Raw genomic sequence first — 288,358 nt, 5'->3', positions numbered from 1 at the left:
AATGAAAATGATTGAAAAATCTATCATGTGTGAATGTATTTTCTTTTCTTTTTGACCATAGGAATTCATAAAACAAACAGAATCATCCCTGGTCCTGTGTAGCTCCCCTGTTTTTTTCAATGACTGTGGTGGAATAATAAGAAAAGGTACTTATCACATAATTTTTAACTCTAATTTGATTCTTGATACTCTCCATGTGAGAGCCTTGTCCAGTGATTAAAGAGTGGGCATATTGATGGAAAAATTGTCATGTTAATCTTTAAACATTTTTGTATATCCTTAGCTAGAGTTTGTTTTGCTTTGCATGAATTCTATTGTTAATCAACCCACCCTCTAATTCCCTTTTCCTTTTTGTGCATTCCCTTCTATTTCCTTGTTCAATAAAATGTTTTTCTGTACCTGATTGTATGTGTGTGTGTGTATTTTCTGCTCATTTCACCAGTTCAGATAAGAATGAGATTTCTGTTAATTTCTTCCCCCACATCCCTTGTCCTTGTTTGTATAGTAGTCCATATGTGTGGCCTAATTATGCAAGATTATTTTTCTCAATATTCACTCTGCCTCCAGTGGAGTCCTCTTTATCTTTCTTATTCTTCTTTTCAATTTCTTCTATCTTTATTCATTTCTTAAGAACATCAAAACATAACAGAACCATTCTAGGCCTTGTCTAATTTGATTCCTTCTGTGACCTTTGATGATGACAAAGTTCTGAGAGAATATATGTATCACCTTCCCATATAAGAATGTAAATAGTTTATCCTTGTTTAGTCCCTTATGATTGCTCATTTTCTTACCTTTTTATGTTTTTCTTTATTCCTTCATCTTAACTCTGAAGTTTCTCTGCAGTGCTGGTCTTTTCATCAAGAATGCTTGGAAGTCCTCTATTTCATTAAATATCCATTCCTCCAAACCCCCACCCCAAAAGATTTTTTTCTAAGTTTAGCTAGGTATTCTTAGTTCTTAGCCTATGTCCTTTGCCTTCTGGAATATCATATTCCAAATTCTCAGCTCCTTTGTTGGTATATACTAAATCATATGACTCTGACTGATTCTTTCATTCTTTCTGCTATTTGCAGTATTTTTCATTGACCCATAAGACCTGGATTTTGACTGATGTTCATGGGAGTTTTCATTTAGGGGGTTATTTCAGGAAATGGGCAGCAGATTCTTTCTATTTCTACTTTGCCCTCTGGTTCTTAAAGGTCTAGAGAGTTTTCCTATGGAGATTTTATGAAATATAAATGTTCAGTCTCATTCTTTGTTTCTTATGAGATTTAGATAGTCCAATGATTTTAAAATTTTTCTTCTTAATTTCTTTTCTAGGTTAATTGTTCTTGCTGTGATATATTTCCTCCCCTATTTGTTCAGCCTTTTGACTTTTTTTTCTTCTTCTTCTTGTTACCTTATGGAGCTGATAGCTTCTATTTGGTCTATTTTAATTTTCAGGAAGTTTGTTGCTTCAAGGTTTTACTTTCATGTTTTCTCCCAGTTTTGCTTCCATAGCTCTCATTCTTCTTTTTATCCCCAGTACTCTCATTTCATTGACAAAAACATTTTCAACTCTTAAAAAAATTCTTGTTTCATCTCTTCTAGAAATTTTAATTAAATTTATGTCCAAACTGTGGTTTTCTTTGAGGCTTTACTTGTAGATGTTTTGGAGTCATTTCCCTTATTTGGATTCATACCTTGAGCATCTCTGCCATCATCTTAGCTCATTATGGTAGAATTATTTTTGTTTGTGTGCTTGCTCATTCTTCCAGTCTACTTGTCTTTGGACTTGATGGTAGGACTAAGCTATTCTACACTTCTGGAGGAAATGACTGGACTTGTTGCTCCTTTCTCGGGGAGATTTAATGCTGTGATATTCCAGTATTTCAGGGACAGCTCAAACTGGGAAGTTGCAAGAGTGATCTGTCCTCCAAAATAATGGTGAAGTCAACAAGTGACAGAGTATATGCAGATTTTATTTGGAAAGTCTTATCAAATTTTGTACTTTGAGAAAGTTTGAAGTTTTAATGGATCTTAAATTTGATATGAATCATCTTTGTGATATGACAGCTAAAAAAGTGAAAGTCATTTTAGCTTACATTAAAAGACACATGAATTAAGGAGCAGCTAGTTGGCATAGTAGATAGAATGCTGGGCCTGGAGTTAGGAAGACTCTGAATTTAAATGTGGCTTAAACATTTATTAGCTATGTGACCCTGGGCAAGTCACTTAGCCCTGTTTGCTTCAGTTTCTTCATCTTTAAAATGAACTGGAGAAAGAAATGACAAACCATTCCAGTATCTTTGCCAAGAAAATTGCTAATGGAGGCACAAAGAGTCATACGTGACTGAAATGATTGAACAACAGCAACAAAAGCATTCAGTAACTACAAAGTGATAATCTTGCTTCATACTGCCCTGCTCGGATCATACTTGGATTTTTGTGTTTGGTTCCGGGAACCATCTTCTTCCAATTTCCTATCTAGCCTCAAACACTTATTAGCTAGGTGGTTCTGGCCAAGTTACTTAACCTCCTCTACCTCAGTTTCTACAACTGTAAAATAGGGATAATAATAGCCCCTACATTCCAAGGCTCTTGTGAGACTCAAATGTGATACTTGAAAAGGGCTTAGCACAGTGCCTGGCCCATAATAGGTTGTTAAGAAATGCTTGCTTGCTTGTTTGATTGCTTCCTCCCTTCCTCCATCCCTTTCTCCCTTTCGTCCTCCTTCCCTCCTTTCCTCTTTCTTTCCTTCTCTCCCTTCCTGCTTCCTCCCTTTGTCCCTTCTTTCCTTCCCTCTTTCCTTTCTTCCTTCCTTCTTGATCAGTTTTATTTTAACATGGCAGTCAAACATAAATAATATACAATCAAATTGAAAACAAGGTATACTCCCTGAAAACCAGTAAAAACACAAAGAAGAGTAATGGTGATTAATTAAGATAAACAATTTTTTCATTTGTAATTGACCATTTCTTTAAATGCTTACATTCCATCCAATACTGAGAATTGGGTTCCAAGTCAAAAGTGTGGTAAGGGCTAAGCAATGGGGATTAAATGACTTGCCCAGGGTCACACGGCTAAGAGGGTTGTGAAAACTAAGATAATTTCCACCTTTTTTAGCTGTCACATCACAGGACAGATTTGCACCCAGGACCTCTCATCTCTAGGCCTGGCTCTTAATCCATGGAGCTAGCCACTTAGCTGCCCCTTAATTTGACATTTGTTAAAAGAAAGGAAGGCAATGTGCTTTACTGTTGACAAAGTAGTGCCAATATTCATTGTATTTAACCTGAGGGTTTTAAATATAATTTGATTTAAATTTTTAAGGTTATTTTCTTTTTGACTTAGTTATAGGTGGTATATATATTGCTCTTTGGGACAGACTTTCTTCACTCTGAATTACTTTATATATCATCATGTATTTTTTGAATTCTTCATATTTGTTGTTCTTTATAGCACAATAGTATTCAACTAATTGATATATGATAATCTGTTAAATTATTCCACCAGTTGGTAGGGACCTCATTTGTTTCCAGTTTTTACTGTTATAAGTAGTGCTATACCTCTCTCTACTCTTTGAAGAGATTGGGGTCTGTGGACATGGAATACTACACATCAGACAACTGATACCCTTTTTTATTTTGCTGAATGCTTTTAAAATCTTTGTTTCAAGGGTAGCTTTCTGGGTAGGGGAGAAAAAACATTCTCAGCTCCTGCTCCATTAAATAGTCTTCTACTCTCTTCTTCCTCAGCACAGTCGAGAAAAGGAGCTTCCTCCCTTCAAGTTCCTGCATGAAAACGAGGGGAAACAGGGCATAAACTCTAACCCAGGGCAATCCTACATGAGGCCCAGCTGTGCACTTTATGACTCAGGATCTAGTTAATCTAGTCTGTTCCCACTTGTTGCTGGCCTCTCACAGCTGGTAGCTCTTGTTCATGACTTTTCCTCCAGCTGCAATTCTCCAAAGACTCTATGAGATATTAGAATACTGATAGTTTCCATAGCTCTGATGACTCGCATTCATATTTAATGTAACTTGGGCTACTAGATGATGCAGTGGCTAGATCTTCAGGCCTGATGTAAGGCTCCTTTTTCTTTCTTTTTTTTTTTACTGAAGCATATTTTTAATCTAATTTTTCTGTTTTGTATGATTTCATATGTACAGTAGTATTATATTATCAATGGGTGGTGAGGAGTGGAGGGAAGAGAAAATTTGGAACTCAAAACAAAAATTTGAGATTAACTACAAAAAAGAAAATCACCGTAGTAGCTGAATGGAAGATAGATGAGTGTATTGGAGATGAGACCCATAGATGGGGAGTCCTGAGTTCAAATGTGACCTCAGACCCTTCCTAACTATGTGATCCTGGGCAATTCACTTAACCTCAATTGCCTAGTCTTTGCCACTCTTTTGCCTTGGAACCAAAGCACAGTATAGATTCTAAGGCAGACCCTCTTTCTGAATTCAAATCCAGCCTCAGACATTTACTAGCTGTATGACCCTGGGCAAGTCACTTAACCCTGTTTGCCTCAGTTTCCTTATCTGTAAAATGAGCTGGAGAAGGAAATGTCAAACCACTCCAGTATTTCTTTTGCCAAGGAAACCCCAAATGGAGTGATGAAGTCAACCACTATAGAACAATGATAGCAGTTCTTCATCAAATTAATTCTAAAGCTGTCTCTCTTGTTTATGTTTTCCCCCAAATCTTTTGTGTACTTCATTTTAAGGCTTCAGTGACTTTTGTATCATTCATTTTTCTTGTGTCATGGTTGTTGCCACCAATTTAAAAAAAAACAACTCTCAGGGGACAGCTAGGTGGCTCAGTGGATTGAGAGCCAGGTCTAGAGACAGGAGGTCCTAGGTTCAAATCTGACCTCAGACACTTCCCAGCTGTGTGACCCTGGGAAAGTCACTTAACCCCCATTGTCTAGCCCTTACCACTCTTCTGCCTTGGAGCCATCCCTCTTAGAATCAATACTGTGTATTGGTTCCAAGGCAGAAGAACAATAAAGGGTAGGCAATGGGTTTAAGTCACTTGCCCATGGTCACACAGCTAGGAAGTATCTGAGAACAGATTTGAACCCAGGACTTTTCATCTTTAGGTCTGGCTCTCAAACCACTGAGCCACTGAGCTGCCACTAAGCAGATTAATTTTTTTCAAACTTGGAAAGAACTACATGAGATAATGAAGAGTGAAACAAATTGAAACAAGAGAACATTATATACAGCTACAGATTTAATAACTTGTGAATTTTCACTTCCAGATGGAAGTTTCCAAATGGAAACATGAAAGATATGATCTGTATATACATATTTGTTTGCCAGATGATGCCTTCTATGGTGTGGGGAAGGGAGGAAGGGACTTAACTAAAAATAAATTCAATTAATAACTTTTTTTTTAAAAACCTCCTTAATCACTAAGAAGTATAATCAAGGAAAACAAACAAATTCATACATTTGCCATATTTTAAAATGTATGTCTCATTCTTTACTTTTGGTCCATTATGTCTCTGTCAAGAAGCAGAAAACATGTATCAATATCTTTCTCTTCTAGAGTAATTCATTATAGTATTGATCAGAACTCTTAAATCTTTCAAAGCTTCCTTTATTTACTTTTTTCTTTATTTTTAAATATTTAATTTAGTATAAAAATCATTTTTCTGATTCTGTTCACTTTATTTTGCATCAGTTCACACAAGTCTTCCATGGCTTCTCTGAATGTTCTTTCATTATTTCTCTTAGAGAAATAATATTCCTATATCCACACACTACAATTTGTTTAGTAATTTCCCAAGTGATGGGCATCCCCTTAGTTTCAAATTCTTTGCTGTAATAGCCAAGTGTGACTATAAATATTTTTGCGTGCATGAATCCTTTCTCTTTTAACCCTGTAAAGTAAATCTAGTAATGGTATTATTAGAAGAAAGGTTATATACAGTTTGATAATATCATAGGTGTAGTTCCAAATTGGCTTTTAGAAGGCCTAGAGTAATTCATAGCTCCACAAAAGATATGTTAGTATGTGTGTCCATTAGTCTTTAGCCCCTTCAACAATTGCAATTTTTCACTTTTTATCATCTTTGCCAGCCTTAGGGTGTGAAGTAGAATATTAGAGTTGTTTTAATCTGTATTTCTTTTAATATTAATGATTTAGAGTAATTTTGATATGATTATCGATAGCTTATTTTTCAACTTTTGAGAAATGCCTGTTTGTATCCTTTGATCATTTATTTATTAGAGAATGTCTCTTGCTTTACATATTTGAGTTAATCCCTTATATACCTTGGATTTTACCTGTTTTGGTTTTTTTAGGGAAACTTGCTACAAAGATTTTTCCATCATCCAATTATTTCCCTTATAATTTTAAATGTGCTGACATTTTTGTGATCAAAATATCCATGTGGAATTTGTCAGAGATGGAGAATAGACTAAGAAAGATTTAAGTAGAGTTCCTTTTAACTCTACTAGAAGGCCATGTATTAAAAAAGATATATAGTGGCAATCCTATATAAAACAGGCTAAATATTATTTTGTACAAAATAATAAAATTCATATGGAGAAGCAAATGATGGAGAATCTGAAGGGAAATTATGTGGGGAAATGGAAAAGAAGAGGACCTAGTGGAACTACATTTTAAAATATACTATAAAATAGTAACTATTTTGTAAAATTTTTTTCCATGTTTCCATGATACATTTTCTTTCCCTCCCCTCTCCTCTCTCCCTTCCCAAGGTTGACAAGTAATTCCACTGGGTTATATAACACTTGATACCTATTTCCATATTATTCATAAAATAATAATTATCAAAAAAGGCAACAAAACTGTGCATACTCATTGACCCAGTAATACCACCACTAGATCTGAATCCCAAAAAGATTAAAGAAAGAGGAAAAAGGACTCTTTTGTACAAAAATATTTAAAATAGTTCTTTTTGTGGTGGCTTAGAATTAGAAAATGAGGGGATACTCATCAATTGAGGAATGGCTGAATAAGTTGTGGAATGTGATTATAATGGAATACTATTGTGCAATAAGTGATAAGACAATCATGAAAAAACCTGGAAAGACTTATATGAAGTGATACCAAGTGAAATGAGGCAAACCAGGAGAACTTTGTACACAGCAAAAATGATAATGAGGAGGAGGAATGTTGCTGATTTTCCATCAACCAATAGACAAGGATTCCCTGTATACCATTGGTTAACTTCACCCAAATAATCAATGCCCTGTAATCTCTACCTAGTTGTCTAGGAAAACTTTCCAGTTTGATTAGGGCTTCTCTTTATCTATTTCCTTTATATCTATATGTTGTATATTCTTTATATATACATATATATATATATGTTTTACACATTTAATGGAAAGTAAACTTTGAGAGGATGAATATTTTAATTTTTGTTTTGTATCCCCAGTACCTAATTCATAGTACATAAGTTATAAATGCTTGTAAAGTTGAATTTTGGTAACTAATTAAGGGAGGGAAAATGGAAATAGCTTAGATGCCAAGGAGTCATGTCTGTGGTGGGCTGGGTGAAAGAAGAGTCACTTTTCAAATGAAGACCTGGGTGGCAAAGGTGATCCCAGTGTCCTAGATTTTAATATCTGTTCTGGGTTAGGTCTGAATCTGGAACAAGCAGTGATTCAGACAGACCTAGGATTCAAATGAAATAAAACATTCATGGACCACATAATCTTGGACAAATGAAAGTTTACTCCATAATATCACGGAAAGACATTCATATTCTAGCAAAATTATACCAAAGCAAAATAATTATTAAGAAATTCAATGAGAAATTATAGTAAATTATTTTTTTCTACCTCAGAATTGCATGAATGATAGAAAAGAAGACCCCCCAAATCACTACAGAAATCTAGCTGGCAGCTCCACAGGGTAAGCAAAGACAGACCAAAGATGTATGGAGCCTGTAGGGCTTTTTCAGGAGTCAGAAAGAGTACTGACAGCTCCCCAAAAAGCCCCAAGTTAGAAATCCACAGCAAGAAACTTAAAAGCCATTGTGAGCAAAAACTATCAGTCTGGACATGGCAGCCTTCAAACTAGAACATTCTGGGGCTCCAAGGCCCTAAAACCCTGTCCAGAATCCCTATTTAGGGCCTTAAAGATCCAGAACTCCGAACCTGAAAGATCCAGAGGAGCTTAAGCCTAGGAGATAGGGGTAAATGCAGGAGTGTGGAAGACCCAGGAAGAGAACAAGCAGGGTCAATCATCCCTTCTCTGCCCCTCCCCCCCCCCAAAAAAGCAGGACATGAAAAGGAAACTGGCCCTGGAACAAAGACTCAATTCAGGAACAAAGTACAGAGAGATGGAAAGCAGAAGACTCTAGCTTCTTTAAGGAATTATTTTATATCAGATGTCCCAAAACCAGTCTAAAAGAAAAGAGTAAGGCCATAACTGCAAGTAGACCTCATGAGAAGAAAAGATTTTCCATAAGAAATTATACAAATATCTAGAAGAAATGGAGAAAAAAATAAATTAGAGCTCCAGAGGAAAGAATTAAAAGAAAAATAAATAGTTTATAAGAGAAAGTAGGAGCCCTTACCCAAGTAACAGATTCTTTTAAACCTAGATTACATAAACAAAAATCAACGACTCCATGAAACAGCAAGATACATTAGAACAAGATCAAGAGATTGGAAAAAATATATTTAATATTTTTTAAAATGGACCTAGAAAGTAGGTAATGAAACAATTTAAAAATCACTGGAATGCTTGAAAAGTATACTTTTTTTAAAAAAAATGGTCTGGATACTATATTTTTAAAAATCATAAATCAAAACTACTTAGATATATTAGAACAGAGGACAAAGTAAAGAATGAAAGAATCCGCTAATTATTGCCTTATGGGAATGTTAAAAAAAAAATACATTATATAATTGGAAGTAGCTAGGTGGCTCAGTGGATTGAAAGCCAGGCTTAGAGATGGAAGATCTTGGGTTCAAATTTGACCTCAGACACTTCCTAGCTATGTGACCCTGAGTAAGGCACTTAACCCCCATTACCTAGCCTTTACTACTCCTCTGTCTTAGAACCAATACATGGTACTGATTCTAAGATTGAAGCAAGGGTTTAAAAAAATAATAGAATGTCATAGCTAAAATCTAGAGCTCCCACATCAATTAATAAATACTCAAAAATCTAGAAGAACAACTACAACAACAACAAAAAAGAGTCAAGTACCAGCAAACTACTGTTAGGAGCCCAGAAGACCTGGAAGTTTCTAAGAGAGCTTGCAATATAATATTTCAAAAGGCAAGACATGTTGATTTACAACCAAGAATAACTTATCCTGAAAAGCTGAGAATAATCTTGCAGGGAGGAAAAATGGATTTTTACTAGTTTAGAACATTAAATATTTCTGAGAAGAAAAAAAAGGCAGTCATTGAAACATCTTTTAAAATGTACAGAAGAAAATGGAAGGAAGTGTAAAAAGAAACTCGGGCAAATAGGAGAGTTCTGATAATAATAAATGGAATATATTGTGTAGCCAGAAAATCAGTAATTAATACCTTAATCAATGCTTGGAGTGTGATTTTTAACATTACAAAAATGGAACTGTGATTCATAGTAAGAATTTAGTCCCAGGCAAAAGTCTGTGTATGTCACCAGATTAAAAATGTAGTCCCAGGATAATACTGGAGTTAGAATTTCAAATATATGTATTGTTCTAGTAATTTTCAGTGTGTGTGTTACCATATTAATCATTAGAGAGTTACTAGGTTAATCCTAGGTGTGTGACTCTATTTTGTAATATACTTTATACCAAACTAGTTCATGTAAGAGGCTACAGGGAACAGGAAGGTCACCCAAAAGTCATAGAGGACAGGAACCCTAAGAGTGCTCCTTGGGGTTGGGATGTACTCTGTCAGAGTGACCTGTAAAGAAGCCCAAGTCAAGTGTTCTGACCTGTGAAAGACCTATAAGTCACTATTATTCACATCAAGAGTGATCCCTTTAAGTAAGTCATCATGGCACTCGGTAAGTTTCTTTCTTTCTTTTCTTTCTTTTTTGCCTTTAAAACCCTGTCAGTGTAAGTAGTCTGAGGCTCAGATTTTGAAGAGGGCAGAAACCTGCAGACCCTGGCCATATGATTTCTCTGTCACAAAAAAAAAAAAAGCTAGATATTTACCCAGAAGAGTTTCCCAGCTTCTTAATTTTAAAGATGGCATCCCTTGGGACTGGGACCTAAACTCCAGGCATGGGACCTTCAGGTGAGCCTCCAGGGATGCCTGGATCTCTCCCAGAGGGACTCCTGTTCCAGACCCCTTTCCTGTGTGTATCCTTCTCCTTCTGGGTTCAGATAAGTCTCTGTCCTTAAGAGGTTCCTGTCAGTCTTCCTTCTTCTTGTGGGTCCCTTTATGTTATGTGGTCTGTTTCATTTTTGTCTTGGTTTTAGATCCATTTGTGTTTTACAGATGACTGAATTTTCTTTTTTGCTAAAATCGAGGAAAAATTTAGGTATTTTGGTGTACACACATATGTATTCTAGCCAAGAACTCTTGGACTCTAAATTAAACTATAAAAATTAGACTGATCAAAATTGTGCTCACTAAAATTGGACTTGAGAAAAAAATTATTTTTGGCTTGGAGGCACCCCTCATTTTGAGAAAGGTAATCTGTATGAGTAATCAGCTTTTAAGATATCACTTAACAGAAGATGGTTGCCCCTCCAGAAAGGCTACTCTCATGTAGTAGATAGCAACAAGGAACCCAGGATTTTTTTCTTTTTGTTTCAATTGAAAAACTCAGAGTTAAGTTTGCTCTGACAGAGACTTGCTTCTTCAGCAGGAATGAATAATTTCACTTGTGATCTGTTTCTCTTTCAGTGTTATTGTCTGTTCTGTTTTTTTTCCCCAGTTTTTAAATTGGTAGGAATTATACTATGCTAAAAGAAGTCTTTAAAATTATTCATTTGATGACCAAAAACATTTTAGATTGATTAAGTATGTTCATATAGGGTTAGTTAGATTCCTGAGGGTCACACCTAAACTCACAGATACCTGCATCTACAGATACTGAACTTTCTATTTCTCTGTTTTGTTTATAAAAAGAGAAACTCTTAGGCTAGTTATACAGGCTGTATATTTGCTAAAATGAAAAAGGATAGTGAGCTCAGCTCTATTCCACCTGACAATACTTATTCAGGAAACTGCTACAAGCATGAGGGCAGAGCAGGCTTTTCCTGTTCATCCTGGCAGGATAAAAGTTAAAACTCAGTGAGTGAAAATATGTATAAAGCTTTTAAAGAAGCTAGCTAATTAGTTATTGGATATATAGTAAAGTAATGGAACCTATGGGAACTACTCTTAAGAATTTTACACTCAGACATGTAATTCCTTTAAAGGATTCATCTAGCTAAAAAAGAAACAGGGACTTAAGAATTTAGAATTTATTTTCTTATAGAAAATAAGGGAGACACTTTTACTCTAGTGCTTTTTTCTAGTCTGTTTATTTGTTCATATTGTTTGTTTCAATTAATTTAGAAGATGCTTTCTTGCTGACTCTATCTTTAATATGATCAGCTGGAGGGAAGAGGAAATTTTGGATAATAAAACTTTTACTATTGTTAAAATATACATATATAAATGTCTAAGTATTATTTTCTCTCTCCCATCATCAATGTCAGCCATATTGAAATAGGATGGAGACAAAAGACATATTAAAATAATTAGAAACATATAAAACAGAGAAATGCTTTAATTTCTCCATTGAAAATATTTAAATTATGCTTGTTTCAAAAAAAAATGAATGTATATGTTAAAAGTTGGTAATTCTAAGAAGAATTGAACTATGAAAATAACAAATCTCAACTCTGAATTGTGTTCTTAGTGTTCAGAATTTGAAACTTAGAGAGTGGAAATCATTCAGTATTTGCAAAATGTCTCTTCATCAGACTTTATAAAAGTTATAGATATTACCTGATCCTGTGAACTCTGGTGAAAGTATTCAGATAATAATCCTAAAATCCACTTGGTTATAGAACATAGAAATAGACATTTTGTTCTCTGATATCCTGTTCTCAGTTTTATAAGATCCAGTAATCTCATGTTCTTTAATGATTTTAGAATTGGTAAATCAAGGAAATCATATTAATGATGAAAGGTTAATTTGAAGTTCAAAATTTATCAACATAAAACTAACTACAATATTCAAAGGGATCTGATATTGTTAACCACCATTAATGATTTGGATCTTGGGAAAATGAACTAAAGTTTTAAAGAGTTTTCAGAGTAATGCCCAAAATTATTCCATTAAAATCTTAACAGACTTAAATTTCAAAAAATGTAGTAAGTAATTTAGACTGAAATTACTGTTCAAAAAACTAAATATTTTTACAGAAACTTTTGGTCTGAAAGTTCCTCATGATCCTTTTGTTATCTTTTAATCAAGAAAATAATAATTTTATATTTATAAGGTCTATGAAGCTCCATTCTGAAGATTTTAAATATTTGTCACTATATTCAAACTTCAGTTTAGATTCTTTTATTTCACCTTTAGTTAGTTGTCTGATATAATTTAGAAGTAATTTTTTTGTTAATTATCTTTGTATTTAAGAGACTTCTAAATCATATTGTATACTGCACTATTATAAGTTCACCTAAACTATGGCTCTAAGCCTAATAATCATAGTTCTATCATACTCCTGTTACTCCTTTTATTTCAAATACACTTTAGCACTCTAATAAAAGAAACCATATAAATCTGCTCACATGCAGGGATTTAGGTGAAAAATCAGTACAGTTTCTTTAGATGGCAGAATTGTTGCCTTACCACTTTTCTGAGATCCTCCTTGGAACGTATTTAAACAACTGAACTAGTTGCTCCTGTACTTCTTACATCCAATCTTTTTAGAATTCTTAAATGAACTGGGATATCTTTGGATTTTTTATTTCTTTTCATCCAGCTAATTAGAGATTGTTTTTACTTTACATTTTCATCTGTCCATTTGCTGTGTGCAAACTGCTTCCGCAAACCTGTGTTGAAACCTGTGTACCTTATGGTGGGGATCCCAATACTTTGTTTTCTTGCCTGCTGGCCTAAAGGATGAGATTTGGTGAGTGAATGATCTCTGATAGCTCCATTGATATTTTGTATAGATATCCGAAATCATATTAGATATGCCTTGAGAGAATTAATTTGATATTTGAATTCATTGCAAGACTTTGCTATTCGAGATAGAATATTGAGAACTTTATATGAATATTAAGAATTTTATTGTAAACTACTTCTGAGTCTTCTTTTCAAGCATAATTGTTATGAGGCTGTTGGACCACCAAGCAGGACATCAACAAAACATGAATGGCTCCTTGATTTTGAGCCATACTGGACCACTTTGTCATTTCTATGCCCCTCTCTGTCATCTACCTGAGATTTAGCAAGGTTCTTATTTGTACAGTGGACCTTGACAGACAAGTTTAATTTGTTCCATGACCAAGTTCATAATTCAACTCGTTTGTGTGTCAAATCAAATTTCCTCATTTAAGCTAATGGAAATGCAATTAATCTGTTCCACCCCTCTAAAAACACAGGGATTTTTTTTTGTTTTATATGCTTTTAAATATGAAAATGTACTTTATAAATAACAAATAAATATTTTTCTAGATAATAAGAAAGAATGTAAAGTAATAAACTTGCTTATGAAATGTTCTTTGCCTTCAAGGTCAGGTGAAGATGCTGGAGGAGAAGGTTTTAATTTCATATGCTATCACTTAACATAACTTAATTTCTACATAATATGTGAAAAAGTGTCGTTCCATAGCTCCAACACATGACCTGTTGCAACTTTTTCTGGTTGTATCTTTTCAAAAAATTGTTTAATTTTTTCCCCAAACCTCAACATTTCCTTATTTTCACTTGTACTGATTACCTCATCCATCTCCAACTCCTTCCCACTAATTTCCTGCAAAACCTCTGTCTTCTGCTGCTGCTATAACTCCTTCAATTCCTCCATGATCAAGACCCATGGTTAAAAGTTAAGAAATTTTACAAAAAAACTGATAATAAAGACAAAAATAAAGAAGAAAGCAAAATTAATTCAATACATATGCTTTCATGGCCAGATAAACACTGAAATAAACAAGACAGCCTCATGTAACTTGTGAAACTGAATGTTCAGCAGGCTATCTAGTGGAGGGTGGCAGAAGCTTGTGATTCAAATATCCACTCGTGATTTAAAGCAAAAAATCCCAATCCTGATTGCTCATATATCAAATTGCTTGTGACTTAAGGTGCTTGTGTATCAAGATACCACTGTATCTCCTTTGTTCCTTCTCATATAGCAAACTAGTCCAAGTCCACAAGTCTTTCTTTTACAAGTGGAATATTATGAAGCATTTTTCTACAAAAAACCTGCCTCACCATAAAGCTTTCTGTGGTATGTTTTCTAACTTTGTTTTTGTAAGTGTATAGATCAAATTCTACAATGTTTTTACTCTATCCCTGTCTGTATAAGGGTTTTCAGTATTTCAATGAGTGTATCCACCCAGGCCCTCTTTGCAGTCACCTAGAAAGGGACACAATACACCTGGACAAGACTTTCTCATAGTTATGTAGAAAGCCCAACTCTCTTCTCCAAAATCCTACAACAAGACCTATTTACCATTTCCTTTGATGGATCTACTCTTATACAATATGTTGATGATCTATTAGTAGCCTCTCCTGATGATGAAATTTGGGAAAAGGATAGCATTCACCTGGTATTTCAATTACCTGAAAGAGGGCATAAGTTTTCTAAATCTAAAATCTAATAGTATCCATCTCAGGTCTAATATTTAGACTCTATTTTCTCAAGTGTCACCATGCATGTCAAAGACATATAGAGGATGGAAAACTCAAAGACCAAGAAGCAGCTACAGGTCATCTTGGGAGCTACGAGTTATATTCGTCAATGCATTCTAATCTTTGGTGAAATTGTTAACCCTTCACTGCTTTAAATAAAGACTGTTCCAGAACTTTTGGCTTTGCATCCTGAACACCTGATAGCTTTAGACACTCTTAAAAAGTCTCTCCTCTCAGCACCTACTTTGGGTCTCCCAGATTAATCTTTTTTTTCCCCTCTGGTCTCTAATGCCATAAGCAGAAGGATGTGGCATCTAGGGTACTTGTCCAGTATCTTGGACCACCCCTTCACCTTATTGACTATTACTTCTGCCAGTAAGATGCTGTTGCTTTGGGGCACCTCTGTGCTTTGGGACAGAGTGCTCTCCTGATACATTAGGCCTGGGATCTGGTTTTGGGCTCTCAGCTCACTATGCTATGTCCTCACAAACTGGAAGCCCTGTTGCTGGACACTTTAACCAGGCTTTCTCTGACCAGAGATTTGCTAGCTATGAGGTAAACTTGTTGGGCAAAGAAAATGACAGAAGGTGTTCTATTCTTAATCCTGCCACACTCCTACCAGACTTCACTTTCTCAGATGAAATCCTTTCTTTACATGACTTTAACCTTATTTTTGATGTCTCAGAGACCCCAACAAGATTTCATTAATGTCCCAATTTCTGATCCAGACCTAACTCTTTACACTAATAGCTCTTCATCACTTTTACTCAAACCTTTAAAATTCTGAAGGTAAAGCTGTGAATATCTTACATGGACTTTAAGTATATTTTTGTTTTTTTTCCTGACACCTGGTATAGTCTGGCTACAACATGGCTTCCTTCATCCTCTGGAAATACTGTAGTCAACATTGACCCTATCTGTTATCTCCTTGAGGCCATTAAACTTCCTAGCTCCCCCTCAGTTAGGAACACTGAATCAGTATCTCTTGGCAATGGAAGAGCTGATACAGCAGCCAAGACTGCTGCCATCAATGGTCCTGCTTTTCTACTCTCTCTCACACTCCTCTTTTTGATGAAGAAGAGTATAGCAATCCGACCAGCGACTGCTACATAAAATTTTTCCTTAGTGGGTTTTAACTTGAGAAGGAGAAAGTAGTCTGAGAAAAATAGGTGATAAATTAAGACACACAGACAAGTTAATTGATATGGGGAGCGGTGCTTGCCCCTGATAATATTCTCCTTTGAAAATTAGTTAAAGGAAAATATGAGAAATAAGAGAACATGTGGAAGTAAGAATTCCTAGATAGGGATGAGGAAAAGAGAATCAAGGTGATCAAGCCAGAGTATAGGAATCAAGAGTAAAGAGGAGGAACAGTGCCAGCTTTCTGCCTTTATTCAGGTGTGGATTGGGAGGTGTTCAATGAACACATAACAAAGCATAGGGGATTGATATTGGTTGAAATGGTAATGACAACAACAACCAGGCATGTATGTATCTAATCCGCCCTTTGCAAATGAGTTTGGCTCCGAGCACTATGTTAATGAGTTTGCCCTGGACAAAGGCAGCCTAGTCAAGTCAAGAGTCAGCTCATGAATCATACACTGACTATCAAGAGGTTTGACCATGTGCCTGGTAATACAATATCCATACATCAATCATATTTATTGATGCTTATATGTCTGGAATGCTACAAAGAGACATTCCACTTTCCTCTCAAAAATAAAGGAGATGACTCCTCAGTCTACAATAAGGAAGAAGCTGAGTCCTGAAAGATAAAGTTTAATGCAAAGTAGATATCTAGTATCTGGATCACAGAAATGGGTAAGCCTCTTCTCCCCAAGAGATTTTGTCATTACATTTGTATTTTAGCTTACAAAAGGGGTGTTTTGGTACTCAGGGAATGGTGGACACAGTCCAATATGTTTGGGTTGTTCTTGGCATTTGTTCTATTGCTACTTGTTTGTATTCTTCTTGCCACATGGGTCAATCCTATAACCAACATGATTTTAGGAATGCTGCATTTGGTGGCTATCATTCTAGTTGATGACATCTACATCCAAAACTTCCACAGGACTGGAGGTACTCAGACAGCCTAGGAGGAGCCATTCCAGTCACTGTTAACAGTCCCAACTACCATTAAGGTAGAGGAGAAAGACTCCTGGATGTGTTGCTGTCATGTTATGGTTGCTCAAGCTTCAAAGGAGGAACAAGTTGAAGAAGAGGTTTTGTAAACTCCTTGTACTCTGTCTGTACTCTTAGCTCTCTTAGAGCTAAACCAAGCTACATCCTTTTCAAAGAAGAGTGTTATAACAAATACTACCCATTCTGCCACTACACTAGGGCAGTGGGTTCTCTTGTTCACCCACACCCAGGTCTCATTATGAAAGAGAGAGTGGTGATTGCTCTTGCCCTTGAACCATTTGTTATGTCAGGCTTTACCTGTTAATGATTCAGATACTAACTTGGTTAGGCATAACATCTATTACACTTGAAGAACTATCTAGACAATGGGAATGTGTTGTTGCATAGTTTTATTTCTAGGCCACTCCTGTAACTCTGAACTATCAGCACCAGTGGTCCGTAATACTGCCTAGAACAAGTATTCACTCACCATGTAGCCCATCTTCAGAGGAGAACCTTCTGCAGCTACTGCCAAGGACACTCTTTCCTGTGGACAAGAAGAGAATATTACCAGAACCTCAGGTCAACAACTGTCAGCCCAGCAACATTCATCAACTGTAGACCCTGATAATTCTGTGCCAGCATCTCTAATGACCTCTGACTATTCTTTTTTTTTCTTCTTCACATGTGACTTTGTGCCTTGCAAAGGAATGCCCCTTCTGGTTTTGTGTCATCTATAAAGGAATGCTCCCTATAAGAATGTATGCCATGCTTAGTCTGTGATCAACCCACTCTTCAATAATTTGAGGAAGGGTTCAAGGCTAGGCTGTAGCTAGAAAACCAATCATTAATAGCTTAATCAATGCTTGGAGTATGATTTTTAGAATTAAAAATATATAACTGTGATGTGTAGTAAGAATTTAGTCCCAGGAAAAAGTCTATGTAACCAGATTAAGAATACAGTCCTAGAAAATTGGAAAACAATATGGGAGAGATTAGGTTTAGATCAACATCTCACACTATACCAAGATAAACTCAGAATGAGTGAATGGCTTAAATATAATGAAAGAAACTATAAGTAAATTAGATGAACATAGACTAGTTTACTTGTTAGATCTATGGGAAAGGAAGGATTTTAAGACCAAGCAAGAGATAGAGAATATTACAAAATGTAAAATGAATAATTTTATTACATTAAATTAAAAAGATTTTGTACAAACAGTAATAGTGGAATTTGGTAGGGGAATGAGCAAAAAGGAAACATATAAAAATCCAGGTTTATTGTTTGGGAAAGGGAGGAAGGAAAAGGGGTTAGGAGAATTATTACAATTAATCTTAAACCCTAATTTCTAGAAATCTATCATTATATATATATATATATACATATATATATATATGTATATATATATATAACCTATCTTATCTAAGCTAAAACAATGTTTTTCCAATAACCAAATCTCAGAATTGGAGTCCAATCAAATGGGCCAGGATCTTCAGATGAAAACTGTCCAAAACAGGTCCAGTGGAAAAGTGAGTCCTCAGTCCTCTGTTCAAGCTGCCAGCAGCCAGTTCAAAAGATTCCTCTCTTAGCTGGTATCACCAAAAGTCCGAAAACCTGTTTTCAAACCTCCAACTCAAGGTCCTTCAGGAGAGAAGTGCCAAGACTGTTGGGACCTTAGAATCTTTACCCAGATCTTGACCCTTAGGCTCCTATGTGACTCTCTGTCACATGCTCCTGTCAATCACTCTAATGTTTGTATTACATAGTCTTTTGCAAACATCCTCTCACTATTACAAAACAAAACCAATGCAACCAAAATTAGAAGGGAAGCAACTAATTATGTATAACAAAAACCTCTGACAAAGATCTATTTACTTAAATATATAAGGAGCTTCATCAATTGTACAAAAAAATCAAGCCATTCCCCAATTGATAAATGGGCAAGGGACATGGATAGGCAATTTTCAGATAAAGAAATCAAAACTATCAATAAATACATGAAAAACTGTTTTAAATCTCTTATAATTAGAGAAGTGCAAATCAAAACAACTCTGAGGTATCATCTCACACCTAATAGACTGGCTAATATGACAGGGAAGGAAAGTAATAAATGTTGAAGAGGGAGGGGCAAAATTGGGACATTACTACACTGCTGGTGAAGTTGTGAATTGGTCCAATCATTCTGGAGTGCAATTTGGAACTATGCCCAAAGGGCATTAAAAGACTGTCTGTCCTTTGATCCAGCCATACAACTGTTGGGTGTATACCCCAAAGATATAATAAGGAAAAATATTTTTACCAAAATATTGATAGCTGTGCTCTTTGTGGCTGCAAAAAATTGGAAAATGAGGGGATGCCCTTGAATTGGAGAATGGCTAAACAAATTGTGTTATATGTGGGTCATGAAATAGTAGTAGTAGTAGTCTCTCGGTAATTGAGGATGACAATTGTGCGTTTTCATCTAGGATAGATGAGTGTGCACAAAGACACTTGTGCATGAAGGAGATTTAAGTGGAAAAGTCGATGCACAGAGACAGTCCCACTCTCTCGGCGTTGGAAGCCTGGGTCCAGTGGCACGAAAAAGCGTTACGCCTGGAGACTTCCTCAGCTTCATTGGATGGCCATGTTGTCCTTTGTGCTCCAACACGCCCTAAGCACTCCACAGTGCTTTTCTGCGTCGCCCTCTCAGCCGTTGAACCTTCTTGTTGGTTTCTTCTGCCTGTTCAGCCGAAGCAGTCTTCACATGCTGGGTGAGCAAAGCCCTGATTCACCAGGGGTCGACGACGACCCGATGGCTACCCTCACAAGGTTTAGCCGGCCTGTCGAAGCCGTTGCCCGGGGTGTGGCCGCTGCCGCATGCTAGCAGCTACTGGGAGCCACAAGTGAGAGCTGGGTGTCAGGTGAGGGTCAGAGGTTGGAGACATACCAGAGATACTACCCCACATCCATTCCAAATTTTATCATTTTCCTTTTCTGTCATAATAGCCAATCTTTTCGGTGTAATGTGATACCTCAGAGCTATTTTCATTTGCATTTCTCTAATAATTATTTAGATTTAAGTATTTTTTGCATGACTACAGAGAATTTTAATTCCTTTTTCTGAGAATTGCCTGTTCATAACATTTGACCATTTATAGATTGGGCAATAACTTTTATTCTTATACATTGCACTTAATGTATTTAAGAAATTGGGCCTTTATTAGAAAGACTTGTGAAAAAAATCTTTCAATGACACATTTAAACCCAGTGGAATTATGAATCGACTATGGGAGGGAGGGTAAGGAAGGGAAAGAACAAGAATCTTGTAACCATGGAAAATTTTTCTAAATTAATTAATTAAATTAAAAAGAAAAAAAATTTTTTAAAAAGATCTTTTTTCTGTCCTCTGATTGTTCAAAGACTGACTAACCTACTCTAGACTATACCCATGTTCTAAAATTGTCTTCTCTTATTCCTAGCCCAATAAAACTTATACATTTTAAAATGTTGATATTGGTCTGGTTGTTGTATTAAATGATAGGCAATTCTTAACTTATTGTTATTAGATATACTGATTCATACTCATAGTGCTTTACCAAGTTATTATCATAGGCAGAACACACAACTAGAATAACCAGTCAGTTTGCTTCCTAACATGGCATAATCCAGTTCAAAGTCCCTACCTCCTTGGCTCAGGGTCCCAAATGTATTTCTCTCACTCTGCACCATACTTATTGGCAGGCAAAGTCTCTCTATCTCCTGTCTTTAGACCATCCTTTTCACAGGAGTGGGAGTGGGGGGAATCTCTCTGGCTTTAGGCAGTGTCCTCCTCTTGAATTTCCTGGTAGTTTGATTTTATAGTTCCTTTCCAGAATCTTACAGAATAGGTTAAATATTCATAGCAATGAATTTCCTGATCTTCCTAATCGTATAGGCTCACACCCTACCCACTGCTCTCCTCCCCACCAGAAATTATTTTGTATTTATTCTGTATATATTTTGTATTTATTTACATATCACTTTTGTTCCACTTAAGGCAGCCACCCAGCTGCCCCTTCCAGGTATTTCTGAAATCATTCTGCTTGTCTTTTTTTATAAAACAATAATACTCCATTATAATTACATACTACTACTTGTTCAGTCATTCCCTAATTGATGGGCTTTCCTTTAATTTCCAGTTCTTTACTACCATAAAGAGAACTGCTATAAATGTTTTAGAATATATAGGATTTTTTCCCCTTTTTTATCCTGATCACCTTAGGAAATAAATCTAATAGTGGTTGAGTCAGAAAGAATACATAGTTTTATAACTCTTTGAGTTTAATTCCAAATTGTTTTCCAAAATGGCTGGATTAATTCACATTTCCACCAATAATTAATTCATTTGTGTCCCCCTTTTTCCACATCTCCTCCAGCATTTGTCATTTTGCCCTTTTGTCATTTTAGCCAATCTGATCAGTGTGAAATGATATCTCAGAGTTGTTTTTATTTGCATTTCTCTAATCAATAACAATTTTGAAAATTTTTTCATGTAGTAACAAATAGCTTTGATTTTTTCATCTAAAACTGTTAATTTTGTTTTAACAAATTCTCAGTTGGGGAATGGAACATATTCTTATGTATTTGAGAAAGTTCCCTATATATTTTAGATATGAGATCTCTATCACAGAAGTTGTCTATGAACTGTCATATATTCTTCAGTCTATTCTAATTGTCCTCCTGAGGACATTCCTTAGTTTATTAGTGTCCTTCTAAACTCTGATGTTCAGAACTGAATACAATATTGAACACAATAGTCTAAATGAAGTTTAACCAAGGCAGAATACAGTAGGTCTATCATTTATTTCTGAAAGCTATTCCTTTCTTAATGTAGCACTATGTCATTACAGTGGATTTTTGTTTTTGCTCACATATTACACTGTTCTCTAATACTGAATCTTCACTAAAATCCCTAGACCTTTTTTCATTGCTGCTTAATCATACCCTACTTGATATGTACTTATGAGGTCAATTATTAGAACATGTGTATAAAAATTTATCTTTAAAACTATTAAATTTATCTTATTATATTCTATCTAATATGAAAGCCTATCAATATCTTTTTCTGTCCTCCCTGACAGTGTGTTAGACATCACTTTTAGGTTTGTGTTATTAACAATTGTGATTAATATGCCACCCGTACCTTTATCCTGGTCATTAATAAAATTGTTAGATAGCACTGGTCCAAAAACAGATTCTATGGCCTTCCCCAGAATGCCTTCTTCCATGTTGATGTAACTGCTCTTTCAGTCTGGCCACTTAACCAGTTTTGAACTTATCTGACTATTCTATAATTTAGTCCACATATCTCTATCTGCTCCACAAGAATAGAAGGATATCCTTCATGAAATGGTTTGCTAAAGGCTAGATAGATTATCTATAGCATTCCCTTTATTGACTAGTTTAGTAATGTAACCGCGAAAATGTGGTTTCAAGACTTTGAATTGCCCAAAACTGTAAAGATAATTTTTAGTGTCTTGATTTAAATAAAAAATAAGTGGTCGCCATGGGAAAATTCCCAAATATGAAATACCCAAGTCAGCTGGGTTTATGGAGATTTTAATTAATACAATGAAGGAATTAAGGGAAGGGAGACAGACAGAGTAAAAGGAAATAGTAGGAAAAAGGCTAGGGCCTAGGCCACTGGCCTACGCCTTTTCTCTTTAAAAGAGAAACTAAGTCAGTTTTTAATCACTCACCACAAGATCTTTTCAAGCAAAACTCTAGTGTTCAGAGACCTAGCAGCCTCCTCTGACTCCTGACCTCCAATTCAGCTACCAAAGCTAAACTAAACTCCAGAGCCCTCCAGCTCCTTCCTTTTAAAGAAAAATTTCTCTTGTGTCACCTCCCCTAAATTTTTACGTCTACCAATCACAGTAGATGCTTTTCCTAGGACAGCCCATTCTTAGTTTTTAGTTCTCACCTTCTCTGGGTAGACTAAAACTTCTGAGTATTTCACACTATTTGCTAAGGTTGTCCCTTGCAAGTTACCTGATAGTGATTAATTTGACCTTCATAGGTACTTAGCACCCTTTTGTATTAGATCTAAAAATAGACCTAGCTTAAGGGCTTTTGGCCTCACTATAAGTATGAGTTAAGTACTTTTCATTGTTCAATAAGGAGTTTTACAACTTTATCTTCCCTTAAGGTATGCCTAAGTATGGGTGGAGTAATTTTAAAGTTCCCAATACATTCCTGATCAAGTACCTCCATTGTTTAAAATAAGGAATAACCTTAACCATAACCTGAAGATAATGTTCCAAGGTAGAGTCTGAGAAATTTTAAGATTCACAGTAACTCTGTCAAAAAAGGAAATAATGTTAGTCTGGTATGACCTATCTTTTTCCCCCAAATATTTTTTATTTGTTCAGATGCATGTAGAAATAATTTTTGACAATTGTTTTTTGATATTTTAAAATTCAGATTTTTTTCCCTTCCTCCCCTTGAGGTAGTGAATAGTCTGAAATAGGTTTGAAATACTATTGAAATAGTCTGAAATACTCATACTTTCATGTAACACATATTTCCATATTGCTCAAGTCACATATACAACAGTAATCTCATGAAGGAAATATAGTGTAAGATGTCATGCTTTGATCTGCACTCAGATTCTAACAGTTCCTTCTTTGACTGTGGTTAGCATTTTCATCATGACTCCCTTATGATAATCTTGGAAACTTGCTTTGCTGATAGTGGTTTGGTACTTCACAGCTGATCATCATACAATAGTTCTTCCTTTCTTTTTAAAAAAAATTAATTAAGAATTTTTATTAATTATTTTAGATTTTTCCATAGTTACATGTTCTCTCCCTCCCTTCTTCCTTCTCCCTTCCTGAGCAGACGAGCAATTCCACTGGATTTTATATATATCATTGTTCAAAACCTATTTACATATCACTAATGGGATGTATGGGGTGCTCAGGGAGGAGTAGTATCTCTGGTATGGAGGGTTTGTTGGGCCCTCCTAGGGCAGCTCTCCAGCCTCTGACCCTCACCTGACACTCAGCTCTCACTTGTGGCTCCCAGTAGCTGCTAGCATGCGGCAGCGGCCACACCCTGGGCAATGGTTTCGACAGTCCCCTAAACCTTGTGAGGGTAGCCATCGGGTCATCGACCCCTGGTGAACCAGGGCTTTGCTCACCCAGCATGTGAAGACTGCTTCGGCTGAACAGGCAGAAGAAACCAACAAGAAGGTTCAACGGCTGAGAGGGCAACGCAGCAAAGCACTGTGGAGTGCTTGGGGCGTGTTGGATCACAACGGACAACACGGCCATCCAATGCAGCTGAGGAAGTCTCCAGGTGTAATGACCTTTCATGCCACTGGACCCAGGCTTCCAAAGCCGAGAGAGTGGGACTGTCTCTGTGCACCGACTTTTCCACTTAAATCTCCTTCATGCACAAGTGTTTTTGTGCACACTCATCTACATCACAGATGAAAGCGCACAAAGACAATCGTCATCCTCGGTTACCGAGAGACTACTACTATATCATTAATATTTGCAATACAGTGATCATTTAAAGTCAACATCTCTAATTATATCCCCATCAAACCATGTGACCAATCATGTGTTTTTCTTCTCCATTTCTGTTCCCACAGTTCTTCCTCTGGATGTGGATAGAATTCTTTCTCCTAAGTCCCTCAGAATTATCCAGGATCATTGCATTGCTGCTAGTAGAGAAGTCCATTACGTTTGATTGTACCACTGTGTATCCATGTCTGTATACAGTGTTCTCCTGATTCTGCTCCTTTTGCTCTGCATCAATTCCTGGAGGTCATTCCAGTTCACACATCATACAATATTTCTGTTACTGTATACATTATTCTCCTGGTTCTGCTTACTTCACTTTGCATCAATTCATAGAAATCTTTCCATGCTTTTCTGAACTCATCCTATTAATCAGTGCTTATGGAGCAATAGTATTCTATTACAACTATATACCACAACTTGTTCTTCCTTTTCCCAAGTGATGAATAACTTCTCAGTTTCCAATTCTTTGCCACTACAAAAAGAACTCCTAAACATATTTTGTTACAGATAGGTCCGTTTCCCTTCATCTCTGATTTCTTTGGAATATTGACCCAATGGAGGTATTGCTGGACCAAAAGGTATGCATATTTTTGTGGCTCTTTGGCCATGGTTCCATATTATTCTCTAGAATGGTTTTATCCATTCACAATTCCACCAACAGTGTATTTGTATCCCAATTTTCTCACATCCCTTCTGTAAGGATGATATTAGAAAATTAGTATTGTTTTATTAGTTTAGAGATAAGAAATCCAGTGGCTGGCTTGAGAAAGAACTGGAGTTTGAAGCAGAGCTGAGAGAGCGTGTTAATTTCAAATGTGACAGTTATAATTGTTTTTCTATGTCAATTATTCTCTCTGGCAGTTGGGAGTTGGTCTCTGACAGTTGGCAGACACACTCTCAGAGACTCTCTCAGGACTGGAGGAGATAACATCTTTGCCTCTCTCTTTGTCTGAGGGAAAGACCTGAAGGAGCTTAGTGTTTTCCTTTCCCAACATGGGAAACATTATTGACTATCTATTGTGGTTTTTATAGATTGATTTAACTCTGAGAAGACCAAAGAAAAACCTGGTCTTTGGTTTGGACTCTGAGTCTAACTTGATTCTTGTTGAGACTCAACCAGCTAGCCTTTGATATTTTATAATTTGAAGGCAAATTTAAGATTTATAAGGATAATAAGCAATAGTTTTTATTTAGATAGTATAAATTTGGGTTAGTCAGATCAGAGAGGATTATTGTAGCCTATGAAACACAGGAGAAGCGGTTCCTTGCAGAACCTAGGAGTTTATTTGGATGGATTTAGAATCCCTTGGAATATGAAATCCTTTATTTATCCTTATATATTTCAATAAACATTTTATTTTTATAATGAATCTCTTTGGCATCCTTGTAACTAGCCCTGAAGGGAAGTTTATATTTGATCTTCATTTCATCAAGTATCCAAACAGTTTGAACCTGATTAGCAAGTTAACCAGTTTTTTAACAGTTTTGAACAGTTTTTTTCATCTAAATATTTTATTTTTTTAACTTGCCAAATTTTGACACTTCCAACATTTATCATTTTCATTTTTAGTCATGCTAGTCAATCTGGTAGGTGTCAGGTGGTATCTGAGAGTTGTCTTAATTTACATTTCTCTAATCAGTAGTGATTTGGAGAATTTTTTCATATAATTATGGAGAGCTTTACTTTATTCCTCAATAACTGCCTGTTCATGTTTGTTGACCATTTTCAGAATGGGGAATGCTTTGTATTATTATAAATTTGATTCAATACTCTACATATTTGAAAAATGAGACTTTTGTCAGAGGTACTTGCTATAAAACTTCCCCCCAAATTTATTGTGTTTCTTGTTTGCATTGGTTTTATTTTTGCAAAACTTTTTAAATTTAATGTAATAAAAATTACTGATTTCATTTTTTGTAATGGTTTCTATAGCCTGTTTGGTCATAAATTCTTCCCATATTCATATGTCTGACAGGTAAGCTTTTCCATGTTCCTTTAATTTGTTTATGGTGTCTAGTATGATCTGTTCTTGATGCAGAATTGCTGGTTCTTTCCTTTTCTCTGTGTTTACTAACACTCTGTGTTTACAACTCTTTAATAGTATATTCTTATTTCCTATACCCACCCCAGAAATCAAAGTCAAGTTCACTGACCTAGTCTGAAGGCTATCCTCTTCACTTTGTGAAAATTGGGGCAACATTTACGTTTCTCCTATGTTGTGTTTTCCCCTCCTATTTTCCATGATCTTTCAAATGAGAGTGACTCAGCAATCCCATCTGCCATTTCCTTCAATATTTTCAGAACATGAGTATGTAGTTCATCTGGGCCAAGTCATTTGAATTCACCAAAAGACAGAGAAATGCTCTCTTACTGTCTTCTCCCTTAGCTTGAATATAAATTCTCTATCTACCATTTTGGTTTGAGCATTCTCTGCCACGCCACATCAGAGTTGAAGGAGAGATCATTCTTTCATTCTCCTTCCTATTCAGTCTGCTTGCATGTCTTTTTGGGTCAACTAGTTAATACTGGAGCTTGGACTTTCATCTAAGTCTTATCACCTCCAAAATGGGCTGCCATTAATGATTTTTGGCAGGAGATCATCGTTAATTAATAATCCATTTTCTTGGTTCTTTGGACCTAGTCTGCAGTTCTAGATAGGACTGGTTTTCCTGAAACTGCCATGTGTGCTGCTTTCATTCTCAGAGACCTGAGCAGTCTGCTATGAAATTGGTGGAGAAGAGAGAAGCTTATTGCCATATGTATTCTTTTATCTGTGTGTGTGTGTGTGTGTGTAGAGTGATAAACTGCTAGACTTGGAATCAAGAAAAACCTTGGTTTGAATTCTGACTCAGACACTTAATGGCTTTGTAATTCTGGGTATTCACTTAATCTTTACTATTCTCAGTTTTCTCACCAATAAAATTGGGATATTAATAACCCCCACCTCAATCTTTATTGTGAGGAATATATGAAATGATGTATATAAGCTGCTTTTTAAGTCTTAATGCACTATCAAAATGTGAGCTATTAATATTATTATAGCATATAGCATTAGTGATTTGTTAGTCATTCGTAAACTTTTTATTTACTGTTTTGTTCCTTGAGTTATAAAGCTGGATTATCCTAGGGAATTAGAGAATATTTTACAATCTAACTAGTTCAAAAGTGAGAGGATGTGATTGTAATAGGAAGCTACCTTCTGGGACAGATCATTCTAACTTTGATAGCTGTGTAAGGAAATTTTCCCTTATGTTAGAGAGATCATTAGCTCAGATAATGATGAGACCTTATTTTTGAATAATGATTTATACTTTTTAGTTTATTTTCATATTTCAGATAAATAACCAGTAATAGTTTCATGGAGCCATACTTAAGTATCTTCAGGAACTTCTGTGGGTTCCTCAAACTGCCTGCTTAAGCTCCTTACAGTGCCAAATGATTATTTAACCTTAGTGTAGCTAGTGGGGCTCAATGCTAGTTCCTGTTTTTCTTTCATTTCTTTGATAAAGATCAAGTCCCTGTTTTCACATTCTGACCTACTTTCTGATTATGTTGTGACAGCCAAAAGGCCTTTGGCCAGGACTTTGGCTCATTTACTTACAAACAAAACACATACACATACGCGCGAGCACATGAATACCACACAGAAGTCATGGTTTATGAACACTTGTGAAAATCTCTTCCTCTTTATACAGATACATTTAGTATTCTAAGGTCACCAGATAAATAATAGCATATTTTCTGTAGAGTTTCTAAGGGAATGTTCTTCATATTCTATACTCTTGCCCAATAAAAGATTTTGAAAAGAATTTTATAAATTCAGCTAGTGTTTATTAAGTACCTAAGCATCATGCATTTCTTTTTTTAAATTTCTTTATACTGTAAAAATTAATTCTCAGATATCTCACTCCCTTCCTCTTCTCCCTGCACCATAGAAGGTATCAACCAATAAAAAAAATGTATATAAATCATGTCTTTTGTGTTTTGATTTATCAGTTCTTTCTCTGTAGGTAGACATACACAAGTTATTCTTCAAATATTAATTCTGTAGTGGTATATAATGTTCTCTCGTTTCCTTATTAATTATTTCATGTAAGTCTTTGCATTTTTTTTTTCTAAATTAATTTATTTTAATTTCTTATGGCACAGTAGTATTCCAATCCAATCACATACAACTTATAATGCAATTTTTGAAGTTATTATTAGAAAACATACTTGAGTTAGGGGCAGAATGTAAAGGATTGGACTAGATTATTTAAGAGTATGGTTGCCAGGAATTAATCAATTCCAAATGACTTTTTAGCAATTTATTTATAAAATAGAGGGAAAGTGTGAAAGTAGAGAAATGAGAAAGAGGACAGAATAAGAAATCTAGCTTCACGAACTAGACTATTGTTCAAACCCTGGCTTTACTCCAGCAGGGCTCCAGAAGCCCCAGCCTGAGGGCCTAAGGATCAATTAACAAAAGTTTTAGACATGAGGCCTCCACCCAGATGAGGGGCCCCTCCAGAAGCTAGTACCTCCAGGAAAGCCAGGGAAGGGAGTCAGCCTTTTTCACTCACCCACATGGTAGTTCTAAGGAAAAATAGAAGCAGTCCAAGGTCCTCAGCCAGAGCTCCTCCAGGGTCAAGTTTAAGGCAAAATATCTCATTATAGGAAGTTCTTGGCATTTTAAAAGACCATTCCTTTTCATCATTTCCTGTGACTTCCTTCCATTTTACGTGGACCAATTACAGTTAACCTTTGTTTAGGACTGCCCAGGAGATAGTCAGTGGGTTCTGATTCATCACCCAATATCTCACACATGGGTCACAGACCTTCCCCACTTAAGAAAAAATGGGATGCATATCCTTCTGGTGATTAAATCTAAAAATGGGCAGGGGATTAACTAATCCCATCTTCATACTTGGTTACCAAAATTGCCCAATTTGAGAATTTAAAGGATAGCTAAAAACTTGCTCATTCTTAACTTTTTCCCTCAGTGCAGGATATTTTTTAGAAAAAGAAAGTTATTTTTGAATCATAAACTCTTTTTGTTAAAAAACCTTTATCTTTGGTCTTAGAATTGTTATTAGGTATTGGTTTTGAGGCAGAAGAGAGTTAAGGACTAGGCAATTGGAGTTAAATGACTTTCCCAGAATCATACATCTAGGAAGTATGTAAGTAAATAAGTAAGAGGCCAGATTTGAACACAGGATCTCCTGTCTCCAGGTTTGGCTCTCTTCCACCAAGCCAGCTATCTATCATGGACTCTTTAGAAGGTATCAGCATCACAGAATCTCAGTATTGAGAGGAACATAAGAAGCTGTCATGTCCAAGTCTTATCTTAACAAGAATTCCTTCTACAACATACCCAACACATGGTCATGTACATGAAGACACGGTTTGTATCTTGTACAATGTACAATGTATAATGGTTTGTGCAAGTTTTCTCTTTTGTAAGCAAAATATTCCCAGTTCCTTCAGCTAATCTTCAGATAGTATGATATTAAGGCCTTCTATCATCCTGGCTGTCCTCTGCCAGTTGCTTTTCTTCCTCTTTTTTGCTTCTTGCCTTCAGAATTTCAAATCAATAAGGATTTAACTTCAACAACCTGCATATGTTAGTGCCTTTATTTTAAAAACTGAAGAACTAACGTACGGGTAGCTTCAATGACTTGCTCAATATTTGAGTCAGTCAATGAGTGAAGAAGAACAAATTCTTCTAACTATCCACAAAATCCACTGTGATATTGAATACTTCCCAAAGATTTTAATCAGAACTATTATATGTAAATAGAAGTAACCACGTAGTCTGAGTCAACTGTGGCACAAACTGTTCTCTTTGTTTACACCCCCGACCAAGTTTTTATAACCATAGTTCTACATACAAGGTTGCCAGCCAATGAGCAGTATCTTTTTACCCTTTTGAATTACTTTCTGAATTCCCCTGTAAAATGTTGCATCTCCAGAGGTAAGATAGTATAAATAAGTGGCACATGCATTGCTGATATTCTTTTTAAAGGAAATGGAAGTATCTGGAAATGGACTGACATGACCCCTGAGAAATGGAGCCTTCTTGATTTATTTATTGCTTACTGTTCTAGATTCAGAAGATATTGGATGATGTAAATAATTTAAGAAGTTATCCACCTTTAGCACATTATATAAATACAGTTGGAACAAGTCTTCCAAAAAGCCAAAGGAAGAAGCAACTCTCCAAATGATGTGCTTTGAGGTAGCAAAGGACAGGAACCCTTAATTCTCCTCTTCCAGTTGTCTTGATGTACTCACCCATTCAGAAGATGAGGTAATTCTACTCTCTACAGTAATTAACCTCTTTACCTCGGCCCTTAATCTCATTCCCACTCTGGAAATCTTTCTGGGACTTTGTTACAGAAATAATTCCCTTTTGACTTCCGGTCAAGATGGCGGTGTAGAAGCAGCGAAAGTTCAGACCTTTGAAACCCTTCCTTACTGATCACAAACTGAGTGCTCCTAGGACATCGAAATTCAAGCTGAACAACAGGATAGACCTGGGGAACCCTCCTCCTGGACCTGGATCAAAAGGTACAGCCCCCCAAAAGCCAAAACCCTAGATTACTCAGATCTAAGGGGCAGTCAGAAGGAAGGTCCCAGGACCCATCCCCCCAACCCAGAGTGCTGAGCCCATGGCAGCAGTGGGAACCTCAGGGCTCTGAGGATTCACCTTGAAAGCAACCTGAGCCAGTCTCCGGGACACCCAACACAGATGGCAGGGAAACATAGAGAGAAGGGGGAAGCCTGTAGCCCCCTGGCTGGGTCCTTCCATTTGAGTCTCAAGAGAGGTCACAGCTTTAGGGTACCAGCTGAACCCAATCTCATCAGGAGCCCTCAGAGCTACTGAAAGGACAGAAACCTCAGGGCCGGCAAAGGGGTTGCTCCGAAGAGCTTACCTTGAAAGTAACCTGGGCCAGTCTCCAGGCATTCAACACAGATTGTGGAGGAGGAGGTTGTTGTTTTGTTTTTGTTTTTGTTTTATGTTTTTGGTTCGGGGATCATTTGGCCCACACCAGCTGAACCTAATCCCATCAGGAGTCCTCAGAGCTTCTGAAAGAACAAAAACCTGAGGGCTGGCAAAGGGCTTACCTTGAAAACAACCTGGGCCAGTCTCCAGGCATTCAACACAGATTGTGGAGGAGGAGGTTTTTTGCTTCAGGGCTCATTTGGTACAAACCAGGTGAACCTAATCCCATCAGGAGCCCTCAGAGCCCAGGGAAGCCACGACCCCTCCTTCCTTAGAGAGCAGGGTCTTCTGAAAAAACAGAATCCTAGAGGTGGAGTCAAGATGGCAGTCTAGAAGGAGCATAGACCTGGCAGCCTGGCCAGAGCTTTGGAGATCCTCCATATTTGCTCCAGCCGTACAGGAAGTTTAAAACTCAGAGAGTAAACCCAGCCCAACCAAGCTGAACTTAATCCCATCAAAAGTCTCTAGAACGCAGGGAAGCCCAGGCTCCCCACCCATCCTCGTTGACTGCTGGACTTTAAGCCAATCAAAAGCCTCCAGAGGACAGGGAAGCTCAAACCCCCAACAACCGTCCCCCAGAGACTACACCAAGAGATCTTCGGTTAAAGCTCCAAGAGGGGAGACTGAGAGAAGTCCCCAAAAAACAAAAAAAAACAAATGAAAGGAACAAGAGCACAGACAAATACGGGGAGTAAAGAAGGGGTGAATTTGAACAAACAACAGAAAAAGAAAAAAGAAACTACAATAGACAGCTACTACTCAGCAAATGGAACAGAGGGGGAGAGACCAGCAAACGATAAACCAGAAATCCCAGTGAATTGGATACAGGCTGTGGAACAACTCAAAACACAACTAAGAGAGGCTGAAGACAATTGGGAAAAGAACTTAAAAATTAAGATAAGTCATTTGGAAACAGAGGCACTTGAACTAAAACGAGAAAAGAGTGTCCTGAAAGCCAAAATCAACCAGCTGGAAAATGAGGCAAAGGGGATGAAAGAAAATCTTCAAAGAAAATCAGACCAGAGGAAAAAGACTACCAAAAAGCCAAAGATGAAATCCAATCTTTAAGAACCAGAATACAACAACTAGAATCAAGTGACCTCACAAGGCAACAGGACACTATAAAACAAAACAAAAAGAATGAAAACATTGAGGAAAATGTGAAGCATCTCATTCACAAAACAGACGATTTAGAAAATCATTCAAGAAGAGGCAATTTAAGAATAATTGGACTACCAGAAGACCACAACAAAAGAAAAAGCCTGGACATAATACTAGAGGAAATTATCCAGGAAAACTGTCCCGAGATCCTAGAACAAGAGGGGAAAGTGGAGATTGAAAGAATCCACAGATCAACCCCTGTATTTAATCCCCAACTGACAACACCAAGAAATGTTATAGCCAAATTCAAAAACAATCAGATGAAAGAAAAGATATTACAAGCTGCCAAGAAGAAGCCATTCAGATACCATGGAAACACGGTGAGGTTAACACAGGATCTGTCTGCATCCACACTGAAGGACCAAAAGGCATGGAATACGATATTCCGGAAAGCAAGGGAACCAGGTCTACAACCAAGAATAAAATACCCATCAAAACTGACCATATTCTTACAGGGGAAAGTATGGTCATTCAACACAACAGAAGATTTCCAAGCATTCATAAATAAAAGACCAGACCTGAACAGAAAATTTGATGTCCAATCACAGAACTCAAGAGAATCATCAAAAGATAATTAAAAAAGAGAGGGAAAAAAATCAAAACAACAACAACAAATTTTTTTTAAGAGACTCAATAAGTTAAAATTATATGTATCTCTATAAGAAAAGAGGTCATTGGTAACTCTTAAAAACTGTTGCTATCACCTGAGTAGCTAAAAGAATTATACTCAGAGGGAACAGTGACAAACTGTATAAGATGAAAGGACAAGACATAAATAGGTAAATAGATATATGCATGCATAAATACATATGTGTATGTATATATATATATATATATATACATATATATACATGACTAGAGCTAAAAAAGAAAAGAGGTTATGATTAAAAGAAATGGGAAAAGAAACAAATGGGGGTAAATTTATATGTCACAAAGAAGCTCATGGCGGGAGGGGGGAGAACATCGATACACTGGAAGGGTAAAGAGGTTGGAGACAGGAAATACTCAACTCCTACGTACTTTGAAACTGACCCAAAGAGGGAAGAACAACTCAATCCATTGGGGAAGAGAATAGATTTGTACCCTATAGGGGAGTAGAAGGATAAAAAACGGACTGGTGGGGAGGGAAGCAGGACAAGGGAGGGAGAGGGTGGGGGGGAAATCTTAAAAAGACTACAGGGGAAAATAAGGGAGGGAATAAGAAGGGAGGAGGGTAGAAAGGGAAGTAAAATAAGTGGGGGGGGAATGGAAGGGGACCGACTATAAACAAACATTGATATAGAATGAAATAGTGAAAGAAGAAAAGGCAGGACCAGGAGTAGAAATCAAAATGCTGGGAAATACACAGCTAGTAATCATAACTCTGAATGTGAATGGAATGAACTCCCCCATAAAACGCAAGCGAATATCAGAGTGGATTAGAATCCAAAACCCTACCATATGCTGTCTGCAAGAAACACACATGAGGAAGGTAGATACGCATAGGGTGAAAGTAAGAGGATGGAGCCAAACCTATTGGGCATCAAATGATAAAAAGAAGGCAGGAGTAGCAATCATGATATTGGAAAAAGCCAAAGTAAAAATAAATCTAGTTAAAAGAGATAGGGAAGGTAATTACATCCTGATAAAAGGCAGTATAGACAACGAGGAAATATCTGTACTCAATATGTATGCCCCAAATGGCAGAGCATCCAAATTTTTAAAGGAGAAACTAGAGGAGCTCAAGGATGAAATAGATAGAGAAACTATACTAGTGGGAGATCTGAACCTTCCCCTATCCAAACTAGATAAATCAAATAAAAAAATAAATATAAAGAGGTGAGAGAAGCAAATGAAATCTTAGAAAAATTAGAGTTAGTAGACATATGGAGAAAAATAAATAGGGACAAAAAGGAATACACCTTTTCAGCAGTACATTCACAAAAATTGACCATGTACTAGGGCACAAAATCATTGCAAACAAGTGCAAAAGGGCAGAAATAATAAATGCAACCTTCTCAGACCACAGTGCAATAAAAATAATGAGTAAGGGTACATGGATAGATAAATCAAAAATTAATTGGAAATTAAACAATATGATTCTCCAAAATCAGCTAGTTAAAGAACAAATCATAGAAATAATTAATAACTTCATTGAAGAAAATGACAATGGTGAGACATCCTTTCAAAACCTATGGGATGCAGCCAAAGCAGTACTCAGGGGGAAATGTATATCCTTGAGTTCATATATAAACAAATTAAGAATGGCAGAGGTAAATGAATTGGGCATGCAAATTAAAAAACTAGAAAGTGAATAAATTAAAAACCCTCAGACGAAGACTAAATTAGAGATCCTAAAAGTCAAAGGAGAAATTAATAAAATTGAAAGTCAAAGAACTATTGATTTAATAAATAAGACTAGAAGCTGGTACTTTGAAAAAAACAAATAAAATAGACAAAGTACTAGTCAGTCTAATTAAAAAAAGGAGAGAAAAAAAAACAAATTGACAGTATCCAAGATGAAAAGGGAGACCTCACCTCTAATGAAGAGGAAATCAAGGCAATCATTAAAAACTACTATGCCCAATTATATGGCAAACAATATGGCAATCTAAGTGATATGGATGAATACTTACAAAAATATAAATTGCCTAGGCTAAAAGAAGAAGAAATAAATTACCTAAACAACCCCATATCAGAAAAAGAAATTGAACAAGCCATCAAAGGACTCCCTAAGACAAAATCCCCAGGTCCAGACGGATTTACAGATGAATTCTGTCAAACATTCAAAGAACAGCTAACCCCAATACTATACGAACTATTTGACAAAATAAGCCAAGAAGGGGTTCTACCAAATTCTTTTTATGACACAAACATGGTACTGATCCCAAAGCCAGGCAGGTTAAAAACAGAGAAAGAAAACTATAGGCCAATCTCCCTAATGAATATAGATGCAAAAATCTTAAATAGGATACTAGCAAAACGATTCCAGCAAGTCATCACAAGGGTTATCCACTACAATCAGGTAGGATTCATACCAGGAATGCAAGGATGGTTCAATATTAGGAAAACCATCCACATTAATTGACCATATCAACAAGCAAACCAACAAAATCACATGATTATTTCAATAGATGCAGAAAAAGCCTTTGACAAAATACAACACCCATTCCTAGTGAAAACACTAGAAAGTATAGGAATAGAAGGGCCTTTCCTAAAAATAATAAACAGTATATACTTAAAACCATCAGCAAACATCATCTGCAATGGGGAAAAACTCAAAGCCTTCCCAATAAGATCAGGAGTCAAACAAGGATGCCCATTATCACCTTTATTATTTAACATTGTTCTAGAAGCACTAACAGTAGCAATTAGAGAAGAAAAAGAAATTGAAGGTATTAAAATTGGCAATGAGGAGACCAAGCTGTCATTCTTTGCGGATGATATGATGATTTACTTAAAGAATCCTAGGGAATCAACCAAAAAGCTAATCGAAATAATCAACAACTTTAGCAAAGTTGCAGGATACAAAATAAACCCACATAAGTCATCAACATTTCTATCTATCTTCAACCCAGTTCAGCAGCAAGAATTTGAAAGAGAAATTCCATTTAAAGTCACCCGAGACAATATAAAATACTTAGGAATCTATCTGCCGAGACAAACACAGGAACTATATGAACACAACTACAAAACACTCTCCACAAAATTAAAACTAGATCTAAACAATTGGAAAAACATTGATTGCTCATGGGTGGGATGAGCTAACATAATAAAAATGACCATCCTACCCAAACTTATCTATCTATTTAGTGCCATACCCATTGAACTACCAAAAAACTATTTTACTGAATTAGAGAAAACCATAACAAAGTTCATTTGGAAGAATAAAGGATCAAGGAAATAATGAAAAAAAATACAAAGGAAGATGGCCTTGCAGTCCCAGATCTCAAACTATATTACAAAGCAGTGGTCATCAAAACAATTTGGTACTGGCTAAGAGACAGAAAGGAGGATCAGTGGAATAGACTTGGAGTAAATGACCTCAGCAAGACAGTCTTTGACAAACCCAAAGACCCCAGCTTTTGGGACAAAAATCCAGTATTTGATAAAAACTGCTGGGAAAATTGGAAGACAGTGTGGGAGAGATTAGGTTTGGATCAACACCTCACACCCTACACCAAGATAAACTCAATGGAGGAATGACTTGAATATAAAGAAGGAAACTATAAGTAAATTAGGTGAACACAGAATAGTATACATGTCAGACCTTTGGGAAGGGAAAGATTTTAAAACCAAGCAAGACTTAGAAAGAGTCACAAAATGCAAAATAAATAATTTTGACTACATCAAATTAAAAAGTTTCTGTACAAACAAAACCAATGTAAATAAAATTAGAAGGAAAACAACAAATTGGGAAACAATCTTCATAACAAAATCCTCTGACACAGGTCTAATTACTCAAATCTATAAAGAGCTAAACCAGTTGTACAAAAAATCAAGCCATTCTCCAATTGAAAAATGGGCAAGGGACATGAATAGGCAATTTTCAGTTAAAGAAATCAAGACTATTAATAAGCACATGAAAAAGTGTTCTAGATCTCTTATAATCAGAGAGATGCAAATCAAAACAACTCTGAGGTATCACCTCACACCTAGCAGATTGTTCAACATGACAACAAAGGAAAGTAATGAATGCTGGAGGGCGCGTGGCAAAGTAGGGACATTAATGCATTGCTGGTGGAGTTGTGAATTGATCCAACCATTCTGGAGGGCAATTTGGAACTATGTCCAAAGGGTGACAAAAGAATGTCTACCCTTTGATCCAGCCATAGCACTGCTGGATCTGTACCCCAAAGAGATAATAAGGAAAAAGACTTGTACAAGAATATTCATAGCTGCACTCTTTGTGGTGGCCAAAAATTGGAAAATGAGGGGATGCCCTTTAATTGGAGAATGGCTGAACAAATTGTGGTATATGTTGGTGAAGGAATTCTATTGTGCTAAAAGGAATAATAAAGTGGAGGAATTCCATGGGAACTGGAACAACCTCCAGGAAGTGATGCAGAGTGAGAGGAGCAGAACTATGAGAACATTGTACACAGAGACTGACACACTGTGGTACAAGAGAACGTAATGGACTTCTCCAGTAATAGCTTTACAATGTCCCTGAACAACCTGCAGTGATCTAGGAGAAAAAAAAAACAAAATTATCCTCAAGCAGAGATCAAACTGAGGGAGTAAAAACACCGAGGAAAAGCAACTGCTTGACTACAGAGGTTGAGGGGACATGATGGAGGAGAGATGCCAAATGAGCGCCCTAATGCAAATACCAACAACAAGGAAATGGGTTCAGAGGAAGGACACATGTGATACCCAGAGGAATCATGCCTCAGCTAGGGAAGGGGTTGCGGGGGGGCTGGGGGGAAAGAAAAGAAAATGATCTATTTTCAATGAACAATATATGAAAATGACCAATAAAATAATGTTTTAAAAACTAAAAAAAAAAGTGACTGCAGTATAATTTATACATAAAGAATTTTATCCAAAACTGAAACCATTGTCCCCATTTGTCATCACTCCTTGTCCTTATCCTCTTCCTAACTTGCTTATTTCTCTTATTAGTACCTGAATTCTCCCCCTTATCCAGGCTCAAGAAAATCAGACCATTTGCTTCTAAAATTCTTTTCATCCCATTCTCTTTATTCTTGCTACTACCAACATAGTACTGGCCATCATAACTTTTCTTTTGGACTATTACAAAAGTTCCTAATTAGTCATTCTCTTTTCAGCCTCTTATTCCACTTTATCCTTCCAATTTCTTTCTGAGTAATCATCCTCTTTCAAAGGTTTGACTTTGTCACTGTTCAATCCCCGTTCCATTTTCTTTAAATTGATACAACAAGAACCATAATTTCAATGTGCAAAGTTTTTAATTGTGACAGAATAGCAAAGTAAATATGCAGAAATATTCATAGTTATATTAAACACACATCTACCGTACACAAAAGTGGTATAAACTCCCAAAGGATTCCCATGCCAGGGAAATAAAGAATATGCCTTAGACAACTCACATTCCTATTATGATGTGGTGGTTGAAATACATCTTATGGATTTCTCTATCAGTGACCAGTTGTAACTCATTGTCTCTATGCTGCTTCCTTGCTGTTGCCTTTGAGTTGCTATTGCCACCTGCTGGACTAGTCAACCTCTGCTGAGTCTGCTTCTTCTTCAAAGGATAATCACTTCTTAAGGAGAATGCTCCAAAATTCTTTGGGACTCATCAACATACTTTTAACTCTCAATAGTTATATCCCCAAAAGGGCTCCTTAAGCATCTGTCAAGTACTCTCTTTTTTAATCTAATTCATTCATGCATCCCTTCCTCAATGGAAAGTACTCAGAATTTATTCAAGAGTTTAGGTAAGTTGAGTTACTTTGTCAAAATTAATTCCTTTATTCTGCAATATCCTGACACTCATCCTTTGAATCGTCTGTATGCACCAAGGAGTCATTTTGCAACACTGAAGGAGCCAGAGAAGCACGGGTGGTTTTTCCTTTGCACGGGTATCACTGTACTGAAGTGCTTGTCCTTAAAAGTAAAATGGAAATAAAAATAGTTGTATTACCTATCTCACAGGAGGTTATGAGAATTAGATAAGATAACATAACAAAGCATTTTGCAACAGTAAACTTATATAAAAGTCAGCAACTATTATAATTTTTCTTTTAGGATATTAATTTTTTATTCTGAACATAATGAACACACACACAAAAAGAGCATATCCATAAACAAAGTAGAACAGAAAAAAATCAATTATATAGATAAAACCAACAAATCCCACCAGGAATGTTATGGGGTTCAGATGTGTACCCCTGGGGTTTGGGAAGGATACCTTTTGCAATAATGCAAGACTCCAAAACTTAGCTTAAAAACAAAAAGAGAAATTTATTAGTTTAGGGAGTAATGCTGAGAACGGCCAGGATAGCAAGGTGGGACAGCAAGATGGGGAGCAGTTCCTGGCAGGACAGCATGAATGGAAAGGCTGTTCCCCATGAGGACAGGATGGATGGAAAAGCTGTCCTCCAGACGACATCAGTTCTGGTGATTTTATACTCTTTACAACAGGTGCTATGTCATAGTGTGGACGTGACTTAGAGTGCTTAGAGGGCATTTGGTGGGATGAGGTGGTCATTTGACTGATGCAAGGGAATGAGGGAGTTTCCCTGATAATATTTTGCCTGGGTTTCTGGAGGTACAGGGCCCATGTCAGGAAGAGATAGAGAAGTTTCAGTAAAAAAAAAAAAAGCTACAGGATGTTTAAAATATTTGGGGTCTATATCAAATCACATATAGGAACAATATGAATAAAACTAAAAAAACATTTTTTACAGAAATAAGGATAATTAATCCTATATAATTAGAGAGGTATTAATTAATCATGGTTGAATTACACCTGATGACCTTGTTTTATGGAATCCTAAATTTGCCCTGTTCCTTGGGAATTTGCCTTAAGGGAAATCCCAGACCTTGTCTTATACCTAGCAATAAACTCTGCTCTCAGTTTATATAGAATTGTTAGATACAATCAAATCTTAAGTACCCTTTTGTCTTGGAAGCTTCTCCCTTTGTATCAGAGACCTCTCCCAGGTAGGCTGTACTCCTCTTTCTTTTAAAATGCCCTTTGCCTGTCAATTGAACCTTCCTGGCCTATATTCCCTAAAAGGTATATACTACCCCAAGTTCTTCCGCTCATTGGAAAGTTTCCTTTCCAAGTGCTTTTCCCTAGAGATATTATTCCCAGAGTACCAGAGCCCCAAAGCCTTGTGTCTGTGTAGTATCTAGCTCTATGTAGTAGAAGATCAAAGCATTGTCTTCCTTATCCTGATTAAAGACTTGTTCTTTGTAACTACTTTGATGGTTTTTTTTTTAAGGTTGGCATGCCAATATAATGACAATACTATTTAAATCAATTTATTTACTGCCATAGTAAACTACTTGAATCACTTTATATAGCAAGAGAAAATAACAAAATCAATCTAATGGGCAAAGGTAGAGAAAATCAAAAGAAATTCTTTTTTTAAAAGAAGAGGGACTAATAATTGATTATATTAAATTAAAAAGGGGTTGTACAAACAAAACCAATACAACTAAAATTAGAAGGGAAGCAGCAAATTGGGGAAAAAACATTTATAACAAAACTCTGAAAGGGTCTAATTTCCCCAATATATAAGGAACTAAGTCAAATTTACAAGAAATCAAGCCATTCCCCAATTGACAAATGGTCAGAAAAAACACTCTTTAATTAAGGAAAGGGGTATAGTGCTAAATTAGGCCTCCCAGTAGAGGTGAGGCCACACACCCACACAGATTTCTGAGGAGAGGATTGAAACTTTGGTTGCTCTGGTCTCTGATCCCTGGGAGAGCCAACCTCCATAGACTGAAAAATCTAAGGAGTTGTTAAAGGGAAGCTTAAATACCTTTCTGGGGGAGGAGCTGAGGATGAGAGGGATAGTTGATTGATTTTACAATGGTAACCAGGGAAAATGAGGAGCCCCAGACAGGAATAACAGTGAGGGGCTGATGCTTTATAAGGGACACAAAAGAGAAGGATCCAGCCAAAGGATGAGCCATCTTGGTAATGGACTTTTGCCTAAAGGGAGAAACCATTGGGAGAAAAGAGATGCTTAATACCTGATGGGATTAGCCATCCTCACTTAAACTACTTTAAGGTCTACTGTTAGTCTGAGATACTGTTAGTCTGAAGAAAAATACATTGAGCAGAACCTGAGCCTCTACATTGTCTTCATAGACCTGACAAAGGTGGTCGACACAGTGAACAGGGATGCATTGTGGGTGATCCTCAGCAAGCTCAGTTCCCCAGCAAAATTCGTCAAACTGATCCAGCTCTTTCATGTCGACATGACAGGGGAAGTCCTATCTGGTGGAGAGACTTCCAATCGCTTCAACATCTCCAATGGCGTGAAACAAGGCTGTGTCCTTGCTCCGGTACTATTCAACCTATTTTTCACCCAAGTATTACGACATGCTGGGAGGGATCTAGACCTGGGCGTCTACATCAAATACCGACTGGATGGCTCACTATTTGACCTTCGCCGCCTGACTACAAAAACAAAGACAGCAGAGAGACTCATCCTGGAAGCTCTCTTCGCAGATGACTGTGCTCTCATGGCCCACCAAGAAAATCATCTCCAAACCATTGTGGACAGGTTCTCTACCGCAACAAAACTGTTTGGCCAGACTATCAGCCTCAGCAAAACAGAGGTGCTGTTCCAACCTGCACCAGGGAGGCCAACGAACCAGCCGTGCATTACAATCGACGGCGCGCAGCTTTCTAACGTCAACACTTTCAAATACCTGGGCAGCACCATCGCCAACGACGGGTCCCTAGACCATGAGATCAATGCCAGGATCCAAAAGGCCAGCCAGGCACTTGGGCGGCTGTGCTGCAAAGTCCTCCAACACAGCGGTGTAAGCACTGCGACGAAGCTCACACGTACAACGCAGTGGTCCTCAGCTCGCTCCTGTATGGTTGTGAGACATGGACACTGTACTGGAAGCACATGAAGCAGTTGGAGCAATTCCACCAACGTTCTCTCTGGACAATCATGAGGATACGATGGCAGGACCGAATCACCAACCAGGAAGTCCTCGACAGAGCCAACTCCAGCAGCATCGAAGTCCTGGTCCTCAAAACCCAGCTACGATGGTCTGGACACGTCATCCGCATGGCCCCACAGCGAATACCAAGACAGGTATTCTATGGTGAACTGTCAGCTGGACTCAGGAAACAAGGCCGACCAAAGAAAAGATTCAAGGATCAGCTAAAGTCCAACTTGAAGTGGGCTGGCATTACGCCAAAGCAACTAGAACTCGCTGCCTCTGACAGAAGCAGCTGGAGAACCCACATTCACCATGCCGCCACCACCTTTGAAGATGAGCGACGTCGACGTCTTGCCGCTGCGCGTGAACGCCGACACCAGGCCACAACCGCACCTCCCGTAACAACTGGCATCCCATGCCCCATGTGCCACAAACTGTGGGCCTCAGCCTTTGGAAAGCCACATGAGGGTACACCGTAGATGAAACTGCACAAAGACAATCGTCATTCTCGGTCACCGAGAGACTACTACTATAGTCTGAGATTCCTGAAGTTGGACTTTCCCTCAGGGAGAAACTCTCATGTGACAAGGTCAAACTTGAGGCTTTCACCTTCAAGCTAACTAAACTGGAGTCATCAAATCTTACTAGGCTACAAGTTTGGGGGCTTCTAGATTCCATGCTGACCATAGCAGTTTTCAGATGAAGAAATCAAAACTATCAATTATCACATGAAAAAGTGTTCTAAATCTCCCATAATTAGAGAAATGTAAATCAAAATAACTCTGAGGTACCGCCTCATACCTAGCAGATTGGCCAATATGAAAGTAAAGGAAAAGAATGAATGTTGGAAAGGATGTGTTAAAACTGGGACACTAATACACTGCTGTTCTGGAAAGCAATTTGGAATTATGCCCAAAGGGCTCTAAAAGACTGTCTGCCCTTTGATCCAACCATATAACTACTAGGCTTGTACCTCAAAGAGATCATAAGGAAAAAGACTTGTACAAGAATATTCATAGCTGCGCTCTTTGTGGAGGCAAAAAATTGAAAATGAGGGGATGCCCTTCAATTGGGGAATGGCTGAACAAATTGTGGCATATGTTGGTGATGGAATACTATTGTGCAATAAGGAACAATAAATTGCTTGATTTCCATAGGAGCTTGAAAGATGTCCATGAACTGATGTGGAGTGAAATGAGCAGAACCAGGAGAACAGTGTACACAGAGACTGAAACACTGTGGGAAGATCATATGTAATCCACTTTGCTACTAATAGCAATGCAATGATCCAGGACAGTCCCAAGAGATTTATGAGAAGGAATGTTATTCACATCTAGAAATGTAGAAGGAAAACATTTGATTTATCCCTTGTTTATATGGGTATTGAAGTGGGGTTTTTGTTTTTAAAAGATTATTACAAAAACGATTAATATGGAAATAGGTATTGAGTGATAATACAGATATAACCCAGTAGAATTGCTTGTTGGCTCTGGAAGGGAGAGGGGAAAAGAGGAGGGAAAGTACACGAATCATGTGACCATGGAAAAATACTTTAAAACTAAAAAAAAAAGGCAAATAGAAAGGACAAACTCAGTAGTATTTATAACAGCAGTTTTTGTTATAGCAAAGAACTAGAAACTGAGAGAAAATCCATCAATTGGGGAATGGTTGAACAAATTATGGAAATTGAATATGATGGAATATTATTGCACTCTGAGAAATAATGAAAGGGGTTCAAAGAAGCTTAAGGAGACTTATATAAATTTATTGTTTGTGAGAACAAACTCTCAAATCTGAACATATTTTAGAAATAAATTCGTCTTTTGGTAGAGAGAGAGCTGAAAAAAAGAGGTGGTTTCCCCCTCCCAGGTTCTGGAAGATTTACCTTATATAGAAAGCTGACAAGGGTAGCTACACACAAATCACATGAATCATGCATATAAGGTGAGCAACTTTGCTCAAGATAGATATCAGTATATGTAAACATTTTAAAAACTTGAGCAGAAGCTGAACACAAGGTGAATACAAACCATGGCCTATTTGTGGTAATTCAGAATATAAATGATTGCTATTTGCCTTCAGAGAAAGAAGTGAGGGAGACTGAATCTAGACCAAAGCATACTATAATTCATTTTCTTCATTTTTTTTTGCTTTTTGCTCAAGTTTTCTCCCACGAAAGGATTATTATAGGAAAATATATAAAAATCTCTATCAAATTTTAGATTACTCACTATCTCAGAGAGGAGGGAGCTGAGGGAGAGAGGGAAAGAATTCAGAACTCAAAATTTAAAAGGAAAAGAATGTTATGGTTGTTTTTCATTGTTGGGGAAAAATAAAATATTATTTTTTAAAAAGATAAAAAGCATCACATTGTGCCACTTAGCTGCCCTGATCTGCGATCACTTGTGGATTTTCCCACTTAAATTTATAATATATGCAGTTCTCATAAAAACAATAATATTTTAAGATTACCAATAATTACTTAAGATCATCTTAACAAGCGTTGTTCATAAACGGTATAGGTTTCTACATAGAAGTCAGTCACATACTTCCTAGAAAGCTCACATAAATTCTGAGCCTAAATAATTGCTTCAGAGAAAATCTTGGGAAATGTTCAGTGGGCAAAATTTTTTATTTCAGTTTTTGGAAATTCAAACAACTTTTAAGGACAGAGTAATGTAAACCTCAAAATTTCTTATTCTTATAAATGTTGGAAATTTCACCATTGGGAAATTTCATACTTGAAAAATTTCCTATTGATAGTGGGTCTTGACTATTGGAATGTGAACCCCATTGGCATGGGAGGTTCCTTCTCCTTCCTTCTTAAGATTACTTTAGGACAGAAACCCTTTGCTGAACAATGGAAAGGACTTTGACCTATGCTTAAGCATAGAACAGGAATTTCTTTGAGTCATGATTGATTTTAGAATTGATACAATGGAGATACTTGGAATCAATCTCCACCCTATTCAGTCCTAACAGGATTGAGTAAGGGCTGCAGCCTAGATCAAAATTTAATTATTCCAATCTCTACCCTACTCAGGTTAAGAGGATTTAGAAAGGGCTGTAGCAAAGGAGCAAAGATTTAATCATTTGAAAATATGACCTTCAACAGACATGTGCAAAGCCTCTGGGCGGTCCTGGGTTAAGCTAGAGCCTCCATTGGCACAGGGAAATTGATGGACAGTGATTGGTAGATGTGAGAACTGAGGGGAGGCAACTTGGATGGTTTCCTTAAAGATCAGGGGGGTCTGAAGACTCGGAGGTGGTTGAGGAGTTGGCCGGAGTGGTTGCAGTGTGCTCTGAGAAGCTTGCTCTGAAGGAAGCTGAAGGTGGGGGCCTCTGAGACTGTTTCTCCATTTTGGTCACGTGAGTAATAGGGACTGATCTCTTTTCTTTGCCCCAGCTATCTAAGGGCTTGGGCCTTTTGGCCCAGCCTAAACAGAAGGGGTATTTAAGCCCTATTCCCTTCTCTCCCTTTTTCTCTCTCTCTATCTCTAATTCCTTTCTTACTCCTATTGTAATTAAACTCCATAAAAGATTTACTGCTGACTTGAGTTTTCATTTAGGAATTACATAGCTGAATTCCTTGGCGACCTTAAATTAATATATATCAGTCTTTTAAAGTGATTCCCTTGTAACAGTAACCAGAGGTACTCATTTGAAATGCGGCCTAACAGCTATTGGCAAAATGGTGTAGTGGTTGGAGTGTTGGACTAGAGTCAGCAAGACTAATTTCCCAGCTAGCTTCTGGTACATACAAGCTCTAAGACCATCAGCATGTTACTTAATTTCTCTCATTCACTGTTTCTAATCTGGAAAAAAAATGGAGATAATCAGATTTGTGGTACCTTCCTCACAAAGTTTATACAATTGATAAGTGTCTGAAGCCAGATTTGAATGCTAGTTTTCTTAACTCCAGACTGAATACTCTATCCACTGTTCCACCTTGCTGCCTGTGAAAGGGACTTTCTTTATCTTAATTTAATCAAGTATTTTGGAGTGTCCTACCCTTTTAACTCAATCCCCCAGGCTATTCTAGGCCACTTGGGAGGCTGTGATTGGTTCCCTTGAAGTGACAGACAGACAGACAGAAAGTGAAGCTAAGAAACTGAAAAGAAGATTCATTCATTTCTTGGCTGTTTTTCAGGAGACTCCCCTGGGCAAGGAGGATTCTGCATGATTCTGCATTGGAGGCTTTCTGGGTGGATGACTGAAACTGAAGGAAGAAGCTTACACTAGTTAGACCCATACTGAATATGTTATCAGGCTATCATGGGACCTAAGGGAGCTTTTGTTGGAGTTGAGCTGAATTTCTTCGAATTGGCAATTATAGGGTATTTAGCTAGGAAATATTTTCTACTTCCCTTTTACATTTCTCTCTTTTGCTGTATGTGTATATATATATATCTATATATATATATCTATATATCTATATATATACATAAAATTATTAAGAGCTACTAATAGATTTTTTTTAAATGAAGAATTTATTTTTATAAATGGTGACCACAACAATTTAAAATTTTATAACTTTCATATTGAGTCAAAAAACAATTTTAAATCTTATACCACTCAACCTTCTATTTACCACAGATTAATTAATTAATTAATTAATTAATTTTTGAAAATTTTATTTAGTCAATTTAGAACATTATTCCTTGGTTACAAGAATCATATTCTTTCCCTCCATCCTCTTTCCCCACCCCTTCCCATAGCCAACTTGCAATTCCACTGGGTTTTACATCTGCCCTTGATCAGAATTGATTTCAATGTTATTAATGTTTGCATTAGGATGATCATTTAGTCTATATCCCCAATCATATCCCCATTGACCCATGTGATCAAGCAGTTGTTTTTCTTTGATGTTTCTACTCCCACAGTTTTTTCTCTACCACAGATTAATTTAGAAGAGGATTTCTATAAATTTTGAATTTGAGTAAAACTAAAATAATACTAAAAATGGCTGACATCCAAAGTATAGGAGACCTAGACTAAATTTATTTCATTTAGGTTTTTAATCATAACTCACACACATCTACATAGCAGTTTGCAGTTGCAAAATGTGCTTTCATGTGTTATTCAATTTTATATTCACAGTAACCTTGTGAAGCAAATAGTACCATTATTGTTAATGTCTACTATATTTATCAGGAATTAGAGTCTTAGAGGGGGTACATGACTTATCCAAAGTCTTATGTCTATAAGTGACACCAGTAGGACCCAAACTCAAGTTTTCTGACTCTAATACAATGCTTTTTTCATCATACTATATAATCTCTAGTCAAACAAAAAAGACATGGAACAGTAATAAGTGATTGTTTGGGTTAACACAAATATGAAAAGTTTTGAGAAATGAGAAATTGTTAATGTTGATTAAAATAACAAAAAAGATTGCTGACATTTGGAAACTTTCTAAGTGCTAGTGAAAAAATGTTTTCATTTTTACAATCCATTTTTCAGAACATTTTTGATATGTATTAAAAATGTATGTACAAACTGAGGTTTCTATGGACCAAAGGCATCTTTTTTTTTAACCCTTACCTTCTGTCTTAGAATTGGTATTAAATATTGGTTCCAAAGCAGAAGAGCAGTAAGGGATAGGCAATTGGGGTTAAGTGACTCACCCAGTGTCACACAGCTAGAAAGTATCAGGGGCTACATCTGAATCCAGGACTTCTCATTTCCAGGCCTGGAACTACATCTACTATGCTACCTAATTGCCCCAACCAAGTACCAGGTATTGCAAATATTGTTATCTTCCTTTCATATACAAGGAACTGAAATTCTGAGAAGTTGTGTCTGTACAGGAAGTGTTTGGGGTGAGACTGAAACCTAGGCTTTCAGACTAAATCCAGTTCTCTTTTTCCTATCTTACATGGCTTTTCTACACCAGTTCCTGCTTGAGTACCTCTAGTTATGGAGTACTTACTATCTCAAGAGATAATCAGGGGGACAGCTGGGTAGCTCATTTAGTCCAATTTTGCTTTCTGGAACTACACCAAATGGATGCCTTCTTCTTTATCCTTCCCCTGTGACAGAGGCTGACACTAAAGAAAAAGTGCCAGGCTAAAGAGTGTGTGAAATTGATCACCCCAATGGGGGAGGGGCCTCATGGGATTGGAATCTGTAGGAGGAGGAGAAGGCTCCAGCTGATAGAGGGTCTCTCTTAGTCTTGAGAAGCTGAAGAGAGGAAGTGGGAAAATACTTTCTCCTGAGGCTTACCCACCTTTCCTGCTGGTGACTGGAAATCCTTCCCCGCAACCTTTCCCAGTTGCAAAAGACTATTGAAGAGGAAGCCTGAGAAAGACATTTTAAATCTCTTTTGGACTTTACTTCAGTTCCTGTTGCCCTGAGTCTGAACTGTGGCCAAGGGACCAAACCCAGGATGAGTCAACCTGACTTCCTTTCAGAGGGCTCAGGCTGACAAAGCCCAAGTTCCCCCCAAACTCAAGGAGGGAGGAAAAGGTTTTTAGATAGAGACAGAGACCCCCTTTTCCCACATTCCTTTCCCATTCTTCTCTGCCCATTATTCTTTTTGTATTACCTAATTGAGTTGACATTAAAAGTTATCTATTCCGCAAGCTGAGTGTGAGTGAATAGATTAAGGGGAGACAGAGGGACAAGAGCAAATTGGGGAGAGCAGCTTTAGCTAAGGAGGGAAGGCAGAAGGGGGAAAATATTCAAACTCCCTCTCCTCTCTCTGAGCCAACGCTAAACATTAGCTATCTCCCCTGAACCCCACTTTGAGAAGGGAGGTTCTCCTCTCTTTCCCCCTTCTTAATACTGAAAGTTTTAACTCCTCTGTTATAATTAGCCTCCCTTTATAATAAACCCTTTTCCATAAAAACTTTCAAATTTCTTTAGTTCTTCCAAAGAAGTACTAGTAAGTTGCATGAGCTTAGATAAATTAATTAGCCTATGTGGAGTTTGGAGATAATAATGGTCTGATTATCATTGTGGTCTCTGGAGGATTTGTCCAGCTTTCTCCTCCTCATTTACAGCTATGACCACTATTTTCTTGCTACTTCTTTTTCTTCATCTTCATTCTCAGAAAAACCTTGTGGGAGTTAGCCTCCCTCTACCTCTCATCCCAGAATATTTACATCTCCCCTCAGCCCTTCAACTCCAACTGTACTAATTTCTGATTGACTTTCTCTGCTTCAGAGAGTTTTTTTTTTTAACCAGGTAGTTCCTTGGTTTGCTTCTCTGCACTTCAGATACAGCTCTGCCCTAAATGGAGACAAGGAGCCCTGAACAGAGTTCTCTTTCTGGGCAAATGATACCCTCAATATGCAGTTCGGAATATTTAACCAAAGAGGAATGGGGTCCCTATGTGTACTGAGGCTCCATATAAGGTGAGGACTGTCCTTGCATTCTTCAAAGGGATGCAGAATAGACATCTCTAGTCTCTTCTTTCCCCAACCCTTTCTCCAAGGGAGACTTTCATTCCTGCTAGGAGGAAAAGTAAGAGGTTGTGGTTGGAGGCTGTCATTCTACTCTCTTCAGGGAGTAGAGTACTAGACTAGAATTATATCTATCCACTCCCTTGGGGGTTCCATCTAATCTCTGATCATTTTGTCAGGGAATCCTAAACTATATATCCAAGGCTTGACATTTTCCCTTCCAAATACCAGTTCCACTACAAACATGCATAGCAAATAAGCTCATTTATTTAAGTGTTAGCAAAATAGAAATCTGAGAACACATACCTGTGTTAGCCCGAATATAGTGCGATTTCCTACCCAACCAATATGTACCATTCAAAGTCACATTCGCACTATATTTGAGCACTTCCAGCTTTGAAACTATAAGTTGTGTATTGTGTGCCTCCACATTAGTAAAAAGCACAGCTGTCTCCTGGGGCAGATAGGGAAATGCCGACCAAACACCTGTTTGTTTTGATAGTCTATCAAATGCCACTGTTAATACTAAAGGCACCAAATCAATATTGGTTAAAGCTACTGGAAATGAGAAACAAGAATGACTGTGATGCTTGCAGTCAAAGCTGACGGGTAAAAAGTGACTCCTTACATAATTTTAAGGCATAAAACATTACTTAAGAAAAAGTCACTACCATCAGCAGTTATCTTTTATGTTCAGGAAAAGGGATGGATGAATGAAGAACTTGTATGAGATTGGTTGAATGTGATTTGGGGTAGGTGATGTTGTGATTACAAGTGTTAGATATAGTAATTAGTGAGCATTCAAAGATAATTTGAGCAAAGAATATAATGAGTGGATGTTGGCCAGAAACCATGAATTTACTCCATCAGGAAAAATAAAGAAACCATTGGTCACTATATTAGGGAATTGGATCAAAACTGCTTGGGACAAAATCTCCACCAAGTCCATTGTGCTTGGATTTTTAAAATGTTTTATATCAAACAGTATGGATAGTAGCGAAGATGGTGTTTGTGGGAAGAAAAGGGCAATGGTGATGACTCAAATGATGTTTCCACTTTGGGAAATGAGGAAATAAAAAAGTAAGGAGAACATAATTAAATATTGGAAGGTAGTTTCTCACAAGTATCTATAAAAGTAATACATATTTAATAAAAGTGTTGGCATTAAAATTTCTTTAACTTGTTTTCAGGACTTTAAAAAACTTTTTAAAAGCCCCTGCTTTATTCACAAGTTAAGAGTTACCCTTCAAAATACTTGGGATTACATTATATTTGGGGTTGTATTATATTCAGGCTAATATAGTATATAGGAAAATAAATTCCAGACCACACAGAATGAAGGAGTTTTTTATATTAGAAGCAAGATAATTCAGTCCATCCAAGAGAGAATAGTAGTCACCCAAGGAGAAACTCCCCATCTCTCGTAAAGCAACTTAGGAATGTGATGTTGACTTGCAGATTCTCTCAAATATTCCCAGACTCTTTTCCTTCAGCAGATTAAAGTGGGGTTGGACTCTTCTGTCTTTTCTCTTGAAGCTAGAAACCAGAAGTGCCTGAAAGAACTCTATGATTAAAGAAGACTTGGAGCTTGGCCACTTATTTTTTTTTTAAACCCTTACCTTCTGTCTTAGAATCAATACTGTGTATTGGTTCCAAGTGTAAGGGGTAAATTTTATGGTTGGACTGAATATATGTTTTTTAGTTGGTTGCCAGGGATTTAAATTCTAAATCCCAATGAAATACTCAAATCAAAAAGGAATTTTATGGTGGTTTATTTACAATAGAGGAAGAAATTGAGAAATGAGAGAGAGAGAGAGAGAGAGAGAGAGAAAGAGAGAGAGAGAGAGAGAGAGAGAGAGAGAGAGAGAGAGAAAGAGAGAGAGAGAGAGAGAGAGAGAGAGAGAGAGAGAGAGAGAGAGAGAGAGAGAGAGAGAGAGAGAGAGAGAGGAAAAAGGTAAGGATAGCTTCCCTGGTCTGAACCAGGCAGGAGTTCAGAGGCCTCAGCCAAGGGGTCTTTCCAGAGGCTAGTGACTCCAAAAAGCCAAGGAAAAGGGAGTCCCAAGAGATGGGCCTTTCCAGAGGCTGGTGCCTCCAGAAAAAGCCAAGGAAAGGGGAGTCAGCCTTATCACTCACCACATGATCATCTAAGGGAACCAGTCTGAGGTCTCACACATGAGCTCCTCCATGGTAGAGTTCCACAGCCAAGTCCCTCTTACAGGAAGTGACGTGAAATATAAAGGCAGTTCTTTACATCACTTCCTGTGTCTTACGCGTACCAATGGTGGCTTAAAATTGGCTTTGGACGACCCAGGGGGTTATCCAGTTGTTTCTGATTTGTCACTTGCTAGCACGCTTGGGTCATAGACCTTCCCCCCAACACTTAATCCTTTAATGGGGGTGTATACATTCCTGGGTGCTAAAATTATAAAGATTAAGCAGGGTGGAGTAAATCTAAAATCCACATAAGGTAGAAGTGTGATAAGGGCTAGGTAATTGGGGTTAAGTGACTTGCCCAGGGTCACACAGCTAGGAAGTGTCTGAGGCCAGATTTGAACCTAGGACCTCCCATCTCTAAGCCTGGCTCTCAATTCACCGAGCCACCCAGGTGCCCCCAGCTTGGCTACTTCTAAAGGAGAATTGGCCCTGAAGAATCCTGAAGGGGGACTCAGAGGGAACTTGAGTTTGGAAATTCCCAAAAGGGACTGGTCAAATCTGGAGTTCTTGTGCCTCTCACATATTTTGCCCTGTTCCCTGAACAAATTGTGGTATATGCTGGTAATGGAATACTATTGTACTAAAAGGAATGATGAATTGATGGATTTCTATAAGAACTGGAAAGACCTACATGAACTGATGTGGAGTGAAATAAGCAGAACCAGGAGACCATTATACGTAGAAACTGTAATATTGTGGGACAATCAAATGTGATAGACTTCCACTCCTAATAGCAATACAATGATCCAAGACAATTCTGAGGGACTTATGAGAGAGAATGCTATCAACATCTAGAGAAAGAACTGTAGGAGTAGAAATCCAAAAGAAAACATATAATTTATCACTTAATTATATTGGTGTATGATTTAGGGTTTTAGTTTTAAAAGATTACTCTTTTATAAAAATAAGTACTATGGAAATAGGTTTTGAGTGATAATACATATTTATATATATATATACATATAAATATACATATATGTATATATATGTATGTACAAACCAGTGATATTGCTTGTCAACTCTGGGAGGGGGGAAGGAAGAAGGGAAGGAGACAACATGAATCATGTATCCATGGAAAAATTTTTTTAAATAAAATTTTAAGACAAAAAATATATATACTCTGTCCCACATACAGGGCAGAAGTTTCATCTTTCCCAGTAAGGAGAGAGTCCTATGCCAGTGGACTATACAGTGGACTATGCTAGTGTACATAAGGCTATGAACATAAAATCAGATTGAAAATGGTAGTAAACCAGGTTGGGCCACATCTGTAGGAATGAGTGAATATTCCTCTCGGTAGTAGATATTTTGGAAGTAATATATTGAAGACTAGTATGAGTTGCTTTGATTGTATATGTGTAACAAGAGACAGGCCAGTGATCTGAGTCCTTATGAGCATGTACATTGAGCTTTGCTGATACAATCTCAACATGGACTTGAGAATGAAAATCTGAAACCTGTTCCAATTTAATAACCATGTAGTCCCTCTTTGATTAGCTACAGACCAGGTGCATTCAAAAATCACTCATCAAGAGCTGAACCAAGAGAACATTATACTCAGAGACTGATAAACTGTGATACAATCGAATATAATGGACTTCTCCATTAGTGGCAATGCAGTGATCCTGAACTATTCATAGGGATTTATGAGAAAGATCACTATCCATATTCAGAGGAAAAACTGTGGGAGTAGAAACACAGAAGAAAAACAACTGCTTGATTTTGATGGGTCAAGGGGGTATGATTGGGGATATAGACTCTAAATGAACATCCTAATGCAAACATCAACAACATGGTAATAGGTTCTGATCAAGGACACAAGTAATACCCAGGGGAACTGCACATTGGCTATGGGAAGTGTGGAGTAAAGGGAGGGAGGGAAAGAAAATGATTCTTGTAATGAAGGAATAATGTTCTAAATTGACTAAATAAAAAAATTTAAATAAATAAAAGAATTAAAAAAATAAAAATATAAAAAGTCTAAAAAAAAGCACTCATCAACATTAACGTGTGATGCAAGTTAAGCCTATTATTGTTAATATCATAATGAATAATGTTCATTGATCAAATTATTGATTAATTAATGCCAGTATTCAAGTAGCATAGTGCAGAGTTAGTGTCAATAAAAACTTATTTAGCACCACTGTGCTGGACACTGGGGATTCAAAGAAAGTCATGAAAGAAAGCCCCTTCCCTCAAGGATCTCAGAATCTAATAGAGGAGACAGCACATAGGAAGAAGCTGAAAAGGAGAGGAGAAGTTATCTGACATGGAGAAAGAGGAGGTAGGCTGAAGTCTTGCATCTGGAGTGGTAAATGGTCTGAGGAGGTAAGAGATTCAGAACTGATATATCACAGAATGATGAGTGGATATAGTTTTATCAGAGGAAATTACATTAAAGGTGCATGACCATCTACTTTCTTAATGTACTCAAAGGACCAGGGAGCTTTTCTGGAAAAGGGGTGAGCAACTCTCATGTGATTAGACTCAATCCCATTCTTTAAGGATTCCGTATGCATCTCCTATGTGCCAGACATTGTGGTAGGCTTAATGAGGCAAATTTCTTTTGCTAAAATGTTAAATATTTTTTATTTGAAAAACCATTTCTAAATTTAAGAACTCTGATCAGTGTGATAACCAACCATGATTCCTTGCTATTCATTTCCTGAGAGGGAAGTGAAGGACCAAATGTACAGAATGAGACATAACCAGCATGAGAATTCTTTTGCTTACCCATGTGTATTTGTTACCAAGGTTTTGTATTTTTTTTTTCTTTCAAGGAAGCAGGGAGTAAAAGATGAGAGGATTGGGAATAGGATTGCCAAAAAGAAAATATATCCTTAAAAGGAAAAGTTAGCTGTACATGATAGAATATTGCAGTTTTGTGTATGTGCCTCTTTTCCATTCCATTTTCCATTCTATTAAAAAAACTCTTAACCTCCTGTCTTAGAAACAATAGGATGTAATGGTTCCATGACAGAAAAGCGGTAAGGGTTATGCAATGGAGTTTGTGACATGCTGAGGGTCACCCTGCTAGGAAGTTTTGAATCCCTCTCTAGGCCCTGGTCTGAATCTACAGAAACCATCTAGCTGCCCCCTCCATTCTATTTTATATCTGGAAACAAATTCTATTTTGTTTAAGTTAAGGAAAAATAATTATTTCAAAATTCAGATTTTAAAAGATCAACATATCTGAGAACCTTAAAGTGTGGCATAGAGTAGAAGGTAAATGTAGAAGGTAAGATTTTGCCTTCATTTCTTAGGGTGAGGATGACTGAAGAGCAAACTATAAAAAAGATTATGGGGATAAGAATTCATTATTTGGTAAAAAATTGTTGGGGAAACTAGAGAACAGTCTGGTAGAAACTAGATATAGACCCATATCTTACACCATCTATCAAGATAAGATCGAAATGGACATTTCATAAGCATAAAGAGAGGTATCATAAGCAAATGAGAAAAATAGGGGATATTTATCAGATGTATATATGAGAACAATTCATGAATAAGAGATAGAAAGTATTATGAGATATGCAATGGATAATTTTGAATACATTAAATTAAAAAGGTTTTGTATAAATGAAACTAATGTACCCTAGATTAGAAGTTAAAGCAGAAAATTAGGAAAAAAATTTTTTTAAACCCTTACCTTCCATCTTGGAGTCAATACTGTGTATTGGTTCCAAGGCAGAAGAGTGGTAAGAGCTAGGCAATGGGGGTTAAGTGACTTGCCCAAGGTCACACAGCTGGGAAGTATCTGAGGCCAGATTTGAACCTAGGACCTCCCATCTCTAGGCCTGACTCTCAATCCTCTAAGCCACTCAGCTGCCCCCTAGGAAAATATTTTTATAGAGAGTTTCTTGGGTATGTTAAGAGTAAAATTAGGATTGTTGACTGAGTATATAATATTAATTGTCACCAGAGATTTAAATTCAATCCCAATAAAATACTCAAGTCAGTTTGGGATTTTATGGTGGTTTAATTACAATAGAAGAAAGAAATTAAGAAGAAGGAGGGAAAGGGTATAAGATCAGAAGATTAAATCTAGCTCGGCTTCCAGCCATAAGGCCTCCTCCAAGATGAGTGCTTTCATAAGGTCAAAGAAAAGAGGAATCAATCTTGGTTTACTCACCAAGGTTGCTCAGGAAAGACCCCTCACCTAAACCATGCTACAAAGCTTCTCTCAGTAACCTCATTGGCAAGCCCCAAAACGCAAAACACCACCAAGAGCTCCCAATGAGACCCAGACAGCACTCACAGGAAGTGATGTGAAACATATAGGCAGTTCTTTACATCACTTCATGCATCTCACATCTCACATGTACCAATGGTAGCTTAAGCTTGGCTTAGGACAGACCCAGGGGGTCTGTCAGTTGTTTCTGATTTGTCACTTGCTAGCACATGTTGGTCATAGGCCATCCTCCTCTACAGTTAATCTTTAAGTGGGGTATATACATTCCTTGGTTGCTAGAATTCTAAAGACTAAGCAGGGTGGAATAATTCTAAAATTCACAGGTAAAAGTCTCATATATAAAATATATAGAGAACTTGGTCAAATTTACAAAAATATAAGCCATTCTCCAATTGAGAAATGGTCAAAAGGTATGAAGCGTCGGGTTTTTTTTTTAAATGAAGAAATCAAAGTGTTTGTTCTCTCTCTCTCTCTCTCTCTCTCTCTCTCTCTCTCTCTCTCTATATATATATATATATATATATATATATATATATATATATATATATATATATATATTGAATAAGAGAATGGCCAAGAGCAAGAGAAACCTGAAGTTTGAAGGGATGCCTCAGAAAAGGGGAAAATGGAACCTTCCTAGGACCTGTAGGGGATGGGAGAGTTCCATAAAGATTCAAAAGCAGTTGGAGCCAGAAAGATCTGTTCTTATCTGGGATTCATTGGGGAGCTGGGTGGAAATCCAAATCCTTTTGTTTGAACTGAATGAAGAGCTCAACGACCAACTGAAGCCAACCTTTGGGATAAAGACTCTATTTTTCCCTTAGGGGAAATCAGAGCATATTCCCTGAAGAGTAGGGACCTTCCTTTTCCCCCTCTGTCCTTTCTTTCTTTTCCCTTCTTTTCATATCCTCATTCCTTCAATAACACTATACCAGAATAAATTAGATACTTTGAGTTATGTGAATCTTAAAATTTCTCAGACTTGTGAATGTTAAAAATTCTCAGACTCTACCTTAGAACATTTGGTTAAGACCATTTCCCATTTTAAACAATGAAGGGACTTTGGTCAGGAATGTGAGAACTCTAACCTTACTCCACCCATACTTAAGCATACTTTAGGGGAAGATAAAGTTGTAAACTCCTTACTGAACAATGAAAAAGTACTTAACTCATACTTATAGTGAGGCAAAAGCCCTTAAGCTAAGTCTATTTTTAGAACTAATACAAAAAGGTGCTAAGTACCTATAAAAGGTCAAATTAATCACTAAAAGGTCAGGCAACTTGCAAACTTGCAAGGGACAAGCTTAACAAAAGAGGTGTGAAGTTTTGGTCTACCCAGAGAAGTTGAGAACTAAAGAAGGTGTGAATTAAGAATGGTCACTCCTGTGAAAATGTCTACTGTGATTGGTAGATGTAAAAACTTAGGGGAGGTGACATAGGAGAAAATTCTCTTTAAAAGGAGGCCAGAAGGCCTCTGAAAAGAAAATGCAGCCTTGGAAGCTGAAGTGGAGCTTCCTGAGCTAAACTGGAAGGTCTCTCTGAACACTAGAGTTTTGCTTGGAAGGATCTTGTGGTGAGTGACTAAAGACTGACTGGCCTCTCTTAAGGCTTAAAGCCTAGGCTGGCCTAGACTTTTCCCTACTATTCCCTCTTACTCTGTTTCTCTCCCTTTCTTTAATTCCTTTATTTGTATTAATTAAAATCTCCATAAAACCCAGCTGACTTGGGTATATTTAATATTTGGGAATTTTCCCATGGCGACCACTATATTTTTGATTTGAAACTATGTTTTCGGGTCATAGTTTAAGGCAACCACTCTTTTGACTGTAACAGTTACAACAGAAATTGATTCAGAGTCTAGGTAGTAGGAGGGTAATTTCAATTCATCAATTTAGAAGGAAGCTGTGGGGAGTAGAGGGTAAGTAGACTTACCCTCTAGTCTGACTCCATTAAAGTTGCTCAACTCAGTGGAAGAAAGAGGAACAGAACTCAGTCCCCAAACAGCTGTTCACTGGTTCCTTCCTTTTTCCAAGTCCATCTTGCTATTACAATCTGAAAAAAAATCTCTCAATCATTATTATTTAGAGAATTAGAAATCAAAACAACTCTGAAATATCATCTTACACCTATAAGAATTTAAATTTATGTTTTCTGCTAAATATGAAAATTCTAAAGTAATATTGTGGTTGCTGATTTAAAAATATTATAGCTTAGATCAAGATGACTTTTAGCAGCTTTACTTACAAAGAAGTGGAAAGAGTGAAAGTGGAAAAATGTAGATAAAGTGACAGAAAGTACTGCCTATTGTAAAGATTAAAATTTAGGGGAGACAGGGAGACTGAGGCATCTGAGGCAGGTAGAAATTAGTTTCTCTCTGCAAGGAGTATTATAAATTTTTAGAGGTTTATTGAAGATTAAGGATTAAAGAAAATACAGGATAAGAACACGTGTCCAGACCATAGAGTGGCCTAGACACACCTCACCTACATTATGAAAAAAGCCAGGCCTGCCCCAAAACGGAAGTCCAAGAGTCAAGACTCTCAAAAGCCTTTGAATCAGCTTAAATATCTTCTCGATCTCAGCCCAGGTGAGATTACAAGGCATTTTGGGGAAGTGGAGCAAAGGCTTGTGGGGATTGTAGTCCTGTATTTGAGTATATTTTTTTACATATCCCCGTGTGATCATTTTGGAAAAATTAATTTTTCCCCAAAAGGATCATAAAAACATAATAAACTTAAAAGAGTACAATAATGTGAGGAAAAGAGAAAAAAAAGAATAAAAACAATAATTGCTGAATGCATTGACAAAAAGCCGTTAGGGGGCAGTCCCCTTTGGCATGAAAGTATACATACAAATAAATATTCAATCAACCACACCCAAAGTTCAATTTGATCTTGTGCAGCTTGTGGTCTGGATGCTTCTTCATGGTGGCTTCTCCAACAGTTCAGTTTCTGGATTCAGAGATGTAGCATCTTCTTTACCTAAAATTCTTCTCAAAAGGAATTTAAACTTTGCAATTTACAATATTATTTTTACACTATCTATAAATACCCTGAGTTTAATCCTAATGTCTAGACCTCAAATGCAAATACGAAAGTGAATCTCACCAGAATCCAAAGTCCTATTTAGGAAGCCAAAATCTGAAGAGCCAGAAGATGCTGAAGAATCCACCAAGAACCTTAATTGCTCACACAAGGCTAGGACCACCAAGACTATCACCAGATTTCATGCTGAAGGGAGTGTCCCACCTAAGCACCAACAAGTGAAGAGGGTCTCCTCACTGAAGAACCACTGCAGGATCCAAGAAGAGTTTCCTCCTTTAGTCCAGCTCACCTATGCAGAATCAATGAATGAATCCTATAGCTAGCCTTTTTTTTTTCTCATATGAATTTTTTATTTTTATTTTTCCAGATTACATTGATACAATTTTTTTATAATTGTGTTCTGACATTTTTTTCTCTTTAAATAATATTTTATTTGATCATTTCCAAGCATTATTCATTAGAGACAAAGATCATTTTCTTCCCCCCGCCCCATAGCCAACTCGTAATTCCACTGGGTATCACATGTTCTTGATTCAAACCCATTGCCATGTTGTTAGTATTTGCATTAGAGTGTTCGTTCAGAGTCTCTCCTCTGACCTGTCCCCTCAACCGCTGTAGTCAGGCAGTTGCTTTTTCTCGGTGTTTCCACTCCCACAGTTTGTTCTCTGCTTATGGATAGTGTTTTTCTCCTAGATCCCTGCGGATTGTTCAGGGACATTACACCACCACTAATGGAGAAGTCAATTACGTTCAATTATACCACAGTGTATTAGTCTCTGTGTACAATGTTCTCCTGGTTCTGCTCCTCTCGCTCTGCATCACTTCCTGGAGGTCATTCCAGTCTCCATGGAATTCCTCCACTTTATTATTCCTTTTAGCACAATAGTATTCCATCACCAACATATACCACAATTTGTTCAGCCATTCCCCAATTGAAGGGCATCCCCTTGTTTTCCAATTTTTGGCCACCACAAAGAGCGCAGCTATGAATATTCTTGTAAAAGTCTTTTTCCCCATTATCTCTTTGGGGTACAAACCCAGCAGTTATAGCTAGCCTTTTTAAAGCAGTTTTCTCAGTGTCACTTCCTGTTTCTCCCCACTTTACAGGAACCAATCACAGTCTTTCAATTTGCCTAGCACTTGGGGGGAGTGGGGGCTGGGAGGTAGGTGAGGGTGGGAAGTGGGTGGGTGGGGATGGGGGTGGGGGTGCAGTGACTTTTGGAGTTGACACCCACTCTAGTAAGTGAACTCTCATACTTAGTGACTAAGGTACTAAGTAAAGGTACTTAAGTTTTTGATTGATTAACTAAAAAGCTGCTGATTGATAGACAAAGAGAGTTTGATTCACTCTTCACGCACCTATCAGATTGGCTAAAATGATAAAAGGGATGTGGAAAAATGGGGGCAGTAATGGTGGAACTGTGAGTTGATCCAATCATTTTGGAGAGCAATTTGCAATTATGCCCAAAGAATTGTAAAACTGTGCATGCTGTTTAACCCAATGATAACACATTTGCTAGGTTTATTTCTCAAGATGATTAGGGCAAAAGGAAAATAATCCTTATATTCTAAAATATGTATAATAGTTCTCTATTTGATGCCCCAGAACTGGAAATTGAGGGGAAGCCCATCAATTGGGGAATGTCTAAAACAAGTTGTGGCATATGATTGTGATTGAATCTTACTGCACTGTAAGAAATGATGAACAGGTTAATTAATTAACCAATTAATTAAAATTAAAATTTTTATTGTATGTAAAACACACTTCTATATTGGTCATTGTTGTAAGAGTACACTCATACATAATCAAAACCCCAAAATAAAACCAAAGATACACTGATGTGAAAGGCGGTTTCAACAGTTCTCTCTCTGGAGGTGGATAGCATTCCATGTCATAAGTCCTTCAGAAATGTCATAGATTGTTGCATTGCTTAGAGTAGCCAAATTTTCACAGGTAATCAACATCCAATATTGCTATTATTGTGTACAATGTTCTCCCAGTTCTGTTTATTTTGCTCTGCATCAGTTCCCGCAAAATTTTCCTGCTTTTTCTGAAATCATCTTGCTTATCATTTCTTATAGCACAATAGTATTCCATCACCATCATGTACCACAGTTTGTTCAGCCATTCCCCAACTGATGGACATCCTCTCAGTTTCCAATTTTTTGCCACCACAAAAAGAACTGCCATAAATATTTTTGTACAAGTAGGTCCTTTCCCCTTTTTAATTAATTCTTTGGGATACTGACCCAGAAGTGGTACTACTGCATCAAAAGGTAGACACAGTTCCATAGCTCTTTGGGCATGATTCCAAATTGCCCTCCAGAATGGTTGGATAGGTCACAACTCTACCACCAATGCATTAGTATCCCAATTTTGCCACAGCCCCTCCAACCTTTAGCACTTTACTGCCATATTGGTCAATCTCTAGTAAGTGTGAGGTGGTACCTCAGCATTGATTTAATTTGCATTTCTCTGATCAAGAGTGATTTAGAACATTTTTTCATATGATTATTGATGGTTTTGATTTCTTCATCTAAAAATTGCTTGTTCATATCCTTTGACCATTTGTCATTGGGGGAATGTCTTGTATTCTCATAAATTTGACTTAGTTCTCTATAAATTTGAGAAATTAGACCTTTGTCAGAGAAATTTGTTATAAAAATTTTTTCCCAGTTTGTTTTTCCCTTCTAATTTTGGTTTTGTTGTGCAAAAGCTTTTTAATTTAATATAATACAAATTATTTATTTTATATCTTATAATATTTTCTGTTTCTTGTTTGGTCATAAATTCTTCCCTTCTCCAAAGATATGCCAGGTAAACTATTCTGTGTTCCCCTGACTTAGTTATGGTGTCACTAAATCATATATTTATTTTTACCTTATCTTGTAGCAGTCCACAGCTATGTTTACTCAAGACAGATAATTAAGTCATAAAGTTAGGCCTGAGAAGAGCGCATTCTCTGTCCAGCGCATGGCCAGTAAAGCAATGAACTTTGATCCCAACTAGTTTGGGCACGAAAGTAGGTTTCTTTGTTCTCCCCAGGCTGAAGAAGGATCCACCCTTATCTTATGACAATTTACCTTTCTACCAATGATAATCCCCTATGTCATTAATTACTATGCCTTATGTATCTTTGCATATGATAATCAATAAATACTGGAGCCCACAGGCCCAGCCCAGCTTTACCCACTCATCTTTCTTCCTGACTACTATCTCTCTCTCTCTCATGGAGCAGGCCTCTGGCCATGTTCCGTCTTTCACCTCTACTGCTCTAACCCCTATCATTAAGCCATAACAGTCCGTGCTAATAGCACAGGTTTAAGGACTGTGGCTTGTCTCTACTGATCTCTAAGCTCATTTCTGATGCCCATGATGTTATGTTGTGGTCTTCTCACTGTCTCATGTATCTATGAAGTGGAAGGCCGGAGCTTAAGTCTGTGGAGCTCGATTTATATATGATTCGATGTCTGGTTCTCTCTCTTGCCATCCCTCCAGCTTCAGATCCTTGTTTCCCCCAGAGATAAACCTCTATCTATCTTTCCTCTTGTGTGCGAGGGCTGCTGGCCAGTCTCTCGCCTCAATTCTGCTATACTGTTTTCCAATTTCCTCAGCATTTTTTGTTAAATAGTGAATTCTTAGAATTCCAAAAGCTGGGATCTTTGGGTTTATCAAACACTAGGTTGATAAGGTCATTTACCCCTATATAGTGTGTAGCTAATATATTCCATTGATTTATCATTCTATTCCTTAGCCAGTATCAGATTGTTTTGATGATTACTGTTTTATAGAATAGTTTGAGATCTGGTATGAGCAGGTTAATTAAAAACAAAACAAAACTTTGAAAGAACTACATGAAATTATGAAGGCTGAAATGAGCAGAACCAAGAGAACAGAAAATATATAGCAATAGAAATATTGTTTGAAGAATGACTTGTTTTTCTCCACCTCCAGAGAAAGAAGTGATAAATAGAAATAAACAAGAAGTTTTATGTATATATATATATATATATATATAGTCAAATGATGCCTTCTGTAGTATGAGAAGGGGAGCAAGATATTTGGGAATTTTAACATAGCAAATTAATTAATTAAAAAATAAATGTATATAACAAATTTTAGTTTATAAATAATTTTCCTCATGGCAATTCTTTGAGGCTGATCATATGAATATTAGTATTCCTTATTACAGTTGAGAGATCTTAGAGAGATTAAGTGAATTGTTTATGGTGACATAGTAGTTAGTAAGCATCAGAAGTGGAGTCCAAATTAATTTACTCTGACTCTAAGCCCACTAGAAAATGAATATATTAGGAAGAATATAGGAAAAGCAGACACAAACAAAACTTCCCCTATTTCCCTGTAATTACAGGCTCATTTTTTTTTCCTATTGAGTAGAAGAACACTCAGGTGTCATTTTTTCCTTTCTCTTTGATTTCCTGCCAGATCTCAGAAAGGAAGGAAGGCAGGCAGGAAGTAAGTAAGTTAAAAAGGAAGGTGGGGGAGAGAGAGAAGAAGGAAAAGCATATATTAGCTACTACATGCAAAGCACTGTACTTAGTGTTGGGAATACAAATAATAAAATAAGACACTGCTTTCAAGAGCTTATATTATAATGAGAGGAGAAAACACATAAAGGATATTTCAGCTTGTCAGACAGAAAGCGTCCTTGTCCTTTGAGTACATCAGCAAAGTAGATGGTAATGCATTTTTAATATAATTTCCACTGACAAAACTATATCCATTTCTGACACAGAGACATTTGATAGTACCAAGGATTTTGAAGAAGAGAATTTATTTTTCTGGACTTTCAGTAGCTGTGACTACTCATATGGTAACATCTCAAGGAAAGGCAAATGGACAAAGACAAGGGCTGCACAGAATATAAACAAATTAGAACTACAGAAATTTCTGGAAAGGAATATTAAAGGTCTCTTATAGAAAATACCACCTCTATATCAAGATAAACTGAAAAATGAGTAAATGACTTAAAATATAGGGAATGAAACCATTAATAAATTAGGTTAACATAGAATAGTATACCTGTCACATCTGTGGGAAAGAAAGGAATTTAAGTCCAAGCAAGAGAGAGAGAACATTACAAAATGTAAAATGAATTATTGATTACATCAATTTAAAAAGTTTTTGTGCAAACAAAACCAATGTAACCAAAATTAGAAGGAAAGCAACAAACTAGGGGAAAAAATCTTTATAACAAAACTCTCTGACAAAGATTTAATTTCCTAAATATATAAAGAACTAAGTCAAATTTACCAAAAAATCAAGTCATTTCCCAATTGACAAATGGTGAAGGGATATGAATAGGCAGTTCTCAGAAGAAGAAATCAAACCTATCAATAATCACATGAAAAAGTGTTCTAAACACCTCCTGATGAGAGAAATGCAAATAAAAACACCTTAGACCTAGCAGATTGACCAATATGATAGCAAAGGAAAGTGATAAATGTTGGAGGGGATGTGGCAAAATTGGGACACTAATACACTGCTGGTGGAATTGTGAATTGATCCAACCATTCTGGAGGGCAATTTGGAATTATGCCTAAAAGGCTTTAAAATGTTGTCCTTTGACCCACCTGTACCACTGTGGGATTTGTACCCCAAAGAGATAATAAGGAAAAATACTTGTACAAAAATATTTATAGTTACTATTCTTCAAATTGTAAAGAAAATACTTAAGATGGAATAGAGATTAAAATTTATTATAAACATGATAAACACTGGAGCATAGGAAAGAGAAGACAGGCACAGCTTCAGGAAGACCTTAGGGGGCAGCTGGGTGGCTCAGTGGATTGAGAATCAGGCCTAGAAATGGGAGGTCCTAGATTCAAATATGGCCTCAGACACATCCCAGCTGTGTGACTCTGGATACTTAATCCTCATTACCTAGCCCTTAACACTCTTCTGCCTTGAAACCAATACACAGTATTGATTCCAAGACAGAAGGTAAAGGTTTAATTAAAAAAAAAAAGATCACTCTATTGCAATATTAATAATATGGAAAGAGATTTTGAATAATGATACATGTATAAGCAAGTGGAATTTTTTGTCAGCTCTAGAAGGGGATAGGGAAGAGGAGAGGGAAAAATCATGAATCATGTAATCATGGGAAAATATTCTAAACAAATAAATAAATTATATTTTTTAAAAATCACAAACTGAGCTTTGAAGGAAGCTAGACATTCTGGGTATGGGACATACTCTACAAAAACATGGTGAAAGGAGGTGGGATATTTAGGTAAGGGAAAAGCAAGTAGGTCATTTGGGGAAGGACTCTGAATTCATGAAGGAGAATAATGTGCAGCAGTCTTAGATAAGTATTGTGAAAGACTCTAAGAGCCACACTAAAGAGATTATATTTTTTTCTAGAAGCAAGAGGGGGACCCTTGAGCTTCTTGAGCAGAAGAATAATATGATAGAGTACTACAGAGTTAGTCTTTTTAGTCTTAGTAACTATATTTGTTAATGCAGTGTAAGAGACAGAGAAGAGTTGTCATATCATAACTATTGACTCATTTTGACCTTGTGGTCAACTAAAACTCAGATATTTTTCACATAAACTAGTCATACATCCTCCATTTGTATTTAGAGTTGATTTTTTGAATCCAAGTTTAAGATTTTACCTTTACCTCTATTAAGTCTCATCATATTTGTCTCATCCCAACATTCCAGCCTATTACATTTTTGGGGGGGGGGGGATTCTTGCTGTGTCATACAATGACTTAGCTGGTTTTTCTAGCTTTGTGTCATTTGATGAACTTGTCATCTGTGTCCATGTTCATGTCCATGAACCATGTCATCTGTGTTCATATCACTGATAAAAATGTTTAATAGCACAAAGTCAACCCTAGATCCCTGGACCACACTTTTATAAACTTTCTTCTGAGCTAACATTTAATCAATAATGGATATTTTTAGGTCCAGTAATTCATTTAGTTCCAGATCCAACTAACTGTACTATTATCTAGAATACATCCTTCCATATTTTGCTAAAGAAAACATGAGAGATTTTATGAAATATGTACTAAAATATTGGTAAAATATATCTAAAGCATTCTCCTGATCTACAAATATACTAATCTTATCTGAAAAGGAAATAAGGCTAGACTGGTATGACCTGTAGGTTTAAAAAACAAAAAAAGAACGCTTTATTGATTTTGTTTGTTTTTTAACATTGCTGTCATTTCTCAATATATGCTTACTTCTGCTGAATATGCAACATTTCTGTCCTTCTGTCCCAGGAGTTCTTATCTATACTGTGGAAGGTCAAGTCAGCAAGCAATTGTTGTACATATGGTTTGTTTTCATTTTCGTCATTGACCTCTTGAGCCTAGCAGTGGAACCTCTGAGTCAAAGGGTTTAAATATTTTAGTTATTTCCAATAGAGAATTACAAATTGTTTTTCAAAATGATTGTACTGTTTTGCAATTCCAAAATGAATGAATTAGTGAGCCTATCTTTGCATAGTCCTTCCAGTGTCAATTGTTCCCATTTTTTGTCATCCTTTTCCAATTTGCTAAGTACAAATGGAATTTCTGGGTTCTTTTGATTTGCACTAAATTATTAGTCATTTTGATAAAAAAAAAAAAGCTTACCTTCCATCTTAGAATTATTACTTTGTACTGGTTCCAAGTCAGAAAAGCAATAGGGGCTAAGCAATGGGGATTAAGTGATTTGCCCAAGGTTATACAGCTAGGAAGTATCTGAATTCAAATTTGAACCCAGGACCTCCTGTCTCTAGGACTGACTTTCATCCATTAAGCAACCTAACTGCTCCCCTGGTTCATGATTTTTTTAATGAAAGGGGAATAAAAAATAGATACAAGAGTATTTATAATATTGGCCATTGAGTTTCCTCTGAGGCCCAACAATGGAATCTCCTCTTTCCTTGGTATAACTTCTTGTTTAAGCTCAAGTGAACCAGTTTTTCATTTCAAAAAGGAAACCTCCCTTTTTATTTCTTATGTATATACCTAATCATTAAGTAAGAAACAACAAACTATTGTTGGCCAATAGTTGTTTTTTAAAAACCTTAACTTCCATCTTAGAATCAATACTATATATTGGTTCCAACACAGAAGAGTGGTAAAGGTAGGGAATGGGGGAGGGGAGGATGTGGTGTAACTTACCTGGGATCACACAACCCAGGACCTCCCATCTCCATGCCTAGCTCTCAATCCACTTAGTCCACAACCAATAGTTCTTTTTTTTTTTAAATCACATTTTATGGATTTGAAGAAAGGGAACATTTTGGAAAAAGAGTAAGCTTACCTACATTCCCACCATTATTCCCCACCCCATCTCAGCTGTCTTCCAAACAACTCAGAAGGGATGAAAGGAAGCAGGGGGTCCATTGGTTGAAAATAGAAGTGTCAAGCTTAGATTAGTCTAGAAATCCACCAGTTGTTATTAAGTATAGTATGTGTATATATATTATATTAAGTCTATGTAATATAAATATATTAAGAATATATTATGTGCTAGGAACTCAGGATACTAAGACAAAAGTGAATCTGCTTTTACCCTCAAAGAGCTTCCAATATGGCCATATATCAAATAAAAGCACAGTAATTGGGAAAGAAGGGGAGAAGGCAATGGAAGCCAGAGTAGCAAAAAAGGCTTCATGCTCAAGATGAACCTAGATGTGAACCTGGAAGAAAACTAGAGATTCTAAGATGAGCAGAGAGTGCATTCCAGCTATGGGAGAAACTGTGTACAAAAGCCCAAATGTATGAGATGTATCATGTAACAAGAAATAACAAGAAGGCCTGTTCAGCTGATTCATATTACAAGTGAAAGGGAGTCATGAACAATAAGGATAGAAAGGTAATTTTGAAGCCTGAAAGGGATGAGGTTGTGAATGAACTTAAATTCCAAAAAGGGAATTTATATTGGATCCCACAGAGGTAAGAGAATATTATCAATAAAGTGGCATTTATTGAATAGAAAAGTAACATGGACAGATTTTGCACTCTCGGGAAATCACTTTGGCAGCGTGGAGAGGGCACTGGAATAAGGAGAGACTTGAGGTAGGGAAGGCAATTAGAAGCTTATTGCATGATGAATATGATGAATATAGATAAGCATGAAAAGAATTTACATGATCTGATACAAAGTCAAGGGAACAGAATCACAAAACAATATGATTAAAATACTGATTAAATAACTCTTGTGGAGGAGGGGGTGAGGAAAGAGCAATCATAGAAATTCTGATGATGCAGAAACCAAAATCCATCAATTAAATGACTTTTTTTTAAAGGAGGCTATTTTGATAATATCAGTTAAGATTGATAGAGGATTGCCTAGATTAACAGAAGAAGAAATAGATTTCGTAAATAATCCCATATCAGAAACAGAAATCCAACAGGCCATCAAAGAACTTCTTAAGAAAAAATCCCCAGGGCCTGATGGATTCACAAATGAATTCTATCAAACATTCAAAGAGCAACTAATCCCAATACTATACAAACTATTTGACATAATAAGCAAAGAGGGAGTTCTACCAAACTTCTTTTATGACACAAACATGGTACTAATTCCAAAGCCAGGCAGGCCAAAAACAGAGAAAGAAAATTATAGACCAATCTCCCTAATGAATATAGATGCAAAAATATTAAATAGGATACTAGCAAAAAGACTCCAGCAAGTTATCAGAAGAGTCATTCACCATGATCAAGTAGGATTTATACCAGGGATGCAGGGCTGGTTCAGTATTAGGAAAACCATCCACATAATTGACCACATCAACAAGCAAACCAACAAAAATCACATGATTATTTCAATACATGCAAAAAAAGCCTTTGATAAAATACAACACCCATTCCTGTTAAAAACACTAGAAAGCATAGGATTAGAAGGGTTGTTCCTAAAAATAATAAACAGTATATATCTAAAAACATCAACTAATATCATCTGCACTGGGGATAAACTAGATGCATTTCCATTAAGATCAGGAGTGAATCAAGGATGCCCATTATCACCTCTATTATTTGACATTGTACTAGAAACACTAGCAGTAGCAATTAGAGAAGAAAAAGAAATTGAAGGCATTAAAATTGGCAATGAGGAGACCAAGTTATCACTCTTTGCGGATGACATGATGGTCTACTTAAAGAATCCTAGAGATTCAACCAAAAAGCTAATTGAAATAATCAACAACTTTAGCAAAGTTGCAGGATACAAAATAAACCCAGATAAGTCATCAGCATTTCAATATATTTCCAACACAGCTCAGCAGCAAGAACTAGAAAGAGAAATCCCATTCAAAATTACTTTAGACAAAATAAAATACTTAGGAATCTATCTCCCGAGACAAACACAGGAACTTTATGAACAAAATACTCTCCACACAACTAAAACTAGACTTGAGCAATTGGAAAAACATTAACTGTTCATGGGTAGGACAAGCCAATATAATAAAAATGACCATCCTACCCAAACTCATCTATCTATTTAGTGCCATACCAATGAAACTTCCAAAATATTTTTTTACTGATCTAGAAAAAACCATAACAAAGATCATTTGGAAGAACAAAGGATCAAGGTTATCCAGGGAAATAATGAAAAAAAAAATACAAAGGAAGGGGGCCTTGCAGTCCCAGATCTCAGACTATATTATATAAGCAGCGGTCATCAAAACAATTTGGTACTGGCTAAGAGACAGAAAGGAGGATCAGCGGAATAGACTCGGGGTAAGTGACCTCAGCAAGACAGTATATGACAAACCCAAAGATCCCAGCTTTTGGGTCAAAAATTCACTATTTCATAAAAACTTCTGGGAAAATTGGAGGAAAGTGTGGGAAACATTAGGTTTAGATCAACACCTCACACCCTACACCAAGATAAATTTAGAATGGGTGAATGACTTGAACATAAAGAAGGAAACTATAAGTAAATTAGGCTAACACAGAATAGTATACATGTCAGACATTTGGGAAGGGAGAGGCTTTAAAACCAAGCAAGACTTAGAAAGAGTCACAAAATGCAAAATAAATAATCTGGAATACATCAAATTAAAAAGTTTTTGTACAAACAAAACCAATGTAACTAAAATCAGAAGGGAAGCAACAAATTGGGAAACAATCTTCATAAAAACCTCTGACAAAGGTTTAATTACTCAAATTTACAAAGAGCTACATCAATCGTACAAAAATTCAAGCCATTCTCCAATTGATAAATGGGCAAGAGACATGAACAGGCAGTTCTCAGCTAAAGAAATCAAAACTATTAATAAGCACATGAAAAAGTGTTCTACATATCTTATAATCAGAGAGATGCAAATCAAAACAACCCTGAGGTATCACCTCACACCAAGCAGATTGGCTAACATGACAGCTATGGAAAGTAATGAATGCTGGAGGGGATGTGGCAAAGTGGGGACACTAATTCATTGCTGGTGGAGTTGTGAATTGATCCAACCATTCTGGAGGGTAATTTGGAACTATGCCCAAAGGGTGATAAAAGACTGTCTGCCCTTTGATCCAGCCATAGCACTGCTGGGTCTGTACCCCAAAGAGATAATGGACAAAAAGACTTGTACAAGAATATTCATAGCTGCACTCTTTGTGGTGGCCAAAAATTGGAAAATGAGGGGATGCCCTTCAATTGGGGAATGGCTGAACAAATTGTGGTATATGTTGGTGATGGAATACTATTGTGCTAAAAGGAATAATAAAGTACAGGAATTCCATGGAGACTGGAACAACCTCCAAGAAGTGATGCAGAGTGAAAGGAGCAGAACCAGGAAAACATTATACACAGAGACTGATACATTGTGGTACAACCGAATGCAATGGACTTCTCCATTAGTGTCAATGCAGTGTCCCTGAACAATCTGCAGGGATCTAAAAAACACTATCCACAAGCAGAGGATAAACTATGGGAGTAAAAACACCGAGGAAAAGCAACTGTTTGACTACAGGGGGGAAGGGGATATGACTGAGGAGACACTCTAAATGAACACTCTAATGCAAATACCAACAACATGGAAATGGGTTCAAACCAAGAACACATGTGATACCCAGTGGAATCGTGCGTCGGCTATGGGAGAAGTGGAGGGAAGGGGGTGGGGAGGAAAAGAAAATGATCTTTGTTTCCAATGAATAATGTTTGGAAATGACCAAATAAAATAATGTTTAATAGAAAAAAAAATAAATAAAAAATAAATAACTTTAAAAAAAAGATTGATAAAGGCCTGAATCGGTATTGTAGCATTCAAAACAAAAAGATTTGGCATCTGATTGAATATTTGGGGAGAGTGAGAGTGAAGTGTCAAGGATGACACCATGATAGCTAAGATGGGTGATTAGAAAGATGGTGGTATCCTCTATAAAAAAAAAAGAGAGATTGGGAACATAAATAGATCTAGGAGGTATCACAATAGAGCAAATAGTTGAACCTAGCTAAGTTGATGAGATCCTTAAGAAAATGAAGAGAGAGAAGAAAAGAGGGTTTAGGAAAGAGCTGTGGAATTTGTCTGCAATTAGGAGATGGAAAAATATATATATGTATATATATATATATATATCAAAGAAAATGGAAAAAGAACAGGCAGAGAGGAAAATGGAGAACCAAGGAAGAACAGTATCACAATAAACATATGAGAGAACTGAAGAGCAGAGAATGTTCACTAGTGCTACATAATATAGAAAGGTAAAGTATAAGGGTTGTGAAAAGGCCATCTGATTTGGCAAATTAGAGATTATTGACAACTTTGGAGAGAGTTCAAAGATGAGACTAGAAGCTAGATTGCAATGGGTTGAGAGGTAAAAGGAAAGGAAATAGAGGTAGAAAGTAAAGATCGCTTTATCTTGGAGTTTGTCTAAAAAAAGGAGAGATATAGCATGATAACTTGAGTGGATCATAGGGGTCTCATTTTTTTATGGATAAGAATAATTTTAGTATGTTAGTAGGCAATAGGAAAAAAGCCAATAGAGAGAGAAAGATTAAAGATTTGAGAGCCATGGTGATGGTGGGGGCAATCTGAGAAGGGATGCCATAAAGAGGAGTTGGCATTGGTGAAGAGGAAGGCTAACTACCTTAGGGACTAGAGTAAAGAAGAGGATGTGTCAGGCTGGGAAGAGACTGGAGGAGCAGAGAAAAGGAGAAGAGGGAACTCATAATGAATTCAGCTTCTCTGAACCTATATTTTTTACCCATAAAATGAAGATGATAATAGTTATGCTAGCTACACAGTTATGGTGAAAAAAGTGGCGTGTAAAGCTTAAAGTTCTAGATAATTATAAAGCATTATTTTTGTGAGGTGTGCTTGTTGATCATGTAAGATATATGGCCACATCTAAATGTGAATGAGGGAGGTATGATAGATATGAACAGATTTTCTCTGAATACAACAAGAGAGCCAGTATAATAGCTAAGAAGGAGGGATATAGGCAAGCTCTGGTGTGTCAAAAGGCATAGGTATTCTTTCCTCCAGATAAGTACTAGACTAGAGTTAGTTCTATCTGTTTCCCCAAGTATTCTTGGTCTACAGCAGCGCTTCTCAACCTCTCAGTTTGTGGCAATGAGAATACAGAATGCATATCAGGTATTTACATTCCGAATCATAACTGTAGCAAAATTACAGTTTTGAAGTAGCCACCAAAATAACTTTTTGGTTTGGGGTCACTGCAACATGCGGAACTGCATTGTGGGGTCACAGCATTAGAAAGGTTGAGAACCACTGGTCTACAGGTACAATACATCCAAAACAAAAGCTGCTTCCATGGTTGTTTTTTTATAAAAACCCTTACCTTCTGTCTTGGAGTCAATGTTGTGTATTGGTTCCGAGGCAGAAGAGTGGTAAGGCTAGGCAATGGGGGTTAAGTGACTTGCCCAGGGTCACACAGCTGGGAAGTGTCTGAGGCCAGATTTGAACCTAGGACCTCCCATCTCTAGGTCTGGCTCTCAATCCACTGAGCTACCCAGCTCCCCCCCACCCCCACCCCCATGGTTGCTTTTGATAAGAAGGGCTACCCCAAACTTATACCCATTCCATTCCTTTCTACCCAATACAGATTATGCAAAAAGCTATCACAAAGAGTGAATAGCAAGTAAGTCTATTTATATATAAGCAAAACAACATAGAGAAACTGCAGATTATACAGAATATATGATGTAATATACAGAGTGAAAGAATTTTTTAGATGGGAACAAGAAAAAAACTTAGTTCAAACAGGAGAGACTCCCTCATCTCATCAAAAGAGAAATTTCCCAAAATCTCTAGAGATACAAGCTGGAAATCATGAATAAGTTGAGGAAACAATTTGCCTTTCATGCTGCAGCTTCCAAATTTCTGTTTCTCTCCTTCTCTCTTCATGTGTCCAGAGTTGGTCTTGAAGAGAGTCCATGCCCACATGTGTTTTTTCTCTTTAAAAATGTCTTTCCTTTCCACAACTCTTTTTTTTTTTTATTTTATTTAGTCAATTTAGAACATTATTCCTTGGTTACAAGAATCATATTCTTTCCTTCCCTCCTCTCCTCCCACCCTTCCCGTAGCTGACACGCAATTCCACTGGGCATTACATGTGTCCTTCTACAACTCTTGTAAGAGCTCTCTTACACATCATCACCAAGGTCAATAGTCTTCCTTCCAATCTGGTGTCATACATCATAAACATGCAACATATCTCAGGCTTATTTGAAGTATAGGTTATATGCTAATGAACTACCTTTTGACAACTATTGAAATACAATTTTAGTGATAATATAGTTAGCATAAATTAAACTTGAGTAGATTAAAATATCAATAGGAATAAAAGCCTTCTTTGGGACAGGACTTTGTTAGTAAGAGCACACTGGCATTAGAGCTAACTCTACTTTCTGCCAAACTACTTTCCAGTTTTCCTAGCAGCTCTTATTAAATAGGGTATTGTGCCTCCATCTCAGTGCAAATTCCTGGGGAAAATTTTTCTCTTAAAAAATTACTTTCTCGGTGAGGGAGATACTCATAAAATAAAAATGGCTAAGTTGTGGCATATGATTATAATGGAATACTATTGTACTATGAGAAATGACAAACAGGATGAGATTTAAAAAAAAAAACCTGGAAAGACTTCTGAGAACTAATACAGAATGAAATCAACAGAGCCAGAACATTGTACACAGTAACAGCAATGCTGTATGTTGATTGGAGGGCAGCTATGTGGCTCAGTGGATTGAGAGCCAGACTTAGAGATGGGAAGTGCTGGGTTCAAATATGACCTTTGATACTTCCTTAGCTCTATGACCATGGACAAGTCATTTAACCGCCATTGCCTAGGCTATACTACTCTTCTGTCTTGGGACCAATATATACATTATTGTTTTTAAGATGGAAGGTAAGGGTTAAAAAAAAAACTGTATTAACTGTGAATGACTTAGTTCTTCTCAGCAACACAGTGATCCAAGACAATCCCAAAGGCTCAGTATAAAAAATGCCATCTGCCTCCAGAACTGATGAAGTCTGTATCCAGACTAACGCATACTATATTTCATTTTAAACATTATTTTATTTGGTCATTTCCAAACATTATTCACTGGAAACAAAGATCATTTTCTTTTCCTCCTCGCCCCCCCCTCCCACCACCTTTCCCTCTCCCATAGCCAATGCACGATTCCACTGGGTATCACATGTGTTCTTGACTCGAACCCATTTCCCTGTTGTTGGTATTTGCACTAGGCTGTTCATTTAGAGTCTCTCCTCAGTCATATCCCTTCAACCCCTGTAGTCAAGCAGTTGCTTTTCATCGGTGATTTTACTCTATATTTCATTTTCTTTCTTCAATTTTTTTTGTTTGAGCTTTCTTTCATAAAAGGACTAACATGGAAAATGTTTTACGTGATTGCATGTATAAAATTTATATCAGGTTGCTTTCTGTCTCAGGGAGAGGGGAGGGAAGAGAAAGGAGAGGGAGAATTTGACGCTCAAAATAAAAAACCCCACAAATGTTAAAAATTGCTTTTATGTGTTATTGAGAGAAAAATAAATTATTATTTCATTTTCTAAAAGGTAATTTATCCCTGTATTGCTAAAAAAAAATTCCTTTCTCTTAAACTCTAAAGCTATCCTCTTAATGTGTTTTGTGTTAGTAAACTAGGAGACTAACTTCTTTTGCAAAGGCATTTACTAAACTAAGAAAGCAACAGTGGTGGTTACAAAGTAGTTCCAAAAACATGAGGCATATACTGTCCCAAAGCACCCTCAGAGTCCACAAGGATGAAAGAGAGCACAAATAGAGAACCCACGTGGCCAGGCAACTCACCACTCTGGACTTACAGACCCTCAATACCCTGCCTCTCCCCAGAGACTTTTTATGGCCTACCTAAGTGTCCTCCTATTGTACTATTCAGCTGGGCTGACTCTTTTCAAGCCACAGGGTTTCTGCTGAACCAGCAACTAGATTGAGGGTGTGCGGTCCTAACTGGACAGGCTGGCCAATCTGCTGCCTACTTAGGTCAGATCAAATCAACTGAGCATTTATTAAATACCTACTATGCGCTTACCTACACTGTGCTAATAATATAAGCATGTGACCAGAAGCAAGCCACGAGGTGGGACTTGGGAGACAGTGAGGAGAAAATACCTCCAGTTGGGAGCTAAGAGAAACAGGAAAGTCAGTGTTCCTAGATTGTCAAGCATGGGGGTGTGAGGAAGGTATGAGGCCGGAAAGGTGAGGAGGGGGTTTGATGATCCTGGAGATTGATTGGGGGAGATAACTGAACCCAGGCACCCCCCCTTAAATAAAGGATCTGGAATGTTCACTTTCCATCTTCTTTAGAGAAGAGGAGAGTGGTTCCAGAGGCAAGGGGTACTAAAGAGGTGTAAGTTTTTGTTGTGTTTTTTTTTAGAGGAGGAATTTTTATTTATTTATTTTTTTCATCTATCCACAGGGGATGTAAGTTTGGGATTTAATTGTATCATACAGGAAACTAAATTTCTGGAGTTAATGATAAAGTTCAGGCAAGTAGCCAGGTGGGAAATGATGAAGTAAGTGTCTGTCCTGGGTCCCTTACATAAATAGAGGATCTGGGTGCTCTCCCATGTCAACTTTCCACCCTCTCTAACCAAAGGGCACAAAGCTCTTTTTAGTTAGAGTACCGCTGAGCTCTTTTAGTGAGGGTGATGACTCCTAGCATTTCCATAAATTCTAGTGCTAGGTGGTACAGTGGATAGAACCAGTATCAGAAAGTCCTAAATTCAAATCTAGCCTCAGATAGTACTAGATTTGGGACTCCAGGTTAAAAATGTGTTTTAGACCCCACTTAAACTCTGCCTGCCTCAGTTTCCTCAATCGTAAGATGGTGATAATAATAGTGCCTACCTCCCAGGGTTGTTTGACAATCCATTGAGGTAATATTTATACAGTGTTTACTTAGTGCAGTGCCTGGCAAATAGCAGGCTTTAATAAATGATTAACTTTTGACTAACTCTTCTGCACTCAAGTATCTTAAAACCACTATGTAAACTGAGTGTGATTCATTTATCTTCACATCCTGGTGGGTAACCAGTACAACCAGCAACTCTGGAGCTCCCAAAGGCTTGAGCTGACAAAGTAGCTGCTGTGCTCAGGGAAAGAAATACAAAGCAAAAATAGATAATCAAGAACTTGATGTTGAGGCAAAAATATATACTTGCTGCCATATGCTTGTTGCTACCACAGCCTTCTCTGAAGGAGGAGACAAATTTCCTCCTCAAGTCTAAGTAATATTTGTTGGAGTCCCAGATCACAGGCTCAAAAGAGAAAGGGTTACAGAAGTGGTTTCTCCTTTTAAAATTCATCAAGTGGACAGACAGCTCTTACTCTTTATTGTGGGTGTGCAATTTAAAAATCTCTTAAAATTTACTCCTGAAGTATCAAGAAATAATATTTCCCCAGCCTATGCTTCTCTAGAAATATTAAAGGAATAATATTTCTCCAGCCTAAAATTCTCTAGAGGTTTTTCCCTAGAGGAAAGTGAGTAGAACAAAAATTATGGCCATTTTTGAAGAAATGTATTAAAGGCAGTGTGAAAAAAAAAGTGCTTGAGTTTAAATTCAGCCTCAGACCCTTACTAGCAATGCAACTTTTGGCAATTTACTTAATCTGTTTGCCTCAGTTTGCTCAACTGTAAAATGGGGAAGTGGGGTATAATAATAGCATCTACCTTCCAGGGTTATTGTGTGGATCAAATGAGTGACTGAGTGAGGAAATAAGATTTAAATAGCACTTGCAATGTGTCAGGCACTGTGCTAAGTGCTTTTTACAAATATTACCTCTTTGTAAATGTTTAGTACAGTGCCTGGTACATAGCAGGCACTATATAAATGTTAGCTATGATCACTTTTTTAAAGGTAAAATGGTGGTAACCAAACAATATTAGTCTATAATAAATTTTTAGGCAGCTAGAAGACACAATAGACAGAGTGTCAGGCCTGGAATCAGGAATACTCCTCATCCTGAGTTCAAAATAGCCCAAGACACTTACTAGCTCTGTGATTCTATTTACCTCAGTTTCCTCATCTGTAAAATGAGAAAGAAATGGCAAACTAGCCCAGTATCTTTGCCAAGAAAATTCCAAATGGGGTTGCAAAGAATCAGATATGCTAGAAAAAGGAGTGAACAACAAAATATCAAATTGTTGCCTTCCCTACCCTGAAAAGATTGTCTCTAGAACAGTCAAGGGTATTTGCTTTTTTCCTTTGAAAGGGAGGTTCTCTCTTCATCTCCTATTTAGAAAAGATTCTGAATCTTGGAAAAAAAGATTTTGATCTTTAGGCATCTTTAGTCCCTTTGATCCCTCAAGGGCTGTGGTCCAGAAGAAAATGGAATGGTGTCTTTCTTATTTAGCCATTATAGAATGTTAACCTAAACTATATTTTAACACATCTTTTCCTTTTTCAAGCTTACAGACGTTACTTCAAATTATGTAAAGATAGTCAAATAAAAAGAGGAGTTTTAGATATCTCATTCCAAACTACAAATACTTCAATGCTAGATTTTTAGTAAAATTGTTTATGGCAGATAAGCTTAAATGCAGAATATAGCATTAGGATTAATTATTTTTTCTTTGACATCAGTTTCCCTAGAAAACTGAAAAGCAATTGACCTGTTTAAGACACAGTGCTCAGTTATGAGAGTGGGGGAAAGCATAAGAGTACCATCAGGGCAGCTGCGGGGCTCAGTGGATTGAGAACCAGGTCTAGAGATGGGAGATCCTGGGTTCAAATGTGATGTCAGACACTTCCTAGCTGTGTGACCCTGGGCAAGTCACTTAATTGCCTTGCCCTTACCACTGCCTTGGAACCAATGCATAGTATTGATTCTAAGATTGAAGTAAGGGTTTAAAAAAAAAACAAAAACGAGTACCAATCAAATGCTTCTGATTATACATATCCTTTAGTAAGGAGATAAATATGTTTCACTGGAAATGGCTCCAGTATGTTCTCAGCTCCGTCATCATTTCTGTCTCCTACCCCAAAGGGCATTAGTCTATCCCCATGAAGTCAGACTCTATGTTGCAAAAGGCTTGCTTCTTTCATATATGGGTTATTTGGTGTGTAAAAGTGATGTTCCGTCTTTATTACTGCTTTTTTACATTATTTCCTTTGAAATTCTAGACCTTTTATTCCTCCAAATGAATTTTGTTATTATATCTAGCTCTCTAACACTGGCAATTGAAAATGAGAAGTCAAATCTGACACTGAGAGTGTAAGCTTGAGTGACTGAGAGGATAGTAATAGCCTTAAAAGTAAGGGAAGTCTGGAAAAGGAGAAGGTTTGGGGAAAAATAGAAAGTTTAGAGGTTTTAGGCCAGGATACAAATTGAAAGGAAAAAGAATACTCCATCTTTTGAGGAAGCCTCCCTACAAAAAAATTCAATTAACCTTTAGAATATGTTATCAAGGCATCTAGGTGGCTCAACAGATAGAGTGCCAGGCCTGGAGTTCAAAGCTTGCCTTAGATACTTACTAGCAGGGTGACCTTGGGCAAGCCATCTTATTTTGTTGGCCTTAGTTTCCTCGTTTATAAAATGAGCAAGGAAAGAAATGGCAAACCACTCCAGTATCTTTGCCACAAAAATTCTAAATGGGGTCACAAAGAGTTGGACATGACTGAAACAACTGAAGAACAACAAAGACTATGTTTATTAGATCTGTTTTTAATATGTTAACTATTATAGAATTGCATTTAATGGTGGCCCATTCCCCCACCCCATCCTCCTTCTGAGTAATTGTTTATCCCTTAGAGCTTTTAGAGAGCTTCTGAGTCCCTCTAGCATTTGTATGTGGACAGAGTCCCCACCCTCATTCTTGGATTTCATTTACCCATATCAGGTAACTTTACTAAAAGAGGAAATTTGACTTTTAAGCTTTTGGACATGCAGCGATTTGATTTTATTAGACAAATTCATGATAATATACTTAGAACAACAAAAAAAAGCTCTACATATTGCTTACTAATTTTAGATAGGACATTAGTAAAATTTTAGGACTCATTTTTAATTATTTAATATTTTAGTAACAGTATTTCTCATCTTTTTTTATTTTTGACAATTCAAGTGTTTGACCTAGATTCTTGGGTTTCTATAACTCTGCAGCTGGGACTCTGCTTCCACATCCTTAAAAGAACAAGGCTTTGAAATTCCCTAGATAACAGGACAATTCTGAGGGACTTATGAGAAAGAGCACTATCCACATCCAGAGAAAGAACTGTGGGAGTAGAAACACAGAAGAAAAACAAATGCTTGATCACATGGTTCGATAGGATTATGATTGGGGATGTAGACTCTAAATGATCACCGTAATGCAAATATCAATAATATGGAAATAGGTCTTGATCAGTGACACATGTAAACCCTATGGAATTGCTCATTGGCTACAGGAGGGGGATGGGAAGAGGGGAGGGAAAGAACATGAATCATGTAACCATGGAAAAATATTCTAAATTAATTAATTAAAAAGGTAAACAAAATAAAAAAAATTAAAATTCCCTGGACAAGACAAAAATTTATTTATGTTTATTTTTATTAATTTTTTAAATTTTAGTAAAATTCCACCCAGGTTTTTCAAAGTCATATGATCCATATTGCCTCCTTCTCTTTTTCCCTCCCCCTCATGGAGCTGACAAGCAATTCAATCTAGGTTATACATGTATTAGACAGGACAAAATTTCTTGAGAAAGTCCAGATTCCCCACATCCTAAGTCTTTATTGCTCCATTGATGAAACTTATTCTGGCATTGAGAGTAGTTTCCATACAAAGTATGACTTTATCTTACCTTTAGAGCTTCTGGTCTTATGACACTAGAATCACAAAATTTCATATTTATAAGATATCTTGGCAGGTGACTGCACGTGCATGCACACACACACACACAATAGCCCATATTATTGGGGGTCTAAGGATTCATGATCAGAACATACCTGTATTTGACATTCTTACATGGACTTTATTGAAGGATAGTGTGAACTGTAGATTACTCCACCCTACGTAGTCTAACAAAAACAGGAATGTCTACACCCATACTTAAGGATTAAGTATTTAGGAGGATGGCCTATGACAGACATGTGCTAGCAAATGACAAATCAGAAACAACTGACAGACCCCTGGGCTGTCCTAAGTCAAGCTTAAGCTACCATTGGTACATGTGAGATGCAGGAAAGTGATGTAAAAACCATCTATATATTTTGTGTCACTTCCTCTCTCTGTCCTCTTTGGTAGCAGAGAGTTGGCTGGCTAAGCGTGCTGAGCGTTTTGGCATCTTGGGTGGCAGTTGCTATTGTCCAGGTTTATTGGTGAGTTTTCCTTGATACCATACTGGAAGAAGCTGAGTAGCCTAGTTCAGGTGAGACATCTTTACTGAGCTCTGTCGGAGTTTAGACTGATTCTTTCTCCTTTACCTTCCAAAACTATCCTCTTAAAAAGCCACTAATCTTCAGGGACCTCATGGCGGAGGACTTTGAACTCCCCCGGCACAGGCCAGGCAGGAGAAATTCTACTCCTTTTCCCTCTCCCTTCTCCTTAATTTCTTCCCTATATATTAATTAAACCACCACAAATTAAAAAACTGACTTGGATATTTTATTTTCAATATTCCCTGGTGACCAAAAATAATTTAGATTAGGTCACAACCCTAAAATTATCCTTATAATAGGTAAAGATAAGGATAAATAAGCAGTCTCTGGATGATCCTGTCATAACTGATCTGTAGGTCAATTATACTATCTGGTCTTGGTATTGTCTACTGGGATATTTTGGCTGGTTCCAGGAGTATGCTTCTATCTTAGGTGCCATTTTGCCCAGGTTTTGGACTGTAAGTCAACCAGCATTTAAACATCTACAATATTCCAGATACTGTGCTAAGCACCAGTGATTCGAAGAAGAGCAAAACACAAAGTCCTTCTTGAGGAACTCACAGTCTAATAGGAGACACAACATTCAAATAAGTATTTTTAATGAGATATATTCAGAGTAAATTGGATATCGTCCCAAAGGGAAGGCACTAAGATTAAGGAGGACTGGGAAAGACATCGTACATTAGAATTGTCTTTAGTTAAGAAGGAAGCCAAGGAAGCTAGAAGATGAGGAGGAGAGAGAGAAATCCAGGTATGAGGGAAAGCCATTGAAAATGCTCCCAGTAGGGAGACTGAGAATTCTATGCCAAGATTAGCAAGAAGGCCAATGTCACTGGATAACAGATTATATGGGAGGGAATAAGATGAAAGAAAAGTGGAAAGGAAGGAAGGGGCCAGGTTATAAAGGGCTTTGAAAGACCAAGAGGGGATTTAGATTTCATCTTAGAGGCAATAAGGAATCCCTGGAGTTTATCAAAAAGGGAGGTTGATAGGATTAGACTTGCATTTATGAAAATCATTTTGATAATTGAGTGTAGAATTGATTGAAATGGAGAGAGACTTGCAATAGTCCAGGAATGAGGTGATGAGAGCCTGTTTCATGACAGAGAAGAATGTCAGAGGAGAAAAGAGGATATATGTGAGAGATATTACTGAGTTGTAAATGAAGGTAGAAAGGATAGAACTTCATAACTAATTGGATATGGAGAGAGATTGAGAAGTTGAAATTGACACCTAGGTGGAGAGCCTGAGTGACTGGAAAGATGGTGGCAGCCTTGATAGTGATTAGAGAAGTTTGGGGGGAAATGAGCTCATGTTTATACTTGACAAGTTTAAGATGTTTATGAGACATTCAATTTAAAATGTCTAATAAACACTAACAAAGACTTGAAAGAAGAGGTAGAAAAAAAATTCCATTTAAAATAATCATAAACAGAATGAATACCTGAGAGTACGCCTATCAAAACAAACACAGGGACAACATGAGCATAGTTATAAAACACTTTCTATACAAATGAAGTCAGATTTAAATAGAGAAATATTAAGTGTTCATGGGTGGGCAGAGCCAATATAATTCAAATGACAATCCTACTAACCTACTTATTTAATGGCATCCCAATTAAGTTACCAAAAAATTATTTCACTGAGCTTGAAAAAAATAACAATTAATTTGAAAGAACAAAAGGTAAAGAATATCAAAGGAATTAATGAAAAAAGGAGGTCTAGCAATATCAGATTTTAAACTGTATTATAAAGCAGTAATTATCAAAATTAACTGATACTGGCTAAGAAAAAGAAAGGTAGATCATTAGAACAGAAAATACAGCAAATAGTAAATACAACAATATAAATACAATACAAAATAAAATAAAATAAATAGTAGTAAAAATAAATATAAAAAAGAACAAATAATAAGTAGTAAAAGACTATCATAACCTTATATTTGACAAAAGGAATGATCCAAGCTCTTGGGATAAGAATTTATCATTTGTTAAAATTGTTAGGAAAACTGGAAAACAATTTGGCAGAAACTAAAGGCTGATATCTTCCTCTATTTATCAAGATAAGATCAAAATGGATGTATGATATATACATATATCATAAAGAGAGGTATCATAAGCAAATGAGAACAGGGAACCTATTTATTTATGGACAGGAGAAAATTTTATGAGTAATCCAGAAATAGATAATATTGTAAGATGTAAAATGGAGAATTTTTTATTACAGTTAAGTTAAAAAGGGTTTGAACAGGGAGAAGCTGGGTAGCTCAGTGGATTGAGAGCCAGGTCTAGTGATGGGAGGTCCTAGGTTCAAATCTGGTCTCAGATACTTCCTAGCTGTGTGACCCTGGGCAAGTCACTTGACATTCATTGCTTAGCCCTTACCCCTCTGCTGCCTTGGAACCAATACATAGTATTGACTCTAAGACAGAAGGTAATGGTTCTAAAAAAAAAAAAAGGTTTTGTACAAATAAAATGAATGTAGCTAAGATCAGAAGGAAAGAAGAAATTTGGAGAAACATTTTTATAGACAGTTTCTTGTAAAGAAGCCTCATCTTTCAAATACATAGAAAACCTTGGCATATTTAGAATACAAGCCATTCCCTAATTGAGAAATGATCAAAAGATATGAATAGTTTTCGGATGAAAAAATCAAGCCATATGTTTAAAAAAGTGTTCTAACTTATTGATCAAAGAAATCACAAATCCAAACAACTCAAGATATTAGCTCACACCTCTATCAGACTGGATAAAATAATAAAAGGATAAAGTGACAAAGTTTGGAGGGGATATAGAAAAATGCAGACACTAATACATGTTTAGTAGAACTGTGAATTGATCTAGCCATTTTTCAGAATAATATGGAATTATACCCTGAGAGTTATAAAATTGTGCATACCCTTAGACCCAGCAATACCATTGTTGGTTCTTTTTCCTAAGATGATCAGAGAAAAAGGAAAAGAATCTATATATTCTCAATCATTTATTGCAGCTCTCATTATAGAATTGGAAATTGAGGAGATACCCATCAATTAGAGAATGACTGAACAAGTTGTGGCATATGAATACTAGTACTCAGGTTATTTTTTTTTAAACTCTTATCTTCTGTCTTAGAATAGATACTAAAGTATCAATTCCAAGGCAGAAGAATGGTAAGAGATAGGCAACTGGGGATAAGTGACTTATCCAGAGTGACACAGGAAATGTCTGAATTCATATTTGAACCTAGAACCTCTGGACACTAGACTTGGTGCTTTACTCACTTTACCCTAGCTGCCCTGAGCAGATTAATTCAAAAAACAAAAATTTAAAAAACAACAACAACATAGAAAAACCTACAGGAAATTATGAAAACTGAAATGAATAGAACCAAGAGAACATTATAAAATAGAATTAATAGAATTATATGTTTGAAGCTATAGAATTAAATGTTCGAAGAATAATTTGTCAATGTCCTCCTCCCAAAAAAGGACTGCTAAATAGAAACATTATGTATGTATACACACACACACACACACACACACACATATATATATACATACACATATGTTTGTGAACTGATGCCTTCTCTAGGGTGGATGGGGAAGGGAGGAGAGGGAAGGAAGTAGGGAGGGAGATACTTGGGAATTTTAGTGTAACTAACAACAAATACAATTTTTTAAAAATGTCTGACAGTTAGGTGAAAACTCCTGGCTGGACATCAAGAGAGAAGTTAGGGCTAAACAAAACAAGTACATCTGGGTCATCTTCATATAGATGGTAACTGGAACCATGGAAAATAACACAATTCCAAGTGCAATAGTATAGAAGAAGAAGATAAGAGGGTCTAGTAAAGAGCTTTGAGGGACCTTTGTGGTTCATGGATATGACCTGGGTCAAAATTGAGGAAAAGAGACAATCAGGATAGGAGAACCAGGAAAGAGAAGCAGGAAAGAATCATTAAAACCTAGTGAGAAGAAAGTATCAAGAAGAGGGTGACCAACAGTGCTAAAAGTTTCAAAGAAGTAAAGAGGGTTCAGGATTGATAAAAAGGTCATTAGATTTAGTAATTAAGAGATTATTAGAGAGAGCAGTTAGATGACTCAGGGATTAGAGAACCAGGAGGTCCTAGGTTCAAATCTGACCTCAGATACTTCCTAGCTGTGTGACCCTGGGCAAGTCACTTAACTTCCATTGTCTATCTCATTGCTTTTCTGCCTTGGAACCAATATACAGTAGTGATTTTAAATTAATGGTAAGGGTTTTTTTTTTTTTAACATAGATTATAACTTTGGAGAAAGTCATTTCTGTGATGAGGTAAGGCATAAAGGCATCTCTATCAGGCACAGAGAGCTAAGAGAGTGAGAAGAAAAGAAGTGGAGGCACCTATTAGAGATAGTTTTCTCAAGGAGTTTAACCACAAAATTTAGGAGATATATAAGATGCTAAATCTACTGGCGATGGAGATTAAGTGAGAGTTGAGCATGAGAAGTTTTTTGAGACATGGGCATGTTTATAGGCAGTAAGGAAGCAGTCAGCAGATACAGTATGAAGATTGAAAAATAGTTGGAGAGTAGCCTCAGTTCCTCATATGCAAAATGAGCTGGAGCAAAACATTCCAGTACTTTTAGCCAAGAAAACCCCAAATGGGTTTATGAAGATTCAGACATGATTGAACAACAAAACCACACCAGGGAGGATAGAGATGGAAATCTGCCAGAGAGAAAGGGATGTGATGGGATTATTTGTGCATGTTAGAGGGGTTTGTTTTGCAAATTCAAAGGCCACTTATTTGGGTGAAGCAGAAGTGATAGAGGAAATAGTGCAGAAGGCATCTATGTAAATAATATAAGATGAGGGAAAAGGAGAGTTTATTAGACTACATAGTGTTAATGATTTAATGTACGTGCATATTCCTACCTTGTAGAGACTGGAACAATGAGAAGCTAAATGCATTAAAAATTTGCTTTTCTGAGTCTAATTACTCAAATTTATAAAGAACTAAATCAATTTTTTAAAAAATCAAGTCATTCTTCCAATTGATAAATGGGCAAGGGACATGAATAGACAATTTTCAGTCAAAGAAATCAAAACTATTAATAAGCACATGAAAAAGTGTTCTAAATCTCTTATACTCCTAGAGATGCAAATCAAAACAACTCTGAGGTTTCACCTCACACCTAGCAGGTTGGCCAACATGACAGCAAAGGAAAGTAATGAATGCTGGAGGGGATGTGGCAAAGTTGGGACATTAATGCATTGCTGGTGAAGTTGTGAATTGATCCAGCCATTCTGGAGGGCAATTTGGAACTATGCTCAAAGGACGCTAAAAGACTGTCTGCCCTTTGATCCAGCCATAGCACTGCTGGGTTTGTGCCCAAAGAGATAATAAGGAAAAACACTTGTACAAGAATATTCATAGCTGCACTCTTTGTGGTGGCCAAAAATTGGAAAATGAGGGGATGCCCTTTAATTGGGGAATGGCTGAACAATTTTTGGTATCTGTTGGTGATGGAATACTATTGTGCTAAAAGGAATAATAAAGTGGAGGAGTTCCATGGAGACTGGAATGACCTCCAGGAAGTGATGCAGAGTAAAAGGAGCAGAACCAGGAGATCATTGTACACAGAGACTGATACACTGTGGTACAATCGATTGCAATGGACTTGTCCATTAGTGGCAGTGCATCCTGAACAACTTGGAGTAATCTACAAGAAAGAACACTATCCACATTCAGAGGAAAAACTGGGAGTAGAAACACAGAAGAAAAACAACTGCTTGATTACAGGGGGATATGATTGGGGATGTAGACTCTAAATGATCATCCTAGTAAAAACATCAACAACATGTAAAACCCAGTGTAATTGTGCATTGACTACTGGAAGGGGGAGGGGAGGTAGGGAAAGAATATGATTCTTGTAACCAAGGAATAATGTCCTAAATTGACTAAATAAATTAAAAAAAAAATAAAAATCTGCTTTTCTGAAGAATCTTTTATAAACTAGTATCAAGCATAGAGAGGGTAGCTCTTTGCATTGGATGAACTGTTTATTTTGGAATGATCTATAGGTGAACCTTTTAAAATCCGAGTGCTGTGTCCTCCCCACAGGAGTGGGTGTGCCCTGCCACTCTTCCCTTGCTCCACACAGGAGAGGGAGGAAAAGTTCCTATTTGGCTGCCGGGTGGAGGAGTGGGAGAAGTGAATAGGGGGAGGTGAGTGGCCTGAGCACTCTGCTCCCCTCCTGCTCTGCTGTCTGTGAGCCACCCACCTTCCCCCCCTTGTGTACTCCCATGGGGCTGCTGAGTAGAGGGGCAGATGATGTGAACAAATGTCATCAGGCACAGTGGAGAGAGGAAGGGGAGAAGCTCTGTCTGAGTCCCTTTGCCTTTCTAGTAACAAACTGGGAGGGGTGGGGGCCCACAAAGAGCACTCTGCGGGCTATCTATGGCACCTGTGCCAAAGGTTTGCCATCATTGGCCTGGGAGTATCTCATTCATAAAAGTTCTAGAAAGTAACATCATCAGTATATCCTTAATGTATGTTTGGATCAATTGGGGATATATAAAAATGGAGATTTGAACCCTGAACTTCAATTCCCAGAAGTCCTTGGAACTTTTTGCTAGCTTCCCAGAATTCCCCAGAATCTCACTTGAGTGTGAGATCTCAAATTTTATTTAAAGGGGCTCTCCACCTACTTGAGGCTCTCTCTCTTGGCTTCTGCTTCTGGCCACACGCGTCTCTCTACCAGGCAGACAAAATGTAGGTTACACGTGTTTTCTTATTTTGTATTTTCTTTATTTCTTAATCTTTAATAAACCTCATAAAAATATAATACTTTTAGCAGAAAAACTAATTTTTAATTTTAACAATAGTGGATTTTTGTACCCAAAGCTGGGATCTTTGGGCTTGTCGTAGACTGTTTTGCTGAGGTCACTTACCCCAAGTGTTTTCCACTGATCCTCCTTTCTGTCTCTTAGCCAGTACCATATTGTTTTGATGACCACTGCTTTATAGTATAGTTTGAGATCTAGTACTGCAAGGCCACCTTCATTCGCATTTTTTTTTTCATTGTTTCCCTGGATATCCTTGATCTTTTGTTCTTCCAAATGAACTTTGTTATGTTTTTTTCTAATTCAGTAAAAAAGTTTTTTGGTAGTTTAATTGGTATGGCACAAAATAAGTAAATAAGTTTGGGTAGGATGGTCATTTTTTCTTATGCTTGCTCTTCCTACCCATGAGCAGTTAATGTTTTTCCAATTGTTTAGATCCAGTTTTAATTGTGTGGAGAGTGTTTTGTAGTTGTGTTCATATAGTTCCTGTGTTTGTCTTGACAGACAGATTCCCAAGTATTTTATATTGTCTGTGGTGATTAAAGGGAATTTCTCTTTCTAATTCTTGCTGCTGAGATGTCTTGGAGATGTATAGAAATGCAGATGACTTATGTGGGTTTATTTTGTATCCTGCAACTTTGCTAAAGTTGTTGATTATTTCCACTAGCTTTTTCGTTGATTCTCTAGGATTCTTTAAGTGGACCATCATATCATCCACAAAGAGTGATAGCTTGGTCTCCTCATTGCCAATGTTAATACCTTCAATTTCTTTTTCTTCTCTAATTGCTACTGCTAGTGCTTCTAGTACAATGTTAAATAATAAAGGTGATAATGGGCATTCTTGTTTCACTCCTGATATTATTGGGAATGCATCTAGTTTATCCCCATTACAGATGATGTTAGCTGATGGTTTTAGATAAACACTGTTTGTTATTTTTAGGAAAGACCCTTCTATTCCTATACTTTCTAGTGTTTTCAATAGGAATGGGTGTTGTATTTTGTCAAGGCTTTTTCTGCATCTATTGAGATAATCATGTGATTTTTGTTGGTTTGCTTGTTGATATGGTCAATTATGTGGATGGTTTTCCTAATATTGATTCCATTTCTGGTATAAATCCCACCTGATCATAGTGAATAACCCTTGTGATGACATCCTGGAGTCTTTTTGCTAGTATCCTATTTAAGATTTTTGCATCTATATTCATTAAGGAGATTGGTCTATAGTTTTCTTTCTCTGTTTTTAGTCGCCTGGCTTTGGAATCATATTTGTGTCATAAAAGGAATTTGGTAAAACTCCGTCTTTGCTTATTTTGTCAAATAGTTTATATAATATTGGGATTATATGTTCTTTAAATGTTTGGTGGAATTCACTTGTGATTCTATCTGACCCATGGGTTTTTTTCTTAGGTGTACTAGGGATATTTCAGAGCTAGGCTCAGACCTTTCTAGGTCCATATTTCTCTGGACTATAACTCCCTTAGGTCTGGACCAAAAATAACTTCTGGACATCCACATAATTATTATTTCATAGCAGTAAGGCAAGGTTCATTTGGGTTTTCACTTCAGTTAATTAATTGCTTCATTCATTTTTGGATGTGAAGCCAGAATATTCCCACTATCTCCACATTTTTTCAAGTAGATGGAGATGAGAATTCTTAATGTTTAGGCCTGTAAATTGTAAAATTTAATCTTAAAAGTAAAATATTTTATTTTAGGAGGTTTATTAAATGATCATTAGAAATCAAAGAATAAAGAGTTTAAAAAATAAAGACCATGTGCCCATGGCTGATTAGTCATTTCAAAACCCCAACCTTACCACCACCACCATGCTTACTCCAAACCAAAAAGAGTGTGGGATCCTCCATGTCCCCACTTTATATCCCCTGTCTAAACGAAGTATGTAAGGACAGGAAGTCAGTGGGCTCCTGGGAAATGTAGTTCTTTTTTAGGCTAACAGATTTTCAATTATACGTTTTCCTCCTGAGATCCTTGGAAGACTAGTCTCTCCAATGGGATCTTGTAAACATTACCAACTTTGAAATTACAATAATTTGAGGATAAGAGGAAAAAAAGAACAAAACCAATAATTGCTAGGCACATTGACAAAAAGCCAGTTAAGGGACAGTTCCCTTCAGCATAAGAGTATACACACAAAACAAATGCATTCAACCACATCCCAAAGTTCACTCTTGATCTTCTGGTGCACTGTGTGGTCTGTGGAGGGATCTTCATGGTGCCTTCTCCAAACAGTTCACTTTCTGGATTTGGAGAGGTAGCATGTTTCTTCACCTAAAATTACTTTCTAAAGAATTTAAACTTTGCATTTTAGAATATTAATACATTGCCCCCCTCCCCCGAGGGTGTTGAAAAACACAGGGATAACTTAGGAATGCATGACTGAGTTATGAGGTATTTGAAGTGACAAGAGAAATAAAAATCATTTTTAAAAATCCAAATAAAAGGCAAAAGATAATATCTGGATGAAATATAGACTATCAAAGTCTTATGTATAAAATTTTAGGTAAAGAAAATAAACCTATAACAGGTCCTTGAATCAGGGTCCAATTAATGTGATATATGTAATTATGCGCTTACCCAATCAGTAGCCAGGACTACAGAAAGTTGCCACATTATGAAAGACAGAATAGGGACTAAATTTTTGTGTGATAGGGAAGTGTCATTCCCTTGTCTGATCTTACCTTCACTCTCAGGGATAGCGGGAGCCAGGATGATAGCCAAACTTCGGTACTTGTTTGTGAGCATTTCATAAAGAGTGTGGATACAAGTTGTCTTACATCTTAACATATGTCAAGCGTCACAATTTCAAGTCTCAAGCTAGATTCAAGTCCTTTTGTATTGGCTTAGAAGTTTGTCAATCCTACCTGGATTGGTTTGGTTCTTTTTGACCTTGTGCTCAATTGGCACTATGCAAGTAGCTTTGTGCTTCTTTGGCTCTGTGCAATGGCTCTTTTGCAGTCCGTTCTCCTGGAATCAGACAAAATCATTAATCAAAGTCCCATAAACTATTTTTTAATAATCAGTGGCATCATTTTTATAGTCTAAAGCTTTTTGGGTATGCATTGACATTAGGGCAAATGCATTTTAAATTTATATTACTGCAAAATCAAAAAAAGTTAAAGAAAATCTTCTCAATACTTTTGACATGTTCTTCAAATACAAAACTAAGAGAAAAATAAAACTGAAATAGTATATTGCACATGCAAGAAAAAACAATAATAAAAGTTTTAAGAATCAAAAATATATAGCTTATAATCAGTGACATTCTGTGTCAGCCAAGGAGAGGTAGAATAAAAAGATTTTTCACCAAAAGAATGAGATCCATTTCCTTTTTAACTTAACCACTATGTGAGTACAAACAATTTTCAGAATAAAACAGTAATACAGTAGATAATGCATATTCAAAGAAATACCTAAGTCCCAAAAAGTTACAACAGACTAGTGTAGAAAGGAAACTAGACTAACAGTTGGTGGGGAAAGGGGCAACTGGGAGTCGCAGTTGGGTCTTGTGACTAGTACTTCCTTCCTGCCGGGAGTGGGAGTTGGGTCTTGTGACTGGCACTTCCTTCCTGCCAGTTGGGGACTTGTTTCCGGGTGTTGGAGGAGAGAAGAGCTTGTTCAGCCCACTAGTTAATTACAATATCAAACAAACCAACTATTATATTTCATATAACACACAGAATCACTATATTCAATAATGTTTGATTCAGAAAATGAAGAAGACCAAGAATCTTATGAATATATCAAACCTTACAATCAAGATCACAAAGCTTTGCAATAGGGGGAGACAGATGATTTCATTAACAACTCAAACCAAGAACAAACAATCCAGTCAGAAGAGTTAGTTAAGGAAATAAACTACACAATCTCATTAGAAGAAATGATGGCAGTATTGGGAGTCAAGAATTACCAAGAACTTTGTGAAAAGTACGTGGAAGTGGATAAAGTGGATAAAGACACTAAATTTGCAGTACAAGAAAATCATATGCCTGATCCAAAACAAAAGGAAGAAGAAGAAAACAATGTAATGCTCCTATCACATCTTCCTTTCTCTGATGTAGAACTTCTCACAAACTAGACTGTCAATTAACAAATATATATAAGCTTTACAGACAAGAATAGCAGAATTGCATGAAATTGGCTTGATACAACAAACAGTACCCCTGGATTGCAATTTGCATAACATCAAACCAGGAGACATAGTATACTTAAAAAAATTCAATAGAAAATTGGCTATAGACATAAAATGGACTGGACCACATGAAGTATTGCTTACTACCCCAACAGCTATAAAAGTTGCAGGAAAAGACTCATGGTTTCACTGTTCCCACGTGAAACCAGAAAAAGTTCAACACCACTGTAACAGACATCGAAGATAATTAGACAACAGATAGTGCTGAGAAATGGAAACAAAACCTGATTAACATAAAAAGTACACCACAAAGATATAATAGTGGAACATTACATTCGAGACAATTTCCCAGCCCAGAGAAAAAGCAACCCAGAGGAAAAGCTTCCCAGAGGAAAAGCAACCCAGAGGAAAAGCAACCCAGAGGAAAAGCATCCCAGAGGAAAAGATTTTAAACCAGTCCAGAGGAAAAGCATCAAAAAAAGGTGCTAGAGACAAGAAAAGAAAAAAAAAAGCTGAAATGGACAGCTAAGACTTTGAACTTTTTAAATTTGTTTATATAAGAAGAGGACAGATTGAAAATGGGACTTATGTGTAAGACTGAGTGTGTTGAAATAATAAAACAAAAGTAATTTCACATATTAGGGAAATAGTATGCATCACTACATAACATGGAAGAAAGAAGAGATCTATCAGTCAACTTGAGAAGTGGAAATCTGAAGAAACTTGATAAGTATTAATTCAACACAACACTATTAGATACAAAACAGAAAATCACAAACTGACATTTTGAGAGACCTTGTTTATATAGACAAGTGTCTGAAATTGTATTTATGCAAAATGTAAATATGTATATAGTTAGTTCCATAAGGTCTTAGGCAAATAGAAAGATCAATAGATATTTCTATTTGACTGACATCATGATGTGGAACAATGTATATTGTTGTATTATATGTAAATAATTTCTGTATATAATGTATTAGTTTTAGTTAACGTAGAGTAAGTAGTATTAGCATTAACATTCAAATTTCTTGTAATAGTTTTGTTCAGCATTTATTGTACTGAATTTATTGTCAAAACCCCAAACTTCCCTTACCCAAATTTTCCTGCTAAGAATTCCTTAGAGTAGATTTATTAAATTAATAACTATAATATAAATATGTGACCTTGGGAAGGTCACAACAAAAAAAGGGGACGATTGTAGAAAGGAAACTAGACTAACAGTTGGTGGGGGAAGGGGCAACTGGGAGTTTCAGTTGGGTCTTGTGACTGGTACTTCCTTCCTGCCGGTTGGGGACTTGCTTCCAGGTGTTGGAGGAGAGAAGAGCTTGTTCAGCCCAGTCTGGTGTGGTGTGCCGCCTCTTCTTGGTTCAGCCTGAAGATTTAGGCCCAATCGCTTCTGAAGGTTAGAAGTGTTCTTGTTTGCTTTCTGTCTACTGCTAAGACTCTAAAAAGACAAAACTGGACTGATATAGAGTAGACAGGAGTGGGACAAACCCTCCGCCAGCCTCTAGGGCCTGGCCTCAGGTCTGAAGCTGAGAAAAAACTCCAATTCCAACTGGTTATTAAACGTTATATTAATTGAATTCGCAGTCAGATAAGTGGACTATCTTTTCTGGTCATAGAGGGAGCTGAACTTCAGTTCAGTCAATTCAACGACAAACAGGCCTTATTGGACCCCTGCTATTTCCTCTCAGCACGGGGCATCTCCCTCCTTTGCTTCACCAAGCAATATACCCTCTCTCCCCTTAACTCCTGTAAACCTTAAAATTTCTTAGACTTATGAATGTTGGAAATTTCCCCATGGGGAAATTTCATACTTGAAAAATTTCCTACTGATAGTAAGAACTCTATTGGAATGTGAAAACCCTTGGCATGGGAGGGTCCTTCTCCTCCCTACCTAAGACTACTTTAGGACAGAAACCTTTTGCTAAACAATGGAAAGGACTTTGACCTATGCTTAAGCATAGAACAGGAAGTTCTTTGAATCATGATTGATTTTAGAATTGATACAATAGAGATACTTGGAATGACAGAACCAGGTCTTGGAACTTACAATCTCCACCCTACTCAGTCTAACAGGATTTAGGAAGGGCTGCAGCATATATCAAGATTTAATTATTTGAGAATATGACTTACAACAGACATGTGCAAAAGAAACAGACCTCTGGGCGGTCCTGGGTTAAACTAGAGCCACCATTGGCACAGGGGAGACATTGACAGTGATTGGTAGATGTGAGAACCGAGGGGAGGGAACTTAGATGATTTTCTTAAAGATAGTGGGGTCTGAGGAGAGGGGGAGAGAGTTTTTTGCTCTGAGAGTTTTTTGCTCTAGGGGAGGTTTTGCTCTGAGCAAGGTGGCTCTGAAGGAGGACTGAGGAGGTTGCTCTGTGGGCGGACCACGAGAGAAGGCTGGCTCTGAAGGAGGAGAAGGCTCTGGAAACATTTCTTGAAAGGAGGTTCTCTTGAAGGTGGAGCCTGAGGTTGGCATGAGAAGCCTTACCTAGAGAGATCTTGGGTGAGTGATAAAACCAACTGACTGATTTATTCATTCTTATTCCTTTCTTATTTTCTCTCCTTTTCTATTGATTAAATTTCTCTATAAAACCCAGTTAGCTTGGGCATATTCATAAATTGGGAATATATTCCCTGGCAACCATCTTATATTTATATAAAACCAAGACACAGTAGAAAACATATTTCAGCGGTCATAATTGTTATATATTTCCCTTGCTCCCAAAACATTTTAATTATCACAGTTTATGGCTCCCACTCTCTTATCTACAACTATTTAACACTCAAAACTATTTTTTTTTAATATATTTTATTTGATCATTTCCAAGCATTATTCGTTAAAGACATAGATCATTTTCTTTTCCTCCCCCCCACCCCCCATAGCCGACGCGTAAGTCCACTGGGCATTAGATGTTTTCTTGATTTGAACCCATTGCTTTGTTGATAGTATTTGCATTAGAGTGTTCATTTAAAGTCTATCCTCTGTCATGTCCCCTCAACCTCTGTATTCAGGCAGTTGCTTTTTCTTGGTGTTTCCACTCCCATAGTTTATCCTTTGCTTATGAATGGTGTTTTTTTTTTTCTCCTGGATCCCTGAAAGTTGTTCAGGGACATTACACCGCCCCTAATGGGGAAGTCCATTACGTTCGATTATACCACAGTGTATTAGTCTCTGTGTACAATGTTCTCCTGGTTCTGCTCCTCTCGCTCTGCATCACTTCCTGGAGGTTGTTCCAGTCTCCATGGAACTTCTCCACTTTATTATTCCTTTGAGCACAATAGTATTCCATCACCAACATATACCACAGTTTGTTCAGCCATTCCCCAATTGATGGGCATCCCCTCGTTTTCCAGTTTTGGGCCACCACAAAGAGCGCAGCTATGAATATTTTTGTACAAGTCTTTGTGTCCATTATCTCTTTGGGATACAGACCCAGCAGTGCTATGGCTGGGTCAAAGGGTAGATATTCTTTTGTCGCCCTTTGGGCATAGTTCCAAATTGCCCTCCAGAATGGTTGGATCAGTTCACAACTCCACCAGCAATGAATTAATGTCCCTACTTTGCCACATCCCCTCCAGCATTCATTACTTTCCTCTGCTGTTATGTTAGCCAATCTGCTAGGTGTGAGGTGATACCTCAGAGTTGTTTTGATTTGCATCTCTCTGATTATAAGAGATGTGGAACACTTCTTCATGTGCTTGTTAATAGTTTTGATTTCTTTATCTGAGAACTGCCTATCCATTTCCCTTGCCCATTTATCAATTGGAGAATGGCTTGATTTTTTGTACAATTGATTTAGCTCATTATAAATATGAGTAATTAAACCTTTGTCAGAGGTTTCTATGAAGATTTTTTCCCAATTTGTTGTTTCCCTTCTGATTTCAAAACTATTTTAAATCTAACACTCCTCCATACCCCTGCTACAAACCTCCCATTTATCCTCATTTTTCCAATCCTATTTCCTTTCCCAATAAATATTACAGTTTTTTTATCATACAACCACACATTTATTGGAAAATAGCAAAATTATATATGTTTTAATATTCACAATGCAAAAAAAATGGCATGGTTGATTTTTTTTAAATGCAGCTCAATTTAATGTTAATACATTCCTCTCTATTAAATATAAGATTTCATATAAAATTCTATGTGTGGCTTTCAAATCCCTTATAAACAGCCCTTCTTACATTGCTTGTTTTCATATATCTTACCTACTCCAAATATTAATGAAAGAGTGACCCTGGCCCTTTTCTATCCCTTGCATTCCCATCTATAAATATGTCACTGTCTATGCCCCAGTCTAGAATTCTCTCCCTCCTCATTTCTAAATCTTGGTCCCCTGACTTTCTTCAAAATTCAGGTGAAGTTTGATCTTATCACCAAAGAAAAAACTGGCAGAGTCTGAATTCAGATTGAAACATTCCATTTCTTATTTTATTTCCCCCATGCACTTTTCTCTAGCAATATTTTCCTTCACAACATAAATGAACATGGAAAATGCATTGTGCTATAATACACATACAACCTATATCATATTACCTGCCATCTTGGAGAAGGTAGTCTGGCAGAAGGGAGGAATAGAATATGGATTAGAAATGTCAGAAAACATTTGTATTGAGGGGCAACTAGGTGGCTAGGTGGACGGCCAGCCAGGCCTGGAGATGGAGGATCCTGGTTCAAATATGGTCTCAGATATTTTCTAGTTCTGTGATCCTGTGTATGAATGCGAATGTGTGTTAGTGAGTGGTATGTGTGTGTGTGTGTGTATGTATGTGTGTATGAGAGAGATAGAGGCAGAGAGAGATGAGAGAGAGTTGTTGTATGACAAAAATAACCTATGAACTGATGAATATTTGTCACAATTTTTATAGACATAGCAAATCTTTCAACCTTGGCAAATATATTTTTAAACAATGTAAAACTTATTTAGGTCTAGAACATCACCAAGAAATATAGATGGTTCTGATAGAAGTAATTAAACTGAAGAGTTTTTTTTTTTAACTTTTACCTTCCGTCTTGGAATGAATATTGTGTATAGGTTCCAAGACAGAAGAATGGTAAGGACAAGGCAATGAGGGTTAAGTGATTTGCCCAGGATCATTCAGCTGGGAAGTGTCTGAGGTCAGATTTGAACCTGGGACCTTCCCTCTGTAGGCCTGGCTCTCAATCCACTGATCTATTCAGCTGCCCTCAACCTGAAGAGTTTTGCAGGAGCTCTTTTTTGCTTCCTGTAGGCCTGTACAGACTGTACACAACAGGGGAGCTTTGGGTGGCTCATGTGGATCATGGGACCATTTTGATTCTGATCCACTGGAAAAGAATTTCATCCCCAATTGGTGGCTGAGCTAAACTCCATGGGAGCTGTGATATAGACTGAACCATTTTAGTGGTCTCCCCAGAAATCATACAATAGAAGAATTGAAACTAAAACCCAACATAACAGTCCTTCAATTTGGAAATAATAAATATAATCTTCTTCAGTCTAAGTTGGGGAAGTTGTCTTTTCTGAGTGTGTGGAGTCACATTACTTGATGATGTCGAAGTCGCTGGACTGAACACATTGGGATCACAACAACATGGCCAAGGGCAGGCCACAGTCAGGTTAAGAACCTTCCACTACCTGTCTCAATTCTTCAAAATGGGGCAAGTTATTTTTCTAGGCTGACAATGAGTCCAGTATTAGCACTGCTGCTTGCTATGAAACACCACCAATGGTAACCGATTGAATTGGACTACTTGGCATGTGTTGTAGTAGCAAATGATACTTTTGTTTTTTGAAAGTCCCAGTTTGCTGCCCTGGTCTGTTGCAAGTGCAAAGGTGGAGAGGAAAGCTGGCCTCAAAGCATGCTCTGGAGCATTATCATTTGCCACTTTGATAGCAGGCACTCCATCCCTGTCTGATACTACAATGGCATGAAGACCTTCAACATTGACCCCAAGACCCCAAAAGCTTGAGACTATTAAAATGATGCCAATAATTGTTTTTAAAAATTATGGGACTTTGCTTAATAATTCTGTCTGATTCCAGGACAAAATATACAAAAGAGCCATTTCACAGGGCCAAAGAAGCAGAAAGTTAACCTGCACAGTGCCAATTGAGTACAAGGTCAAAGAGACCAACCAATCCCAATGGGGTTGAAAAATGTTAAGCCAATACAAAGGACTTGAACCTAGTGTGAAGACTCAAGGTTGAGACACTTAACATATGTTAAGATGTAGGCCTTCCTTGTATCTATATTCTTTGTGAAAATACTTACAGAAGTGTATCTCAAATTTGGTTCCCACCTGGCTCCTATAATCTAGTCCCTTTTCTGCCTTTCATAATGTGACAACTTTCTGTAGTCCTGGCTACTGACTGGGTAAATACTTACTTGCTTATATCATTTTAATTGGGCCCTGATTCAAAGACCTGTTATCAATTTACTTTTCCTTTACTTGGAATTTTTACACATAAGACTTTGATAGTCTGTATTTCCTCCAGAAATTATCTTTTTTTATTTGGATATTTTTTGTTTTTTGATTTCTCTTACCAATTGATTCATATACCTCATAACTCAGCCATGCATCCCCAAGTGATCCCTGTATTTTTCAATCACCCTCTTTAGGGGGTGAATGTATAATTATCATTTTAAATTGCAAAGTTTAAATTCCTTGTGAGAGAAATTTTAGGTTAAGAAACATGCTACCTCTCCAAATCCAGAAACTGAACTGTTTGGAGAAGACACCATGAAGATACCTCCACAGACCCCAAGCTGCATAAGAAACATCAAGAGTGAACTTTGGGTGTGGCTGATTGAACATTTAATTTGTATGTATACTCTTATGCCAAAGGGGACTGCCCCCTAACTGGCTTTTTGACAATGTGCCTAGCAATCATTGGTTTAGTTCTCTTTACCTCTTATTCTCAAACTATTGTAATCTTTACGTTGATTATGTTTCCATGATCCTTTTGGGGAAACTGGTTTCCCAATATGATCACAGGGGGTGAATATAAAATGGAGATTTGAACCCTGGATTTCAATCCCCACAAGTCCTTGGTACTTTTCAGAATTCCCTATAATCTCACCTGAGTCTTCACCTGAGTGTGAGAATACAATTTAGTATTTAAAGGGCTCTCTGCCTCCCAAGCTCTCTTCTTCCACTTCTAAGCACAAGTGTCTCTCTACTTGGCATGCAAGATGTAGTAAGTGAATTGTGAATGGGCTAATCAGCGTTAGGCATGTGCTTTTCTTATTTTGTATTTTCTTATTTCCTTGATTTCTAATAATCTTTAATAAACCTCATAAAAACATAATACTTTTAGTAGAGAAACAAATTTAATTTTTATAGTTACTGCACGTAGAAGAGAGTTTGGAGTTCTCTCTGAGTTTGCTGAGTGTGGGTGGGTGGGGAGAAAAGCCTTGGCAGAAGAAAAGTGGCTCAACAAATTTACCTACGCTATCTTAAAAAAAATTTGAGAGTTTTTTCTCATATATTGTTCATTGAAAACAGATCATTTTCTTTTCTTTCCCCCCAACCCCCCGCAACCCCTTCCCTAGCTGAGGCATGATTCCTCTGGGTATCACATGTGTCCTTGCTCTGAACCCATTTCCTTGTTGTTGGTATTTGCATCAGGGTGCTCATTTAGCATCTCTCCTCCATTATGTCCCCTCAACCTCTGTAGTCAAGCAGTTGCTTTTCCTTGGTGTTTTTACTCCCTCAGTTTGTCCTCTGCTTGAGGATAGTTTACTTTAGTTTTTTTTTTTCTCTCTTGATCGCTGCAGGTTGTTCAGGGACATTGTAAAGCCATTACTGGAGAAGTCCATTACGTTCTCTTGTACCACAACATGTCAGTCTCTGTGTACAATGTTCTCCTGGTTCTGCTCCTCTCACTCTGCATCACTTCCTCGAGGTTGTTCCAGTCTCCATGGAATTCCTCCACTTTATTATTCCTTTTAGCACAATAGTATTCCATCACCAACATATACCACAATTGGTTCAGCCATTCTCCAATTGAAGGGCATCCCCTCATTTTCCAATTTTTGGCCACCACAAAGAGCACAGCTATAAATATTCTTGTACAAGTCTTTTTCCTTATTATCTCTCTGGGGTACAAACCCAGCAGTGCTATGGCTGGATCAAAGGGCAGACAGTCTTTTATCGCCCTTTGGGCATAGTTCCAAATTGCCCTCCAGAATGGTTGGATCAATTCACAACTCCACCAGCAATGCATTAATGTCCCTACTTTGCCACATCCCCTCCAGCATTCATTACTTTCTTTTGCTGTCATGTTGAACAATCTGCTAGGTGTGAGGTGATACCTCAAAGTTGTTTTGATTTGCATCTCTCTGATTATAAGAGATCTAGAACACTTTTTCATGTGCTTATTAATAGTCTTGATTTCTTTAACTGAAAATTGCCTGTTCATGTCCTTTGCCCATTTTTCAATTGAAGAATGGCTTGATTTTTTGTACAACTGGTTTAGCTCTTTATAGATTTGAGTAATTAGACCTGTGTCAGAGGTTTTTGTTATGAAGATTGTTTCCCAATTTGTTGCTTTTCTTCTAATTTTAGATACATTGGTTTTGTTTGTACAAAACCTTTTTAATTTGATGTAGTCAAAATTATTTATTTTGCATTTTGTGACTCTTTCTAAGTCTTGCTTGGTTTTAAAATCTTTCCCTTCCCAAAGTTCTGACATGTATACTATTCTGTGTTCATCTAATTTACTTATACTTTCCTTCATTATATTCAAGTCATTCATCCATTCTGAGTTTATCTCGGTGTAGGGTGTGAGGTGTTGATCCAAACCTAATCTCTCCCACACTGTCTTCCAATTTTCCCAGCAGTTTTTATCAAATACTGGATTTTTGTCCCAAAAGCTGGGGTCTTTGGGTGTGTCAAAGACTGTCTTACTGAGGTCATTTACCCCAAGTCTATTCCACTGATCCTCCTTTCTGTCTCTTAGCCAGTACCAAATTGTTTTGATGACCGCTGCTTTGTAATATAGTTTGAGATCTGGGACTGCAAGGCCACCTTCCTTTGTATTTTTTTTTTCATTATTTCCCTGGATATCCTTGATCCTTTATTCTTCCAAATGAACTTTGTTATGGTTTTCTCTAATTCAGTAAAATAGTTTTTTGGTAGTTCAATGGGTATGACACTAAATAGATAGATAAGTTTGGGTAGGATGGTCATTTTTATTATGTTAGCTTGTCCCACCCATGAGCAATCAATGTTTTTCCAATTGTTTAGATCTAGTTTTAATTGTGTGGAGAGTGTTTGGTAGTTATGTTCATATAGTTCCTGTGTTTGTCTCAGCAGATAGATTCCTAAGTATTTTAGATTGTCTTGGGTGACTTTAAATGGAATTTCTTTTTAATTCTTGCTGCTGAACTGGGTTGGAGATATATAGAAATGCAGATGACTTATGTGGGTTTATTTTGTATCCTGCAACTTTGCTAAAGTTGTTGATTATTTCGATTAGCTTTTTGGTTGATTCCCTGGGATTCTTTAAGTAAATCATCATATCATCCGCAAAGAGTGACAGCTTGGTCTCCTCATTGCCAATTTTAATACTTTCAATTTCTTTTTCTTCTCTAATTGCTACTGCTAGTGTTTCTAGTACACTATTAAATAATAAAGGTGATAATGGGTATCCTTGTTTGACTCCTGATCTTATTGGGAAGGCTTTGAGTTTTTCCTCATTGCAGATGATGTTTGCTGATGGTTTTAGGTATATACTGTTTATTATTTTTAGGAAAGGCCCTTCTATTCCTATACTTTCTAGTGTTTTCACTAGGAATGGGTGTTGTATTTTGTCAAAGGCTTTTTCTGCATGTATTGAAATAATCATGTGATTTTTGTCGGTTTGCTTGTTTATATGGTCAATTATGTGGATGGTTTTCCTAATATTGAACCAGCCTTGCATTCCTGGTATGAATCCTACCTGATCGTAGTGGATAACCCTTGTGATGACTTGCTTGAGTCTTTTTGCTAGTATCCTATTTAAGATTTTTGCATCTATGTTCATTAAGGAGATTGGTCTATAGTTTTCTTTCTCTGTTTTTAACCTGCCTGGCTTTGGGATCAGTACAATGTTTGTGTCATAAAAATAATTTGGTAGAACCCCTTCTTGGCTTATTCTGTCAAATAGTTTGTATAGTATTGGGGTTAGCTGTTCTTTGAATGTTTGATAGAATTCATTTGTGAATCTGTCTGGACCTGGGGATTTTTTCTTAGGGAGTTCTTTGATGGCTTGTTCAATTTCTTTTTCTGATATGGGGTTGTTTAGGTAATTTATTTCTTCTTCTTTTAGTCTAGGCAATTTATATTTTTGTAAGTATTCATCCATATCACTTAGATTGCCATATTTGTTGCCATATAATTGGGCATAGTAGTTTTTAATGATTGCCTTGATTTCCTCTTCATTAGAGGTGAGGTCTCCCTTTTCATCTTATATACTGTCAATTTGGTTTTTTTCTTTCCTTTTTTTAATTAGACTGACTAGTACTTTGTCAATTTTATTTGTTTTTTCAAAGTACCAGCTTCTAGTCTTATTTATTAAATCAATAGTTCTTTTACTTTCAATTTTATTAATTTCTCCTTTGATTTTTAGTATTTCTAATTTAGTTTTCATCTGAGGATTTTTAATTTGTTCACTTTCTAGTTTTTTAATTTGCATGCCCAATTCATTGACCTCTGCCCTTCTTAATTTGTTTTCATATGAACTCAAGGATATACATTTTCCCCTGAGTACTGCTTTGGCTGCATCCCATAGGTTTTGAAAGGATGTCTCACCATTGTCATTTTCTTCAATGAAGTTATTAATTGTTTCTATGATTTGTTCTTCAACTAGCTGGTTTTGGAGAATCATACTGTTTAATTTCCAATTAATTTTTGATTTATCTATCCATGTACCCTTACTAATTATTTTTATTGCACTGTGGTCTGAGAAGGTTGCATTTATTATTTTTGCCCTTTTGCACTTGTTTGCAATGATTTTGTGCCCTAGTACATGGTCAATTTTTGTGAATGTACCATGTACTGCTGAAAAGAAGGTGTATTCCTTTTTGTCCCTATTTATTTTTCTCTATATGTCTACTAACTCTAATTTTTCTAAGATTTCATTTGCTTCTCTCACCTCTTTCTTATTTATTTTTTTATTTGATTTATCTAGTTTGGATAGGGGAAGGTTCAGATCTCCCACTAGTATAGTTTTTCTATCTATTTCATCCTTTAGCTCCTCTAGTTTCTCCTTTAAAAATTTGGATGCTCTGCCATTTGGGGCATACATATTGAATATAGATATTTCCTCGTTGTCTATACTGCCTTTTATCAGGATGTAATTATCTTCCCTACCTCTTTTAACTAGATTTATTTTTACTTTGGCTTTGTCTGATATCATGATTGCTACTCCTCCCTTCTTTTTATCATTTGATGCCCAATAGGTTTGGCTCCATCCTCTTACTTTCACCCTATGCGTATCTACCTTCCTCATGTGTGTTTCTTGCAGACAGCATATGGTAGGGTTTTGGATTATAATCCACTCTGTATTTGCTTGTGTTTTATGGGTGAGTTCATTCCATTCACATTCAGAGTTGTGATTACTAGCTGTGTATTTCCCAGCATTTTGATTTCTACTCCTGGTCCTGCCTTTTCTTCTTTCACTATTTCCTTCTATACCAATGTTTGTTTATAGTCAGCCCCGCCCCCCTGTTCCCTCCCTTATTTTCCCCTGTAGTCTTTTTAAAACCTGCCCCTCCCTCCCTTGTACTGCTTCCCTCCCCACAAGTCCGTTTTTTACCCTTCTACTCCCCTATAGGGCCCAGATCTATTCTCTTCCCCAATGGATTGAGTTGTTCTTCCCTCTTTGGGTCAGTTTCAAAGTACGTAGGAGTTGAGTATTTCCTGTCTCCAACCTCTTTACCTGTCCAGTGTAGCGATGTTCTCCCCCCTCCTGCCATGAGCTTCTTTGTGACATATAAATTTCCCCCCATTTGTTTCTTTTCCCATTTCTTTTAGTCATAACCTCTTTTCTTTTTTAGCTCTAGTCTGTATATATATATATATATATATATACATACATACATACACATGTTTATGTATTTATGTATGCATATATCTATATACCTATTTATGTCTTGTCCTTTCATCCTATACAGTTTGTCACTGTTCCCTGTGAGTGTAATTCTTCTAGCTGCTCAGGTGATAGCAACAGTTTTTAAGAGTTACCAATGATCTCTTTTCTTATAGAGATACATATCATTTTAACTTATTGAGTCTCTTATAAAATTTTTGTTGTTGTTTTGTTTGTTTTTTCTCCCTCTTTTTTAATTACCTTTTGATGATTCTCTTGAGTTCTGTGGTTGGACATCAAATTTTCTTTTATTTATGAATGCTTGGAACTCTTCTGTTGTGTTGAATGACCATACTTTCCCCTGTAAGAATATAGTCAGTTTCGATGGGTATTTTATTCTTAGTTGTAGACCTAGTTCCCTTGTTTTCCGGAATATCGTATTCCATGCCTTTCGGTCCTTCAGTGTGGATGCAGACAGATCCTGTGTTAACCTCACCGTGTTTCCATGGTATCTGAATGACTTCTTCTTGGCAGCTTGTAATATCTGTTCTTTCATCTGATTGTTTTTGAATTTGGCTATAACATTTCTTGGTGTTGTCAGTTGGGGATTAAATACAGGGGTTGATCTGTGGATTCTTTCAATCTCCACTTTCCCCTCTTGTTCTAGGATCTCGGGACAGTTTTCCTGGATAATTTCCTCTAGTATTATGTCCAGGCTTTTTCTTTTGTTGTGGTCTTCTGGTAGTCCAATTATTCTGAAATTGTCTCTTCTTGAACGATTTTCTAAATCGTCTGTTTTGTGAATGAGATGCTTCACATTTTCCTCAATGTTTTCATTCTTTTTGTTTTGTTTTATAGTGTCCTGTTGCCTTGTGAGGTCACTTGATTCTAGTTGTTGTATTCTGGTTCTTAAAGATTGGATTTCATCTTTGGCTTTTTGGTAGTCTTTTTCCTCTGGTCTGATTTTCTTTGAAGATTGTCTTTCATCCCCTTTGCCTCATTTTCCAGCTGGTTGATTTTGGCTTTCAGGACACTCTTTTCTCGTTTTAGTTCAAGTGCCTCTGTTTCCAAATGACTTATCTTTGTCTTCAGCCTCTCTTATTTGTGTTTTGAGTTCTTCCACAGCCTGTTATCCAATTCGCTGGGATTTCTGGTTTATTGTTTGCTGGTCTCTCCCCCTCTGTTCCATTTGCTGAGTAGTAGCTGTCTATTGTAGTTTCTTTTTTGTTTTTCTGTTGTTTGTTCAAATTCACCCCTTCTTTACTCCCCGTATTTGTCTGTGCTCTTGTTCCTTTCATTTTTTTTTTGTTATTTTGGGGACTTCTCTCAGTTTCCCCTCTTGGAGCTTTAACAGAAGATCTCTTGGTGTAGTCTCTGGGGGAGGGTTGTTGGGGGTTTGAGCTTCCCTGTCCTCTGGAGGCTTTTGATTGGCTTAACGTCCAGCAGTCAGTGAGGATGGGTGGGGAGACTGGGCTTCCCTGTGTTCTGGAGACTTTTGATGGGATTATATTCAGCTTGTTCTTTCAGAAGACTCTGCTCTCTAAGGGGGGAGGGGTTGTGGCCTCCCTGGGCTCTGAGGGCTCCTGATGGGATTAGGTTCAGCTTGTTTGTACTGAATGAGCCCTAAAGTGAAAAACCTCCTCCTCCACAATCTGTGTTGAATGCCTGGAGACTGGCCCAGGTTACTTTCAAGATAAGCTCTTAGGAGGAACCCCTTTGCCGGTTCTAAAGTTTCTCTCCTTTCAGTAGCTCTGAGGGCTCCTGATGGGATTGGGTTCAGCTGATGCCCTAAAGCTGGGACCTCCCTTGAGACTCAGTTGGAAGGCCCCAGCCAGGGGGCTACAGGCTTCTCCCTTCTCTCTATGTTTCTCTGTTGTCTGTGTTGGGCGTCCCAGAGACTGGCTCAGGTTGCTTTCATGGTGAGTCCTTTGAAATAGCCAGCTCTGGGGCCCTTTTGCCGACCCTGAAGTTCCCGCTGCTGCTGTGGGCTCAGCACTCTCGGTTGGGGGGGATGGGTCCTGGGACCTTCCTTCTGACTGCCCCTTAGATCCGAGTGATCTAGGGTTTTGGCTTTTGGGGGGCCATACCATTTGATCCAGGTCTGGGAGGAGGGTTCCCTGGGTCTGTCCTGTTGTTCAGTTTGAATTTCAGTGTCCTAGGAGCTCTCAGTTTGTGATTGGTAAGGAAGGGTTTCTGAGGTCTGAACTTTCGCAGCTTCTAAGATGCCATCTTGACTGGAAGTTTAGAGTCATTTCTGATACAAAGTCACTACTGGAAATTATTATAATTTGAATGTCTTGAGAAATTTAAATGTTTCAGTGGGTTGTTCAGAAAGTATGCCCCTCCACCCCTTTGTCTTTATACTAACTATATGTAAGCACCTTTAGGATAGAGACCATCTTGCTTTTATTTGTATTTTGTACCCTAGAACAGTGCCCCATAGGGTATTTAACAAATATATTCATCTATCTATCTATCTATCTATCTATCTATCTATCTATCTATCTATCTATCTATCTATATTTTCTTGTGTATATGGCATCCTTACTCTTCAGTAAGAGCAATGATTAATCTGAGCTCTTTTTTACTCTGTCCTCCCAAATGAGTTTGTGAGAGAGGTACCCTCAAACTTTTAGTAACTTTCTTGAATCTCTTGTCATTTATGATTTGATTTTGTAGAATTGCATTTTTACAAGGGATTAATTTTCTTAAAGGAAGCTCTTTTGAGACCAGAGATTTATACTGTCTACTACTATTACTGTACTCTGCATATTGCTAGTCGTCAAAACATTTATTGAATGGTGACTAAGAGAAGCTATGATTAAGTAAATACCTAGTACAGTCTTATAAGGAAACAAGGGTGGGTAAAGAACTCAGCCCCATCCTAGGGCCTTAAAACCTTCCTAAACTATTTTTTTTAAACCCTTACCTTCCGTCTTAGAATCTAAGGCAGAAGAGCAGTAAGGGCTAAGCAATGGGGGTTAAGTGACTTGCCCAGGGTCACACAGCTAATAAGTGTCTGAGGCATATTTGAAGTTAGGACTTCCCATCTCTAGGCTGGGCTTTCAATCCACTGGGCCACCTAGCTGTCCTCACCTTCCTAAAGTATTGAAGAAAAGTTGAGCATCACCCTATGAGTACACTACTGGCCTAAATACACACTCTGCTCCAGTTCCTGCCTGTATTTTATTCAAATATCTTAAATTCTTGCTCGCTAGTGGTCACAAAAGGGATACTTGCCCTAGTTCCTCCTAAGAAAGGCTGAAGCCAGAAATCTTCCTAGCTTGGATCAATTTCAGTGTCAAACTCTTTGCAAGTGATAGAGTGTAAAGCACTGGCCGGGACCAGAGACGTTGGGAAAGAAAGTAAGCAGTTGCAAAACAGCTGCAGAAGAAGGAACCTCGCTGCTCCTAGGGAGCTTGGTGCGTTGGCTCACTAGACAGCTGGGATCAGGAGAGCGTGCACGCCTCCCGCTAAGCCCCGCCTCCGCCCCGCCCCCAAACTTAGTCACCGTCTCCTTTCCCGTACCGGGAGTTTCGTGAGGCTAGGCTTTCGAATTCAGACTGACAGCCTCGATACAGGGCGCATGCCCACACTGCTTTCCTCACTTCCCTACCCCACTTCACAACAGCCCCGCCCGCCCGGCTCTAATTCTACTCCGTCCCCACTCAGCTTCCGGCTCCCCTCCCAGTCCACCCCTCCCACTTCTTTCCTCCGGCTTTGACCCAGTCACGTGAGGATCGAGCGCGGGGGCTGCTGGGACTGGTACTGCCGGTCGATCAGGATTCGGCCTCAATATGGAGGCTCCAATCGGGTGGTGACCGAGGGGCCGCAGGGAAGAGGACTAAGCAGCGATTTTCGGGGCCCGCTTGCCCCGTGGGGGATGTGAGGGGTGGCAGCACCAACGCAGGGGTCGCGGTAGTTGGGCTAGCGGCGGCGGCTGCCGGGCAGGTACCTTCCTCTCTCCGGGCTCGGGTGAGCGGCCCCGCCCGGCTGGGCCCGGGCGGAGGCGGTCGCGGGGGTCGCTGTCAGCCGCGGTGACTGCGGCGCGGCCGCGATGGCTCAGTGCGTGCAGTCGGTGCAGGAGCTGATCCCAGACTCGTTCGTGCCCTGCGTAGCCGCTCTATGCAGCGAGGAAGCTGAGCGGCTCACCCGCCGCAACCACCTCGGCTTTGCCGAGCTCCTCAAGCCCTTCTCCCGCCTCACCTCGGAGGGTACGTGTCCGCGACTACGGGGCCAGGTGCAGGATGGGGGTAACCTGGGGGAGGCGGGCCTCGGATGTTTACATCCCAAAGTTGAGGCCCCTAGGGGCCTACCGGGGGTTGAAGGTGGGGCCGGGCTGGACGGGCCGGGCTGGAGTTCCAGGTCCTCGGAGTCCTCTTCGGCTGCCTTAGCATCCTTACCTGCACGCTCTTCCCTTTTGCTTCGTCCCGAAGTGTCAGCTTTCTGGCTGTCGGAAAAATGTGAGCTCTGGAGGAGAGCTTTCAGACTGTCATCGCTCCCCTCTGCGGGTCACCAGCTGTGCAGGGAGGAGGAGGAGGGTTGGAATGCAGCCACAACACCTGAGAGACGAATAGGAAAGTTGCTAGACGAATTGGGGGGCCGGGGTGGTGGCGGGGATTGTCAGCTCTCAGACCCCATCATTTGTCTCTGAATTCTGGTAGTTAGGCTTGCCATAGAGGGTAATGGTAAAGACGGCATGTATCATCTTGAGCTTCCTATTTAAGAAAACTTTCACGAGTTATATGTTGTCCTGTTTGTTTGTTTGGTATTTATCTCTCTGAGTCCGCTTCCTCCTTTAAGTCTACTGCTTTACGTCTGTTATGAAGTCTTTATTTTTCTAAACTTTTACCTGGCAATTATCCGAAGTCCAGCATGAGTGATGAACCTTTCGATTGTCAGGACTGAATTGCTTCCATGTAATAAATAAGAAGAGCAAGTCAGTTGTTGAGTTGGCAATTCTAATACTTTTTGGTATAAGGATTCCTTTATACTCTTAAAATTATTTAGGACCAACCCCCAAGAGCTTTTGTTTATGTAGAACATGTCTATTGATATTTACAGCATTCCAAATTAAACGATCCTAGTAGCATTATGAAAATCGTTTTGACCTTGTGAATTCCCTGAAAGGGTTGCACTTTTAGAAAAGCTAGATAAAATCAACCATTGATGATGATCATGGATTGACTGAGTTATTTAGAAATATAGAGCTGGATGGGACCTAAAGAGCATTTATTCCATCTTTCTCTCTTCAGGCAGATAAATGACTTCAGTAAACTATTTAGGAAAGTTAGAATCACCTTTTTGGTAGAGATCTCAAAGGCCAGCTAGTCCAAGTAGTAGTAGCTAAGAATTCGATCTATAATTATTTGACAATTGGTTATCCAGCCTAGCTGGATATCCGTGGCTGTCTCTTCTTTTACTGAAGAGACTGCATCTGTTCTCCAGTTTTAGGTACTTTAATTGGGAGGACCAAAAGAACTGAATTTCAAGATTGTAGTTGCAAAAAATCCTAAAGGATAGAAGTTACAGATCACAACTCCAGGTATAATGTAACCAGCATCCTGCAACAGACTAACAAGGTACATGTGAAATCCTATTACAGTGAATACTATTATAACACAGTCTTTAAACAACACTTTCTGTCACCAGGGTGGCAAATGCTAGCTGTGCCCATTGATTTGGTTACCAGGAATTTACCTCAACAAATAATCTATTATAATATGTATGCCACAGATGTATGCAAGAGTCAGTATGGTAAAATGTGTTTGAATTATGGGCTTCTTGTACTTGAAAGGAAATAAGAGGAGAGCTGAGTTGTAGTTGGCCTCTTGGAAATATTACTGTTCTGACATCAAGAAGCAAAAGTCCTTCAATTCTTCACTTTCCCCACTTTTAGTTTGCTAATTTTATCGTTTCTTAAATTGGGGAAAAATAACCCAAATTAGTTCCTCCCTCCCCTACACTGACTACTTTAATACATAAGATTTAGGAAGGGGAAGTGGAAAGATTTGTTGTATGTGGGACTTTTCCCTCTTCTGCTAGATTTAAAACTTTCATTGCAGAATAGTTGAACTTCAGCTGTTTTTAAAAAGTGCTTGCCTTTTTTTTTTTAAGCTTAGAACTAATTGACTTGGATTCACCTGATCTTGAGTAAAACAGGTATCTGAATTTTCTTCTGCAATTTAGTGTTGCCTAGGGCTCCTCAGTGAGGGTGATTTGCCCATTTTCTTGATGCCAATACCTGCAAGAAATGGGACTTGAACAGAGTTTTCCCTCATTGCAAGGCTGGCCCTTTATTTGCTATACTGTGCTATCTTTCAGTTCCTCAAAACAAAGGCTGTAACAATCCCAACCTAGGAAAACTTTGTGTCCAATTCCTGTGACATTTCCTGATTACTAGCAATATACTTATAACAAAATCTCAAAAAAAAGGGGTCAAATTCCTTTAGAGTGAAATCTCTCTTCCCTTCTCAATTCTCCCTCTCTCCCCTTCTCCTCCTTTTTCTTTTTTTCACTTTGTGTCAGGTTCTGGTGATATAAAGACAAAAACAACAGTTCCTGTTCTATGGGAACTTATTACTGGGAGGGATGAAACAGGTACACAACTAATAAATGCTTTTAGATTGTGATTTAAGTGTTTGCCTTGTGCTAGGCACCATTCTATGAGGTGCTGAGGGTAAACACCAGAAATAAAATTGTCTTTGCCCTCATGGAGCTTACAAGTCTTTGAAGAAGACAACTTAATAATAGTTAGCATTTATATACACTTTAAAATTAGCAAAGGACTTTACACATTTTATTTACTTCAATCCTCACAACAACTCTGTGAGATTAAGTGCTATTATCTTCCTGTTTCAGAAGAGGAAACTAAGGCTGAGAGAGGTTAAGAATTTGCCTAGGTTCATACAGGAAAAATATCTAAGGCAGGATTTAAAGTTGGCCTTCCTGACTTTAAAGTCCACACTATCCACCAAATCACCTAACTGGTGTGTTATGTTACACCATAGAGATAATAGGGAATCACTGAAATTTATTGACATGAGAATGACATGGTCAGATCTTGCTTTAGAAAAATCACTTTAGCAGCCATATGGAGAATGGTGTAGAGTGAGAAGAAACTGGAGATATGGAAATCAATTAGACTGTTATTGCAATAGTTTTTTTGAGAGGTAATAAGGGACTAGAGTGATGGCTATGTGAGTAGGGTGAAAAGGGATAGATATGAGAGATTTCATGTATATGGAAAATCTGAATTTGGCAACTGATTGAGGTGAAGGAGTGAGGAGTTGAAGATGAATCTGAGTTTGGGAACCTGGGTAACTAGAATGATGATGGTGCCCTCAACAGAAATGGGAAAGTTTGGAAGAGGAGTAGGTTTGAGGGGAAAGGTAAGTGACATGTTGAAGTCAAGATGTGTACAGGGTATTCAATTCAAAATATTCAATGGGAGACTGGATTTAGGATGGACTAGGCGTGTGTGTGTGTGTGTGTGTGTGTGTGTGTGTGTGTGTGTGTGTGTGTGTGTGTGTGTACACATTTCCCCCATGGAAACTGATGAGATTACTGCAAAGGTAGAGAGAGAAGAAAGCTCAGGATTCAACCTTGGCAATATACAATTGGCTGGTAAGAGATAGATGATGATCCACCTCAAACTTGACAGCTAGTTATTCTCTAAATTTTTCTCTAAAATTCTCTAAAATATTCTCTAATATATTTCATCTCTGTTTACCAATCCCTATTGCCTTGAATATGCTTCTTCCTCTTTAAACCTCTGAATCCTAATCTTTCTGTAAGGAGGATGTACCTAGGAAGTCTTTTAAATACTTCCCCTTCCTTTCAATAGCAGATGCTTTTTTCCCTCAAATTATTTCATATCAGCCCTTCCCCACTCCCTGATCCACCTCCTTTCTGAACTACCGTCCAATTACCTCTATTTTCAGCCTTGGAATTATTCTTTGTTCCTTACTGCCCCTCATCCTATGTGGAATATAAAAAGTGGATTAATGTGATAGATCACAGAGTTATATTGTTGAGGATCTTATGTTGGCCTAAAATAATATTCTCTCTCTCCTCCCTCTTTCCCCCCCCCTCTCTCCCTGTATCCTTCTCTTTCCCCTTCCTCCCTATCTCCCTCTTTTCTTCCCTCCCTCTCTCCTCTCATAGAGTTTTGCTTCATAAGTTCTATTTCTAATATAATTTTACCTGGAAAGCTCTTTGAGTATCTCAGTAGAATTTATTATAATGGGATTTTAACTTTTATTTTTGTTGTCATGATGAGATTTTTCTATTTGCTTTTCAGTTATACTTAACTGTTTTGACTCTATATACTTTCTCTACTTTTCCACAGTGATTATTTTATATTTTTGTACTTTCCTTACTGTATCTTAATCCTTTTCACTCATAGCAAATGAATTAACCTTTTTTTTTTACTAAGAATATTGATGCCATCTGATAGGAACTCTAAACTACTCAATACTGTTTTAATATCATCATTACTTTTCCTGAAGATGAAGTATACCATTCTTTCATTAGGCTGTTTTCACTACATGAGCCCTTTATTCTGGTTCTTCTCATTTTCTTTAAAACTTTGCATGAGCAAACCAATACTTTTTTGTCAGATAGCTTCAGCTTCAGTTTCTCCTTACTAGATCTTTATCATCTTCCAAAAAATATATTTAGATGTTCCCAGTTTTTAAAAAAACAACTTCTAGAACTGTTTCCAGCTCTAGTTTATCTTCTGAACTCTAGTCTTGAATCTTGAATCACCAACTGCCTATTGGATGTCTCCAACTAGGCATTCCATAGGCTGATAAATATTTATATCCAAAACACACATCTGACCATGCCATTTCCTCATTCATGAAGTTTCAGTGCCTTCCTCCTACCATTTGATCTTATACAAACATATATGTATTTTAAAGTCCTTCACAGTTTGATTGTAGCCTGCCTTTCTTGACTTTCTACATATTATTCTTTTTTATTCACTCTAGATTCCAGTCACATTGGCCTACTTGATATTCTTTGTGTACAACATTCCATCACCTATACATGTCCTTTTACACAAGATATTCCCTCTATCTATTCCTTGTGGAATTCTTAGTTTTGTCTAAAGCTTAGCCTTGCTTTTATTGCTTGATATTTGTGTGTGTAATACACAGAGACACAGACCCTCCCGCCCCTTTAAACTTTGTGCAAACAAACTATAAGATAAATAGGAAACAAATCAGTAGAAGGGTTTTAGTTTTTTAACCTACAACTTGAAGTCAGGTGACAGATATGAGGAAGGAGAGCATTCTAAATTATTAGGTGGATGGGTGAGGGGTAGCCATTAAAAATGTCTGGAGTCAAGTGGAGTTTTTTGTTCTAGGAGCATCAAGAAGACCAGTGTCCTTGGATTGGAGAATACATGGCAGTGTGTATACAAGGACTAGAAAGGACATGGCGTGTTATAAAGAGTTTTGAACCCCAAACAGAAAACTTTATATTTGATCCTGGAGATGATATGGAGCCACTAAAGATTATTGAATGGGGATGGGGTATGTCTCTTGGTTGGACCTATACTTTAGGAAAATCATTGACAGCAGAGTGGAAGATGGATTGAAGTTGGAAAAGACTTGAAGCAGGGGATCAACCCAGCAAACTATTCTAGTAGTCTAGGTCTGAGGTAATAAGGCCCTGAATTAGGATGAAGACAGTATCAGAGGAGAGAAAGCAATATATTTGATGTTATGTTATGTGTTATATTTGGTGTAATGTTATAAATGTTAGACCTGGCTGACAGTGTTTGCCTGGAGACTGAGACAGAGTTGAGAGTAGTACAGCAAAGCTTTATTTGACGGAAAAGAGGGGTCAGAGGGGGATGGGAGGTCGATGGCAGCAGAAGTAGCATGGGGAGGGGTGGGGAATGGAGATCAAGTGGGGAGCTTGAAACCTGCGGGTGTCCATTGGGGTGGAGAAGGGGCCAGTCTTTTATAGAGTGGTGGTCTGCGATGAGGTAACCTGGATTGCTGTTAGTTGATTAGATCGGTTAATAAAAGTAAAATCAACAGGCCTTGGTAACAAATTGGATCTGGGAGTTATGGTAAGAGAGACTGAGGGGTTAAATATCTCTTAGGTTGTGAACTTGGGTAACTGGGAAGATGATAGTAGCCTTGACAATAATAGGAAAGTTAGGAAGAGGGAATGGTTTGTGGGGAAAAATAACAAATTGCTTCTTTGTGACATCTAATTTGAGATGTCTATAGGCAGGGAAATGTAAGTCAGGAGGTGAGAAAAGAGATTAAAGCTGGTGAGAGTCATCATCAACAGAGATGATAACTGAATATAGGAAGTTGATGACTTTACCTAGTGAAATAGTATATCAAGAGAAGAGGTGGGGCTGGTAGGTGGCTCAGTGGATTGAGAGTCAGGCCTAAAGATCCTAGGCCCCAGGTACTTCTTAGCTGTGACCCAAGGCAAATTACTTAACCCCTATTGCCTAGCCCTTGCCACTCTTCTGCCTTAGAACAAATATATAGAATTAATTCAAAGGTGGAAGGTGGTAAGAGTTTAAAAAAAAAAAAAAGAGGCCCCTGAAAAGATCCCTGGGGATACTCACTGGCCTGACATGGATTAGAGAAGGAACAGTTATAATTGATAGTAAGTTTTTCCTTACTGCAAATCTAAATTTGCTTCCTTGCTACTTTTATCCATTGCTTCTAGTTCTGAGGCTAAGTAGGATGAGTCAAATTCATCTTCAATACTTGACACAACTATCATGTCCCCCTTTTTCCAGGATAAAAATCCTAGTTCATTCAGCTGATCCTCATATTGCATGATCTGAAGGCATTTCATTATCTTGGCTTCATTGGATGCTGTCCAGTTTATCAATGTTATTCCTAAAATGTGGACACAGTATTTCAGGTGTAATTTTAGTGCTAAAGTGCCCTTTAGACAATATATGCTTGCTTAATCTTTTTTTAATTAACATTTTATTTGAGATATTTTCATTTTTGTTATGTTGTATCCTTTTTTGCTTTGTTTATAGAACACCGAACTCTGACTTTCTTCCTTTTCCCCATTTTTTTTATTGTGTTTAGTAGAAAAGTCAATGAGATTTTGAATACTCTCTATTGGGTCTTAGAATTAGATGTACTTTAGTTTGAGTTCTTTGCATCAACATTAGTAACTGTTGTCACCATGGGAAATTGATTTAAATTATCACAGCTCAGTTCCTAAGCAGTAAACATGAGAATAATCATTAAAATGTATGATTCATGATACTACAAGGAAAGCATTTTGTAACCTTTTCTTTATTATTTTTATTTACAAAATTTTACAAAATAAATCATGTAGAGATTGATTAAAATGAAAAAAACCTTCATTTCATTAGTGGTAACTTGAGAAAAGAACATAGTAAAGAGCCAGTTTTGATCAATGAAGACTCCTGTCTGATATGTACTGGCTATATGGCCTTGGGCAAGTCATTTAACCTCTTAGTGCCCTAGGGAAGTATTTAAGACAGTAATTGCAGAAGTTAACTCCCTACATTCCTAGAAGAAGTTCAGCCTCTATTCATAACTTGTAAAAAAAATAATGTTTTTAAAGGCATTTTTGCATGCTGCTGGGAAAAGGAATGATACAACTAGTTGATAGTGTTTGAAGTGAGTGATATTAGCTATAGCTTAAAATTGTTAGAAATGGAAGAGACATTTCAAATTAAGCACTTTCAAAACTGGCCACATCATTTTTTTAACCCATATGCTTCTTTCCCAAATTCTCCTTTTTCTGTTAAAGGAAATTGCTGATCTATTCATCCTCCACAGTTACTACTTTGGAGACTTTTAAAATTTTGTCTTCTATAACTATCCACATACAACTAGTTGCCAGGGCAGACTGATTACAGTTGAAACAGTCTACAAGTAGCAGAATGAAGATTTGAACTAAATCCTTTAACTCCAAATTTAGATTTTTTTTCCTACTATACCAAATTGTTTTCTCCTTTGAGTATTTTACCTCTTCACTGTACCTTTAACAAAGTTTCATCCATATCTTAATGTGATTAAAAAGATGCAACAAACTGCAATAGGTACCTCTTGAGTATGAGTGATAAAACATGAGGTCACATTTGAACCCAAGTCATTTGATTCTAGAAATCATTTGCTTTTCCCACTATATTACAGTGCCTTATATTAGTGGAGTTTTTTTTCCCACCCACATGTCTTCTTTCCCCTTCCTTTCCATTTTAGATTCAATTTAGCAAATATTTGTTAAGTACAAACTATGTTCAAGACACTGCACTAGGAATATGAAAAATGAAAAAGTTCATTTTCAGGGAATGAGCTTTGTACTTTTTAATATCATGTACTCAGAAAAGTAAGGAGTTGAAGACTTGAGAGAGAGAATTGAGACTTAAGGGAGAGAGCAACTGCCAGGTGGATGGGGATGGTAGGATCAAGAAAGACTTGGAACAGCCTTTCTTGTGGAACAGGCTCTGACTAAATTAGGAACTCCTCAAGGGCAGGGATTATTTTATTCTTGTCTTTGTATAGAAATTAAATGCTTATTGATTGATAAAATGAAGTGGTATATAAGTAGCCAAAGTGAATACAAAGTGTAACAAGTGGAGATGTTAGAATCATAAGTTATAAAGATGGAAGGTACTACTACTACCTATGAGGTCATTCAGTGCAGATGCCTCTTTTTGCAGATGAGGAATCTGAAGATTATCTGAGGCCCAGAGAGCTTAAATGACTTGCTTAAGGCCATATATCTGTTCAGAGACTAGATCTGAACCTACATTTTTGGGCTGCAGACAGTGCTTTTCCTACTTTACATACTATTTTCTGAAGGGCTAGCTTGTGCAAAGATACTGAGATAGAAGAAGGAATGTCATATTTACTGAACAACTAGTATAGTTTGGCAAGAAGTAAGACAGGTAATGTGAAATGAGGAAGGGGAAAGATAGGCTGGAACCAAAAGACTTTGAATATAAGGCTAATGTCTTAGTACATATATGTTGTTTACTTGACTCTTTTTCAGCAAGATTAGAACATATACCATTCTAACTCTTATTTTACTAGTTTGTATGAGAATACAGAATACATAGTATATTTTTCTGCCTTGAAGAGTTCACAATCTTATTGGGAACACCAGATTTGATAATAGCACTATGGAAGATAACATGTAATAAGAGCCAAATTGAATATACTACGTATACTTGTCTCCATTCCCTTACTTCCACTCATTTTAAGTTCCTAGAAATTTGAGTTGTATGCCCCTACCACTTGATGGAAACTGTTTTCTCTTAAGGTTGTGGAAGCTTTCTTGACTGCTCTGTTCAATGATTTTTTTCCTTCAAGTCTTCATCCTTCTTGACCCTGCAGCTTTTTAACTTTATGGATCTCCTCCTTCTCCTCAATAACCTCTCTTTCTTTAGATTCTGTGCTCTCTTTTGGTTTTTTCGATTTGACTGACCATTGTTTCTCACTGTCTGCTTTCTCCTCCCATCCACCAAGACTCCTTGAATCTTCTCTCTCTACATTCTATACTTTAATGATCTCAGCTACTCCCTTGGGTTCAACATCTTTATATAAGTGACTCCTAAATCTATGTATCTAGCCCTAACGTCTCTCCTGCCTACTTCAGTGTCTTACTCAGGTATTTTTCCTATATTAGCTGCCTGCTAGACATTGGATGACTCATCAACTCAACATGTCCAAAATGAAAATCTTATATTTCTCCAAACTATTCATTCATTGGCCAAACTTCTTCATTTCTAGCCATGGCATTCTGCCAGATTGGAACAATTCTTGTATCTTTCAGTCCTCAAATCCAGTTTCTCTGCTGAAATTTTGTTCCAGTTGCCTTTTGGACTTTTTAAAATTAGATGTCCTAGAGATAACTTAAACTCAACATGTCAAACTGAACTTGACTTCTTTTTTGCCTAAATTCTCTCTTCTTTCAAACTATCTTATTTATGTCATAGCCATGAACATTTTTCCAGTTTCTCAGTATCCTTATTTCAGCATTTTCCTAGATACTTCACTCTTCTTCATCCTGCATATTCAACCAACTGCTAAATCTTGATGTTTCTACTTTCACAATATCTTTCCCTGTGGATCTATTCTCTCCACTTTTAAAGCCTACCTTAGTTTAGGCTTTTATCTTACCTAGGTTAATACCATAACTACCTAATCAAATCTCTCATCATTCTAGTCATGTTTAACCCTGCTGCCATAGTACTTAAGCACAGATCTGACCATGTGACTCCCCCACTAACCAACTTCAGGCTTCTTATCTGAAGGATAAAATATAAGCTCATGTGTTTAGCTTTTAAGTTCCTAAACAACCCCCCCCAACACACACATATTTTTATGGCTTTATTGAACATTATTCCCCTTTGTAATCCGTGAGTCAGCCAAACCAGCTCTTTCTATGTTCCTCATATTTGACACTGTCTCACTGACTCCCATGTTTTGGATGCATTTCTCCCCTTCTGCTTTACATGGTTCCACATAATTTTAAGATACAACTTAGGTACCATATTGTACATAAAGCTTTGTCTTATCCCCTCCTCTACCAATTGTTAGTGCTGCCTTTCCCAAACTCCGTGTGTGTGTGTGTGTGTGTGTGTGTGTGTGTGTGTTTGTGTGTGTGTGTGTCTATCTATATGTGTGTCATCTAAGTGCTACAGCAGAAAGAGTACTAGCCTTGGATTCAGGAAGATTTGAGTGCAAATCAAGCTACAGACAATTATAATTGATCTAAGGCCAGTTACTTAACCTTCATGAGCCTCAGTTTCTTCATTTGTAATATGAAGATAATAATAGCAGCTTCACAGAGTTATTGTGAGTACCAAATGAGATGATCTATGTAAATTGCTTTGCAAATCTGAAAGTACTTTATAAATGCTATCATTATTATATATTTGTACTTATTAACTTTATATTTATGCTATATATTTATATATACTTATTGTCTCTCCATTAGAATGTAAACTCTATTTGAGTTGTGCTTCATTTTTTGTATTTGTATCTTTAGCCCCTAGTCCAGTGCCTGACACATATTAGTAGCTTAATGAATATTTGCTCTTTGATTATGTGGAATTCTTTGTGATAGACTTAGTGACCTGCATTTTAAAAGACAGAATTTGGATGGGTAGAAAAGAGGAAGAAAAACTTTGAAGGCATAGTGGCAAAAGGCTAGGATCATAGGAATACAATGGAATGTTTAGATAGTGGTTAAAGCAGACTTCTCTAGCTAGAGTAGAGAGGTACTTTTTGGGAAATAATAGAAATAAGGTTTGACAGGGAAAGCAGATCCAGATTGTAGAGGACATTAAATGCCAAAATATGAACTTTAGATTTAAAAACCCTAGTTGGAGTGGAGAGATCATTGTAGGTAGTTGGGCAGGAGACTGATACTATAAGTGTTTAAAGAAGTGTTTTGGAGGTATTCGTGGAGATGGGAGAGAGGAGCAAGATGGAGAACATTTCAGGGAGACTTTTATAGATCACATGGAAATAAGAGCATAAATTAGGGAAAAAATAGAGAAAAATTCAGTGTCTTGGTTCATCTATTACTCTATATCTTGGAAGATCTCATTTAGGGAAAAACACAATCATTTTCAATAATAGCTTATTTTTGCAGGGCTTCATCAGAACAGACTCATGAAAATAGACAATACAAATATTATTTTTAAAAGTAGCCTAAAAATTAACCAATTAACTCATATTCTGAGTTCCCTAATGTGAGAAAAGGATTGTTTGAAATTGATATTCTGCTCCCAGTCCTTAATTATGCTATGATTTGTGCCTTTTAGGAGAACGGTTTAGTAGAAAGATAGCTAGAGAATAGGAGTCAGACTTAGGCTCTTCTCATTAATCACTTATATACAAATGACTTAACCTTTCAGGGTCTTGTTTCCTCATCTGAAAATTATGAAGCTGGGGTGCAGCTGGTTGGCTCAGTGGTTGAGAGCCAGGGTCCTAGGTTTAGACACTTACTGGTTATTTGACCCTGGGCAAGTCACTTAACACCCATTGCCTAGCCCTTACCACTCTTCTGCCTTGGAACCAGTATACAGTATTGATTCTAAGACAGAAGGTAAGGATTTAAATAAAAACTGAAAATTATGAAGCTGGACTAGTGTATTTCTTAAGGTGACTTTTGGCTCTAAAAATTAATCTCATCTTAAATCCATTTAGGAATTTTGTTACTTAGATTTCATTTACTAAGATAAAGTAGAAGCTGAAAGACAATCCTGGTAAAAGCACTGAAATTAAATCTGAAGAATATGGTAAATGCAGTAAAGGATAAAATCTTACAAGCTAATAAACCTCTCCTACTTTACATATCCCTATTTACTACATGAAAAAAAAAGTCTCCTATGAAGAATGATATTAACTGGATTTCTCCATGTTTTATGTAATGTTATTTATTGCCTGTGAAATTTTGGGAAAGATGTAGAATAACAATAGAGTGAGAAAAAAATTGCAGGAAATCTGTTGTCTAGATTTAATTTCTGTTATTAAGACAGTGAGGAACAAATTTTATAGTTTCTAGAGTTCATTTTTAGGATTTACAGCTGGATGAGTGTTGTTATGAAATATTGATACTAAAGAAAGGTTTAAGATGAAGGATAGATGAGGATTATTCTTTATTTATTTTTAAGCCCTTAACTTCTGTCTTAGAATCAATGCTAAATATTGGTTCTAAGGAAGAAGAGTGGTAAGGGCTAGATTATAGGGGTTAAGTGACTTGTCGAGGGTCACACAGCTAGGAAGGATCTGAGTTCAGATTTGAACTCAGAACCTCCCATCTTTAGCTCTGTTTCTCAATCTACTGAGCCACCTAGTTGTCCCCTATTATTTATTTATTGATAGAAAAATTTGAGATCTTACTAATTTATGAGACATTGTTCTTGAGATAGCTCTAGTTTCCACTAAGATTTACCACATACACTTAATGCTTGGAAGGGAATTGGTTGGGACTTTTATGACAAGAGGGCTTAGTGATATTGAAAGGTGGGAAAACGATGTCCAGCAGCAGTTTCCATCTGAATTCACAGCTGGATGGTATAACATTAGACTGCATTGTCTTTTTGGAGCCTTTTGGGCCCAGAAGAAGTTTCCCAAGAGTTGCTTAATACTTAAGGAATAACACTGAGATAGATTCCCCAAACTTGAGGAACATGTGACTTGGGCCATAATAAGCCATTTGCAGATTTTTCTTTGTTCAATTTTTGTGTTTATATAATTGTGCTGTTTTCTGATTCTAAAAAGCAAAACAATCTCAGGATTGCTTTACCTTGCATACTTTCAATCACTTTCAATCAAGTATCTTTTAGTTTTAGACTCAATTCTTCCCCTCTCCCTCCCAATGTGATATATCATTTTCTCAGAACCTAAGGAACAAAAAAGAGTCTAGAGTAAACTTATTAAACTTTTTCATTATACTGATGATGAAATTGAGACCCAGGAATGTTAGTTTCCCTGGGTAAAACCACATAGCTAGTAAATTCTGGGATTCAGTGAGTCTTATGCTTCACACTGCTGGTCTATTTTTATTTTTAAATTTAATTTATAAATTTTTATTTTTAAAAATATTTTTTTTCATGTTTACATGATTCATTTAGTTCCCCACCCCCCAACTGACAAGCATTTCCACTGGGCTATATGAATGTTGTCACTTGATACCTATTTCCATATTATTCATTTTTGTAATAGAGCAATCTTTTAAAAGCAAAACCCTGAATCATAAGTCATATGTTTTCCTTCTGCATTTCTATTCTCACAGTTTTCTCTTGATGTGGATCGCATTCTTTCTCATGAGTCCCTTGGGATTATCCTGGATCATTGCATTGCTACTAGTGGCAAAGTCCATTACATTGGATAGTTCCACAATGTTTCAGCCTTTGTGTACAATGTTTTCTTGGTTCTCCTCATTTCACTCTGTACACAGTTCATGGAGGTTCTTCAGTTCATGTTGAAATCCTCCAGTTACCACTCCTTACAGCACAATAGTATTCCATCACCATTATATACCACAATTTGTTCAGCCGTTCCCCAATTGAGGGACATCCTCTCATTTTCCAATTTTTTGCCACCACAAATAGTGTGGCTATAAATATTTTTGTACAGCTCTTTTTAAATTTTCTCTTTGGGATACAAATCTAGTAGTGAGATTACTGGATCAAAGGACAGGCATTCTTCCCTTTGGACAGAATTCCAAATTGCCTTCCAGAATGGTTGGATCAATTTACAACTCCACCAGCAATGCATTAATGCCCCAACTTTGCCACTTCCCCACCAACATTTATTATTATCCTTTACTGTCATATTGACCAATCTGCTAGTGGTGCTTATCTATTTTTAAAAGGCTGTGGAGGGAGCAGCTGGGTAGGTCAGGCTCAGTGGATTGAGAGCCAGGTCTAGAGATAGGAAGTCCTAGATTCAAATCTGGCTTCAGATACTTCCTAGCTGTGTGACCCTGGGCAAATCACGTGACCCCTTGCCAAATCATGTGACCCCCTTACTTGTTCTTATTGCTCTTTTGCCTTGGAACCAAAATATAGTATTGATTCTAAGGTGGAAGGTAAGGGGGGGGGGAGGCTTTGGAAAGGGGTGGCAGCTAGGTGACTTAGTGGATAGAGAGCCAGGCTAGAGATAGGAGGTCCTGAATTCAAATCAGGTCTCAGATACTTCCTAGCTTTGTAATCCTGGGCAAGCCACTTATTGTCTAGCCCTTCTCTTTTTGCCTTAGAACCAATACTTAGTATTTAAAAAACAAAACAAAAAAAACTGCTGTGGAAGGAATATTGGATTTGGCATCAAAGAACTTCAGTTCAGGTTCTGCTCTTCCACTCTGTGGTCTGAAACAAGTCAGTTTGCCTCTTCAAAGTCTGCCTCTTATCCTCATGTTGCCTAGGGAGCAAGGCATAGTGGAGAGAGACATGGACTTAGAGTAAGGAGGACTTCTGTTTGAATTCTGCCTCAGAAATTTAGTAGCTAGGGAAAATACCCTATATCGAGATCAATATTTTAGAAGGGGTTTTATCCATTAATAGTACTTGAATTAATTTATGGTGTTAGTACTAGGAAAGGTATTTTTTTTAATTTAAATTAAATTTTATTTTACTTTTTCCCAATTATGTCTAAAAACTGTTTCAACATTTTTCAAAGAATACTGAGTTTCAAATTCCCTCCCTCTCTTCAACCCCTGCCCCCACCCCTTTTGAGATCTTATGCAATCTCATAGATTTTACATGTGCAATTATTGTGAAACTTTTTTTCCATATTAATCCCTTGTGGCAGGAAACAAAAAGAAAAATTGAAAAAAAGTTTGCTTTGGTCTGGAGTCATTCTTTATCAGTTCTTATTCTCTGGGAGATGATATTTTTTTTATCATGAATCTTTTGGGATTCTTTTGCATCATTATATAGCTGTTGTTCATAGTTGTTTATTGTGTAGTATTCCTAGTTCTGCTTAATTTCATTCTGCTTCAGTTTCTATAAGTCTTTATGTGTTTTTCCTGAGTTCTTCCTCCTTGTCGTTTATTATAGCACCTTAGTATCCCGTTAAAATCACATATTATAATATACTCAGCCATTCCCCAGTTGATGGGTAATCCTTCATTTCCCAATTCTTGGCCCCTTCAAAAAGAGCTGCTTTAAGTATTTTTGAACATATAGGTCCTTCCCCTTTTGTTTTTTTATTTCTTTGGAATACAAACCCATTAATGGTATTGCTGGATCAAAGGGTATGTACTATTTTATAGCCCTTTGGACATGGGTCCAAATTACTCTCCAGAATGATTGAATCAGTTCATAACTCCCCCAATGGAGCATTAATGTCTCAGTTTTCCCATGTAACCTTCCAAGTTTTTTTAATTTTTCTTTTCTGTCATAATAGCCTGTCTGATTGATGTGGGATGGTAGCTCAGAGCTGTTTTAATTTGTATCTCTCCAATAGTGACCTAGAGCATTTTTTTTGCATGATTATAGAAAGCTTTAATTACTTTGAGAACTTTGCCTATTCATATTCTTTGACCATTTATCAATTGGGGAATGACTTATATTTTTATATATTCAACCAAATGGAACTCTTATGAGAGAGATTTGTAAAAAATTTTTGTAACATTATGATGACTGTATATTACTCTTCATCCTATTTCTCCTCTATTTAGTTTCCCACAACTGCTTTCTCCAATTTGCCTTCTTTTTTTCTATCAGTCCTACCCCTCCTTTTCTTACCTCCTTCCTCTCCACCTATGCTGTAGGGTAAGATTGCTTTCTATACCCAATTGATTGTGTATGTATGTTCTCTTCATTGAGCCAGTTCCAATGAGAGTAAGGTTCACATGCTCCCTTCCCCACCCCTCTAATCTTTCCCTCCACTGTAAAGCTTTTTCATGCCTCTTTTATGTGCAGTAATTTGCCCCATTTTATTTTTCCCTTCCCCCTCCTCCCAATGCTTTCTTCTTTCTCATGTTGTAATTTGATTTTATTCCATAGTTTCCCATTATATTCACTTTGCACCCTTACCCTCTGCCTGTATACTTTTTCTAACTGCCCTAATAATTACAAAGCTCTTAGGAGTTCTGGAATCCTCTCCCCATTTAGGGATGTACAGTTTACCCTTATTGAATGTCTTTTTGTGTGTGTGTTGCTAATATCTATGGTTTTAATTTTTTTTGGTTTCTTTTTTTAATTTTATTTTATTTAGTCAATTTAGAACATTATTCCTTGGTTACAAGAATCATATTCTTTCCATCCCTCCCCTTCCCATAGTCGAAGAGCAATTTCACTGGGTTTTACATGATCTTTGCACTAGGATGAACATTTAGAGTTATTGAATATCTTTTGATTTCTCTTTACTTTTTACTTTTTATGTTTCTCTTGAGTTTTGTATTTGAGAGTCATATTTTCCATTCGGGTCTGGTCTTTTCATCAGGAATATTTGAAAGTCCCCTATTTCATTGAATACCCATTCCCGTCCCCCCCTCCCCAATTTTATGCTCAGTTTTGCTGGGTGATTCTTGGTTTTAATTTTTAGCCCCTTTTTGCTCTTTGCAATATCATATTCCAGGTCCTATGATCCTTTAATATATAGCAAGCTATTAATTCTTTTGTTGTCTTGACTATGGTGTCATGATATTTAAATTGTTTCTTTTTTAATATTTGCCATATTTTCTTCTTGGACCGGGAGTTCTGGAATTTGGCTATAATATTCCTGGGAATCATCCTTTTGGGATATCTTTTGGGAGGTGACTTATATTATTTCAATTTCTTTTTTGCCCTCTGATTCTAGAATATTGGGGCAATTTTCCTTGATGATTTCTTGAAGATAATGTTTAAGTTCTTTTGTTTGATCATGGTTTTCAGGTAGTCCAATAATTCTTAGATTTTCTCTCTTAATTTATGTTTCAGTTCACTTGTTTTTCCAATGAGCTATTGTGCATTTCTTATGTTTTTTTGATATGTTTGACTTTGTTTTTGATTACATTATTGCCGGGTTCTAAATTTGAAGGCATGATTTTCTTGCTGAGATTTTGTAGCTCCTTTTCCATTTTGGCCAATTCAGCTTTTTAAAGAATTCTTTTCCTTGATGAATCTTTGTACTATTTTTTCATATGGTCAATTCTGCCTTTTAAGAAGTTCTTCTCTTCAGTGCATTTTTGCATATTTTTTTTTCCTTTTGGATATTTCTGCTTTTTAAGAAATTCTTCTCCTCATTGGATTTTTGTTCCTCTTTTACCAATTGGCTTAATCTTATTTTTAATATATTAATTTCTTCAGTAATTTTTTGGACCCCCTTTACCAAGCTGTTGACTTTTTTTCATGATTTTTTAATCACTCACATTTCTTTTCCCCATTTTTCTTCTTCCTTTCTTATTTGATTTTCAAAATCATTTTTGAGTACCTTAATTCTTTTGGAGCTTAAGAATAATCAATAATTTTCTTGGAGGCTTTTAAAAAACTTTTAAGATAATTTATTTAGAATATTTTCCCATAGTTACATGATTCATGTTCTTTCCCTCTCTTCTTTCCTCCCCCCTCCTGGAGCTGAGGAGCAATTCCACTGGGTTATACATTTATCATTGTTCAAAACCTATTTACTTATTATTAATATTTGCAATAGAGTAATCATGTAATGTCAGAATCTCTTGGGGGCTTATGATGCAGCAGTGTTGACTTGGTTGACTTCTGAGTTTGAGATTTGGTTTTTCTTGTCATCTAAATAGCTTTCTATGTTGAGTTTCTTTTTTTGTTGCTTCCTCATTTTTCAGCCTTTTTTAAAAAAAATTATAAATTGTAAAAGTTGGACTTTTGTACCTGTTGTGAAGGGAGCACTGCTCCAAGTTTCAGGTTCTTCATGCAGCTACTTTCAGAACTGATTCTGGGGATCTATCTGCTTTCAGTTCTTCCAAGGTGGTATAATGTAAGGAGAGGTGTGTTTAATATTCTCCTGGCCTGTGCTCTGATCTGGGAGTAATTTCAAGCACTCTTTTCTGCCTTAGAGCTGTGACCAAGGACCCATTTTCCCCTGTGGCTGCAAGTGCTGGTGTATTATGCTAGTTTTCTGCCTCAACCTGAGATTGGGTCCCTGGATTGTGACCTGGTTCTGTTTATGGACAATGTAGACAAGAACCTTACACCTAGAGCCAGCAAAGGGGACCTTGTAATCTACTTTTGATCAGTTGTTTGACCAACACCTCCCCCGCCCCAGCTTTATCATCTGAGACTCAGAGCTTATGCTTTCTTCTTACAGCTGTATCTAGAGCCTGTGGCCTATGTGGTCTGCTGTGTTGTACTACATCTCTAAGCTTATGCACTAGATCTCTCCTGCTGGCTTTTTAAGTTGTTTTGAGCTGAAAAATTACTTTATCATGATGGACTTTTGTGGGTTATGCTGCAACAGAATTCATTCTGAGACTTTATATCATAGTTTTTTGGAGAGTAATTTGGTAGTGATAAGATATGTGTATATATACCTTCTCTGCTGTCTTGGCTCTGTCAGTCCCCCTTGGTGCCCCCTCTCCCCCCTTTTTTAAACTAGGTTTATATGATGCAGAGATTCTGTATTTCTTTTCTTTCTTTTCAAAAAAACTCTTGCCTTCCATCTTAGAGTCCACACTGTGTATTGATTCCAAGGCAGAAGGGCAGCAAGGGCTAGGCAATGGAGGTTAAGTAACTTGCCCAGGATCATATAGCTAGAGAGTGACTGAGGTCATCAACTTTGAACTCAAGATCTTTCCTAACTCTAGGCCTGGCTCTTAATCCAGTGAGCCACCAAGCTGTACACTCTGTATTTCTTTTCATTAGGCAGAGAGAGGTGAGAGGGAGAAAAAATAAATGCTCAATTCTTAAAAAAACAACAAAACAACAACTTAACGATAAAAATGAGAAAAAGACATTTATGTCATATGTCCCTAATGATCAGGAGAGTAAATGTCAGAAATGTGAAATGATAGTTTTCCCGCCCAAAATTTCCTTATTACATATCAAAAAACCAAGTGCTTCAGTTGAAAAATTTAAGAGGATCTGTAGAAAATATATGCAGAGAAATGTAGTAGATAGAATCAAATCCTTCCACTAGCAGTGGGACCTTTCAAAGGTTACTTAGATGTGAGGTGCTGCAGGATAGGATTTATCTACCAAATGGATTATAATGTTTTGATGAAATGAGTTCTCATAACCCAGTTCCCCAAGCTGATCTACTGATCCTTTATTCTTTTTTTTTAAACCCTTACCTTCTGTCCTGGGGTCAATACTGTGTATTGGCTCCAAGGCAGAAGGCAAGGGCTAGGCAATGGGGGTCAAGTGACTTGCCCAGGGTCACACAGCTGGGAAGTGTCTGAGGCCAGATTTGAACCTAGGACCTCCCGTCCCTAGGGCTAGCTCTCAATCCACTGAGCTACCCAGCTGCCCCCCTGATCCTTTATTCTTGATGGTAAATTTAAAGTAACTTGTTAGCACATTGTTACTGTAATCCCAGCCGCCAGGGAGGTTGAGGCTACTGAATCTCTTGCGGGTTATGTCTTTTGTCTATCTCTCCATCCTGTTCAACATGAATGTGGTAATTGATTGGTCACATCAGGTTGCTTAAGGAGGGGCTGTCTGGCCCACTCTGAAACTTGAGTTTTGCTCAGGTTCTGATCAATAGTAGAATTGGGCTATTTGTAGCCCTATGTATTTTCAGACTGGGGGGAGATAGAAAAACCCAGTTTTTAAAAACCAAAACCAAACAACCTTTTCCCCTTCTGACAGTAAATCAAAATACAAAATATTTGAACTACTCTCATTTTAACCAGGCTATTTTTAGTATAACAAATATTCAGAATAATGCCCAAGAAGATCCTATTTGGACATTTCATTTTAAGTTTGAGTACTTTATTTTGTGAGATATTAGTTTTGATGTAATTTTAAGCAAAAACATTGAGCTTTGCACACACTTTTAAAGCAATTTTTATTTTTATTTTTTCATATAGTTCATATGAGAGATCCTAATAATCAGCTTCACATAATTAAAAACTTGAAAATATCAGTAAGCAACATTGTCACCCAGCCACCTCTACCTGGAGCTATTCGGAAACATTTGAGTGATGTAGTGTCTATCAGCCAACCTGCAGAAGGATTAGTAGCTAATGTGATTACAGCTGGAGATTATGATCTTAACATCAGTGGTAAGTAAAAAGATTTATGTCACTTTTTAAAAGCAAAAAAACATGCTTAAATTAGTTCATGTAAAAGCATTCAGTGTTTTAAAATTCATTGTTAATGCCATCAATGATATTAATCTTTGGAAAAATAATATCTTTAACTATGAACTTTTTGTTAGTATATATTTTTTTAGAACTGATAATCCAGAGTTTTAGATCCAACACTTTTTCTATTGAGACTGTAGTAAATTAGAATCTTTACTGAGGGTGAGGGGAGCTGGCTCTATTCAAAGCTTTGCAACTAACTTGCAAATGAAACTTGGCAACTGACTTGACTGTTTTGAGCTTCATATTTGTTATCTGAAAAATAAATTTCATTTTATTATCAGCAAAATAGCAGTGGCAGAATTAGGATGCCTAAAACCCCTTTAAAATCTGTCTTTATTATAATAATAACTAACAGTTATTTAGGGTTTTAAGGTTCTCAAAGCACTTTATGTAATCTCATTATTTCCAACTACCCTGTCACAGTTATTGCCCTGCTATTATTATCTCCATTTTACACTTGATGAAACAGGATAAGAAAGATTAGAGAACATGTAGGGAAGTCCAGAGGCAATAGTAGTGTTAATTCAAATAGAATTCTGAAAGAGATTTTGAGGGCAAACATGATTATAGACCACTGGGTAAAAAAGTCTTGGAACTTAGTGACTGACCATAGTTTACTCCAAAGCAGATGTATCAGACATGGAGGAGTAAGGCTTTCTGTACTCCTGAATGGTCCTGAACCATATTAAGGTTTAGTGGCTCCCATTTCTCTTTGAATTTGATGCCACTGCTCCAAAGCATGGTCTAGGTTAGAGAATGTAGTATCAGCATAAAGATGATGATGTATGATCTCAGTGAAATTATGATTTACATATTTGAAATAGCAATTTTATTTCAATTTGAAATTAAATAAATGTGTATTGTTAAGAACTTATAAACTTTAAAAGCAAGGATCTGGTAGGAACTCTTTGAAAATGTTCAAATGTGATTTGAGTGGTTAAAAGATTTAAAATGGAATTGGTAAATAAAGTTAATATAAGTAAAATAAATACTTGGTTTTTATTAGCCTAAAAATATGAAAAGACTTAACTAATTATTCTTAATATTGGATGAATTTAAGAAGATGGAAAATACATTATGTGATTTTGGTATTTAAGCAATTTAATGGAAACATAATCTTTTTATACCACAGTAATTTGCAATCTAATATTTGTGGCATGATGATCCAAATTATTTCTGTGGTTATGCAATTAAGCCTATGAATTTAAGGATTTCCTGTAAATATATAAAATTAGGTATCTTCAATGTGATGAAATATAGGAAAATTCATCTCAACAAAGAACAACTTAAATATATTTGATAATATTTCAGGGAATAAAGTGGAATTGCTGTAATTGATCTTTCCTTATATTTGCTTTGTAGGTGAAGAAAACATCTTGAAGGTAGAAAGTAGAATAAAATTGAACTTAAACTTTAATTTGATTCTTTGATCTCTTTGTCTTGTGATATTTTAAAATATTAACTTTAAATTATGACTTTTAGAATGTGTTGAGGACTAGATTGTACTATTTGTCAACCTAATTTTTTTTAAATAGAAAAGTAGGATTCTAGACTCTTAGGTGAAAAAGTATTATAAATCTTTTATTATCTAATTCTCCATCATTAGTGTTGAGAAAATTGAGGTTTGGATGGGTTAAATAGCAATACAGGGTATCTCAAAAAATGTCATTGCACTTTTAAGCTACTAAAATTTAAGACTACACTAAGACTTTTGGGACATTCTTTATTTGTGCCTTTGATTTATATATGTATTCTTTAAGTTTTTCAAAGTGCTTTTATGCTGACTTGCCACTGGTAACATATAGTTAGTAGCATGCCCATGATTAAAATTATACCTTTTAGTATCTTTTAATTATAAAGTTGAATGAAAAACTTTTTAAAGTTTAGAACCCTTTAAAATGTACATCTCTGTGCTATTTAGTATACAATTGTCAATGAAATCTAATTTATATCATATTATCTGAAATGTTTTAAATGCTAATAAGCTATTTTAGGAATTGAATTCCATGTTAAACGTTTCAACTAGATGATGAATTTTTATGCATCTCTCTTCTTTTTGTTGTTGTTTTGCAGTGAAAAGTAGCTTCATTAAAGTTAGATGTAACTGATTAACGTATGGTTGTTGCCTTTGACTTTTCCCTGAGAGAAATTTACTTTTTATTTTCCCTAAAGGTTTAGAAATATTGTTAGAGATGGGGTGGAGTTGGGATTTTGTGATTACCATAATTATGAGTTTAGGAAGATTGGCTGTGGGATAGGCAATTGCAGGCCATACTACTTTTCACTGGAAACTGTCCATTTGTTTTGGAGAAAGATTCTGACCAAATTCTACATCATTGCTGAGATATGGGAAGGGTCACCTGATGTTGGCCAATGACTCCTTTAGTGATTTGGCTAAATCTTCAAGATCTACTGACTGTACACAATTAAGTACTGGAGAGGTATGAGCTAGAATACTAGATTTTATTTCTTCCAGTCAATCTTAGCATAATGGTAGTTTCATTGTAGCTTTAAAAAGTTGATATTTCTAGGCTGTTAATAAAGTAAGCTTTCTTTAGTATTGAATACCTTTTTTTTTAAAAAAAGGAAAACTTTTCACTTTAAGGATGCTTCTGTTCTCTTATGTTTCAAACTTATGATTATGTTCCAGTTTGCTGTCAGTTAGATGAATATCATGTAACATTTTTTAAATGGTTAATTTTAATAGAGGTAGATTTCAGTAAAATCTTTATATCTGTTCTAATTTATAGAAAGTCAAAGCTGAAATGGAGGAGATAGTAATTCTGGAAAATAGCAAATTTGTATAATGGATGATGTCATATAAAGGTTTTAGCAGTCATGAAGATATAGGAGCATGTTGATATCTTATCCATGTACATTGAAGAAGTATCAAGTTGGGATTGCTTTTGATACCTTTGGTTTTTGTGTCAAGCTATATTTCCTAGCCATGGGATATGGTTATGCTTAACCTATAAACCTAGGCCTAACTTGAGTATCTTCTGCATTATTTGACCTTAAATATTTGCTGAGTAAACTTTGGGGAGTGACACAGTGGATGGTGGCTTCTTTTGTTTGCAGTGAAATATTCTGGGGGAAAATGGGGACTCTTCCAGTATTGTCTCTGAGGTACCTTTCATTATGTTGCCATTTTGGAGAGAGCAAGGACAATATTTGAAAGCAAGTGCATTTTATTAAGATCTGAATAGCTTTGGAGTTTGGAGAATATTGATTTGGAAAGTGAATTGAATTTTGGTAGTTCAGATAAAATTTCTGATCTGAAAGGCACTTAAATGTATAGTGACTAGTATAAGCAGAATATCTGACCTTGATGTTGTAGATTTTGTTTGTAGAAAGCTAAAGAATAAAAGCCTAAATTTTTTTATAGAGCCTCACCCCCCTCCCCGTTTTACCCTGATTATCAAGTTAAGAAGGTATAGAACTTTTTGTTCAGTAGGAAAAGTACATTTAAAAACTTTTGTTTTTGTTTATTGATTTAAAACAAACAAAATACCTTTTTTTCCCCAAGATACTGATGAAATGCAATTATAGCCAGCACCATTATAAAGAATTCTTTATGACAAAGTCCATGCATTCTTTAGAATGAGTGTATTGGTTGATAACTCTATGGAAGTAATGTGTTGCTGAGCTAGTTATAACTAATTCTGTGATCTAATTATAGCAAATAATCTGATGTAGTTTTTATCTCTTGTCCATGGCCTTATGTCGGTACTTTTTCGTAATGAAATAATTTGATATTGTGCTGTTCATAAACAGGACAGGAAAAGAGTTAATAGCTGAGTACTTTATCCTGAAAACTTAAGTCAAACGTTGAAGCATTTCAACAAAACAATTATTTAAAATTTAGGAGGTAGTTAAAGGAAAGCAATAGTTTATATGTATAATGCTTTGCCTTACTATAGTATCACAACACTTTTCACTGGTAATCAGGTTTATTTCATTTTTTATTTCTGCAACTAGGAATCTATCTTTATAGGGGACGCAGAGTGGTCTATGGAATTTGTTATACATTTTTACTAGGACTAATCTATTTAATAAAAATGTTATGAATTCACAAGACAACTTTCTGTTCTCTTCCATGGATGTTATTAGACAGACCTACACTCCTCAGCCTCTCCATTCCTCTCTTCCCACTGATTAAAAGGAAATAATTGGTATTTGTTCATGTAAATTGGCTTAGTTTAACAATGCCATGTTTTTTCTATCAGATCGATCAGTTAAAGCTAGTGTTCCTTGGTACAGTAATTGGAAAGACACACTGATGGAACTGAAAGAATCCACGTTATATTCAGGTATTTCTTGTGGTTGATGTGAGTTTTCCATATTGCCCTTAGTCTTCTTGTTGGTGTACTCCATCAACCTTTGCTTATTCTGCTACTTCTATATAGCTTTCTCCCTTACTTGATACACCTTCACAGTTTTTCCAAAAATATGTGGTGTTGGTGATGGCTGTCAGCTTTCCTTTTAGCTTTAGTCTTTGGCCTTTAATTAGAACAATAATTTGACAAATTATGGACATTGTCTTTTAATAGAATAATTTGAGCTTCCCTTTATTCTAAATACTAGAGTGACAGAATGACCGTGTTTTTATTTTTTAATATATCATTTACTTTTAAAAACATTTATTGTTTTCCATGTTATAAGTGCCACAATATTATATTTAGAGTAAAAATATTTTCTAGCAATATATAGTATTTTAGGGGAGGAATGTCTAATGTGGTTTATTAAATTACCGTGATTTTTCTAAATTTAGGTTTTTCAAGAACAAAAGACCACTATTAACACCATTTCATTTTGAAAGCTTTCTCTCAAGTATTGACTATATAGAAAACTATAATAACATTAATTTCTTACTTGAAATTCTTAGATAATTGTTAATCCATTGCTTTGTGTTAACCACTTTTAGTTAAAAAATAATTTGTAGTTTGGTTTAGAATATGAAAATAACTTTTGGCAACTACTGAAATTAAACATTTTGTAGTCCTTGCAGTTTTATTATTACATCATTGTATAGTATACAGTGTGTATATAATGCTAAAATACATACATACTAATAAATACTTGCTGGTTTGTTTAGACTAGGTTTTCTTTAACTTTTTGTGTCATGAACCTCTTAGGCCCATATTTGTGAAAATGAGGCACATGTGCACCAGCGTGCTGGAGGGGGCTGTTCCATTCCCTCTTTCCATTGTGCCTAGGGACAATATTCATAAGCCCCACCCCTCTGTACAGAAGCCCAGTTTGAGCACTTCCCTCTGCTATCTGGGATAAAGCAAGGGGGTTCACAGGTAGCTTGAAAGGACAATTTGGGCACATAATCTCTATAAGGTTCACCAACACTGCCTTAGGCAGTTAGGTGAAGTGAAGCCTGTGGATAGCTTCATAATATTTTAAGATGCACAGAATACTAGAATTAGGAAAAAAAAATCAATTATATTTAAATACAGTTATAAACTTTTTAAAAAGGAGTTTACAGACCCCTGGTGAAGAACCGTTGATTTAGAAATTATTTTCATGTACATTTCAGGAAACTAATTTCTACTAATTTTAATTAAAATTAAACTTATTGTTTTTATATCACCTACATTCCCTACTATATATCTCTATCACTCCCTTTCAGTCAGCCTTTATAAAGAATTTTTAAAAAGCTATCAAAACTAATGCATTGAATATGCCAGACATTTTCTGTAGTATTGTATACCCAGTTGCCTCAGCAAAAAAAAAGATCTTTTTTTGAAGAGGTATCCTCTCTGTCTCTGTCTCTCTCTCTCTTAACTTTAATAACTTTGTTTTTTTGTATTACTTACATTTTACAGTATCTCCCAAACCCTCTCAGTGAGAGCCATCCTTTTAACAACAACAAAAAAAAAGGTTAGCAAAATTGATCAACACACAGATAAAGACTGATATCCCCAGTGTATCATGCCCATAGCTATTTTCCCCACTGCCCTAAGGAAAGGAGAAAGGCAACTTCTTATATCTTCTTTTAGACCAAACTTAGTCATTATAATTTTATATTATTCAGTTTAAATATTCTGTTATTGTTCTGGTACAGTTATTATATATATATGTTGGTTTACATTTGAAGTTTGTAGTATCTAATGGTGTTAGGTGATTTAATAATAGTAGTTTATAGTTACTTGTATAACATTTTATAATTTATAAAGCATTTAGTGTCCCTTTTGATTTCTTAACAATATTTCCTCACTAGTATATATAGCTGTGCTCTAAAGTAGTATTATCTATGATTCCAACATGAAGGGAATTATAATATATTAGATTTTCCAGAGCAACTTTAGATATGATTAAATCAACCTCCTCCCCTCCCCTTTTTTAAAAGCAGATGAGGCCTAAGAAGTTAAGGGATTTGCCCCCAAGATGCCTTGTTTTTGGATCTTGAAGGAAAAAGCAAGATACTTTAGGCCTAGTTGACTCTAGGATACTTACTATATCTTTGCATGTCTTTCTGTTGAGCAACCAGTCTGAAGTTTTAGTATTAAAGTGAGAAAGACAGGTTGGAACCAGTTGGTAGAAATCCTTTAAAACATAGTAAATACAAATTCTTGAAGCACTGGAGTATTTTGTAATACAAATTAGAGCAATGCTAGTAGTCACTTAAGTATTGTACTTTGTACTTTGGTTATAGATTTTCAGAGAAATAGAATATCATTGAAGATTTAGAAGTTATAGCTGGGGCAGCTTGTTGGCTCATTGGATAGAGAGCCAGACCTGGAGATGTGAAGCTCTGGCTTTAAATCTGTCTCCAGGCCCTTTCCAGCTTTGTTACCCTGGGCAAGCCCTTGGAACTGATATTTAGTATCAATTTTAAGACAGAAGGTAAGGGTTTTGTTGTTTTTTTTTTTTTAAAGAAGAGTGAGAAGGGGAGAAATAGCTAAAACACACAGTAGGAATATTTACAAATCTTAAGTCATTATGCTAAAAACAATCTTCCTTATATTAGATAAAAATTATACGGTTTCCATTCAGTTTATCTCTCCACCTTAGAAGTTTGTTCCTTATCACACTTAGGACCAGTTAATATTTTTTTTTGGGGGGGAGGAAAGCCACAGTTATTACTGTTTAGCCATAATTATTACTGTTTAATTTTGGAAAGATTTATTATTGAAGGGAAGTAATGTGCTTTCTGGTCCAATTCCTTGCCATCAGTAATAAAGGAAAATTGAATTCCTTTATATATTTTACTGTTTTAGTAGTAGTAGTAGTAATACAAAAGAATGTAGGCTTTAAATTTATTAGAATTTAAAGCAAATGTTAGTATTTGGAATATGTATTATTCATGACTGTTATGTTCAAAGTTCCAAAACTTAATTGTATATGTTTACTAGGTCATGTACCAGAAGCCTCTGGTGCTCAAAACATAGAGACCTTTATAGACAGAAAGTTAAGAAAACACTTAACATTTTGTTTGTACTTTTTTGGTAATCAAATTTATAGTCAATTTTGTGCTTAAATTATATAATCAATAAATTAAGATATATTCTTTATATTGGCATATACTTTTTAACCTCCCCCTTCCCCCAAATGAATGTGGAAGCAATTTTTGATAATTGTTTTCTGACATTTTGAAATTCAGATTCTCTCCCTCTCTTCCTTCCCCCTTTCCCTGAAGCAGTAAATAGTCTGATAAAGGTTGTACCAGTGTTTTCATGCAATATATGTTTCTGCATTTCTGCATTCTGACAGAAGACAGATATCAAACATATAGTAGAAAACCCAGAAAGTGCAAGAGGGCATGCTTTGATTCCAACAGTTTCTCCTTTGACTGTTTACCAAATACTTCTAATTAAAAAAAAAAATCCACACCAAAAAAACTTCTTACCTTCCATCTTAGAATTAACACTGTATTGATTCCCCAACAGAAGAGCTATAATGGCTACTTGATGAGTAACTGACTTGCTTAGGGTCACACAATAGGAAGTATTTGAAGTCAGAATTGATCACCAAATACTTGAAAAATTTTAACTTTAGCTGCATTAGGATATACTTACCTAATGAGGTTCAGCAGTCTGTGTAGGACTAAGTAAAGAATTATTATTTTTCTTTTAGAACCACCATTGCCCCTTGGGTCCTTTCTTGAGTTTTCAGGTTTTGTCCACATAAATGCTTAGAATCCCAGGAACTGAATTTAGACACATTTGTTTTCAAATACCTAGTTGTTCACTTCATCCAGCATAGTTGACTATTCCTTTCCTCTTACTGTCTATGCTTACTATGTGCTAAAAATAAAATGAAGATACTGAATTTATTATATCATTTTAAGCAGCACTGAAAGCAGAGGGAAGGGAGGAAAGATAATCAAAAGTAAAAGTAAATCCAACTCTTGACTTTCTTCTTTGGATATTCTTTGTGTTCAACCAGTTTTTAAAAATTTCCCATTTTTTACTTCATTGTTAGAGATACTAATTTTAAATTGTGTATATTATGCATATAAACTATAATTACTTAGGTTTATGTGTGGTGTATATATGTATATATATATATACATATATGTCAGTTGAAGAGAAAATTTGTTTACCAGTGTTGTCTATATTGCTTTCTTTTATTACCTTTTAAAAACGAATTGTAGAATGTCTTAAGATGTTTCTTTTTCTGCTTTGTGGAAATATGCACACATGTATAGTTATAGTTTACCAAATATTTTCTCATCTATTACTTCATATAAGCATTGCATCAACTCTGTCAAGTAGTAGCACAAATATTCCCATTTTACAGAGGAGGAAATGCAGTCAGAGAGGAAAGCTACTTGCTCAAGGTTACACAGTTTATAAATGGTAGATTTTAGGTAGCCTTAAGGCAGGAAGACCTGAGTTCAAATCTAGCCTCACATACTTCTTATCTGTGTGACCTTGGGAAAGTCACTTAACCCCTCTGTATGCCTAGGAGGTCGCTAAGATGGCCCAGTGGGACAAAGTACTGATCTGGGATCAGGAGGACCCAAGTTCAAATTCAGACTCTGACACTTTGGGCAAGTCCACTTATTCTGATTACTTGACAAAAGGGTCCACTGTATCGGTTCATTAGAGAAAAACAATGGCAAACCATTGAGGTATCTTTTCCAAGAAAACCCTGAACAATTGAACAGCAATAAGATCCTCTCCCTTCAAGGCCATTGTTTATTATTTTTATTAACAATTTTCCTAACAGAATATTGAATTTTATATACACATAAGGCAAACTAGAGAATTTTAGCCTAATTTAAATACTAGATTTGGTTAAATTATTCTTTGCTTTTTTAAAAATAAGATTTTCATTGATATTTTATGTCTCTTAGATTTCCCCCTATATTCTAACCACCCCTCTTCAAGAGAGCCTATTCTTTATTTCTTGGAATTCTTTTCAGTATTTTACATCATATTTCTTAAGTTGTAAGAGAATACAGCATATTGTTGAGAAAAGTCTGCCAAACCGGTTTGATCAATATATTGTTAGATAAGACCAGATTTGGTTCTAGTGAATGTTTTATATTGTTTGTATAGAAAACCATGGCTTTTTTTGGTTATTAAAACAAGTTCAAAAGAAAAAACATGCAATAGAATTAATAATGTGAGTTAATTTGATAGTTTGTGACTAGGCATATACATTTATGCACATGAGGAAATATACCTTTCGCCAATATAATCTATTCTAGTGTGATTCATTTTGAGACACATTTATCTTTGATCATAATCAAGATAGGTTATTTACAGAAATACCATAAGTTTATTGTTAATAAAATAGTCTCAAACTATAGAATACATTTTTGTTTTGTGGTTAATTTTAGTGGTTTTTTTAGGTGGAATTGTAGCAGGCAGGTTGAAAGAAATGTGAGTTTGTGTGAGTTTCAGATAACTTTACTCCAATTTTAATTTCTTAAAGGATACTTTTTTTTTTAATAAAGTAATTTTGTGGGGGAAAACATTTTTATAATTTCTTTTCTGAAGGTTGTATTTGCATGTCATAATTATGCTTTGTACATTTACTCATTTCAATTGTAAATATTTTCTTATGAATAATTTTACCTTTATAAATATTTTCTCAATTTCAGCTACTACTCCATGGTTTGAATCTTACAGAGAAAGTTTTCTTCAGTCCATGCCAGCGTCAGATCATGAATTTCTAAACCACTATTTAGCATGTATCCTTTAAATATAAAGATAATTATTAGTTTTGAAAGCATTTTTGTAGAAAAAGTAAATGAAATTGTATGGAAATGATGTTAAATGGGAAAGTATAAATTTCTCTTTTTTGATGATTGTCTCAAATGCTTTTCTGTCATTGCCACATTTTGTCTAAGTAGCTATTTAGCAAAAAAAGGAAACAAATTAAAAAGCATCTCTTAAATGTTTACTATATGGTAGGTGCTCTGCTAAGAGCTGGGTAGACAAAGAAAGACAAAAAACAAAACCAGTCCCTGCTTTCAAGGAACTTGAAGTCTGATAGGGGAAACAATATGCATACAGCTGTGTACAAGCAAGATATAAACAGAATAAATTGGGAGATAATCTTCAGGGTGGGGTAGGGGGGCAGTACTACTAGCATTAAGGGATTGGAAGAAGAAAAGTGGGGGGAGGGGAGGCCCTATCCCCAAAGGAACTCATTTTTTCAATGGGGGGAGGGAAAATATAAATTAACTATGGAAAATAATCTCAGAGGGAAGACTTTATTAGCTAGGAAGATCAAGAAAGGCCTCCAGTAGAAGATGGAATTTGAGCTGGGACTTAAAGGAAGCCAGAGAAACTGAGGCAAGGAGACAAAGTGTACTAGGTATGGAATAGCCAGTTCAAAGGCACTGACAGGAGAGGGATTATTTTGTGTAAGCCATGGCAATTAGACTAATATAATTGTGTGATAGAATGTGTGGAGAAGAGAAAAGAAGTTAAGACATCAAGAGAGGTAGGGTCCAGATGATGAAGAGCTTTAAATGCCAAGCAGGAGTTTATAGTTGATCCTTGAGTGGGGATCGAGTGGAATTTATTGAGTTGGAGAGTGATGTAGTCAGATTTTTGCTTTAGTAAAATCACTGTCAGCTCAGTGAAAGAATGATTAGAGTGAGGGGGAGAGTTGAGGGAAGGAGACAAATGAGAAGGTTCTATAATAGTCCAGAGGAGAGGAGGGTCTTACCTAGGGTCATGACTGTAGGAGAACAAGGGACTTATATGAGAGATTTAATTATGTGAGAGTGATCAAGTTGAGGATAACAGGAAGATTAGGAGCCAAAGTGACTAGGATTTTTTTAATATACCAATTCTAAAATACCTATGGAACATTCAATTTGAGATGTCTAAAAAGCAGTTGCTACTTGAAAAACAATCCCTTTGTTGTTAAAACAAATTCAATTGCAATACGTTTTGGGTTTAAAGAAGTTAAATAATTCTAATAGATATCTTTAATAAATTCATTATGTTTATAGTTATAGATTTTGACAGTTAATATTCTCTTAGATATGTTAATTAGGCTTCAACCTATTACTGCATTTGTCATTAAAGCTTTTAAATCTTAGTCTGTTGGAGCCTCATAGTATTTGGACAAGTTTTTAGTTTTTGTAACTAATGTTTATAAAATGGGGTTTCATTTAACTTCATTAAAAATAATTTATTTCAGTAAGAATACCTGTTTGTCATTTTGCATTATGATACTTACCTTAATAATATGCTTTGTAAGGTATGTTGGTAGCATCTTCTAGTGAACCTGAACCTGTGGAACAGTTTTTGAAATTGTCCCAAGAGCAGCATCGAATTCAACATAGCAGTGACTATTCCTATCCCAAATGGTTTATACCAAATACCCTCAAGTATTATGTCCTGTTGCATGATGTAAGTGCAGGAGATGAACAAAGGTAAGCTTTTTGTTATGTTAGTTGATATTCAATCGATCTTAATATGTGATTTGAGAAAGTATAATGCTTTGGTATCTCCAGTCTATTAAATACAATATTTTTGCCCTTTGTTTCACTTTGATCCTACTAACATCCAAACCAGCTCCATATATACATCTGTTTTTACTGTGAAAGATCCTTATCTAACATCTACTAGATTGTTTTGATGCTGTTTACTTTTGAGGGCAACTTTTTATTTTTAACTAACTAGTCAGTTACCATAATGAATAGTTTTAGACCTTTTTACTTAGTAAAAAGGAGTGTTTATTTAGTAAGCCTCAGATAAACCAGTCATTAAAGACTCTGCAATTGGAAAGGGAACATATTAATCTAAACAATTCCTTCTGTACCTTCAGTTTTGTCTTTCATCTTTCTTATATTTCTTTTACTTCTTCCAAAAATTTTGAAGCGAATAGTAGTAACTGACATAACCCTTTTTCAAATCCCAACTTGATATATATTTTTTAAAAGTTTTAAATTAAACCCATACCTTCTATCTTAGAATCAATACTATATATTGGTTCTAAGGCAGAAGAGCAATGAGTGGTAAGGGCTAGGCAGTTAAGTGACTTGTAACTCACAGTAAGGACTTGGGGGTTAAATGACTTGCCCAGGGTCACACAGTTAGAATACATTTGAGGCCAAATTTGAACCTAAGATCTCTTATCTTCAGGCATGGTGCTCCCTAACCTGTTAATCGCCTAAATTATTTCTTGGTAGTCTGCTGGGATAGATTGTCCAACCCTTATGAGATGCTCAAATCCAGACAAGTTTTAAGTCAGGCTGATTTGAGTTTTAATTATGCATTGTTATTGGATAGCTTGTAATTTTTAATTTTTTGTTTGTCAAAAAGTGAGTTTAATTTTTCTGGATTGTTTTAAAGATATAATTAATCTCTCAACATTGCATAAAGATTGCCATTTGACATGTGGTTTTTTTCTTTTCTTTTAAAAAAATTTCAGAGCTGATTCAATTTATGAGGAAATGAAGCAGAGATATGGAACTCAGGGTTGCTATTTGCTTAAAATTAATTCTCGAACATCTAATCGGTCATCAGATGAACAGATACCAGATCCTTGGAGTCAGTATCTCCAGAAAAATAGTATTCAAAACCAGGTATATGTAAAAACAAGCAAATAAAGTACAAACACAATCTCCAAACTTACTTGTGATGATTTTAGAGTAATTTTTTTCTCCCAACTCTGAAGGACAAAGCTTACCTTGGTACAGTCATTATTGGGGGGGAGGGGGATATGACTAATTAAAATGAGTTATAAGCAAACTAGAACTAGAACAAGTAGTTTGAATTTATTTTAATCCTTCCTCACATAGCTATACTTTTCCCAGTTATGAAAAATAAGATTTTGCTGATCATTTCTCAATGAACTGAAAAATTATTGCACAATTGAACTGTGTTAAGTTTGTTAAGAGGATAGAATTTGTATTTTGTAAATTTAATGTGTCATGAATGACTAGCTAATTTTTGATTAGCCACCTATTCTTGTTGGTAATATTTCTATTCTCTGATGTGCTCATTTTCTTGACACCTTCTCTAGCTTATATTATTTAGATGCATGGAATTTTCTTCCTGATATATAACTTTTTTATTCCTTGGAAGATCTCATTCAGTTTCTTTCCACACCCTTCATTGTTTTCAAGTAGTAAAGGAGCCATTTTCCTGAGGGAAGGAATTGAGGTGGGAGAACAATGAGAGTTTTTTGAAATTAGCCTCTGATTTATCAGACTTACATTCCATTTTAGGATATATTTGTTAATGTGTTCCTTTTTGTATGTTAACTGTTTTGATATATTTACTCCTCTTTTAGGAAAAGCTTCTTTTAAGGAAGGGAAAGTTATTTTAATATTCTATATAGCATAACTGTATTAATCCTTTGTGTAGTGTGTTGCTCATTTAAGATACTGAAAATGGCACATCTCACTTGTAAAGAAGTTGTATTTCCTCTAGGATTCTAATATCACTGTTAGTGACTAATTTATATATTTTTATATGCAAATTTATTCATACTTAGTAATTTTATGCTTATCTAGAAACCATCTCAAAGCTGATATTTTAGTTAATTTAAGAGATTTTTTCCATATCATTTGTTTGCTAATTGTCCTTATATGATGCTAAGGTGAAGATAGTGGAATAAAAAATTAACCAGTTGGATGTGAGAAAATCTAAAACTTAAAAAACAAAACAAAATTAAGTTTTTCCCATCAGGGCCAGATTTGTATAGGAAGAATGCCAAGGAATGAAAAGATACTAGGGTGGGGAAGGACAGAAGGCAAGCTGTTCAGGTGGAGAACCATTGGCAGATAGTACTTATTAACTAATGTACTCATAATCCCATTGGATGCTGTTGTACAACTTGTGGGAAATGCTCTAATATACTTAACTTTCAGCATAGCTACTACATCTTTTTCAAGATCTTATTTGAATCTATCTTACTTGAATATATACACTCAGTGTTCTGTGACACTCTTGACCATGTTGCTCCCTTCATGCCTAATTAGCGAATTGACTATTTGTTCTCTTTTTCAAACATCTTACTCTTTAGTAGACTTATGTACAAGCATCTTGTAAGGATTTTGAGGTACAGGGGATAAGAAAGGGTTTGTAATAAGGACTAGAGGAGGTGAAGGGACTGAGGGAATATAGAGGTACTACCTGGGCTGATAGATGATCTTTGTAATTCCCTCACACTCAACCCACAAGAGAAGTACCCCTGGGTAATGTTAGGTTAAGGATGACAGGACCAGTGTCTTTGACTGGACTACTGGGGAATACAGGATTTTACTTCTTCAAAGCTTGACTGGTATTTGAAACCCCAGAAGTCCCCTTGTCTGGCAGGCAGACTGTCACTGTTTTCGTTGTTCAGCCAAGGCTAATGGCTAGCCTAGTCCACTGCCCTCTCTGTCTTTGTTCTTCCTTCACTTTGAATCTGACTGCAAGTTTTTATTTTCAAAGTGGTTTAATAATTCTAGTAATAAGAGAAAGGGGATAGGTTTGTGGGAATAGGAGACCCTACAGGTTTTCTTTGCTTCTTCTTCAGCTGGGCCATTTCTCAGCTTCAGCTTATCTATCTTCTACAGGCACTGTCTCTATCCTAACTAAATAAATGGCAAGTGTCCTTCTTAGGAATGTCAGGGGATGGAAAGGATCTTCAGTGACCCCTTGAAGTTTAAGGGATCAGCTCCTTTCAGCAGCAGCTATTGTTTGCTTCTTTCTCTAGCTGATACACTCAAATATTCAGCAATCTTCTCTCTTCTTCTGGGTAAGGGAAATGGAGGCAAGGTTTTTCCATAGGTTGGGATCTAGAGCTCCAGGTCCTTGCTCTTCACTTAGCAGAGTTCAGAGGGCAAAGACCCTTTCTTTTTAGCAGTTTCTCCCACAATCCTCTTCTCTCACTCCAACTGTCACTCCCCCTCTCAGCACATTCCAAATGAGGTTGCTCAATCTCAGTGGGCAGAAATGCAAAAGCTTGATTCTCAGTTTTCCTTTCCACAATCTCTATACATAAGAAAACATACAGAAATTCATATACTTACACTCAGTGCAAAGATAGATAGATAGATAGATAGATGAAATGCTTTTTGAAACATTTAGGATAGATGAGTGGCGAAATAAATAGGTAAGTAGAGGAAGTTGCTAATTAGGGAGTAAATATTGCATTGTTAGAAAATTCACCTGTTGGAAGAAATAGCAAAGCAACCTATAATATGTTATTGGGTTTGGTGAGTTTATATTACTTTTCTAAATATAGTTTCTAATCCATTTTTTCTTTTAATAGGAGTCATACGAAGATGGTCCTTACGTGATAGCTTCAAATAAGAATGCTGATAGTAGCATGCTTTCATTGGATGGATTAGATAATGAAATCAAAGGTCTTTATTTGTTTGTTTTTAATCAATTTTTCACTATGAGAAAGTATATTAAGTTGCTAAAATAGACTAATTTTTATAACCAAAGATGATTCAGTTTTGAAATGTTAATTTTTATTCTGGATACTTGGGTTCAATTATTGTTTTATGTAAAAATAATTCTTTTTAATAGTAGTCATATAACTGAATTTATTTTTCATTCTTTAGAGAGTAGTAAAGTTGTTAAGAGTAATATTAAATACTATTCAACATTTTTGATAATCTAAGGAATCAACATATAGTTAATATATTTTGGTTTTGCTTAAAAACTTAAAATAATTATAACAGTTTCTTTTACACTTAATTTTTAGGCTTTTAAAAATATTCTAATCTCTCCCTAAATAGTTTTGTTTTCTTTAAGATTTCTTAATTAACATGATTTTTTATTTTTTAAACCCTTACCTTCCGTCTTGGAGTCAGTACTGTGTATTGGCTCCAAGGCAGAAGAGTGGTAAGGACTAGGCAGTGGGGGTCAAGTGACTTGCCCAGGGTCACAGCTGGGAAGTGTTTGAGGCCAGATTTGAACCTAGGACCTCCCATCTCTAGGCCTGGCTCTCAATTCACTGAGCTACCCAGCTGCTCCTAACATGATTTTTTGAAACATATTGCATGAAATAAGAGTTAATTGTTAGTTTTGTTCACCAAAACTGGGATTTTTTGAGCATAAGTCTTGATATTATCTTCAGATTTTATACATTTAATACATTTAGTACAAATTTGAGAATTATAGCTTTCTTACTAGATAGTACTTTATTTTATATAATGTTAATAAAAGAAAACTCTTGTTTTCTAAATAGATGGTTTACCAAATAACTTCAAAGCTCACCCACTTCAATTGGACCAATCCAGTGACCCTGCCGGCAACTTTGATGGAACTGATCACATAAAATCTGCTGTGTCATTACATGAAACCAAAAAAATGAACACAGGAACACTTCATGGTGCATGTTTAACCCTCACTGATCATGATCGGATCAGACAGTTCATACAAGAATTCACATTTCGGGGTCTTTTGCCACACATAGAGAAAACAATTCGACAACTGAATGATCAGGTAAAATTTCAGTGAATTGTAAATAATGAAAATAGGATGTTCCAAGTCACTTTCTGCCAAAGAGGCAGTATTATATAATGGAATGAAGTCTATAGTTAGGAGACCTGTGTTCTAAATCTGATTCCATCACTGAACAGCTATGTGAACATACTTAAGCCACTTAAACTTTTAAAATTTCACTTTCCTCTGTACAGTTTAAAGAGTGATTGCCATAAACTGTGACCGCGAAAATATGGTTTCAAGACTTTGAATTGTCAAAAACAGAAAGATAATTTTTAGTGTCTTGGTTTTATATTAAAAATAAAGTGATCACCATGGGAAAAATTCCCAAATATGAAATACCTAAGTCAGCTGGGTTTTTATGGAGATTTTAATTAATGCAAATAAGGAATTAAGGAAAGGGAGAGAGAGAGTAAGAGGAAATAATGGGAAAGGGGCCTAGGCAGATGGCCTAGGCCTGAGCTTTAAGAGAGACCAGTCAGTCTTTAATCCACTCATAAGATTTGTCCCAAGCAAGATTCTAGTGTTCAGAGAGACCCAGCTACTCCAACTAGTCCAAGCTCCAACTCAGCTACCAAGGCTGCACTACTTTTTACCTTCTATCTTAGAATCAGTATTGTTGGGGGGGTAGCTGGGTGGCTCAGTGGATTGAGAGCCAGGTATAGAGACAGGAAGTCCTAGGTTCAAATCTGGCCTCAGATACTTCCCAGCTGTGTGATGCTAGACAAGTCACTTGACCCCCAATTCCTAGCTCTTACCACTCTTTGACCTTGGAACCAATACACAGTATTGAGTCTAAGATGGAAGGTAAGGGTTAAAAAAAAAAAGGAATCAGTATTATTTAGAAGAGCAATAAGGGCTAGACAGTGGGGATTAAGTAACTTGACTTAAAGCATTTTTAAGCTTTAAACTTCAATATTGGCAAAGGAGTCTTTCCACATACAGACAGTTCTTGTCTTTCATAAATTCATATTATGCAAATTTGACCTTAAGAATTCAGACAGAAATCCTTATGCCTGTTAACTTTACTGTATAATACTGTGTATACTTTATCATTAACTTTACCTTTTATTTCATAATTCTGTTTATTATCATTGTATATTATTTAATGTTTACATTTGAGTACATGCTATGATGTTTAAAGATATAATTTTGCATAATACACCTTTTTGTAGTTAGTTCATACCTTTTTGTGTTTAAAATGGGTAGATCTACTTTAAATACTAGGTTTACATTTTGGGGCTTAAAATCTAAAAATAGACAGGGGGTTACAATTTAATCTTCACACTAAAGGAAGAGCTAAGTACCTTCATTGTTACAATCAGGGGAGAGCTAAATCCAATCTTCACTATACAAACACACACACACACATATATGAATGATTCTTTTTTCTTAATCATTACCTTCTGTTTCAGTGTAATTTTTTTTAAACCCTTACCTTCCGTCTTGGAGTCAATACTGTGTATTGGCTCCAAGGCAGAAGAGTGGTAAGGGCTAGGCAATGGGGGTCAAGTGACTTGTCCAGGCTCACACAGCTAGGAAGTGTCTGAGGCCAGATTTGAACCTAGGACCTCCCATCTCTAGGCCTGGCTCTCAATCTACTGAGCTACCCAGCTGCCCCCTTCAGTGTAATTTCTAAGATAGAAGTCTGACAAGAGCTAAGTAGTTGAGGTTAAGTTAACTTTCCCAGGGTCACATAGCTAGGACGTATATGAGGCCACATTTGCACCCAGTTCTTCCTGACTCCTGGCCTGGATATCTGTCCACTGTGTTACTTTGTTGACCCCCTGGGCACCATATTTTAAGAAAGATATGACATGCTTATTGCATAAAGGGAGAGGGGATGGTATTGTACATGGTGAAATAAAAACCAATAGAAGTTGATAAAGATTTGGGTTTTGTGGTAAAGATCCAGATTTGGGCTTAATGTTGGCAAATTTACATGGGAAAGGTAACCCATGGAAGTAGTTTGTCTCTCCCAGGATTAGAAGCCTTTAAACAAAGCTTGAATGAATACTAATCAGGAATGTTATAAACAGGATATGTCAGGTTAGCCTCTGAACTCTGAAGGGTCAGTTTTAGGCCAAAGATTTTGTTACTGTATGAAGTATTTGAAGCATTAAACTTGTACCTGTGATTTCATTAGATTAGTAAACTTCTGGTGTGGAAACTACACAGGTGTAGATCAGCAATTTATTTATAATATGTAGTCTTAGAGAGTTGTGTGGGGCTTAAAGAAGTTAAACATATACACATAGCTAATGTGTGTCAAAGGCAAAATTTGAATCCCTGTCTTTCTGACTCCAATTTGTCCTCTTTATTCCCTATGGACTATGACTAACTATTAAGTTATAAGACAACTTTTAATACTGAGCTGCATAGATTATTTGGCCTGCTTAATTCCAAATGAATGTCATAGATGACAACTGACTGATGAACTAACGAGTGCCTCCACTATTTCAGTTTTTCACCACCTTTTTACCAGCTACTGAATTGGACTTCACTAATGTTCTCCTCTCCCTGGTTGGTCTAGAACTGTAATCAATTCAGTTCTTCCACTTAGAGTATATCCTTCCACTTCCCTATAATTCTGTGTCCTGTCCCTGTAATTTTCCAAACCAAAATATCCCTCCCCCCCCATCCCAATCTGCATTGTCTCCTCTTTTAGAATATAAATTCTGTGAGGGCATGGATTGGCTTTGTTTTCATATTTGTTTCTCTAGCTCTTAGCACAGTTCTCTGTATATAGCAAGTGTTTAATAATTTTTTTTTGTTATATTCATTCACCTATATATAGAATGAACATGAGATGATTTTGAGACGAAAGAAAGAAGCTGGGGGGTATCAGAAAAGACTTCATTTAGTACATGGCACTTAAGCTGAATTTTGAAAGATATCAAGAAAGTCTAGATAGTTTAGGAAGAAGAGCATTTCAGGCATGGAAGACAACCTATGCAAAATACAATTATAGAAGATAAAGTGTTGTGTATGAATAATAACAAGTGACTGTTATAGTTGGACTTTAAAGTAGGTGGACAGGAATAATGTCTTAAGATACCTAGAAAGGTAGAGAGAGGCCAGATTGTAATGAGTTTTAAATGACAGAGGAGTTGATATTCGATTCTAGAGGTTATTATCACTCTGGAATTTATTAGGGGAAAGATATGTTTATAGGACCTGGTCAGACTTGTGCTTCAGGCATATCACCTTGGTAGCTATGAGGAGGAAGAATTAAAGGGGAGAGACTTAACCCAGAGACTTGACTCCAGTTAGGTATCTATTGTAGTAGTTCAGATGAAAGATGATGAGAGCCAGAGCTATGGTACTACCTGTGTGGGTAAAGAGAAAAAGGAATATGTAGGAGAGAGGCTGTGGAGATAGAAACAGTAAAATTTGACAATTGGATTGCAAATCTCAGGAACTGGAAAAATAGTGATGTGTTTGGGAAGATTAGAAAGTGAGTTTGAGAGGAAAGTTAAGGAGTGCATTTTTGGACATGTGTTTCAAGTGTCTATAAGATATACATTCAAAAATGTCCAGAAGTATATATTGATGTGAGATTGAAGCTCAGAAGGCAGAGAGAATTTAATGGGTCTGAGAGCTGTCTTTATAGAGATGATAATTGATTGGGGAATGTGCACAGTTTACCTAAATTTTAACAGTCATTTGACATGAGGGATTGATTGAAATAACTGAGAATTTTTAGCCTTTTTTGTCTTTTAGAAGAGAAGACTTAGTGGAGTAACCAAACTGCAAGTATTTGAAGCATTATTAATATGAAATTTGGAACAGATTTGTTCCTAGGAGGATTGGATGAAAGATACATAGAGAGAGATTCAAGTTTGAGATTCAGAAATACTTACTAATATTTAGAGCTTTTCAGAGTAAAATGGGATATCTTTGAGAGGCTATGGATTTTTCTTCTTTGGAGGCCTTCAAACAAAAGCTTGTTGACTACTTTTAAACATGTTGTAGAGTTGATTATATTTAATGTACTAGTTAGCTTTCGGGTCTCTTTCTAATTCTAGAAATAAGATTTTATAGCACATTAGTGACATTCTTATTAATTTTTTCCTTAAGAGTTACATAATTCTTCATATTTTCCCTACAAATGCCATACTATTGGTTGAATTTGAATGTACAATTATATAGAATCTGAATGTACAATTATAAAAGGTTTCATTTTTTAGATTTACGCACATATTTAAATTTTCCTTTCTAGCTGATATCAAGAAAAGGTTTGAGTCGATCATTATTTTCTGCAACTAAAAAATGGTTCAGTGGCAGTAAAGTCCCAGAAAAGAGCATCAATGAGCTAAAGAATACATCTGGGTTGCTGTGAGTAAAATTTCAAACTCTTATTGAATGACTTTGTATAATGTTTGTTTGAAGTCTTATATATTGTCTTAAATATGTATGTTAAAAGCTATTCCGGAATTTTGGTGGATAGATTTAAAATATTTCATTTAACAGAAGCAATATGTGTATTCATATTTATGGTATATTTTGGAAAACTTTCAAGTATGTTAATAACTAACGATATCTAGCTGGCCGTGTGATCTTAGTAAGCTGCTTGCTATATGTTCAAATATGTACTCCCCACAAAATACGACTTTTTAAAAATATTTTTTCATAATTCATATTATTTTTCTGTCTGTATGGTGTGTGTGTGTGTGTTTATGTGTAATTTCATTCTAAAAAGATCTTGTTACAGAGTTAAGCAGTAAACATTAAGTACCCATTGTGTGCGAGGCACTGGACTAAGCACTGGGGATACAAAAAGAGGTAAAAGACAGTTGTTTTCATCAAGCAGCTCATAATATAATTGAGTGGAGGGACAGGGCCTCAATTGAGAATCAGCATTTTTGCCCAGATCACCCAGCATATCTCTTCCACAACAATCTAGAAATTTGTGCCAGATTAAATTCTGGGAAGAAACCATCATAGGTGAGCCATTTCTCAAGCCTAGGGCTACTTAGGAAGGCAGACATAGAGAATTATAGACACTGGAGTGGGAGCTGACCAGGAGTGTAGGATATTGCTAGCAGAGATGGAACCTATAGTATTCCAGCCCAGGGAACTGAGTTAGAGCACCAGAACAAGAAATAGCAGGACAGAAAAGAGAACCCTGAACTAGTGCTAAGATCAAGAACAAATGACATCTGGCATCTATGCCACCCTTTCACCAAATCTGGGTCACAGATCTAGGGTGCAAAGGAACAACTTTGACCACATGTGGGGTCTTAGCTATGTCCTAGCACAAAATGAATTTCAGAAATTTAACAATGTGTTCCTGAGCCCAGGAGCAGAGCTGCAAATCAGTTCTAATCTTCATCCCAACTCATAAATCTGCTCCAGAATAATCAGGATAGGAGAGGAAGAACAAAGGGGAACTAGCAGTTCAGTTGCTATGAATATACAGAACCTCCCAGCTGTCCAACTGAGTGAATCTAGCAACAATATATTGGAACTCAATGGTTCACAAAGCAACAGTAGTAAATCTGGGTCAGGAATTTTTAGAACTCAGACCAGGAAACTGTATAGATTTCTCCCTAAATCACATCACTTTTGAAACATTGAACACTTGAAGACTCCACTTCCCCAGGTCAATTTGTAAAAATATCACAAGCTTTGGTTAGATATCTGCCTCAAAAGTGAGCAGAGTCCAACATGAGTATAAAGTTCAAAATCAAGAAATAGTTTGGAAGAATGAGCAAACAAAAATAGCACCTGATTCTAAAAGAGCTACTGTAGTGACAGGGAAGCAAACAGAAGAAGGGAGTTTTGTTAAAATATCTACAAGGAAAGTTTCAAAAAAAAAAAGCAAGATTATAAAGGGTTAAGAGAATAAGAGGAAAGAAAGTGGAGGCACTTATTATAGATAGCCTTTTCAAGGAGTTTAGCCAGAAAAGGTAGAAGTGACATTGGATGACTGTAAGGGATAGAAGGTTCAAGTAAGGGTTTTTCAGGATTGGAGAACTATGGGCATGTTAGAAGGCAGTGAGGAATGTGTAGACAGAGATTGAAAATAATTTGATAGAGTGTGGATGATTGGTTGTAGTCTATTAGAGCAGGTAGAATGGAATGGGATCACTTAAGCAGGTAAGGAGGAGTTATCTTTGATAAGGAGTAAAGCCACTTCTTCATGTAAAATAAGGGTAAAGGAGAAAATAGTGGCAAAAGGTATTGCAAGGAGGTGAAGAAGGGAGGAAGATGAATCTTAAGGCAAATGACTTCAATTTTTCTGTAAAATATGGAGCAGAGAGCTCAGCTGAGATGGTGGGGTAGAGGGGAAGCCATGAGAGGCTTGAGGAGGAATATGGGAGAGTTTCTTGTAGAGTATGCTAGTGAGTTGATAAAGGAGGTATTTATTATTGGATTGCTTAACAACATTGAGGTAATAGTTGGGGTTGTAACATAAATTTATAGCTTACCCAGCTAGAACAGTTGTGTGATTTTCTTTAACTCTTCTGGTAATTCTTGTTTGGATTTTTTTTTTAATCTGAATTTTCACCAATATGTGTATAGGAGCTAAGCAGAGAATCACAAGAATGACCCAAGACTAAGGTTTGGGCAGAGTGTAATTGTCAATATGATAAAAGAGGGAGAGACGCAATAGGGCCGTGCATAGTTGAAATGTCATGAAGGAGTTTAAATAGGAAAAGAATAGAGAATGGCAAGTACAAGAGAGGTGACCTGGAAGAGAACTAAAGATTGGATGGATTAGAGGTGATGATATGGACAAGAGTAGGTTCTGGTTAAGGAGGGCAGAGGGGGAAGGAGAAAATCAATAGATTAGGTTTTTTAAAGGATTTTGGAATTCTTGAACATGAAAGTAGGATGCTTGTGGGTGGATATGATCATCTTTATATGTAGTTGAAATTGGTTGTAGGAATATGTCATGAGAAGTGAGTAGGTTGAGGAATTTAAATGGTCAGGGTGTTTTGAGGGAAGGTTCAGTGTGCATTTTGAAGTTCCCAAGTGTGGCCATGAGTTGAGCAGAAGAGAAAAATTGTGAGCCAGTTACTGAACTCATTGAAAAAGGAAGGGGGATGTCCTAGAGGTCTGTAGACAAAGGCTGTCAGGATTTTAATTAGGTGGTATTTCATGAACTTCAAAAAAGGAGAAGTTTCTGGGTAATGAAGGGAGAAGAAACCATAAATAGCAGTGGGGAGTCTTCTGCCTTGATCACTATGCCATAATGAATGAATGACAGTGTATATACTAGAAAGGGTGGTTAAGGAAATTGTATTATGGGAGGGAAGTCAGGTTTCAGTGATAACTAGAAGACAGAAGGAGTGAGAGAGGAAATAGTTCAGGATGGAAATAAAGAATCATGGTGAGGGAAGATGAATGAGGTTTGGATGATAATTTACAGAAGTCATTGGGACAACTAGTGTGAGAACCATTGTTATTAAGTAGAAGCTGATACTCTTCTCAGAAGGAACTGGAAGTTGAGCTGGATACAAGTACAGCATGAGATGAAAGATACATAATCAAATATGTTTTATTCTTGTTAACAATCTTTATTGGATCAGAACCATGACTTTTCATAGTCAGAGAGTACAACCTCTTAAGAAAATCTTTTAGAAAAGGTACCTATAAGCACTAGAATGCTATGATTATGATGATTATAAAGTATTATAAAATTTCCTAAATGATTCCTAATTTTAAGACTTTGAAATTGTTTGAAATTTTTATGCTTACTATGAATTTTTTTGTGTATATGAAAATGAAGTAATTTTCAATTTTTTCAATTGAATTTGTTAATATAAAAATATAATCCCTTCTGGCTTTTCTCTGCAGTGTTTAAGATTATATAGTACTTGAGTCTTCCTGAATTAAGCCAAGACTCCCAGATGCTCATAATTTGGCCACAGAGAAAAGATTCATGCTGTGGAGGAATTCTCAATGTGGGGCTATACTCTAATTAAATATGGAAGCAACCTTCTGTTTCTAACAGTCTTGGAGAAATGAGACTATCTCCTTGGTGGTGGGTGCCTTGTGACAGGAAGCATATTAATGATATGAGTGACTTTATAAACATTTTGTGATGGTTTATATTTTGGAGGAGAGAACATAAATGGTAAATATTTTTTCTTCATATATATTTGCAGATATCCACCAGAAGCACCAGAACTTCAAATCAGGAAAATGGCTGACTTGTGTTTTTTAGTGCAGCATTATGACTTGGCATACAGTTGCTACCATACTGCAAAGAAGGATTTTCTGAATGATCAAGCAATGCTCTATGCAGCTGGTGCCCTGGTTGGTATTGAGCAGTGATAAAATTTATGATTTCTAAATCATTGAATTAAAAGCTTTGAGCTGTGAAGTATAACAAAGTACTTGAGTGGCAGCCAAAGAACATTCCTTGTGTGTATTCAGTAATATATAAGTATTAGTTAAATATCTTCTTTAATTTTTGTACTTGGTCCAGGCATGGTGGAGCATGCCTTTAGTTCCTGCTACTGGAGATGTTTAAGATGGTAGATCACTTGAACTCTCTGGTTCTGAGCTTCAATAGGACTAAAGCTGATTAGACATTACTCTTAAATTTAGCACCAGGGATAAAAGGGAGGGAGGATAAAAGGATAAGAGGACTGGAATGCCCAAGGCAGAGTAAGCCAAGCTAAGTTGGAAATAGCAGGTCAAAGTTTTCATGTTGGATCAAGTCACAGGATTGGGTCTGTGAGTTCCTGCTATACTTCTAGCATGGTTGAGATTAACAATATGGAAATGTGTTTTGCGTGATAATACATGGATAACCCAGACCAAATTGCTTACCATCTCTAGTAGGCAGAGGGAAGGGAAGGAGAGAGACATTTTGGAACTTATAACTTCAGAAAATATATATGAATAATTGTTAATACATGAAATTGGGAAAGTAAAATATCTTTTAAAAAAAGAATCATTCAGGGGCCTAGAGTGTTTTATATATATATTTTAACTTTTGCACTAAACAAAGAAATTTTAAAGAAGTAGAGATTTGTGTAAATACATAGGTATACATCTATGCACCATGTTTAAAGTTTCTGATTTAGGAAATTATATGGGTATTCTGAAATAGCACAAACCATATTTTTTTCCTTTAGGAAATGGCAGCAGTGTCAGCTTTTCTTCAGCCTGGAGCACCTAGGCCTTACCCTGCTCATTACATGGATACAGCAATTCAGACATACAGGGATATATGCAAGTAGGTTACTTTCTAATGTCTTCTCTCCATTTGCAGATAAAGATCTCTTTTGTAATGTTCCTGGATTTTAAAATGAAATATCTAATTGCTTTTTCATACCTGGAATGCTTGAGATAGTTACCTAAATCAGGTAATAGAAGTGAAAGCTAAGCTAGTTGAGGCCAACTCACCGCTTTTGGTTTTTAAATGAAATTTCATGGTATAGAATTTGTTCACCAAGAAAATTATGCTATTTTAAACAACTTATAACATTATAATCATATGGATGCTAAAATTAGGGATTAATCAGAGTTTCATGAAAATAAATCTTTTCCCTATTCTCCATTAAAACTCCTACTTTCAGGTCATTTCAAAATACAGTTGATACTAAGGATACAGTTGTTTAGAATTAGTTAATGAAAGCAGTGAAAATTTTATAATTTTAAAATCTTGGAATTCTTTCATGGTACTCTTACAAAGTTGATGATGTAATGGAAATAAAAGAAAAATCCTTTCTGCTATTTTCGTGTAAAATAATGTCATCTTGTAATTTACTTTTAAAAATAGGTCACATTTTATTACAATGAGTCAGACCATTAACACAAATTGTTCCATAGATAATAGTGAAGTTGTTTCTTGATATTGTGTTGTCATCAAATTACATTTTCTGTATTGTGGGGCAGGGTAGCATAGTGGATAGAGGGCTAGCTTTAGCACCCAAAAGACTTCTCACATACTAGCTGTGTTCCCCATGGCAATTCATTTTACCATCTTAGTACTTACTCTAGGCAATTTTTGAGGACTGCAAGTTTCAGAGAAGTTACCAATTTTCATTGGTAAAGACAAGTTTCCTTACCTGGGTGTTCCTTATGCCAGTGAAATTATAGGTTCAGTCCCTTTCTAATATTTTTTTTAAGTCAATTTAGAACATTATTCCTTGGTTATAAGAATCATATTCTTTCCCTCCCTCCCCACCTCCCACCCTTCCCATAGCCAGTGCATAATTCCACTAGGTATTACATGTGTCCTTGATCAGAACCTATTTCCATGTTGTTGATATTTGCACTAGGATGTTCGTTTAGTCTATATCCCCAATCATATCCCCTTGACCCATGTAATCAAGCAGTTGTTTTTCTTCTGTGTTCCTACTCCCACAGTTTTTCCTCTGAAGGTGGATAGTGTTCTTTCTCATACATCCCTCTGGAGTTGTTCAGGATCACTGCATTGCCACTAATGGAGAAGTCCATTACATTCGATTGTACCACAGTGTACCAGTCTTTGTGTACAATGTTCTCCTGGTTCTGCTCCTTTTGCTCTGCATCACTTCTTGGAGGTCGTTCCAGTCTCCATGGAATTCCTCCACTTTATTATTCCTTTGAGCACAATAGTATTCCATCACCAACATATACCACAATTTGTTCAGCCATTCCCCAATGGAAGGGCATCCCCTCATTTTCCAATTTTTTGCCACCACAAAGAGCACAGCTATGAATATTCTTGTATGTACAAGCCTTTTTCTTTATTATCTCTTTGGGGTACAAATCCAGCAGTGGTATGACTGGATCAAAGGCAGACAGTCTTTTAGAGAGCCCCAAATGGTTAAATTAATTCACAACTCCACCAGCAATGCATTAGTGTCCCAACTTTGCCACATCCTCTCCAGCATTCATTACTTTCCATTGCTGTTATGTTAGCTAATTTGCTAGGTGTGAGGTGATACTTCAGAGTTGTTTTGATTTGCATCTCTCTGATCCTTTTTAATATTTTCTGTATCAAATAATCCAGTATTATGTATGCTCTAATTGTAATTAATAGGAGTTCCACAAAACTTGATCATACACTGGTAACATAAGCAATCCTCACTTGCAAATTCACTGTGAGTTAGTTAAGGAATATTTTTGCCTTTTTCTCCAACTTCAAAATCCTAACCATGTTTTCCAGGATAAAACCCTTCAAACTTCTTTTAAATGCTCAATCAAAATCAAATGTACACTTCTTAAATGAAAAGAAAGAAAAGTGATTGAACACAGATGATACTACCCCCTGTATTCACAGCAATTTTCATTTCCTAATTAATTAATAACTTAGTTGTTTGGATTACCAGCCTTAGGCATATTGAAAATACGATTTCTACCAATACACTATCACCACAAAATCTCTTTTCCAGCAAAACATTTATTCTTCTAATGACAGTTCTTTTTAACATAGTTTTACTTATATATAAGGAAGGCATTAAAATGTCTTTGTTTGAAAGCTAGAATTTTAAATTTGGTTAAATTTATTATACTGATTTGCTAACTATCCTTACATTTTTTCAAGATATTCTTGTAATATTTTAAATTTCCTTTTCAGGAATATGGTGTTAGCAGAAAGATGTGTATTGCTCAGTGCTGAAATTTTAAAAAGCCAAAGCAAATATTCAGAGGCTGCTGCTCTTCTGATACGGTTGACCAGTGAGGTATTGACCCTTTAACTTCTACTACCTTAACTATATCTGACTAATTTTTTAAAAAAAATGTTTTTATGATGGAAATTTGGTTTGGTTCATTTCATGCAAACATAATGAAATATTTTATAACAAATTAAGTGATATTTATCTCAAAGAAATTACTCATTCTTTAAGGAAATGTAACTCATTATTACTTTAGCCACTGACAAATTAAGAAGATTTAATTTACAATGATTGGATCTATATGAAGCCTTTCAGGAATTATACCTAATTATCTTTGATGCTTTGGACTGGTGAATCTCATGAATGTGGGTGCTTTCTGCACTGCTGTAGATCACACCTATTCATTGAGTGATTCTTCTCCATGTCTGGCATTTAGGATATGTGAGAGAATATTGTATAATCATATTGCTAAATTAGGATAGGGACACTGCAAAGAGTTTTAAATGACAGAGCAGTTTGCATTTCATCTTAGAGGCAGTAGATAGCCCCTGAAATTTGAGCAGGGGAGAAACACGGTCAGGCCCATACCTAAGGAATGTCAATTTAGCAGCTATATGAAGGGTTGATTGAAGAGATGTGGATTTAAGAAAACCAGTTAGGCTATTTTGGCAAGAGGTGGTGAGGGTCAGAAGGGTATTTTTCAGAGTGGAGTGAAAGGGATAGATTGTGGTTTAAAATAAGAATAAATAGAGTGAAAAGGAAAGGAAGATGATCCTTTATTGTGAATCTACATGATGAAAGAATGGTAGTTTCTTTGATAGAAATAAGGAAGCTCGACAAAGGTCTGAGTTTAGGTTCTTACCTAGAGTTAGTTTTTGAGTCAACAGATATAGTCTGGATATATTGTTTTAGACTACCTGTTTGTTATCTTTACAAAGGGAAAAGTTATGTATACAGAGAATATTTCATGGACAAGTGTAATTTTAATTAGTAACATTGCTTTGGGACAAAGATGTGTAAAGGATATGTGATTTTGGGTGCAGGATGTCAACATAGGGAACCTCTGATGTGGTGGTAGTCTAGCAACTGTGATTCTAACTCATCTGTTAACTTAGTAGATAAGTCTGAGGGAGTTGATTAAAGCACATAGATATTATGACTTGTCCAGTTACCAAGTTATTAAATGTCAGAGGCAGTACTTCAGTATAAATCTTCTTGAATTAAAGATCTGCATTCTATCCATTTTGCCATGCTGCCTTAGTAGAACAAAAATATAACTAATGTATTTGTGGAGAATATTATGATTTTTGGTGTTTACTGTATTATTGAGTCTTGTGATATAAGGCTATTAGGTATGTTTTAGTCTTCCAGTTAGTATATAACTGCCCTTTCTTAGTATTTTCTTTTAGAGAACCTTAAAAAAGTTGCTTGAGACAGTTAATTGCAGAAAAATAATGTGAAAAAATTTAATTCTCCCTAGGTTAGTCATTCTAGTTCAGTTGATTTTCATTTATGAACTTTGACATGTTGCCTTATGTGTTCTTAATTTTCAGATATTTTGATTACAGGAGATAGAGAATTACTCAGTTTCGTATTGTATTTCTCTGTTGTGAAAGGAAAAACTAATGGAATATAGAGATTTTTGTTCATAAAGCATATAATTTGTTAGGCCTTCAATTATTAATGTATGCAAATATATATCTACCCAGTTTTAAATAATTGGAGTTAATCTTTGATCAATTAAATATTTCCTAGCTTGCATAAAATATAAATTTAGTGCATTTAAAGTTGATATTTTCTGTTTTTAATATCTTAGGAGAAAATGTTGGTAGCAGAAAGTTGGAAAGGCATGGAAAGTTCAGTTTGTATATATCATCTAGAGAAAATTTGGGGAAGAAGGTGTTGATGCTTAACCAGCAACCTTTAATGCTTTCTTAGTAACTAATAATATATGTGTTTAGGTGAAATGACTATCAAGGATATTACATTCAGTTCTTTGATGATTAAAGAAACACTATATCAGTTGAAAGGGCAAATAAATTTCAGGTTGCACTATTACTCTGATAGCAAAGGAAAATAAAATCCTCTTAAAGGTCTTATTCCTACATCTCAGATCTAATAGTCATTTTTGGCCTTTCAATGAGCACATTGGTTGATTTTCTTGAAAAATATAAAAATTATAATGAAAATTCCCTGAGAAAAGTTTTCAAATAGACAAGAAAGAAAGCATTATTATTTTTCAAAATTCTTTTTTATTGGAATGGAACTATACTGAGTTAATCATAAAAGGAAGAATTATATACCACTGTCAGTTTCACTTTTCCTATTCCAATTACATTTTAATATCTACCAATCTGTACTAAATTTCTAGTCAAGGTAGTTATTTACTATAAGCAGAAGAGCATCACGTGATCATTATTAAGTAATAAAGTAATCAGATCAGTTATTTCACAAACAACAAAGTGTTATTTTTCATAGTAAAATAATACTTTATGTTAAATAGCTTTCATTCAGAGAAATACAAAGCTTACTAAGATCAGTTGTTAGGTAATGATTCTGAAATAACAATCAAGATGGATTTTCCCCTTCATCTATGCCCAATAAAAACCAAGATTTGTTAATTAATATACAGTATTTGGGTTTTTAAAAAGTTGATTATAACCAGTTCTCTTTGGTATTTTGAATTGTGATGACACTAATATTTTTATTTTTCTTTAAATATTAAATAGGATTCTGATCTTCGAAGTGCTCTTCTGTTAGAACAGGCAGCACATTGCTTTATAAACATGAAGAGCCCCATGGTTAGAAAATTTGCCTTTCACATGATACTTGCTGGCCATCGATTTAGTAAGGCAGGACAGGTAAGTGTATTTGCTTTACTTAAAAATATAGTAAACTAGATCATTTCAAGCTTTGTTTATTTCTGTATACATACTGTTATAACAAATCAGGCTACTTGAGACTTAATGAAATTCTCCTAAATTGGAATAAATTCACACTTCATCCTTTTGGGATGCTCTCACAGAACACAACTTTTTAATTCCTTCCCATCCCACATTTTTTTTGTCAATATCCTCAGAGGATCCTGATGATTGATGATGTTTGTTTAGCACTCTATGGATTGGTTCGTGCTTTGAGTAAATTTGACTCGTAACTTCACGTAGTTACTCCCCACCTCTCTCTTCTTTAATCCATCTTCTCCAAGACTGATAAAATAGGCCTTCAAAAGTACAAGGATGACAGTCATTCCTCTGCTCCAAAACTCCAGTGGATCCTTGTCTCTAGGATAAAGTGTAAATTTTCCAGTTTGACACTTAAAGCTCTTCAAAACTTAGCTTTTGCTTAACTTTCTGGATTGTTGCATATTACCACTTGTATGCCAGCCACACTAACTAACTCACTTACTATTTTCTATCTCTATGCTTTTATACTACTTGTTCTCAGTGTATGAAACTCATCTTTCCCTGTAGTCTTGCAGTTGTCTCCTAATTGGTTTCTCTGCATCAAGTTCCTCGCTTTCTAATTTATGTTCTACATAGCTATCAAAGCCTTAGTCCTGAAGCACAAGGCTGACTATGCCACTCACTTCTTGGTGAACTCCAACAGACTTCCAACTATCTATATGATTAAATATGTATTTTCTTTGGAATTTTAAGTCCTTCTCAATCTGGCTCTAGTCTACTTTTGCAGTCTTACTATGATAGACGATCAGTGAACACCTACTTATATAAGTGCTCACTTTTCCCAACAGGGTACTCTGCAGTACCTCCACTTCATCCTCCCCTTACCCCCCAAACAAATAAACAAACTAAAAATAAACTAAAAAAGAAAAAAATAAAAGAGACCTTGCTGGGGGCACACTGAAATCATGGGAATAGAGGATAAGGGGACCTACTGAATGTATTACTCTTCTCCATGCACTCTTTGGTTCCAATCATAATTCTCACTTTTACTCACAACATTCCATTTTCCTTTTTCCTTGCCTTTATATAGTCTGTTCCCCATATCTAGAATGTATTTCCTCCTCATTGCTGCTTCTTAGAATACCTAATATTCATAGGCCACTTCTTTTAAAAATTTCTTATTATCATGCAAAACACACTTCCATATTGTTCATTGTTGTAAGAGTAAAGTCATATATAACTAAAACCTCAAAATAAAACCAAAATTACATGGATGTGAAAGACCACTCCCCAACAATTCTTTCTCTGGAGGTGGATAGCATTCCTCATCATAAGTCGTTCAGGATTGTCCCAGATTATTGCATTGCTGAGAGTAGCCAGATTTTCATAGGTAATTATCGGATAATATTGCTGTTTTTCTGTACAGTGTTCTCCTAGTTCTACTTACTTTGCTCTACATCAGTTTCCACAGATCTTTCCTGCTTTTTCTGAAATTATCTTGCTTATAATTATAGCAAAATAATATTCTGTCACCAATATGTACCACAATTTGTTTAGCCATTCCTCAATTGATGTACATTCCCTCAATTTCTAATTCTTTACCACTAAAGAAAGAGTTGCTATGAATATTTTTGTACAAGTAGGTCCTTTTCCCTTTTTTTATTATCTCTTGAGGATATAGACCCAGCAGTGGATCAAAGGATATGTATAGTTTTATAGTCCTTTGGACATAGTTCTAAATTTCCCTCCAGAATGTTTGGATCAGTTCACAACTCCACCAGCAATGCATTAGCATCCCAATTTTGCTACATCCCCTCCAACATTTACCACTTTCCTTTACTGCCATATTGGCCAATCTGATGGGTGTGAGGTGATACCTCAGAATTGTTATAATTTATATTTCTCTAATCAAAAATGATTTAGAACATTTCTTCATATGATTATTGATGACAAAGATGACATTTCTTTTTTTTTTCTAGAGAAAAAGTTTCTTTTTCTTTTTTTTTTAAATTATATTAGTCAATTTAGAACATTATTCCTTGGTTACAAGAATCATATTCTTTCCCTCCCTCCCCACCCTTTCCCATAGCCGATGCACAATTCCACTGGGTTTTACATGTGTCCTTGATCAGAGCCTATTTCCATGTTGTTGATGTTTGCACTAGGATGATCATTTAGAGTCTACATTCCCAGTCATATCCCCCTCGACTCATGTAATCAAGCAGTTGTTTTTCTTCTGTGTTTCTACTCCCACAGTTTTTCCTCTGAATGTGGATAGTGTTCTTTCTCATAGATCCCTCCAAGTTGTTCGTGATCACTGCATTGCCACTAATGGAGCAGTCCATTATATTCGATTGTACCACAGTGTATTGTAAAGATTAAAATTTAGGGGAGACTGAGGCAGGTAGAAATTAGTTTCTCTCTGTAAGGAGTATTATATTTTTATGAGGTTTATTAAAGATTAAGGATTAAAGAAAATACAGGATAAGAAACACGTGCCTAGGCCAGAGAGGTCTAGACAAGATAATCTCACATCATGGAAGAGACGCCTCTGCTCCAAAACGGAAGTCCCAAAGAGCCACAAAAGCCTTTCCAATCAGGTTAAATCCCTTCTCGATCTCGGCCCACCTGAGAATTCAGTGAGATTACAAAGCATTCTGGGAGCTAGCAAGGACTCCTGGGGAATGGAGTCCAGAGTTCAAATCTCAATTTTACAGTATCCGTCTCTGTCTCCTGGTTCTGCTCCTCTCACTCTGCATCAATTCCTGGAGGTCATTCCAGTTCCTGTGGAATTCCTCCATTTTATTATTCCTTTGAGCACAATAGTATTCCATCACCAACATATACCACAATTTTTTCAGCCATTCCCCAATTGAAGGGCATCCCCTCATTTTCCATTTTTTTTGCCACCACAAAGAGGGCAGCTATGAATATTCTTGTACAAGTCTTTTTCCTTATTATCTCGTTAGGGTACAAATCCAGCAGTGCTATGGCTGAATCAAAGGGCAGACAGTCTTTTATCACCCTTTGGGCATAGTTCCAAATTGCTCTCCAGAATGGTTGGATCAATTAATAACTCCACCAGCAATGCATTAATGTCCCAACTTTTCCACATCCCCTCCAACATTCATTATTTTCCTTTGGTGTCATGTTAGCCAATCTGCTTCGTGTGGGGCGGTATCTCAGAGTTGTTTTGATTCGCATCTCTCTGATTATAAGAGATTTAGAACATTTTTTCATGTGCTTATTGATAATTTTGATTTCTTTATCTGAAAATTGCCTATTGCCCATTTATCAATTGGAGAATGGCTTGATTTTTTGTACGATTGATGTAGCTCTTTATAAATTTGAGTAATTATATCACAAAGGCCATTTCTTACATGAGCTTTTCCCTGACTTTATCCCTTCTTCCCTCCTTCCAAATTTACTTTGTATTATTTTGTGTGTCTCTCTCTCTCTATAAATAAATATGTACACACACACATTTACCATTTCTGACCTGGATCTAGACCTACCATGCAACTTCTTGAGTGTTTTTATGTTGCCAAAGTCCTGCTGTCTCTAACCTGGAACTAAACATTTCTAGCCTGGACTCAGACCCACACACTCTCATTTTCATGCCATGCCATCAGGTGCATACCTTTTCCTCTCTCTTCCCCTTTCCTTTCCTTACTTCTTCCCTCTTTCCACTTCTAGCATTGGGGTTACTAATCAAATCAACACTATCATTTCTGGAAAGGAAATGTTAATTAATTGTGCCATGACTCTAGTTACCACGCCTGTGACTTCCTTTACCAAAACTTCCACTATCCTACACTAACCTTTGCTATTTTATAATTTGAAGGCGAAGTAAAGAGTTATAAGGATAATAGCGGTAGTTTTTAATTTAGATAGTATACATTTGGGTTAGTCAGATCAGGGAGGATTAGTGTAGCCTATGAAACACAGGAGAAGCGGTTACTTGTAGAACCTGAGAGTTTTCTTTAGGAAGTAAGCCATGAAAAAAACCAGGTACTAAGCTAGAGATTCTTAACTAGAAGTGAAGAATTAAAAAAAAAATCATCAACGAATTAGCACACATTAAGGTCTTATACACACATTAAGGCACTATGTTAGTTGCTAGGAATATGAAAACAAAAATGGAATCCTTATGTTTGAAGAATTTGTATTGCTGTGTGTGAGTGTGTGTGTGTGAGTGTGAGTGTGTATGTGTGCACCCGGCCCTGAAGGGAAGTTCACATTTGAGCTTCACTTCATCACTGAGGATACTTTTAATTACGTTTATCAAAAGTATACGAACAGTTTTAAACAGTTTTGAACCTATATTGGAACAGTTTTTCTATCTACATTTTGTTTTGCTGGCCATTATTTTATTTGATTTTTATAGGACTCATTGATGAAATGTGGCACCAAGTTCCTGCCAGAAGTGATATACCTAGAGTACAGATTGAAATGCAATTTTCAGACCTAGCCAGTGTGAAAATTTTTGATTGATTATAAATGCTTGTTAAAGGAGTTTTTCATCCCTTGCTTTCTCATTGAGGGTAGAGAGAAGGAGAGAGAGGATAATCTTTGCTTAAAAATATAATTTAATTTAAAAAAATGCTCACTGTCCTTCATCCCTTTCTCCATTTTTAAATACTCTTTTCATACTTTACCCCTTTTGTGAGAAATAGCAAATCCTATCCCATTCTTTCTATATTGGTACATTTCTTTAATTATTCCTCGTTTTCCCTTTTCAAACCCTCAGAATGGAACCAGTTTAACTCTGGTTTCTTGATTTTTCTCATTTAACTCCTTTTGAAAAACATTATGAAAAGCTACTTGTTTCTTCATCCTCTGTTAGAATATTAATGTTGCATTCTCATAAAGTCCCTTCCTCCAACCCTCCCACCCCTACTTCCAGGGGGTTATACTCATCTTGGTAGAGTAAATTATTCTTGGTTTTAAGCCTATAAGTTTTGCCTTTTAAATATCAAGTCTTGTGAGATTCTGACTCTTGATACTTTAATGGTTTGTTTCCGAGTATTACAGGATTTTGTCACATGGTAGCTCTGGATTTTGGCTATGACATTCTTGGGACTTTCCTCTTGAAGTTTCCTTTCAGGAGGTGACTGGAAGATTCTGTCTTCACTTTGCCCTTCCTTTTAATAAATCCAGGCAGTTTTAATTCATGACTTCTTGAAATATACCATGAAGGTTATTTTTTTAGTGATGGTTTTCTGGGACTTTAGTCTTTCTTAATGATATCTTCCCTACCTATTTTCTAGGCCAATTGTTTTTAACATCAGGGACCTAATATTTCCTTATATTTTTTTCAACCTTTTGATTTTGTTCTAATATTTCTTATTTTTTTCATAGTCTTTAATTTCTCTTTGGTTTATTCTAGTTTCAAGAGAGTCTATTACTTAAGCAAGGTATGCCAATTTCTCATTTAAGCTATTTTTCTTTCAATTCTTTAAGAGCATTTATAGTTGTTATAAGATTTTCTCTCCTTTTTTGAGGATTGCTAGATTTATAATAAATTTTGATACTAGTCTTGTCTTTTGAGTTTACTTGACTCTGCAGATTTAGTTCCTGAGTTGGAGCTTTATGTCAGGGTAGTTGGCCCTACTTGTTCTCATCCTGGTTCTCTGGATTCCTTTACTTACCATCTATTATGGTTAGGTCCACCAAAATCTTTGAAATCAGAGCACTGAATCTTATGTGTCTGTTGTCTTTGGCATACCAAAATAGGCTGCTAGGGATCTTTGAGGCTTAGGCCTACCTACTCCAAACCATGCTCACCTTGGGAGCAGCCATACCCACATGTTCCTGAGATTTCTAAGAGTCTAACTATGTTTATGCAGCCTTCTTTGGACTTGGGGGGGTGGTGGTGGGGGGGGGGGGACGGTTCACTCCTGCTTCCTCTGCACAGACAGCTCTCCAGACTACAAGTATCTAGTTAGTCTTCATGATCAGAAGCCTTTTTTGCTCACATTGGCACTGGTATGTCCTTTTCCTTATTTCCTGTGGGCTACTGGCAGACTTTTCAGTTCTGTTTAAAAAGTCACTTAATCTAGTTTCTCATTGAACTTGATTATTATTTGGTTTAGTATGAATTTACAGTTTTTTATTGGAGTACCAAGTATAAAGTAGTTGTCATTATGCCTTGGTTCAAGCAAATCTTGATCAGAACAGAACTTCCATCTTTTGGAAGCATTCCTTACTTTATTAATAGACATTTGGTTTCTTTCACCTCTCATTCTTGAGTACATGTTCTGTTTGTCTTGGCATTGAAATCAGTGAGTATCAAGGTAATTCTGTACTTTTAAATCCTTTGCAATAGATGTTGATTCACTAAATGTCTGATGAAATTGTTTGTTATTGTGCTTATGCCTATGATGATACTGCTTTTTTTAACAAATATTTTATTTGCTTCTCTTGAGGGTAAACTGGGAGTTGTCCTTTCATATTGCTACAACTTCTTTGTCTTTAGTTTTTATTTGTAACACATGTTTATATAATAAGGTTCTTCTAATAATTGATTATCTCATTTTTTGTTGAACTGAGTTCTATTATCTTGAGTATTCACCATTAAATTAACATTTTTTTCCTAAAAACCTTGTGACTTGTTTGTTCCCTTTCTTGCTGCCATGACTGTGGAAATGGAAAGGGGTTGAATAAGACTGAGGGTTATGTTTTATTTTTAATTACTTTAGTACTTATCACCTAATGGCTATAATGCCTATACCTTTGCTTATATTGCTAGTTTTTGGGGGTGTGGGGGAGTGGATAGCAAGCAGTCTTATCACTGGGTCAGTACATGATTACTTAACTGCTTAGTGTAGAACCTATAGTCTGGCTTTGAGTACTAAGGAACAACTCTCATACAACATTATTATTATCCAGGCATTGGAATAGGACATCTGTGGAAGGATTTAAAAAAAGAATTTCCTTTGTAATTAGATAATTAATCATTATAATTTACTAGTACTTTTTTGGGGAGAGAATTAGGCAACTCTCCCTTACATCATTTCATAAACATAAAATTGAATATATTCTATTATTTGCCTTTAAAAAAATCAATCCTGGGTGATAGATATAAAGGAAAAATGAACTTTAAATAGTCTTTACTGATCAATTTTAATGCACTTATGTATTATTATCTATATATTTGGCTCATCTCTTTCTGCATTACAGATGTCAAGGATGGTGTTTTATCAGAACTTTGTTATCTTCCTTATACCTGCATGCTTTATATAGTTGAATGACAGATCTAATGCTAAGGAAAGAAGTTGACTCTTGTTTGCTGAGGTTAGGAAGTAGAGACCATGCATTTCTTTTTTGGCTATGTCATAGAGGTAATTCCTTTTATGGATGATGTCTGCTAAGATCCCTCTAATTCTTATTTTGTGATTCTGTGAGGGACCGTGTAGTGTAGTGGATAGAGTTATTAGTCTTGGAGTCAGGGATATCATGATTCAGACTGTGCTTCTTATACTTAGTATCTTTGTGATTATGGGCAAGTCACTTAATCATTCTGAAACTTTTCCCTCAATTGTAAAATCAGGATAATATCCAACTCCCTACCTCATAGGGCTTTTATGGGGACGCATTGAGGTGATATATGTATTTTTCCAAACTAAAGAGTCCTATAAATGTCAGCTATTATTAATCAACCATTCACAGTATGTCTTTTTCTCAAGAACAATTTGAACTATTCAGAATATGAATTGCAACTTTTATTGTTAGAGTTCGTTTTTGAGGGAGAAAATGAAATACAGAGCTTTGGTCTTGTCATAATAAATTTACATTTGTATATAATATACTGGATTCCTGATTTTTAATCATTCGACCAAAATTACCTTTTGTTTTATTTTGCCAAATCTCATCAGAGATCATTCCAGCTCCAGTTAGGAAATAGCATGAGAAAAAAGTGATACTACATTTGTAAAATTTCAGGAAATTTTCTTTCAGAAAATTATGCTTTATATTGCTATTGCTAAGCCATGCAATTTTTAAAAAGGAAGGCTTATTTCTTGTAGAAGATCACATCAAGTGACATTTATAGAGCACTTAAAGGTTTGCAAAACAGTTAGTATACCATATTTCATTTTATCTTCACAATAAGCCTTCTATGTCAGTGCTACAATTATTATCTTCATTTTACACATGAGAAAACAAAGACTGAGAGGGAAGGAAATAAGCATTTATATAATACTTCATATGTTCTAGGCACTGTGATAATAAGCATTTTACAAATACGTCGTGCAGTTCTTACAACAACTCTGTAAGATAGGTGCTGTTATTGTCCCCATATTTCGTTGAGGGAATTTTGAAGCAGGCAGATGTTGTGACTTTCCCAGAGTCACACAGCTTGTACATATCTGATATTACATTTGAACTCATGTCTTCCTGATTACAATCTATCCATTATCCAATCTAGCTGCTGAGTTTGGCTATGGTTCAGACTACAGGCTTATTACCCTGTGAAGTGAAATGCTCTATATCTGTCAGATTACAAGGCTGTCCTTTTTAAGGATCACTGTACTTTGAGGAAGTTGTGATTGCATATCCTACTACAGGAAAAGCAGATCTACTAGTGTGGAGATGCAAAATCACCTAAAGCCTTCTCTATTCACATATATCTTCATTAGTAATTTTCAAATAAATCTTAGAACTGTAGTCACAAAATGTAAAATCAGATGATCTCATATCTCCAACTTGTTTGTGTTGGGTAGTGTATTTTATTAGTGAAATGGTTTTTATGTTATCTCTAAGAACCTTTCCTAGCCTAACATGCTATGATTTCATAGTTTTTGTGCTGACTGTTGATTTAAAAATTAAAAATCTATTCATTCAGTCCAAGATAAATTTAGATGATACTACACTTGTAAAAATTTAGAAAATTTTCTTTCAGAAAAAACATGCTTTACGTTGCTATTGCCAAGCCATGCAAGTTTACAAAGGGAAAGGCTGGTCTCTTGCAGAGGATCATATTAACTTCACTATTGGTCGTCAGTCATTTACACTTCGACAGCTCGACAATGCAGTTTCTGCCTTTAAGCACATTTTAATCAACGAGAGCAAACAACCTGCTGCTCAGCAAGGAGCCTTCCTCAGAGAATATCTTTATGTTTACAAGGTGAATATTTTCTACTTAAAATAGGTATAAAAGAATTTTGATCCTTGAATTAAAAAAAAAAGTTAAAATTTTAATAATATATCCAAATAAAAGCCCTTTATTACTATTTGTAAGATTGAGTTTTAAATAAAAGGAGAAAAATAAATGTTCTTTTTCTGCACATGTCTTAATCACTTAACTTTTTATTTGTTGCGTCTAGAAAAGGAACTATACAAAACATGGGTATGGGTTAGAGTGCCCTTATTTTAATTAGTTCAGTCTCTTTGAATATTTCTGGGTCATTCTTGTGCCTTGTCTTAGTTTAATGGTGTGTTGTTGCCCCCAAAATTAATTATCTGGTAAACCATCTTCTTATTATGAGGCATATTGAACATGGATGAAGTAACCTTCTTATCACACAGTCTTTTTTCTTTTTTGACCTGCAGTCAAGACTTTTCCATCTTGGTAAGGACGTGTCAGAAACCGTTCATATCAAGAACCCTCTGTTTAACTTTCATGCAATGATGCCTGGTGTAGGATATAAGTGATAGAAATATCTTAATATCCCTGTTTAATATGTATTTTTTTGAAAAATTTCAAGATAGTAATGGTAATTAGTAAATAGATTTTCTTATAAGTTATTCTTTCTGCATTTTGAAATTTTTTTCTTCTTTTTCTAGAATGTAAGTCAGTTATCTCCAGATGGCCCTTTACCACAGCTTCCTCTGCCATATATTAACAGCTTAGCAACACGAGTTTTCTTTGGCCATGACAGACGACCAGCAGAAGGTAATTAAAGTTATTATTATTATCATTATTAACAGTATTATATAATAGATATATTCTGAATACAAACACTTTTGTATTCCAATGGCATAAACCAAACCATAACCTTTCTTGGCTTTCCCCCAAAGTCAATAAAAATCTCATAAAGTGATTAAAATTTTTTAAAAACAACATTATATCATTTGTTTGGAGTAGTTGTGTTCATATACTCAAATGGGAGTCTTTTTTTTTTTTTAGGTGAAAAGCAAGCAGCCACACATATAAGTCTTGATCAGGAATATGATTCTGAATCTTCTCAGCAGTGGAGGGAACTTGAGGAGCAAGTTGTAGCTGTAATTAACAAAGGGATAATTCCGTCAAATTTCCATCCAACACAATACTGTTTGAATAGCTATACAGACAACTCAAGATTTCCACTTGCCGTTGTAGAAGGTGATGTATTTGAATTTTGTTATTACTTTTTATAACCTTCAGGTTAAATTACAAGTAGTTTTTTTTCCCTTTCTGGAATTAGGAAAATAGCTAGTAATTTTGGGGATAGATAAAATTCTTGGTTCATTTTAATAATGAAAAACTAAACCAAATCGAACTTAATTGGTAAACTGTTCACTGTTTGTTAAATATTTATCAACATTGACTTTTCTTTAATAGAACCAATAACTGTGGAGGTGGCTTTTAGAAACCCCTTGAAGGTTCCACTTTTGTTGACGGAATTATCATTGCTTTGGAAATTCCAACCTAAAGGTTCAAATTCAGAGGATAATGAAGAAACAAAAGAACTAGTAAGTTATTAAAAGGTATTTGTAGTGAATGTTTCCACAAAATTATAGTAAAATAATAGTATAATATTGTATTATAAAATAGTATAATAATATTTTAACTTTGGATTCCTCATTGAATGATCTATACTTATTCTTTTCTTTAAAACTATTACCTTTACATCTTAGAATCTTAGAATACACAGTATTGTTGTCTGAGGTCAGATTTTAACCCAGGATCTTCCATCTCTAGGGCTGACTTTAAATCCACCTAGTTGCCTCCCATATATACTTAACTCTTAAGGGAAGTACTTTGTACTTAAAACATATTTTTGAGGCAATATTGCTATAGTGACTTAATTATTCTGATCCAAATGGTTGACTTAAATGCTATATGCCATTAACCAGTATTTCATATGTAAAATTTTAATCTGTTCCAAACCTAGATATATTAATGTAGTAGAAATTAGTTTCAATCCACTTTTGCAATCCTGCCAGTGTTCAAAAGAAGATTGAACAAATTTCAGTATAATTCTCTTTAAAATGTCAGTAAGTTACTAAACATTTTGAATGATTTCTCCAAAAATAGTTGAAATAAAAATGTATTTTAAATTTAATTTAACTCAGTTTATACATTTATATAAAATTCTTAAATTCTCAGTCAACTAGTATTTATTAAGCACAGGCACAATGCCAAGCATTGGGAAGGTACAAAGGAAGGTAAAAGACATCCTCTACTCTGAAAATGCTTAAAAGTAAGATTTAAATTAATATCTAAAACTCCAAGTATTCGTTTTATAAAATTTATTAATAATCACTTGAAGTAGAAGAAATAAAAAGGAAATAGAAGTAAAAATAAGTAATTATTTAACAAAATTAAGACCATGTGACTAGGATCTTCTTGCCTGTTTAAAAAAACCTACTCCACCAAAGCTGGGACAGGAAGACAAGAGATCAAGAAGTGGGGCTACATGTGAGGAGAGTGGGGTGCTGGGAATTGTGTTTTTTAGAGTAACAGATTCTAATTACACAATCTCTCTGTGGTCCTTTGGGAGACTAGTCTCCCCAATGAATCATTTAAACATAACTATCTTATACCTCTAAAGATCTTCTAACTAACAGTGCATACAATATTGCACTTTCTAAGAGGAAACTACAATAGTTAGAGGTAAGAAAAAAATAAGAGAGACAGAGCAAAACCAATGTTTGCTAGACACATTGACAAAAAGCCAATTGGGGGAAGTTCCCTTTGGCATAATAATTTACATTCAAAATAAATGCATCTCTGTGAAGTGTACATAATTTTCACTAAGAAATCAGCTTTATTTAAAAAAAAAAAACCCAGTAGTATAGCAGCTAATGTACATTCAAGAAGTACCAAAATCCCCAAAATCATAAGAGCATATTTAAATGACAATAGCAAATAAACCTGCTATCATTAGGATTCAAATGAGTCTCTATAGCCACTGAAGCTTATGGATACTTGGCAGAAGTTCTCCAAATCTAGCAAATCTTTCAACCTTGACTGAGACATTTTTGACAAAGTCTGTTATTGCCATCATTTCAAAATTTGGCAGAAGAACCCAGAAAAAACACAAACCTCTGTGCTACTGATGAAAACCTTTTGGGTCCAAAATTTCACCAAGAATCTAGATCATTCTGGTGGAAGGATAGAGTAAGCTGAAGAATTACAAATATAAAAAATCATTCAGAAGCTACTAGGCTTCATGCAAAATGCTTCCTCTCAGGGGCCATTCAGAGGTACCACGCCCCCTAGAAAAAAACTTTATCCTCTCTAGATGAACCTCCCTCCTCTGGCATGAGACTATAACATCCACAAAAAGGCATGTCTTTGTATGTCCCATCCATTGAAATGTGGAGGCGAGGGCTACATTAGTGAAAATCACTTCAGTTATCTCATCCATTACATTTTTATAAATGCAGAGGTTGGGAATATAATAGTGCTACAGCACTTGACTTCAGCTATTAACTGGACACTTACCTCTTGTTACATACAACTCAAAGGTAGGCAAATGATAAGTCAGAGGTAGTGGTGGTCCTAGATCTGAAAATCACTTCTGATGATGCCTTAAAATCAGTTGAGATTTTTTTGCTCATTAAATTCTCCAAAGGTTGTATACAGGTTGTAACCAGTTTGATGGGAGTCTATCCATCATCATCTATGTGACAATTAACAAAGGCAAAAAGGCACAACAGGCTATTTAGGCAAAATGTGGTCTTGATGGATCTGGTGACAAACCCTGCATCCATAAGGAACTATGGTTTTGCCATGGAAAAGGATTTGCGCAAGTTGTTTATGGATTTTTACAATAGTATCTTCTCCAGTTCAGTCATAGGGAGAGGTAGACAAATGAAGACAATTTAACTGAATATATAGCTATTGGCCAAAACCACAATAGCTAAAAATGACATAATGTAACAGAAGATAATAGATGAGATTAATATGTGAATTTAAAAAAAACAAACAAAATTAAATCTTAAAGCAAACAATCAGCAAATACAAATATATGTGATAGGATACAGGCACTGAATTCAATAGTCCTTTTCTCTGATTCCAGTACAGAGACATCTTCACTATTTGCAGGGGAACAAATTGAGTTAGCATTGGAGTCTGAAGAGGCTTAAAAATTCACCTCTAGACTCTTTAAGGTTCCTTCCCCTCCCCAGTATCATTATCATCGGTCTAGATTTCTTTGTTCACACCTCTGGGGTTCCCCATACCCACACTGGCCATAGGGTAGACCAGTGGTTCTCAACCTCTCAATTTGTAGCAATGAGAATACATAATGCATATCAGGTATTTACATTCCGAACCATAACTGTAGCAAACTTACAGTTTTGAAGTAGTCACCAAAATGATTTTTTGGTTTGGGGTCACTGCAACATGAGGAACTGTATTGTGGGGTCACAGCATTAGAAAGGTTGAGAACCACTGGTGTAGACAAATCCCATATTGGGTATGTTGCAGAGACTGGGCAGGCCAAAATGGCAAGGGGGTGTAGGGAGCTTAATCTCTTCCCTGAATCTCAGGATTATTCAATCTAATCACAAGGACCAGTGTACCCAGGAATGGTAGTAAGAGAAGATACCCCAAAACTTTGAGCTGTGGGAGCTCTGTAATGCTCTCCGGGAATGGGAGCTTTTGAGATAGGTAGAAAATTGGGCCATGCTTGCAATTCTACTTATTAAATTGGTTACAAATCTACTTACTTTTTGGAAGAGTAACCTTCCTTCCCCTCCCCCAGGGGTAGAAAAATGTCAGGGAGCCACTTGCTTCTAGTGCCACATGGACGGGGAGTTAAGAGGGTAGAAGTGTCTCCTAAGGTAAAATCCCTTAAGGAGGCTGATTGTTACCTAAAAGAAACACCTGGACCTCCACGGCACTAATCTGTTAATAATGTAAGAGAAAGGGGTGTTTATACTTTACCAGAACTGTGGAAAGTAGCCTTGCAAGAACCCCTGACAGGTGTGCTCTAGAGCAATGACAAGGCGGGTGGTGGTAGGCTCAAAAAGGACACTCAGGCAGTGTCTGGTCAAATATGGGAGGTAACAACAGCTGCAGTAGCAAAAGTGGCAGCAGCAGCAGGAGTAGCAGCTTGAGTTCCCTGGAGGGTAGGGGTGAAAAGGCTGAGGCAGGAGAGAGATGTAGTGTTTTGTTTTTCAAATGAATCTACTCACTTGGTAAGGGTCCTAAAGTCCAGACTTCATGTTGCCAAAAAAACACTCAAGAATTATATTTTATAAAGTGTATTAATAATCACTTGAATAGAAGGAATAAAAAAGAAATAGAAATAAAAAACTTAATTATTTAACAAAATTTAGACCATGTGACCAAGTTTTCCTTGCCTGTTTAAAAAGTCTGCTCCACCAAAACCGGGATAGGAAGACAAGAGATTGAGAGGTAGGATTATACCAAATTTATATCCTCCCTATATCAGCACGTAACGTGAGGGAGAGTGGGTTGCTGGGAAATGTTTTTAGGGTAACAGATTCTAATTACACAATGCTTACTGTCTAATTGAGAGAGCACATATAAATAACTTTGTGTAAACAAGATATATACAGTATAAGTTGGAGATCATCAGGAGGGGGAAAGCCCTCACATTAAGGGGCAGCAGTAAAGGAGAATTTTGGTAGAATTTGGAGGAAGGCAGAACATCTAGTAAGTAGAAATAAGTGAGAGAGAATTCCAGGAGTAGACGACAGACAGCCCATGAAAAATTTGAGACTAGAGATGGAGTGTCTTGTTCAGGAAACAGCAAGGAAACTGAGTAACTGTGGGAAAATATCCTAAATTAATTAATCAATAAAATTTTTTTAAAAAGAGAAAGAAATAGCAAGGAGACCAGTATTACCTTTATAAGCCCCCAAAAGGATTTTACATTCAATCCCGGAGGCAATAAAGGAACCACTGGAGTTCTTTGAATGGGGAAGGGAAGGGAGAGAAATGAGGAACATGGTTAGATTTATCCTTTATAGAAAGATCAGTTTGATAGCTTAGTGGAGGACGAACCAACTGGCCAGGTATTGTAGTCAAAGCATAAGGTGATTAGGACCTGCCCTAGGTTGGTATAAATATCAGAACAAAGTAGATGTATATGAGATGATCCCAAGGTAGAAATGATAGGGTTTGGAAACTGGTTAGATATGAGGTGAGAAAGTGAGAAAAAATTGAGGCTGACACCTAGTTTGGGAAACCTGGGTGATTGGGAAGATGGTAGTACTTTGACAATAATAGGGAAGTTTGGAAGAAGAGAAGTTTTTTGGGGAAAGTCAATGAGTTTCATTTTAAACATATTGAGTTTGAGATATCTGTGATTCATCTAATGTGATGACCAGTTAAATAAAGCCAAATGTTAAGTACTTTAAACATCTCTTGATAATATATTCTAATAGCAGTAGTAATAATTTATAATTATACATTCCCATGTTTTTATATATTTCTTCAATTTTTCCACTATATGCTTGTGGCCTCTGTTCCTTCAAAATTTTTTTTGTTTTTTGTTTTTTAGTTGCTTATGTTTACTTTTTGTATTTTTTCTCTAATTTCACGTAGAAATAATTTTTGACATTTGTTTTCTGACATTTTGCCATCCAAATTCTCTACCACCCTGCCTCAAGCCCTGTCACCTCCCCACAGTGGCAAGTAATCTGATATAGGTAATACTTGTGCTATATCATGCAATATATATTTCCACATTGTTCATGTTGTGAAAGAAGACATACATCATACATACAAGAAAATAATCAAAGGAAATAAAGTGAAAAATGGTACTCTTCAATCTGCATTCATTCTTCTTCAGTTCCTTCTGTGGTGTCCTTTACTCATATTGTTAAGGAAATCGGCATTCTTGTCATACCATGAAGAAATTCTAAGCAAGTCAGGAAATAAGTTTTGCAATCTCTATGTCCTAATGAATGCTACTTTGACAAGAACCTTTTTTTACCTATGATATTTTGTTTCATCAGGATGTATCATCTATTAAATATTATGATTATTTTTCAGGTGACCTTTGGACATGAAATGATTGGAACTGAAGTTATATCAGAATTCTTAATTAATAGTGAGGAAATGAAAGTGGTAAATATTTATCATGTTGTTTCCCAACACTTTGCATTTCTGTCTTACTGAAAGTAAGAATGTAGAGATAAAAATAACTTGAACAAATTAATCATTTAGATGGCTAGCTTTTATACTGTACTATATTTTCCTTAAGTTTATGCATTGCTATAGTTCCTCATTGCATAGCATAGCTAGAAGTATATTAAAATTAAAGCTCTGGAGACATGAAAAAAATTGTCATATAGCAGAATCAAGAGAAAGATAATAAGAATAAGTTTGTGAAATTTTTCTGTTTGATAATTTCATAATTGTCCAAGTAAAGAGAATTATAATTTTTTCTTATGCATACATATTTTCATGTCCCTATGTGATTATGGTTGAACAAGGCAAACATGACGTTATGCCTTTTGTCTTGAATGAAAAGCATTGTAGGAAAGCATTACTAAGCCTCTAAAAATTATGCTCTTCCATAGTAAAAATTATTTGGTCTTAGAATTCTTTTTCCTTTCCTTCAAAAATTAATCTGGCCAACATTGTATTTTTGCAGTATGATATTACATTTACTTGATAATTTCAACTAAGAAATAATAAGAACAAATAATAATAATGGCTTGACATTTCTTCACAGGCAAGGCTAAAGCTCTTTCCCCATCATATAGGAGAACTTCATATTCTGGGAGTTGTTTATAATCTTGGCACTATTCAGAGTTCAGTGGGGCTAGATGGCATTGGCTCTCTTCCTGGATGTCACACAGGTAATGTAACGTTACTATTGTCCTAATGAGAATATCTTAAGTAAAAAAAAAAATGGGTCATTTCATAGAATTTAGGTATGCTCTAAATATCTTCCATTCACAACCACTTATAGACATTAGCTCAGATACATGTAAAAAGCTACTTGAATTTTAATATATTCCAACTTTTTTAGTTTTGAATTTTGAGCCATATTTCCCTAATTTTGATTTTTGTTCCTTTCTGTTACATTTATTTTTTTTTTCAGAACTCTTATTTATCTTTATTTTACTTCCATTTTATTCATATGGTCTATTACAGGTAAATTCTACTGGATCTTATTATTTCCATTGTAGTCAGTTCTTATTAATTGAGAGCTAAAATATATGTGTATGTATGTATGTGTGGTATATTCTTTTAAACAAAAATAAAAGACCCAATATAAAGGAACAGATAGTTCTAGATATAATTTTGTTCTTCATTACTTTAAGTGATCAGATTTCATCTTCCTTTGGAAATTCCTTCTTATAACAAATCTACCTTTCTGTCCTTTCTGGTTTCGTGTGCTGCTGTACCAAAAATTAATCACCTGGTGGCCTGTAATTTAACTTTGCTGATTTCCTTTGTAGCCATACTAAACCCTTTTTTTATTAGGTTTATAAGACCTGCCAAGTTTGGCACTAACTAGTATAATGTTCAGAAGTTCAAGAGCAAGGTAGTGCAGTGAGTAGAATGTAGTCAGGAAGACTGGAATTCAAAATCTTGCCTTTGACACTTGCTTTGTGACCTTGGAACTAAATACACGCGATGAAATGCAGTCAGGTTAATCCTACTGTTTAAGATTCTAGATGGTACAGTAGATAGAATGTTGGAATTGGAGTCAAATCCTGCTTCATACATTTATTAACTATGTCATCCTGGACCAGTTATTTAACCTCTCTCACCCTTAGTTTCCTCATATGTAAAATGTGTATAATAATTGAAACCATCTCACAAAATTATTGTGAGGAACAAATCAGATAACACATGTAAAGGTTTGCATTTTGCACATCTTAAAGCCATATATATATTCATATATATGTATACATACACATATACATACATATATATATATAATATATGCAAGCTGCAATGATGATGATGATGTATTGCCATCTGGCTCTTTAGCTTCTCCACAAGTTTGCAACAAGTATTTATTAAGCATTTACTGTGGCTGACACTGTACTAATCACTGAGGATACAAAGAAAGGCAAAAACAATCCCTTACCTCAAGGAGCTCACATTCTAAATGGTGAAGACCTTATGCAAACAAATACATAGAAGCACATATAAGCATGTATAGCACATATGCACTTACAAATACATATAAATACATATAGCATATATAAGATACATTTAGGGAAAACTGGAAATAATCTCAGTGAGAAAGTGGAAAGGATCAAGAGAAACCACTTGTTTAAAGTAGAATATGAGCTAAGACTTGAAGGAATCCAGGGATACCATCAAGTGGAGATGTGGAGAGAGAACATTCTAGGTGTGAAGGATAGCAAGTGAAAAGGCCTGGTGTTAAGAGATGGAAGTGCTGTCTGCAAGAAATAGCAAGGAGAACAGTGTAGTGGACTGTCGTAGAGTATGTGGAGGGGGGAGTAAAATGTAAGAAAAAAAGAATGGAAAAGTAGGAATGGGAGAGGTTACGAAGAGCTTAAAAAATCAAGTAAAATGTTTTTTGCTTGATCCTGGAGGTAACTGGGAACACTGGAGCTTTTTTCAGTAAGGGATGGTGACAGACCTATGCTTTAGGAAAATCCTATTAGAACTGAAGGGGAGGGTATCCTGGAAGGACAGAGACTTGAGGCAGAGAGACCAACCAGAAGCCTATTGAAATAACTCAGAATAATGTGATGAGGGCCTGCTCTAAGGTAGTTATAGTGTCAGAGAGGAAAAGGGAATATGTATGAGACATGTTTCAAGGGAAGAAATGACAAAATTTGACAATTGATTGGATAATAAGGGATGAGTGAGAGGAAGAATTCAGCATAATACCTAGCATGCACATCTGAGTGACTGGTACATAGTAAGTACTAAATAAATTCTGTTTGACTGAATAAGTTTGTAGTAGTTTCCTTCACAGAATTTAGAAGAGGAGAGATCTATTGAGAGGGTGAAGGGAGAAATAATACATTTATTTTTCAGCATGTTGAATTTTAAGATGTCTTTTGGATATTTGGATTAATGTGAAGTCTAAGTAGACCATTTCTATCTCCTCCCCCTGCCCCAATTTTGGGAGCTTATTTATTAAATTTATTTTTAATTGGATTGTTTATATAATCTGGTTTTTATCTTTTTAAATATTCATCAGTTTCTTTGACGTTTTTAGTTTTGTTGGCATATAATTGGGCAAAATAGTTTCTTTTATTCTGTTATGAATAATTGTTTAATTTTCCCTTCCCCAAACCTCCTCTTAGTTTTGCTTATCAACCTAGTGTTTTGTCTTTTTTTATTTCTTTGTTTTGTTATTTTCTTTTTTTCAGGAGTTAGACTTTAATGTTGAATTGTGGTTCTCTGATTTACTGCTTTCCTAGTTATTTGAATCATATATACAATTAATCATTATTTTAATGATGAAAGCAGTTAGGACTTTTATCTCCATTCAGTAAGTTCTGGTATTTTGTCTCATTATTATTTTTTTTGATAACGTTCTTGTATGATTTGATTTTTGATCCATGAATTCTTGAGGGTTAAATTATTTCATTTCCAACTAATTTTTAATCCCTTTTTTAATGGTCCCTTAAAATAATTTTGTTGCAATATATTCAGTAAAAGATATGCTTAATCATAGTGTCTGGAATAGGCAATGTTGAAATGTTAGCTGTTTTTGTTATTTTAGCTTTTCTGTGTTTTGTAAGGATTAAAAATTAAAGATTGGACTAAATATATAAAATTGTGGTCCCTAGAAATTATTACTCAAGTCAGAATGACTTTAGAGCAATTTTTTTTTTTTATAAAATAAGGGAAAGAGTGAAAGTAAGAAAAGGAGAGCGAGTAGATGTTTACTCTGAGCCAGTCTAAACCAGGCAGGGCTTTAGAGGCCCCAGCAAAGGGGGCCCAGAGGTAAATTAAACAAGGGTTTTAGCCACAAAGCCTCTTCCAAGATGAGCGGCCTTGAAACTCCAGAAAAGCCATAAAGGAAGTCAGCCTTTTTTTGCTCACCCACATGATAGTCCTAAGGGAAAATAGAAGAGCAGTCCAAGATCACAAACTGGAGTTCCTTCAAGGACAAGTTCCAAGGCAAAAGAGCTGGTCTCAGGAAGTTCTTGCCATTTTTAAAGACCCTTTCTTTTGTCACTTCCTGTGCCTTCCTTCCACTTTACGTGGACCAATCACAGCTATACCTTTGCTTAGGAATGCCCAGGGGGCAGTCAGTGGGTTTTGATTCTTCACTCACTATAGCATACTTGGGTCACAGACCTCCCCATACTTAAGAATAAGTGGGATGTATACGCTTCTGGTGGTTAAATAAAAAAATGGGCAGGGGAGAGTTAATTCCATCTTCACAATTTCTTTGTGAAATTTTTGTCCTATTTTAAAATCACATTGTGAAAATGTTGTATATGACTGGGAATTGCATACACTTTTATGTTCCCATTCAATAATTATCAGTGAAATATTTTCCCTAACTTTTCTAAAGTTCTGTTGAGGTCCTTCTTCCTAATTTGTTTATTAATATATTTCTCTATATAAGTTGATTAATTTTTCTTTTATCTTTCTTACACATTGCACTATTTGATGAATGCATAATTGATATTTGCTACCTGTGGTGCTTTTATGCACAATAGTCTTCCTACCCACCTTTTTAAAAGTAGTTTTTACTGTTGATTTGGCTGAAGTGATAATTACTACCTCTGCTTTTTTTAGTTCACCTGAAGCATTGTAGACTGTGCCCTTGTTTTATTGCTCTCTCCTCAAATGTATTATCCTCAGTTTTGCCAAGAGAGATTATTCTTCATTATAAGGCTTTATCAATTTATTTTTACATTATAGGATTCTAAGCTCTCCTTTGCTTTCCAGGGGGCAGGGGCAGGGGCAGGGGCAGGGACAGCTACCTAGTCCTTTGTGATACTTACTATGGGTCGTGGTACTTGAATGCTTTCTTTTTGGTTGTTAATAGTATTATTTTTTTCTTTGACTTGTATGGTCTAGAGGGTGCTTAATGTTTTGGGGATATTTGTTTTTTTATTTCAAGAGGTTACTAGTAGATTCTATTTTTACCTTTCCCTCTTTCTAACACATTTGGGTAATTTTTATTTATCAGTTTTTGAAATGTAGTATCCAAATTCCTTAAAAAAATTTATTTTTGGCCATGATTTTCATGTAGTCTGAAAGATTCTTTGTTCAGTTTTTTCTTTTTTTTTTTCAGTCTTTTGATTTAGTTTTTATGTTTCACCTTGATTCATGGAGTCTTTGTTTTCTCTTTGATCCATTCTAATTTTTCAGGAACTGTGATTCTTTGATAAACTTTACCATTACTATTGTAAGTAGTCAATTTTACTTGCCATTCTTACCTCCCTAACTGTCATTTACTTTAATATTCAATTATCTATCTCTTGTTTCATTTTTTTCCCTTTGTGGCCAGAATATTCTTTATATAAAGGCTATATTTGTTACAGAGTTACCTTCTTCTTCTGGGTTACCTTTGGGACCTCTATAAATCTGTAGTACATTTTGTTTGACATTTTCTTTTTACTATATCTTCAGATTCAGCTCCCTTTCATACTCTTAGATGATTTTGTAGGTCCTATTTGATCTTCCATGCAATGCCTAAGATGGCTAGACTTCATTTTCAGGAATTCTTGGGTGGTGCTCAGGGGACTTAACTTCTCAGTCTCCTCCTAGCATATTTCTTAGCCTGAAATTGGCTCAGCCTCTTATTGTGAGCCTGAAAGCCCCCTTGTGTGTGCATGCCCTTCCCGCCACCCACCTTACATGTGACTGTCTGTGGGTTTTTCTGGTCATGCTCTAGCCATATCTCCTGCTCTGGGATCCCAAGATCTTTGCCCTCTACCTAATCTGGTTTGTCTTTTCTCAGGTCTTCCACAGGATTCTGAAGGTCTTTTTTTGTGCTATTTTGTACTGTGTGGATGACTTATAGCTTGTTCTCTTTGCTTTTCCTTAATATCATCTCTTTTGGTATTTTTTTTAACTTTATTGCATGTGAATGAGGGTTCTGTGGTCCTTTAGGCCTTGCTGTGCTGTCATCTTCTTATAATTTCATGTATTTATGTTTGATTTTAGTAGATAACATCTGAGTACTGTTAGGAGGGTGATTTAGGGGATGGGACCAGATGGATAGGTTTGGGCCAGTATCAGAAGATTAACAGGTTTGGGAAGGCCAGAAAAACCAGCCAGGCAGAGCCTTGACTCTAAGTTGTCACACATAGACCACTCAAATAAAATGGGAAGTAGGTTTAATAAAAGAATAAGGTAAAAGAGTATTGGATAACCTATAGCTTATTTGGCTAACTAATAACTCAGGATCTAATATCTCTTTCACAGAGATTTCTTCAGAGTGATTTTTTCCTCCCTAACTGACTAAATTCCCAGTCCCTGATCTTGGCTAAACTACAACTAAACCCTCCTTAGCTGGTTTTAAGGAAAGGGTCTGTGTTAGTTTGCTGGGCCTAGGGGAAGTCCAAGATCCAAAAGGACCCAGACCTAATCTCACAATCAGATGCCAGATGGTTCAGGATCACCAGGAACTACAGATAAAACCAATCAACAAAGCAAACAGGGTATCAGAGTAGCAGAGCAGTTTGGCAGCCAGACAGCAAAACAGAATAGGGAATTCAGGGTAGTGTAGGATAGTATCAGCCAAGCCACTAAAGAAAATCTCTTCAGGTCAGACCAGGGAACGACCCCTAAACCACAGTTAACTACTTCTCCCTTACTTTCCCATTCTAGAATTCTCTCCCTGTTAGGCTCATGCCTCTGCAAACTTGCTCTAGTCTTCCCTTGCTTATAATAGTACTTACTCCAAATATAATTTAATAATTTTGGTTGTACCAATTCCCCTGACACATAATTTTTTTTAAACCCTTACCTTCTGTCTTAGACTCAATAACATGTATTGACTCCAAGGCAGAAGAGTGGTAAGGGCTAGGCAATGGGGGTTAAGTGACTTGCCCAGGGTCACACAGCTAGGAAGTGTCTTAAGGCCAGATTAGAACCCAGGATCTCCCCATCTCTAGTACTGACTCTCAATCTACTGGGCCACCCAGCAGCCTCCCTTTCACCCTGCCCCCAATTTTTTTTATTGGATTTGCTTGTAGGGAATCTGAAACTCACTATTTTACCTCTTTCTTTGAAATCCTCTTCACAATAAGGATGGATATATAAACTGACTCAGTATGGAACAATATATACATAGTACTACATATACATCTTATTTTGCAAAGTTACTTTTTTTCCCCTGCAGTATGATTTAAATGTCTTTGTTATAGGACTGCTGGTTACAAGTCATATGAAGTCCCAGAAACTGAGTTCAAATTTCTGCTACTATTCTTATATGCACTTAATGCTAATCACTTAACTTTTGGGCCTCAGTTTTCTCATCTTTAAAATGAGGGCTATTGGACTACATGACTGCTAATGTCCCTTGTAGCGCCATAGCCTTCAAAAATAATCACAGAAAGCAGTAAAGAAATAATCTTTGAAATTTATTTTCCTTGATGTCCTTTGTCTTTACTTCATATTCATTCTTCACATATATCCCTTTTCTCTTTACTATTCAGCAAGCTTTCTTTTGTAGCTGATTAAAATATTGAGAAAAATACAGATTACAAAACTAACACACTGTATTTGATTATTCTAAAATCATAGTAGTTCTTTCCTATTCTCACCTGTAATCATCAGGAAGAGATATAAAACAAATAAGCAACATATTATTGATGATGGTAGAATTAAAAATAAGACATACTAAATGAATGTCAATTGATTTATATTCTTTGATTTCAGAGTGTTGACTTCTGTTTTTCAGGAAAGCAGCCTTCTAATGTAATGTCAGTAAGGGGGCGACAGGATTTAGAAATTCAAGGTCCTCGACTTAATAACACTAAAGAAGAGAAAACATCTATTAAATATGGTCCTGATCGTCGTTTAGATCCTATTATCACTGAAGAAATGCCATTATTGGAGGTATGGATTATTCAATTATAAATATTATGACATGATTTATGAAGGATTAACTAGTTTAAGTAACCAATATATATCAACTTTAGTCATATCTGGGTCACAAAATGTTGTGTTTGAATTATTAATAGAAATTGAGTATATGAGTAAGCTAACTATCTATATTCAAATTAAGTATACCATCTCTTTAAGTTGGATAAGTGTAGGGGAAGTTGAGTTGAATTTTTTCCCAGGTCATTTAAAAAAACTGATAAATATTGCAGTTTGTTTCTTTAGGTCTATAACAATTCTCACTGATTGGTTTAGGTTTCTCTGGTTTTGATGATTCTTAGTTCCATCCATTTCTTCTACATACAGTTTATCAGTTTTTCAACTTAGGGTATAGATATGACTGAAACTGGCTAGATCTTAATTACAGTGAGGAATTCTCTTCATAGCTGAGTTTGTTTTTCATATCTATAGGACAGAGTTTACTTTCTGGTCTGTCTTTGTATAATATCCATGTTTGGTGTAACATAAGGCTTGAAATAACCCTTTTTGAACAACTTGTTTCCTAAACTTTAATAAATTTGCTTTTTAATGTCTTTTATGGATGTCTTATCTGTGAAAACTCGAATACATGAAGAATTTATGAATACCTTATATAAAAATTAATCATCTCTGATGGTTATAGAATAGAATCCTAAAATTACATAGAAATAATTTCTTCATTTGGAAATTCCCTATATAAATTAAATTACAGGTCTAGTTTTTTTCTGATTCTTATTCCTTATTATGGTATACAAATTCTAAGAAATTATATACTATATTGTGATTTATCATTCTAGCAAGTTAGCTGTGGTAAGAAGTGCTTGATGTATAAAAGAGTTTGGATCTAGACTTCTGATTTCATGATGAGCACTTTGCTAATACAGGTTGTTATCTCTTCAACTTATGAGTTGTAGAGTGTTGCCTAGAGCACTGAAATTATTTAGTGACTTGCCCAGGATCACATAGTTTATGTCAGAGTCATGATTTCTTGGCTCCAAAGCCCATGCTTTTTCCAAAGCCACTATGCCATGCTGACTTGAAAAAAGGACATTTTTCCCCTACATTTTTTTCTATTTTTGTAATTGAGGAATCGTCTATTCTTGGCAATTAAAACATAACAATGATTTTTTTAAAGCCCTAAAAGTTAGAAAGCAATTAAAAATATGGGAATACTGATAAAAATGAAAGTAACTTTTGTACTAGAAACAAGTATTTTACTAGAAACAAGTATTTTCTGCTAATAGTTCCTACTCCCTATTTATGTAGTTTATTTGGTAGATGAAAGTAACAACCTCTATTTTAGTTTGTGTACTTTAAATTCTTTGGTACTCTGTATAGCTTCCCCATCAGGTATATTTATAGATTCTGACAAATTTGCACAGGTTGGAAGAGGGCTCAAGACACATAGTATATAAAAACAATCTTTTGTGTGGGTAATTTTAAGTTTCATGTCCCTTAATAGGACAATGTTTTAGAAAATCTCCCTTGTATTATTAAATTTTAGTCATCCAGATAATATTGAAAGGAGGAGAAATTATTAATCCTGAAACTTGTGTTCATATCTATGGAGAATTGGGGAAGGGGAGAGGTGTTGCAATGCCCCATCACTGTCCCAATTTTGAAAACAAAAGACTTAATACTTCTGAATGGAATATGTTCTCCAAGAGATTAGTGTACTGATTGATTTCATTTGTTATTTTGTTAAATGAACTTGGGACTAATTATACTGCAAATTATCTAAGTTTGTGGCAATCTTTAAGTAATGGTAGTGAAATGTCAAGTAATAGGAACAGTGTTAAAAACAATCTAATAAAGCAAAAAATGAACCTTAAGGTTAAGGAAATAGACTCAAAGAAAATATTATAAAATTATATTTTTACAAAATGGAAATGAAACATTTTATCAATTCCATAAATCATTAGTTCAATAGTCATTTGGTCTAGAAAGATCAAAATTATGGGTACCATTAAGTAGGGCATTAAAACACATAAAGAAAAAATAAATGGAGAGCATCTAGGTGGCCCAGTGGCTAGTGTCAGGCCTGCAGTTGTTAGGACCTGGGTTCAATTCTGGCCTCAGACACTTCCTAACTGTGTGACTCTCTGAAGTAATCACTTAATCCTGTTTGCCTAGCCCTTCTATTTTAGAGTTGTTACTAAGACAGAATGTAAGGATTTAAAAAAAAGAAAAGAAAAAATATATTGCATCTATATCTGAAATACTGTTTATATCTCTAGTTACTTTACATCTGTGAAGATCACAAAACTATGAAGTCTAGAGAAAGGACACAAAAATAGTCAAAGTAAGGGTTCTCTTAACAAACTCTAAGTTACTATTCTTCAAATTTTAAAGAAAATACTAAAGATGGAATAGAGGTTAAAATTTATTATAAACATGATGAAAGTTGGAGCATAGGAAAGAGATGACAGGCACAGCTTCAGAAAGACCTTAGGGGGCAGCTTAGGTGGCTCAGTAAATTGAGAACCAGGCCTAGAGACGGGAAGTCCTAGGTTCAAATTTGGCCTCAGAAACTTCCTAGCTGTGTGACCCTGGGCAAGTCACTTACCCCCACTGCCTAGCCCTTACCACTCTTCTGCCCTGGAACCAATGCACAGTATTGATTCTAAGACAGAAGATAATAGTTAAAAAAAGAAAGAAAGAAAGAAAGAAAAAAAAAGACCCCAGTATCCAGTCAAGTTATGTAACCTTTCAGTGACTCAACTTATTTACATCAGAAAGGGAGAGGGAGAGGGAGAGAGGGAGAGGTGTGAAGGAAGGAAGTTGGTTTAGGACAAATCAAGGAAGTAGTTTGTTTTGCTGAATGCCTTTTCCATTTGTAATTCAAGATATCATCTCCATTTTATTGGAAGGCCTCTGGGATGTTTTGAAATTAATTCAATTTAGGAACAAACAGGATGAAGTTGTTAGCCTTTAGAGAGCAGCATTTCTATAATTTGATTAAAGTTGATGAGATCATGATAATTAGAAACAGAAGGAAAGTTGAGTTGTTCAGTTGTTATTTTGCTTCTGTTTTTTCCTGCCACATAAAAAAATTTTGTACTGGAGATGACAGCACAAAAGTGATGAATAGGGAGTCGGGTGACAAAGATAAATGAGGTAATGGAAGTAAGCACTTATCTGCCCATGATGAATTTAAGTTATTTGGCTCAAATGTATTATATCCTTGGGCATTGAAGGATCTGACAGATGTGATTATGGAACCACTTGCAATGATATTTGAAAGATCATGGAAAATGGGAGAGGTTAAGATTGGAGAAGGGCAAATATTGTACTGATTTTCAAAAAAGAAAACACTTCCCACTAATAGTCCATTTAGCTTGGCTTCAATATCTAGATAAATTTCAGAACCAAACATTAAAAGTATAGTTGACAAACATTGAAAAGGAAAAAATGATGATTACAAAGAACCAGAATGACTTTATCTAGAACACAGTTTGTCATCCTCACCTCATTCCCTTTTTTGACAAAAGAAGATGAGGGAAATGCTGTGGATATAGTTTACCTAGATTTTATTTTTTTATTTTATTTTTATTATCATGTAAAACACTTCCATATTGGTCATTGTTGCAAGAGCAAACTCATACATTACCAAAACCCCCAAATAAAACCATAAATACACTGATGTGAAAGACAACTTCAATAATTCTTTCTCTGGAGGTAGATAGCATTCTCCATCATAAATCATTACCTAGAGTTAAGCAAAACTTTTAATAAAATAGTTTATTGTATGCAACTCTTTGGAGATAGAAATGGATTAGATAAGAATACAACTAAATCATTTAAAAATGGTTAGATGTTCTCAAAAAGTAGTTAATGGGTTCAGTGTTTTCTAGTAGAGGAAACAGTCTGTGCTTGATACTGTGACATTTGACTAAAAAACATTTATTGTCTTTTGAACCTAAGAAATACCACATAAAATTAACATTTCCATATACCTTGAATAAAAGGAAAGATGCTTGTATATAAAATTGCAGATCTCTATTACAAACAGTTTGCTTTTCTTTAAAATATAAAAATTTAGTATATAACTTTCAAAACTGTCTTATTCATCTGTGATTGTTTCTGGCCTTCTCTCTCTTTTCCTCCCAATAATCAAGCATTTCCCCTCCTTTATTACCTCTCCCTATTCACTGAAAAGAAAAGAAAGATTGAAAGAAGGAAGAAATACAGAATCCTTGGATAATAAGCAGTTTGTGAGAAAATGAATTCTCATTTTGACTGTATCCAAAAATGCATTTCTTATTCTGCATATTAGTCTATTATCTCTCCTTCTTGAGGTAGGCAGCATTCTTCTTTACAGTCCTCTGCAATTGTGATTGGTCATTGCATTAATCAGAATTCTTAATGCTTTCAAAATTGTTTCTTTTTACAATATTGGTGTTCTCTAGTATAAATTTTTCTTCTATTTCTGCTCATTTAACACTGTATTGGTTCATAAAAGCCCTTCCTGATCTCTTTGAAACCATCTTTTTCTCCATTTTTTAACAACATAATATCTTCCACTATTCTCATATGCCATAATTTGTACAGCCATTCCCCAGTTAATGGGTACCCATTTAGTTTACAGTTCTTTGTCACTACAAGAAAAGCTGCTATAAAGTAATAGGGTCTATTTTTCTTTATTCTCTTTAGGGACATAGGCCTGACAGTGGTTTTGCTGAGTTAAAGGGTTTATACTGTTTGTTAACTTTCTGGTCATCCTTCCAAATTGTTTTCCAGAATGTTTAGAGAAAATTGCAGCTACATCATTAGTGCATCAGTGTACATGTTTTCCCTTTGCTCCCCAAATATTCATGTGTTTGTTTTTTGGTCACCTCTGCCAATTTGATGGATGTGAGGTAGAACTTCAGAATTAATTTAATTTGCATTTCTTTAATTATTGGTGATTTAGAGCAGCTAGGCATAGTTTGAGTTTCTTCACTTGAGAACTGCCTTTTCAAATCCTTTGATTCTTTATCAAAGAGGAAATGGCTCTTATGAATTTGTCAGTTCTTCATATATCTTGGAAATAAGAACTTTATCAGATAAACTTGTATAATATTTTTTTCCAAGTTAACTGTTTCCTTTTTAACCTCAACCATATTGAATTTATTTGTGCAAAAAAATTTTAAATTTTATTTAATCAGTCTTGCACTGATTAAATTGGCTATTTAGACTTCTTAGTTCCTTTGTGTTAGTTATTTGGTCATGAACTCTTCCCCTATTCATAGATCTTAAAGGTACTTTCTTTCTTCTGTGTTCCTCTAATGTGTTTATGAGATGATTTCATATCTAAGCCATGTATCCATTTGGAGCTTATTTTATAATAAGGTATGAAGCATTGGCTTAAACCTAATTTCTGCCATAACTGCTTTCCAGTTTTCCTAGGAGTATTTATCAAATAATGAGTCTTTATTCTACTAGTTGGATTCTTTCCAGTTTATTGAACACAAGGCTACCTGGATTCAGGTATAGATGGAATGCTCCCATGTTTTTCAAGTGACATAAAACTATGAGTATCAGATAGATACCATTATAGTCAGGATCCAAAAGTATCTTGACAGGGTGGAACATTGGGCTGAATCTACTAAGCTGAAATTTAATAGGGAGAAATTTAAAATCATATACTTATATATTAAAATAATTTTCAAAGGCCTTGATGTGAGACACATAGTTAGATAGCAGTTAGGAAGAAGATGGTAGGGATCTATTTGACTTGTGAGCCATTGGTGGTATGATGTTTCTGCCAAAAAAGCTGCAATCTTTGACTACGTTAAGAAGAATAACTTCTTATTCTGAATAGAGAGGTGGAAGTGATAATTCAACTGTTCTCTACCCTCATCAGACCTCATCTAGAGTATTGTTTTCAGTTTGGGGCACCATAGTTTAAGAGGGATTATGGTAAATTATAGAGAAGGACAGTATGACTATACTGAAGGACCTTGAGTCTATATCACATGAGGACCACTTGAAGGAATTGGGTATGTTTAGGTGGGGGAGAGAAAACATTAGGGCTAAGAGGGAGAAAAGTGGGGGATATGATAGTGCTATATATAAGGCAGCCAACTGGTGGCACAATGGATAGAGCACCATATGTGGAGTCAGGAAAACTTGAGTCCATATCCAACCTTAGACACTTACTGTGTGACCCTGGGTTAAGTCACTTATTCTCAATTTCCTTAACTTAAAATTGGAATAATGATAATAGTACCCACCTCATAGGGTTATTTTGAGGATCAAATGAGATATTTGTAAAAAGCGCTTAGTATCTATAGAGCCTCATGCATAATAGATGTTCTATAAATGTTTATTCTTTCCTATGTTAAAGTATTTGAAGAGTTGTCATGTGGAAGAAGGATTCAATTTGTTCAGTTTGGCTCCAGTGGTCTGAACCAGAAACAATGAATGAAAATTGCAAAAAGGCCAATTGAGGCATGCCAGCAAGAAAAAAAATTCTACCAATTAGAGCTGTCCAAAAGTGGGATATACTGCTTGAGAAGTACTAGGTTCCCCTCTGAGAAAATCTTCAGGTGGAGATTTGATGATCATTTGCCAGTTGTATTGTTATAGGAATTCTTTATATGTATGGGTTAGTGTGGAGGCAACCAGCTGGAACTAGTGCATAGAGCACTAGACTTGGACTCCAGAAGAACTAGATTCATTTCCAACCTCAGACTTTTAATAATTGTGTCACCCTGGACAGGTTACTTAACCTCTGCCTACTTTCTTCAACTGTAAAAGGGAGATAATAATAACACTTACCTCATAAGGTCCTTGTAAAGATCAAATAAAATAACATTTGTAAAGTGCTTAGTATAATGCATGGAACATAATGGGCTTTTTATGAATGCATATCATCAATCCCTTGGAATAGTTGGTCCCTGACGTCTCTTCCAACTCCTCAGATTCTGTGATTCAGTGATCTTTTCTCACCTCCCCCATCATCTCATACTTTCTTCTTTTGTCTGACAATCCATTTCCTTAATGCTTGCCAGAGTGTCTATATTTCTGTGACTTAATTTTGAGCCACCTCCATTTTTACCTTGGTATAGTTATTAGAAAACCTAGGCCACTAAATTGGAGATCTTAATAAATATATTGATTGACAAATTTACCATTTTTAGACCAATTCTTTTGGAAGGAGCCTGATTATTTCTTACTGATTTCTTATTGAGATCACTAGGGATCTGTAGGGAATATTGTGGAGATATAGCTTTATAAATATACAAAATGGCTTTTGATTTACAACATACATGAAATTACTATATTAATGTGTTCCATAATAATGCTGACCATAACTTAATTTCTTTTAAAAAATTTAATATGCATTTTTGCCATGAATTCCCTCATTTTTTCTTGAGATTTTAGCAAAACTTTCTCTTAACTTTATTTGGTAGTTTTCCTGGTTGGTCTTTTGCTTTGCTGGCAATAATAGTGGAATGGTTTATCAAAGTTCTTTATTTAGTCATTATGATATTCTGTGTTTTTATCTATTATTTAACACACTTTCTTCTTCCTTGTGCAAAAACAAAGGAAACATTTTCTTGCCCACCATCCACCCTTCTATTACTGATATATAAATCAATGTTTGAATATTTTTCTTTTCTGCTTGAGGTATAATGTAGGAAGAGAAATTGGAAATTATTGAGTAAATATACCACTCATTTTTACATACAGTTGTAGTAACTTTGTGCCTCCACTGACTAGAGCATGGTGTTGATTGAAATTTATAAAGTTCCAAAAAAGACATGTAGCCTGTAGGTTACATATTCTCCATCATATTCCAGTTGGAGGCCTGAACCAGATTAAAATGCATATGGGAAATATTTAACAAACTAAATTAAAAATCAACAAAACAAAATGTTTACCTGATTTTTCTAAGATAATATGCCACCCACAGTGATCCTTATGTATAATTTAATGGCCCTTATTTCTATTTGGGTTAATCACCACTGCTGTAGGATTCCTTCTTATTATCCCTTCTCATCCTGACTATACCTATAGTTCGAGTAGTTGGAATTACAATTTTCTTGAGATTTATTCCTAAATATGTTGCTAAATTTTAGAATATAGCTTTCTAATAGATTTTCCAGGTAAAGACAACCTCCTAATAATAAATATTCTGATTCTGATTAATGAAGTACTTATAAAACTCTGAATAAATAATGTCTTGCTAAATGTGTTTTTGTTAAGAAATAGAAACTCAACTGTAGAAAGAAGTTCAAGAATTATTTGATAGTCAAAGTAATGATTTTTTCCTCCCCCAATGCAGGTATTTTTTATAAATTTTCCTACAGGACTTCTTTGTGGTGAAATCCGAAAAGCATACGTTGAATTTGTCAATGTCAGCAAGTGTCCTCTTACTGGATTGAAGGTTGTTTCTAAACGTCCAGAATTCTTCACTTTTGGTGGTAATACTGCTGTTCTAACACCTCTGAGCCCCTCAGCTTCTGAGAACTGTAGTGCTTACAAGACTGTTGTGGCAGATTCTACCTCTGGATCTTCTGCCCTCACATCATCAGCTTCCTCAGTAGACTTTGGCTTTGGCATAGGAAGTCAACCAGAGGTGATTCATGTGCCCCTTCCTGACTCTGTTCTTCTGCCTGGGGCTTCAGTCCAGTTGCCTATGTGGTTACGTGGACCAGATGAAGAAGGTGTTCACGAAATAAACTTTTTATTTTATTATGAAAGTATTAAAAAGCAATCTAATATCTGGTGAGTATTCTAAAACTTTTCTAAGTTAAACTGTTCATTGTTAAAGTGTTTTTTTTAAAGTATGCATATATATTTAATATACTACCATTTTCAAAAGGAAAACAATCACCCCTCTTCTTTACTATACACAATGTTTATGCCTCAGGTTGTGCCTAATATCTCTGAACTGCCTGGCTGCAAGATTTGACAGAGGTGGACTGTAATCTCTAAGACTACTTCCAGCTCCAAAATGCAATGATTCTGATATGGCCAAAGGTTCCATAAATTTCCAGGTGACCACTGTGTCAACCCAGTGTAATTGGATATCGTTCATACTTGAAGAAGCTATCTAACCCATCATCAGGAGGGTGTGTGCTTTGACATTATTTTCTTCCTTTAGTGGATTTAATTCTATGCCTATCCATTCACTTTTTCACACAGGATTCTTTGCAAACTGTATACAATTACAAAACTGCTAGTTCATGTTAAAATCTAATTTATGCCATGGGGCAGAGTAAAACTAACTAATTAGCTTACATGGAAAGGATTGCTTATATTAGTCATAATTCAACATATATAGCACAGCAGAATCCTGTTTATGTAATAGTTGTTCCAGAAACATAGCTGGAAATGACTTTCTTTTCTAGGTTTACTTTAATAGAGCCTTTTTTAAAAAAATTCAAACACTTATCTTCTCTCTTGGAATCAATTCTGTGTATTGGTTCAAAGGCAGAAGATTGGTAAGGGCTAGGCAATGGGGATGAAGTGACTTGCCCAGGGTCACACAGCTAGGAAGTGTCTAAGGCCAGATTTGAACCTAGGACCTCCTGTCTCTAGGTCTGGTTCTCAATCCACTGAGCCACCCAGCTCCCACTTTTAATAGAGCTTTTGAAATAGTACTTAGGGGCAGTTTTGGACCATTTAAAAATTTGGTTTGTTTTACTCAACACTGATAATTATATGTCATACAAAAACTAATTCTACGGATACCTTCTACCAGTGCTTATCATAAATATCTTTAGGAAATAAGATCAAGCAGTGTGAATGGAATGATAGTAAATTTGGGACAGAAATGAAGTTTCATATTTCAGGATAATCCACAAAGCTGAATTTAAAATGAGCTTATCTGGATTATTTCAGAATGCAACCACAATTTATAACATTGACTTATAGAACTAATTTTTCTGTAGAAATAAGTATTTGACTTGAAAGTAGACTTTTGGAAACAAACTAAAAGACTTCTCTTATGTGAATAATCTATTCCTGAAATGACAGTGATTTTTCCATTTCATTAGGGACTGTATTTTTTTGGTCAAAAGTTTCACCATTTGAAAAAAGTGACTCAATTCACCTTTATGGAGTGATTAAATTAAAATACATTAACAAAATAAATCAATCTCCTTTTTAAGAAATCCCAAAACTTTTATTTAAGACCCATTAGTAACATATATAACATTTTAATTATCTAGACATCTGCAAATTTTTAAATTAAAATGTAAATATATTCCTCCCAAGTTTGCAAAGCATTTTAATATAAATGTCAGCCCTTCAAACAAGTCTTTGAAATTGGTCCTGTATTATTAGCACTCTCATTTTCTATGGAGGAAACTGACAATAACTTGCTCAGAGGTCACAAAATTATTTAGAATCTGTGGTTGATTTCAAACTCTACAAGTGAGCTTATCTACATTTACTTAGGTTTTTTTTTTTTAAGGGGTTGGTGACCAAAGGAAATAGAAACTTCAATTCGCAACAAAGGTTTCATTTATAAAAAAGCTTATATGTAAAGTTAACTACTCAGAGCATTAGTTAACCTATCAATTTAAAGTGAGAAATATTCCTTCTGTAATTCATCCCTCTACAAAAAAACAAAACATTTGAAGTAATAAGTTAATTGTAACCATTGCCTTAGTTATCAGAAGTAAAAATAACTTTGCTTATTGTCAAATTTGCCCAGCCCATAGTAGGTAATTGTCTTCAGCTCTGGAATATTTTATTTCGGGTAGATTTAGGAACAAATCACATTTTCTGTCTAATTTATAAAATATTATTAAACTATACATAGTATGTATTCATACATAACCAGACTCATTTCTACAAACATTTTTATGCCAGGCACTCTGCTAAGTGCCAGGGATACAAACACAATCTGTACTCTCAAGTTGTTTATATTCTTTTAAGAAAGATAGCATTAACATATGTTAATACAAACAGAACAAGTACTAGGAAAATACAAGATAATTAGGAGAGGGAGGTTGGTAGAGAGTTGATAAGGATTGTTTTTATGTGGTAGGTGGTACTTGAGCTAAGTCTTGATGGAACTATATAGAAATTTCATTTGGGAATCAATTGATTGTAATGGATAAAGAAGACAGTACTTTTGTATCTAGGAGAAAATATAGGCCAAGAATTTCAAAAGAAGTGGACTAGATGTGGGTGATTATAAAATAATTTGGCTTTATCCTAGCAAAAGGTATATATAATTTTTTTGTATGTAGAGAGTTAAAAAGAGGATGATTAATGGATATGAACCATGCTTAGAAGTCTAAAGTTTGATGTGATAACCATTTCAGAGTAAAGATATGGGTATGTGTGGATGCTAATTGTGGGTAATTGTCTAAGCTACCCTTATAGTGATGGCATATTTTTTAGAGATGGAGTATCAGACCCCACCCCATCCCTCCAGACCAAGTGCTGTGCTGGTTCTTCCCCCCCACCCCCCTGACTGAGTGCTACATACCCCTTCACACCCCTCCAGAGAACAGGTGCTGGTGGGGTCCTCCTCTTCCCGTTGGGCTACTGGGCATGAGGGGCAGGTGATGAGTGGTGCCTGTGGAGAGGGGGAGGGGAGTGACCCTAGTGCTCTGCTCCCCTCCAGCTCTGTGCCATTCTGTGAGCTATGCTCCCCTCAAACCTGGCTCCTCTCCAACCCCACCATGGGAATCACCTTCACCACAGACGCAATAGGCTGCTGTCTGCCCTGCACCCTCATGCAGCATGTGAACCCCGAGTCCCTCTGGCTTTCTAATAAAAAACTGGCAGGCAACTACAGGTGTGCTCTTTTTGGCATGCATGTCAGAGGTTCACCATAACCAGATTATAGCAATAAAGGAAATGGATATTAAAAAATGTAAATGTATAGGAAGGAAACATCTGAATAATTGAGTAAATAGCCAGTGATGAAAGGAGATCGTCAGTGGAGGGTTGTAGTACTAGAACTGGCAGCGACTTCAGAGGCCATCAAGTTCAATACTCTTTTATTTTTTAAGATGTAGAACCTGGGATGGGGAGTCAAAATGATTTTTCCCAAACTTACATAGGTAGGTAGTGGAGGTAGAATTCAAACTTGTCTTCTGCAATGCCACCATTCTTCTTAGAAACTAGAAAGAATTGCTGTAGTCCTGCTCATACCAGATAGTGCCTTTTTGGAATGCATTGAAAACTTAGGCTGAGAAGCTTCCGGTAACTCATGGAGAACTTACCATTTGTATAAATTTTTTTTGACAATACATAATGTTTTTGTTATTTTTTTATGTCACTGGATCATAAGACCCAAAATTTAGAGGTGGAAGGGACCTTAGGAGTGATGTGTGACCCAGAAAGGGAATGCAACTTATACAAGGTCATACAAATAGTAAAGGGTAGAGTCAGGAATTGGTCGCAAGTGTGTCTGATTCAGATCTAGCCTCTTATCTTCAAGTATATTTTGTTTTAGCCAATGTTGATTACATGACTTCCATATTACAAAACATTGTGCTGGTTCCTGAAGGGAATGTAAGGACTGAGGCTTGTTTCCTGTTCTCAAGGAATTCATAATTTTATAAAGACAAAAATATATCATATTGCCTTATATTAGTTATTTGTATACAAGTACCATATAAGATTTAGAAGTAGAGAACTATAGAAGAGAGGAAGGATGCGATAAGGAAAGGCTTCCTGGAGAAGATATTTAATCTAGACTTTTAAAGCTGAATCTGGTTTCTCTTTCTTTTTATAGTTTCACTGATATCTTTTGTTCTACCATCATAGTCATTTCTAGTTTAGATGTATATCACCATTAACTTCACACCCTATTCATTGAATTCTTGTAACAATGAAAAAGAAGTTATTCAAAACTGCCTAGGTAATCAGACTTTCAGTATGTAGAAAAAAAGCATTTAAGGTAGAGGCAACAGTATGAGCAAAAACTTATAGGAAAAATTGGGTAAACTGCATGGCATGCTGAGGGATCATTGGTTTTAGTGCAGTAGTTAAGGAGGGAGGGATGGAACAGGACTTATGACCAGGCAAGGAGGTGACGGCCTCTATCTGAGAACTGACAAGCTAGGCTATTACATATGGACTTTCTTCAGTAAGCATTTTTGGCCTTTAGAGATTTTTTGGTTTGTTGTTTATAGCAGGGAAGTGGTATGATCAAAACAATGCTTTAAGAAAATGAATCTTTAGGTATTACAAATTTGCTTAGAGATGAGAAAAACAGGTGACAAGGAGATTAGATTATTAGAACATCATTATAATCTAGGTGCAAGGTTATATTAGCTAGTACTTAGGATATTTTGAGTGTGTGTGTGTGTAAATAATGAGGAAGGTGCAAATTATAGATTAAGTGACTTGACAGGGTCAAACATCTATCTGAGACAGGATTTGAACTTAGGTCTTTCTGACTCCCAACAGTGCCACTTAGTTACTTCTAGTAATAAAACTCTGAATTTTTGGCATTCAGATCCTTAAACTCTGCCTCTTCATCCTATCCCTTCCATATTTTCAGTTTTCTTATTCCTTACCACCATTACTCTCTGTAACTTCCCAGCAATCTGTGACCCTGTGACATTAGCCTCCTTGCTGTACTTTGAACAAGACACTCCATCTGCCAGTTTTGGACATTTTCACTCAATATGGGGCATTTTACTCCATGTCTATAATTATCTCCTTTCTCATGTCTAATTTCTTGTCTTTCTTCAGTTCTCTGCTAAAATTCCACCTTTTACACAAAGCCTTTCCTGTTTCCCCTTAACCCAGCGCCTTCTCTATTGATTATCTTCAATTTATCCTATATACATCTCTTCTGTATGTAGTAGTTTGCATGCTGTCTCTTCCATTAGGTTAGCAACCTCCTTAAGAGTAGGGACTGTCTTTCACCTTCCTTCATATCCTCCAGTGGTGCCTGGCTCATAGTAGGTGTGTAATAAATGTTTATTGATTGACTAACTGAACAAGTAACCCTGGGAATGAAAACAAAGGAACTAATATGAGAGACTGAAGGTATAAACTAATGAACTTTTAACTAGATATGGGTGATATAGAAAAGAAAGTCAATAAAACCCCTAAAGTTTTAATTCAGGATAATTTAGATGTGAGAGTAGGGGAGTGGCTACCAGGAACAAAAATAGAAATATCAGGAGAAGGTACTCGTTTGAAAAGGGAGGAAAAAAGAGAATGAGTTCCGTATGCTCTTTTCATCTGGAAGTGCCATGTGAGCATTTCTCTAGCAGATAGTAAATTCAGATTTCGAATAAGGTAGGGCATGGCCTAAAGGTGATGGTTATGGTAATAATAAGATTTAGGACTTACTCTTGTAGGTTATCATAGGTGAAACTTTGGGAATAAACAAGGTCACTGAAGGAAAAAGAGAGAAATTTGATTTTTCACTTAAGTTCTATTCCTTGAAGGCTAGACATGTATTTTGTTATACCTCATTGTATTATTGACAGCACCTTACAAATAGTAGATGTTCTTTACAACAAGACATCAATCAAGAAACCTAGAGTTCAAGTATTGGAATTACAGTTACTAGAAGGATGCACAATTCAAGATGACAGTAAGACCTGGTTATAGAAGCTATTGGAGTGGGCAAGAATGCCCCCAAAATAGCAGAGAGCATTTAATGCAAGAAGCATTTATTAAGCACTCCTACACTGGAAATACAAATACATAGTGTGAAGTATTCCCTATTAAGGAACATATATTCTCATGGGAAAATAAATCTATGCAGAGTCTGTATAAAGAAAATAAATACAAATAAGCTAAAAACAAGATACTTTGGAAGACAGAGAACTAGCTCTTGGGATAAAGAAAGACTGTATAGAAAGTGGTGCTTGAGAAGAGTTGTATGCTTGAGTGAGAGAGAAAGATTCTTTGGCGGTAGATTAGAGAAGGGAGTGCATTCCAGGCATAAGGAATGGCTGAGATAAAATCACAAAGACTGGTGATAGAGTGATATATTCAAGGAACAAGAAGAAGGCCAGTTTGTTAGAATCATAGGAGACAGAGTCTGTCCAAAAAGACTAAAAGATAAATTAAGGTCAGTTTGTAAAGCTTTCAAAGCTAGACGGAGAAGTTTCATAGTTGGTCCTGTATTTCATATTTGATTTTGTCATCCTCGGATACCGAGAGACTACTACTACATATTTGATTCAAGACAATAGGAAGCCACTGATATTGATTGATTAAGGAAATGATTGTTAGTTATGCACATAAGGAAAGCAACTTTATCCCAAGGTTTAGGATGGACTAGAGTTGGATAAATCTTGAGGCAGAGACATGGGTTAGGAAGCTGTAGCAATAATCTAATCAGTAATTTATGAGGCCCTGAACTGTTGAACTATGATGGTGTATGTTAGCTATTAGCCTGAAAAAGTACTGTTTTTGATTTTCCTGTTGGATTAAAGTACTTTGATATTGGCAACTTATAGTGACTGGAACAAATTGAATTAAACCATTGGATTTTTCTGGGTTTCTATGTTTGTCAAACCTTACTCGTCTAATTGATTATGAAATAGTTTAATAAAAGCTATCAATTTTAGATGTCAATCTCAAATAGTACAAATATTTTTGTTATATTCTAATTTTGATCATTGTCAAATATATGGTACATAATAATAACCAGTATTGCAATACCAGTTTTAATTTTTGAAATTTATTGATATATTTTTATATATGATTAATTTCCAAGATATCCTACCTCTTTCCATTCCCCAAAAAACAGTCCTTTATAACAAAGAACAAAAGAAAAGGGAAAAAACCCAACACGTTAAACAAGTCTCATAGTATATATAATATTTCATATTCATAATATTAGATTGGAGGGAAGTTACTTCTCTCAACTCTTTTTGGGCCCACACTTGTTCATTATATTATACAACATTCAATTTCAGTTTATGTTCTTTCCATTTGCATTGTTGTAATCATTGTGTATATTTTTTTCTTGCTTTTGCTTGATTCACTTTGCATCAGTTCATGTGTTCCCATGCTTTAGAGTTTACATTTATTTTTCTTCAGTCACAGGGTATTAAGACATACAGCAGTTATTTGTACTAGCCGATCTTTGAATGTACGAGCTACAGTCTGCAGAAGTAATACTCTTGAAGGTGAAGAAGGCAGAGGAGGCAATATGCTTGTCTTTGTGGATGTGGAAAATATCAATACTGTAAGTTTTAGTTTTCTCTTGTAAAATTAGTTTTTTATTTTAACTACTCACTTAGCTGAAGTTTCAGTTGAGTAGATTTTTTTCCTTTAATAGATTTTACAATCTGCTGATGTAATTATAGAAATAATTATATCATAACTTATTGTATTAACTATCCAATGGAATGCAGGAATATAGGAATCACTTACTTTCTGATTCCTGAGTTTATATCCAGGTTTGGACCTCAGAGCTATCTTAGCATCTTAATTAAATGTTAATGCCTCATTTAGCTCCATAAATCTCAACCTTGACCATTCTTTCTTATTTCTTTGGGAAAATATGTGGAGAGTCATTTGTCATATAAACTTTAATAAGAAACATCAGTAAATCTTGAAAAGGAAAACATGACATAAAGCATATATATTAAAATCTGGTGGTTGTCAAGAGCAAGTTGTAGGTGGGTTATGATCTCAATAAGATATAGAGTTTTTAAAGGATTTTTATTAGTTTAATCATTCATTTATAATGTAATTGTCTGTAAGTTTTCCCTTTGTAGGATGTTTTGGAAATTGATGCACTGATATTTTTTAATTAAGATATACCTTCTCTCCCGCTGACTGCCCCACTCTTAACCCTCACCAATTGAGAGAAATAAATTTAAAAAAAAGTTTTTTCTACTGAAAACATGTAAAGTCAGGCACAATAAATTCCCACATTGGTCATATCCATACAAAATATATCTCACTTTATATTGAGCTTATTACTTTTCTGTTATAAAGTGGTAACCTGCTTTATGATGAATCCTCTGAAATTGTGTTTGATCAATATCATGATCAGTATTCTTAAGAAGACTGCATTAGTTGACACAAGTCATGCCAGACCACTCTCCAAAATCAATCCCATTATCAAAAGGAGTAAATATTTTGATACATCCTTATTTTGTTTTGCTTAGAACTGTCCTCTTAATCAACCATTGCTCTTGCACTCCTGTCTTTCTTATTTCCCTGTTGAGTGAAATGTATTTCTTTTCTTAACTGTCTTTCTCTCTATATGTGTGCAATCTTTCCCTCTTTTGACCAGTTCAGATGAGATTGAAGTTCCAGCATCATCTGTTCTCCTTACCCTTTCTTCCTTGTCTGTATAAACTTGTACTCTCTGATTATGTGAAATACTTTCCCTTGTTTTTCTTCTCTTTTTTCTTCTAGAGAATTTCTCTTCCCCTGCCTTTCCATTCTTCCTTTATGATCACCAAAGCATAACAGAACCATTTTTAGGCCTTCTATATAGACTCCCTCCTGTGACTCCTGATGGTGATAGAGTTTTTGGGAGATGCATGTATCATTAGAATACAAGGAGTGTACTCTTGCTTAGTCCCACATGAGTGCTCATTCTCTTGACTTCTTTGTGCTTCACAATTGCTACATACCTATGTTCTTTTCATCAGGAATGCTTGAAAGTCTGTTTCAATAAATGCTGAACCCTCCCTCCCCCCATATGATTACACTTAGTTTTGCTGAGTAAACTATTCTTCTTGCTTGTAAGTTTATGTCTTTTGCCTTCTGGAATTTCATTTTTCAAGTTCTCTTCTCCTTTATAGAGGTGATTATTAAATCATGTGTGATCCTGATTGTGACTCCTCAGTATTATGTCTTTTGCCTTCTGGAATTTCATTTTTCAAGTTCTCTTCTCCTTTATAGAGGTGATTATTAAATCATGTGTGATCCTGATTGTGACTCCTCAGTATTAGAATTCTTTCTTTTTGACTGTTTACAGTATTTTTTCTTATACCTAAAAGCTCGGGTTTTCAGCTATAAATATTCTTGCTCATTTTCCTTTTTTTAGGGTTTCTTTCAGAAAGTGGTCAGTGGCTACTTTCAATTTTAACATTGCTCTCTTATTCTAAATGGTTGTGATCTTAAATTGTGATATTGAGGGAGTTTTTTGGTCATGGTTTTCGTGTAGTCCAATGATTCTTAAATTGCCCCTCTTTAATCTGTTTTCAAGATGGCTCAATGATTAGAGCACCAGGTCTTAGGAAGAAATGAATTCAAATTTACTCTCAAACTCTTATTACTTTTGTGACACTAGACAAGTCACTTAACAACTCTGTTTGCCTCAGTTTTTTTCATCTGTAAAATGGGCATAATAATAGCACACCTACATCCCATAGTTATTGTGAGGATAAAATGAGATGATAACTGTAAAATGCGTAACAGTTTCTGGCATATATATATAAATGTTAGTTATCGTTATTACTATTATTGTGTTATTATTTGAGGTTTTTTGCTAGGAGGAAGTTGGTAACATAGTACATGAAGTGCTAGGCTTGGAGTTGGGTGGACCTGTGTTCAAATTTGTGCCTCAGATACTAGCTGTGTGATTGTAGACAAATCTCTTAATCTCTGTCTGCCTTTGGTTCCTCAACTGTAAAATAGGAATAATAATAGTGCCTGCCTTACAGCATTATTATGCAGATCAAATGAGAATATTTGTAAATTTATTAGCTCAGTTCCTGGGATAGTAGATGCTTTATAAATGTTTATTCCCTTCCCTTACTGCCTTCCCATTTTCCTATTTTTTATTAATTTCCCCATGCATTTTCTTCTTTTTTTCTTTTTAGTTTGTTTTAGTATTTCCTTTTTTTTTTAAATTTTCCCCATGAAATTGTAAGATTAACTTCTGTTTGGTCCATTTTAACTTTCAAGGAGTTTTTTCCTTATGAAAGACTTGAGTCCTGTGTGACAAACTGTTAACTCCTGTTTCACTCTTTCTCCTTTAACTCCCTTTTCTAATTTTCTCTGCTAGTGCTCTCATTTCATTTAATTAAAGAAAAAAAAAAACCTTAAAAGTTTTTTCATCATTTCTTTCAATAGTCCTCCACTTTTAGTCCCGAAGTCTTTTTCAACCAATAAGAGGTAAAAAAGAGTCACTCGGGGACACCAATTGCTGCAGCTAGTTTACTGGGGGTCATTTACAACTCAGTGGCTGCTATAGAACAAGATGAAGTTAGCATGGTTTGAGGCAAGGCTATTTCTAAGAAAGGGAGGGTCCATGAACTACACAAACATAGGGTAGTTTATGGTGCAATAATAGGTGGTTTGGTAAAGGAATATTAAGACAAGACAGAAAAAGGACTCAATGGAAGCTGCGAACTTTTTTTTTCTGTTGACTTGGATTAAAAAAATTTTTTTGGAAATTTTTATTTAAATAATTAATTTAGAATATTTTTCTATGTTTACAAGATTCATGTTCTTTCCTTACCCTCCCCCAACCTCCTTCCCATAGCTGACACACAATTCCACTAGGTTTTACAAGTGTCATTGATCAAGACCTATTTCTATATGATTAATATTTGTACTAGGGTAATCGTTTAGAGTTTATATCCCCATTGACCCATGTGATCAAGCAGTTGTTTTTCTCCTGTGTTTCTTCTATTCCCACAGTTCTTTCTCTGAATGTGGATAGTGCTCTTTCTCATAAGTCCCTCAGAACTGTCCTGGATTATTGCATTGCTGCTAGTAGAGAAGTCTATTACATTCGATTTTACCATAATGTATTGATCTCTGTGTACATTGTTCTCTTGGTTCTGCTCCTTTCACTCTGCATCAGTTCCTGGAGGTTGTTCCAGTTCACATGGAATTCCTCCAGTTCATTATTCCTTTGAGCATAATAGTATTCCATCACCAACAGATATCATAATTTGTTTAGCCATTCCCCAATTGAAGAACATCCCTATATTTTTCAATTTTTGCCACCATAAAAAGCACAAGCTGCCAACTTTAGAAAACTGGCTGAAGGCAGTCTTGGGGGTTCACCTGGGAGGTCAGTTTTGTCCAGTTCTCCCATAGTATCTTGAAGTTCTTTGTGATCATAATACCTATTTTTGTTTGCTCATTCATCTACTCCTACTTCCTGACTTTAGACTAAATTGGGACTCTACTCTGTGACAGAATATCTTGGTCAAAGCTTGTGGGCTCTTTCTTAAGAATATTGAGTTATGCCAAAATCTCTGGGATGGTTCATCGTGGGGATGTTCAAGTTGTACTTTTTTTTTCTTCTTTTCTCTCCTTTCTTTTTCCTCTTTCTCTCTTCCTCCCTCCCTCACCCTTTCTCTTTCTGTGTGTCTCTCTCTCCTTCCCTCCCTCCCTCTCTACTCTCCTCCCCCCAATCCCCAATACAGTCCATCTTAGAATCAAGACTAATATTGATTCCAAGGCTGAAGAGTAGTAAGGGAGTGGTTAAGTAATTTGGGTTAAGTGATTTACCCAGGGTCACATGGCTAGGTAATATCAAAGGTCATATTTGAAGCTCCTGTCTCTAGGCCTGGTTTTCAATCTACTGAGCTACCTAGATTCATCTTTTGCTATTTCTCAATGATAGAATCATAGGCTTTTCTTTTACCTTTCGCATTGATTAGTCACCTTGCAGGTTTCATACTGGACTGGAAGCTGATATGGAGATCCTGCTCCAATTATGTGATCAGAGCACACACCTGGTATTTGCTTCTGAACTTTTTCTTGCTGTTTCACCATCTTGGCTCTACATAATGAATATCTTCTTTTGTTATAGCTGATATAGAGGTATTGTAATACTTTTCATATGATAAATGGTTACCTCTACATTATCTTCCATCAGGATGGTCACATTCTTGATCTCAACATGAAATGTAATTTATTCTACCTCCATAATCTCTGTCAACAATCAGTATACTATGGCCCATGGGCCAAATCCAGCTGCTATCTCTTTTTGTATGAGCAGTCAGCCTAGAATAGTTTTTTACATTTTTTTAAGACAAATTTTTTTATATTTAAAAAGGTTAAAACCATTCTTAGCTCTTGATTATACCAAGAAAAAACAAACAAGTAAACAAAAACAATGGACCTCAGATTGTAGTTTGTAGCTCCTGTTCTAAATGATTAGGCTCAGTTGGCAGGGTATATATAATTTGCAGTTGCATCTTCAGCTTCTTCGCTTTTGGGGATGTATTTCTCCCTTAATGTCTGTGATTTTAATGGGTGAGGAATAGTCCTGTATTATTTTGCAATTTCATTTCCTTTATATTTGAAGTTTTTTCTCCTGGTTGCTTGCAGAATTTATTGCTTTTCGTTTGAATTGCATAATTTAACCACTACTTATCTAGGAGTTTAAAGCATTGTTGTTGTTTTTTTCTAGAGTTGATTTGTGTATAATTTTTGTTGATAGTGCTTTCTTTATTCAGAAGTTGTAGGTAGTTTTCTTGTATTGATTTCTTGCATTTTATCATTCAGAGGTTTTTAACCAGTGTTCTTCTGATCCCTATGGTTCATAACTTGTTTTTATACAACCTGTCTTCAATATCAACATATTTTGTTTGTATAGAGATCATTTGTTCTTTTAACATAATTAATTTTTGCTTGTTTTCTTCTTCTAGATTGTCTTTAACTTTAAAAATATATTTATGTTCCTGATTTATTGTTCTTTCTTTCTCTTCTTTAGAAAGACTCACCATCTTAGTTTTTATTTTCCCTCTATCTTGATAATTATTTTTTTTTGTAAGTCACAAACTCTACCATTTATTCTAAATTATTTTTTCAGAGTTATTTTTTCTCTTAACACTAACCAGTTTGGAACATCCTGAAATAGTTCTATGTTTTCTTGGTAATCCGTGAGACTGTTTCATTAGCATTTAGAGACATTTTCAATTTTTATGAAGTATTGATCTCTTGATCTTCCTTGATGATTTTAATATTTTCCTTAGTGATTTTTAAGCTTGTGCTCATGGTTTTGAACTATTTCCATGTTACAAGATTTTAGTGGTTTTATTCTTTTTTTTCCTTTCATTTCCCTCAGATTCATTTCCTGACTCCACTCTTTTTTTTTTTTTTTTGGTATGGTGTATTTATCCCTAGGGCTGGACCTGAAAAGTTGTATCAGTCTTTTCCCACTTTGAGGAATTTGCTTTTATCTGGCCTTTGCAAGGTGACTTTTGGGGGAATAGTACTGCTCTTAATAGGATGTTAGTTCCCTGTCTTTAAACTCAATGAAGCCTTCCGGCCCTGGCCTCAGTCACTATGTTCTTTGTTTTATCTGTCTGGTTTGAGGCAGTGGCTCTTATTTTTTCAGGTTTCAAGATTGAGGGGATATTCTTAGCAGAGTTTTTTATATTGAGGGCTGCCTTAGGCAGAATGGTCAGTAAATCACAAGCTCCCTTCTCCTCCCTCCCCATCTTATTTTATATTTAGCTCCAAATGAGTTGAGAAGGCAAGAAAAACAAAACCCAGTACAAATATTTATAGTTATTCTCACATTAGCCATTGAGTACCTATAGGGTACTAGATTCTGTGTGGTCCTACTGGGAAAGAAAGAAAACATGTGAACAACTGTAACAAATAATATACATATAGGATATAATTTAGGATTTGACTAAATACATGAGAATTCTAAAATAATATGATAGTTGCTGATTTAAAAATAATAAAGCTCAAGTCAAATGACTTTTAATAGCTTTTATTTACAAAGAAGTGGAAAGAGTGAAAGTAGAAAAATGCAAGAAGAGGGTAGAGAAGATGTCTATCCTATAACACAAAATATTGCTTTGGTTCTCTACTCAACCTGGCAGGGCTTTTAAACTCTTGACCAGAGGAACTGTCATTTCACCCACGCAGCCTCCTCCAAGAAGGGAAGGCCTTTCTGGAACTAATCTTTCCAGAAGCCAGGAAAGGAAGGCCAGCTACTCTTTCACCCAAGAAACTGTCCAAAAGCTGAGGTCCAAGTCTAAAGTCACCTCCAAGAGTCAGGTCACCCACCATCTGAAGCTCCAAGCCCAAGATTCAAGCCTGGGCCCTCAGCTGAAGAAATTCAGAACTTTTTATAGTTCTTTCTTGTCGCTTCTCCTCTTCACAGGGGCCAATCACAGCTTCCAAATTGCCTAGCACTCAGGGGGGCAGTGTCTATGGGATCCACTTCTCATCCTCTGAAGGTATCAACTTTTATCAAAGGATTCACAAGTTTCTGATTGATTGGGTTAAAAGGGTGGAGCTCTCTTAAGTAAGTGACTTGTGAATTCTCTTACTTGATAACAAAGTATTAAGTAGGGGTTAAGTAGGGGTTTCCTGTGGATTGATTAACTCAAAATAGACAAAGAATAAAGAATTCTCTTTCATAGATAAATGGGCGATAATCAATAGAGGGAAAGCATCAGCATTAAGGGGGACTAGGAAAAACTTGTAGAAGGTAAGGTATTTATCTGATATTGGAGGAAATTAGGATATGGTAATGAGGAGAAAGAAAATTTCAGGGATTAGAGACAGCCAGTGAAAATTCCTGAAGGCAGTGGATTAAGTGTCTTATTTGAGTAATAAGGAGGCCAGTGTCTCTGAGTCACAGGTTAGGTTACATGAAGGGAGGTGGGTTTGGGAGTATGACATCTAAATATGACAAGTGTCAGGTACTATTTCATAATTGTTTTGATGTGCATTTCTCTAATTATTAGCAATTTGAAGCATTTTTTTAATATGGCTATTGATTACTTGAATTTCTTCCTTAGAAAATGGCTGGGAGGAGTGGGGTGCAGCCAGGTGGCTCAGTAAATTGAGAACCAGACCTAGAGTCTTTTCCTGACGCATGACTCTGGACAGGTCACTTAATCTCATTGCCTATCTCTTACTGCTCTTCTACCTTGGAACCAATGCACAGTATTTATTCTAAGATGGAACATAAGAGTTTAAAATAATAATAATAAAAAGAAAACAGCCTGTTTTTATTTCACCTTTATCAGAACTGACTCTTAGTCTTATAAATTTAAATCAGTTCCTTGAAAATTAGATCTTGTTCAGAGAAGTTTACTGTATAAATTTTCCCTTTTACTTGCTTTCCTCTCTAATTTACATTGAATTGGTTTTGTTTGTGGTAAAACTTTTTAAATTTTATGTAATCCAAATGGTCTGTTTAGATTATTTCTATCACTTGTTTGGTCATGTGTTCCCTTTCCATAGAGTGAGTTGAAAGATAATTTGTTCCTTATTCCTAATCTGTTTATAATATCTCACCCTTCATTGTAAACCTTGTATCCTCTTGGTACTTTTCTAAAGTTGTGTAGTTTTTGTTCCACTGATCTGTTTTTTAGTTGCTAGATACCAAGCCTTTCTGATGATCACTGCTTTATAGTACAGCTTGATTTCTGATACTATCAGGTTCTCTTCCTAAATTCTTTGATATTTTGATTCACATGGTACCAAATAAGTAAATTAACTTGGGTAGTAGTAGTACTTTTATTATATTGACTAGATCTACCCATGCTCAATAGGTCATCAAAATGACTAGACCTACCCATGCTTAATAGGTCTTTTTTTATGGAGTGGCAAAATAACCCAAACTCTGCTCCTAAAAAGGACAGATTCAAGTCTCTCCAAGCCACAGCGCAGTGTGAGATCAGGAAGATGCAAGACCGATGGTGGGAAAAAAGGCAGAAGAAATCCAGTGCTTTGCTGATACAAAAAGCTACAAACAATTTTTCAGTGCCCTCAAGACTGTTTATGGGCCATTAAAACCCACCACCACTCCCTTGCTATCCTCTGACGGTGACACTCTCATAAAGGATAAAAAAGGCATCAGCAACAGGTGGAAAGAACACTTTAGTCAGCTTCTCAACCAACCCTCTTCAGTCGACCAAGGCTCCCTTGACCAGATCCCCCAAAACCACACCATTGAACAACTTGACGTCCCTCCTTCAATAGAGGAATTCCAATAAGCCATTAAACAAATGAGTGCAGGCAAGGTCTGGACACGTCACCCGCATGGACCCACAACGAATACCAAGACAGGTATTCTATGGTGAACTGTCAGCTGGACTCAGGAAACAAGGCCGACCAAAGAAAAGATACAAGGATCAGCTAAAGTCAAACTTGAAGTGGGCTGGCATTACACCAAAGCAACTAGAACTCGCTGCCTCTGACAGAAGCAGCTGGCGAACCCACATTAACCATGCCGCCACCACTTTTGAAGATGAGCGACGTCGACGTCTTGCCACTGCGCGTGAATGCCGACACCAGGCCACAACCGCACCTCCAGTAACAACTGGCGTCCCATGCCCCATGTGCCACAAACCTTGCGCCTCAGCCTTTGGACTCCAAAGCCACTTGAGGGTACATCAATATATGATAATGCACAAAGACAATTGTCATTCTCGGTCACCGAGAAACTACCACTATAGACCTACCCATGAGCAATTAAATTTCTTAATTCGTTATGGTCTATTTTTGTTTCTTTAAAGAGTGTTTTGTAGTTATATTGATATGAATTCTTTGTATATGACCTAGCAATCCCCCTGTAGCTAATTTAAATGAAATTTCTCTTTTTGCTAGATTACATTGGTTATTTATATCCTGCAATTTTCTTTTTTTCTTTTTTTTCACCTTAAACATTATTTTATTTGGTCATTTCCAAACATTATTCATTGGAAACAAAGATCATTTTCTTTTCTTCCCCCCGTCCCCTTCCCACCACCTCTCCCATAGCCAACGCACGATTCCACTGGGTATCACATATGTTCTTGGTTTGAACCCATTTCCATGTTGTTGGTATTTGCATTAGAGTGTTCATTTAGAGTGTCTCCTCAGTCATATCCCCTTCCCCCCTGTAGTCAAGCAGTTGCTTTTCCTCGGTGTTTTTATTCCCATAGTTTATCCTCTGCTTATGGATAGTGTTTTTTAGATCCCTGCAGACTGTTCAGGGACATTGCATTGACACTAATGGAGAAGTCCATTACATTCGATGTATCAATCTCTGTGTATAATGTTTTCCTGGTTCTGCTCCTTTCACTCTGCATCACTTCTTGGAGGTTGTTCCAGTCTCCATGGAATTCCTGCACTTTATTATTCCTTTTAGCACAATAGTATTCCATCACCAACATATACCACAATTTTGTTCAGCCATTCCCCAATTGAAGGGCATCCCTTCATTTTCCAATTTTTGGCCACCACAAAGAGTGCAGCTATGAATATTCTTGTACAAGTCTTTTTACTTATTGTCTCTTTGGGGTACAAACCCAGCAGTGCTATAGCTGAATCAAAGGGCAGACAGTCTTTTATCACCTTTTGGGCATAGTTCCAAATTGCCCTCCAGAATGGTTGGATCAATTCACAACTCCACCAGCAATGAATTGATGTCCATACTTTGCCACATCCCCTCTAGCATTAATTACTTTCCTTTGCTGTCATGTTAGCCAATCTTCTAGGTGTGAGGTGATACCTCAGGGTTGTTTTGATTTGCATCTCTCTGATTATAAGAGATGTAGAACACTTTTTCATGTGCTTATTAATAGTTTTGCTTTCTTTGGCTGAGAACTGCCTGTTCATGTCCCTTGCCCATTTATCAATTGGAGAATGGCTTGATTTTTTGTACGATTGATGTAGCTCTTTGTAAATTTGAGTAATTAAACCTTTGTCAGAGGTTTTTATGAAGATTTTTTCCCAGTTTGTTGCTTCCCTTCTGATTTTAGTTACATTGGTTTTGTTTGTACAAAAACTTTTTAATTTGATGTATTCCAGATTATTTATTTTGCATTTTGTGACTCTTTCTAAGTCTTGCTTGGTTTTAAAGCCTCTCCGTTCCCAAAGGTCTGACATGTATACTATTCTGTGTTCGCCTAATTTTCTTATAGTTTCCTTCTTTATGTTCAAGTCATTCACCCATTTTGAATTTATCTTGGTGTAGGGTGTGAGGTGTTGATCTAAACCTAATGTTTCCCACACTGTCCTCCAATTTTCCAAGCAGTTTTTATGAAATAGTGAATTTTTGACCCAAAAGCTGGGATCTTTGGGTTCGTCATATACTGTCTTGCTGAGGTCTCTTACCATGAGTCTATTCCACTGATCCTCCTTTCTGTCTCTTAGCCAGGACCAAATTGTTTTGATGACCGCTGCTTTATAATATAGTCTGAGATCTGGGACTGCAAGGCCCCCTTCCTTTGTATTTTTTTTTCCATTATTTCCCTGGATATACTTGATCCTTTGTTCTTCCAAATGAACTTTGTTACGGTTTTTTCTAGATCAGTAAAAAAATATTTTGGAAGTTTCATGGGTATGGCACTAAATAGATAGATGAGTTTGGGTAGGATGGTCATTTTTATTATATTGGCTTGTCCTACCCATGAGCAGTTAATCTTTTTCCAATTGCTCAAGTCTAGTTTTAGTTGTGTGGAGAGTGTTTTATAGTTGTATTCATAAAGTTCCTGTGTTTGTCACGGGAGATAGATTCCTAAGTATTTTATTTTGTCTAAGGTAATTTTGAATGGGATTTCTCTTTCTAGTTCTTGCTGCTGAGCTGTGTTGGAAATATATAGGAATGCTGATGACTTATGTGGGTTTATTTTGTATCCTGCAACTTTGCTAAAGTTGTTGATTATTTCAATTAGCTTTTTGGTTGAATCTCTAGGATTTTTTAAGTAGACCATCATGTCATCCGCAAAGAGTGATAACTTGGTCTCCTCATTGCCAATTTTAATGCCTTCAATTTCTTTTTCTTCTTTAATTGCTACTGCTAGTGTTTCTAGTACAATGTCAAATAATAGAGGTGATAATGGGCATCCTTGTTTCACTCCTGATTTTAATGGGAATGCATCTAGTTTATCCCCATTGCAGATGATATTAGTTGATGGTTTTAGATATATACTGTTTATTATTTTTAGGAACGACCCTTCTAATCCTATGCTTTCTAGTGTTTTTAACAGGAATGGGTGTTGTATTTTATCAAAGGCTTTTTCTGCATCTATTGAAATAATCATGTGATTTTTGTTGGTTTGCTTGTTGATGTGGTCAATTATGTGGATGGTTTTCCTAATACTGAACCAGCCCTGCATCCCTGGTATAAATCCTACTTGATCATGGTGAATCTCTGATCATGGTGAGTCTTCTGATCTCTTGCTGGAGTCTTTTTGCTAGTATCCTATTTAATATTTTTGCATCTATATTCATTAGGGAGATTGGTCTGTAATTTTCTTTCTCTATTTTTGGCCTGCCTGGATTTGGGATCAGTACCATGTTTGTGTCATAAAAGGAATTTGGTAGAACTCCCTCTTTGCTTATTATGTCAAATAGTTTGTATAGTATTGGGGTTAGTTGTTCTTTGAATGTTTGATAGAATTCACTGGTGAATCCATCAGGCCCTGGGGATTTTTTCTTAGGAAGTTCTTTGATGGCCTGTTGGATTTCTGTTTCTGATATGGGATTATTTAAGAAATCTATTTCTTCTTCTGTTAGTCTAGGCAATTTATATTTTTATAAATATTCATCCATATCACCTAGGTTGGTATATTTATTGCCATATAGTTGGGCAAAGTAGTTTTTAATGATTGCCTTAATTTCCTCTTCGTTGGAGGTGAGGTCCCCCTTTTCATCCTTGATGCTGTTAATTTGCCTTTCTTCTTTCCTTTTTTTAATTAGATTGACCAGTACTTTGTCTATTTTGTCTGTTTTTTCAAAGTACCAGCTTCTAGTCTTGTTTATTAGCTCAATAGTTCTATCACTTTCGATTTTATTAATTTCTCCCTTAATTTTTAGGATCTCTAGTTTGGTTTTCTTCTGGGGGTTTTTAATTTGTTCGTTCTCAAGTTTTTTGGTTTGGATTTCCAATTCATTGATCTCTGCCCTCCCTAATTTGTTAATATATGCATTCATGGATATGAATTTTCCTCTAAGTACTGCTTTGGCTGCATCCCATAAGGTTTGAAAGGATGTCTCACCATTGTCATTTTCCTCAATGAAATTATTAATTGTTTCTATGATTTCTTCTCTAACTGATTTTGGAGTATCATATTATTTAATTTCCAATTAATTTTTGATTTGGCTCTCCATATACCTTTTCCAATCAATATTTTTATTGCTTTATGACCTGAAAAGGTTGCATTTATTATTTCTGCTTTTCTGCATTTGAGTGCCATGTTTCTGTGACCTAGTGTATGATCTATTTTTGTGAATGTGCCATATGGTGCTGAAAAGAAGGTGTATTCTTTTTTGTCCCTATTTATTTTTCTCCATATGTCTATTAACTCTAATTTTTCTAAGATTTCATTCACTTCTTTTACCTTTTTCTTATTTATTTTTTGGTTTGATTTATATAAATTTGATAGTGGTTGGTTCAAGTCTCCCACTAATATCGTTTTACTGTCTATTTCCTTCTTCAATTCTCCTTGTTTCTCCATTAAAAATTTGGATGCAATACCATTTGGTGCATACATGTTTATTAGTGATATTTCCTCATTGTCTATACTCTTTTTTTTTAAACCCTTACCTTCTGTCTTGGAGTCAATATTGTGTATTGGCTCCAAGGCAGAAGAGTGGTAAGGGCTAGGCAATGGGGGTCAAGTGATTTGCCCAGGGTCACACAGCTAGGAAGTGGCTGAGGCCGGATTTGAACCTAGGACCTCCCGTCTCTAGGCCTGGCTCTCAATCCACTGAGCTACCCAGCTGCCCCCATCTATACTTTCTTTTAACAGAATATATTTACCTTCCCTATCCCTTTTGATCAGGTCTATTTTTGCTTTGGCTTTGTTAGATATCATGATTGCAACTCCTGTCTTCTTTTTATCAGTTGTAGCCCAAAAGGTCTTACTCCATCCTTTAATTTTAACCTAGTGAGTATCAACCTGCCTCATATCTGTTTCTTGAAGACAACAAATGGTAGGGTTTGGGGTTCTAATCCAATATGCTATTTGTCTACGTTTTATGGGTAAGTTCATCCCATTCACGTTCAAAGTTATGATTGTCACTTGTGGATTCCCTAGCATTTTGATATCTTCCCCTAGTTCTGACCTTTCTTCTTTAGCTATATCCTTTTGAACCAGTGATTTACTTTAGGTCAGTCCCCCTAGTCCTCTCCCTTGAGATGCTTCCCTTTCTAGCCCCTCCCTTTTTATGCTCCCTTCCCCTCCCCCCTCTCCTCCCCCCCCCCCTTTTTATATTCCCTCCCCCCACTCCCTCCTTGATTTTCCTTTCTTTCTTACCCTGTTGGATAAGATAGAATTCAGGATCCCACTGGATCTAGATGTTCTTCCCTCTCCGATTTGATTTCACTGAGTGTAAGGTTTAAGTAATTCCACTTCACGCTCTCTTCCTCTCCTTCTCATATGAGAGTTCTTCCCCTTACCTTCCCATGTGTATCTTTGTATGGGAAAGATTATTCGATTTAGTCCCCCCTCCCCCCCATTTCTTGAAGTAAATGTTAGTATTATCGACGATTCCCCCCCTCCCTTTTTCTTTCTTTGCCCCCCCTTTCACCAAATCTTCTTGATGCCCCAATCTTTCCCTATGCATGATTCTTCTAACTACTCATATGATGCATACAATTTTTGAGAGTTACACAATACATTTTCCCCACATATTAATATATATAATTTGATATAAATATAGTGCTTATAGAAGAGAGTTTGACTTAAAGAAAAAGATAGATAAGATTTATCTCCTTTTCCCTTTCTTTCATATTTACCTTTTCATGTTTCTTTTGCTTTCTGTGATTGGATATCAAGTTTTCCACTAAGTTCTGGTCTTTTCTTAACAAATGCTTGGAAATCTTCTATTTTGTTGAATGCCCATACTTTCCCCTAGAAGTATATAGTCAGTTTTGCTGGGTAGTTGATTCTTGGTTGGAGACCCAGCTCTCTTGCCTTTCTAAATATCGTGTTCCATGCTTTGCGGTCTCTTAGTGTGTTAGCCTCTAAGTCCTGTGTGATCCTAATGGGAGCCCTCCTATATCTGAAGCTCCTCTTTTTGGCTTCTTGTAAGATTTTCTCCTTTTCTTGGAAGCTCTTGAATTTGGCGATTACATTCCTGGGGGTTGTCTTTTGGGGATTTAGTATAGAGGGTGTTCTATGAATCCTTTCTATTTCTATTTTGCCCCCTTGCTCCAGAACATGTGGGCAATTTTCTTCTATAATCTCCTGTAGAATAGCATTGAGGTTTTTGTTTATTTCTGGTTTTTCGGGAAAACCAATAATTCTGAGGTTGTCTCTTCTTCCTCTGTTTTCCAAGTCTGTGACCTTTTCAGTGCGATATTTCATGTTTTCTTCTAATTCATTAATTTTTTGGGTTTGCTTTATTGATTTTTGCTGTTTTGTAATCTCGTTGTCTTCCATTTGCTTAATTCTGGTCTTTAGGGACTGGTTTTGATTTTCAGCTTTGTCTGTCCTTCTATTAGATGCTTCCAGCTGTTTCTCCAATTGTGAAGTCTTGTCTATCAGACTGCTGATCTCTTTCTCCCATTTTTCTTTCCAAAAGGTTTCCATCTTTTGGGCATGCTCACTGTCTTCCAGTTGCTTAATTCTGGTCGTTAGGGACTGGTTTTGCTTTTCAGCTTTGTCTGCCCTTCTATTAGATGCTTCCAGCTCATTCTCCAATTGTGAAGTTTTGTCTATCAGTCTGCTGATCTCTTTCTCCCATTTTTTTTTTCAAAAAAGTTTCCATCTTTTGGGTAACCTCCAGTTTGAGATCTTCCAGAGCTTGTGGATAGTTTCCATTTTGGGAGGCATGTTCTGATTTTGTTTGGATTTCATCCTCATTCTCTTCTTTTCCTTGGGTACTCCCTCCATAAAAGTTTTCAATAGTCATTTTTTCTCCCCCTTTCTCCTTGGAGGCTTGATTTTGGGCCATGTGAGCCATCCCTTTGGTGGTTTTATTCCACGTTCTTTTTTGGTCTGGGGTCTGGGTGATATGGGCGGGTTTTCTGTGAATTTAGGTTGCCTCAGACTAGTTCTTCCCAGCCTCTGAGGTTTCTTAGAGGGCGGGCCCCTCTGTTCAGCCCAACCACCCAGGCAATCAGCGCGGTCTGCCCAGGTGTTCAGCTCCGCCCAGGTACTCTGCGCAACCACCCCGGAGTTCAGCTCCGCAGCCCCCTGTGATCAGCGCAGGATTCTCCCGTGAAACTGCCCTGAGAGCTCGTTTCCTTGCAGTCTTTAGATCCCAAGGACCCTGGTGTGCCCCCCCCAGTCAGAAACACTCCCCGCTCACTTCCTGTCCCAGTGAGTGCTCTGATAGCTTACTCTGGTTTGGTGGGGGGGCCGAGGGGGGAAAGGTGGCTCAGTTCACGTTTTTGTGCGAGCTTTTCCTCCTCCTTATAGTGTAGAAATGTTCAAACCCCACGTACCTTCGTTTCTGTGGGGGTACTGGAGAGTCCCTCCATTTTTCCAAAGGTGATTTTTATGCTCTTTTGAGGTAGTCAATTTCATTTGGTGCCGTGGAGGGGAAGCGAGTCGCGTCTAGATTGCAGCCATGTTTACCCGGAAGTCTTATCCTGCAATTTTCTTAAAGTTATTGTTACCTTATTTATCTATTTTTTAGTTCATTCTTTAGGGTTCTTTAAAAATCATCATATCATTTGTAAAAAGTGGTCATTTTTTCCTTTATTGCTTGTACTTATTCCTTAACTTTCTTTTTCTTGTCTTATTATTTTAGCTAATATTTTAGCACTTTGTCAAATAGTAGGTTGGATGTTTTTGTTTATATCTGTTTTTATTGGAAAGGCCTCTAGTTTATCCCTAGTATATATAATGATGGCTCTGGCTTTTAGATGTGTGCTATTTATCCTATTAAGAAAAGAGTTAAATAGAGCATGCTGGACTTGGAGTCTAGAACACTTGAGTTTAAGTCCTGCTTTAGATTCTATTTAGCTATGTCACCCTGGGCAAATCACTTAACTTGTATCAGACCAGGTGCCCTCATCTATAAAATGCTGATGATACTTTCTACCTCACAGGTTTGTAAAAAGAATCAAATGAAATCACACGTGTAAAGTGCTTTGTAAACCTTAAAGCACTACATGCTTTAAAAATTAATTCTTCACTATTATCCTTAAGTGATTTTATTCCTGTGTTTTCTGGTTTTTTTTTTTTAAATAGGAATAAATGTTGTTTATTGATATATTATTTTTGTTCTTGTTATTAACATGATCTATTATTATATTGATAATGCTCCTAATAAATCCACTTCATGTTTTCTATTTTTAAGCAGCATTATATCATTTTTTGTAATACCTAGTTTGTGTAGTATACTTTGAGATCTGGTACTGTTAGGTGTGTACCCAATTCTCCCCTTCTTCCTTTTAAAAATTATTAATTTCATTATTAATTTTTTAGTTTATGCTATAGTATAATATCCCAGAATTCATGAGAGGTGATCCTTGGTGCCCATAGTATACCACTAGCTTCTAAACATCCTCTCAGTTCTCCTATTTTTCATATTGGTTCCCAGTCTGCCTTCCAATTTGTAGCTCCACAGAAATTTTCTCCCTCTTCTTCCTTTTGAGCTTGCTGGTGAGATTGTTGATAATTTCATAAAATGGAAGTGAGCATTCATCCTTATGTTCAGCTTAGTTCCATGGCTTGGTGAGTCACTGATTTTGTAGTTATGGATCAAACCTAAAATATGAATAGAAGTAAATATAACTAGTGTAGTAATTTATAAAGGGTTGTCTGTAGATCATTCATGGTTTGTGAAGAGCCTTCTAGGTAGGATAAAGATTAGCTTCTTTTAAAAAAAACTTTTATTACTATCACCTACATTCTCAGTGTATCTCATCTTCTTTCCCCCTCATAGAGAGCCATCCCTTATAGCAAAGAAGAATAAAGAAACAGTTCAGCAAAACTAACCAATAGGTCAGCATTGAAAAAAGTCCAACATAATCAGAAGTGTTCCACATGCAGAGTCTCCACCTTGCAAAGAAGGGAGAGAGGTGCTTTTGCATATCTCTTCTTTGGGGTCGAATTTGGTCAGTATAATTTCACAGCATTCAGTTTCAATTATTGTTCTTTCTATTTGCAATGTTGGAATCTTTGTTTACATTGGGTAGGTTGTTATTCACTTAAATTTTAATTAGCTCCTCTAAGTCTTCTATGATGGTCTATTTTCATTTTATCATTATTTTTTACAGCACAATAAGATGTAATTTAAAATGTACTTTCTACTAAATACAGAGGATATGAAGAAAGGCAAAGAGAACTATTGCCCCTGAGAAACTCTTATTCTTATGAGGGATACATAAATATAATATGACAACATATAAATAATGAGGTACAGAAAAGATATATCCAAAGTAGATAAGATTACTTCTTAGTAGAAGGCTAGCACCTAGCAACCTGGAAAAACCTTCAGAAGATGATATTTGAGCTAAGACTCTAAAAGAATAGTAAGAGTTAAAGATTATAAGGATGAACAATACTTGTGTTTGGTGGGGAGAATTTCTGGCACAGTTGATGAGTAGTGGGCACAGGGTCTGGAAGAACTTAGTTCAAATCCTGCCTCAGTTATTGTGTGTTTCTAGATCCATTTCCTTATATGTAATGGGGATGATAATAACACCTGTATCACAGAGTTGTCACATGGATCACAATAGGCACTATGTAAATGTTAGCTTATTAGACAATGTAGAGGACCCCCAAGAAAGCATATTGAGTATTTTGTTTGAGGAATAGCAAGTAGACCAATATTGCTTTATAATAATGTGAAAGGAGAGGAGTAAAGTGTAAGACTGAAAATGTAGGTAGGAACAGGGCTATAAAAAGCTTTAAATGCCAAAACAAGGACTTGATATTTGATTCTGGATGCAACAGAAAACCACTGGAACTTCTTGAGTGACAGTCAGATCTACATATACCTAAGTAATTTTTACACAAATTTACCAAAATTTTAGCAAAATCGCCTTGGTAACTAAATGAAGTACAAATTGGAGTAAGGAAAGACAAGGTGGAAAGAAGGCTTTTTAATAGCCTTGATTAAGGCATGATAAGTGGTAAAGATCTGGAATGATGGCTATGGATGTGAAGAGAGAGGAGGGGAAAATATTGTGAAGAATGAAACAAGATTTAGAAACTAATTTGGATATGTAGAAGTTGATAAAGAGTGTGGGGTACTGAGGATGACACTGAGGTTGGGAGCCTAGTAGTACCCTCTACAATGACAGGAAATTGAAAGGAAGAAAGAATCTGGGGATAAGGAGAGAGAATTAGTTTAGTTTTAGACATTTCAAGCTTGAAGTGATTACAGAATATTTATCTCAAGATATCCAAAAGGCAGTTGTGATATAGGTTTGGGTCTCAGAAGAAAAAGTAGGACTGAATATACAGATCTGGAAATCGCTTGTATAGAAATACTAATTGAACCTATGGATGTTGCTGAAATCAAGTGAGAGAATAGAGAGAGAAAAGGAAAGGCCTAGGACAGAGCCTTGGGGGGGGGGGGGCTGTCTTGGTGGAAAGGTAAGACACTTAGAGCTGTGATATGAATAAAGGACTAGTAAAAGAGACTCATAAGGAGCAGTCAGAAAAATAGGAAGAAAATCTGAGAATAGCAAATAGCCTCAAAACCTAGAGCAGAGAGTATTGAGGAGGAGATGCTTAGCATTGGCCAAAGGCATCAGAGAAATCAAGAAGATAAAAGATTGAGAAAAAGCCATTATATTTGACTATGAAAAGCACATTCATAACTTTGGATACAATAATTTCAGTTGAAGCCAAGTAAGAGAGGAAATGTAGGTACCAGATGGCTTTCTTCAGGAGTTTAGCTATGAAGGACAGGAGAAATATAGGATGATTGCTATCAGGGATGATAGGACCATTGAGGATTTTTAGAGGGGTAAGATAGTCATGGGCATGTTTACAGGCAGCAAGTAAGGTGCTGGTAGGATAGGAGAGATTAAATTCAACAGAGTAGAGATGATACTAGAGAAATTCTGCTGGGGAATGGAAGTAGAAGGATTAGCCTGGCAAAAAGGGTCACCTTTTCATGTGAATCTGGGGTAACAGAGAAAGATATCTGAGTTATGTAAACTGAGGATGTGAGGAGGGTAAGAGGAACTAAGGGAGAGTGGCTTCAGTATTTTTATTTTTTTTTACATTAATTTTTTATTTGGTCAATTTCAAACATTTGTCCTTGGTTACAAAAATCATTTTCTATTCCTCCCTCCCCTCTCCCCACCCCTCCCATAGCCGATGCACAATTCCACTGGGTATTGCATGTGTCCTTGACCAGAACCCATTTCCATGTTGTTGGTGTTTGCACTACGATGTTAATTTAGAGTCTATCTATATCCCCAATCATATCCCCTTCCACCTATGTCATTAAGCAATTGTTTTTCTTTGGTGTTTTTACTTCCACAGTTTTTCCTCTGAATGTGAATAGTGTTTTTTCTTCTATATCCCTCCGGGTTGTTCAGGATCAATGCATTACCACTAATGGAGAAGTCCATTACATTCGATTGTACCAGTGTATCCATCTCTGTGTATAGTGTTTTCCTGGTTCTGCTCCTCTCACTCTGCATCACTTCCTGGAGGTTGTTCCAGTTCCCATGGAATTCCTGCACTTTATTATTCCTTTGAGCACAATAGTATTCCATCACCAACATATACCACAATTTGTTCAGCCATTCCCCAATTGAAGGGCATCCCCTCATTTTCCAATTTTTTGGACACCACAAAAAGCGCAGCTATGAATATTCTTGTGTATGTCTTTTTCCTTATTATCTCTTTGGGGTACAAACCCAGAAGTGCTATGGCTGGGCCAAAAGACAGACAGTCTTTTAGCGCCCTTTGGGCATAGTTCCATATTGCCCTCCAGAATGGTTGGATCAATTCACAACTCCACCAGCAATGCATTAATGTCCCAACTTTGCCACATCCCCTCCAGTATTCATTACTTTCTGTAGCTGTCATGTTAGCTAATCTGCTAGGTGTGAGGTGATACCTCAGAGTTGTTTTGATTTGCATCTCTCTGATTATAAGAGATGTAGAACACTTTTTCATGTGCTTATTTATGGTTTTGATTTCTTTGAGAATTACCTATTCATGTCCCTTGCCCGTTTATCAATTTGAGAATGGCTTGATTATTTGTACAATTGATTTAACTCTTTGTAAATTTGAGTAATTAGATCTTTGTCAGAGGTTTTTGTTATGAAGATTGTTTCCCAGTTTGTTATTTCCCTTCTGATTTTGGTTACATTGGTTTTTAGCTTCAGTATTTTTAGTAATGTATGAGGTAAACATCTCAGCTGACCACCTAAAATATACCCTCTACTGTTACTTTCAGGAGAAAACTGGCTCCTATATTTCTTAGAAAAGGAAGCAATCGGGGGCAGCTGGGTAGCTCAGTGGACTGAGAGCCAGGCCCAGAGATGGGAGGTCCTAGGTTCAAATGTGACCTCAGACACTTCCTAGCTGTGTGAGCCTGGGCAAGTCACTCAACCCCCATTGCCTAGCCCTTACCACTCTTCTTCCTTGGAACCAATACATAGTATTTATTCCAAGACAGAAGGAAAGGGTTTTTAAAAAAAGAAAGAAAAGAAAACGAAGCAATCTTTGGAGAGCTCCTCTTCTCTCCTTCTCCATGCTCATTAGGTTCTCATCTTTTCCTTTTCTTTCCTCTTTTTCTATTATCTCTGATAATGATATTGCCATTGTCCTTGTCAAAGCACTCTTTTGTGCATCCTTGATCATGTACTCTTTGTGATTAAAAAAAAAAATAACCTTACCTTCTGTCTTACAATTAATACTAAGTATCAGTTTCTTTTCAAGATAGAAAAACAGTAAGGCTTTATGCAACTGGAATTAAGTGACTTGCCCAGTGTTACACAGGAAAAAAATAATTGAGGTCAGATATGAAGCCAGGTCCTCTCATCTTTAGGCCTGGGTCTCTATCCCTTGATATACCTGTTACATATCAGCTGATCTATGCCTCAGTCATGTACTTTTACTTTGATTTCCAATTTTCCCTCTGGGAGGTTGCCTCCTAATTTATTCCATCTCTTTTTCTCATTTTCAACCCGCCCTTATTTACTAAAACTGTTCTAAAAGTTGCAGCTAGCAGAATAAAACCATTTAGTTAGAATTTGAAACTGCTAATGCCTTCACATCAGAAGAGCCTTGACATTGTGCTTTGTCCTGTACTATTAAGACTACAAAGTATCTTTGAGATAACAATTCTGTCTTGGTCTGTAGCAATTCAGGCATTGTTATTTAACTAGAAATAAATATATTGGTTAATCCTGAAAGTGTGTTAAAGCTGCTTGATCTAGTCTGTTTCTCAAAAGTTCTTGGGTTTACTTGGTCTAAGAAATACTCCTTGTAGCTACATGAAAATAAAACATGACTAGCAAATTTGGTCCTAAACATAACAGGAGCCTTTGTTTCTTCAACAGTAGTGTTCTATGAACAACTAAATACAGTAGTCTTTTTTTTTTCAGTCTTCATTTTCTTTAATCTTTAAGCAGCTTTTGCCATTATGGACCATTTCTTCCTACTGAGTAATTTCTCATCACTTGGCTTTCATGACATTTCTCTCATTTTATTCCCTTTCCCTTTGTTTGACTTCATCTACTTTGTTAGATCATCATCTGTTTCTCATCTAGGTTCTAGTTAGCCATCCTTGATTGTCCTTTCTATCCTGGGGAAAGGGATAAGGGAAGAGAATAAGAAATAATTTATGTGGTGCCCATTATGTGGCAGACATTGTGTTAAGTACTTTACAAATATCATCTTATTTGATAATAACAGTGGCTCTTTTTTCTCTTTTGATGATTTCATCACCTCCTATTGGCACAGTCAACATTGCCAACAAATCTCTCTGTCCCACCTAATTTTTCTCATGAGCTCCCCAGTCTTGCATTACCAATTGCTAACTACTGAATATCTTGAGTTGCCTTTTGGCATCTAAAACTTAATATGACCAAAATAGAATTCATTACATTCTCTATAAACCCACCTCTAAAATCAAAGACCTAGTTTTCCAACCCTATTTACCACTTCTAATTGCTTTTCCTGTTATTATTCTCTTCCCTCTCCAAGCTAGTTGTCACATTGATATTCTTAAAGAATAGTTCTCACCATATCACTGTACTTATTCATTTCTCCTTAGTAGTTGTACCTCATTGCCTCTGGTGTAAAATACAAAATCCTTAGCCTGGCATTTAAAGCCTCCTACTTTTCTAGTCTCCTTTCATGATACTCCCCTTTTTGCATTCTATATTCAAGTCAAACTGACCTACTACCTGTTACACATAGGAGGCTAGAAGGTTCAGTGAATAGAACATGGGCCTGGAATCAGGAAGTTCAGATCTAGCCTCATATTCTCTAGCTCTTTTACTCTGGGCAAGTCACTTAATTCCTTTCTACCTCAGTTTCCTCACCTCTAAAATGGGGGTAATAGTAGCACTTATTTTGGGGTTGTTAGAAAGCACTCAGCACTATTCCCTTCCCATTCCCACAGTACATGACATTCCATCTCCCACCTCTCTGCCTCTGCACAAGCTGTTTCCCACATTTTCTCCATCTCATCTATACATCTTAGAATCCCTACTTTCCTTTAAGGAACAGTTCCAGTGTTACCTCCTAAACATGGCTTTTTCTGATCCTCCCAGGCAGAAAGATAAAAGGTAATGTCTTCTTCCTTTTAAAGTTGTTTTGTATTTACTTATCTGCACACATTATACTCTCTTAAGTTATAGGGCAGTAGACAGCATGTGTCTCACTGAATATGGGGGTTAAGGACAATGAAGAGTCTAGGAATGACTTCAGGGTTGTGAACAGCCTGGGTGATCAGGATAGTAATCTCTCTCTGTAACAGAAATGAGGAAGAAGAGTAATTTTCAGGAGCATGTTTCAGATATGTTGAGTTTGAGATATTTTTTGGACATTCTGTCTAAAATGTCTAACAGGCAGTTGATGATGTAATACCAAATGCTCAGGAAAGAAATTTGGGCTGGATATATTTTATCTAAGACTCATCTGTATTAGAGCTGATAATTTAATCCAGTGAACCTAAATAAGTATTAGGAGGAAATCAAGAGAGAGCAAGATCATGAAAACCCAGAATTTAAGAGTATATAGGAAGAGAAGGCTGTTAATAGTATCAGATGCTGCAGAGAGGTCTAGAAGGAGAACTGAGAAAAAGCAAATGGATTAGGAGATCACTGGTCACCTTTAAAAGAGCAGATTCAGTTGAGTGATAAGGTAGAAAGTCATATTGTAAGAAGCTGGAAAGTAAGTGCAAGAGAAATGGGGGCAGTGAATGTAAACAGTTTTTCTTGGAATTTAGCTGTGAGAGGGAGGTGAAAGGACTATAGTTGAGGTGATGAAAAGATCAAGTTAAATATTTTTTTTAAAAGATAGTATGACCTAGGCATGTATGTAGGCAGCAGGGAAAGAGACAGTAGATGGGGGGAAACTGAATTTAGAGAGAGGAAGTTATGATTACTGGGTCAATCTACCAAAGTGGGGCAGGCTTAAGTATACAAGTCTCAATACTTTTGTTCAGAACCAAATACTGCAATGTAATATCCTGATTCTTAATAATCATCTCTCTCTCTCTCTCTCTCTCTCTCTCTCTCTTTCTCTCTCTCTCTCTCTCTCTCTCTCTCTCTTTCTCTCTCTCTCTCTCTCTCTCTCTCTCTCTCTCTCTCTCTCTCTCTCCCCCCCCCCCTCTCTCTCTCTCTCCCCCTCTCCCTCTCCCTCTCTCCCTCTCTCTCTCCAGAGTGAAGCAGGTGTTAAGGAATTTCATATAGTGCAAGTTTCAAGTAATAGCAAGCATTGGAAGTTACAGAAATCTGTCAATCTCTCCGAAAACAAAGGTTTGTAATTTTTTCCTTCATGATATATATGTATATATTTAATATTATGTATACAATATTAAAACTATATATAGGTATATTTTTCAGAACCATAAGAATTGGTCATTTAATAAAGGATTATATCATAATTTTATGGGAAGTATCTGATGGCAAATGTCTTTGTCTCCATACCGTTGTTTTACTTAAGATTCTCTTTTCCCTAATTTTAACATTTTTTCTATTTTTCTCATTTCTCTTAACTTCTAAATTTCCTTTGTCTGTGTTGCCTTTTCATTCCCTTCCTGAATCCTTCTACTGCCCTCATTGGAGTTTTGACATTGATTTGGACTGTGCGTGAAGCTGAGGGAAATAGGATAACCTTTCCTCTAAGCCTAAGGCCTGTGAGCTAGGAAGTTTATAAGGGAAAAGTTTTGTGCTTCATTCTGCTGTGTTGTAGGTAGAAGTCTTTTCCCAAGGACTGTAGTGCAGACCATCCACCACCAAGTGGCATAACATAAGACAGCCCTTGTGTTCTCACTGTTAGCAATGGATATATGAAGCCTCAAACAAAATTGTAGTAAGGCCTTGTATCAGCAGGGGATATATTCCAAGACCTACCTCACATATATGAAAACAAGGGCTATGAGCCAAAATGTACTGAACTGGTATATATGTGTTTTCTTTCTTCCCTCCTGCTCCTCAGTTCATTACTTTTTAGCCTCTTACCCCCTCACAAAAAAAAAAACCCCTAAAAAATGAGAGCAAAAGTTGGGGTAGGGGTGGCAGGGGAGCTGCTGCCACAGATGGTATAGGCAACTGAATCAGGGAAAGAGAAACTTTGACTAAAGGTGTCCTACTGTACTTGGTGCCAGTGTTCAAGTAACACCAGAACCTTTGTGTGGCATGAAGAATTTAATTGCTAATATGAAGAATCTTTTTTTAAAGTTCTATACACTCTCAGTTTAATAAAGTCAGCAAACATTCATTAAATAACTGTTACATGCGAGATTCATTATGACTGCACTGGTAGTTCAAGGATGAAAAATAACTTGTTTCCCACCCTCCAGGACTGTGGCCATGGGTAGGAGGATATGCCTAACTTGTATAAAGATAAGTGAAATACAAGGTAACTTGTGATTCTGGCAAAGGAGAGGTCAGGCAAAGTACCCTAGGAAAAATTAAGGGAGAGAATATTTTAGTTGTAAGAGTGGAGTGTTCATAAAAATCAGGAAGTGCTTCACATTAAAATAGAATATGAACTGAGCTTTGAAGGAAGGGGATTTTGCCACATAGAGATGGGAATGGAATATAATCCAGAAATGAAGAAGAGTTATAGGAATTGAACAGATTTATAGATTTGTGAGTATAGCTACTTGGACCTCAATATAGAATTTGTGAAATGAGACAATAATGAGCCCTTTTGGACATGATGGCAAACCTATGGCACACATGCGAAAGATGGCATGTAGAGAACTCTCTGTAGGCAGATGTAGGCCCCTGGCTTAGCCAGCTGGGAGCCTGGCCCCACCCCCCAATGCACCAGGTGGGGCATTCTAGCCTCTCTCCAGATGGAACTTGGCCCTGGCTTGGCCAGCCGGAAACCTAGCCCGACCTCTGAAGGGGGAAGGAGGGAGGAGGTGGGGTGGGAGGGGACAGTGTGGGGCTGCACTGCCTTGTCTAGCAAAGCATAGCCAGCCCAGGGTCTCCTAGCCTGGCCTCATTTTGGCAACTGTATGAAGGAAAATAAAAATGAATGGTCAGGGGACCAGTTAGGAGACTGTAGTCTAAATCAATAGTGATGGGAGCAGTATGAATCAAAAGAATGCAACAGGGGCAAAATAGAGGTAGAAATGATAGTACTCAGCTGCTATTTGGTTTGAGGAAAAGAAGTAGAAATGTAAAAAGTGTCAAAGATGATAGGTTTGTGGACAGTTAGATAGTACATTGGATAGAGAGCCATGTCCAGAGTTGGGAGGACCTGGGTTAAAATGTGACTTCAAGTACTTCTAACTGTGACCTGGGGCAAGTCATTTAATCCTGTTTGCCTAGCCCTTGCTGCTCTTCTGTTTTAGAATTCATAGTAGGGCAGAAATTAGTACATTTTCGGGGGCAGCTGGGTGGCTCAGTGGATTAAGAGCCAGGCCTAGAGACGGGAGGTCCTAGATTCAAATCTGGCCTCAGACACTTCCCAGCTGTGTGACCCTGGGCAAGTCACTTGACCTCCATTGCCTAGCCCTTACCACTCTTCTGCCTTGGAGCCAATACACAGCATTGACTCCAAGCCAGAAGATATGGGTTAAAAAAAAAAAGAAATCAGTACATTTTCCCCTCTTGGCTTTTGAAATTTGGTATTTCTGGTTCTCTTCCAACCTCTCTAACTTTTTCTTCTTCTTCTTTTTTTTTCATTAATTTCTCATTCTTTCGGTCACTTAAGATGACCTCAGAAGCTTCAATGCTTTGGCCATGGTCCTTCCCCCTCAGGGGGCCCCCCCCCTTTTCCCCAGTAATCTCTGCTTTAATTTCATTCTCATGTCTTTACCTAAATTAATTGTCTCTATGCAAGAGACTATTACATCTTTCTCTCTAATCTTGAGCTCTCTTCTGAATTCTACACCTGCATTTCCAACTCACTGTAGGCTGTCACTGTCTAGGTATTTTTCTAGAACCATAAACTCAAAAACACATAAAAGTGAATTTATTTTTTATCCAAATCTTATTTCTTCTTTTTACCTAATTAGCTCTTTTATTCACCTGCTGTCTCATGCTGAAGGTTTTGGTTTTTTTCTTCAATTTCTTCATTTCTCAAATCCCCTCAGTTACCAAGGTATCAGTTCCATAATATTTCTTGCATCCATCCTCTTCACTTTCACTGCTATTATTCTAGTAAAGGTATTCATAGTTATATTTACTTTCACTCTCTTACCACTTCAGTTTAAGTTTTCCATTATGCTATATGAAACATTCTTATGACCAGATCTTCCTATATTACTCCTGCTTAAAAATCTTCATTGGTGCCATATTAGTTACTGAAGAATTCATATTCTTTTGCTTGGCACTCAAACCTGGCCATTGCCTAGTGTGCCCTCTTTATTTATTTGTTTCATGCTATTCCCTTCCATAGACTCAGTGTCCAACCAAAATGTATTAACTATTTTTTGTCTTGCCAAGCGCATCCTATGCTTTCCTGTCTATCTACCTTTGCTTACATTAATCACAATTTTGGAATATCTTGTATTTCTTCCCATATTTTTTATTAACCCCATCAAGCAATAATGATGACCCTTCTCCCATTTGAATTTTACATTAGATTTTGGTTTGTTTATCTACCTCCCTCTAATAGACTTACCAGTTCTGTGAGGTCAGTGTGGGTAGAAATAAATTATTGTCCCCCTTTCATCTCAGAGCTTGTTATTCTCATAAAAGGGTCATTTTCTTGCCATTCTTCTTTAGGTCCCTCTACTATAACTATTGACTTAGTTTGAAAGTTTGGTTTTTAAACTTTATAACTCTTTAATATTAAATTCCTTCCTGAAATGATTTTTTTCCATTGACCTGCAGCCTAAAGAGAGTTAACTAAACATTAAAAAAAACAAACACCTCATGTTCCAATTTGACCAAAGACAAATGAATGCTAAAATAAACTTTTTGACAAATAGAAATTGTTGTACTTTGAAAAGTAAATTTTTTCTTGTCTTCCTAGATTCGAAACTTGCTAGTAGAGAGAGGGGAAAGTTATGCTTTAAGGCAGTAAGATGTAAAAATTTTGAAGGTAAGTTAATTTTACTTAGTGACACATTTTTCAAATGAGGCTTTATATTCATGGCCCTGAGATGATCTTTGTTCTTCCCCTATTCTTTAGCTGCTGCACAGTCATCAGAAAAATACACATTTGCAGACATCTTCTTTGGCAATGAACAGGTATGTAAATTAGCAATGTAGAATTATTTTGCTTAAAAATAGTCATTGTCAAAATATACCTTTGTTGTTCCAGTGGCCAAGGAAGAGCTATTTGGTGCATTGATTTCTTTGCTCTTTGGAGTTTAAACATCCTATTACTATTTGATTTTTCAGAAACTTCCCTGCCTTCCTCTCTCCCACATCCCCTTACCTATGAACAATTTTGAATAGGTGGATAACAAAAAAATAATGTCCACCTAGTGTGAACTGCTTAGGTGAATTAATGGTGAAATGCTTTTCATCTGGAGGACCAAAAAGAAGACAACTGAAAAACTGACCTGAAGCTTCCTATTGAGAAGAATTAGGATCATAATTATAATCCCTTTTATGATGTGATGATAGCTGAACAAGGCACCAGTAATACTTAAGTCTTACTTTCCTTTTACAGGGTGTTCCAAAAATTCTAGTGCAGCTTAAATCTTTAACAGCTTAAAACTTTACTGTGTCTCTTGCCACACCCAGTATGTAAAACAAGAGGAATAGATAAGAGAATTAGTGGGATGTTAGAGATTAACTACATATACTTCTCCACTTTCCAGTAAGTTTTTTTTAAAAAACAAACCATGCAAAATATAGATGAGGTTTCTATGAACTTTGGAACTATTGGAGACATTTAATGGAAATTATTAAAGAATGCCTTTTTAAAATTCATGTGCCTAGGTATTTAAAGCAGCAATACTTTGTGTATGCTGGCTTTCAAACAGGAAGACATTGTTAGAAACCATATAATTTTAAATTACTGTGACTTAACAGGAAATAAGAATAGTCAGAAGAGAAAATAACTTACTGTTAAAACTCAAGCATATAACATCAGTTGATTTTTTAATATGTAAGGTATTAAAATTGCTCACAAAAGTGTTTTAAATAGTAAAATGACTTTAGAAATTTTAATTTATGAAATTTATGCAGTGATGTAATTAAACACAACAGCACACTAATTTGTTGTTTTTTAAATCCTTGTCTTCTGGGTTAGAGTTAATACTAAGTATCAATTCCAAGGTAGAAGAGGCTAGGAAATTGAGGTTAATTGACTTGCCCGGGGTGACATAGCTAAAAAGTATCTGAGGACAGATTTGAACCCAAGACCATCCATCTCCAGGCCTGGCTAGCACACTAATTTGTTATACTATCCCACTGGTTTGTCATTTGAAGTCAGTTACTATATTGGCTATTTATACTCCTATCATTGTAAGAAGAATTTAATACTAGATATTACTTAGAATTGCATTCTGTTCTAAAAAAAGTCTGTGGAATTAGCAAAACAAAAAAAGGACAATGTTAATGTATACAGATAAAATAAAGTACACCCTCTAGTAGCAAACAATCTTCCTTTTAAATGGCTTGGAATGAGAAGTGCAACAGTTAGTTTGGTAGTAGAGTGCAGAAAAAGAGAATAGATTATTTGAGCTACTGTAAATATTGGATTTTACATATTTAAATACATGCTAGAGTATGGATGATCTCTTTAATATTTCTCTTTGGTCTTTTTTCTATTATCTCACTATGTTGATCCTGTTTCTCTGCTCCTTAATTGCTGCTTATTTCTAGAAATCCTCACAAAATTAAGCTACTTCATTCTCTAGAAGTTTACCACTAAAAGAAATTACTAGAGACCATTTAATTAACAAAACCAAAATTCTCTTTTCTAGTCCTTGACCTCCTTGGCTTCTCTGCAACATTTGACATATGCCTACCCTTTCCTACTGGAATTTTTTTTTCCCTTGTCTTAAAAGACACAGTTTACTGAACTTTTCCTTCTACCTCATTAATCTGTTACCTTTGATAGATACTAATCTCCTCCTGACCCTTTAAGGTGCATGGTGCCCAACATTCTGACCTTGATCATATTCCTTCTTTTGATGACTTCCTGTCTTGGTGAGTTGGCATTGCCTTGGCCTCCACTAATGATTTCCAAATTTGTATCTCTAGCCCTGGCTTTTTTTTTTTTAACTCTAAATCTACATCTCCAATCACCTATAGGACTTAGCCTCCATCAGAATATACTACCAACACCTCTAATTTAATACATTAAAAATTGAACTTACTATCATTCTCTACTTCAACAGTGGTCCTATCATTTCTCCTTCCATAGTACTTCACTTCAGAGAAGAGGAAATTATGCTTCATCATTTCTCTTTTTACTAGGGGTCAGAATTGTTTCTCAGGATCCATAACTTGTATGTGTCTATAATTTTAATTCATTTACTCAAAAAATATAAAATCTAGGCATTGGGGTTGCCAGTACAAAGATGAAACTCACAATTCCCAAGAAGCTTAGATTCTAATGGGGGAGATAAGTATACATATAGTATAAATAAACACTAGCTGTGTTGGGATGATCAAGAATAACTTGCTTCAGAAAATTATGTTTAGGCTATGTCTTAAAAGGACAAAAGGAACTATGGAAGGATAGAATCCTTTCCATGTATCTCAGTGGTTCTCAACCTTTCTAATGACCCCGTAATACACCTTCCTCATGTTGCAGTGACTCCAAACCAAAAACTTATTTTGGTGGCTACTTCAAAACTGTAATTTTGCTACAGTTATGATTCAGAATGTAAATACCTGATATGCATTATGTATTCTCATTGCTACAAATTGAGAGGTTGAGAACCGCTGATGTATCTGGCATAGTCTGTTCAAAGTTCTGAAAATAGGGTATCATGTGGAACAATTCATCATATTTGACATTTAAGAAACTATTGGTAAGAGATTTTGTAGAATAATTTTATTTGAGTGATGAGATTGGAAGCTATTTTGCACAGAATTATGCTGTTAAGGAGAGAAGGAGCATGGGCACAGTAGGTATAGACACCTTTTTTGGGGGGAGCTTGCTCAGAAAGGGGAAAATAATAGAGTGATAACTTGAGGATGATTAGATCTAGAGATGGTTTTTTTAAAAAATATAATTGGATGGACTTGGACATTATTAAAGGCTATAAGGAAGGAAACAATAGATAAGGAGAAAATGGAAAGAGATTTAAAGGGGGATTATTGAGATTGCAATCTGCTAAAGAAGGGGCATTCTCAAAGGCTCATGTAGATTGGTTGGCCTTAGCAAGGAGAAAGACACCTTATTGTCAGAGACTAGGGAAAAGAAGGAGGCCATAGGAGATGGCAGGATGTTTAAGATGAAGGTAAAGGGGAATGAGGGAACTCATGTTGAAAGGTCTTAAGTTTTCTCAATGAAATAAGAGTTAAGCTTTGCAACTTAACAAATAGAAGAGTAGAGATGTGAGAAGCTTGGGGAAAGAAAAAGGGGTTTAGAATATTTTCTGTGGGAGTAAAGAGATTGCTTTGATGAAATTAATATCCAGCTGAAGTTAGATAATAAGAATTTGTAATTACCCACTTACAGTGTTATATGACTTTCACCAGAAATCCAGCGCTTTGCTGATACAAAAAACTAAAAACAATTTTCAGTGCCCTCAAGACTGTCTATGGGCCATTAAAACCCACCACCACTCCCTTGCTATCCTCTGATGGTGACACTCTCATAAAAGATAAAAAAGGCATCAGCAACAGGTGGAAAGAACACTCCAGTCAGCTTCTCAACCGACCCTCTTCAGTCGACCAAAGCGCCCTTGACCAGATCCCCCAAAACCGTACCATTGAACAACTTGACGTCCCTCCTTCAATAGAGGAAGTCCAAAAAGCCATTAAACAAATGAGTGCAGGCAAGGCACCCTGTTCCAAAGTAAAGACGGGATCCCAATCGAGGTGTAGAAGGCCTTAAATGGAAAGGCACTCCAGGCATTCCACATAGTGCTGACCAGCATATGGGAAGAGGGAGACATGCCCCCAGAACTCAGAGATGCCTCCATCATAGCCCTATACAAGAACAAAGGCGCATGAGCAGCCTGTGACAACTACAGAGGCATCTCACTACTCTCTACTGCTGGAAAGATCCTCGCCCGTGTTATACTCAACAGACTCCTGTCATCTGTTTCAGAGCAGAACCTGCCTGAATCACAATGTGGCTTCCGACCATATCGTAGCACCATCAACATGGTCTTCACAGTGAGGCAAATGTAGCAAAAATGCCTTGAGCAGAACCTGAGTCTCTACATTGTCTTCATAGACCTGACAAAGGTGTTCGACACAGTGAACTCATTGTGGGTGATCCTTAGCAAGCTCGGTTGCCCAGCAAAATTCGTCAAACTGATCCAGCTCTTTCATGTCGACATGACAGGGGTAGTCCTATCTGGTGGAGAGACTTCTGATCGCTTCAACATCTCCAATGGCATGAAACAAGGCTGTGCCCTCGCTCCGGTACTATTCAACCTATACTTCACCCAAGTATTACGACATGCTGGGATAGATCTAGACCTGGGCGTCTACATCAGATACCGACTGGATGGCTCACTATTCTACCTTCGCCGCCTGACTGCAAAAACAAAGACAACAGAGAGACTCATCCTGGAAGCTCTCTTCGCAGATGACTATGCTCTCATGGCCCACCAAGAAAATCATCTTCAAACCATTGTGGACAGGTTCTCTCCTGCAACAGAACTGTTTGGCCTGTGTAAATCTTGAAATCTCTCAGACTTGTGAATGTTAAAAATTTCCCCATCGGGGAATTCTTAATTGGAACAAATTCCCTACTGAGAAACATTCCCCATTTTGATGTGAGAACTCGCCAGGATCAGAAATGGGAGGACCTCTACTCCAACCATACTTAAGACTGCTTTAGGGGAGAAAACTCCTTCCTAATGGAGGACCCCTACTCTACCTGTACTTAAGACTGCTTTTTCAAAGGACTGCCCATCTAAATTCCTGCTAAGTCGACCAATCTCCTCAGGAAGTCTGAACAAGAGAAAACACAGCTGAGTCAACTAATCTCATCAAGAGAAAACTTGCCGGACCCTTTTAGGTACCTAGCATCCCATTGTATCAATTCTAAAAACAGGCCTGGCTCAGAGAACTCCTTGCCTTATTATAAGCATGGGTCCAAGTACTTTCATTGTTTAGCAAGGAGTTTTATCTCCTAAAGCAGTCTTAAGTATGGGTAGAATAGAGGTCCTCCCATAGCAAGGAGTTTTTTCCCCTAAAGCAGTTTTAAGTACTATTGGAGTAGAGGTCCTCCCATTTCTGATCCTTGCGAGTTCTCACATCAAAATGGGGAATGTTTCTCAGTAGGGAATTTGTTCCAATTAAGAATTCCCCGATGGGGAAATTTTTAACATTCACAAGTCTGAGAGATTTCAAGATTTATACCTGACTCTACACAAGACTTTACACCTTTACATCAGCCTCAGCAAAACAGAGGTGCTGTTTCAGCCTGCACCAGGGAGGCCAACGAACCAGCTGTGAATTACAATCGATGGCACGCAGTCTTCCAATGTCAGCACTTTCAAGTACCTGGGCAGCACCATCGCCAACGACGGGTCCCTAGACCATGAGATCAATGCCAGGATCCAAAAGGCCAGCCAGGCACTCGGGCGGCTGCACTCCAAAGTTCTCCAACGCAGAGGTGTAAGCACTGCGATGAAGCTCAAAGTGTATAACGCAGTGGTCATCAGCTCGCTCCTATATGGTTGCGAGACATGGACACTGTACCGGAAGCACATGAAACAGCTGGAGCAATTCCACCAATGCTCTCTCTGGTCAATCATGAGGATCGGATGGCAGGACCGAATCACCAATCAGGAAGTCCTCAACAGAGCCAACTCCACCAGCATCAAAGTCATGGTCCTCAAAACACATCTACGATGGTCTGGACACATCATCCGCATGGACCCACAGCGAATACCAAGACAGATATTCTATGGTGAACTGTCAGCTGGACTCAGGAAACAAGGCCGACCAAAGAAAAGATACAAGGATCAGCTAAAGTCAAACTTGAAGTGGGCTGGCATTACACCAAAGCAACTAGAACTCGCTGCCTCTGACAGAAGCAGCTGGCAAACCCACATTAACCTGCCGCTGCCACCTTTGAAGATGAGCAACGTCGACGTCTTGCCGCTGTGCGTGAATGCCGACACCAGGCCACAACCGCACCTCCCGTAACAACTGGCGTCCCATGCCCCATGTGCCACAAACTCTGTGCCTCAGCCTTTGGACTTCAAAGCCACTTGAGGGTACATCAATAGATGATAATGCACAAAGACAATTGTCATTCTCAGTCACCGAGAGACTACCACTACTAGTTACACTCAGTGGATTATAAATAGCATTAGGACAAAGGGGCAATTGATTTGAAAATACTTGGCATTATAGATGGGCAATTGGTTAACTAGAGGGTCAAGACTGGAAAGAGAGGAAAATGAAGTGAGAGCAAGGGTGAGAGCTTAAGAAAGTACTGAGGGGTAAGTGGATTGGAGGTCTCTGAAGGTTAAAGAACAAATTTAGAAGGAATTGGGTATAGGGGAGAAAGTAAAATTAGTGTTTTGAGAAAGGTGAAAGTGTTATTTACAAGCCTCTAGGCAAATTGATAAGATGAAGAGAGTATTAACAGTGAAAATGGAAAGGCAAGTTAAAGTTAAGAGTATGAGAGAATGGACAAAATTTTATACAGGAATTGAATTGTATTTTTTGGGGGGGAAATCTCTAAGTATGTGAAACCTAAAGATAAAGAGAATAAAAGAGCAGTTGATGCTGGGTTTGTACCCCAAAGAGATAATGGGGAAAAAGACTTGTACAAGAATATTCATAGCTGCGCTCTTAGTGGTGGCCAAAATTTGGAAAATGAGGGGATGCCCATCAATTGGGGAATGGCTGAACAAATTGTGGTATATGTTGGTGATGGAATACTATTGTGCAAAAAGGAATAATAAAGTATAGGAATTCCATGGAGACTGGAACGACCTCCAGGAAGTGATGCAGAGCGAGAAGAGCAGAACCAGGAGAACATTGAATACAGAGACTGATACACTGTGGTATAATCGAACGTAATGGACTTCTCCATTAGTGGTGGTGTAATGTCCCTGAACAATCTGCAGTGATCTAGGAGAAAAACACTATCCATAAGCAGAGGACAAACTGTGGGAGTAGAAACACCAAGGAAAAGTAACTGCCTGACTACAGCGGTTGAGGGGACATGTCAGAGGAGAGACTCTAAACGAACACTCTAATGCAAATACTAACAACTTGGGAATGGGTTCGAATCAAGAACACATGTGATACCCAGTGGAATCGTGCATAGGCTATGGGGGAGGGGGTGAGAAAATGATCTTTGTCTCTAATGAATAATGCTTGGAAATTATCAAATAAAATATTATTTAAAAAAAAAGAGCAGTTGATATTAGTAAGGAATTTCAGAAGAGGTATGCATTTTGATGATTAATAATAAAAAAATCAGTTTGCAACCTGTTAGGTTATGTGTCAATAGAATATCTGCATTCTGATAGCCTGTATTGATCTGCAAAGATGTCAGAGCAGAAGATGGATTTATAAGATGGCTAATTAGAAAATTAAATGAATAAGCTCACAGAAAACAAAAATTCTTAGCCTTTTTTTTTTCTGTGTGTGTGTAATAGACCCCTTTGACAATCTGGTTTACTATATGGAGCCCTTCTCAGAATAATGTTTTTAAATACATAAAAGAAAATACTAATATGTTTTAAGCAATTATCAAAATATTAAAAAGAAAGAAAGCAAGTTCACAGGCCCCTGAGGTTAAAAGTCTCTGTTATAGGAGTTGCCAGAGACAAATATTCCATGGCTTTAGGCATCTGTAAGGAGTTAGAGGTTCAGTGAAACAGAACACACCATATTAGACCTTGTATATTTTAGTACACAAGAGTTCAGAACATCTGTCATTTTTAGTGTATGATCTTTTTTAATCTTTTGACAAAAAGAATAAAAACAATTACATTATAAACTCATATACTACAAAAACCAAAAATTGGAAATTTTAAGGATTTTAAAACATCCAGATTTTTAAAATATGCTGAATAAGAAGAGCAACAAAACTTTTTAAAATGTAGTTATTACTTATGAGTTAATTCTTTCATGTCTAAAATAAATGACCTCTGTGTCCCCTTTTAGCTGTAGGTATATGTTTATGTAAAAAGATAAAATAAATGAATATGCCTGTGTTCAGTTTGCATACTATTCCATTAGTGTTTATTTGATGACATAATTATAATTGAACACTTATTTCCTCATATCATATTAAGCAACACAAACTATTCCACACATTGTTCTTTTTGTTGTCTAAAAATATATACTTATTTTATCCTCCTTGGATACATGAAAATAAACTAAGGTAGATGAGTGGAGTTGGAGGGAAGAGGGGAAATTTTAGGATTCAAAGTAATTGGTTTTAAATCCACATGGAAGAATTTTTTGTTGTTAGTCTCTTAAGCCTAGCAGTTATAGAGAGCTAATATGTAGGATCATCAATAAGACTTCCAGCCTCAGAATTACCTACTAGCATTCAAATTGTCCATCACATTGTTTTCAGGAAACTATTTGTAAATGTTTTTCTTATGGAAATATAAATTCCAAGAAATGCACATTTTTATTTCATTTAGATTTTAATAAATAACTTAACATTTTTAAATTGTATTACTTTTTAAAAACAGATAATAAGTTCAGCAAGTCCATGTGCTGACTTCTTTTTTCGAAGTTTATCATCAGAATTGAAAAAAGCACATGCCCAGTCATCCATGTGTCATTCTCTGGCAACCAAAAAACAGTCCTCTGATGATGCAGTGAGATTAATTCAAAAATGCAGTGAGGTGGATTTGAATATTGTTGTATTATGGAAGGTATGTATCATTACTTTTCTATGTGTTTAAAAAATATGCTTATTTTTGAAGTATTTTATATCTGAACTGACAAATATTGGCTTTTCTATGCTTAATTTTCTAAAGTGTTCAGTTTTAATTTTGTTTTGTTTTTTGCTATAATGTCCCTCAGTATGACTGGTTTGCTTCCCCACCTCCACCCTCCCAAGACCAGTAACCTCTGTTGCTTCTTTTAATTGTGGGTGTTTTATTTTCCCTTTCTTGAATATTTGGAGGTGAATACAGAAGGCAAAAAGACATTTTACCATAGCAGTTCACCCTGTGAGTTGATTAGAAATAATACCATCAAGAAAGACTGAAGAATAAAGATCTTTCTTTTAGCAAGTAAGGAGGTCAAGAGGAATTTTCTTCCACTGATTTACAAACTGGTTGTTCTGCCATAAACAAATATAGGTATCCCTTCTACATCACAGGGGTTATGGGTGTGACACCTCCAAAATCTGGAAAATCCATGTAAAATTTTATTGGCCCTTTCTTCATACCAGAGAAGGTCTGCATTTTTTCTTTTTCTTTTATGGAGTGTTTTCAGTGCCTTATATGCATCTGTGAGTTACTAAATTTTTAAAAAGATATCTCTATGTTTCTAGCCTTTATGTGTTATCTGCTGGCTTTCACATTTTTTTCACAAACTTTAGCTTTTTACTTATTTTAACTTTAAAAAAGAAATCATGTATATTTATGGTATTAAAAAATAAAAACATTGATAGACAAAACTATAAATATATTTCATGTACTTTGGAGTTTCTAAACTTTTTCTGTTGTCTGCTGGCCTTTGCCTATTGTTCACAGCTTCCACAAAACTCAAACAATTCCCAGTGTTTTTATGTTGACTGTAAGGGTTAAAATTATGGTTGAGACTGAATGTAATAATTATATTTGGTCGCCAAGGATTTTACTTATAAAATCCTAATGAAACACCCAAACTCAGCTAGAAATTTTATGGTGATTTAATTACAATGGGAGGAAGAAATTATTGGGGGGGGGGGGGGAGAGGGAGAGAGGGAGAAGGAAAGGAGTTTAAGTCAAAACTGCTCTGGCTCTGGCTGAGCCAAGGCAGGAGGTAAGGCCCTGGTGAGCCAAGGCAGAGAAGGGAGTCAGGCCTTATCACTCACATGACCAACCTGAAGGAAAGCTGTCGGCGGGGCTCCTCCAAGCTCGAGCTCCAGGATCGAACTGGCATCTCGCTCTCTCCACAGGAAGTCACGAGAATTCCAGAGGCTGTTCCCTACCTCACTTCCTGAGTCTTACATGTGCCAATGGTGACTCAAGGTCAAGGTCAAGACCCAGAGGTCTGTCCTTTTTTTGCACGTGTCTGTTGAAGGCCATTTTCTCAGATAATTAAATCTTGAGTTTGATGCAGACCTTCCTAATCTTGTTAAACTAAGAAGGGTAGAGAATGTAGAGTTTCCAAGACCTGATTCTGTTATTCCAAGTATCCCTATTGTTATTGATCAGGAAATAACTAAATCAGATCTTCTAAAGAATGGTCTGATTAGGGTGGAATAGTTTTAAAATTCACATGACTCAATGATACTTCAAAACCTTGATGGGGAAATTTGAGTTGTGGAAGGGATACCTGTATTTTCAGTTGGTTTAGAAAACACTAAGTCAGTTTCCCTCCTACAAGGAAAACTTTTTAGGTCATCTTCAAGATTGAAGTTGTCCTTAAAAACAAGATGTTCTTTCAAAGTAATCAAGAAAAAAAATAACCTAAAGAAGCATCAGGGAATTTGGCCCATGTCAAGTGCCTGAATTTTTTCATAGAAGAAAAGAGCATGGAAGACTTGAAACAACTGGTTATGAAAACCTAGACTTTATTAATATAAAGCAGCTTTTGTGCTACAAAGAATGCTACACATGAATCTTCAGGTAGGATTAATCAGGAGAAAGATTATCCTTCAAGAATCAGAGAAAGATAAGATCAAGCAGTGGCTGGTAATCAACATTTCTTGCTGAGGTTTCCCAAGATGGCTAATTTTTTTACCTAACGTTAACAGTAAAGAAGTGATTAGTGATCTATTATTAACTGCTTCAATATGGAGAGGCCTAAAATTCCAGAAAGAGTCCTTTACTTATTACTAGTGTTTTCAAAGTTGAGGGTGAGGGAAGAAATCTGAAGAAAGAACTAAGAGGAAGCATAGATCTTCTTTTTTATCACTACTGAAAACTGAATTCAGTATAAGTTATTATTCTGGTTTTGTTTACTTCCTTTTTTTTTTTACTATAACCTTTTTTTATTCCAAATTTTACCAGTCCAAATAAAGCAAGAATATACGTACAAAGAAAAAGATGATTATGCATAAATAAAATCAGCAGTATTTTATATGCTTTGCTTACTTTTCTTCCTAGCTATATAATAAATTCCATCCACAAGGGTCCCAAGCTCTTCCTACCCTTCCCATATCCCAGAAAATATCTTCAGGGATACTAACATGTACATATAAATGAAATCTTTCATGTTTCATTTTTCAGTTCACTTTCTTGAGGTAACACAATTCACAGTTTATTCTTTCAACATTAATTCCATGACTATGTATAATGTTTTCCTGATTCTACTCATTTTACTGTTTATTATCTCATGTGGTTTTTTTTTTTAAGTTTTTAAAAAATATCAATCTGCTCATTGTTTCTTATGGCTCAGAAGTATTCCACCAAATCACATATCACAATTTGTATACCCATTCCCCAAATGATGAGCATTTCCTCATTTTTTCAATATTTTGCCACCACAAAGAGAGCTGCTATAAATATTTTGGGACATATGAATTCTTTTCTTTTTCTTCTGATCTCCTTGGGAAACAAATCCAACAATGATATTGCAGGAGCTAAGGGTTTGCACAGTTTTGTAACTCTGGGTATAATTCCAAATTGCTCTTGAAAAAGGTTGGATTCATTCACAGCTCCACCAACAGTGTATTAGTATCCCCATTTATTCCACATTCCCCTCCCAGGCAACATTTGTTATTTTTCTCTTTTATTTTAGATAGTCTGATGGGTATGAGGTGATACCTCAGAGAGGTATTTTGGTTTGCATTTCTCAAATCAGTAGCAATGTAGAGCATTTTTTCATATATCTATATATAGTTTATTTCTTTGTTTTAAAATTGTTCCTATCTTTTGCCCATTTATCATTTGGGGGATTGCTCTTAATCTTGTAAGTTTGACAAAAATTCTCTTTATATTTTAGATATGAGACCTCTATCTGAGGTTAGCTGTAAAAAAAACCCAAAAACTTCAATTTTCTGCTTTCCTTTTAATCATGGCAGCATTTGTTTTTGTACAAAATCTTTTCAATTAATTACTCAAAAATATCTGTTTTACATTTCTCAATGTTCTCCATCTCCTTTTTACTCATAAATTCCTCTCCTATCCACAAACCAGAAGAGGGAAATAATTCCAAAAGAATGAAAAGCAAAGCCTCAATGAAAAATCCAGTTCACCCACAAGATCAATTAGAATTCCTAAATAAATGATGTAGGAATTAGAAAAAGTTTAAAAAGTATATTCTGGAATGAGATCAATTGAGGAGAGAATTAGAAAAGAAATGTGAGCTAGGGAGGAGAGGCTTGGAAAGAAGAGAAAAAGCTTAGCTCCAGAAGTACAAAACATGTTACAGACTGGAGATTAGATCACACAAAAATTAATGACACCACAAAACAAGAAGAAACAATTAAAACAAAGGCTAAAGGTTGAGAAAATTAGAGGGAAAAATTAAAGTATCTAATATCAGAAACAACTGTCCTGGGAAGCACATTGAGGGGAAATAATTTAAGAATCATTGGTCTGCCCGAAAACCATGGGCAAAGAAAAAGTCTGGACATCATATTTCAAGAAAACTCTCCAGGTCTTTTAGAACCAGAAGACAAAATTTGCAAATTATTGCCTGGAAAAAAAAGCCCTAAAAGGAAAATTCCCTATGAACTTTGTGAACCTTAAAAATTCTCAGACCCTACTTCATAAGATTTGGTTAAGAACATTCCCCATTTTAAACAATGAAGGAACTTAGATCAGGAATGTGAGACCTCTACTCCACCCCTACTTAAGCCTGCTTTAGGGGAAGAAACTCCTTGCTGAACAATGAAAAATACTTAAACCCATACTTATAGTAAGGCAAAAGTTCTTAAGCTGTGCCTATTTTTAGATCTAATACAAAAGGGTGCTAAGTACCTATAAAGGTCAGGCAACTTGTGAATTTACAAGGAGTAAAAGGGGGGGGGGGCTTATTCAGAGGTTTTTCAGGTGTGAACTTAATCAGAAGTTCAAGCCTTCTTAGGTGTGAATTAAGAATGGTCTGTCCTTTGGAAAACTATGATTGGTAGATGTGAGAACTTGGGGGGGTGACATAGGAGAAAATTCCCTTTAAAAGGAGATGAGAAACTGAGAGTCTCAGAACAGTCTCAGAAGAAGGCTCAGAGGAACTCTTCTCTGGAGATGGCAGCTGGCCAAAGCTGAGCTAGTCTCTCTCTGAACACTAGAATCCTTGCTTGGACAAATCTTGTGGTGAGTGGATAAAAGACTGACTGATCTCTCTCTTAGGGCTTTGACCTGGGTTGGCCTGGGCCAGCCTATCTTTTTCTCAATATTTTTCTCTCTCTCTCCCTCTCTTTAATTCCTCATTTGTATAAATTAAAATCTCTATAAAACCCAGCTGACTTGGGTATATTTAATAATTGGGAATTTTCCCCTGGCGACCACCTTATATTTGATTTAAAACAAAACACTGTCTTGAAACCATATTTTCTGCGGTCGTAATTTAAGCCAACCACTCTTTTATCTACTACAGTTTATGTCTTCCACTATTTTAATTATTACCTTAAGGATAGCGGGGTCTGAGGACAGAGGGGAGAGTTTTTTGCTCTGAGAGTTTTTGCTCTGAGAGTTTTTTGCTCGGGGGAGGTTTTGCTCTGAGAGGTTTTGCTCTGAAGGAGTCTGAGAGGAGAGAGCTCCTGGAGGGAGAGCCCCTGGAGAGGTCTGAGAGGAGGCATTGCTCTGCCCATACAGGTGACTCTGACCCTGTCTCTAGAGGAAATGACTGAGTAGATGCCGCTGCAAAACTAGCAGCCATAGAAGGACCTGGATTAATTTTAACATTAACAACCACTGATAATTTAAATTTATCACTTTCCCATAATGAAAAGGAAATGGAAAAATGGAAACAAAAATTTAAAGCAAAACAGATTAATGGAGTATGGGTATCATCTGAAGAAAAACCCCTGCTCCCTAGAAGTTTCTATAACCAAATTTGCCAATCTGTTCATAAAAATGGTCATTTTGGCACCCAGGGCATCGTGGACTCTGTCAAGAGAGTATGGATAGCCCCTGGTATAACTACTATAGCCTCTAAAGTATGTTCAGCCTGCTCCATTTGCCAGGCATATAACCAATATGCATATCGTGGAAAAGCCTTTGGGGGACGTCCTCTGGCTTACACACCTTTTGAACATCTACAGATAGATTTCATAACGATGCCAAAGGCTAGACGTTATAAATTTTGTCTAGTAATTGTAGATCAACTAACCAGATGCCTGGAAGCATTTCCTACGACCCGAGCCATAGCAGATTTGTTGCAAAGATAGGTTTAAAGGAAATTATTCCTCGTTTTGGCCTGCCAGCACGTATTGACTCCGATAGAGGGAGTCATTTTACTGATTCTGTCTTAAACCAAATATATTCTTGCTTGGGGATAACTCCAAAATTCCATGTTCCATATCACCCCCAGAGCTCAGGCCAAGTGGAGAGGATGAATAAAGAACTTAAAACTATGATTGGCAAATTATGCATTGAGACCCATTTAAAATGGCCTGAAATTCTCCCTCTGGCCCTATTTGATCTTAGAAGCAGGCCTAGAGGAGACTTACATATTTCACCATTTGAGATGCTTTTTGGATATCCTCCTATACAGGCTAAGCCTTTCTCCCCGGCTTATACGTTGCTATTAGGGGGAGATACTACTATTGCTTCCTATATACAGGAGTTACAACACAAACTACGTGAACTTCATGAATCCGGAGCTGCAGTACAAGCTGGATCATTAGACTTTTCTCTGCATGACCTGAACCCAGGAGATAAAGTTTATATCAAGAATTTCAAGCGAACTGGAGCAACTCAACCTTCATGGGAAGGACCATTCCAAATATTATTAACTACTTCAACATCTATAAAGATTGTAGAAAGGGACTCTTGGATTCACTGCTCACATGTGAAGAAAGCATCTTCTGCTGAGACTAATTGACTGTATCCTATCATATGAATTGTGACTCTATCTTATCATATGAATTGGAGATAATAATCCATAGACAAAGGGATGCTGTTTTTTCAAGAATACATTGAATTACTGATTTTTTTCTTATTTTTCTTATTTCTTTTCTTTTCTTTTTTGATCAGAATATTTGAATTTTTTTCTCATTTTTTGTACTGAACGTACACATAATTAATATTAATATTATTTTTTTTTCCTTCAGTAATACAAGTTAATACATATACTCTTGCTATAATATCAATATATGCCTAAAAGCTTTAAACTATGGGAACCTGCCATTTATTGATAAAATATTATAGGACTGTGATTAATGTTTGTGTCTGATTCCAGGAAAAGGGATAAAAACAAGGAGCACAGACTACACCTGAATAGTGCCAATAGAGCACACAAGAAATATTAAAGTGAGACTCGAGGTTGCGACGCTTAACTTATGTTTACGTCGTAGGACTTCCTTGTATCTACACTCTTTACGAAGTACTCAAACAAGTACAAAGCTTGACTATCATGCTGGCTCCCTATATTGCTGAGGGAAAAAAAAATCAGAAGAGGGAATGACATTTCCCCATCAAAATAGAATTCTAATTCTTCTTATATTATGGCAACTTCCTGCAGTCTTGGCTACAAATGGCTAAGTGAAATATTACTGCATTCTGTCCTACATACTTGTGGGATAGAAATTACTTTAAACTGGACCTATACAAGGCCTATTTTGAATTTTTCTTATGTTTTTGATTATTTTTCTATTCTTTTGATAATTGACACATATACCCCCATAACTGAACATTGCATTCTGAGCTAAACTTGATATTTTTTAATACTTACTTCAGGGGGGATTGTATTTTAATTTAAAATCTAAGAATTTTTTTATTTTTGAATTTTTTTTGTTTGAGATTGTATTTTTATAAAAATCCAAGAATTTTGAATTTTGTTTAAGATTTTACTGTTATAAAAAATCAAAGATTTTGATTCTGTTCGAGAAAAGATCTTCAAGAAAGAAGCTTGAAACTTTTATATCCAGAGAATGAACTGTTGCAGAAAGATGCCGAAAACCTACACTTCATCAAGAAGATCAAGAGTGAACTTTGGATATGATTGATTGGACTGAACTTTTGATTGAACATTTATTGTAATTGTACACATTTATGCCAAAAGGGACTGCCCCTAATTTGGCTTTCTGTCAATGAGCCTAGCAAAACATTGGTTTTGCTTTCTTTCCTTTTCTATTTCCTCTCTCACTATTCTAATTTCTCTTAGAAAATTGAATATTGTGTATATCTATAGTTAGAAGTGCATTTAGAACTACAAAATGATTATGTTAAATGATCAATGGGGAGACTAGTCTCCCATTGATCATCAGGGGGGATTGTAAACCTTAAAATTTCTAGACTTATGAATGTTGGAGATTTCCCCATTGGGAAATTTCATACTGGAAAAAATTTCCTACTGATAGTAAGAACTCTATTCGAATGTGAAACCCCTTGGCATGGGAGGATCCTTCTCCTCCATACTTAAGACTACTTTCGGACAGAAACCTTTTGTTAAACAATGGAAAGGGTTTTGACCTATGCTTAAGCATAGAACAGGAAGTTCTTTGAGTCATGATTGATTTTAGAATTGATACAATAGAGATACTTGGAATGATAGAACCAGGTCTTAGAAAATACAATCTCCACCCTACTTAGAGTAACAGGATTTAGGAAGGGCTGCAGCAAAGATCAAGATTTAATTATTTGAGAATATGACCTTCAACAGACATGTGCAAAGTTACAGACCTCTGGGCAGTCCTGGGTTAAACTAGAGCCACCATTGGCACAGGGGAGACATCGACAGTGATTGGTAGATGTGAGAACTGAGGGGAGGGAACTTAGATGGTTTCCTTAAAGATAGCGGGGTCTGAAGACAGAGGGGAGAGTTTTTTGCTCTGAGAGTTTTTGCTCTGAGAGTTTTTTGCTCGGAGGAGGTTTTGCTCTGAGAGGTTTTGCTCTGAAGGAGTCTGAGAGGAGAGAGCTCCTGGAGGGAGAGCTCCTGGAGAGGTCTGAGAGGAGGGCTTGCTCTGAAGGAGGCTGGAGGTGGAGGCCCCTGAGACTGTTTCTACATTTTGGTCACATGAGTGATAGAGACTGAGGAGGTTGCTCTGTGGGAGGACCACGAGAGAAGGCTGGCTCTGAAGGAGGAGAATTCTCTGGAAACATTTCTTAAAAGGAGGCTCTCTTGAAGGTGGAGCCTGAGGTTGGCATGAGAAGCCTTACCAAGAGAGATCTTGGGTGAGTGATAAAACCAACTGACTGATTTATTCATTCTTATTCCTTTCTTACTTTCTCTCTTTTTCTATGGATTAATCAGTGTATTATAAATTAAATTTCTCTATAAAACCCAGTTGGCTTGAGCATATTCATAAATTGGGAATATATTCCCTGGTGACCATCTTATATTTATATAAACCCAAGACACAGTAGAAAACATATTTTAGTGGTCATAATTGATATATATATTTCCCTTGCTCCCAAACATTTTAATTATCACACTTCGTAGCCAAAATCTGGAAATTTTGGTCCAAAGTAAAAATAGTGCAAGTAGGCAGAAATAAAGAGTTCATCTACTTAAGAACGAGAGTCAGGATCATACAAAGAAATAGCCACTACCATTAATAAAAAGGATCAGTTAGTCAACAGCAGTCAGCAGTCATTATAGGCATTTATTAAGAGCTTAAGGTACCAGGTATTTTTACTAAATTCTTGGAATGCAAAAACAAACAACAAAAAAGATTGTCCTTGCCCTTGAGGAACTTAATAATTTGAATGGGAAGATAGTACAGAAAAAGAAGCTGAAAAGGGGTCAGAGGGAAGAAGGTTCCCTATGAAGGAGCATGATGGAAGAATTTGTTTTGCAACCATTGAGGAATGAAACACCATTTTCTTGAAAAAAAAAAAGAGGCCTGGCTGACTTGCACTTCAAAGAAGGAAGGAAGAAAGGAAAGAAGAAAAAGAATTTTAGTGCCATGTGCAGAGTACTTATGTTCTAAGCATTGGCAGGTGTTATTCAGTAGTGTCTGATTCTCCTTGACTCCTCTTGGTAAAGATATTCACCTGGTTTGCCATTTCCTTTTCTAACTCATCTTACAAATAAGAAAATTGAGCCAAACAGGGTTATGTGACTTGCAATGGGTCACCAAGCTAGTAAGTGTCTGAGGTCAGATTTGAACGTTGGAAGAGGCTTTCCTGACTCCAGGCCTACCATTTTACCCACTGTGCCATCTAATTGTCCCTCTAAACACTGGGGATACTAACAATGACAACAACAAAAATGGAAACAGGACCTGTTCTGAAAGAGCTTGTGTGGTCTAATGAGAAGGACAATATATAAATAGCCATATACTAATAAGATATGTAATGGGAAAATGAGAGATAATCTCAGAGGGAAGGCACTAAGATTAAGGAAGATTATAAAAGACTTCTTCCAGAATGTAAGACTTTAGCCAAGACTTGAAGGAAGTCAGGGGGCACTGATGAGGAGGAAAAGTGTTCCAGACATGGAGGAGAGCCAGTGAAAATGCCTCGCATCAGGAGATTGGGATGTAGCTTTTGGAGAAGGATTAAGACTGGAAAGGTAGGAGGGAACCAGGTTATAAAAGGCTTTAAAAGCCAAACAAAAGAGTTTATATTTAATCCTGGATGTCATCTTAGAAAGCCATTGGAATTGATTAAAGGGATTCTACACTTTAGAAAGGTCAGTGTGACAAATGAGTGAAGGATGTTCTGTAATAGAGAGAATTGAAGCAAGAATTTGATTAGACATGAAGTGATGAGGGTCTGCTTCTAAGTTCCAAGTAATGGTAGTGTCACAGGAGAGAAAAGGGTGTATATGCAAGAGACAATACAAAAGTAAAAGTAACAGGAGATAGTATTTGAATGGATATGCAGCGAGTTTGAATCAGGACTCTAGGCTGATGCTGCTGAGGTTATGTGTTTTAAAGACCAGCAAGGTGATGGTACCCTCAACAGTTTTAGGAGAATTTTAAAGAAGGGACTATATGGGGCAGGGGAAGAAATCAGTTCAGTTTTGAACATTTTCAGTTTAAGATGTCTAATAGGGAGTTGGAAATGTAAGATTAGAGGTCAGTAGGTAGGTTAGTACTGGATAAATAGGTTTAAGGATCATCTACATAAAGCTGATAGTTGAATTTGTGGGAGCTGATGAAATCACCAATCAAAATAGCATAGAAAAAAAGAAAGAGAAAGGACTAGACAGAGCCTTGGGGGACACACCCATGGTTAGTAGGCTTGACCTGAATGAAAATACAGGAAAGGAAAGGAGACTGAGAAGGGGGTAATCAGGAAGGTAGGAATAGAATCAGGAATGAGCAGTCATTAAAATCTAGAGAGAAACATAGTCCTGTATTGCTCCACAAACATTCCTTGAACTCAGCTGGAGTGCAAGAAAAGGCTCAGGGAATGAAGTCATCACCAGACTAGAGGCTGATAATATTAACTGTCATTTATATAAGTCTTTAAGGTTTGCAAAGTGCTTTGTGTTCATAATTTCAATTGAGTCTCACAATACCTCTAAATGTATTCCTTTGCAGATTTAAAAAAAAAAATGTTTTGCTCTTTTAGCTCCTAAGGGGGACAGAAATTCACAGTAAAATAAATTATTTTGAGAATAGAAATGCCAGTGCAGGCATATTTTGCTAATTGGCTGATGATTGTGATCATTAGTTATTAGTATCTGTCATTCTATCAAGTTTAAAACACAATATTACTCCATTCTTGAGCTTGCTAGTAAATTTAGGTAATTCTTTTGTGTGTTATTTTGTATAGGCCTATGTTGTGGAAGACAATAAACAGCTTATTTTGGAAGGCCAGCATCATGTTATTCTTCGAACTGTTGGAAGAGAGGCTTTTTCATTTTCTCAAAAGCAGGTAATAATTTTTAAAGTGAATTGACCAGACTATGACTTCTGGTTGTTACTTTTCACACCATACTTTTCTTCTATTTAAAAACATAACTGCATTTCTTATATTTTGTCTCAAAGCACATAGTGTAAAATGATTAATTGTATGCTTCTATATGAGCATACTGAATTAGGTGTCTCACAAATAGATTAAAAATTCAAGTCATTATCCAGACCTGTGTTTATCACACAGGTTCACTGACTAATTCTTAACTTCATCTTTGCCTAGCAATACTTAAATTTTGTTTTGCAGCAAGTGAAATCAAGCCAAATTGTTTTGTAATGAGTGAAAAAAAAATTTTTTTTGTCAGTAAAATGGACTTAGTTTACTTTCTGCTAGTATTTTAACAATAGTAACAAAAAAAAAACCAAGGCAACATTTCTTATTAAACTTCTCATTGGCCCAGCTTAGATGATTGTTTTTAATGTCTTAAGCATATAGGGGCTTATGAGACCAATTCAATTTGGGCAGTAGAAACTATAAGCTGAAAACAATTAGCATCCAGGAAAGATCTTGAGCCTCACAAACCAGCACACTAGAGGGAGGGCACGAGCCAAATGGGACTCAAATCCATCAAAGATCACAAATAGATTTATCAGAGGTATCCTGAGCCACAGAATGTCATAATGGGTTTACCCCTAATATCCATTGTTTTGCTTCTACTTGATTGCTGAATGTTTCTAAGGAAAGTCTTAGACATATGTTAACTTTGTTCACTACAGGTGTGTTAATTAATTTTGACTAGCCTTATTGTTGCATGACATTCTGTTTACTCAACCTTGGTTGAATCTCTGTCACTTTTCCCACCATGATAATTTTAAACCTTCTCTTCTTTTCTCAGCCCCTAGATTTCCTTTCCTTCATCAGTCAAAAAGAAATTTTTTTTTTATTAAGCATCTACTGTTTTCCATGCACTATACTGGACACCAGGGATATGAATACTTTTGTAAATAAAACAGCCCCTACTCTCATGAAACTTAAATTCTCTCTCTGGGGAGGCAACAAGTGTATATATATATGTATATACAGAATAAACAAAAAGAGAACAAATGCAAAGAGTTAAATTCAAACTAGTTAAATACAAGGTAGTTTAGAGGGGAAAGCTATTAGGGGTGGGTAGAATCAAGAAATATTTTCTGTAAGTGGTAGTGCTTGAATCTTCAAGAAAGAGAAATCCTGTGAACCAGAAATGAGGAGGGATTTTATTCTAGACATGGGTCATAGTGCAAAGGCCTGGAGATGCAAGATGGAATTTTTTATATGAAGAATTGAGAGATCAATTTGGCAGAATTTTAGAATATAGAAGAGGGAATCATGTATAGTGAAAGATAAGTTAAGGCCAGGTTGTGAAGGATTTCAAAAAGCCAATTAGTGGATTTTATATTTTATCCTAGAATCAATAGTGAGCCTTTGGAGTCACTGAATAGGAGATTGACAAGGTCTAGTCTACACATAAGAAAAGTCATACTGGCTTTGTATATGTATACATATATACATACACATGTAGGGTACATTTGTGGCAGGAATGTCATTGCAATCTCATAGCTTAGAGTTGAGGAGGTTGTAAGCCAGAGTTGTTGTATGAGTATAGAGAAAGAGTGATATGTAAGACATACGGAAGGAGAAATAGCAAGATTTGACAATTTACTGGATATGTGGGATGAGGAGAATTTGAGAATAGTACTAGCATAGTTGTTCAGTCTTTTCAGTCATGTCCAACTCTTTCACGAACCCATTTGGGGTTTTCTTTGGCAAAAGTACTAGAGTAATTTGCCCATTTCCTTCTCCAGCTCATTTTACAGATGAGGAACTAAGGCCAATGGGGTTAAGTGATTTGCCCAGAGTCACACAGCTAGTAAGTATCTGGGACCAGATTTGAACTTGGGAAGCGTATTCTTAACTATTGTGCCACTTAGCTGCCCCACTACTAGGGTTATGACCCTAAAAAATTGAAGAGGGAAAAATGTTAGATTCTTTGAAAAAATATATAGAAGTTTGAAAGAGAGGTTAGCTCTCTCCTGCCCTCATTGAGCTCAAGATGTCTTTGAACATCCAGTTTGAAAACTTCAGGAGGCAATTGGTATTGTGGAGATGAGACTCTGGGTTTCCCTCACTCAGAATATCTTCCCCTACCCATGGCCATCCCCTTGTCTTAAATCTCTCTTCAGTTGTTGAGGTCCCTTTGTTGCACATCTTACTTTAAGAGACAAAATCCTAGAGAAAAAATTTTTTTCAGTAGTCATTGCCTTCATTTCCTTGCCCATTTGTCTCTGCTCCAATTGTGGGCTGTTTTGGTCTCTGACATCACCATATCACCGTAACTGTATTCTTAAGGTTGCCAGAGCTGTGTTGTCTCTAAACTGATGGCCTTTATCAGTCCTCATCCCTTGTCTTTGCAGCTTTTGGCATTGGCTACTTTCTCCTTCCCCTTGAGGACAATGAGTTGGCATAGATGCTAAAATAAATAAAAGGCCAGACTTGGTGGTAAACAAAGATCTCCATTTAAATTGTGCCTCAGACACTTCATCATGTATTTCTGAGGCCAAGCCATTTAACTTCTCTGATATTTGAAGCCCACCATAATCTGGCTCCTATCTACCTTTTCAGAATTATTTCTTATTACTCTTTAATGCACCCTAGCCAAATTGCCATGCTGTTTCCCAGAACAAATACTCCATCTTTCACTAATGTCCTTATTATTAGTTCTGGTGTAACTTCCTACAGGAATCCTTTTTTTAACTCCCAAGTGTAGTAAATGCTATCTCTTTCCCCAAACTGTATCCTTTTACAAATTTAATCTGCGTAATGTATGCTCTATCCCTCAGCTCTTCAAGGACAGTAATTATTTTGTTCGAATATTTTAATGTTATTTCAAAACATCCACTGTGCTCCTGGTATTTTTAATTAGCATGGATTTGGTTTTGTTTTCCTTCCCTAGGAACCTCCAGAAATGGGACTCTTAAAATTTACTCGGCCAGAAAACACTATGGTTCCTCCAAGACCTACAGTAGAACAGCTATCAAGTCTCATAAAAACTAGTCTTCAATATCCAGAGTCCTTTAATCATCCATTTCATCAAAAAAGGTCTGAAATATGCTCCTTCTTAATAGTTGAATTTTTTCCTATACTTTATTATTTTTTAAATAAAAGCCCTGTTACTAAATGCTACTGATATTTGGAATGATAGAGTAAAAGTTGCCCAAACATCAGTGAAATATTTGGGGATACATATTTAAATGTCTCCAAAGCATTTGACATCACCTAAATTAATATTATGGATATTGTGGCCTCATTCAAAAATAGGGACCCAACAGTCTCTACATTGAAAAGAGCAAAACAAAGAAAACCAACTCTTTTATTACCAATTTAATTGTAATTAGTAAAGAATAAGTAGAGTCTTAAAATTCTGAGTTCTTAGAATTTAACAAGAGCCAAATTTAGATAATCAGTGACATTTATTTAAGATATATTTAGCAATAGTCAGTAAACCTTTATTAAGCATCTATTGTGTGCCAAGCACTGTACTGAAAGCTGGGGATACAGATAAGAAAAAAGAAAGATAATTTTTGCCTTCAGGGAGTTTATAATCTAATGAGGAAGACAGTATATAAAAGGAAGCTGGAAAGGTCTAGGAATGGAATGATAGAGTCAAGAACAAGCAGAGCAGCAAATGGAAAATGAAGTTAGCTGGAACATTCTGAGCCTCTATATTTCTTACTCTTCCCCCCTCTCACTGCCCCCATCAGAGAGGAGGGATTCCTCAGGTGCTGAGGAGGTGTTGAGTAGCAGAGCTGATTCAATCTTCATGATGATGAGATTTCAGGTGATGACTTTTTCCTGGGAGGAGGAATGATGTTTGTATAGTCCATACCAAGAAGAATTTCTGATAGGGAAGCATTAGTAGTAAAAGGAAATTTAGATTATGAATTTTTAGTTTTGTTTATGCAACTTTTATCTAAAAGGTAAACAGGATTCCAAAGATCAAGGCTATAGACATAATCAGATCCAAGATGGTCTCAGATGTTAAGCATAAAGGAGGACAGGTGTATCAGATGTGGAGATATTAATTGCTATTCCTTTATCTTTGTTGCCCTTGTAAACACTAATTATAAAATCATTAGTCACTTGTAAAGAAGTATTTGGTTTTTTTCCAAAATGGCCTTTCTTTGTTAAGTATTTAAAAAAATTTTTAAGTAAATTTGTGTTCAATGTGCTTAATGAAATAATCTTTTTTTTTTTTTAATCCTTACCTTCCATCTTAGAATCAAATACTGGGTATTGATTCTAAGGCAGAAGAGTGGTAAGAGCTAGACAATGGGGGTTAAGTGACTTGCCCAGGGTCACACAGCTAGGAAGTATCTGAGGTCAGATTTGATCCCAGGACCTTCTAACTCTGGGTCTGATCCTCAGTCCACTGAGCCACCCAGCTGCCCTCCATGAAATAATCTTTAAAAGAAGTCTTAGAGGATGGGTTTTTATAGTCCTAAGGAAATGCTTTCAATGCTTCTTTTTAAGATTAAGAAAATATAATTGAGAGAATGTAAGACTTCTTAAAAACATGAATATAGTACATTTGGCAGAATCTTAAACTTGATAAGACAGGCTCACATAAAACAATTGCAGGGGGCAGCTGGGTAGCTCAGTGGATTGAGAGCCAGGCCTAGAGATGGGAGGACCTAGGTTCAAATCTGGCCTCAGACACTTCCCAGCTGTGTGATCCAGAACAAAGTCACTTAACCCTCATTGCCTAGCCCTTACACAGTATTAATTCCAAGACAGAAGGTAAGGGTTTAATAAAAAACAAACAAACAATTGTAGTTATCCCTTCCACATCTCTAGGGTTAGGGGCTGGTACCCTCACAATCTGCAAAATCCATGTAAAATTTTTTCGCCTTCTATTCCAGAGAAGTCTGCATTTTTTATTTTTCTTTTCTTATGTGTTTACAATACTTTATTGTAAAATTTGTGTTAAGTATTTGGTCAGAGGCTGTGTAGTTTTTTAATTTTTTCTGTGTCTTCTGCTAGGAGGGCCTTCGCCCTGTGCCATCTGTGGCTTCTGCAAAACTTCCCCTAGAATTTTCCATTTAATTTCTTATGCTGACCTATGATATATCACAAACACAATCAGGAAAGTCATGGTATGAAAGGGATACTTGTATTTTTTCCCTCCCTACAATTTATTTAACAAACCACTATTGAACATCTGTTATGTTCAGGGCAACAACTTCAATTTAGGCCATCCTGCCAGACCTAGCAGTAACCTCGATCAGTCACCTGGAGATTTTGTTAGCCCTAGCTTCCCAAAGTCCTAAATCAGCCATGTATCATCAGGTGGTATCATCAGGTGATAGCTTTTTAAAAATTGTTACTCACTGCAAAGGTTTTGAGATTTATTAAATATGGTCATTGATTGGACACATTCAATTATTTAGGCATGCTAACATATATATATATATATATATATATATAATTTTCCTCAATATTTCTCATTAAAAAGAGTTGGTTTTTGAATGACTTTATAGCTGACCCATTATTTGAACATAACATTATTTTAACATCTCTACTTATCTATGTAGTATTTTTAAAATGCATGTTTTGTTTTTTTATTGTTAAATACTGCCTCAGTTTCTAAAACAAAAATTCTCAGTCCTTCTTCCTTCTCTTTCATAGCCTTTGTTTAGTACCGGTCACCCTCTTACTTTCTAATTGCTCTCAGACGGATGTAGATGTAATAATTGATCTACGACACAAAGCAACAAGGTAACCCTTTTCAAGGAAAATTTCTTTAGTAATTAATTGTACAGAATAATTGAAGGAATTTATTTTATAGTAGTCTCTTTGGGAGTCATAGAGGGTGTCTCAAAAATCTTAGTGTAGTTTGAAGTTTAAGCTAAGGGTAGTCTATCTGTATTTCCCTTCCTTGAATGATGTGTACTATGAATCTCACTTTGGTAAACGATATAGTAAGTTAAAACATTCTGCACCCAAGAGTCAAGAAACTTAGGTTTAAGTTCTGGCCCTGGTACTTCCTAGCTGTGATTTGAGACAGAATCTTTATAAAATCTCTCTACTTAGCATATAGGATCTATATTTAACATTAGTCTCATCAGGAAAGAGGGGATAATAATATGCTACCTGCCTGAGTTGTGAAGGATTCTTTAAAGCACTGTATAAAGTTGAGCTTAAATAAGACTTGTTCATCTTCCATTGTGAAAAGGTAGTAAATGACTGTTCTCTAAACAGATGAGGCAAAAAAAACTGAAAGATTTTTTTGTTTACTTAAAAATTACACCTCATATAAAGATGAACATTTATTCAAGTTCTCTAACCACTGACCATTTTCCTAAGTAAAGCTTGCTTTGCACCATTTGGATAAGCTTACAAATGGAAAATTAGGAAACAAAAGGTTTAGAATCATTTGTGAAAATTTATTGTTATTAAACTTTTTATAAACATAAAGCAATGAAGTTTTCTGCTCTCTCTTTCTTCTCTTTCAGCCCAGAAGCACTAGAGGTCCATGGTTCATTCACATGGCTTGGGCAGACCCAATACAAACTACAGCTTAAGAGCCAGGAAATCTGCAACTTGCAGCTGAAAGCTTGCTTTGTTCATGCAGGTGTCTATAATCTTGGAACTCCGAGGGTGTTTGCCAAGTTATCGGACCAAGTGACATTATTTGAAACAAGTCAGCAGAGCTCTATGCCAGCACTGATCATTATCAGTAATGCGTGACCACTTGCAAATTTGTACTGAAAACCAAAAAAATCAGTTTTATTTTGTTGAACAAATTTTACAGCAGTTTTTGGGACATCTACCATATTACAAAAGATGGTATAGAATCACAATAGCAAATATTCAAACCTCTTGTCAGTTTATGTTTATTGATGCAGAGCACGTTGGACTGAGAATGCATAGATTCTTTTTGTATTTTTTTCAACTCTGGTAATAATTTAAATATTCAGAATACAGATTTTGAACATATCCATGCACCGTAGGCCCTGTCTTTAAAAAATTAATGATTGCTACAGCAGCTTACAGAATGGTGCATATTAGTGGCTGTATTAGGAGATGATTTCAGAAAAATGGCCTTTGTTGGCTATGCTGTTCTTAAGCCATTAGTCCCTATAAATTCCAGCTTAACTGTGAAGTTTACTATAGAGTGTTAAATACAAATTCTGCTGTTCTCACTTTCCACAGTTCTCAATCAGTTTCGGCTCTGTGTTATAAAAGTCTTCATATTTAAGTATCCAGTGGATCTTTTCACATACCTTTGTACAAATTAAGTTTCATCTGATGCTTTGGATATAATTTTAGAACCAATTTGACTTTTTTTTTCACTCATCTCAGTACAGAATGCACTATTTCACAACCATGAGATTTTTGTCATTTAAATTGTCATTCACTTCATTATGTAATTTAACAACTGGGTTGATCTGTTTAAAATATAAATCTACTCAAGTTAATTGAAAGTAAGCTTTTCAAAAAATGTATTATATTTATAACAAATGTACTGTAAATAGAATAAAGTGTACACCATATTCACTGTATAGACTCTATTGAGTTATTTTATTGTATTTATAGGAGGAATTAACTATGTGCTACTTTTCTATAAATCATATATGTATAAGCCAGTCATTTTAATTGAGTATTTTCACCTTGTGGAAAACCAATTTCTTTGTAAGAGTAAGCACTGTTCAACAACATATCCCAGCATAGATTGATTTTTTGTTAGACTTCAGGAAGAAGTAAACTCTTGAAAATAATTTCAGGTTGCCCAAATATTTATAGATTTTTAGCCTAAATATTTATTCATAGATGTTCTTCTTTCTGTAGATTAGGAAAATACAAGGTGTGCCTTAATCATAATAATAATGATACTTTAACAAATATACTTGAATTTACACATCAAAATAAATGTTGTCTCCTTTGAAGTAATTCATCTTTTTTTAAACCCTTATCTTCTGTCTTAATATCAATTCAAAGATAGTAAAGTAACAGGGGCTTGGGATTATAAGGAAATTGCCCAGGGTCACATAGCTAGGATGTATCTGAGGTCAGATTTGAGCCCAGGTCCTCTTGATTTCAATCCTGTTGCTCCCTAGCTGCTCCACTGTACTCCCTAGCTGTCTCTGAAGTATTCTGCTTGAGAAACTTGTTGTAGCATTTCTGTTCTTGCCCAAGACAAGGCCAGAAATTTTCTAATTTTGGAGTTATCTAAATTGCACATTTTCTTAAATATTTTCTTTTAATGGTGGATTCACTTTTTGGAGGGAAAATGTATGAAGTACAAAACTTGGTAAATAAAGTTGGAGTAGGGTAGGTTTTTAATATATATTATTTTTTGTAAAAAGAAAATAAAATTTGAAAATAATATGAGGTGATATTCATATGGAGAAATGTTCTAAGCAGTGGCATCTGCATAATTGTATAGCTTATCACTGAAGGACAAGACAGATTTGGATAATAGGACTGTGTTAGTGTTACTAAGTGTTTTGTGCAAATTTGATCCTCTTCAATGAAGTAGGTAATACAAGTTATCCCCATTTTACAGATTACAGAAGAAATTCATGATCTAGAGAAACAAAAGAGGTTGCTTTTCCAAGATGACATCATAGGTAAATTTCAAACTCAGAACTTGAACTTGGGTCTTCTGACTCTTCTACATGATTCTGCATATCCTAGGAATGTGTGAAAGGAAATTCTTGGTCCTCTTTGCCTATTCTGAATTTACACTTGTAAAAAGGGAATCCTTTATTCTCTTTGTCTAGTTGGAATTAACATTTTGGTTGGCAATAACTTAAAGTACCCCTGCTTGGGCTGGGTGGAAGAGTTCACAAACCATTTGGAGAGTTCACACCTCAGTCAGCCAGGGGTCCATGGACTCTTTTGATAGGTATTCACCTCTCCAGAGGGTGAGATTTGAAGGGTTCACACCCTTAGCTGTGAACCTTTTGATGAAAAAATTGACCTTCAGAGGGCCTTTGATAAGAATTGACAGCTTCAGAGGATCAGAGGTATGAATCCCACAGACACTGCCCTCTAGGCAGTGCTAGACAATTTAGAAGCTGTGATTGTCCCCTGTGAAGAAGGGAGGAGACAATGTTGGCTCAAGGAAGAAAGTTCCCCTCAGGAGTCACCTTTAACTTGAGTCATTTTCTTGACCTACCTCTTGGAGGGAACTTGGGTGAGTGAATAACTGGCTATCCTTTACTGACCTCTGGAGAGAATTTAATTCCAGTTGAAGGTCAACAAGTCCTGGCTGAGTCAAGCACTGGAGCAATGTTTAGATACACTAAATATCTTCTCTACCCTTGTATTTCTCTGCTTTCACTCTTTCCACCTCTTTTGTAAATAAAAGCTATTTAAAGTCATTTTTTATTTTGAGCATATATTTCAGTCAAACCATCTAAATTTAACCCTTACAAATGGTAGGATTTCTTAGTGAAATTCATCCTTTTAGTTTGTTGTCATGTAGAAATAGTCAATATTTATCAAACTGTATACTACAAAAACAGCTTTATTTTCTTTTCAAATCTACCCCCAAATTCTAATATTAAACTATTCCCCCCCCCCAAATAATCTTTTGATTTAATCATTATGTATGTCATGGAGATACACTGTAGATGGATAATGAAATTGGCCCCAAATTTAATGAGAAAAAAAAATAGATTGATTTAGATGGCCAGTAATCACGAGGCGCTTCTCAAGGTCCTACTTTGTATTTTCTTTGCCTTACTATTTTCAGAAATTCAGAAAATGCACAGCAGCAGTTGATTCAGTTTGGTCTCTTGAAGTATTGTTTAAGTTACAGTCTTCCTAATGTGAATGCAATTATTTGGTATAACTGAAAAGTCAACAAGCATTTATTGATCACTTCCTAATGCCAGATACTATACTAAGCATTAGAGATACAAGGAATGGCAAAAATCTGTCCCTACTTTCTAGATGCTCCTAGGCTAAGGGAAGATAAGCAAACTGTAGTCTACAAAAAAAAAAAAAAAAATATATATATATATATATATATATATATATATATATATATATACACACATATATACACACACACACATATATACACACATATACATATATACATACATATATGAAACTATTAATATGTGTATATATGTATATTTGTATATATGTACACGTGCATATTTAAATAGTATACTATTAATATGTGCATGCATACATTAATAGCATATATACTGTTAATATATATATTTGTGTGCATGCATACCTATAGTAATATATCTACTATTATTATATGTGTATATTTTATGTATATGCATGTGTGTGTAGATATTAGAGTGTATACATATATTTATATATACTATTAATGTGTATATTTTGTGTGTAGGGGTATGTATCCATGTATTTAAGCAGCCGAGTGGTATAGTGGATAGTGTACCAGGCCTGGAGTCAGGAAGACTTCTTCCTGAGTTAGAATCCAGCCTAAGACACTAACTGTGTGACTCTGGACAAATCAATGTTATCTGCCCCATTTTCCTCATGTATAAAATGAGCTAGAGAAGGAAATGGCAAACTATTCTAGTGTCTCTGCCAAGAAAAACCCCAAACCAAGTCATGAAGAGTCAGATATGACTGAATGACATGTATATTTGTGTGTGTGTGTGTGTGTGTGTGTGTGTGTGTGTGTATGTATGCAAATGTATATAAAAATGGGAGATAATCTCAGAGGGAAGGCACTAAGATTAAGGACTATGAAAAGTTTCTTGCAGAAGTTAGGACTTTAGGGAAGCCAAAAAAAAGAGATGAGGAATGTGAAGATTGGATTTGACTCTCTCCTGATTGTAACAACAAAGGTACTTAGCTCTTCCTTGATTGTGAAGATTAAATTGTAACCCTTATCTATTTTTAGATTTAGATTTAATCCCTATAAGTGTATACATAGTACTTAAAAGTTAAGTATGAAGATCAGCCCAGTTTTAGATCTAAAAAGTGCAAATATCCCACTTAATCATGAAGTGGGAGATCTGTGACCCACATGTATGATAATGGTAATGAATCAGAATCAACTAACTGCCTTCTGGGCAATCCTAGAACAGAGTGTCAACTATGATTGGTAGTCGTGGAATTAGGGGAAGGCACAGGAAGTGATGCAAGAGAAAATGTCTTTAAAGGGCACTGTCACTTCCTGTGAGACAGGGTTCTTCATTTTTGAAAGTGGAGACCAGAGTCTTAGAGTGGAACTTCCTGTAAGAATTCAATTCTTCATGCTTTTGAGTTGAGACTGATGAAGAGGGGCAGAAGAATCTGCTGATTGGCCTGACACGTTAGTGAAAAAGTTGGCTCTTTTCCTAGATATTTTCTGAAGAAAATAGCTTCAGGAGAGATTTCCCCAGGTCCTTGGCTTTGCCGAGGTCAGCTAAGGACCAACTCTCCTGGTTCTGGTTTTGAGCCAGGGACCAGGAATAAATTACTTAGTGTTTAGGCTTACCTTATCCTCTCTGATTTCTTACTTCACTCTTTCTACATTTTGTAATGAAATTGTAAATAATATCTCTTTGGAATTAATTGAATTCCTGGTGACCAAACTCTTAAATAATCAAGTCCAATCTTTTAAGCCCCCTTCCCCCTAACAGGAAGAAGAGAGTTCTGGGCATGGAAGATGGCTCCACTATAGTAATAAATTGCTCTCATTGCCCATTTGGCGGATGGGAGTTCTTTACATGCTTGAGCTAGATATCCCACTAATTTACCAATTGGTTTATGGCCCATCAGTGATCCTCACCATGGCTTAGCCCATCTGCTGAGATGGTTTACCATGGTGTGGCCTCTGCAATTGCTACAGCTTCTTGGAGCCACAAGTGAGAGCTGGGTGGCAGGTAGACCTTAAAGGGGCATAAGCAGCCCTGAAAAGGGCTCAGCAAATTCTCACTCCAAAGGTGCTAGTCTTCCATGAAAACCTTAATGGTACTATGAAAATATATTTTTTGACTATGGCTTTAATTAATGTAGTTGTCTCCTTTTTTGTATTGTTATTTGAATTTGGCTGCTTTCTTTTTTCTTTCCACTGTGGAGCCATTAAGCCATAGATAAAACGTATATAGGGAGCAGGGAGTTGTGCAGAATGGATTCTCCTTCCAGCATTCACAGGCTCAACTATCTTGCCAAATCTTTTATGCTTGACAATTTACTTTCCAAAGTGCTGCTGTCAGAGATTTTGTAGTACTTCATTAGGTCTACCTTAGAATGTGTTCTTGTCTCAGAGTTCTGTAGACCTGGAATTATAGGTTAAATTCAAAGAAAGGCAGATGATATAATAGAAAAACTGTTAGGCTTGGAATCAGGAAGGACCTGGGCTCAGGTCTTGCCTCAGATGCTTCTGCCTATGGCCAAGTCATTTATCCTCTCAAGTTTCATTTGTCCCATCTGTAGCAAAGAATTAATAATAGCCATAGTACCTGTTTAGTAGGATTTTTGAAAGACAAATGAGGTGAAGAATATAAAGTATTTTGTAAACTTTGAATTAGAATTGTTTTAAATAATAATTATTGTTATTTTCTTTGAGGTTCACCTGAAGTCAAATTTTATATAATAAAGATGAGTCCAGATATAGTCTTTCTATAGACTGTGGAAGGCTGTTCTTCCTTATTGATTTGTGAAAAGTGCAGAGAAGCATTTGAATATTTGAAGAACTTCTCAAATGCTTCAACCAAATACTTTAGTATTACCTTCACTTGGAAGAATATCACTGGAGACTAATCTGAAAGCAAAAGGAAAGAGTAGTGTAGAGGCAATCTGTAAGTGCTATTCTCCAAGGGGCCTGATGAACTCTAAAATTAATAGCTTAAAGGCTAGCCCGTACACAGGATTTGAAACCTTAGGCTTCATAGAAAGAAGGCCGTAGTGTATGATTGAAAATCTGTTACCCTAAAAATGAACTACATATCCCAAGAGCCCACTGACTTCCTGTCATTACGTATTTCCAGTAGTGGTAGTCTCTCGGTGACCGAGAATGATGATTGTCTTTGTGCATTATATCTATTGATGTATCCTCATGTAAAGTCCAAAGACTGAGGTGCAGAGTTTGTGGCACATGGGGCATGGGACTCCAGTTGTTACGGGAGGTGCGGTTGTGGCCTGGTGTTGGCGTTCACGCGCAGCAGTAAGACGTTGACGTCGTTCATCTTCAAAGGTGGTGGCGGCGGCATGGTTAATGTGGCTTCTTCTGACAGAGGCAGCGAGTTCTAGCTGCTTTGGTGTAATGCCAGCCCACTTCAAGTTGGACTTTAGCTGATCCTTGAATCTGTTCTTTGGTCGGCCTTGTTTCCTGAGTCCAGCTGACAGTTCACCGTAGAATACCTGTCTTGGTATTCGCTGTGGGTCCATGCAGATGATGTGTCCAGACCATCGTAGCTGGGTTTTGGGGACCATGACTTCGATGCTGGTGGAGTTGGCTCTGTCGAGGACTTCCTGGTTGGTGATACGGTCCTGTCATCGGATCCTCATGATTGACCAGAGAGAGCGTTGGTGGAATTGCTCCAGTTGTTTCATGTGCTTTTGGTACAGTGTTTCCTGTAGACAGAGGATAAAGGGCGGGGGCTTTGGAGGTTCCTCGCTGATGTAAAATCAACATTGATTGTGTGGATGACTAAAAAATGGCTAGGCTTTATTTTGTGTCTTCTTTATTCCTTGATTTCTAATGACCATTAACAAATCTCTTAAAATGTAATATTATGGATATTTAATTTTAACTTTTACATTAATGGCAACCACTAGTTGGAGAAAAACCTCTCAAATTTTTAAGGTAGCCTAAATAAAATTTTTTAAGACACATTTCTCCTGCCAAGGCTTTTTGCCCACCCCACCCACCCTCGCAAAGTCCAACTCTCTTTGGGGTTGCTGCTTTTTTTCTTTTCCTACTTTTTTGCCTGGTTGTTTGCTCTCCCTATTGGCCAGGCTATTTTTAGAGGGGGGGGGGGACTCTTGGTGAAGAAGAAATAAACTGCTTTTCTTGTCCAATTCCTTAAGTCCTTCATTCCTCCTTCCTCCTCGCTGCTGACTCTGGCATTGCTGATACTGCTTCCTCCTGATCTTCTGGACCCAGATCATTCACCTGAACCCAACCCCTGGCCTTCAGAAATCCTCCTGATCTCCATCTCTGATACCTAAATCAGCCTCAGCCATTCCGACCCAACCATGATCACTGCTGCTGCCCCTGCTGGGCTGATTGCTGCTACCAAGAAGCTAGAAGTCCTTGGAGTCGCTCCTCAGGGCAGATGGTAAAAAAACAAACAAACAAAAAAACCAGAGTGCCTTTTTCCTTAGGCAATGATTAGCCTCCTAATTTCCTCTGTGGAAACTAGCATTTTACTTCAGGGGGGATAGGGAGAAGGAAGAGACTATTACAAACAGGAAGTTGATTACAATCATGGGGTATTCTATGAAAGAGCACTGCATTACCTATTTCAAACAGCCTCCAGCTTTAGGATGTTTTTTCTTTTTACCACTGATCCTTTCAATTATCTTGCCTGAGATTCAGGGGAGAAATTCATCCCCCCACAACCCTTTGCCATTTGGATCTGCCCAGTTTGAGATTCCTAAAACCCTTGTTCTCCCTCACTATGGGAGATACCACTTAAGCACTGACTATGTACCCAAGATTGTTCTAAGCATGGTAATACAAAAGGAGGCAAAAGACCATTTGTATCCTTGGGGAGTCTCACAATCTAATTGGAGAGACAAGCAGCAAACAAATATATGCAAAGTATATAGAGAATAAAATAATAAATAATTAAGTGGGAAGGAACTAAAATTAAAAAAGGCTAGGAATTTGAAAGCCTTGAAGAAACCTAAGGGAAGTCAAAGGCAGATATGATGAAAGAGGAGATTCAAACACTGGGGATATCCAGAGAAAAGATCTATAGCTGAGAGATAAGAGGATTTGGTTTATGCAATAGCAATGAGGCCATGTCTCTGGATAAAAGGGTCTGAAGCTGGCAGTAAGGTGTAAGAAGACTGAAAAAGTGTGTGTGTGTGTGGGGGGTAGGTTATCAGCTTTAGGAAAATCACTTTAATGGCTGAATGGAGGATGAATTGGTGTGGGAAAAGCCTTGGGGTAGGAATACCTCCCACACAAGTTATTACAATAATCTAAGGGGAAGCTGATGTGGCTTTACACCAAGGGAGGATAGCATAGATGGGATGCTGCCTTCTAGAGGGGATGTGTTCTGGGTCTTTTATAGATAGTAATTATATCTGACATGTATGAGAGGTCTGGCAAGGAAGAAATTTATCAGCTTTAGCAACAGATTGGATGAGGAAGGTGAGAGAGAGTGAAGAGTCAGGATATCTAGGTTTTGAACCTGAGAAATTGGGAAGATGGTGTTGCTCTCAATAATAATAAGAAGCAGAGAAGAATTAGGGGGAGGAAATAATTTAGTTTTGGACATGTTTAGTTGAAAAGCTTGTTTTTATTAAGATTTAAAATTTTCTAGAAATAGCAATTATTTTTCTTTGCCAAGAAACAAACCCCTGTGTCCCTTTTACCCTCCAGAAGGCCTTTATTTTCAGGATCATTCTAAGTTTGTCATTAAAGGTGGCTTTTAGTGATCTTGGTTTTTGACCCAACCTACCCTTTACTAGTATAATGCAAATATGGTGCCAAGTTAAGTACTTTTTCTATTTAGAACATTTGGCTACAAAAAAATGAGATGCCTAATTGTATGAATTTTAGAGATTTTGAACCCTTAGCTATAAAGGCTTTGAAGCAACTCTGATTGGCCCATTGGGCACTATATACAATGAACTGAACTGAAAGTGTGGAATTCACAGGGTCAAGAGTAGATGGAGTCAGTATATTTACTACAAACCTATCAATCCAATGAAGGGGAAGTAAATAGTCACTGAATAGAGGATAAAAGTGGCTTTTAGCTTCTAAGTGGCACTTTTATTCAAACAAAATAATGGCAAAGCAACCACTGGTCCAGAAGAGCTATATGTGGATAGATCCAAATGAATAGGCCATTCTTGTGGAAATTGCTATAAACCCAAAACATTTACAAGAAAACATTAGTGAGTCAGTCAACTTGATCAAGGTTGATGACAAGAAGAAGCTGGGTGAATGGGTAGGCCTCTGTAAGATTGACAGAGAAGGAAAGTCTAGTAAAGTGGTTGGCTGCAGTTGCGTTATTGTTAAGGACTATGGCAAGGAATCTCAGGCCAAAGATGTCATTGAAAAATATTTCAAATGCAAGAAATGAGTAAATAAAAGCCTTGGTCTGAAAAAAAAAAATTTGCTCAGCAAATATATGTTTAATTTGAATATTTAGTGCATTAAAGCTTTTAGAATCTTTTAAAAATACACTGTTCAGAATTATTCTGAGAAAAAGTAGTCTCTATCTTGACCTTCCACCCAGTGCATTAATGGCTTCTTTTATAATTTGAATTTTTTTTCAAAATTGTAGAACATTCAAGAAAAAGCAGGTCTATAAAGTCTGGTCCCAAAATATCAGTTTACTTCTTGGTGTTCTATGGAGATTACTAAGTGTGGAATTCACTTTAGGGTAGACTATCACTAAATTTTGTTTGGACTACAATGGAATAACAATTGTCTCTCAGTTGGCAGAGAAAACACTTTGTAACTCCAAATGAAGCCTGGGTTTCTTTGATTGGATCAGAAGACAATAGGTCTTTAAAAAACAAACCCCCTAGTGCCTACTATTCTCTTTCTGACATAACCAAGTATTTTTCAAGACTTAACCCTTGAGTTAAAGACTCTTGGATATGTGGAGGAGAAATTTGGATGACTCAGTTTACCTCTGCCCTTTGAGAAACCTCAGTACCAGGCACCCCTGTTTTGGGGTTGAAGTATGGACTTGAGAACTGTTTGGGAACCCTTAGCATAGGTGGGATTTGTGGACATAGCTAATAGTAAGTGCCTTTTATTTGTTTTGGAGGCTTCCCTTATTGTTCTAAGTCTCCTCTCAGGAGACCAGCTGCAGAGTTTGACCCTTGCCTTTGATATGATATAGCTGACCCCTGGGTGTTACCCCTGAGGCTGGCTGCAAAGAGTTTTGCAACCTGGTTGTGGTTTGTCTCTGTAGGCTGGCCATAGCAATGTCTCTAGAAAGTATAAAGGGACCCCCCAAGTTCTGTTTCTTCTTGGAATTGGCAATTAGCAGGGTGGAGTTGGCATTGGAGCTGGCATTTAGTGTAGTGCCTTCTCCCAGGGATACAGTTCCCAGAGTCCCCAGGGTGCAGGCCCTGTGTGGTACATGGTGCTGAGCTCTGAGTGGTGGCCAGTGTTGGACCCTATCCCTTTATCTAATAAAAGACTTAGGTTTTTCTGACTTATTTGGTTATTTCCAAGTTAACAAAATTTCTGACTTATTTGGTTATTTCCAAGTTAACAAAAGGTGTCATAAGGGGGATATGAAATGAAAACTTCCTGAGGCCACCTGTTAACAGAAATCTGGACCTGCGGTACCATCCAAGCTCATTCTGGAAATGTTATCAGGTTGGCTGGGGTAAGTCCATTTTCAAAAAAGAAGCCAAGCTTGCATTTTTGAAAACAACCTACTCTTTAATCAGGAGGTAAAATGGGCAATTGCAATTCTGCGGTGCCAGCCCAGAGCCCTCAGGGGCTGCTGTGGAAACCCCCGGCCTCTTGGGGGGCCACTGTGGAGATTGAGAGCCTTATTGGTGAGGGCTGTTGAGGAGGGGCATCCGCAATTCTGCTGTGCTGGCTCAGGGCCCTTGGCAGGGCTGCTGTGGAAAGGACCACCTACCTTGGGGAATTTTTTGGATTATGGATGTGCACACAGTTGGCTAAAGTGGTCTAACTCAGACCCCAAGCATTTTTCCATTTTTTTTTCTTTTAACCAAACTGGAGTCTACTTTAACCTGACTGCAAGCTCTGCGTTTGGCTAGGTTTTATTGTTGGTGTGTGTGTGTGTTTATGTATGTGTATGTGAGTGAAGCAGTATCTCTGGAAGGAGTTAGAGGCAGGATAGTAAAGATAAGAGATGAAATGGCTGCGAGAAAGTATCTATGTAAATGGTGGTCTAAACATTTTGAATAGGAAGCTGAGTTGCAAGAGTGTGGAACCTAAATGTTTAATTGAAGTGCTGGGTAACTGGTTTGAAGAAATTAACACAGAGAAAGTTTCTTCATGAATTGAAATGCCATGGCTTAAGTTTTAAATGGTTGTAAATTTTTGTGGAAAAGCTTCTCATAGAAGCTTAAGAATTTCAGTTCTGGATTTCTCCTCAATTTTCTGTGGGATTTTGCTTATATTGTATGTCTAATGTATTTCTTAGGCTTCACTACTAATTTTGAATGCTTGCAATTTAAATGTTAGCTAAAAATGTCTAAAGTTGTACTAACAGTTGATGCCTCCTGAAGTTGAAACTACAGGAACTGGCGATCTGGACGAGGGGATATCCAGCAGGGGACCAATAGAGGTTTAGAATGCATAACTTTAAATTCTAACTTTTTCTTCCCAGTTTTGGTATGGTTCATGTGTGAAATATTGCATATCAACAGTGGTTAATTTTTAATGTTGATAATGAGATGCATTTTATTCTAGGTACTAATTCTTTGATTTGAGTACTATAAATTCACATTTTTTTTTGTTAGGCTGTTATTTATTCCAAAGAATAAGATTATTTCTAGTTAATGTGTATTTTTTCTGGAGTGTCAAAAAGTTAATCTTAATTTGGTAAACTGCAGATCTTGACTGGTCTTTGCATTGTTAAAAGGACAAGAAATATTTGAGAAAAGGCTCTGCTTTAAATGGTAAAGAAACCCTGATCAGTTTTAAGAGGGACCAACAATTTTCCTCTTAGCCATTTTTTGTTGCTTGTTTGTTTTGCCTCAGGTGAAAAAGGTGTAGGGTGCAGTTGAGAGAAAGGCAATTTTGCAGACATAAGTAAATAAGAGTAAAAAGAGAGAGAGAAAGGAATTCAATAGCTATTCTGATGTAAAGGTAATTTTAAGTTTTTCCTTAGGGATCCTAAGTTTTGTGATTAGTGAGAAATTTTCATGGGAAAGACCATGAACTATACCCTGATTTTTGGAGGAGTTTTTTAAGGTAAATTTTTAGAGTTGCAACCATTATACAGAATTTTGGGTTTTTTTCTAAGGACTAGTAAGTCCTGATGAATATTTTTTCTATAGTGAGTTACTTTTATTTTTTTCCTTTTTAAATTGGGAGACTGGCCTGATTTAGCATTTGCCTTTGAGTATTATTTTTCTCTGATAGATAACCATTGGTCCAGATGGCTATTAGGAAAGAATTTTCCCACCAAGGAATTTTCTAGGGGCATCCTGCATTTTACTACTCCACTCCTGGAGTATGGGTGAATTTATCAAAATTTATTAGTGTTAATTTTGCTAGATTTTTTGTAAAAGAGAATTCATTCAGAGTTACTGTGAAGGAACCCCAAGCAGGGAGCTGCTTGGTCAATACAGCACATATCACTATAGAACATCTGACCAACTACTGTTGGTCCCTGTCAGGGAACCTAAATGTGCCGATGCCCAAAACGTAGAGTCCAGGAGAAACTTGTACTAACGCCCAAAACATAGATTCCAGGAGAAACTTGTGGGCCATGTATGGTGGCTAGTGATATGCTGTCAGGCATTGGGTATAAAAGACTCTGCACTCACAACTGCAGGTGGAACTCTTGTGCTGAGCTTCCCCTGGTGTATACCAGAATAAAGGACCCTCCTGCTTGATTGCATTGTCTGGGGGTCTTCCATGGTGGTGGGTGACGAACTGGACCTTAACAACTGGAACCCTAACTAATCGCAAGGCACTTCTTGGAGGGAGCCAAAACCTGAACTAGGTTTTTACAGCCTGCACCTGAAAGAAAAAAAAGTTACTGAAGACATTTGTTAAGGAACCTCATAGCTACAGAAGAAAGGCTTCACCAAAAATCCAAGGTCTACTAAAATCAGACAAGTATTTGGTTTCATCATTATTTTCATTGACTTTTAGAAGTGTTACTGTAGAAGATATAAATTTACTGTTTTATTTCCCTTGGGAATTCTAATAATATTTAACCATGAGCATGGTTGGAGAAAATTGGCATTTAAGGTGAATTGTATGGGAAGATAATTGGAGAAAGAATGCTATGGAGAGAACTGGTTAAGGATGCAACTCATATATTTCTGTGCAAGGCTCATCAAAAAGGTGGCCAACCTTTTTGTGACCTTGCCTGGGGTAACGAACATACAGAGTGATGAATGGACGCTATATGAAAAAGCATAACGACCCTTTATTGAGTTCAAACAAAGAAATATATAGGTTAAGACACACAGGAAGATATGATGTTGCCACCCAGCAACAGCAGGAACCAATAATTGGGCAGATTCATAGGAATTCATGACGTTACCTGCCAGGCACAGGGAAGAACCGAGAGGATTCCAAACAAAGACAGAGAAGCAACTTTCCCACAGACTCTCACAATTTCTCACAACTCTTATCAGTCCTCTGCTGGCTACTCCAACCTTACAGTTTCTTTCTCACAAACCTTATCAGTACTCCCTCTGATGCTACTCCAACCTTGAGCACATAGCTGGGCAGGTCATACACAGTTCAACCCACGACCCTGACTATGCAGCCCAAACAGAGAGAAGAGGAGGCTTAACCCTTATGGTTCTGCCTTTACGGCAATGCCTCGACTACAATTCCCCCTTTTTGTTTTGCAACAGTACTCAGTGTTGGGTCAGAACTTGTCCAATCCTGCTCACGCTGGACACAAGGAGCCGGAATAGGCAAGGAAGAAGGACCAGTAAGATAACTACAAACAGTATGAAAGTCAATATGGTTATACTCATTTGAGCTAAAGGAGACAGCCAACTTTGGCCTGATTTAATCCAATTGTATATAGAATCAGCAATATGTTCAGGATAAAGATCTTCAGCTAAGGAACTATCCATTTCTTCAATAATACGGTTCAATTGTTGGATGTTTTCAGAGATATTGCCTTTTAGCCAAAGACCTTGTAGATCATTTCTAATTTTTTCAAATGCATCAGACGTGTTGACTTTAACAAGAAGACAAAAAGCTGAATAATGATAGTCACACCGTAATTTACCCTTAATAGCTAAAATTTCTACTTGATTAGTGAGTAACAATACATCTTTAGATATTTGTTATAAAGCATAAAAAACCCTTGTATTAATATTTTGCTGTATATGCAAAGCCTTGGTTACATTCTGTGCAAGCCCATGTAAATATTCTGCATCATGTTCCAGGACATGAACATTAGCTACACTTTGTGCTAGAGAAACACTACTGACAGTTGTAGCAGAAAGGGTGGCTATCAAAGCTACAATACCTAAAACTATGCAAGAAATACATCTTTTTCCTAGAGCTAATTAGTTGAGATAATCTTTCCATTGCTCTATCTGCAGGTGAATGATACCATTCCCAATATGAAATCTTTCCCCAGTCTCTTCATTCTTAGCAGTCCATTTCCATCCTGGACCAAATTATTGTACATGAAGAGATACCTCAGGAAAGTCCTCCTCAAATTCTACAAAGTTAATCCATGGGGTTTTTCCCACTAAACCCAATGAGTCTGTGTCTCTGTATTAGCCATGTTGAGAGTGTTCATCAGAGTCGCCAGGAACAGGATCAATTGTCTCTCTTTTCTCTGTTGCACTCGGGGCCTTTTCCTGCCCCTTGGTCGACTGTTTCATTTTCTTCAGACTGCAGGATAGGTCTGGTCCATCTATGGGGTATCCATTGTTGTCCTTGACCTGTGGAGACACAAAGAAACCCTTTTCCCCTGATTAAAACTCTATCAGGACCATACCAGATGTTATTTTCATCCTTCCACATAACATAGTCCGAATCATCAGCTGGGACAAGAATATCTTCCTGCTGAGCCGCTACCATGCAGTGCCAATGTTCAAAAAATTTTTCAGCTTTAGTAATTTGTTGTGTCCAAATAAGATTATTAATAGTAAAAATTGCCGTGGCCAAACGATCCTGAGGGGACCCCTGTAAATCTTGTGTTTGAAAAGTCAAGAGGCAGTGAGTTTTCACTGCCCTAGCAGATTCAGATCGTAGAGCCGAAGCCCACAAGAATCCGGAATATGTATCTATAGTAACATGGACATACTTGGCAAGACCAAAAGAATTGACATGAGTTACATCCATTTGCCAGATGTGCAATGGATGCACTCCTCGAGGGTTCTGAGCACCCTCCTTGTTGCTTGCAGGTTGAAATGGAACACACTTGGGGCAAGCCTTGACAATAAGTCTGGCTTGTGCCTTAGTTATTTGAAATTGTTTTTGTAAGGCTCGAGCAGATTGATGGAATTTATCATGAGCTTTCCGAGCTTCAGCTGCTGGAGATGAAAAAGACAGTAATGGGGCTTCAAGAGCCTGATCCACAATATGATTGCCCAAAATAATCAGATCAGGCAAAGAAGTATGACTACAGACATGAAGAACATACACTGTAAACCTTAAAATTTCACAGACTTATGAATGTTAAAAATTTTACTACACATTGAGGAATCCTCCAATTTCCTACTTGAAATAATTCCCTACCAGATAGTGAGAACTCTACTTGAATGTGAAAACTCCTTGCTATGGGAGTATCCCTACTCTACCCCTACTTAAGACTGCTTTAGGGCAGAAAACTCCTTGCTAAACAATGAAAGTACTTGAAAACCATACTTATAAAGGAAAGGAGTTCTTTGAGCCATGCCTGTTTTTGGAATTTATACAATGGGATGCTAGGTGCCTATAAAGGTGGGGCAACTTGTATACTACTTAGACCTAAAAGGTGAAAACTTACTCAGAGGTTTTCTCTTAATGAAATTAGTCGACACAGCAGCATTTTTTTTCCTGACTTACTAAAGAGATTAATCTACTCAGCTGTGAATTCAAAATGGGCTGTATTTTGGAAAACATCTACAGTGATTGGTAGATGGAAGAACTTAGGGGAGGTGACATAGGAGATTTTGCCCTTAAAAATGAGAGCTCAGAGAAGAGCTGGAGATCATTCTGAAACATTCAGATTGAGGAAGGACTGATTCTGAAACATTCATATGGAGGAGGGAGCTGGTAAAAGCAGCTGAGATAATGCTGACCTGGTGTCACTAGAATCCTTGCTTAGGCAGACCTTGTGGTGAGTGTTAAAAGACTGACTGACTGATCTCTCTCTCTTAAGACTCAGGTCTAGGCCATGTTGGCTTAAGGCCCTTCATACTTATTTCCTTTTTTCTCTTTCCTTTGATTCCACATTTGTATTGATTAAAATCTCTATGAAGCCCAGTTGACTTGGGTATTTGAATAGTTGGGAATATTTCCCTGGCGACCACCTTATATTTGATTTAAAAACCAAGAGAAGCATATTTTCTGAGGTCAAATTTGCTCACCCTCTCTTATATCTATCACATATTCATATCTTCCACCATTTTAGCTCACTGCAGTTTATGGGCTTCACTATTTTAAATCTCACAACACTGAGTGCAAGTGATCACGTAGGACATGCTGCAATTTTGAAAAAATAAGATTGACTGTACCTCGTTTAGATTGGATCACTGCATTTGTCAATTTAGGTAAGGCTTGTGCAACATACTGGGAATCAAAAATAAGATTAAAGGACTCCGGATGTTTCCACAAAGCCAATAGAGCTGCTGCAAGTTTATTCTGTTGAGTGCTGGAAAAAGAGGTACGAAAAATCATAGGCTGATTAGGAGGAGAAAAAATAGCAGCTGCTTGCGGATTGGCATCGACAAAAATATTAGGACCATCAACTGGATGATTGGAAATAGGATTTGAAACTATGCAGTCCTGATTAAAATTTTTCCAAAAGGGAGACAAGTTAGTCTGTGGGCGGAAGAAACATGGAAATTGCAAAAGACTAGCCCACTCTGTATAAGATTCTATACAATCCTGTAATTGTGCTTTTGTAACAGGAATATGAATAACTTCAGGATATTGTCCTATTCCTTGAAGAACTACTTTTATAACCCTTTTAATAATTTGTCCCATCAATAAGGGATGAAGAGGAATTGCCTTGCCTGATTGAGATTTGGAATGTATCCATAATATCACTTTGTCACACTGGACTACAGCTGCTGTAGGAACATGTGGTGTTCATAAAATTTTGACCTCCACAGGCTGCTGAGGGTCAAAGTGTGTCAGAAGAGCTGTATTAAGAACTTCTTCAACATTTTTGAAAGCAGAGATGGCCTCAGGGGTTAATGTTCTGGGAGATTTTAGATTAGCATCTCCCTCTAATAATTGAAAAAGAGGACGTAATTGTTCTGTAGTAAGTTTAAGAAAAGGACATATCCAATTAATATCCCCTAACATTTTTTGAAAATCATTCAAAGTTTGTAATTTATCCATCCGAATCTGTATTTTCTGAGGCTTTATCTCCTGCGGCCCAATTAGACTCCCTAAATAACTAATCTCTTCTCCTTTTTGAATTTTTTCTTCGGCTATTACAAGGTTAAATTCAAACAAATGTTGCTGAAGCACGGGAAATAGTGCTTCAAGCAGTTCTACAGTAGTTGCTGCCAAAAGAATATCATCCATATAATGAATCATCATGACTTTTGGATATTGGCTTCTAATAGATCTGAGGGCTTGGTCTACATATTGTTGACACATAGTAGGGCTATTTTTCATTCCTTGAGGCAGGATTAGCCATTCATAATGATCCATGGGCTCTTGGGGATTAATGCTAGGGACCGAGAAGGCAAAAAGCTTGCAGTCCTTTTCCTGCAGCGGAATAGTGTAAAAACAGTCTTTTAAATCTATAGCCCATATTTTCCAATTAATAGGTATCCAAGAAAGCACTGGCAGCCCTGGCTGTAGGGCCCCCATCTCCTCCATGGACTCATTAACTCGGCTTAAATCAGTAAGCATACGCCACTTGCCAGATTTTTTCTGTATTACAAACACAGGAGAATTCCAGGGACTAGGACTTGGTTTAATATATCCCTTTGTTAATTGCTCTTGAACTATTTCTTTCAATGCTGAGAGCTTAGAAGCTGTAAGGGGCCATTGATCTACCCATATGGGCTTATCATTTTTCCATGTTAATGGGACGGCTCTCAGCTCTTCAATGGCCCCTATGAAAAATCCATGCTAATAATGCACTTCATGCCTTGAAATATGTCTCTCCCCCAAAGCGTGGTATCAAGTTTAGCATTGACTAATGGTGTAAATAGCCCTTGAAAATTCCCTCAGCGCCAGGAGAGAGGGCTGGAAGTCTTTCCCATAGTGGTGACTCCCCCCATGCCTGTCACAGGAACTTCTACAATACTCCCTGACCACGGAATAGACTTGAAGTCGGACATACTGAGGACTGTAGTGTCCGCCCCAGAATCAATCAATCCATCAATAGAAATACCCTCTATTTCCACAATAAGCATAGGTCTGTGCTGACTAACTCTTTCAGTCCAGCACACAGTAGTATTTGATTTCACAAAGGCTAAGACATCTTGAATCACTATTAAAGTTCCAATAAGATTTGTAAAAGTTAACTGTATTTTGGAGTCTTGCCACATTTCCTTAGTTATCTTTTCTGGCATGACATCAACATTACTAACAGTAGAACAGAGTTCCCCAGCCATAGGTATTCCAATGCCCCAAACCTTAAGGTTTTCAAAAGGCAACAAGAGTACAGGTTTTTCAGGTCTTATAGGGAAGTCCTGCTCTTGCCCTTCTATCCCTGAAAAGGCTGATCGGTGGACCGAAAAGGAGTTTGATGTTTTTCCCAATCGAGAGAGGTCTGGTATATGGCAGGGAAGGCTCAGGGATTGTTTGTAGGGGCCTCCCGAAGGCCCCCCTGCCTGTTTCCCGACCTACAATCTCGGTTCCAGTGATATCCCTTATAACCTTTCTGACAGTTTTGAGAAGGCTTAGATTTAGTCCCTGACAAATTAGACCAACAATTTTTCTTCATGTGGCCTAATTTTCCACATCGATAGCATCTTATCTGACCTTTTCCCTGACTTTTCATAGCTTGTTTTACTGCCACTCCCACCATGGCAGCCTGAGTGCGAGCCTGATGACTCTGAGATTTTACCTCCAGAGCCTTAATAATCATATCCTCTAGAGTTGCAGAAGCTGGCAAATTAATTAACACTTGTCTATAATCAGGAATAGCATTCTGCTTGACTATGTTTTTTTTATCAAATCCTCTAATCCTTGCACTGTTCCCAAAGTCCATTCCACTGCTTTCTGTACTTCTGCCACATAATCCTCAAAATCTTGATCAGACTTCTGCCTCAGTTTATTGAAATCCAACTTTGGGATCCCTTCCAGTCCTTTCCATGCCTTTATAGCTGCAGAGGCAATCATCGCATATAATTGAGGAATATACCCTATCTGATGTTGAGGGAACTGGTTTGGCCTTTCTCCTATGAGTTGGTCCAGTGTAGGGGCTCCTCCAGGCATCATAGTTTGTTCCATCCTAAACCTCTCCTGTTCTAATATCACTTTCCAAATGGCTCTCCATTGTACTGCCTGTCCCTGGGAGAGTGAAACACTTGCTACCTGTTTCCAATCATGAGGAGTAAGATTCTCAGTAGCTATAAGCTCCAAAAAAGAAAGTGTATAGGCTGCTTGAGGACTGTATTTAGTACATGCCTCTTTTAATTCTTTCAAGACTTTCAATGGCATGGGAGTGAATCTCCTAGTCTGAGTGTTAACATCTTCCAATACCGGGAATAATTGTGCCTGTCCTGTGTCTAAGTCTCCTAATGCTTTTTCCAGCTCCGCTACTCTCAGAAACTTTCCCACCTGTCCTTGCCTCATTTTGCCACTAGATGTCACTGTTGGCTTATTTTTAAACACTTCCAGTTTCAGGAAAATTTTCTTGAATTAGGGAGGGGTACAGCCTTGCCCCCGAAGCAAACGGCTGACAAGAAATATTTTTTCTCTGATTACCGACCTCCCCATAAACTTCTCCTTCCTCATCTTCTTCCTCAACCTCCATTTGTAAAACAGCTTGCATTTTCTTATTAGCTTCTGAATCCTCAATACATGACTTTATGACATTGAAAATAACTGCATAATCCAGGGGTGGAGTTTCCCCATCGAGACCAAACTTTGATCCTACACGTTCCCATTCCGAACTAGATATAATCTCTCCTTCAGGGAACCATGGTGCTAATTGTCTTACATAGCCCACGAATTTCTTTAACATCTTTTTCTGCACTTTAACTCCATGTGCTGTTAAGGCAGCTTGAATAAGGTGCTCAGCTTGCCACCTCCCCCCCCCCCCTCCTGTAAAAGGACAGGACCTGAGTTTCCCATACCTCCTGAGAAATAACCTACAAAACAAAGAAAGGAGATAGAAAAGATTATAGAACAGAGGAAGCCTGTAAAGACGGATCTCTCTTGGCTCTGTTCCAAATTTGCTTTGCTTACCCAATCCAAGATATTGCCACAAAGCCCATCACTCTGAATCATCCTTTGACCAGAAAAGAATCGGGGTTACGAACGGCATTTATGTCCCTGTTCGGGCGCCAAACTGCAAGGCTCATCAAAAAGGTGGCCAACCTTTCTGTGACCTTGCCTGGGGTAACGAACATACAGAGTGATGAATGGACGCTATATGAAAAAGCATAACGACCCTTTATTGAGTTCAAACAAAGCAATATATAGGTTAAGACACACAGGAAGATATAATGTTGCCACTCAGCAACAGCAGGAACCAATAATTGGGCAGATTCATAGGAATTCATGACGTTACCTACCAGGCACAGGGAAGAACCGAGAGGATTCCAAACAAAGACAGAGAAGCAACTTTCCCACAGACTCTCACAATTTCTCACAACTCTTATCAGTCCTCTGCTGGCTACTCCAACCTTACAGTTTCTTTCTCACAAACCTTATCAGTCCTCCCTCTGATGCTACTCCAACTTTGAGCACACAGCTGGGCAGGTCATACACAGTTCAACCCACGAACCTGACTATGCAGCCCAAACAGAGAGAAGAGGAGGCTTAACCCTTACGGTTCTGCCTCTACGGCAATGCCTGGACTACATTTCTGGACTGAAGAAAGACTAAGGTTACTCCACTGGATTTCTTCAGCAAGAGACTTCTCTGTCATAACTGGCAGGTTATACACATAGCTAAGCATCAAGGCCAATTTACACATGGCATTAATACCCAAATTAGGGGAGCATTTCTTCCTCATTTTAATCCCTCCCCTCTCTTCTCTTATGGCAATTTTTCTGTAATCATATAATGTAGGAAGCCTTAGATAGGCAAGGCCTGAAATATAGAATTGAACGAGGAAGATAGGTAGAATTTTTAGGCAGTTTAAATTATTTAGCAGATAAAGGTATTATTAGGAAACAATTCAGGCTGTAAGAAAAGCATATCAGGTGGCAAAGTTGGGGGGGACTTGTTTAACTTAGGATATCCCATGTTACTGCCACAAGAAGAGAATTATTTCCACAATAATTTTTATCTACAGATTTTTGTTTTGCTTGTAATTCAGTGGCAGCATTATTTCTTTCATGATATTTTATTCCTAATGTTCCCTGGAAGAATACAAGAATTAAAGAAATTAAAATAATAGTAAGTAGAAGGGAAATGTCTAAGCCATTTGAACATGTTTATAAGTTGTTGAATATGTAGTTAGAAGTGAATGAGAACAAATATTTTAAATCCCCAACATCTCAACTTCCCCAAAAGGGGTGTGTGTGAGAAGTTTTAGATTAGGGAAAGTTAGAAATTTTCTAATTTTGAGGCTTCTGAATTTGACTTTTAAAATTGTTTTGAAGCTGAGATTATTATGTAGTCATTTTAATATGGTTTTGGAGTTTAATAATAGGATAGTTAATTAGAAATATTACTTAGTATTGACATGGGCACTGTACCCCCAGAAATCCAGGCAAACTATTATCAGGGGAACTCCCTTGCTCCCTTACATCCTTGTGACTCTGAGCCTAAAAACACCCAATGACCCCTCTAGGGTCCTGAGATGACTATCTTCCTTTGATCGTCCGCTAGATTTAATATGGACAGAAAGATGCACCTTCAGGCTACACCTCAATCCTATCAGATATCTGTTTGTTCCCTAAAACTAAGGAGTCTTTATGTCCCCACGCAGACCCCACTATGATCACCCCACCTTGCCAAATGCCTGGGTGACTAACACTCTGTTGTAAAAAGTACAAAATCCCCAGAACTGATGTTGTCTGGGGTAACAGCCTTTCCATTCATGCTGTCCTCCCAAGGAACTGCTCCCCATCTTGCTGTTCCACCTTGCTATCCTCCTGGCCATTCTCAAGATTACCTCCTAAATTAATAAATTTCCCTTTTTGTTTTTAAGCTAAGTTTTGGAGTCTTGCATTCTTGCAAAAGGTATCCTTCCTGAACCCCAGGGGTACACATCTGAACCCCATAAAAGTATTAACTGATATTTTATTTTTCCACAAACTGTGAAGAGAGCCATTTTCAGGATTTATAAACCCTGATTGACCTGTGATGTGGATCTTATTTTTACTTTTATATTTCCATAGTTTATTTGTTGTTTATTTTTAGTTTCTTTTCCTATATGATTATTTTGATAGAGTTAAGGTAATTTTTCATAAGGTATGAGATTACATATTTTTGTAATTAGTGTAAAATAGATATTAACTGAATTAATAAGTGGTTAAAACTAGTTAATGTTTGGTTGGGTAGCAGCGTTAAAGCCTTGCCCAAAAGGAAGGAGTGTAGAGGAGAAATTTGGATGACTCAGTTTACCTCTGCCCTTTGAGAAATCTCAGTATCAGGCACCCCTGTTTTGGGGTTGAATTATGGGCTTTAGATCTGTTTGGGAACCCTTAGCATAGGTGGGATTTGTGGACATAGCTAATAGTAAGTGCCATTTATTTGTTTTGGAGGCTTCCCTTATTGTGCTAAGTCTCCTCTCAGGAGACCAGCTGCAGAGTTTGACCCTTGCCTTTGATATGATATAGCTGACCCCTAGGTGATACCCCCCAGGCTGGCTGCAAAGAGTTTTGCAACCTGTTTGTGGTTTGTCTCTGCAGGCTTGCCATAGCAATTTCTCCAGAGGGTATAAGAGTGCCCCCAAGTTCAGAGTTGGCAATTAGCAGGGTGTCTTCTCCCAGGGTGGAGTTGGCATTGGAGCTGGCATTTAGTGTAGTGCCTTCTCCCAGGGATACAGTTCCCAGAGTCCCCAGGGTGCAGGCCCTGTATGGTACGTGGCGCTGAGCTTTGAGTGGTGGCCAATGTTGGACCCTAAGATTTAGGTTTTTCTGACTACTTTGGTAGTTCTGTGTTATTTGCAAGTTGAAGAACCAAGTACATTTTGGAGGATTTCTCTTCTCCAGGTTGTTTCCCTCATCCAGATATTTCAAGAACATTACTATCTGACAACCTCCCTTTGCTACAGCAATCATTAGTTTCTCTAACAAGTGTCAACCTGAAAAAACACAGAACCACCAAAGCAGTTACAAAAGAACACGTCTAATGGGGGCAAGGGAGACAATACTTCTATGGCCACCACACAGAGCCAACACAGGCACCACACAGAGCCACTCAGCGCCAAGACTCTGGGAACACTTTCTTCAAGAATGGGAATTTCCATGGAATTAAAGAATTTGGGATTATAGTTATACTTTATGGAACATAACCAAAGGGAAATGACTGATTATTTACACGGGGACTTGGGAAAGAGCCTGAGGCTAGGGTACCTGGGAGCAGCCTAAAGACAATAAGAGAAACTAAGAAAATAAAAAGAATACTTCAGACTTGACTACACCCACTTCTCATAGATGGTCTACTGTTCAGTCTGGAACTAGAGTCAGTTTTGTAGTTTCTGGAAGACAAATTCCCATGGGACAAGAGGAAATTTGGGGTGACATAAAATAAGGTTGTTACAAGCATGTGAGTTCATAAAACATGAAGTTTTATTTGCCATTTAGTAGAAATAGATTGGAATGTGAGCCCATACAAAGTAAGACTGGAGAGGGGTCTCTTTTCCCAGAGATCTGTAGAGTTTCTGTAACTTAATTCTCTTCTAGCAGGTTTCCAGCCAAGGGCAGTCCAGATTTGTTCCTCCATCCTGGTGCTGTCATCCCTTGCCTCTGTGCTTTGCTTGGTTGCAGCTGCCTGCTGCTTTCAGTGGGGTTATTGGTCACTGTATCGTATTGCTATTTTCAGTTCTTAGGCAGCTTTACTCAGCTCTCAGAAGGTGGTGGCCTTTGGTCACTAGCCCCAATTGCTTTTCTCTGAAGCCTCTCTTTCCTGCAGCTCTCCCTGGCACCAGTAGGCCATCTTAAAAAAAATTATTTTCTGGGCCTATTCATTGTCCTTTACAGTCCTGCTCTGTTTTCTGGTCTCCAGAACAAGGCACTTCTTTTCTAAGACACTCAATCAGTTTTTTAACAACTGGCTCATATGGGAAGAAGCTCTGGGTATGTTTACAGATATGTAATGTCTGTATATATATATATATATATATAAATAAAAAAAATACAGATACAGTATGTTTACAACCCTCCATATTCTTAAACCTTCTTTTGAGAGGAATTTCTTATTCTATCTTCTGCTGGGTTTTGTTTTTAATATTCAAAGGCTCACAATTCTGGGGTATTTAATTTTATATCTTGCCATTTTACTAAAATTACTATTTCAAGTTATTTTTTGAGTCTTTAAGTAGACCATCATACTATCTACAAATAGAGATCATAATGCCACTTTTAATCCTTATTTTGCAAACATTCCACATAGACCCTAGGCTTCACATAAGGACTCCTGGGGGGAGAGGGAGAGAGGGACAGGTGTGCAACAGAAACATTTTTTCCTTGAACTTCACAAAAAAACTCTGTCTCAAACCCCATGCAGATATGTAGTGACTCATTGCCATTTACTTCCTCTCTTCCTCAGGTTTTAGATGGCAATCTATCCTGCCTATACCAACATTTCCCACTGATTCCTCTTCCTCCTCAGCACCCTCTCTCTGCCTCCTGCCTTACCCTCAAGCATCAGGACCAGGTTGTTTATGTTACCTTGGACTACATTGGTAAATTATCTATAAAGAGGAGAAAGAATGATCCTGCCTCCTTTACTCTTGGGTACTCATAATTTATAATCTCTGCCACAGGTGTGTTTGCAGTTGAAGAAAAAGCAGTCCTTAAAATATTGAAAAAGGGTATTATTTTTGTAGGATTAATCAGAGCAGTGATGGTGAACCTAGGGCATGGGTGCCAAAGATGACATGCAGAGCACTCTCTGTGGGTATGTGTCACCCTCCCCCAACACCCTCCCCCCCTTGAATTCATTACTAGAAAGGCAAAGGGACTCGGGCAAAACTGCTCTTCTCCCCCTCTCCACTGTGCCTGATGACAGCTTTTCACATCCTCCTCCCCTCTGCCCAGCAGCCCGATGGGACCTCCAGCAGCATGGGGGTAAGGGAGGCAACTCTAAGGAGGCAGCACTGAAGTGGAGGGGAGGGGAGCACTCAGGCTGCTCTCCTTTCCCTCTCATCCTCCCCCCCTGCCAAGCAGCCAAATGGGAGCACTTCCTCCTTTCCCTGTGTGGGGCAAGGGGGGGAGGGCATGGCATTTGGTCAGGAGTGGGTGGGTCTAGGGGATGGGGGCAGGGCTTGTCACTGCATCTCTAAAAGGTTCACCATCACTGAGTGAGGGTAAGAAGAGCCTCAGACTAGTGTATATTCATTTCTGGGGCAGGCTTCTCCCCTTAGGCACTGCTTTTACTCTGATTCCATTTATTTGTAATGGAAGGGAGTGCCTAATGAAGCCAGGCCATGGAACATGGATAATGTGCTCTATGAATACAATCCCCATCTAGATTTGAGCATATACCAATGTTGTTCCTGATAGGTTTAATCTAGGAAGAGAAAAGCCTTTTGAAAAGCCTGGCTGCTGAGGCAGCATCAAGAAGACATTTCAAAATGTAACAGTTAAATTAGTCTTTAGTAATAAAAAGTATTATATTTTATGAGGTTTTTAAAGGATTAGTTGAAATCAAGGAATAAAGAAAATACGAAGTAATAACTCAAGTGCCCATGGCTGATTAGCCAATTCAGAACCCTTTCCCCCTTATTAAATCCTTGCAAAATGGAAGAGGGAGCGTGGGAGGCAGAGAGCCAGTTAAATACTAATTGTGATCTCGCCCAGGTGAAGGCTCAGGTGATATTATAGGGAATTCTGGGAAGTACCGAGGACTTTTGGGGATTGAAGTCTGGGGTTCAAATCTCCATTTTTACATATCCCTCTGTGATCATATTGGGAAACCAGTTTCCCCAAAAGGATCATGGAAACATAATCAACTTAAAGATTGCAATAATTTGTGGGTAAAAGGAAAAGAGAACAAAACCAATGATTGCTAGGCACATTGACAAAAAGCCAGTTAGGGGGAAGTCCCCTTTGGCATAAGAGTATACATACAACTAAATGTTCAATTAACCACACCCAAAGTTCAGGCTTGATCTTCTCATGCAGCTTATGGTCTGTGGAGGCATCTTTGGTGTCTTTTCCAAACAGTTCAGTTTCTGGATTCAGAGAGGTAGCATCTTTCTTAACCTAAATTACTCTCAAGAGGAATTTAAACTTTACAATTTAAAATAATAATAATTTTACATTCCCCCCTCAGGAGGGTGATTGTAAAACACAGTGATCACTTAGGGATGCATGGCTGAGTTATGAGGTATATGAATCAATTGGCAAGGGAAATTAAAAATATTTTTTAAAATCCAAATAAAAAAAGATAATTTCTGGATGAAATATAGACTATCAAAGTCTTATTTGTAAAAATTCCAAGTAAAGGAAAAATAAATATATAACAGGTCCTTGAATCAGGGCCCAATTAAAATGATATAAGCAATTAAGCATTTATCCAGTCAGTAGCCAGGACTACAGAAAGTTGCCACATTATGAAAGACAGAAAAGGGACTAGATTATAGGAGCCAAATTTGAGATCCTTGTCTGTAAATATTTTCACGAAGAGTATGGATACAAGAAAGGCCTACATCTTAATGTATGTCAAACGTCGCAATCTTGAGTCTCACATTCGGTTCAAGTCCTTAGTATTGACTTGGAAGTGCATCAATCCTACCTGGATTGGTTTCTTCTTTTGTGACCTGTATGCTCTTTTGGCACAATTCAGGTTTAGCTTTGTGCTTCTTTGGCACTGTGCAATGGCTCTTTTTGCATTATCTTGTCCTGGAATCAGACAGAATCATCAAGCAAAGTCTCATCATTTTTTAAAACAATCAATGGCATCATTTTTATAGTCTCAAGCTTTTGGGGCATGTATTGACATTATAGCAAATATATTTTAAACTTATATTACTGAAAAATCAAAAAAGTTAAAGAAAATCTTAATACTGGTGACATGTGTTTCAAATATAAAAAGGAGAGGAAAAATAAAAGATTGAAATAGTATATTGCACATACAAGAAAAATGTAATAATAAAAGAGTTTTAAAAATTCAAAAATGTAGCTTGTAAGTATTGACACACTGTGTCAGCTAAGGAAATGTAGAATACAAGGTTTCTCACTAAAAATGAGATCCATTTCCTCTTCATACCTGGCCATGATCCACTGTGAGTATGAGCAAATGAATTTCACAAAGTAACAGGTTGTTTTTTTTTTATAAAGAACAGTAGTACAAATATGTAGGTATCAATATCTCCAAAATTCTCAATATCCCAATTACAATAGAAAACAAAAACCACTATCATTTTTTTACACGAGTCTGCTGTATGACATTTAAAGATAATGGATACTTATCACAAGTTTTTTAGGTGTAGCAATGTTTCAATCTTGGCAAACATATTTTTAAACAAAGTAAAACTTATTTGGGTCTAGAACATCATCAAGAAATCTAGATATCATTAAAAAATATGGCAGAGGAGTCTAGGAAAAACCCAAAGCTCTGTACTGTTGATGTTGGGTAAAGTGAGCTGAAGAGTTATAAATGAGAGATGCTCTCTTTTTGGGATCTATCCAGGGGTACCATGCTCTGGGATTAACTTCCCAGCTCCTTTGGTATGAGACTGTGATATCCCATCCGTTCATATTTTTATAAATGTGAGAGGTGGGGATTAAATTTGTATTTCACTTCAGATACTAAACTGGACCTTACCTCCTGTTAGGGGCAAGCAAAATGACCAGAGTTGTTGGAAAAAAATATTAAAATCATGTCTAAAAGACTCCTTAAAATCAATTTGAGATATTTATTAGCTCATTAAATTTTCCAATGGTTGTTATACAATTTTAACCAGTTTTTTATGAAGTCTATCCATCCTTTAGGTGACTATTTACAAATTCAAAAATAGAAAAGACTGTTTTTATATATGGGCTTATTCAATAATATTTGTTCAGTATAGTTATAGGGGAAAAGCAACAATATAACAGGAGATAAAACCTAGTACATTAAAATGATTCAGTGTAACAGAATAGTATTGAATGCATTAATATATGAACTTAAAACCAACAAAATTAAATCTTAAACAAAACAATCAGCAAAATGCAATAGAATACAGAGATTTTTTTTGTAAAACATTGGAGTCTGAAAAGTCTTAAAAATATAACCTCCACTCTCTTTAAAGTTCCTTGGTTTTTATCCATTTAGATGCCTATTGTCAGAAGGCAAAAGATTGGTAAGGGGTAGGCAGTGGGGTTCAAGTGAGTTGCCCAGGGTCACATAGCTAGGAAGTGTCCGAGGCCAGATTAGAACCCAGGACTTCCCATCTCTAGGCCTGGCTCTCAATCCACTGAGACACTAAGATGCTCCCCCCCCCCCCCAGTGAGGGTGGGTTTTAGGAATCTCAAATTGGACCAAAGAGTTTCAGGGAGATGAATTTCTCTCCAGAATTTCAGGTGAGATAAATAAAAAAATCAGTGCACTCAAAATCTGCCCTTTGAAATAAGGCATGCTTATAACTTCCTGTTTGGAAAAGTCTCTTCCTTCTCCTCATAGTCCCCCCTGTGGTCCCTGTAGCTTAAGGAAGAACACCCCCATTTTTACCAGCTGGTGTTTATGAGTCCTGAAGAAACTGGGGCAGCTACCAGAAGGCTGGGTCTTGGGGCTGGCCCTGAGATGATGAGCTATCTGGGTCGGAGGCCAGAGTTGCTGAGGCTGCAGCTGGGGCTGGAGCAGGAGCAGGAGCAGGAGCAGGAACAGGAGCAGGAGCTGGGCGGGCAGGGCCGGGACTAAGTGAGTGATCTGGGTCAAGCAGGTCCGGAGTGGATGACTGGAGCGCAGCAGTGGATAGCAGGCTAAAAAGCCTTGGAGAAACGTGGCTTAAAAACCATTATCTAGGCTATCTTTTTTAAAAAAAATTTGAGAAGTAAAAGTTCTCATCCAATCTAATCATTGACATTAACTGTAACAGTTAAATTAGTCTTTAGTAATAAAAAGTATTATATTTTATGAGGTTTTTTTTAAGGATTATTTGAAATCAAGGAATAAAGAAAATACAAAGTAATAACTCAAGTGCCCATGGCTGATTAGCTAATTCAGAACCCCTGCGCTTAGCTTACTTATTACATCCTTTCAAAATAGAAGAGGGAGTGTGGGAGGCAGAAAGCCAGTTAAATACTAATTGTGATCTCACCCAAGTGAAGACTCAGGTGAGATTATAGGGAATTCTGGGAAGTACCAAGGACTTCTGGGGATTGAAGTCTGGGGTTTAAATCTCCATTTTTACAAAAAGTACCAGCTAGCCAAGGCTTTCTCTTTCCTACCTGGCTACATGAGGAGGTGGGGGCAAATGTAAACTTCCTGAAGGGGAGAAAGATGTTATGGGGGTACAGGGTCCCCTGGATACCCCAAGGCTCTAGAACACTGATGGCAAAACTTTTAGAGAAACTTTTTAAGGTGCAAGTCCATGCCCCTACCCCCAGACTGAGTACCACACCATGGCCCCCTACCTTCTCCCTTGCCCTTGTCCCCCCCATTACCTCAGACAGCGGAGGGAAGAAGCACTTCCATTGAGCATCTGGGCAGAGAGGCAGGGGATGAGAGGCACCTGTGAGAGGGGGAGGAGAGAGGCCCAAGCGCCTTTCTCCCCTCCAGTTATGTGCCACACTGTGAGCTATACTCCCCTCAAACTTAGCTCCTCTCCAACCCCACTGCCAGAATCACCTTTACCTCAGACACCCCTCATGCAGTTCTCCAGTACCTTGCCCTTGTGTAATTGGAAATCTGTTACCCTAAAAATTATATTTCCCAGGAACCCACTGATTTCTTGTCCTTATGTGCTTCCTGTAGACAGGGGGATATATTGGTTGGGGTTCCTGGTCTTGCTTTTTTTGCTTTCTGTTGTGACTTTGGTGGAGTAGGCTTTTCGAACAGGTAGATTAGCTGTGGGCATGTGGTTTTTATCTTGTTGCCTTTTTATTCCTTTACTTCTAATGATCATTAATAAATCTCTTAAAATATATTTTAATTGTACATTATTTTTAATTTTTGTAATGATGGCTAAATTTAACTTTTACACCCCAGGCAGGGGAGGAAACTCTCCTATTGGCTGCTAGGCAGAGGGTGGTGGTGGTGGTGGGGAGGAATGTCCTTAGGCATGGAGGGGGGAAGGGGAGGAGAGAAGCTCTACCTCGAGTCCCTCTGGCTGTTTAGTAACAAACTCTGGCAGGAGATGGTGCGTATGCCCACAGAGAAGTCTCTGCCTGCCCTTTTAGGCACCAGTTCTATAGGTTCGCCATCATGGATTCAGAGGAACACCATTTCAGAAAGAATAAATGAGGAATTTCCCAGTCTTGGATGCCAGGAATGCAGGTGGTGGAAGAAAGCTGGTCCTGATGCAACCAAAGAGAAAAGGACATAAACAAAGGATTCTGGGAGAGATACATTTCCTTCTATTCTAGGTGAATTTCCTCTAGTCTTCTGATAAGGGTTTTAGCACAGATTGTACCTTGTGTTTGCCCCATAAACATCACTAGGTTCTCTGAGATATGAAACTTCCCCTACCTTAATGATTAGGGCTGAATATGTCATAAACAATGCATGCCTGTGCTTCTACCCAGACACCAAGGGACCTCACATGGGAATGTCACCTAATCCTCCTCATTTGTCCCCCTCCCCACCTTCCTTTCTGAGTCACATAGTCTCTATTCCTTTAGGGTATAAAAATCCTGGATCCTCAGGGAGGTAGACTTCTCCTGCACCTGTCTCCCAGCCATTCACTCAATAAATTCCTCTGTTTTTAAGGATTCATCAGAGCTTGGTAGTTCTTTAAGCGGGTGCCTTCCTGAACCAGAGAAGATCAAACTCTTCCCCCAATACTACAATAGGGAGAGATTCATCCATTGGCAATGGTACACTCAGAAATGAACTTAGCAGGATGAAGGCTAGAAATTATTCTAAGGCTGAGCCTCATCTTTCCAGGGACTGAGATGGTATAGAGGAGAGCGTGTACCCAGGTGTTAGGGACAAATGGCTCTTCTTCCATCCTTTCTAAAGCTTCTCAGTAAATATCCCTTTGAAAAAGATAATTGATGTTAATTGGTTAGATGATACTGGGAGGCTAATCACTGACAACTGATCCTAGGAAGAACACACTCAGAATTTGAAAAAAAAATACTGCTGATCTCAGAGATATTTCTAAGACCCTAAAGGAGTGCCTTGCTGGAGGGGACCTGACTCATCACGGTGAGTATGAATTGGGATGAGAATTCCATGAGCTTTGTATGGGCCATATATACAAACAACTTTCTGTCTTAATTTGGCTTCCTAAGTAGGTTTTCCAATAGGAAACAGAGATTTCCGACTGCAATGACTACACTGGCTGATTATCAAGATTGCAAGCATTCAGAGTTAGGAGACCAAACTTTCAGGTATAGAAAATTAAGTCACCTTGAGACCTTTTAATTAATCTACCTCCTGATATCCAACAATTACTGCAAACCATTTTACAAATAGAAATGATCTTATCAATGCTCATTAAAAGTAGCAAGGAGTTTATATTATTCATGTATGAAATACTTCTTGATATGTGTTGAACTGAAATTTTATAAATGGAATGACATTTTCCCACTTATACTTTCTCCCCTTTTCTTTCTTTCCTTCTTTCTTCTCTTTCTTCCTCTCTTCTTTTCTTTTCTAAGTAGTGGTTCCAAGGCAAAAAGTATAAGGCTAGGCAGTTGGGTTAAGTGTTTTGCTCAGGGTCACACCACTAGGAAGAATCTGAGGCCAGATTTGAACCAGGTCCTCCCTACTCCAAGCCTGTTGCTCTATAATTGTGCTACTTAGCTGCCCCTAACAAATAGGATTTTTGAAGAAGAAAAAAAGATCAGCAAAATTGGTTGATACACTGGAAAAAGTCTGAAAACATGTGTAATATGTAATACCTGTGGACTTTCTACCTCCCTAAAGAGGTGAGTTGGGAGTGTCCTCTGACATTTCTTCACTGGAGTCTTGCTTGATCTCTATAATTTAGTTTCATTCTGTAATCTTTATTTCCTCATCATTTTCACTCCTCCAGGTCAGCCAAGAATCACTGGAATTTTTTTTAATTAAAAAAATGAGCAGGTATCACTTACTAATTAGTAGTGGTAGTCTCTCAGAAGCCAAGAATGACTATTGTCTTCGTGCATTATCATCTATTGATGTACCCTCATGTGGCTTTG

The 288,358-nt window shown here is 36.7% G+C and overlaps 1 protein-coding gene and 1 long non-coding RNA gene across 4 annotated transcripts; one reads left to right on the top strand and one right to left on the bottom strand.

Annotated features, from left to right (window-relative positions):
• The first annotated feature begins 107,614 nt into the window (after positions 1 to 107,614).
• TRAPPC8 (trafficking protein particle complex subunit 8) lies at positions 107,615 to 256,320 on the top strand. Of its 3 annotated transcripts, XM_056823847.1 has the most exons (31): positions 107,997 to 108,134; positions 109,369 to 109,502; positions 128,395 to 128,589; positions 132,900 to 132,983; positions 138,737 to 138,826; positions 140,353 to 140,527; positions 141,529 to 141,682; positions 144,361 to 144,454; positions 145,288 to 145,544; positions 149,767 to 149,882; positions 153,662 to 153,812; positions 154,640 to 154,740; positions 157,072 to 157,177; positions 159,841 to 159,972; positions 168,917 to 169,141; positions 169,801 to 169,909; positions 170,144 to 170,338; positions 170,558 to 170,688; positions 176,192 to 176,266; positions 176,877 to 177,003; positions 184,014 to 184,171; positions 192,468 to 192,910; positions 200,168 to 200,315; positions 224,777 to 224,873; positions 228,553 to 228,621; positions 228,712 to 228,770; positions 237,338 to 237,523; positions 248,639 to 248,740; positions 251,712 to 251,857; positions 254,444 to 254,533; positions 255,271 to 256,320. In XM_056823847.1, exons 3-31 carry the CDS (start codon positions 128,400 to 128,402, stop codon positions 255,503 to 255,505), a joined length of 4,245 nt encoding a protein of 1,414 aa, XP_056679825.1. In that variant the 5' UTR covers positions 107,997 to 108,134; positions 109,369 to 109,502; positions 128,395 to 128,399; the 3' UTR covers positions 255,506 to 256,320. The 3 variants fall into 3 exon arrangements, with proteins under 3 accessions (XP_056679824.1, XP_056679823.1, XP_056679825.1); XM_056823845.1 differs by lacking the exon at positions 109,369 to 109,502 and having other exon boundaries at positions 107,650 to 108,134; XM_056823846.1 differs by lacking the exons at positions 109,369 to 109,502; positions 132,900 to 132,983 and having other exon boundaries at positions 107,615 to 108,134.
• A 12,682-nt stretch (positions 256,321 to 269,002) lies between these two features.
• Positions 269,003 to 277,166, bottom strand: LOC130458396 (uncharacterized). Its single transcript, XR_008917702.1, has 2 exons — positions 276,156 to 277,166; positions 269,003 to 270,511 (listed from the first exon to the last, which is right to left on the bottom strand). It is a non-coding gene; the product is annotated as an uncharacterized LOC130458396 (long non-coding RNA).
• Positions 277,167 to 288,358: the final 11,192 nt, after the last annotated feature.

The sequence above is a fragment of the Monodelphis domestica genome, chromosome 3, assembly GCF_027887165.1.
Source record: "Monodelphis domestica isolate mMonDom1 chromosome 3, mMonDom1.pri, whole genome shotgun sequence".
Taxonomy (NCBI): domain Eukaryota; kingdom Metazoa; phylum Chordata; class Mammalia; order Didelphimorphia; family Didelphidae; genus Monodelphis; species Monodelphis domestica.
Note: the sequence above shows the minus strand (reverse complement) of the source record. Positions and strands in the feature narration are given on the sequence as shown.

Excerpts from the sequence above, each read along its gene's own strand:
- TRAPPC8 (XM_056823845.1), top strand. The coding sequence starts at position 107,978 with ATGGCTCAGTGCGTGCAGTCGGTGCAGGAGCTGATCCCAGACTCGTTC. Across the intron at positions 145,545-149,766 it reads TTCGACAACTGAATGATCAG|CTGATATCAAGAAAAGGTTT; the intron begins GTAAAATTTCAG and ends TTTCCTTTCTAG. Across the intron at positions 149,883-153,661 it reads AAGAATACATCTGGGTTGCT|ATATCCACCAGAAGCACCAG; the intron begins GTGAGTAAAATT and ends ATATATTTGCAG.